At 36.8% G+C, this 281,181-nt stretch overlaps 7 protein-coding genes across 16 annotated transcripts; 3 read left to right on the plus strand and 4 right to left on the minus strand.

The window, feature by feature from the left end:
- Positions 1–5,840: 5,840 nt before the first annotated feature.
- Positions 5,841–12,193, minus strand: LOC106077913 (cytochrome P450 3A2-like). Its single transcript, XM_013238615.2, has 3 exons — positions 12,033–12,193; positions 9,980–10,317; positions 5,841–7,950 (listed from the first exon to the last, which is right to left on the minus strand). The coding sequence occupies exons 2-3, from the start codon at positions 10,315–10,317 to the stop codon at positions 6,708–6,710; spliced, it is 1,581 nt and encodes a 526-aa protein (XP_013094069.2). The 5' UTR covers positions 12,033–12,193; the 3' UTR covers positions 5,841–6,707.
- Positions 12,194–19,393: 7,200 nt separating this feature from the next.
- On the minus strand, positions 19,394–45,573 carry LOC106077912 (uncharacterized). 5 transcript variants are annotated; one of them, XM_056038926.1, is made up of 9 exons: positions 45,416–45,551; positions 41,689–41,827; positions 31,251–31,531; positions 29,432–29,589; positions 28,145–28,284; positions 25,950–26,078; positions 24,397–24,499; positions 23,446–23,570; positions 19,394–21,621 (listed from the first exon to the last, which is right to left on the minus strand). In XM_056038926.1, the coding sequence occupies exons 3-9, from the start codon at positions 31,313–31,315 to the stop codon at positions 21,379–21,381; spliced, it is 963 nt and encodes a 320-aa protein (XP_055894901.1). In that variant the 5' UTR covers positions 31,316–31,531; positions 41,689–41,827; positions 45,416–45,551; the 3' UTR covers positions 19,394–21,378. The 5 variants fall into 5 exon arrangements, with proteins under 5 accessions (XP_055894901.1, XP_055894898.1, XP_055894902.1 ...); XM_056038923.1 differs by lacking the exon at positions 41,689–41,827 and having other exon boundaries at positions 45,416–45,573; XM_056038927.1 differs by lacking the exons at positions 41,689–41,827; positions 45,416–45,551 and adding an exon at positions 45,111–45,236.
- LOC106076135 (uncharacterized) lies at positions 33,401–42,715 on the plus strand. The gene is made up of 4 exons (XM_013236997.2): positions 33,401–33,557; positions 37,264–37,418; positions 39,040–39,176; positions 42,071–42,715. Exons 1-4 carry the CDS (start codon positions 33,509–33,511, stop codon positions 42,225–42,227), a joined length of 498 nt encoding a protein of 165 aa, XP_013092451.2. The 5' UTR covers positions 33,401–33,508; the 3' UTR covers positions 42,228–42,715.
- An 887-nt stretch (positions 45,574–46,460) lies between the features above and the next one.
- On the minus strand, positions 46,461–96,545 carry LOC106076080 (kinase D-interacting substrate of 220 kDa B-like). The gene is made up of 26 exons (XM_056037648.1): positions 96,433–96,545; positions 80,097–80,281; positions 79,583–79,681; positions 78,891–78,989; positions 78,394–78,492; positions 78,112–78,210; positions 77,442–77,540; positions 76,540–76,638; positions 76,219–76,317; positions 75,528–75,626; positions 75,153–75,251; positions 74,459–74,557; positions 73,960–74,137; positions 73,671–73,832; positions 72,677–72,856; positions 72,296–72,464; positions 72,015–72,163; positions 71,015–71,322; positions 70,771–70,875; positions 68,728–68,824; positions 67,378–67,556; positions 64,850–65,075; positions 64,014–64,176; positions 63,100–63,287; positions 61,750–62,108; positions 46,461–59,220 (listed from the first exon to the last, which is right to left on the minus strand). The coding sequence occupies exons 2-26, from the start codon at positions 80,208–80,210 to the stop codon at positions 57,547–57,549; spliced, it is 5,241 nt and encodes a 1,746-aa protein (XP_055893623.1). The 5' UTR covers positions 80,211–80,281; positions 96,433–96,545; the 3' UTR covers positions 46,461–57,546.
- A 108-nt stretch (positions 96,546–96,653) lies between these two features.
- On the plus strand, positions 96,654–115,419 carry LOC106076011 (proteolipid protein DM beta-like). Of its 3 annotated transcripts, none has more exons than XM_056037649.1 (7): positions 96,654–96,678; positions 109,126–109,288; positions 109,641–109,800; positions 110,257–110,422; positions 110,769–110,839; positions 112,449–112,514; positions 112,629–115,419. In XM_056037649.1, exons 1-7 carry the CDS (start codon positions 96,669–96,671, stop codon positions 112,782–112,784), a joined length of 792 nt encoding a protein of 263 aa, XP_055893624.1. In that variant the 5' UTR covers positions 96,654–96,668; the 3' UTR covers positions 112,785–115,419. The 3 variants fall into 3 exon arrangements, with proteins under 3 accessions (XP_055893624.1, XP_055893625.1, XP_055893626.1); XM_056037650.1 differs by lacking the exon at positions 96,654–96,678 and adding an exon at positions 97,494–97,666; XM_056037651.1 differs by lacking the exon at positions 96,654–96,678 and adding an exon at positions 97,494–97,666 and having other exon boundaries at positions 109,129–109,288.
- Positions 115,420–118,009: 2,590 nt separating this feature from the next.
- LOC106075887 (ER membrane protein complex subunit 6-like) lies at positions 118,010–121,713 on the plus strand. The gene is made up of 5 exons (XM_056037733.1): positions 118,010–118,129; positions 120,436–120,599; positions 120,822–120,914; positions 121,060–121,079; positions 121,529–121,713. Exons 1-5 carry the CDS (start codon positions 118,090–118,092, stop codon positions 121,557–121,559), a joined length of 348 nt encoding a protein of 115 aa, XP_055893708.1. The 5' UTR covers positions 118,010–118,089; the 3' UTR covers positions 121,560–121,713.
- Positions 121,714–122,290: 577 nt separating this feature from the next.
- On the minus strand, positions 122,291–197,470 carry LOC106075984 (rho GTPase-activating protein 6-like). Of its 4 annotated transcripts, none has more exons than XM_056037732.1 (12): positions 197,163–197,470; positions 193,436–195,591; positions 139,347–139,503; positions 133,600–133,695; positions 132,408–132,655; positions 130,847–131,051; positions 130,451–130,506; positions 130,107–130,257; positions 129,795–129,946; positions 129,228–129,410; positions 128,417–128,514; positions 122,291–127,209 (listed from the first exon to the last, which is right to left on the minus strand). In XM_056037732.1, exons 2-12 carry the CDS (start codon positions 195,401–195,403, stop codon positions 126,408–126,410), a joined length of 4,116 nt encoding a protein of 1,371 aa, XP_055893707.1. In that variant the 5' UTR covers positions 195,404–195,591; positions 197,163–197,470; the 3' UTR covers positions 122,291–126,407. The 4 variants fall into 4 exon arrangements, with proteins under 4 accessions (XP_055893707.1, XP_055893703.1, XP_055893704.1 ...); XM_056037728.1 differs by having other exon boundaries at positions 197,119–197,470; XM_056037729.1 differs by having other exon boundaries at positions 197,069–197,470.
- Positions 197,471–281,181: the final 83,711 nt, after the last annotated feature.

Genomic DNA, 281,181 nt, shown 5'->3' on the forward strand with positions numbered 1-281,181 from the left:
CTGCAACCTATGCGACCGCAGTGGGCCCCGCACTTTCATAGGACCCGCGCTTATTCTAGGTGTATAAATTATTAAATTAAACCATTTTATAACTTATAACAGATTTCCCGCGGCCTCCTGTCGATTTACCAGCTGCTCTTGGAAATATCCTGAAATTGCAAAATATACGAAAAAGTCTTAGAAATATACGGAAATTATTAAAATCCTTTGAAAACTCATACAAATCTCCCGAAATATATAGACAAAAATTGTCATTTTGGGGTATCGTTCAATATGGAGAACGCTAATCCTACGCGCGATAAAAAAAAAACGGCATTATGCAATACCGTAATTGTGGAATCTAGTGAAAGAAGCTTCTCGCGCCTCAAACTAATTAATGAAGAATTACTTGAGGTCAACAATTCTGGTAGATGGATTGAAACATTTGGTAATTCTTACTATTGAGCGTGATCTATGTCGGAAATAGAATTTTTATGATTCACTGGATGACTTCGCTACACGCAAGGCTCGTAAAGTAATTCTGTACGTGGTAAAGCATGAATAAAATGCAAAGACGAATTTATTTTCTAATTTTTCTAATACAAACTCTTAATTTTCACTTATTATCCGTATCCCTACCCAAACTTGGCCCCGCGAAATCCGTTTCGCATAGGGCCCCACAATGGTTAAGTCCGGCCCTGCTATTTAGCGACGTGTGAATACATAGTAGATAACTTGTTGTCTTTCCATGACAACTTGGTCACAATGGTTAAGTCCGACCCTGCTATTTAGTGACGCGTGAATACTACTTGTTCTCCCCCCCCCCTCTTTTTTTTTCGCCTCTAAAATTCCGTGGGGTAACTCTAGTCCGTCCGACTTGCAGAAATAAAAGAGTGATCTTACCATTACTTGGTGTCCAAACTTTTGAGCCATGAAGAGAAAATTATATATATATATATATGTCTATACATGATTTTAACAACTTCGGAAGGCTATTGGAACTTAAAATTTTCTCTCTATGAGTCAACATTTTTTATTAACATGAATCAGTCTGCAGGGGCGTAACTAGGGATTTGGGGGCCCCTTGCATTTTGACATTCGACATATGACATGGACTAATGTACGCAAAAATATATAAGCCCCAAATCAAATTGGTTCAGTATATCAGTAAACTTAACAAAAAGTAATCAAGACTCTTTTAATGAATAAAAGCTTTGTTTATTAGTTAAATAATGCACAAGTGACAAATCTCAATTGATATCGCTTCACGTCGTGCATTCTGTGCAGCAAAGACATCTATAACATCAACTACATCGATACTTTCTAGTATTTGTGACTTCACTGACATTAAAGCCATGATAAGCCTTTCTTGTGTCATTGTGCTCCTGAGATAGCTTTTGATGAACTTGAGCTTTGAGAATGATCTCTCACATGAAGGAATGGAAGTGGCCTGAGCTAGCAGTATTCGGAGGAGGTTGCAAAGTTTGAGCACACGTAATTACCATATGAAGCCTGTTTCCTCAATATGTCTATTGGTGATTGTATTACTGGTTTGTTGATGAAAAGTGCTCGTGCATCAATGACATCATTGAAAAAGCGATTTTCCATTTATTTCATCATACAAACAGGAAAAGTAGCACAGTTTGTCATAAGCGGGTCTTCATCTAACAGGTGTCTTGGTTCAAGAAGAAACCCAAAGGTATCCATTTTCTTTCCAGCCTTTGAAATCTGCCCTTCATCTCCATATGAAATCTGTCCAGCACTTCTGTCGCAACACGTTTGAATTGCAGTTCTATTGACAGTCCTACATTAGAACTCAACTTCCCATCAAGTCTTTTCTTTCTTCTGGTTGTTTTGATTATTATTATTATAGCTTTTATATAGCGTTACTTTCATGCTTATAGCATGCTCAGAGCGCTTTGGTCCAATCTAGGAATTTTCCGTTCTGCCTTTAGGCGCTCAGTAAACGCAACTCTGCCCGAGTCGGGTGTCGAACCTCGAGTCCCCTTCTAGGTAGCCAAGACAAGCCAAGTTCAAGCGCACTTAGCCTCTCAACCACGCTTCCCACAGGGATTACACGGAATCCATAGTATTCACTACCTTCTTTTGCTTTTTTGATGGATTGGGTTTTTGTCAGTTTCTCATCATTTTGCAGAAAGCATGAAAGGGTTTTAATTTCTTTAGCAGCTTTCCGTATATGCAGTCCAGACTTTTGTAGTTTCTTCCGAACTATATTAATTGTGAGCAAGAGCTTTGACCAGAATTTCAGATAGGCAAAAAATTCTTAATTTTCCACTGCATGAAGAAGATTCTGTCCTAATATTATATGGTACTACGTTTATGTTTTGTGCGCAAGCAAAAGGATTCAGAGCATACAAAAGTGGGAAAGATCCATATCTCGTTATGCTCGAGTATAGAAATACTCCGATAAGTGGACTGCCGTATTCACCATCACAACTGGTGACGAGTAGAAGACTCAGGGAATCATTCGAACTGATCCCAAACTATTGAAACCATCGGTAGCTGAAAATGCAGAGACATTACTCAACGAACGACAGATGAAAAGCAAAGTGAAATACAATGCAAAAGCAAGACTACCTAAAGATAATTCTGTCGGAGAGTTCGTCTAGGTCAAACATGGCAGAAAGCAGTTATAAAAAACATTCAGCACCCAGATTTTACATCATAAAGACAAACGGAAAAACATACAGAAGAAATCAACGCTTTTTGAATAAGAGTTTCGATGAAGACATCTCTGGGTACTATGATACCGATGGAGACAATGAACTGCAAACTGTTGGAACAAACGAAACAGACAGTTATAGACCAACGTCTAGAGAACTTGTTGTGCCAGTCAAGACAACCAGAAGTGGACGAATTGTTAAAGTTCCTAGTAGACAGGGCCGGCCTTAGGCCACTGCAGCCTATGCGGTCGCAGTGGGCCCCGCGCTTTCATAGGACACGCGCTAATTCTAAGTGTACATTATTAAATTAAACCATTATAACGTATATAAAATAACAGGGTTTTCGTGACCTCCTGATTTTCCAGGGCCTCCAGGAAATCTCATGAAAAGGCAAAATATACGATAAAGTCCTGAACTTTTTTTGAATTTATTCAAATCTCCTGAAGAATAGACGAAATTGACATTTTGGGGTGCCAATAAATAAAAAGTGGCATTGCGAGCTTTCATTTGATAAAAATATATTGCAAAGACGAAAGTAGGCCTATTTTCAAATTTAAAAAAAATAATATTGACATTATGCTCATCCCTACCCAGACTAGGCCCCGCGCGATCCGCTTTGCATAGGGCCCCGCAAATGGTAGATATCACTCTTAAGAACTTTAAAAGGAAGGGCGTGATAATAACTTCAAAAGGAAGGATGTGCTAATATTATATGATATTACGTTATTGTTTGTTGTTTATGTTTTGTGCGAAAGCAAAAGGATTAGATGGAAATAAAAATAGAGTTTCCATTGGATTGAGGAAAGATGAATAGAGGGGTAATAACTCGAGTGTGAAGTTTAATTCTGAAATTATAGACGCCAAACCCGAATAATGGACTATTCTAGCATTATTAAGAATAAATTTTGGATCTGTTATACTCGATTCTGTAAATTTTGCTTCAAGGTTAATTAGTATAGCCATAAAATACTCGCCATTTAGATCTATTATTAGTAAAGGTAACAAGATACCTGGAATTCGCTGTATATCATGCAGTTTTATTCGTGGCAACAAAGTTTAAAATGTAAAACTAACTTTAAAAAAAACTTTGATCTCTGTGGGAAAAAATATTTTTAAAATGTCAACAAAGTCAACGTACTGATAGACCTAGATCTAGATTTAGTCTTTGTGATAAATTTTTAATCCATAAATGTTGAAAAAAAAGACACCCGTTGACACTATTTGTCAATCAAATATATAAATTTATGTATTTACAAATAAATTTCGGACACCCATTTGGGGGCCCCCCCTAGGTGGGGGCCCGGGGGGATTTTAAATTTCTCCCCCCCTCCCCCCCCCTTAGTTACGCCACTGTCAGTCTGTGAGTAATATTTTAAGCTTATAATAAAGATTTTCAAAGTATATTTTTTTACATTGACGGTGCTTTTGGAAGGTGCTTTTTGTATAATGAATGAATGATGGGTCTTCTAACAGAGTCTGGCTTTGTTTTTACTGTGTAGCAGTGTTTTAAATGCCGCGCTTTTTTCGCGTTTTCTTGAGTGGTATTTACTTATCTCTTGTTTCGATATTCTAGTGGTCCCTTTCCCCTTTTCGTTTGTTTTATTTGAAATGAACACGGAATCCAGTCCATCTTTTGGTCAGCGGTAGGACCATTGCATTTTATAATTATTCTTTTAACTGATTTCTAAATGATTTCTGAACTATTTGTGAGGTAATCTAAGTCTCGAAATCAAGGATCAGTTAACTTTTGGCGGATACCCAGACATCTGTTTGACAGCTGAAGTACAAACTTCATCCATGTTTCACAAGCGGGGTTAATAAGGTCAGAGTTAGGTCAAATAAAATACTTATAAAATAGTTTACACGTTTCGAATATTCCTTCAGAGTTGAAGATAATCTACAGGACGACGGGGGAAGGGGGATGTCATCGGGCAGAGCATGAACCCGGGACCACCGAAACGACCGAATGACAGTCCAACGCACATACCGCAGGTGCAGGCAGCCATCTAAGGTCAAGGCTACACGCTAATTGTCGGGTTGAAAGCTATCCTTTCTGTTACAGTTTTTTTTTTGTTTATCACTTACCTAATTGCAAGGCCTTGCTAAATTAACCTTTGCCCTGTGTATCAATTGCGATAGAGCACTTTGGTTCTGAGAGTATACTCATGTATCACCATGGCCTACATAGTTGTCAAGTTTACTTTTGCTCTTCTGTAAGCAAACCCATTTATTATTACATTTCCTCTTATTGGCTTACAAACTTATCAGGGATTCAAAAAGTAACAAGAAATCTAGGAAAATCGTTAGAGCCGTTTTTGAGATCCGTCTCCAGGTTCCTCCATCCTCCATGAAGTTGTGACTTGAATAGAGGTATTGTGAAAGTGGGACCGTTATAGTATTTCAAAATCGAATCATCTAACTTTGCCCGTACGCCTTTCTAGTTTGCACACGACTTCAGCGGGAATTCCCGCCATCGACTCAAATGTTTCTCAGTTTTAAGTAAAGAGTTGAATGAATGAATAGAAGTAGGCCTACATGAACATTCTGTGCACCGTCTAATGTAGAAGTCATTCGCTGGACTGTTAATAGAGGAGCTTGATTGTACAATGATCACTGGCAAGACTTCTTGCTATAATGTAGCCTTACAAGAAATAGATTGAATGAGGAATTATAGACCACCATCAATTTCATAATGGAAGAATCAATTAAAAAACAACAACACAACACTTTTACATTGTCTGTGTGCATTTTTTTAAACGAGTTCTATAGACATCTACATATAGGATACTCCTCTGACTGCAAACGGTAGATATATATAGAAATAGAAATGTTTTTACTTAATTATTATTGATTATTATCCTGTAATTACACTTTTGATTGATGGTGTACAGATCACTTGCGCTCTTACTTTATTCTATATATACCTTTATTTCCACTTCGACAAGAGGATGCTTCGCGAAAGGACATTGTAGACGGTACCTTGCTAGGTATAAGATCCCTTCTAAAAAGAGCTTAGGATCTTTTTTGTAAATGTTTTATTCTAATCCAACTATTTTTTTTTTAGTTTGCGAAAGGATCTGAGAAGATCCTTGTTATAGATAGCCTACTCTTTCTCTTGAGCAGGCTATTTGGCGATGCATATTCTCATGCGTGGATAAAAAGCAATAATTCTTTCAATACATTTATTTTTTTAATATAATATTTTTATTATTATTATTATAAGTTAAAAGTAGATCGATATTCTTTCCAAAAAATGAAAACAAAATGCTTTCGATTTCTAAATGTTGAAAGTTGTTAAATATTTTACAAGTACATTTTCGAAAATAAACAAAACATTCCAATGAAAACATTTACTGTACAATAACATTGGTCCAAATTTTCAATCCAAATAATAAAATATCAGCTTGAAAAACAAGATAGAGAGAGAGAGAGAGAGACAGAGAGAGAGAGAAAGAGTTGATGCTGTACATTATACACTATGTTAAGAATGTTACATATATTGGCTTGTTTGCATTCAAATATATCAGTTTATTCTATACACATTGGGAGCTCAGTGGTTAAACATATGGCTTCTCAACCTGGGGTTCTGGGTTGGAATCTTGGTGAAGACTGGAATTTTGAAATCCGGGATTTTTAGGGTGCCCTTTATTCTCCCCCCCCCCCAACTCTAATGGGTACCTGACTTATGTTGAAGAAAGTAAAGGTGGTTGGTCATTGTGCTGGCCACGTGACACCGTGCACGTTAACCATTGGCCAAAGAAACATGACCTGAACATCGTCTGCTCTAGAGATCGTAAGGTCAGAAGGGGGAAATTTGCTTCTAGCTATTTTATTTACGGGTTAATAATTAGGAGTGTGATTATATATTTTATTTTGTTACATTGTGAATCGAAAAATTATCTGTACATCAAGAGACTTTAAACATGAATTATGAAACATGTTTCAAACTTAAGAAGAGTTATTTAAAATAATAAAATATAAAAAAAATGTTTCAAATTATTTTACTATATAATCAAAACAATGTTGTTGTTTTTTTAGTTATTATTACAGAACATCTTTCTTAATAGCTTCGATTAATACTGGTTTCTGTGGGCGCAACACTGTCGAACCAAACAACTCCATCTTAATTGTTTCCCCTTTCTTCGGCTCACTTCTCTCTGACAGACCAAACTGGAAATTTTTCAGGAGATACGCCAGCACAATCTTAAGTTCCATCATGGCTAACCTTTGGCCAAGGCAAATTCTGGGACCGTAACCGAATGGGAGATAGGCCATGGGGTCTCTTTTGGCCTTGTTTTCAGGCGTGAATCTGTCGGGATCAAACTTATAAGGATCCGTCCAGTGGTCGGGGTCGACCATCAAGGGCCCTAAAGGAATCTGCACGACTGTTCCTTTGACGATGGTAATGTCGCCGTATTTCTTGGTCTCTTTCGTCAGTCGAGTGACATACGAGAGCAGGGGAAATAGTCTCAAACCCTCGTTAATAACCTGCTCAGTATATTTGAGCTGGGAAAGCTGTTCGTACTCAATGTTATCCAGGTCAGTGATGACCTCATCTACTTCTCGCACGACCTTGACCTGAACTTCCGGATGCTGAGCCAAGCAGAACATGATGCCTTGCAAAGCCGTCGCGATAGTTTCCACTCCGGCAAGAATTAAGATTTTGGAGTTGGCCATGATCTCTTCTTCGGTCATTTTTTTGGCCCCCTTTTGGGTGAGTTTTATGTCATTGTCCTCTACAGAGGCCTTCGTGAGTAGATCAAGCATATCACGAGCATTGTTTTCATCGATGAGTTCCCGCTTCCTAGCGTCTATGGCTGCCTTGACAATGGTGTTGAAATATTGATCCGATTTTGAGTTGATGAAGTCTAGGGAGGAGATAAAACTCTGGAGAAAGCTGTACACGTGTGGGAAGTAATACAAAAACGTGACAGCCGATTTACGCATTTTAAAGTTTCCGAAGTTCAATAAAGTCCGAGAGTAATGGGCGAACTCTGTCTCCTCTGTAGACGCTGGGTGTGTGTAGATGCCGAAACCTACTCTCGCAATGACTTCTGTCGAGAATTTGGTGCTGATTTGCTTGATGGAAATGAGGTCTCCGCGTTCCACGCACTGCCGGATAAGTTCTGTTAGATTTCTGGCACTGGCTGTCACATGATGGAGCATGGCTTTCATTCGAACCCCTGTAAACATTGGATTTGTCACGTGCCGATGTCTTTGCCATGTCCCAGCTGATGCCGAGCTCAGCCCTTTGCCTAAGTTTGTCTTTGTTTCGATAGATCGGTACCTGATAAAGACAAGAGATATTTTAAAATGTAAAAGTACATATATTTTTGAATTGAAGATGTTCACACTAAAAGTTAATCATAATAATCTGTCTTTTATTTTTTTGCTTACATTTTGATGTTTACGTTCTTTAAGCGGAGAAATACAATAGGAGATTTACATACATGTCTAAAAAAACAAACAAACCCCGAATCTTCAACACAAAATAATATAGCTCTTTATATGATGCAAAGACTTGGAGAATAACAACAACAGGACAAGTGATGTTTGCATCACATAATTGATGTTAGAACAGTTAGATGACCGAGCACTATTTCAAACAAGAATCTGAGGGAAAAAACAACCCAGCAAACACTGATAGAGCAAGAAATGAGAAAATGCAGATGGGGTTAGATTGGGTATTGCAAAACAAGCTCTAGACTGGAACACACAGAGGGAAGCAAATATTGAGAAGATCTGTAAACCAAGAGGCAAAGAGGTAAAGACGGCAGGATGGGCATGGGCCCAGCTGAGGGGAATAGCCCATAACATATTTCAATGGCCAAGTGCTGTTGTGGCCCTGTGCTCGCTCCACTGGGAGTCAAAAGGACTAAAAAGAATACATGGCTAAAAAATATAAATAGCTTTTTTTTTTTTGGTGAATCCATTGTTTAATTGAAGGGAGCTGTTGATTAGCTGTGTTGGTTTTAAAAGGTACATGATCATTTTTTGCGCGCATTTTTTTTTAGCTCTTATAATCAACTTTTCTAAGTAAGGTCTTTTGTTTATAAAAAAAAAGTAAAGTTTGCCATTCATACCTTGCGATCTATGGGTCAGATGATGTAAAGGTCATCTGTTTCTATGGCCCACGGTTAACGAGGGTGTCATGTGGTCAGCACAACGATCAACCGTCTTTACTTTTTTCCCTAACTAAAGTCAGGTACCCATTAGAGCTAGGTGGACTCAGAGGCGCCCAAAGATCCCATTCTAAAAAATCCTAGGCTTCACCAGGATTCGAGCCCGGGACACCCGGTTCATAAGCCAAGCGCTCTACCGCTCAGCCACCGCGCCTCCTCTTTTGTTTATAGCACAAAATAATTTCAGAATGGATGATTAGACTTTCACTTTGACTTGAAACTCTAATTTAAAAAAAAAATGGGGAACTAACTAGCGGTAATAATGGGGAATAGATATGAAGATCAACAGCCATGCATTGAAATAGTGTCAAAATTATTTTCTTTCATTTTTTTTTTTAGTTGGCAACGTTGAAGTTTAATTTAGCGTCCTTGACATTATTTAGTTATCGTGAAAATCTCTAATATGAGAAATGCAGCCGTGACCTCTGGTTAATGAGGCCAGCCCAACAATCTCCACTTTCATTAACAGAATGTTTGGTCATTAGTTCTCAAGTTTTTAGCCGAATTCAAACTCTGTTGGGCCAGCGCAGTTTTTATTGAGATAGACTATCGTGGACATTGTCTAGGTCGAGACCTTTTTAAATTAAAGTAAGAAGTAAAGTAACTCGTGAAGACCTTTCGGTCTATAGGGCAGATGATGTCAAGGTCATCTGTTTCTGTGGTTGACGGTTAACGAAGGCGTCATGTGTTCAACACAACGACCAACGGCCTTTACGTTACTCAAATAATGTCAGTTACCAATTGGAGTTGGACTTAGGGGCGTTCTATCTTCACCGAGATTTAAACCCGGGGACTGGGCTTCTTCAGTTCGGAAGCCAAGCGCTTTGCTACTCAACCGAAACGCTCCGAGACGTTTTAAAAGAAGTGCAAAATCGTGTCGTGTTTTGACGTCTAGACTGAACTCATTACGAAATAATCAGTAATAATAATAAGGCTTGTCATCGAGTCCGAAGATTAATGAGGAATGCACTATTTCCCTTAGATACGCAGCCCCAGCAGTGACCTACATATTTTGCCACATCCAGGGCAAGCACAACCATTGTCCGAAATAATTAAATTAAAAAAAAAACACAAAAAAAAAACCCAAAAAAAAAAAACAAAAACAACAACAACGTTGCCCTGCTGGACATTTACCTGACTGTAAAGTTTTCGAAATCCTTGACCAAAATTTCTTTAATCAAGTTCAAGTCTTTGGTCACGAGTGTTGCTTTGTGAGGATGTATTCCGTAACAGCCGAAAGTTTGGCCATACTGTTGAAACCACTTTTGGTAGGCTGCTTCTAGGCCTTGGCGCAGATCCAGCATGTGGTTCAGCAGTGGCAGCGGTTTGGGCCCCGGTACGCCCACCTTCTCCCAGACACCCAGGTAGCTTGTGGAGTAGTAGTAGAATAGGATAAGTAGAACGATAACTGCGGTCACAAGATACTGAGTGGTGGTCCATTGACCTAGATAGTCTAAAACCACCGAGCTCATCTGAAACACAAGCAAACCAAAAAAAAAAAACTTTAAAAAACTTATATTAGGATTAGTTGTATCAATTAGTTTCAATTCAGTCAGGTAATTAAATTTGTAGCAGATCTAGACTAACATTAATAAATCTCTGCGATTAGAAACATCTTTACCAATTGTTTTAGTTTAGCGCAATTTCAAGCTTTTAGCTTTCTCAATGCACTGAGATCCTATCACCTGTCTGGACCAGTTGGAAAGGTGAAAAGGAGGGGGGGGTATCTGTGTGAATATTAGACTGATCGTTTTTTTAAATGTATTTAAAAAAAAAAAGGTGAAAGACCTGAATTCGAACTCGAGAGCTCAAGCATCCTAAAGCCTTCTCAAGGCGCCTCAAGCCAACACAATAACCACTGTGCTAGCGAATAAAAATAGTAGGTTTTATAGTTGTTTATTGTTAGCTCAAATTTTAAAGCGACGACCTACTTATACCACCACATTTCAATCATGTACAATTTATTCCTCTTGTTGGATAAAAAAAAAATTACCATTAGTTAACTAACTAATTTTTTTTTATTGATTATTGTGTGCAAAATTTAAGCTCGATCCTATAATGGTTGTGGGAGAAATAACATATACAGACAGAGTTTACTGAGTTGATACAAGCTTTGTATTCAAACGTAGTACATTATTTTTTTTAATGATAAGGTATATATTTTTAAGTATGAGATTAAGAGAGAGTATATTATTTTACATAGCCAAGCAAACCCAGCTGTGACCTAGATATTTTGTCCCACGTAAGCAGACAAAGTCGTTATCTGCTATATGCTGATTAGGTTTGTTGGGAAGTGGAGTAAGCACTTCCACTAGAATTTAAGTGCAAATCGTATGAAGAAATTAATTAGTGGGATAAACACACAACAATCCCCCCCTCCATTAATTAGCACTATTTAATTAACAAATTGGTTACTTTTTTTTTTATTGATTCAGGTTTTGCTCGGAACAGTGAATAAATGTGCAAAGTTTCAACTTGATCCGAGAATGGAAATTGGGGAGAAATAAGTTCAAATAACAAGTTCAAATTTTGTACCGGGCAGACAGAATGAGTTGATATAAACTTTATATAGAGATAACCCGGGCCTAGGGCAGGCATCGGCTACTTGGATAAAAATAACAAGATTATGTGAGCACGTTGAAACTTTAGAAATGTGAACTTTTAAAACATTACAAATGTTGCCTAAATAAACACATTAGTAATGATAAAAACTATATAAGCCTTACAAGTTTTGACTTAAATTAACACATTAGTAATGATAAAAACAATATAAGCATTTTAAGTTTTGACTTAAATCAACACATTAGTAATGATAAAAACTATATAAGCATTACAAGTTTTGACTTAAATCAACACTTTAGTAATGATAAAAACAATATAAGCATTACAAGTTTTGACTTAAATCAACACATTAGTAATGATAAAAACAATATAGGCATTACAAGTTTTGACTTAAATCAACACATTAGTAATGATAAAAACAATATAAGCATTACAAGTTTTGCCTTAAATCAACACATTAGTAAGGATAAAAACTATATAAGCTATAAATTAAATATAAACAAAGCTCTGCTTTAACAAACGTAGCCTATAATTGTAGTATATGTTGTCTTAAAGAAGCAGGTCGCGTCTTTCAAAGACGGTTACTTCCCTTATTGACATCAAATGTAATTGGTGTTTTACTTACAGTGCAAGAACGTTGATATCAGCCTAGTTCCAGAGCTCTTTACCCTGCAGCTGTGGGTAGCATCTAGAGCTAACAATCCTCCGCGATAATTCTTTCTGGCCTAACTGCCATATCATTTTATACCTAGCGGTTGGCGAAGGATCTCAAATTTTTGAACATTGAAACTTCATTTAAAAAAAAAAAAATACGAGAAGTGCGAAGCACACAAGTGTTGAAATACAGTCTTGGGCCATAGAATTATAACGCATTGTCTGCGGGAAAACACCTGAGTCAGCGGTCCCTTAGTGTGTCAGCCTAGTGATACTCGTGTATGAATAGTTTGAGAATTTGTTGATCTTCATGTCTATGTACGCAGTTGTTATTTCCCCTACACCCCCCCTCCCCATCCCCATGTCTGGCTACCGTGGTCTATTTGTAAGTGGAGAACCGACCGTTTGTGCTGTGAGGTCATGGTCATTAAATATAACTTCAGTGTCAATAGTACTTCTGTTAGCTTGTTTTGTTACAGTTAATTAAAAAAAACAACAACAACACAGGCCTACAAATGCCTTATACATTGTAATTGTCTTTGACACACACTTAAAACTCGATGAAGACAAATGTTCAACAGCTCTGTAAGCAAAAAAAAAACACAACTTATATTTATATAGCTCAATATATTTTGTTGCAGAGTTCAACTATTGAAAACTATTGTCTCAAAAAGTAAAACAATTTAGCTATTAAAAAAAGCTTTTTTTTAAAGAAAAAAAAACAAGAAGATCTCGCTTATATTGAGTGAAATTGCATCAATTATCTTGAATTAATCATGAACTTAATTTTTAATCGATCTAGAGTTTTTCTAAATTTTTGAAATATTTTTAACAATAATTAATGTTTTTGTTTAGCGCTACTTACATGCTTATAGCATACTCAGTACCCTAGGGTCCAATCATTTTTTGTGGACCAGTGTGTCTGTGTGTGAGTGTTGGGGGGTTATATGGGAGAAGGTTTCCGTGATGCCTTTTCTAAAGCGACGAAAGAAAGTTTCTCGCGTTCTACTCGGGCCTCCATGATGGAAGACTGAACAAACTCGGGCCTCCATGATGGAAGACTGAACGAACTCGGGCCTCCATGATGGAAGACTGAACGACCTCGGGCCTCCATGATGGAAGATTGAACGACCTCGGGCCTCCATGAAGGAAGACTGAACAAACTCGGGCCTCCATGATGGAAGACTGAACGAACTCGGGCCTCCATGATGGAAGACTGAACGAACTCGGGCCTCCATGATGGAAGACTGAAGTGATTTGCCACTGAACTATTCAAGTACATGTACTTATAAAACTAGAAGGTTTAATATTAACTGTTTGCGAAAGACCTAATTCTCTACAAAAGGCCTATACCATGTCAGCTTGGTACATTTTCTATATAAAACAAAATAATTAACTAATTGGTATTTTTTTTTATTTAATCGTGTATCGTCTTCGCCAATGAATAATTATGCAGATTTTCAACTTGATCCGACAATGGGAAGTGGGAGAAATAACGTGTACAAGATTTTGACCAGACAGACAGACGGACTGACTTAGTAAATAAAAAAAAGTTGCTGTAGTGTAGGCTGCTCCTATGAGTGCTTAGAGAGGAACGTAACAGATCGACACATTGAAGAGATAGTCGAGTAATATGTGCTTCGGACTGTCGACATGACAATCACGAGTTTGAACCCTGCCCATTTGTCAGACACGTGTATTGATGTATTGGGAATTTTTTAAACATAAATTTTCGATTCTAAACAATGCCAAGGGCTCTATATTAAAAGATAGCCGAGGTTAACTTAATAATACAAATAAGTTTATAGTTCCCCTTCAGACCTCGATCTATAGGGCAGATAACTCATTAAATTCGCTGATGATACTGCCATAGTCGGTCTTATTTCAGGAGACGAAACTCAGTATCGAAGCTCGATAGAAGAGTTTACAAACTGGTGCACCGACAACTTTCTAGAACTGAATGTAACAAAAACTAAAGAACTTATAATAGATTTTAGAAAGAAAAAACAAACTATACGTGAACTGCAAATAAACACTACATCTATAGAACAAGTAAAGGCATATAAATATCTAGGCATTATCATCAACAACAAGCTTTCATGGGAAGACCACCTTGGAACTCTGACAAAGAAAACAGCCCAGCGACTCTTTTTTCTATACAAACTCAACAGTTTTAAATTAAACAAGAAGATCCTTGAGACATTTTACGGCGCGACAGTACAAAATCTGCTAACATACGGAATAAGTTGTTGGCAAGGCAACGCCTCATCTAAACTGTTGCAACGTCTAGAAAACATCATTAAAAAAGCATCAAAAATTACACTCACAACATTACCACATTTAAAGGAACTTTTTGAACAAACGTGCCTAAGAAAAATCGAAAAAATCTTGGAAGACAACGGCCACCCGCTCCATCAGAACTACGCCAGGTCGTCGCGAAGTGGGCGACTGCTGTCAATCAAAACAAGAACGGAGCGGTACAAAAACTCGTTCGTACCTCACTCGGTCAGACTCTATCACCGCCACTCATTGATCAGGGAACATGAAATGCACCAAGATACCTGTGTGTAGTCGCTGAATGAACTCTTTATGTTGTCTGTTGTATTTATGTGTATTTTTCTGTTGTGTTGTCTTTATATGAGAAACGAGTCCTTGTAATCACAACAAATTTCCGTAAGGATCAATAAAGCAGTCTTAGTCTTAGTCTTAGTCTTAGTCTTAGTCTTAGTCTTAGTCTTAGTCTTAGTCTTAGTCTTAGTCTTAGTCTTAGTCTTAGTCTTAGTCTTAGATAATGTTAAGGTCATCTGTTTCTTTTATACTACAAGCGAGTGTTTAGAAATGAGATGTTACAGTTCTAAAAAGTGGACAAAAACTTTTAAATTACTTAGCTAATGAACACTCCCTATCTTTTGAACACCGGATACACCAAATGGTTAGCTATTTATAGTTATCCTCCATAGATGAAATCTCTTAATAAAAAAAGTCCGATGAAGATTTGTTAAATGTATTCTTTTCTAAATATAGAACGTCAGCTGGAATGTCTTGGAGAGCACTGATGCGCAAGAAAGAGAAAAAAAAAGTGTCAATAACAACTTGGAGTGTCCTAAGGTTAAGGTCATCGTTTTTTTGTTAAAAGTTGTTTGTCAAGGGCGTATTTTATAAAAAGATCCAAGTGGTCCCGCACTCCTTGCCCTAATCCGGCTTCTATGTTGCGTCTAAACATTTTCAGCACGTCACACTACATCGCCATGTGAGGCAATGAAGCGTGAACAATATGCTTTAGTGTAAACCATGTGATAAATTGGACTCCCCCTCCCCTTTACACGGGTCACTTAGTGAAGAAAACAACAGCGCCAATGACTAGTAATGATATAGGTTACTAGCTCAGTAACTGTAACTTGTAGGTCGAAAGTCTCACTTTTTAAAGACTTTATTCACGCTAATTTGGTAGCCAGGGTGAATGTGTAGAATTATAATCGTGTATTAGGCTTTATTTTAACAAGTAAAATTTGAAATATTGATTGCCAGAGCAAGAATTATTGTGTTGAATCTCTTAATTGTGAACCATTGAACTAGAAGGGAGAAAAATTATTTTCTAATGAATAGCAAAGATTCCTTTAAAAAAAAAAAAGATGGGACATGTTTTGTATAGGATACATGTGTTCTTACCTAGTCGTACATGTTAATTAGAGACTAGATCTCTACTAGGTCATTGGTTTTCCTGGGTTGATTCAGGCAACCTAGTTCAGGTTTTAATGGCACTAGTAAAGAACAAGCACTAATGTAAGAACTGAATACCCGAGTACGCTATTCTGCCTCAACGTGGCACTCGGGTGGAAACGATCGCTAGAGGAAGTGATTAGGCTAAATGAATAGCAAAACAAAACTCCTGTAGAAGTGTCCACGGGAATGCACGGTGCGGAGTTGAAAGAGAGCTTCCACGTCCCTGTCGATAATTTATGCGCCATTCCTCAAGGGACCGTTACACGGTTAGCTTGGTACAACATAGGAAAATGGCGGAGGTTCCCGGTGTACTCGGCCTTCGTCCATGCGCCCGGAGTGCCAGATATATCGGAAATAACAATGTTTTACATAGACATTGACCTTGTAGAATATTCGTGTTACACAAATAACAAACTAGTGTTTAAGAGGGAAGACATATTAGGAACTCCATTTATTACGTAAACACAAGCGGTGTTGCACTGACGCGCTAGTGTGCAAATGTATATATGTTACAGACCTCTTCTAGACACAACGGTTTGTTCAAACAGGCTTACACGCCTAGAGTTCGAAGAGCCTTCGATTCTACTCTTTTGACAATCACACAGAACTGAATATGACTTTATCATAATATCGTAATGGGTATTTTATTAGGTTTATTTTTGTATGCGTGTAGGATATGGTTTAGTATTTCACCTTCACCTATCCCTTCGTCTGTTGGACCGTTGGGGCACCACACAAGATATGTCAACCACCTTTCTCAATTTCTCTCTGTCATTTGCCTTGGATAGAATTCATTAACTGATGTTGTCTTCCCATCGCTTTCTCTTCTTCTTTTTCCTGGTACTGCTCCCTGAAGGAAGGTCTCTGCGAGCCCTGAGGACCTTGCGATTTTGAGTAGGTTTTTTAGCATTTCATGTATTTTAAAAACAGATTATAAGATGAAAATAATTTCAATACTAAGTTTTACATCTGTGAGATGTTTGAAAAATATTTTGTGTGGTGCGTGTTAGGAGGAGGGGAGAGAAGGGGAAATGAAAGTGCTACCTAGCATAAAGAAACACGATACACTAGTTGATAGAGAAGCGTTGTGATGGGCGGGGTGGAGAAGGTTGTCAGAACGCAAAGAAAAAGAGACCAGGTCAGCATTCGTGTTTCTTAATGTCCCGGGGCACAAACTGTAACAAAATTATATAGAACTAGTCGACCCACGGCGTTGCATTGGGCCGCAGTGGGCCTCACACATTTATAGAACCCACAATAATTCTAGGTGTAAATTATTAAATTAAACCATTTTGTAACTTATAACAGATTTCCCGCGGCCTCCTGTCGATTTACCAGCTGCTCCTGGAAATCGAAAAAGTCCTGGACATCTCCGGAAATTATTAAAATCTTTTGAAAACTGATACAAATCTCCTGAAATATAGACAAAATTGTCATTTTGAAGTGTCATTCAATATGGAAAACGCCAATCCTACGCGCGATACAAACAAAAGGCATTATGCAATACCCGTAATTGTGGAATCTGGTGATTCGCATAGGGCTCCGCAATAGTTATGTCGGCCCTGCTATTTAGTGGCGGGTGAATACAGAGTAGATTACTTGTTCTTTCCCCTCTTTTTTTTTCGCCGCAAAAGTTTTTGGGGTAACTCTAGTCCGACTTGAAGAAATAGAAGAGTGATCTTTTCATGACTTCTTGGTCACAATGGTTAAGTCCGGCCTTGCTATTTAGTGGCGGGTGAATACTACTTGTTCTCCCCCTCCACTCTTTTTTTTTCGCCGCTTAAGTTACGTGGGTTAACTCTAGTCCGACTTGAAGAAATAGAAAATAGATCTTTCTGTTTCTTCTATGTGTCCAAACTGTTGAGCCATGAAGAGAATTATATATATAGATTATACATTTTCTTTTACATTTTAAATTTTTAATATAATTTTTAAAAATAAATTCTATGAACAAGCAGAAGTCATGACGAAAGTAGTCCCTGTAGACTTCCAATGCAAGCATTGTACCTTTTAGGATTCTATTGTTTACAATACAGACGACTTTACAAACAAACAAATAAGCAATTAATATTTTCCAAGGGCTCATGTGGGCCCAAATCATTTTAGCGTTTTCACTCTTTCATTTGAGCCCAAAAGTGTAAGATATGAGTATCCTATAAGTTTCTTGCAAGGATCCAGAAGTAAAAATTATTTCCCCTCCACAGCACATCTTCATTCTTTTAAAAACACAACTAGTCATCCGTAGAAGCGGCGCCTTCGACATAGAGGGGTCACGGAGGTCACGGTAGAAGCCCCCAGGTTTTTAGCGTAACCCAGCTAGTTAACACTAGAAGCCCCCAAGTTTTTAGCGCAAGTTAAAGAATATGTACTTTTAGCGATTGCCGAAAGGGGTAAAGCCTATATTAATTTCGTGAAGTGGATCTGTCTGTATGTGCGTCCGTTTGTGTATCAGTATGTATGTCACATTTAGATTAAAAAAAAACAATGTCTACTTTTGATCTTCTGAAATCAAGCCCTTTTGTTTTTTTTTAAATAAATATGAAAACAGTTATTTTTAAAAAATATAAACGGACCGTTTTTAAACAAAAGTTAAACAATCTTATACAGTACAATACAATAATATTAATCAATATATATAACTATATACATATATATTGGCTGATGCATATGAAAATGGTGTCTTAGGGAAGCTACTTTTTTTCACACTAGCTTACATCTGCGTATCTCAGCAGGCGACTCCAGCACTGACATAAATACAAAGAGTCTGTATGTGCGTCCGTTTGTGTATCAGTATGTATGTCGTATTTAGATTTAAAAAAAAAAAAAACAATGTCTAAATAGAATGTGCTATTAATCACAGAACTAAATATTCACGCACACCCATGATACAGAGCCATTTCCTTTTAGTTTGCATTGAGATCATGTTTAGACAATCGTAGATTTAAAAAATTCAAACCTGTTGATTTTATTCATCTTATGATTTTAGATTGTATCTTAAAGTAGGTTGGTTACATAAATCGTTCAAGATCTAAAAATAGCAAAATAATAATTTATATCGTGTACATTGTATGTTACAATAGTTAGGTTGGAAACAAAAATTACTTCTTCTAACTACTTTACAAAACAAAACCTTGTTCAAGTTTTTCACTATTTTGTGTGTAGTGCTATGAGATCAGCGCGTCCTGTCTAGTTATAATAATATATAGGTCTGTGGAGGAAACCTTATGTCGCTACTGGACAATGTCAATAATTATTACCATTGCAATATAGTCTATTGCTTCTAAAGCAGTCTGAGTGATACAAACCACAATGAAAGAATCCGAGTTGACAGAAGAATGGCTAGTTAATCAACGCAGATGCGTGGACCGGCCTGTCTCTTGATACATCAATGTCGTCGACGATTTTCGACTCAATTAGAATTTTGGATGTGAACACCATCACAGCGCTCCCAGGAAACAAGTCAATGGTTAAATAATGATAATAAATCTTGGGGCTTATTTTGATACCATTTGAACCAGTCTTCCTTGATAGGCCTACTTAAAACTACTTTCTTCACGAGAATCTAGCATTAACAGCTTGTAAACAAATTAAACAAAGAACTTGATCGAATATAGTAAAGGTTACCTAGTTTATTTAGAAGAAGATAAATAGTATATCATGCCTATAGATACAAAATATCAACAATAAAAATCCGTCAGACTATGTGTGACATTTGTTTATGAGTCCAATAAGCAACAGTATAGTTTATCATTTTATGTTTAAGTCTATACATAGAAAATAAAAGTCTTCAGGTTTTGCAACTGAAGGTATTTGTAGGGATAGAACTCTTCTCAGCCTGAAGGTGGCGCCCCAGTAGAAACGGTCGCTAGGGGAGACGATTAGGGAGGAAAACAGAACTCCCGTTGGGGGTAACTTAGAACCGAGTCCATCGCACTGGCGGGGATGGAAGAGAGCCCCAACTACCCTGTTACTCTCCACACACCGCACCCCAAGACACCAGCACTGGCTGATGTGGTACAAAGAAGGGATTATGGGGGAGTTTACCGGGGTGCTCGACCTTCGGACTCGCCTCTAGTCCAACAAACTTGGGACACAAACCATCGGTAATAGGGATGAAACTATTTTACATACGCTTGGATCCCTCCCAAACAGAACAAAGTTTCATAAAGGCTGATGGAAGGAAACTTCTATTAACCTAAAGTTCAAAGAATCTTCTACTTTGGACAATCACAAAGGTCTATATGTCACAACCATCAATCACAAATAACTTCTTGGGTCATTTAGTGTGGTTTAACTAACATCCTATATGATATTAATTATAGAAAACATTGTTTTCTGTTTCATTGTTGGAATAGAACTATCGCAGGAGCAAGCTAACCAGGGTAATTGTAGTTGTTTTTATCAAAGTATATTTTGTTTGTTATCATATTAAGTTGATTTACTAGAGAGATCCTTTGTTACTTTTATCAATTATTGCAAACCCAAATAAAACATTAGAAGCTATGTTACTATCAAGTGGCGAAGATCACTGACCTCTGTAACGCTCAGAAAAGAAAAGGCATGTTAAGGCTAGTAGAAATGCTTAAAAAGTATTTTTTTGACGACTATATAAACCAGAAGAGTTGCTAAGGTTATACAAGAAAGACGCTAAGAATAGAGACGGGTGGTAGAGTAACTCTATAGAGACTGAATAGAATAGACAGAAGAAGGTAGCTTCCCTTGATAAACATAGTGAATTTCCAAAGAATAATGTTTTATTCAGTTTTAGGTATCCTGATTGACCGAGCAGCAGGGTGTGGAGATTTAAGTCTCGTTACAGCACAATAACCAATACCCATTTTATAAGGTTTATATCTGGTATAAAAACTTTTGTCGCTTTTTACACTTGTATACCGTTCAAATAGAGATCTAGTGGGTAATTATTTCCCTTTAAGATGTTTATTCCTCACAAAACTAGTTGCTTATATTTGAATGTTAACAATCATGTATGCATTTCATTGACACAGTGACTATATCTGTACTGCATACCTTGCAAAAGAGTAACATCTTAATCAAATCACTAATTATAATGATCCCCCAGTAAAGATTTTGATACATTAAATCAGTAATTATATATTGTTTTAAAAAAGCTACAGCAATCAAATGTCCGCTGACTTCCCCCGTCGACCTGCGGGAGGTTGGACTAGGAAGTAGGCCTAGATTATCTTCAACTCTGAAGGAACATCCGAAACATTTTAAAACAATTAACAGAAAGACTAAATCTTTTTCTACATTCAAGAGCTCATTCATTCCACGTGCGATAAGCACTCTATATCACCACAAGTAGATGATACATGGATCTGAGTAGGAGATAACATGACAAGTTGAAAGGCCACTTCTTCTTGCATGATAAAATTTGAGACAGATTCGTCATCAGTTATCATTAGCTCAGAAATAAACATTTGCTACAGTGGCAATAATAATAAATGTATATTATCAGGTTACACGTTAATGATTGGTATGCCTAAAAAAAAAGTTTACATTTAGTCATGCGGTTAGTATGTAACATGTAACGCTAAATGCTGAAACTGGAAATGGGATTGGGGCCAATTGGTTCAACAAGCTTGCACCACAATGTTTCCTTCTTCCTGATACTTTGTGCCCCCCTGCTCGACACTGTTTCGGTTGCTGTCCACTCTCAGTTCGTCCACGGACAGAGGTGATGTTTTGATGTCCACTTTCTGGTCGGACCAGCTCAGGCAGACGCAGGTGCCCTTGGTGATGAGCTGTGGGTAAGATTGGGTCACTACGTCGCCGCTTTGATTGGTGGTCGTCTCTGTCATTGACTCGACACACACCTGGGATTAAAACAAAATACAATCAATCAATGGAGTTCTTCATTATTTAAGAAAAACTTTTTTTTTGTCTGTCAGTCATTTCGTCTGTCACGTTACAAACTAAATGCGCTCATTGAAAATACGATTTCACCATTACCTGTATAGTGCTGAATATGAAAAACATGAAAAATACTTTTTTTTATGTATCTTATAGAGCGATTATGTTTTTTAAAAGATTAATGAATGTTTGATTAAAAACAAAGGAATATTTTGTGTATCCGACCCCCTTCTTCCCGAGAAAGAATCCTGGGTAAGCAAATGCAAAGACCTTCCTTCAGGGAACAGTACCAGGAAAACAAGAAGAGGCAGACAGAGAAAGCTATGGGAGGACAACATAAAAGAATGGACTGGCCTGCCATTGAAAGAGGCTCTAACTAAGTAAGTAAAGGCATATAAATATCTAGGCGTCATCATCAACAACAAGCTTTCATGGGAAGACCACCTTGGAACTCTGACAAAGAAAACAGCCCAGCGACTCTTTTTTCTATACAAACTCAACAGTTTTAAATTAAACAAGAGATCCTTGAGACATTTTACGGCGCGACTGTACAAAATCTGCTAACATACGGAATAAGTTGTTGGCAAGGCAACGCCTCATCTAAACTGTTGCAACGTCTAGAAAACATCATTAAAAAAGCATCAAAAATTACACTCACAACATTACCACATTTAAAGGAACTTTTTGAACAAACGTGCCTAAAAAAAATCGAAAAAATCTTGGAAGACAACGGCCACCCGCTTCATCAGAACTACGCCAGGTCGTCGCGAAGTGGGCGACTGCTGTCAATCAAAACAAGAACGGAGCGGTACAAAAACTCGTTCGTACCTCACTCGGTCAGACTCTATCACCGCCACTCATTGATCAGGGAACATGAAATGCACCAAGATACCTGTGTGTAGTCGCTGAATGAACTCTTTATGTTGTCTGTTGTATTTATGTGTATTTTTCTGTTGTGTTGTCTTTATATGAGAAACGAGTCCCTGTAATCACAACAAATTTCCGTAAGGATCAATAAAGCAGTCTTAGTCTTAGTCTTAAGTCAAATGACAGATAGATAAGAATGGAGAAAGACGGTCGACGAGTCTTGCATGGTGCCCCAACGGTCGAATAGACTATGGGATAGGTAACGGTAAAGGTAAATAGGTAGATTTTGTAAACTTTATAATATCCCAATGATAAGCATTTAGATCTAGACTTAGAAGACGATGTGCACAATTTTCCTGAACATTAATTTATTTAAACTCTTCAATCAGAAAAGCCTTGCATGCGGAAATTCCCGAACGCAATTGCCATTTCAAGAACGCGATCGTTGATTCAAAACCGATGATGGATAATGGATATAGACCTAGATCTAGATCTCTAGCCAAATTTAAATTTATTTCATTTTTTACTTGAAAAATGATAACGGTCAAACTAGAGTTTTTCCCGCGTGGTCATTGAGCCAAAATTCTTTTCTCAGTGATATACATCAACTGTTCAATGTCTAGATTTAGAGCCGTGATGTCAGCGTCCAGGTTCCTTCATGAAGTTCTGACTTGAATAGGTATTGTAAAAAGGTTTTAAAAATTAGGTATGCATAAAATATGCACATATCTATAAACCATTTTAAATCAGAATTTAAACGGCAGTTCGTGTTTAATAATAATAATAATAAAGATGCGCATCACAGACAGCGACGAATGCAATCAGTAATGAATTTTTCTGTGACACAGTTAGTGACTACGACTGAATTAGAGATTGACATGATCTTTATGTTTAGAAAACTATACCTAAACTCTACATACTTTTTCCTCTGGTTTGAGAACACCGCCTTCCTCTACCAGTCTGAAAGCCTCCTCAAAGTTGGCAATGTTTACAATATGGGCTACAGATCCGTCACTCTTCCGTAGAAAGGAAACAGTGACAGCGCCTGGAAAAAATAAACATTTCTATTAAGAAAAAAAAAACTAAAACTTAAGGCATGCTATATATTATATCTCTATCTCTATATCTATCTATCTATATATATATATATATATATATGCCATGGACATATGAAATGTTTATAAAAACGTAAACCAAACAAAAAAACAAACACATAAGAACATAAGAAAACACTACAAAATAACACTGACAAGAAAACACTTCAAAATAACACTGAGAAAACAAGCAACATATTTTTAAAAATTTTTTTAAAAGATAGCAAAGCTTATCAAGGACACACGGACTAAGGAGAAAAACTCTACACTTACAACTATACCTGTCAAAGTTTCAATAATGTAGAAGTTATTTCCCCTTTTCGATATCAAACAAAATAATTAATTACAAATAATTAATTGACTAATTGGTTAATTTTTTTAAATATTTTGTTAGGTACAATAAATAATTGTTTACAGTTTCAATTTGATCCAAGTATTGGTGTGGTAGAAGTAACATGTATAATTATTAAGCCATATCCGTGAATACTGAAGAAGTGATTTCCCCTGTTGGTATCAAACAAAATAATTAATAACCAGTTATTAATCGTTTAATTTTTTTTATTGGCTCATGTATTGGCTCATGTATTAAACTATGCCAATAAATAATTGTGCAAAGTTTTAACTTGATCCGAGAATGAATTTGGGAGAAATAACGGTGCTCATAATTTTCACCAGACAGACAGACAGACAGACACAAAGTGATTTGATATAAGCTTTGCAATAAGCAGCAACAATACACTAGAAAGGAGATGCAATTAGTTACGCCAAGTCGCCCACCTTTTGGATTATGTAGAGTGGTTCTGATTTCAAACTCTATAGCTGAGCACTCCTCTTTAGCTAGCAGCTGGGCGTTAGCTCGCCAGTTGGGCTGAACATCAACCTGGACAAACAAACGTATCAGTAGTATGTTATATTTGTCGCCCTTTAGGAAAAGAAAGCTGCGTGTATATAAGTTATTTGAATGTGTGTGTTATGTGTTGGCTATTCAGGAAAACATAATAACTGGCGAGGCCAAAGAAAGGGAGATAATTAAACAAGTGCAGCAGGTTTCTCTTTCACTCCCTTTTCAATAATCATTTTGTCTACATTCCTCATTATTCTGTGTCACCCCCCCCCACCTCCTCTATCTCTCTTCTATTATTTGTAGATCTAAAAGTACGCTGACATTTAATAAATGCTACTACTGCTACCTATCCCATTATGCATGTCATCGGTTATGTTTATTATGGTATCGTTAATCAATTATATCAATGTTAACGGAGCCCTGATGATCAAGAGTGAGACCGATTACATATCCAGCTTATCCTTACAGGCTTATTACTAAACTTTCACAGAAATCTTGAATAAAGCTAGAAAATGTCTTTTTTAAACACTAAATAAACTTGAGTTGTTTTGTTTGACACATTAAATTGCAAGATGTCGAATGATTCTAAAATTATACCTTATAAAATACCTCAACTCACTTTTGTTTTCACACGTGGTTCCGTCTTCCTTTTATCTTTCCTCAGCCCTTCACCACATTTTAACTACCGTACTCATCTGAATAAATGCTACTAAAAAATTATAGTTCTCCTCTCAGACTTTGCAATCTATAGGGCAAATGATGTAAAAGTCATCTGTTACTGTGGGTGGATTCAAGAGGCGACATCTAAAAGATATATCAGACACTAAATTACTATGGCTTCCTTCAGTCAAGAAGCGACTATGGATCATCTCATGGAAATGAGACGTATGCCTGGGCATTAGCTGTGGTCAGAACAATGTCGCCCACACATCAGTTCCCCCCAATCCACACAGCTGATGTATCCAAAGGAACGGCAGTGCCGATACAGTTTGGGGTCAGCGGCGTCGCAGGTTCTGCCAGGGTGTAGCACTGGGTGCTGCAAACTGCCTTAGGGTGGCCAGCGCCTGATTTTTCCTAAGGGTTGACTCCCGAAGTCTTTCCCTTGATTGGGTATGGCTGTAAGGCAGCAGAGGTTTAAATCCAGTTTTCCTTCTCCTGGGTGGGTAGCCAGCCATGGCTAACGAGCCCCTCCTGCCCAAAGCTTACTGGTTAAGGCGCCCGTTACTCGCCTTTGCCCCTTCTCCTGTTAGTGAGAACAGTTCCGCCTGACTCAATATCTGAGCCACACGTGAAGGCCAGGAGTTGGACTGGTTGTCAGAGGCTATTTGAGACGCATGCCATTAGTAAGCATTTTATAGGTAATGGAGTGCTTACATCCATTACCACAATGACAACGTTGCGGAATGACACTGTATACACAAATGACAATCAGTTAATTTTGCAAATTTTTTACCAGAACATTTTTTTTTTAATCATTTTAACTTACACTAGAATTGACTTTCCAGGAGAGGATTTCTTTGAATACTTGACCTTTCACCTTTTTCAGACTTAGACTGTTGTCTCGGCCGGCTCGAAATTTACTAAAATTTGGCGGTAGATTGACTTCCACACTAACCTATATTAGATAAAGTAAAATAAAATGCATTATTTATTTTCTTATGTAACCGAGTGGCTTAAGCAAAAGGAATTATTTGTAAATACAACACTGAAAGAAAGGCACAGGCTGTACCGGTCTTAATGTTTCCTCTCGCCCTTTTTTTTTTTTCAATGAGTCTTTCACCGTGATAACTAAATGCGTATGATGAGAACCAAGGTGCAGGGGGCTGAAAAAGGCTTGGATGGAGCAAAAAGATTCCCCACAACATCACTACAATTATTTTTTTTTAAGCATGTAAGTATTTTTTTTTTTTACATTTTCATCGTATTTAAACTAAAGTAATTCCAAACCAAATAAAAATAAGTAGGCCAAAATATCGGTTGACCAAAATGAGATTTGACCAAAAAGTTTTTTGTTACAACTTTACAAATCTCTATCGCGCCAGTAAGTTATGTTTGATTTGTAGCCCACCATCTGGCAGGACCGGGCAGGTCTACAACAGGATAATTTCATGTTAGCCTAAACGTATAGCACAATGAGATGTTTGCATTAAAGCTTGGGTTACATACAAAATCGAAGTACCCAAACGAAACAAAGCAGCTTTTATTGTTTGCATTTATATTCTCGATAAGGAAAAGTTATGTATTAATTGACATATCGGAATTCTGACTGTTAATAGTTTCTTGTGAAAACAAAATAGCTAATATATGCTACTTACTCTGGGCGATACTTAAATTATGTAATTAACAATTAAAATAAAAGATTTTTAGTATACGCTCGCTGAACGATCCTGAAATTAAGATTTAGATTTTATGGCACATCGGCACAATTTTATCATGTCGTTTGAAATTAAGTATTTAACTAATAAAATAGCAGTTTTACACATGAAACTTTTTGGACATGGCCTATTTATTATCATCATCTTAAATTAAAAAAAAATCATGTATATATCGGCCTACTGTGATAGGCCTTGATCCAGACCGTTATACACTTGAAGCCAATCTCAGAGACGAAAACTCCGACTATCTGTTGTTCACAGCCGTCTCAAAGTTCTGTGCCACTTTGGACTGCATTTAGTGCAAAGAGTGGTATTGGCCTGCGTGAGCCAATTATCACTTTAAAAATACTTTGCGCAGGCTGGAGACAATGCAGTATTTTATATAACTAGCCCACAAAGGACTAGCCGCAGCAGAGTCGATAATAGGGGCTGCGTAGCCACGGGAAATACTGCGTTCCTCACTAATCTTTGGACTAGAAGACAAGCTTCATTATGGAAAGAGACTCTCTTCAGGTTTGTGGTCAGGGCCGGCCCTAGCATTTGCGGGGCCCTATGCGAAACGGATCGCGCGGGGCCTAGTCTGGGTAGGGATAAGCATAATGTCAAAATTATTTTTTTTTTTAATTAGAAAATAGGCCTACTTTCGTCTTTGCAATAAATTTTTATCAAATGAAAGCTCGCAATGCCACTTTTTATTTATTGGCACCCCAAAATGTCAATTTCGTCTATTCTTTAGGAGATTTGAATAAATTCAAAAAAAGTTCAGGACTTTATCGTATATTTTGCCTTTTCATGAGATTTCCTGGAGGCCCTGGAAAATCAGGAGGTCGCGAAAACCCTGTTATTTTATATACGTTATAATGGTTTAATTTAATAATGTACACTTAGAATTAGCGCGGGGACTATTAGGCTGCAGTGGCCTAAGGCCGGCCCTGTTTGTGGTTATCACTAACCAGATTAACACCTCGCTAAGTCGCTTACGAGATGTTACAAAATTTGCTTACGACGTTCTGAAGAACGTTTTAGTCTTTGATAATTTTATATTGAAATCTGTTGGAGCGCTGCCTAGACCGCCGGAGGCCAATAGTTTTGTCTGCATGAGGTGCGGAAAAATATGCAGGTCGCCAATGGGTCTGGAGTCATGTGGAACACTGCGTTCATCCTTAATTTTCGGAATCGAAGACATTGCCATTATTATTATTGAACTCTTTCTCTCTCTCTCTCTCAGTCTATTTCCCCAAGCACACACATGCCTAATGTTTCAGTTAAAAAAAAAGAGTTTTAATTGGCAATTTGTGGAACCTACCTCTTTATTGACTGTGAAATACTGATCTAAGTCGACATCAACCCAGGTGGTCGTGTCGCGTGTTCCGCGGAAAATATGCGACTGTTTACTGCTGGCCTTGTTTTCAAAGTCACATGACCAGAGTGAGACCCATTGATATCCTAGACAAGAAAACTTCTATTATAATACAAGTGTAGCGAGTTAACTATTTTCTTTCCGTCAATAAAATGTGATGTCATTTAGAGACAAGGTCACCTCTTATATATCAGCAGCTTTTTTTTTAAAGATGTGATGGCTTACATGTATCAATATCTCACCATAACGTCGCAGTATGAAAAGTCTTAGACAATTGTAGGCCCTAGGCGAAGTGAATTTGCTGGCCCCAAATGAAATAGAAAAATAAACAGCGAAAAAAATAAAATAACACGCAATTGATTTAAAACCTATTGACTTTCTCGATAACATTGGGCACAAGTCTAGCTATTTCTTCTCTAAAAAAATATTTTGAAACTTGTGTTAGGTTCCCATCAATAGGAGTCCCTAAACGACTGTCTAGTTTGCCTATGCCTAAGGCCGGCCCTGCTCTCAAGATAATTTAACTCGATTCCGTGAAAGCTAGATAAGGGTATTAAGATTTGACAAACGCCAGATTGTTAAAAAATTGTGTTTGTATTATTTGTATGGTTTGTTCTCTTAGTGTCAGAGTTAATGAGCAACGACATAACTAATTAAGTGTCAGTATATTGAAGCTGTAAAGAAAAAAAAGATGGAGATAATGAACAGTGATAGAATTCCTATCCAGGAAATTCACTTACTTACATCCGGTTCTTAGGCCTATTATACAAATAATAAATAAGTCCGCGTTATTTTGTTTTTCGTTATTTTGTGTTTCGCTATTTTGTGTTTCAATATTTTGTCTTGCGCTATTTTGTCTTGCACTATTTTGTTTTGCACTATTTTGTTGGGGAATTTAGCGTTAATTTGTCGGCGCTATTTTGTCGGGTAACCGGTTCGGTCATATTGAAAGACATGACTCATTGTCATCCTTCAAGGTACAGTGGAAGAAAACGAAGAAACAGATTTTTTAAAGCAATGCTGGCAGGGCAACATAAAAGAATGGACCGGCCTCTCTCTTGCTATCCCGCTAAGAACAGTTGCTGAACGTGAAAAGTGGAGGGATCTAGTTATGCGAACTGTCACAGCACCCCTAAGGCGAATAGCCACAGAAAAAAATTGTTTCTTGACACATCGTAAAGTAGATTTGTGTGTGTATGTGGGGGGTGTGTGAATCTTCTGAATGAATTTTACCTGTAACAACATTTCCACAGCTTGTCTCGATCAATGTACCTTCTGCATACTTCGGGCTAAACCTGTAGAGTTTGTGTTTGAGACTGAGACTCGACCAGTCAATAGTAAAATTATAATCTTCTTCATCTAGAAACAAACGCCGAATGATGTTACATCTCCTGAAATAAAAAATACTAGTTCAAAAGTCAATGTGGCTAATTATATAAGTTACTAGAGCATCGTAATAATAGCGCGAATGTTGTGGGTTCAATGCCCATACTGTGAATTTTTTCACTCTATTTTTAAATGAGGAAATTAGTTTATTATATTGATTGAACAGAAAGTAGGAATTGATTTATAAAAATGTTATTTTACTTGTTTATGACATGATTTTTATACTAGTGTTACCTCACACCAGCATCACATCACACCAGTATAGCATCACACCAGTATCACATCACACCAGTATAGCGTCACACCAGTATCATATCACACCAGTATAGCATCACACCAGTATAACATTACATTAGTATCACATCACACTAATATAACAAATCACCAGTATAACATCACACCAGTTTCACATCACACCAGTATCATATCAAACCAGCATCACATCACACAAGTATCATAACGCACCAGTATAACATCACATTAGTATAAGAGAACACACTATAACATCACACCAGTATAGCTTCACACCAGTATAACAGAACACAGTATAACATCACACCAGTATAACAGAATACAGTATAATATCACACCAGTATAGCTTCATACCAGTATAACATCACACCAGTATAGCTTCACACCACTATAACATCACACCAGTATAGCTTCACACCAGTATAACAGAACACAGTATAACATTACACCAGTATAGCTTCACACCAGTATAACATCACACCAGTATAACAGAACACAGTATACTATCACACCAGTAAAGCTTCACACCAGTATAACATCACACCAGTATAACAGAACACAGTATAACATCACACCAGTATAACAGAACACATAGTATAACATCACACCAGTATAACATCTCACCAGTATAACAGAACACAGTATAACATCACACCAGTATAATATCACACCAGTATAACAGAACACACTATAACATCACACCCGTATAGCTTCACACCAGTATAACAGAACACAGTATAACATCACAACAGTATAACATCACACCAGTATAACATCACACAGTATAACATCACACCAGTATAACAAAACACAGTATAACATCACACAGTATAACATCACACAGTATAACATCACACCAGTATAACAGAACACAGTATAACATCACAACAGTATAACAGAACACAGTATAACATCATACAGTATAACATCACACCAGTATAACAGAACACATTATAACATCATACCAGTATAGCATCACACCAGTATAACATCATACCAATATAACAGAACACAGTATAATATCCCACCAGTATAACAAAACACTAGTTTCACATCCCACCAATATAACAGAACACTGAAAAACCTTCTATATCACACCACTCTTGCTTCACACCAGTACTCACTCACACCAGTACGCACTCACACCAGTACTCACTCACACCCAATACTTACTCACACCAGTACTCACTCACACCAGTACTTACTCACACCAGTATCAGCCCATAATACACTCACACATTTTTTTTCACGAATCTGTATTCATTTATAACATTTTCCACGTCAGTGAAAGTCTAAATTCATTTCACATTTTAAGACCACTGTGTCAGAAATGATCTAAACATGTCTCATGCAATTTAGACTCCTCTTGGTTTTATCAACCAAGAAGAGCTTAAAATAAATAACCAAGACTTACTTGACAAGAATAGTCCACGCGTGACGTCGCAACACTTCGTCCAACTCGACCATATGCGTGGGCATGCTGAAGGCTGAACAACAAAGAGTGTTTATAAACAGTGAGTAGGCTCTCTCATAACATCCCTCAAGTATCTAACACCACGAAATGTACATAGGCGACTATTTTGGCATTATATTAATTATTATAAGACTACTGTCGTAACACCGTTGTTATGTCTAGTGTACAAATAAAGAAGTCTCAAGTAATTCTTGGTGAGTTCCTTCTCCAAAACATTTCATCTGGAAAATTTAAAAAAAATGGTTATCATATTACATTATTTTAAGGTCCTAGTAAACATTAAACATTGTCTACATATCTTTCACTTTGCATTCATGTCAAGATAGGCCTATTTAAAGAAAGATAATGGTTTATTATAGTAAAAATCGGTTTCATTAGATTTGTACTGGCCCCATAGTTTCCTCTTCAACCAAATATATAAAAGGACAAGCCCCGTATTAGGCGACTCATAAAGTATGAACTTCAGATTTCGATTTCCTTTTAAGTTTTTAAGCATTCTATCTCTCAAAAGACTGATACACTATAATTCTATATTTCGCTAAATGTCAACAATTCACTATTATAATTTGAAGTTTTTAACTAGCAGCATTTTTATGCAAATTTCACAGATTAGGTTACAACCATGTTGACAACTGAAGATTATTTTTTTTATGGAACAAATGGCTATAATCTTTTAGATCTAGAACAGGATGTGCAAATTACAAAATCAAAATGTGAAGCAAATTACCACGATATTTATAGCAATAATATGTGGCCTACTGCATTGTGCGTACAATGACATCAACGAAGGTGTATTTCTCCATACAAGATCCTCTGGAAAACTAAATGTTTCAAGGCTGTGGGCAAAAACCAAGGTTAGGAAGATACTTATCAGGGAACTCCTGTATGCCGATGATGCAGCTATTGTGGCTGATTCTGATAATCAGCTTCAGACCCTGGTTGACAAACTATCTGCTGCTTGCCAGAAGTTCAGCTTAAATGTTAGTCAAAGCAAGACTAAGATACTAGTTCAGAACACAAATAATGCACCTCATGTAACCATTAGTCTAATGTCCAACCACTTTAAATTGTTGACCATTTTTGCTATCTTGGCTCCATCATATCCAACGATGCTCTACTAGATAAAGACAACAGGATAGCCAAAGCAATGGGCACCATGTCACGGTTGCAGAAAAGAGTGTGGGGCAACATATTGCTGACTAACAATACTAAAACATTAGCCTACAGGACCTGTGTGATGAGCACTTTGCTATACGGAAGTGAAACATGGAAGTGAAACATGGTCAACCTACTCATGGCAGGAAAAAAAGCTGAATGTCTTCCACCCCCGATGCCTAAGGCGGATCTTTAACATAAGGTAACAAAATAGAATAACCAATGAGGAAGTGCTACGAAGAGCAGGGTGCCAGGACATCCGTTGTGTTATCAGCAGTAGACGCCTTGGCTGGCTTAGCCATGTTTGTAGAATGCCAGTTGGTCGACTTCCACAAGACATTCTGTAAGACGATCTATCAGAAAGCAGGAGAGCCGCTGGTCGCCCACTTTTATGGTATACGGATGTATGCAAACGCGACATAAAGCTCTTCAAAATCGACACTAGCAGTTGGGGAAAATAGCACTGGATAGATCCACATGGAGAGAGAGCATAAAGGTAGGGTCTCGGATTGCAGATGTCATACACAACAGCATCAGAAAGAAGGGTGAAATGCAAAGGCGCTTGGTGATTACATTTGCCCAACCTGTGACCGCAGCTGTGTATCAAGGATTGGCCTCTTTAGTCAGATAAGAAGTTGCAAAGGGAAAAGACCGTCTCTCGAGACGTAAAATGCCACAGAATATGTGGCAAAATAGGTAGGTCACAGCTGGGGCTGCGTAGCCAAGGGAAATGCTGCATTCCTAATTAATTTTCGGACTCGAAGACAAGCCTTATTGTTATTATTACTATTATAGCACTAAGATGAATATTTACTGGTATGTACAGTTCTGCCCCGAAATTTTTATACCAGAACAAGATCAACATTTGCAGACGCATTCCCAATACATTAAATGATGGTCCATCTTGAACAACCTTTCTGCGCACCGATATGTGACGTTATTTCCGCTCTGTTTGAAAACAAATGAAAACTAGAATCTAGACTCTCTAGATGTTAAAATAACATTTCTTTGTCTTTCTGCTATTCAGACCTAGATTTGTGAAAATGACCAACTGTGGTAGGAAAAGAAAAGATTCAAGAAACCCTCCTGAAGGTTTGTTATTGTAAAAGATGTAACAATAACAACTTCCTTGAGAATTAGATCTAGATCTAGTTATACTCAATAATACTCGTTGTATAGAGTTGATGAAGTTAGTTAATTCACAGTATTTAGAAAATCTCTATATCAATATTATGAATATATTAGCATCGTTGTAAGATTTGATTTTCTTTTTTTTTTTTTGCCTATACAATGTTAAGATAATTCACTTTCTACATTGTCTATATTTATAAATTTACCAGACGTCAGAATCACACCAGTATCACATCACACGTTTATAACAGAACACCAGTAGGAAGATACAAAGATAGAGGAACATTTCTCATTCCATACGCTAGAACAAATTCGTACAAGTGCTCTTTCTTCCCACGTCTAGTGCCATTAGAGAATGGAATGGATTGCCTGAATCAGCCAGGAAAACCAACGACTTAGCAGAGTTTAAGTCATTGAGTAACATGCATGACTAGATTGACACATGAAATGTGTAGGACATAATTATCTTCTTTTTGGAAGTAACGTCTGTAATATATGAGATAGAAGATAAGATAATAAAATCCTGATCTGTAGACGTGTCTAAGGGAATGTGAGAGCTTCCTTACTGCACAGTGGGAAGTTGTAAGAGAGCTTCCGTGACCTTTTATTAAAATCTAGGCGCCGTTCCTCGTGGAACCGTTTCATCAATGGTGAGTCCTGCACGGTTAGCTAGCTAAACTATAGGAAAATGGCGGGGGTTCCCGGTGTGCTCAGCCTTTGGCCACGTATTCTTGTCCGTGCGTCCGGAGTGGACCTCTTCCAGCCAGAGCAGTTTGTTCAATTAGGCTTGGACCTCTTCCAGACAGAGCAGCTTGTTCAATCAGGCTTGGACCTCTTCCAGACAGAGCAGTTGTTCAATTAGGCTTGGACCTCTTCCAGACAGAGCAGTTTGTTCAATTAGGCTTGGACCTCTTCCAGACAGAGTAGTTTGTTCAATTAGGCTTGGACCTCTTCCAGACAGAGCAGTTTATTCAATTAGGCTTGGACCTCTTCCAGACAGAGCAGTTTGTTCAATCAGGCTTGGACCTCTTCCAGACAGAGCAGTTTGTTCAATTAGGCTTGGACCTCTTCCAGACAGAGCAGTTTGATCAATTAGGCTTGGACCTCTTCCAGACAGAGCAGTTTGTTCAATCAGGCTTGGATCTCTTCCAGACAGAGCAGTTTGTTCAATCAGGCTTGGACCTCTTCCAGACAGAGCAGTTTGATCAATTAGGCTTGGACCTCTTCCAGACAGAGCAGTTTGTTCTAGGCTTGGACCTCTTCCAGACAGAGCAGTTTGTTCAATCAGGCTTGGACCTCTTCCAGACAGAGCAGTTTGTTCAATCAGGCTTGGACCTCTTCCAGACAGAGCAGTTTGATCAATCAGGCTTGGACCTCTTCCAGACAGAGCAGTTTGTTCAATTAGGCTTGGACCTCTTCCAGACAGAGTAGTTTGTTCAATTAGGCTTGGACCTCTTCCAGACAGAGCAGTTTGTTCAATTAGGCTTGGACCTCTTCCAGACAGAGCAGTTTGTTCAATCAGGCTTGGACCTCTTCCAGACAGAGCAGTTTGTTCAATTAGGCTTGGACCTCTTCCAGACAGAGCAGTTTGTTCAATTAGGCTTGGACCTCTTCCAGACAGATCAGTTTGTTCAATCAGGCTTGGATCTCTTCCAGACAGAGCAGTTTGTTCAATCAGGCTTGGACCTCTTCCAGACAGAGCAGTTTGATCAATTAGGCTTGGACCTCTTCCAGACAGAGCAGTTTGTTCTAGGCTTGGACCTCTTCCAGACAGAGCAGTTTGTTCAATCAGGCTTGGACCTCTTCCAGACAGAGCAGTTTGTTCAATCAGGCTTGGACCTCTTCCAGACAGAGCAGTTTGATCAATCAGGCTTGGACCTCTTCCAGACAGAGCAGTTTGTTCAATCAGGCTTGGACCTCTTCCAGACAGAGCAGTTTGTTCAATTAGGCTTGGACCTCTTCCAGACAGAGCAGTTTGTTCAATCAGGCTTGGACCTCTTCCAGACAGAGCAGTTTGTTCAATCAGGCTTGGACCTCTTCCAGACAGAGCAGTTTGATCAATTAGGCTTGGATCTCTTCCAGACAGAGCAGTTTGTTCAATCAGGTTCGAAGAGCCTTGGGCTCAACATCCCAACACCTCCTTAAAATACCGCCACTGCTAAAAATCTATTTTTTAAAGATTGAACACCAAAAAAAAAAGATTTTGTATACGTCAGTTATACATTTCGACTTTTGATTGTGACTTAACACAAATTTATAATTAGTTGGTTTGAATTCAAAGTTAATCTGCATGTCGTCAATCATTGTAATTGTGTTCCCCACGGAACAACAACAAACCTGTAATATCTCCAAGAAAAAAATCATTTAAAAACATACACACACACTGGAGTCACATGATCAGTTCTACTTAATGCTGCACACACAATAGCTGATTGTTTACACGTATCACCGAATTCTCATTGAGAGAGATCTATATTATGGCACAAGTTGAAACGCACTTTGCGACACTGAAATATGATTGGAATTTTTATACAAATGTTTTGCTCTATAAGTCAACAACACATGCGTAAAACACAATTTCTTACTGTATTAGAACTTTCCCACAGATTGTTTTAATTTTTAACGTCATGTGACCCGTAGTCACGTGCAATTTACAGAAAGAAAAAAAAAAGAAAGAAAATTCTACGCTCGTTACTAAACCGTATCGTCTGATAACAAGACTGCCAACAGTTATTCCCCTTTCTCAGCCTTCTTTTTTTTTCCCCACGTAAAATTAAATCCGGTTAGTTCTTAGCGTTCTATTATATTGTATATTTACTTTTCATTTATATTTTTATTTTTCAAAACTTTCCATAAAAGTCACTTTACGTCAGTTTTTTTTTTTAATGGATGCGTAGTTTAGCGTTTTGGTGGTAGATAAAAATTTCAAGTCACTTTTAATGGCCGTGACAACAATTTTTACAATTAATCTATCAGTGTAATAAGTAACTCGTTGCATAGAGTTGATTAGAATTAGTAAATACACACTATTTAGAAAATAGCTACATCAATACATTAGCATCGTTGTAAGCTTTGATTTTCATTTTTGCCTATACAACGTTAAGATAATTCACTTTCTACATTGTCTATATTTATAATTTACCAGACTGGTATTTAATTATATGACTACTTTTTGATACCAACAAAGGAAGCTAATCCTTTAGTATTCACAGATATGGATAAATATATATTTTATTTGTCCCCTTCAGTGATTGTTCACGTTATTTCTCCCACACCCATTCTCAGAGCAACTTGAAACATAAACTATTTATTCACTGTACCTAACAAAATATGAATCATTAAATCTGGGGGGGGGGGGGGGGGGGGGGTGTCAGACGAGTCCCCCCCCCCCCCCCCCCCCCCCCCAAAAAAAAAAAAACAAATCCCCGAAGCTCAAAATTCCAGTTTTTCGAAGGACTGGGCACGGGAGCCAGGCGCCTTACCACTGCGCCCCCATGCCTCTCGCCAACTGTCGGCCATAGAAACTGATTAGAAACAGATGACCGTTACGTTCAACTCCACCAAATAGATCGTAATTTCCATTGTTGAATTTGTTCGGTTTCTGTTTGATTTGGAAACTATGAGTTGGTCCTATAGGTATAATCGATATGCCATTGTTTTGTTGTAGATCCTGAGAGATTTGTGGTCAATTGGTTTAATGAGATCATGCGAGTCCTAGAAAGACCCACCATCGCCATCGCAACCTTCATCATTGGTGTAGGCTTCATCGTTTTGGCTAGCAAGCAAGTCCGATGGAGTGTGGATTTTCTGGAAAAATATGGTGTAAGATCTCCTTAGGACTTTATTCAAACGCTCTTCCTTCTCTCCTCTCCCTTCTCTTCTTCCTCTCCTCTCCCTCCCAAACACATACACATTCTCTCCCTTTCTCCATTCTCTCTCTCTCTCTCTCTCTCATACTTACTTTCCTATTTTTCTCCCTCTTTTTTTTTTCCCTTCGCTATCTCCCTTCGCTCTCTCTCTCTCTCTCTCTTGCTCTTCCACTTTTCCTTTCTCTCTTTTCTTTGGAGAGGCGGCGCAAGGCGTAGGCTACGTGAGCGGTCCAAGGGCGCCAGCAGGGCTTATCCATTACTTAAAAGCCTTTCACACGCCAAAAAAAAATATAAAATATATCCTCGTCATAAAACGTAACCAAATTTATTTTCAGTTGAGCAACAGATACAAAATTTTCTTTGTGGTATTGACACGCGATAATATCATATCATAGACGTAGTGACATAAATTCTAAACTGGCTACATGTATTTATGCAAAAGAAAAACGCCATCATTGAGTAGGTCTGTTTGTTGAGTTAGATTTGTTAAGCTTCTACACATTTCAACTAAACTAATAGAAACAATTTGACCAGCAATAAATGTTGTCTTTCGAATAGCTTAGTAGGCCTACATACCCCGCAATAGGCAGGCCCACAGCAGCTGCTGAAAGAAGCTTGCTAAAATTAAAATGTTAAAAAATACATTGTGTCAAGAAAGAACTTTTATTGCTTTTAATAATACCTATGAAATAAATCAGGTCTAGCTTCTAAGATAAATTCCGATATTAGTATAAAATAGATGAGTAAGGCTGAAAGAAGAAAATTTATATTTCTTATGTTTTTTTAGTTCTTTTTTAAAATGTTATTTTCTAAGTAGAACTGCTAGACTTTGATGTGCTTATTATTTGATAGGCTACTGCTTTGTACGAAACTACAGGTCTAGCAAAATATGTATCTCCACTTCTTCTTAAGGTCTTACACTGCAGTGAGCTCCCTTATTTCTCTCTTCTTTTTCTCCTTTTTTTTTAATAAACTCTCTCCTCTCTCTCTCTCACTCTTTCCCCCTCTCTGTCTCCCACTTCTCTCTCTTTCTTCTCACCCCCTTGTGCCATACAAAAACAAAGATCATCTCATCTCATCTCTGCCTGTGGTCCCTACTGGGGCATAGGCCACCAACCAGCTTCCTCCAGGCATCTCGGTTCTGGGCGAGTCTCTCCAACTGTCCCCACGTCTTGCCCATCTGCTTGGCATCTGCTTACAAATCACGGCGCCATGTATTCCTGGGCCGTCCCCTCTTCCTCTTTCCTTGGGGGGTTCCAGGTTAGCGTTTACCTTGTTATGTTGGATGCAGGCTTGTGAAGGGTGTGACCTATCCATCTCCAGCGTCTCTGAAGGATATTTACTTCAATGGGCTGCTGCTTTGTTCTTTGCCACAGTTCCTCATTCAAGATCTTGTCTGGCTAGCGGATCATAAGAATCTTCCTCGTGCAGATATTGATGAATACCTGGATGTTTTTCATCGCCGTGATGTTGGTTCTCCAGGTCTCTGCTCCATAAAGAAACAACTGAATTTAAGCTCAGAAATTCTGCCTCCTTTGATTCCTTTTAACGTCATGTTTTCTGTGTTGTTGCAGATCGTAAGTCCGTCAAAAGAGGAGAATGCACTTGATAACTTGAAGTTCCTGGCAGTGTTCCTATTTGTCTGGATAGACATTGTTCTCGTGTCTTATCTCAAGAACCTGCTTTTACAGGCCTACCAGGTGGCGGAAAGGTAACGTGTTGACTGGTTGCGTGAGTTGGTCTGACTTTGTGTGTAAGATGGGGGCAGGTGAGTCTGACTTTTTGTGTAAGATGGGGGCAGGTGAGTCTGACTTTTTGTGTAAGATGGGGGCAGGTGAGTCTGACTTTTTGTGTAAGATGGGGGCAGGTGAGTCTGACTTTTTGTATAAGATGGGGGCAGGTGAGTCTGACTTTGTGTGTAAGATGGTGGCAGGTGAGTCTGACTTTGTGTGTAAGATGGTGGCAGGTGAGTCTGACTTTGTGTGTAAGATGGGGGCAGGTGAGTCTGACTTTGTGTGTAAGATGGGGCCAGGTGAGTCTGACTTTGTGTGAAAGATGGGGGCAGGTGAGTCTGACTTTGTGTGTAAGATGGGGGCAGGTGAGTCTGACTTTGTGTGCAAGATGGGGGCAGGTGAGTCTGACTTTGTGTGTAAGATGGGGGCAGGTGAGTCTGACTTTTTGTGTAAGATGGGGGCAGGTGAGTCTGACTTTTTGTATAAGATGGGGGCAGGTGAGTCTGACTTTGTGTGTAAGATGGTGGCAGGTGAGTCTGACTTTGTGTGTAAGATGGTGGCAGGTGAGTCTGACTTTGTGTGTAAGATGGGGGCAGGTGAGTCTGACTTTGTGTGTAAGATGGGGCCAGGTGAGTCTGACTTTGTGTGAAAGATGGGGGCAGGTGAGTCTGACTTTGTGTGTAAGATGGGGGCAGGTGAGTCTGACTTTTTGTATAAGATGGGGGCAGGTGAGTCTGACTTTGTGTGTAAGATGGTGGCAGGTGAGTCTGACTTTGTGTGTAAGATGGTGGCAGGTGAGTCTGACTTTGTGTGTAAGATGGGGGCAGGTGAGTCTGACTTTGTGTGCAAGATGGGGGCAGGTGAGTCTGACTTTGTGTGTAAGATTGGGGCAGGTGATTCTGACTTTTTGTGCAAGATGGGGGCAGGTGAGTCTGACTTTTTGTGTAAGATGGGGGCAGGTGAGTCTGACTTTTTGTATAAGATGGGGGCAGGTGAGTCTGACTTTTTGTGCAAGATGGGGGCAGGTGAGTCTGACTTTTTGTGCAAGATGGGGGCAGGTGAGTCTGACTTTTTGTGCAAGATGGGGGCAGGTGAGTCTGACTTTTTGTGTAAGATGGGGGCAGGTGAGTCTGACTTTTTGTGTAAGATGGGGGCAGGTGAGTCTGACTTTTTGTATAAGATGGGGGCAGGTGAGTCTGACTTTTTATATAAGATGGGGGCAGGTGAGTCTGACTTTGTGTGCAAGATGGGGGCAGGTGAGTCTGACTTTTTGTATAAGATGGGGGCAGGTGAGTCTGACTTTTTGTATAAGATGGGGGCAGGTGAGTCTGACTTTGTGTGCAAGATGGGGGCAGGTGAGTCTGACTTTGTGTGCAAGATGGGGGCAGGTGAGTCTGACTTTGTGTGCAAGATGGGGGCAGGTGAGTCTGACTTTTTGTATAAGATGGGGGCAGGTGAGTCTGACTTTTTGTATAAGATGGGGGCAGGTGAGTCTGACTTTGTGTGCAAGATGGGGGCAGGTGAGTCTGACTTTTTGTGTAAGATGGGGGCAGGTGAGTCTGACTTTTTGTATAAGATGGGGGCAGGTGAGTCTGACTTTGTGTGTAAGATGGTGGCAGGTGAGTCTGACTTTGTGTGTAAGATGGTGGCAGGTGAGTCTGACTTTGTGTGTAAGATGGGGGCAGGTGAGTCTGACTTTGTGTGCAAGATGGGGGCAGGTGAGTCTGACTTTGTGTGTAAGATTGGGGCAGGTGAGTCTGACTTTTTGTGCAAGATGGGGGCAGGTGAGTCTGACTTTTTGTGTAAGATGGGGGCAGGTGAGTCTGACTTTTTGTATAAGATGGGGGCAGGTGAGTCTGACTTTTTGTGCAAGATGGGGGCAGGTGAGTCTGACTTTTTGTGCAAGATGGGGGCAGGTGAGTCTGACTTTTTGTGCAAGATGGGGGCAGGTGAGTCTGACTTTTTGTGTAAGATGGGGGCAGGTGAGTCTGACTTTTTGTGTAAGATGGGGGCAGGTGAGTCTGACTTTTTGTATAAGATGGGGGCAGGTGAGTCTGACTTTTTATATAAGATGGGGGCAGGTGAGTCTGACTTTGTGTGCAAGATGGGGGCAGGTGAGTCTGACTTTTTGTATAAGATGGGGGCAGGTGAGTCTGACTTTTTGTATAAGATGGGGGCAGGTGAGTCTGACTTTGTGTGCAAGATGGGGGCAGGTGAGTCTGACTTTGTGTGCAAGATGGGGGCAGGTGAGTCTGACTTTGTGTGCAAGATGGGGGCAGGTGAGTCTGACTTTTTGTATAAGATGGGGGCAGGTGAGTCTGACTTTTTGTATAAGATGGGGGCAGGTGAGTCTGACTTTGTGTGCAAGATGGGGGCAGGTGAGTCTGACTTTTTGTATAAGATGATGGCAGGTGAGTCTGACTTTGTGTGCAAGATGGGGGCAGGTGAGTCTGACCGAGACCATTCGTTATAGAAGGCCTAAACACTGACCTGCAACGTCACAACCTGTGGGCAGTTTAGACCAATAGCTTGTTGCCACGTTACAGGTCTGTATGACGTTTTCAGCTTCGTGATTTTTTAATCAATGAATCCGCCATGGAGAGTCCAACTTCTGATCTTACACGTCTCCCTTGAAAGAAATCGTATTTTAAATCAGAAGATAATGTTGGTTTGTGATGTGAGTGTGTGTGCGTTTGTGTGTTTGTTTAGGCGTAGGAATTCGTCTGGCACTTTAACATGAGGGCTTGGTGTGTGCGTCTGTGTCTCTTTTGGTCATAACCCTCCGTCTGACAAAATACATGAGCGATTTGAAAGTTAAGTAGATTTCCATTTATGGTATAATTTTTGTGTGTGTCTGTCTGAATATTCGCAGGTGGTTCTCAAAGGCGAAGATGGTTGTCCAGAAAATTTCCGAGAACGAGCTGGAAGAGACCAAAAAGAAGCAGCAGCCAACCGCTCCTCCCCCTCCTCCTCAACAACAGAACCAGCAGCACCACAGCCGAGGTCGATCTAGTGGGAACCACAACTAAACGTAACGAGACATTTGATTGGTTCATTTAAATAGTTCCAACCAGTAAATTGACTACCTGTTAATATGAGCTGAATAACTCGCTTATGCCCATACACGCACACACACACACACACATACAACCCTAATAAACACGAAATAAACCCTTTGCAACAGAAATAATTGCTTGGAGACAAGAAAGCCAACACGAACACACTCACACTAACGGGACTTATTGAATAGAACCTGGCGTTGTTTTATTGAATGTTTATTCACTGGGTCTTATATTGGTTATGGTTGAAAACAAATTAACCGTCGAAATGGTGAAAGTATACATTGTTATCTAAAGAGATTTTTTTTTCATATCGATATATCAAGAGCTATTGATACCATTTATTTCATACAAGATTCACTGTCATATATGTGTTTGTTATATCATTTTTCTATTATATCGTGTACTATTATTTTCTTACAAAATAAATAAATAAATAAATAAATATATATATATAAAAGGGCTGCCCAGTTTTATTTATATGTTCTTTTGTTTAGGGGTGGGGAGTGCAAAAGTTGTGTAGTTTAGTTAACATTTTAGTTCAGTTAACATTTTAGTTCAGTTAACATTTTAGTTTAGTTAACATTTTAGTTTAGTTAACATTTTCTACCATTTTAAGGTTGTGATGGTTCCTTCACGGAACGCGATGGTACATCATAAGAATGTGGAGTTTGTCCCCTCGTGGGGCTCGGAAACTCATTGCATTGGTTCAAGGGACCGTAACCGTAAACAAGCGGTTTTGATTTGATTCAATGATCATCCAGTTCAGGGGAAGACAGAAGAGTCGGTGAAGGGTCAATTCTACATCCAGGCCACGGAATAAAAGCCCTTCCGGGTCAAATGTACATAAAAAAGATTTAACTCGAACCTTTCTGGTCACTTCCACGAGTCCAAGTTTTAAATTAACTCATTAGTTTACTAGATGACATGTAGATGAAATGTACATAAAAAAAGATTTAACTCGAACCTTTCTGGACACTTCCACGAGTCCAAGTTTTAAATTAACTCATTAGTTTACTAGATGACATGGCCCACATTAAAGGACTTTATACAATAGAATAACACCAACGACAACAATGAAACCAATGAACAATGGCTATACAAAAATACGGTCATAATTGTATCTAATTAATTCATGGAGCGACCAAAATGTCAAATTGGTTGCACCAGCTCAGCAAAAATGTCGTCGGCTATGGAGCGGGTTCGTTTTTTTTTTTTTGCGTGACAGCTAATATGGCGCTTAGTAAACATGGCTTTCGTATCTGAGTGTTGATATGTGTGTGTGTGAGTGGTGCTGTGAGTGCGTGTCGAAGTGTATGTGAGAAGATGTTGGTGTGAGTATTTGTAGGTGTTGTTGTGAGTGTGTGTCGATGTGTGTATAAATGTTGTCATGAGTTTCCGAGTATGTGTGTGTTACATGATTAGCATCAAGTGGAAATCGATTAACAAAAGCTAAGAAAAAAACGAGAACACAATATCAGATAACTCTAAAGCCCTACAGTTAATTGTTATTTATTTATAGTGATTCGGGTCAGCCTTGGCTTTTCTTATTTTAATTCAATGCATCAAGCAGGAGAACTTTTATCGCCCTTTGTTGCTTCTCTATTCGCCCATTCTCCACGCTGCAGCAGCATTAGGTCGAGGTCAAAGAAAGACTTAAACATAAGAGGAACTAATGTCACAGTTCACATGCTAAATTTAATTGTAAATAAAATAAATGAGAAATGGACGAGCTCTCATCCAAATCACAAGAAAGATGACGCTTACTATAAGCTATCCCGACAAGACCAACGTCTAATCCTTCGACTCAGGACCGGACACGACAGAATGCGACAATAACACATGTACCGGAAGCTCAAAATTGGAACCAGTAAAATCTGCCCATGTGGAGTATCACCAGGTAATGCTGACCACGTCCTCCAAAACTTGCTCTCTTTACCAAGAGGCCCGTTCAAGACACTGGCCCCAAATTACCCCAATAGAAAGAAAACTATATGGAGAGCTCCCTGATTTGGAAACCACTGCGCAGTTCATCTCATGTATTGGTCTAGCCATATGAACACTCCAACATAACAATAAGAACGATGAAGAAGAAGAAGAAGACGTGCTAAATTTTAACAACATGTAAGTTGCTGTAACATTGTGTTGTATTTTTGTTTTGTTGTTGTATTAATAAGCCTTAGGGCACATGACGTAAATGTAATGTTCCCCTTTCAGACCTTGTGGTCTATAGGGCAGATGATGTAAAGGTCATCTGTTTCTGTAGCCTACGGTTAACGAGGGTGTCATGTGGCCAGCACAACGACCAGCCGCCTTTACTTTTCCCCAACTAATGTCAGGTACCCATTAGAGCTGGGTGGACTCAGAGGCGCCCGAAGATCCGAAATTTAAAATCCCAGTCTTCACCAGGATTCGAACCCCGGTCTCCAGTTCAGAAGTCAAACGCTTTACCGCTCAGCCCTCGCGTGGCAATGCAATAACGGTTACAGAGGAGGTCGTGCCGATGTAATCCGGGACCATCGAGACGGCACCTTCGACGGAGGTCACGATCGAGAGGACCGAACGACAGTCCAGCGCGCATGCCACACGACCAGGCAGCAATACAAGCAAACAAAAATAACAGATTAATAAGTAAAGTAGGCTATATGTATTCCAAGAACTGATCAATCCTTTTGTCCCACATATAGCCCAGGGCTCCATGGACTCAAAGCCTCTAGAACAGTTTCGAGCCTTTCTTTCGAAATGTAGGCCTATGTTTTGCAGGCCTATTCAGTTAACAGACCACTGGTTTAGAACCCACTCCTCATTATGTACATGCCAACCAACTTATCAAAGAACAATAAGAAGACTTACCTGTTTAAAACGTAGTTAGATAAGTTAGTCTTTAAAACTGTGATACTGTCCTCCGTTGTTTGCTATGTTTTCATAATAACCAATCTTTAAATCATGGATCTTTTTTTAGTCAGCGCTTTATAAATTAATTTATTTTTACTAATGTGGTCGCAGTAGCACTGGAGAAAAAAACGCGTGAATAACAGACCATTTGTGTGTGTTTGTGTAAATTTTATAACATCTGTTATAGGTTTATCACCTTTCGCTTGCGCATATCAATTTAAAATAAAGAAAGTTATGAAAGAGAGAACGAGAGAGATACTCACGGTGTTCTCTTGAAATAGTCCATACCAACAAAACACTCACTCGGCGAAAGTAGATTTGAATGTTTCAAAATGCCATGTGACCAGTTTGTGTGGGTGGATTGGGGACCAGCACCTTCTCATGTCCCACACACCAATGCGGCGTGATCCTGTGTAGCTCACATGTGTTGCAGGTCATTCAATCTTCTAACTCACCAGCAACCAGAAGCCTTGTCGTGTCATATAGATCTAATAGAGTTGTGATTGGGAGAGTCCCTGCTTGTGTGTTGGTTGTATTTGTATTACTGGTACATTATTGGGGACATTTGATACAAGGGATGGGGGGGGGGGGGGTGTCCATACAATTATTTAAAGGACTGTATCGTAGAAGAAAATTAGTGGTCATTGACTGCAATATGGACATTAATAAAATTTAACTCTCTTCATCAGGATACAACACTGCATTCATCGTCTAGTTGGTGTCGAGAGTACGGTATTAAATATTGAAGGGTGTCTTCTAACATTCTGATCGCATTATATGTTAAGAGTGATGCGTACCTGAGACTCAAAAGACAAACTTTAGTATTTTTATATGGTCAAGACTACATTTCTAGTAAAACATTTCAGTTTTAAGCTAAATCTATTTCAATGATGAATTGCCCAGGATTGGAAATATTGTGCACACTTTCTTGTATAATACACAAACATCAACCTTTTTTTTCCCCTATGTAAACAGACTAAACAAGATATGTTGCCACTAGAATGGACTAACTACTGGAAAAGGAAGAAACTCATCAAACAACAAGACTACTTGTGTTTTGTTTTTAAATTTCAGGGCAACTTTAACACAAAATTGATGGAAACATTTTTTTTCCTTCATGAAAATCTACAAGACTACGAGACGTGAATACTTTTTATTTTTAAATCAATTGGTTTATATTCTAATCCTGTGTATTAGTTCCTTTAGTCACACTTTAGTGGATTTATTATGCGTAAATTTGGTCCTGTACATGTTAAAGAACATTGAACACAACTACAATGAGTCAATACATAATAAAAAAACATCTAGTCTAATGTATCACTTTTATTTAATGAACAAACTAGAAACATTGTAATTGTATTAATAATGATAGATGTTTATATCATACAAGTTGTTTAGTGAGACTCTATGCCACTGCAAACCAACGGGTTGTTTTGAAACATGAGACCATTGAAGAAACAACCCACAAAAAAAAAACATAACATACAATAGCAATATTACCCTATCCTCAATATTTAGCTCACACTCTTAATGGGAGTCTTTATATTGCCTACGTTCTTTGTTAATTGTGCTTCAGGTACAGTAACTTGGCAAGACAGGGGTTATGCTTGAAAGATTACATTCATGTTATTTGATAGCCAATCATTAACAACTCTTTACTTCCAAATAACCACTGCATTATTATTTCAATGGAAGATATGTACACACAAACTACTTTTTGTCTTGTTTATAGGCACTGTGAACTACTTAGGCTACCGACAGTTCTTTCGGCGTACCCCTATGAACACACGTACCTTGGGTTGAGAGACAAGTGTGAGATATATACACTGGGTGTGTACATGAGTCTTTGCTTCGACACGACACACACTCCAAATTGACTATTAATTATCAATATATTTTCTCTTGATAATCAACCTGCGGCCTAATTGGGTTAACACTTAAAACGACAGTTTTAATGACATTCAATACATATAACAACCATGTAGACACAGTCACATATAACAACCATGTAGACACGGTCACATATAACAACCATGTGGACACAGTCACATATAACAACCATGTGGACACAGTCACATATAACAACCATGTGGACACAGTCACATATAACATCCATGGACACAGTCACATATAACATCCACGTGGACACAGTCACATATAACATCCACGTGGACACAGTCACATATAACATCCACGTGGACACAGTCACATATAAGAACCATGTGGACACAGTCACATATAACAACCATGTGGACACAGTCACATATAACAACCATGTAGACACAGTCACATATAACAACCATGTAGACACAGTCACATATAACAACCATGTAGACACAGTCACATATACCAACCATGTAGACACAGTCACATATAACATCCACGTGGACACAGTCACATATAACATCCACGTGGACACAGTCACATATAGCATCCACGTGGACACAGTCACATATACCAACCATGTGGACACAGTCACATATAACAACCATGTACACAGTCACATATAACAACCATGTAGACACAGTCACATATAACATCCACGTGGACACAGTCACATATAACATCCACGTGGACACAGTCACATATAACATCCACGTGGACACAGTCACATATAACAACCATGTGGACACAGTCACATATAACAACCATGTAGACACAGTCACATATAACAACCATGTAGACACAGTCACATATAACAACCATGTAGACACAGCCACATATAACAACCATGTTTACACAGTCACATATACCAACCATATAGACACAGTCACATATAACAACCATGTAGACAGTCACATATAACATCCACGTGGACACAGTCACATATAACATCCACGTGGACACAGTCACATATAACATCCACGTGGACACAGTCACATATAACAACCATGTAGACACAGTCACATATAACAACCATGTAGACACAGTCACATATAACAACCATGTAGACACAGTCACATATAACAACCATGTAGACACAGCCACATATAACAACCATGTTTACACAGTCACATATACCAACCATATAGACACAGTCACATATAACAACCATGTAGACAGTCACATATAACATCCACGTGGACACAGTCACATATAACATCCACGTGGACACAGTCACATATAACATCCACGTGGACACAGTCACATATAACAACCATGTAGACACAGTCACATATAACAACCATGTAGACACAGTCACATATAACAACCATGTAGACACAGTCACATATAACAACCATGTAGACACAGTCACATATAACAACCATGTTTACACAGTCACATATACCAACCATATAGACACAGTCACATATAACAACCATGTAGACAGTCACATATAACATCCACGTGGACACAGTCACATATAACATCCACGTGGACACAGTCACATATAACATCCACGTGGACACAGTCACATATACCAACCATGTAGACACAGTCACATATACCAACCTTGTAGACACAGTCACATATACCAACTATGTAGACACAGCCACATATACTAACCTTGTAGACACAGTCACATATAACAACCATGTGGACACAGTCACATATAACAACCATGTGGACACAGTCACATATAACAACCATGTGGACACAGTCACATATACCAACCATGTGGACACAGTCACATATACCAACCATGTAGACACAGCCACATATACCAACCTTGTAGACACAGTCACATATACCAACCATGTAGACACAGTCACATATAACAACCATGTAGACAGTCACATATAACATCCACGTGGACACAGTCACATATAACATCCACGTGGACACAGTCACATATACCAACCATGTAGACACAGTCACATATACCAACCTTGTAGACACAGTCACATATACCAACTATGTAGACACAGCCACATATACCAACCTTGTAGACACAGTCACATATACCAACCATGTAGACACAGTCACATATACCAACCATGTAGACACAGTCACATATAACAACCATGTGGACACAGTCACATATAACAACCATGTGGACACAGTCACATATAACAACCATGTAGACACAGCCACATATACCAACCATGTAGACACAGCCACATATACCAACCTTGTAGACACAGCCACATATACCAACCATGTAGACACAGCCACATATACCAACCTTGTAGACACAGTCACATATAACAACCTTGTAGACACAGTCACATATACCAACCATGTAGACACAGTCACATATACCAACCATGTAGACACAGTCACATATACCAACCATGTAGACACAGTCACATATACCAACCATGTAGACACAGTCACATATACCAACCATGTAGACACAGTCACATATAACAACCATGTAGACACAGTCACATATAACAACCATGTAGACACAGTCACATATACCAACCATGTAGACACAGTCACATATACCAACCATGTAGACACAGTCACATATACCAACCATGTAGACACAGTCACATATACCAACCATGTAGACACAGTCACATATAACAACCATGTAGACACAGTCATTCCCGTTGGGGAAAAAGAAACACGGGGAAGTTAGAGGCGAAGTGGAGAGGACAAACTTTTGTTGGGAGTCGGTGGGAGCCATGGAGCAGGGTGTCATTACAACGTGGCCAGCCCCATGCTGCACCCGCCCTCATACGCATACATGATTTTTGGTGCCAGGATGCAGAACGAATGTCATAGCCAACATAAACTGACAACAACAGCAGAAAGTCTGAAAGTAAACATGAACAGTAAAACCAACAACAACAGAGCAACATGATATCTGCCTCCAGAGCGAGCCATGTTTTAGAAGGCTTCTAGTCTAGACCTAAAGAATACAAATTAGACTAACCCAGTAGGTGCTAGGTGATAATTTATTTGAGGCTCTGATCAGTGAACAAACAAAAAGGTCATAACGCCCTAGACGTGTAACTTATCAATCTATATATAATTCTTAAATCTCTATGTAACAAAATGTTGAGATGGTACACTGTTCTACCCAAGGAAAGCAGGGGAGACAACCAAACAAAGCATCGGTTTTCTAAACGCTACTATATTAAACTCAACAATTAGGTTTAATAAAGCTACTTCGTCCAAAGCCAAATTTGACAACAAGCAATTCGGTATCATAAAAAAACGTTCTTCAACAGTTCTGTCACTTTTTGTTTACTCTATAGGTATCGTGAGAAGCGTGTGTTTAGTTTAAGCATCAACTTTTTGTTTTCTTCTATCACTTGGAGTCCACGGTCAAAGTAAACAATTGTATTATTTTGAATTTCTCAAACAAAAGCTGTAGATGCTATGAACTGCATTGGGTTGTTGGAATAAAAATGGTCACATAACAAAAACATGACTTTATGCGGTGAACTAGATCTAGTTGAAGCTAACTCCAGTCAGCCCATATCCAATCACATTCTAACTAAAACGAGAATGAAACCCAGACTGTTTGTTCAATGCCTCTTTCATTCTTTGAAATGCAAGATTCAACTTTACACACACAGAAAAAAACACAATTCCAATTCATTAGTGAAGTAAACTATTCTTTGAGACTCGATCTAACATTAAGGCAAATGATGCAGACATTTTTTTCTGTCTCAGGATAATGAGGCTGCCATTGACAAGTACAACGACCAACTGCCTACACTCAGAAATGAACTGAATTCCCTAAAACAAAACCCCGATCAACTTAGCAGCCTAACGCTCTACCGGTGCACCACACTGCCACAAACAATCCCTTTCCAAAAGGGTAATATCTATTTCACGCGGACGTAAAGTAAAGACTAACTCTGGATACAAAGTAGATAACACAGAAATTACCTCATCATTATTAAATTGTAGGATTGTGTGCTTCAACATTAATATCAAATCTTATTAGAGCTGAAAGTCTGAGATATAGAACAACATGTTGAAATAGAAGAAACAAACAAAGACACGTTAGAACTGTACAGAGGTCTCTAAATATCCATTTGGGGTGACTCTTGATTAATCACATATAGACTCTTGATTAATCACATGTAGACTAGATGAATCACGTAACAGAATGAATAGACTGACATCAACTGCGAACTGCATCGTCTCCCATTCTAAGTGTGACACAATAACTACAAGCAGAAAAATACCATCAAGAATATTTGATATGTGATGATTTAATAGAGAGAAATAAATATTCATTTTATAATATGCCATTTTGGTGGGTAAGGGCTTAATACAAGTTAATGAACAAGTTCTAGATTTGACCACATCTATACATTTGTATAACATTTAGTAAGAGAAATATAACTGTCTCTAGAATATGTTGGTGTTTGACAATGCTACAGTGAACACAAAACTGTAGGACCCCAAGAGAAAACAGAAGTTTAGGTAGCAGAAACAGCTCTAGAGTGTCAGAGAGAAAATTGAATTAAAAGAATCTACAGTGAACACAAAACTCTAGGTTCTTAGAAAAGAAGCTATGAAACTATTGTAGTAATGGAGAGACTCACTGAAAAAAGCTTCCAAGCAACAGAATGATGCCAAAAGTTCCAGAAGCCTCAGGACATTTTACTTTCCATTAGAAAGTTTTGTTCAGAAAGTTTCAAATCATTTCAAAAAGTTTTTCATTTGGGAACATGATGACAATTAAGGCAGAAAAACATTTTAGCTTATCAAAGTGCTGAGTCCAGCATAAACCATGAAACAGAGTGAACTAGTCAAAACTTTATGTCTAACAAGTGTACAGTTTCCAAACCAAACTAGTCAAAACTGTAACAAGACAATCAGCCTAGCCCTCAAAAATGGAATGTCCTATCAAACTCAACAAACACCATTACAAATCAAGAGATACCATGAAGAAACACAAAAAAAAAAAAAAAAAAAAAAAAAAAAATTTCTTTTGATAGATGAACAGCATGAACCAAAAAATTACTAATTACACAAGTTCAAAATTCATGACTAAAAAGTGTTAATCAAGAGAAAAAGTATCTACACATTATCCATTGTTTTGTACTGACATTGCAAAATGTTACAACAAAAAACAAACAAAAAAAAAACAACAAAAAAAACAACAACTTTGGAATAATTGTTTGGGATGATATTCATGCATAAAAATTCTTTTGCAAAATGTGTTCATAAGAATAAGACATACAATTTAATTTGCAAAATAACCCAGAAAAACTTCAAACTCTTGAACAAGTAAGTAGACTCAAGGCTTTGAACAGAGCATCATATGACATTTGAATCAATTCATCATCACATAAATTAAGATAAAAGACACACTGTTTTGTCTCTTTAAAATAAGTCATTTTTCTATAGGATCAGTGTTTCATTTGAATAAATAGCGGAAGGATCAAGGTGGCGTACAATAATATAATCGTACATATATAAATATATATGATCACATCATCTTAATATGGCAAAAAGTAAATAATACTAAATACACACAAACAGTAATGGTAAAATTGTTTTTTATAAAAGTACAGCCTTAATTTCAGAGCACAAACATCCTTTCTCTGAAGAAACAAGGTTGAAGTCAAGAAGTGTAAACAAACATCTGGTCCTAATGTAGGACATAAGTGCAATTTCAATTCTAAGAGTGAGGATTAAACTTTATCATTGCAAAAATAAACCCAGAAAATTGAAAAATCTTGTACTGGAAAAGAAACAATTAAGTAGAGTAATGTTAAATCAAATTTAAGATATATCTCTATTTCTCTCTCTCTATCTTTTTATAGGACTCCACAGCCATATTCAAGTTCATAAGAAATGAGAGAATGCTCATCTTTGACCATGAAGGAGGTGCAATTAAATATCATTATTAGAATTCTGTTAGTAAATTTTTAATAATTATTGTTCACTTGGCAGATAACTCACTAACTGTCCGACATAAACTCTTTCCATTGTTACTGAGCTTTCCTATCAGGCCCAAAAAGTCAATGCTTCATTGTCCATTGTTCTTTGAAACACTATTTTCTAATGTATAAATGAAATTTTCTGCCTCTCTATACAAAATATATAATGGGTTCAGCATTTACAAAAAGTATTTGATTGAAGGATTGCTGGTTGTTTCTCATTGCCTTGACCGTTTTTAAAAATGTTTGCCACCCAGTCATTAGAATAAATATGCTTGTTTTGTGTGTGTGTGTGTTTGTGCTCTTTTTTTTCTCCAGATATATCCGTAGTATCACAAAACCAATGTTTTACAGTAACATAACAAACAACACAGCTATCCCGTGGTTGTACCCAAAATTCCAGGACATAAATTTTTGCAATGCAACAGGTATTAAATAAAATACAGGTTAATCTGTTCTGTTAAACAATTTACAATTAATCTTTGAGAAACATTTGTTTGTAGAAGACAAAAAAAAAAGAGCCCAGGTAATCGAAGTAGATCTTTTAAAAAAAAAAAAAAAAAAAAGGCTGTACTTTGAAACTATTGAAATAAAATAAAACTTACAATAGAATTAAAATGAAAGTTACACATTATTGGAAGTGGAAAGTCCAAGCCACAGAGATTACCAACAGATCAAACCAAAAACATTTTAAACTCTGAATCAACTTCTTGCTACATTTATAGATGACAAAGAGAAAGGCCATTGTATTAAATGCCACTTTGTTCATAACATGGGGAAAATACAATTTGACTATTTCAATTAAAAAAAAACAAAAACAACTCTTGTAAAAAGAAAAACAAATTTGGACTATGTGTAAATAAATATTACTTGAAAACTCAAACCTGACGTCAGTGAACACAAATGTTTTAGAGAAAATACAAAGTAAGGGCAGAGACAATACAAAGTTAAACACACAATACGTTCATGCTTATGCAAAGGTAACCAACGTTGTGAAATTGCTATGCTCACAAGCCCAGAAAGATTACTCATTAAGTTTGTACAGCTAGTACAAAAGTGGCTCAAGTCAGCGGAACATGCAATGATGACAGAAATAAATCACAAAGTTCTATTGCGATAACTAACAGCAGACAGTGTCTCTAGACATCTTAGATAAGAATCTATTTAATAAATACATGGACAGTGAAAAAGTAATATATTGGGTTTCTGCATATTCCATATGCTGTAAATACATAAATAACTGTGATTAAAAAGGAATGTTCAGATTAGTTTGAACAAATCTTAAAGAGTCATTAATCTATGTACAAATATATACCAGTCACATCTAGTTACAATCATTCTGATATAGCATGCCCATTAAGGACATGTTCATCTATTAAATAAAGAGTTGACTCTTCCAGTACAATACAGACAACATTTTTTTTTTAATGATTCCAACTCTTCTTATCCAAGAGGCATTAACAAGACAAGAAACAGCATTTCATTGTGTGGCATTGACAGAAAATCACTTTTTTTTTTTTGATGTTGTCTTAAATTAAAATAGTCCATGAATGGAGGGCAACATTTAAAAAGAGTTTGTCTCAACAGGTGTGTAATAATAATATTTATCTCTGTATCCTTCCAGCGAGGTGGCTTCATTACGTACACTGGTCTTGACCAGCTTTTCAGTTGACTGACGATTGACAGGAATGAGACAGTACTGCCTGCTCTCACCTCTTAACTTTTGGTGTTGATTGAACATAAGGATGTTTATTCTATCTTCAGTTGGACAACTAACTTTAGAATGAATCCAACAAGTCACAGATTTGATGAACTTTGCTATGAACTTTGCCTTAGCTCAACAAATCTTTAAAGTAGTCAGCACTGTTTAGCCACAGCCAATTAATTAAATATTTTTTTTCTCTTCCTGTACATACAAAACACTTACATAACATTTAAACACAGACATAGTACCGGTACATTTCATAAAAAAAAAACTATTGACATAAATATATGGCAGACATTACATTTCTACTATTATCAATTTTTCTTGCAACTTAATTTGTAGTGTTTATTTCTAGACAATTTCCTGGTGTATAATGGTATGAATATCTTTCACATCTACAGTTTCAGAAACTAATTGCTTAAACAGGACATTCCATTGCATGACATGATTATAATGAATGGACAAAATAGTTGTAAATTTGGGGTTTTAAAATTAAGTTGTACAGGTTTTCTGCATATTGTTTGAATTGTACACAATACATTTAGTACACTGTTTTTATTCTACATTCCAACCATCTTGCTAGATGACATTAATAGGTGACTATTGCACATGATTGTCAATTGAACTTTTTTTTATAATTGTAAACAAAAAATCAAAAATATAATTTACTTTTGTGTATAAAAAAAATTTATAAGGACTAGAAAATCAAGTTCTAGTAATTGATCAATTTGGAACATGACAAATCTGATTAGCAAGGAATACTTTTTTCAGCTACCCTCTACACTAGTTTTAAAACAGCATTTCCAAACTTTTTATTTCAAGTTATTTAACAACCAAGACAATCTGATTGCAAAAGTCTAGTGATTGATTTCTATTACAGTAAATACCCTATTCAAATTGGCATACATATAAAATGTTATGGGCCAACATGAAGGGATTTTCATAAATGGTAAAAAATCTATAATTAGAAAGCTTATTGGTGTATCCATAGTTAGAATATGGAAGTTTGAGTAGCTTTGAATTTTATAAAAGGCTTAAGCATACAATAATTTGTAAGCACTTCTAAGTTATTTAATTTACAAAACAAACTTTTTAGCATCTATGACATTGTTTTGATTTTTCTATATCTCTCCTAATTATCTTGTTTTCATTTTTGTTTGTATTTTTTTTTAGATTCCATTAAGCCACTTTTACATTTGTCAGTATCTCTTTCTCTTCATTTTCTCTCTTATTGTATTATTTTGCCTTATGACTGTGAACTGGATCTTAAATATAAACAAACAGCAGATTACTGTGAAAAAATAATTACGAAAAAATCCCATGTGATCATTTGAGAGAATAATTTGACATCTAGTGGTATAGAAAAATTAGACATAGTTATTGAAGACCCATGATTTATTAAGTACTTGAAAAAAACAACCATACAAGTGATAAGAACACATCTGTTCATTTATAACCACAATTTCTTAGCTTCATAATTTCAACTCTCTATGAGTAGTCCTTGACTTGGCAACTGGCCCTAGCAGCTTCTGCTATCTTTGATACACTTTAAATATACGTTTCCTTGTTTTGATTGTTTCATCATCTCATGTCCCTTCTGGGGTATAGGCCACCAACCATCTTTCTCCAGGCATCTCGGTTCTGGGCGAGTCTTTCCAACTGTCCCCACGTCTTGCCCATCTGCTTCCAGATCGCGGCGCCATGTTTTTCTGGGCCGTCCCGTCTTCCTCTTTCTATGGGGGTTCCAGATTAGGGCTCGCCTCGTTATATTGGATGTAGGCTTGCGAAGGGTGTGACCTATCCATCTCTAGCGTCTCTGAAGGATATCTATTCCAATGGGCTGCTGCTTTGTTCTTTGCGATTGTTTCATAAGTTTCAGTTATTCCTAAAAAAACGATTACTTTCAGTGCTGGAATTACCTACAGGCAAAATAAGCCATAGCCTAGGGCCCACACTTGCCTGGGGGCCCTCAAAACAATCTATCCAGGGATAGCTGCAATAATTTGGAAGAAAGAGGGAAGAAACATTGTCATGTGTTGAATACAAGGGACCCCATTTTTTTTTCCATATTATATGTATATCTCAAATAGCTTAGGGCCTTATCAAGTCTAAATCTGGTCTTGAATACCATGTCCAAGCCCAAAGCTCTACTTGTTAAGGATATATGCAGTACAGGCCACCATGGAAAGAAACAATAAACTTTGTCCTGTAACCCTGATTTACAGAAAAACATGTGAATACAACATTTACACTGCCACAGTTTGACACCTAATTCTTCTTGGATCAAACTGATACACCAGGCAACAAACTTTGTAACAACAAGGCAACAATAAGTATTGTTAATGAACATATTTCTAGTTAAAGTACCATATATATATATATATATATATATATATATTTATATGATAGATTTGAAGAAAACTGAAAAAAAAAATCTTTTTGTAAACAGTTGTTATGATTGTCCCAAATAAAAATCACAATGTGAGAGTTCTAGTATATCTTAAAAGTAAAAAGTAGTCAATAAGTGTTATATATATATATAAATTATACAAAACAGGCACAACCCATTGATCCATTACTTTAGCCTTATTAACTCTTTCATATTATCTCCAATTAAATAAAGCCAAGGTCACTCTTTTTTGTATAAACATTATGTTTTATCTCTTAGAAATATAAAGCACATTAGATTTGCTCAAATTAATTTCTGAAAAACACATGAAATGATCCTGTGAAAATTATTTTTCATTATCCAGCTGATGATCTAGTTCACACATAGCAATATTCTTGTATATCCATAGAAAGAAAATATCATTCAATGATACTTGCATGTTGAATACAAACTGTAGATTACACCACCAGTCTATAGCGATGTGCTTACCTGTGTCTAGCACTAAACATTAGTCTCCCTGTCTGGGGAGCTGTTGTCACTGTCTGGCAGCTGGTCAACATTTGCAAACCTGACGCCTAAACGATGGTGGAAGTCTGTCTCATCCACTTCGGTGGCAGCAGAAGACATCTCCACTATGGTGGAGTAAGACTGCTGGACAAGGTCCACGTGGTCAGTGTGGCTACGTAAAGAGCCTCGTAGGGATGGGTTGAAAGAGAACTCTTCGTCCCCAGCAGTGCTACTCAGGATTGAACCACGGCGACTGTCTGTGCTGGTACTTTGGTAGTGATGTTTTAGTTGCCCCAGATTGGGCTTGGTTATGCGCTCCGCATTTGATGCAAGGGAATTGGTGGAATGATGAGCAGGGGAAGCCTCAGCCTCAGATGTGGACTCGGAGTCAGATTTATCCACAGCAAGAGAACGAGCCAAGTTGCCGATGTGGTCATGGTGAGTAGGTTGTTGCCGAAATGAGCCCAAAGCAAAAGCTACATGTTGCGACGGTTGTTTAGAAGCAGAAGAACTGGGGCTCTCTTGTACTGCACTAGGACTGGAGAAAGGCAAGATCTGTTCTGTCGACTTGAGAGGAGGCTCAATATCCAACAGTGTGTCTGTGGACATTGACAAATTGTTTGATCCTGGTACAAACTCTGTTGAACCACCTGGTGTGGGGTGGAGCTGTATACTGCCCAAGAGTGGAACAAATTCTCCAGATCCCTGTGAGGAGTAGTGACTTTTTGGTCTGTCTAGAATCTTGATGAATGGTGTGATCTCTTGGACATTTGTTGGCTGTTCTAAATCTTTTCTATCTGACTTTTCTTCACATAGAATCTTTTCTTCATAAGACAAAAAATCACTATCAGTCTTGGAGATATATTCCTCTATCAAGTTCTTATCAGTGTCAGTGTCCTTGGATATAGTATATGTTTTGTGCTCTGAATGACTAGACATTGATGAATGACGCTCTGGACTTCCAGAAGGACTATCTTCTCCTAGTTGAAATGTGGGTCTCTTTTCATGAATGTCTATTTCATTTTCTTCTCTGACACTACAAAGTTCCAGCATTCCTTGAGACGGCTCAGTCTCATCATCATCCTCATCCTCTTGTTCTTCATCTTCCTCTGACTCCTCCACAAAACCAGAAACGGCTGATTTCAAGATAGCCGTTTCATAGGAGAGCTGCTGTACAATGCTGTCGTTGCGTCTCATCTTCCTCTCCCTGATCTTCTGCAACTCTGTTTTCTGTCCAAAACGGCTGCTGCTGTTGGGCTCCTGCAGACTAAAGCTTCGACTAGGCTGAGCCTTGGTGTTGCTCATGGAGGATGAATGATCTGTGTAACTGATTCCTGAGCTGGACTGGGTAAGCTGAGCTGTGTGTATGCTCTGAGATGTCTCCACACCATCAGTCTTCACATCACTCTGGATTTCAGACTGAGTTTCAGCCGAGACCAAGATCTGGATAGCGCTGCGAAACAGCTGCCAGTCTCCAAAACGCATTTTTATTACCGGCTGCAGTTCAGACAGGTCGCACATGGCCAGCACTAGACCAGAAATATTGTTGTCCCTTATGCTGGCCTGATACTCAGACAGATGGTCAGGGCTCAAGCCTTTGAGATGAGACAGGAGATCACACACATCATCAACAGAACACTTTGACAAAACAACTGGACGGATATAGTTCTGTGGAAACAATATAAGAAGTTTGAGCAATTTTGAAGTATGATGAAAAAAAAACAACAACAAAAAAAAAACAGCCAGTAGATGCCAGAAATAGCTTCTGAATAACCAATATCTTTATGCCAAATTTAAACACAAAGATTTTCTGTTTTCAATGAAATTTAAAAAATGAACATATTAATGCCAAAAACAAACATTGTAAGAAATAAGGTCTTCACTTCATTGGGCGACATCTAGTAAAAAAAAATAAATCTTTGTAACATCTCCCCCCTGATGTTCTAGCAGAAGAAGCAGTAAGATAAATTAGCTCATCTACAATATTTATAGTTATAAATCCAATGTTACTATTATCTTTATCAAGTTTCAAATGTTTGAAGATGCAATATCTATTTCATGTAATGCAAAAGAGTGCCCTTTTATTTTTAACATTAAGTAATCATACAGAATGCAGACAAGCAAAAACCCCTTTTTAAAACAAAATTAGGAAGGCAAATCAGGTCATTCAAAGCAGTATTTGAGCTAGAACTTTACAAAATTTACAACATGAGTTGACAAAGTTTTAAAAATTCTCATTGTCCACCTACTAAGTCTGCTAAATACAATAAGGGTCCAAGATTGGTTTGATCGTGGTCACTGCTGTGATTTTGATCCAAGTGTAACATAGTATGCAGACATGCCTACCCCCAAAACCCAGAATGTGGAACACTCAGGTTGAAAATGTGGAATTTTGGGCCCCAATGTGGAACATAAACGCGTTTACGTTTGTCAGCCATACTGTACGCAATAAATAAAACTTCAATGATATTACTTTAATAACAATATTTGTTTGCTTCTTATAAATTAGATGTAAATAGTATAATATAATTAAAAGTAAGAAAACCTTTAATTCATAATTATGTCCTTTGTTTGAAATCAATAGTTCTAACTCCTATGTGATTATTCTAGATCTACTTGATTATCTATCCTTTTCTAGGGCTCTACTCTAGTCACTCTAGAAGTTGTCTCTAGTGCTAGATCTAAAATAATTTAAGAGTCTGTCTACTAGTAGTACTAGTCTAGGACTAGACCTACATCTAATAAGTCCTCTAAGTCTACTCTAAGACACTCTAAGAACACAGATTAAATAATTAGATTATAGATCTAAATATTTATGTCTAGATCTATGGACTTATTGAGAACTAAATTTATTACATATGATAATGATACATTAAATACATAGAAATCTAGAGATCTATCACCTTATAGATCTAAGTCTATTTCTCTAGATACTAAGATAGATCTAGATTTAGTATCATCTAGATCTAGTTAAATCTAGTCAGTGCTAGATCTAGAGTCTAGATACTAATTTGGACTATGTAATAAGTAGATATATAGCCTTATTTAGATCTAGGCCTTAGCCTTACTGTGTCTAAGTTAATTAATTACATTTAGGTCTAGATCTAGATAATCTAGATCTCTAATAATAGTAATAACCTATTTGAAAAAAATTCCTTTTCTTAGATTACTTAGATTAGAAACCTAAGAAACCAGTTGAGTTAGTCACGTTAGTGTTAGAATAGCCGCCATAGCGCCTTTGTCGGGAAAAGAAAGGGATTTGAATGGAAAATTAGGCTTATTAGCACTTACTAGATTCTAAGAATAGATCTAGTATCTAGACCTAGAGTACTAGATCTAGATGTAGATCTAGATCTAGCTCAACCATATCTTCGTAAATTTAGGACACACCGGGTCAGAGGAGATGAAATGTAAACAATAAACACAGACCTAGATATATTTATTTTGCATTCAGTATTTTCATTTCGCATTATTTAAATAATGAAAAATCGGCGATTTTTTTTTTTGTGTCGGAATTCAGACTTGGCGGAACAAAAAATCGTAAATGCGGAACGGCGGAACATGTGAGATTTTTTGATGCTTTTGCGGGACGGTTCCGCATAATGCGGGACTGTAGGCATGTCTGAGTATGTGAGTATGAATGACCTGCAGAGCCAGATTTTTAAATTGAGAACCTTAAAATCCTCTGAGCTAATGTTTAGATTTTGTTAAATAACTGAACTATTTAGTTTGAAAATACTTCTGGTAACATTGAACCACAATGGAAATCATTTTCTTTTTTTATTTCTGTGTCTCATCAAACTTTCAAGTAATAATTTCACATAGTTTTGAAACAATGTCCATATTGAACAGGGTACTTGAACAATACAAAATGGTCACTGTCACCATGGAAACAAGCTTTAACACACCATGTATCATCTCTTAAGAAAAGAAAACGATGTACTAAATGTGGCACAATGTTCTATTGAGTAGAAACTAATTTTTTCTCCACTTTAAAAAAAAAAGGAATTAGAAAATTCAAGAAAACAATTTTTTTTATAGTACTATTCCTTTATGAGGTACTTTTTGTAATTTAAAAATATATTGTTTTCAAGGTCAATTGTTGAGCAAGTCAAAAGAGAGATGAATGCTGCAACAATTTAAAACATCTATAGCAATATTATGTTTTATAATTGAAACTAAAAACTTTATTCTTACAGCAAAAAAATCCTTTGGTGTCTTTGTTTGAGAACCAGCTTTAGCCATGGCTAGCTTTGTGCTATCCTGGGAACCAAACATCATCTGGTGGGCCTGCATGTATCCAGGCAAAAGGTTAGGGTTGTGTAGAGGAGCTGCATAAGGCATCGGCGGTTGTACCCCGTACATGCCATACATCAACGGCTGATGAAGGGGAAGCCCCCCATTGAAACGAGCGGGGGAGGACAAGAGGGGGGCACGGTCATGTGTGCCGTCTCTAAACAGACTGCCAATCACTGATGGAGGAGGCGGAGGAGGAGGGTAGACTCCACCCAACGTGGCTATCTCAGCTTGGTGACGCTCCATATTGTGCTGAGTTTCTGTTCAAACAAAAAGCAAACACTGAATTCTAAAAAAAAATGTGATTGGTTTCTTTAAAAAAATGTAAATCAATTACAGTAATGTACGTTTGCAAATATCCAATGTCAATGATAAAATATCCAATGTCAATGATAAAATATCCAATGTCAATGATAAAATATCCAATGTCAATGATAAAATATCCAATGTCAATGATAAAATATCCAATGTCAATGATAAAATATCCAATGTCAATGATAAAATATCCAATGGAAATTAATGTAATATGAATACAATATGATTATTAGGTGTGCACGTTTTAAAGAAATGGCTTTATAGCAATGATATGACTTAATTAAAATAAGCAAGACTGTATTGAATGTATGTAAGTAAAGTCACAAACATACTTTGAAAGATATTTGATCAAAGAAAATAAAATTCTACTTTGATATTGTCTTATCATTGCTACAAGTTCACTTATATATTATATAAATGCAGGATAAACAACAGAAATATGAACATCACTTTCAATACACAGGAAAATAGCAGTCGAATCCAGTTCATAGGAACATATGGGGCATAATGATTTTGGTCCTATTAATCAGCTGTTCCACTTAACGGGAAAATAGCAGTTGAATCCAGTTCATAGGAACATATGGGGCATAACGATTTTGGTCCTATTAATCAGCTGTTCCACTTAACGGGAAAATAGCAGCCGAAGCCAGTTCATAGGAACATATGGGGCATAACGATTTTGGTCCTATTAATCAGCTGTTCCACTTAACGGGAAAATAGCAGCCGAAGCCAGTTTATAGGAACATATGGGGCATAATGATTTTGGTCCTATTAATCAGCTGCTTAACGGGAGCCCCCCTGTGCAATAGGGTTTCAGTGCTTTATGATTTTGTCCAAATAAGGGTCTGGTCCAATGAACTGGATTTGACTGTATGTTCAAAGTAATAAATTAACTATATATTTATATGGTGACAGTACACTACAAGAATGTCTAACCTCTAATAAGTTTTCTCAGATATGGATCCAAGTTGATGGTACAGGGAAGAAATTTCTTCAAGTCTGCAACATTCAAGAGTGGAAAGTTTCCAGACTTAGAAGTCAGACTGGCTTCAAGTTTGCGCACATTTCTGTCAATCTCCAGAAGTGGGTCTTGTTCTTTTGTTGATGGAATATTTGGATTGATTCTAATTCAGAACAAATGAGAACTACTAGTAAATGAAATTACAAGAAAAAATAAAGGGATAAAAATTCTAACTCTAAAGACAGAAATGTTATTAAATCAGATGAATGGCATCAACAGTTTGGCTACTTAAATGATGAGGCACGATTTGAATCCTGATATTGACCAGGAATTTGTAATGGATATGAAATCCTAAATAAGTACTTTATCAATTTGACTAATAGCTACTTCTAATATTAACTCATTTTAATAGTGTATAATTTACAAATATCCAATCTAAAATGTAGTTTCACCACCACACAATTTAAACAGATGACTACTTTTACCTCCATTTCTTATTTTCAAACGTAAGTATCAATCCGTTGGAAATGGTCAAATTTTAGTTGAGACAAATTTACTAATATCATATTCAATGGATTTAAATTGACTATCATATTGAGTTTTTCACTTATCTTCTTGGGTAAATTTAGCAAAAAAAAAAAAAAAGGTTCCCAAAGTCAAATAATTTCAATTGGTTTCATTTTATAGAAATTGTAGCGCAGACAGCATGATGAAACTCTATTTAGAATCTGCCCAGAAATGAATAGCTGAAATAAGTTCTTGGTCATTGTTTTGGGTTTTGAGTGAAACTAGATCTCTTGATGCCCTGTTATACGCTGGTAGACCTATGTATTTCTTGAATACACAACAATACAACCAAGGGAAGTTGAGATGAATCTAAACTGCTTACTTTTTATACAGGGAATACAGTGATGCAGAATTCTCCACCACATCAGCCTCCTCAAAGTAATATATGATCCAGGACAGACGATAAGGCCACTGTTCAGTTAGATTAATCCAAGCTGCCAGCCTGTGCCACTTAAAGTCTATGTTGTAGGCCCTCAACAGACGTGCTTAAAAATAACATTTTAGTTTATAAAACAGTGAAGGCATAAATGGAAAGTTTTTTTTTTATATATCAGCAAATGAAGTTGAAACTAAAACAGAGTGAAAATGAAGATCTCTATATCAATGTCTTTAAAAACTCTTCATGAAAGTAATAACATATTTATTTATTTCCAAAGATCAAATCTTACTGAAGCACTATGACAACTCAACATGTGCCCTATTAAATTAATAATTAAGATGGTTCCTTTCCATTATGAATTGTGGGTTCCAGCAGCTTCTTAACAATAAATATAACTAATTCTCAAACACATTTTTCTTTATGAAAATGCTTGGTTTATTCTGATAGGGAAAATCTGTTGTCTGTTCCCTTCCCTCTCTAATCTCTACACTTAGATTGTCATCATCAGCTTTGGTTCTTAACACAACAATTTGGTCCTAGATTAGTACCCAATACACAGATCTATATTCAAAAACTACTTAAAAAATACCCAGAAATTTTTCAACACTAAATAAAGTAAAATATTCTGTGTAAAGCCTGTGATTTTCTTAGGGTGCTGAATGGAACAACTGGCTAAATTTTACAAACTTAACATACATTGAAGTACCTCTTGTCAAGGAAAGGAGTGTTTAATTATATAAAAAAACTGTTTATACAAATTTAAAATGAAATATATTAACCTGTAACTGCCACAATGTTCATCAGACGTCTCATGCTGCGAGGATTGATATCGCTAAAGTAGTCATTCTTGGCCATGGTAGAGGTCAGGTCAAATGAGCTGGCATAAGTGATACCAGGCAGAGACCCAGAAAGACTGCCACCCACCATATGGCTGGACCCCATGGCACGTGAAGCTTTGCGCCCGGGTCTTGTATCACTACTAACACTTGTCAGTACAGAATCTTGCTGTAAAAAAAATGTGAACAGTCATTTTTATTTCTATTGACACACAGTTTTGCAGTAGGAAGGATAAAAGTAATTGGTTGATTTTACCCTGCAAACAAAAGACTTTTGATTGAAGCCAGTTGCTTGTGCCTTGGTGTAACATTGATCCTAGCTATTACATTTGGGATTAACTATTACAGGAGCTATAAGAAGAAATGCCATAGGGGAAACACTTCAAATTTCTTATATTTCACTTGTGTATTTTAAGACTGTATTTTTAAAGTGATTTCAAATACGATTTCTTGTATAACATTCAAATATATACAAATAAAAAAGAAATTAAAAAAAAAACAATTCTTAAAAAAATCAACAACAAAGCTCAAATCAAAAAAGGGATAAAACAGCTTGTATTACATGCTTCAGATGTTCCTTCATAATTGAAGATTATTACATCCTCGCTCAAACCTCCTGCAGGATGGCAGGAGATGGCGCCAGACAGGGTTCAAAACAAGGATCATCAAATTGACAGTTCAAGACTGGGGCATGTCCATTAACACAAAAAAGACAACATATACCATATTCTCACTGTCAACAAAACAACAAACAATAAAATTAACATTAGATAAGGAAGCTTTAGAAAAAAATGACAGCCCTACTTATCTTGGAGTCACCTATGACCCGAGACTAACCTGGAAAAAACAAATAGATAAAACACAGAGTAAAGGCATCCAGAGACTATCCCTCTTGAAAAAATTAGCTGGCACAGATTGGGGAGCTAATCACAACATCCTGAAAAAGACCTATACCAGTTATGTAAGACCTGTACTAGAATATGGTGCCACAGCATGGGGCTCAGCAGCCCAAACCAACCTAAGAAAAATAGACAAGGTTCAAAATATTGGTCTAAGGATAATGACAGGAGCAATCAAAACAACACCCATAAGAGCTATGGAGGAAACCGCTGCCCTGATCTCTCTGGATGAAAGAAGAGAAATAAAAATCCTTTCCCAATTCACTAAATTGGAAACCTTGGAGAGGCACCCACTCAGAAAAAAAATCCACAAAACTGGCACAAAAAAACGTCTCAAAAGGACCAATTTCATACAGGAATCTCTAAACCTAAAAAAGAAACACCAACTTGAAAAAATTACTCTGGAATCCTCGATACACTATAATGAATCTCCACCCTGGGGCGAAAGCCCTCTTCCTACTATAAGGGACCATATTGAAAACATAAAAAGAAAATCTGATTACAGACCAACAGAGCTCAAGGAAATAGTGAACTGTTTTCTACATACCAATTACCCTAGCAATCAGTGGATCAGAGTTTACACGGATGGCTCATCCCATAAAGCCACCACAAATGGAGGAGCTGGAATACTTATCGAATGGCCAGATGGAGGAAAACTAGAAAAATCCTTTGCAACTGGAGAGCTCTCTGACAGTCACAGAGCAGAAAGGGAAGCACTAGCACTAGCTGCTACCATGCTAGCAAATCATCCAAGTTCCCCTCACAGTCAGATTGTCTTTCTAACAGACGCAAAAACAACCCTCCAAAGCCTGCAAAACTCTGATTCCCCTTATATTAAAAACCTCAGATCAGCACTCACAAAGCTCAACCACAACAGCAAAAAAACTGTTATTCAATGGATACCAGCTCACATACAACTAGCAGGAAATGAGAAGGCTGACACACTCGCCAAGAGTGGGAGAACAAACTCACAAGTAAACTCTGCACTCTATCCAGAAGAAATGAAGAAATTAATTGTAGATAAAATAAATGAGAAATGGACTAGCTCCCATCCAAATCACAAGAAAGATGATGCTTACTATAAGCTATCCCGACAAGACCAACGTCTAATCTTTCGACTCAGGACCGGACACAACAGAATGCGACAACACATGTTCCGGAAGCTCAAAATTGGAACCAGTGAAATCTGCCCATGTGGAGTATCACCAGAAAATGCCGACCACGTCCTCCAAAACTGCTCTCTCTACCAAGAGGCCCGTATAAGACATTGGCCCCAATTCACCCCAATAGAAAGAAAACTATATGGAGAGCTCCCTGATTTGGAAACCACTGCGCAGTTCATCTCATGTATTGGTCTAGTCATATGAACACTCCAACATAACAATGAGAACGATGAAGAAGAAGAAGAAGAAGACAGTTCACATCGCATACATGACCAGACAGCCACCCAAATAGCCATGTCAATTAATTAATGGGATATGCATAAATAAAATGAAATGATTGTTGTAATCTAAATCAATTAAAGTAATATGAATAAATTATGATACTAAAATCTAAAATCCAATATTTTACCCTCATGGCTTTAGAGGGGGATGTGTCCCCCACATCTAGCTGATTAGATGTTGGATCTACTTGCTGTATACGCATCCCTTGTGACTGCAAGTAAAATGGCAGGTGGACCACATTTCTCAGATAATCAAATCCGTTCACATTGGTGTCTTGGAAAGATGAGCGCAAGTTTTGCTCAATTCCTGAAATCACACACACAAAATCAATTAGGCTAGAAAACAGACTGCTATGAGTGTAGAAAAACACAAAATCAATTAGGCTAGAAAACAGACTGCTATGAGTGTAGAAAAACACAAAATCAATTAGGCTAGAAAACAGACTGCTATGAGTGTAGAAAAACACAAAATCAATTAGGCTAGAAAACTGACTGCAAGGAGTGTAGAAAAACATAAAATCAATTAGGCTAGAAAACAGACTGCTATGAGTGTAGAAAAACATAATATCGATTAGGCTAGAAAACAGACTGCTATGAGTGTAGAAAAACATAAAATCAATTAGGCTAGAAAACAGACTGCTATGAGTGTACAAAAACAAAATCAATTAGGCTAGAAAACAGACTGCTATCTATGAGTGTAGAAAAACACAAAATCAATTAGGCTAGAAAACTGTCTGCAAGGAGTGTAGAAAAACATAAAATCAATTAGGCTAGAAAACAGACTGCTATGAGTGTAGAAAAACATAATATCAATTAGGCTAGAAAACTGTCTGCAAGGAGTGCAGAAAAACATAAAATCAATTAGGCTAGAAAACAGACTGCTATGAGTGTAGAAAAACATAAAATCAATTAGGCTAGAAAACAGACTGCTATGAGTGTAGAAAAACATAATATCAATTAGGCTAGAAAACAGACTGCTATAAGTGTAGAAAAACATAAAATCAATTACGCTAGAAAACAGACTGCTATGAGTGTAGAAAAACATAATATCAATTAGGCTAGAAAACAGACTGCTATGAGTGTAGAAAAACATAAAATCAATTAGTCTAGAAAACTGACTGCAAGGAGTGCAGAAAAGCAATGTCCTAACAACATCCACAATCAACAAACAGGAAGTGATTTACTGAAGCATATGTATGTCTTCACAAGTTGACCAAATTTTACTTTTCTACTGAATAGATTTTCATGACATTCCCTCTAATCACTATCATCTGTATCAAAGTAAATAGAGCCTACTGTATAACTAGACTTACTTTAGTTAGTATAAATTGATAGATGAATGAATACATTAAACAAATCAAGGGGTATGAATCACAAATGGTGGGAACGGATTAACCTTGAAAGTTTTAGTTACAAACTTCTAAAATAAAAGCATCATAGAAGTGTGAAATAGCAAAACATTTATCTACTAAGTTTACCTTTAATAATTATATGTGGATCTACAGCTAGTATTGTTATAAAGGGAGAGCCATCATCTGAGAATAATGACTTGACAGTATCCAAAACTTGCAGGACCTGCAGAACAAGGACAGAGATGATGATAGCTTAGTGGGAAAATCTATTCAAACAAAACTAAATAAACTAACATTCTCACCAAATAAGATATATATAATGTTTTAACTGAAAGGTTCAGGTTAGCTTTTACATTCACATGATGTTCATGAGTAAATTAGAATTCAGGCTCATATCATTAGTTGAAGAGAACTGACTTATCAGCTACTTACAGCCTGGAAGACGGAATATACATCCATAGCAGATCCGATGGAAGGCTCTTTAACCTGGCACGTCTTAAAGCCAAAACGAAAAGGCGTCGTATCTTGATAAGGGAGCTGCTGTTTGCCGATGACGCGGCACTCGTATCTCACTCACAAGGAGGTCTACAGAAGCTAGTGAACGCCTTAGCAGCTGCTTGTCAAGAGTTTAGCCTTACTATAAGTCTCTCCAAGACCGAAATCCTGGCACAAGACGTCGCAGAAATACCTATAATACAAATTGGGAACCACACCCTTTCAGTGGTGCAGGAATTTACCTACTTGGGTTCAACAATTGTCAGTAACCTAGACTTAGACATCGAGCTGACAAAAAGGATAGGAAAAGCTACCACAGCATTGGCAAAACTCTCCAAGCGCGTCTGGGAAAATGGTAAATTGACCACAGCGACCAAAATCCTAGTCTACAATGTCTGTGTTGTGAGCACTCTCCTTTATGGCGTGAAAGCTGGTCAACATACATGTACCAAGAGCACAGATTGAATAGTTTCCACTTGCGCTGCCTGAGACGCATAATGGGCATCTCTTGGAGGGACCATGTCTCCAATCAGGAAGTTTTGAGATTGGCCAATATGAACAGCATGTATGCTCTCCTGACACAAAGAAGATTACGCTGGCTCGGACATGTCACCCCCAGATGGTAGAATCCCGAAAGATATCTTATATGCTGAGCTTGTGGAAGGAGTCAGACCCAAGGGCCGCCCAAGACTAACATATAGAGATGTCTGCAAGCGAGACATGAGAGCCTCAGGCATCAGTGAAAGTATGTGGGAAAACATAGCCAAAGACCGGAGTGCATGGAGACAGACTGTGCTTGCTGGGACAACCCTTGCTGAGAACAAAAGAATTGAAGCGGCTTTAATCAAGAGGGAAAAAAAGAAAGCTGCCCTGTCTGCTAGCCCTAAATCAGAGGCATACACATGTACGAATTGTGGCAAAGTCTGCCGTTCTAGAATTGGCTTGATTAGCCACACCAGATTCTGCCCCGTCTCAAGATTAAGCCAAAACCAGTGACTCACTTGGGCGCATCCATTGCCTTTCGAGACAAAAGGAGCCATATATATACAGCCTGGTCGTGCGGTTTGCGCGCTGGACTTTCGTTCAGATTTATCGATGGTCCAGGGTTCAAACCCTGCCCGCTCCCATCCCCCGTCGTCCTGCGGGAGGTTTGGACTAGGAAGTAATTATCTTCAACTTTGAAGGAACATCCGAAACATGTAAAACATTTTACAACAAACAAACATTTTACTTTAACAGAAAAATGTGTTTGACATGTGCACACTAACAGAGCAATGTGGTAGAGTAAAAAGAAAGTGCATTAGAAATGATGATAACCATCATGACAATATTGGCAATGAGTAAAGCATAGAATATAGGAAGTAAAGCAATTCCTAGTAGAACTGCAGTCTATTGTCCAATCAAGGCAAAATATAATGAAGAGAAGATTGAATTCTTCTTTCTTATAATGTTGGAAGGCTCAGAAGACTAGACCAATAAATGAGAAGAACTGTGCAGTGGTTTCCAAATCAGGGAGCTCTCCCCAGAGTTTTCTTTCTATAAGGGTGTTATGGGGGTCAGTAACTTGTTCGGGTCTTTTGAGAAGATTGAATAATAAAGTTGGTTTACAGATAACCTCACCATATAATCTAATCTGACTTTAATACAGACCAAAGTTGTTTCAATTATACTGACCTTATCTTGTTCACAGCTGTCTAAGCCATCCACTATAACCACAAGTCTAGTCTGATCATCAGTAAAACAGTCCATGCAGTTCACCATTTTACTTAACAAGTCCACCTAATCAGATAAAAAATATGCATTTCACTTTATGAATACAAGCAAAAAGTTCTTGTAAAATTGGTAAGTCATGCAATGGCTGACATATAAAAGCCGGATCTTTTCTATTTTATGTTATTGTTTGAGAAACCGCTCTTACCTCTCTCTTCAACTGCTGCATGAATCCATCAATCTTTAGTTCCTCTATGTGCTCAGCCGCCCTGATGACTCTCTTCTTCTGAGAGAACACTAGGGCTAAGAACATCTGGCCCCAGGTATACATGTTGGCCACAACGGCCAGACCTACAATACTGGCCAGCGCTATGAGAACACCATTCATGACCACACTGTTCTCAATGCCATAGGCCACAGCAAGTGCAATTCCAGTCTGAATACAAATAAGTATCAGCAGGAAAATGACAAAGTAAGGAATGCAGCAGATAGACTTGAAGCTACTGCTTCTGTTTTCTGAAATTTACAAAGTATAATAATTGTATAAAACTTGTTTTTGTATTATTGAAAGAAATGTTTTCAAATTATTCATTTAAAATGTAATATTGCAAATTCTGAATCATTTTGTTATTTTAGCATAAAATGTTCAGATATGTCTACAAAAAAAAAGTAATTGCTATATCTGTTCATTTCATGTCTGTGCCAATTAATATTAACTATTAAAAATAAAGGGAAATTTAAAAAGGTGGTTTAAAAATAGAAATGATAACATTAAAAAACTTATGAATAAAATTCAAAATTTTCAATAGCAAAATTTCACAATTTGGCAAGAATAGTATTTTTTTTCCTGTCAAATCTTTGTGTGATCTTAAATGTTATTTTAATATTGCAAGATTTCTCTGTATTTTTTGATCTTTTCCTTACATCATTTTATGTTTGAACACTTACTAAATAGAGATAGGTCATTGCTTTTGTTCTTTGACGAATATTATCCTAGCATACTTCTTAAAAATATGAGTAAAAAATGTATTACTTTGTCTTTTAACAACATGGGGTCAGTTTCTATAAAACTAAAATTTTTAAAATAGGCTTTTAAATGTCATGATTATCTAACATTGTTCTCTCAAGCCAGTAGGGAAGTAAATAATTATTTATATATAAACATTGACACAATCAAGTGATGCTTTTGAGTAGGAGTATTTACTTACTGCTCAGATGTGGCTTAAAAACTCTGAAGAGTCTGGCTATAAAAATACCATATTCTTTCTCCACAGCATCACAAAGAGTCCCTATCATAGCAGCCAAGGACTTTTCACCCCCAACGCTAGTTAAACGTGTACACTCAGAGAATAGAAACCTGAAATCGTCAAATTTGTTATATTTTTTAACTAGCGACACAAAAAAATAGTTTAAAGCAATTATAACAATTGACATTAAAAGCAAAGTTGTGCGTCTAAAGGTTTATAAGTAAAGACATTTGAAAACTTACCTCACACAGAACTGTGCCCCAGACTGTTTATCTGCCAAACGTTTTTGCTTTGGTATACAAAAAAGCATCTGGATAAACAGCCGGAGTAATTTTTGCTTTCTGGCCAAGGCAACAGTGATTCTGTTTAAGTTTTCTATATCATATTTTCTAGACATGAATATCACCAGACCTGGAATTCATGTAGAGATTACATAATGAATGATAAGTTAGCATTCCAATGCAGTTTCTATATTATGTAACCAAAGACAATAGAAGTGCATGCTATGTAACTAAATCAGGCAAAATTCTTAGTTATCTATCTATAGTTCCGACTAAAATTAAAATAAAATACTAATTGATTATTTAAAGTAAGTCTTACTTCATATAATGTGTATTTCTTACCCATGAAACAGAACTCTATTGGAATGATACCAAGACCTATGGCCAAGCCATATATCCAACCAAAGGCCAGGCCAAATGCTTCTCCTACTATGGAGTTTATAATAAGAAGCAAGAAGGTTATAAGCCAGGACCAGTTCAGCTCTGCCTGATTGTTCTGCTGGGTAAAGGAGCCCATTTCAACTGGAAATAAAAAAACAATATGATTCTGTAATAACAATGAAAGTCGATTCATTTCAATTAATTATAAAATCATATATATGTAAATATCTATTCAAGCTCTATGTGAAGGCAAGCAGGACAACTGGCAACTTTTAGTCTCAAAATCAAATCCAGGTCTATTCGAACAAACATTAGTCTGGTGAGACAAAAATATTTTGTGTCCTAAATGTAGATAAGAAACTGGTCTAACTACATAGACAAGAACTTAGAATTCTTACAAAAAAAACATAGATCAAGAGAACTGGTTTCTTGTAGTGCCCCAACAACCTGCAGGACAAGTGGAGATGAAACAGCTTAGTAAACTCAATAAAACTAAGGGCAGCAAGGTAGTGCCACACAATGACTTCCTATTAAAAAGAATATTCTAGCTACTTGTGCATGCTTTCTGAACCTTGCAAACCAATAGCAGATTGTCACCGCCATGCAATGCTTTTGTGTGGAATAGATCCATTTATGTAAGCTATATTATCATAACATCAAGAAAAATTTAAATATCAGATGATAAACTTTTTTTTGACAGTAACCCAGCTCTAAAGGGTGCTTGACATTTATTGATATAAGTTGGGCATTGGTCTCTGTGCTGGTCGCTAGTTAGATACAGGTGAACTAACTATTTATCACAAAACATTTGTGCCTCTAGCCATATACAGAATGGAGTTTTCTGTTAACTTCCACTGATAAACTTTTTCTACATCTATTTGGAAGTCATAGCAGCAATATTAATAACAGAGAAAAAAAAATTCAAAGATTAAAATATTTCAACCTTAATACAAACCTCTGAGTTTATCCAGCAGAAATGACTTCCCACTGCCCCACTTGGCATACAGCCCCATGGTTATAGGTGTGATAAGACAAGGCTCACTCAGGATGTCAGCCAAAGCAGAGCTGTAGATTTCATAGCCTAATAAATTCTCAGCGTCAGTGGCATTTAAATTTCCTGAAAGTGATAAATATACAAAAAGCTGAACATACTGAACAACAGAAATATGTATAAGCCCCAGAATCAGAGAAAGTGATTTCAGAATTTAAACAGCCTGGTGTAAATAAAATGATTTGTAACTCACCATGGCCATATATCTGAGGCAAGATTCCCCGCTGGTGGTACGTGTCCATGCTGTATGGAGATTCCCCTGCTTTGTTTAAACGGTATAGAAGTCGACTGTGTCTTGGATTTCTAAGAAGTAACTCTGTAATTCTTTTACTACGAGCTCTTATAGCTATATGAAGTGCAGTGTCCCCTCTCTGTGTGAAGTGCCAATAACAAATGATTATAAGGTATTTTTTTTATTTTACTTTTTGTATATCTATACTGAGAATCAATAATGTAATTGATAATTTGTTTCACAAAAAAATGACTTAAAAAAACTCCACTACATTAGTTATTTAACTTTTAACATCTTAGTTAAGTCATGAAGTTCATCTGACTTTATCAAAAGCTTATCCTTCTACTAGATTATCTATAACAAGCTTAACTAATATACTGCCTTAATTAAACTGTTACATTCATACTAGTTTATCGAAACAAGATGATGTTAGTGCTATAACTAGTGCGTCTTGACTGACCTTATCACTGGCAGAGACTTTGGCCCCTTTCTCTAGCAGAAGTCTGACACATTCTTCATTTCTCATTCTAACAGCTCTAAGTAGTGGAGTGTCATCATCCTAGCAAGGAGCATTAAGTGATTAGAACATTCACTACATAAAACTGATTAGTACTATTGCTTTTTGAGTTACATCATCCTAGCGAGGAGCATAAAGTGATTAGAACATCTCAATACATAAAACTGATTAGTACTATTGCTTTTTGAGTTACATGATCCAAATGATATTCCCCAGTGCTTATAGGACCTGAAGAAACCAATCTCAAAAATTCCTTTGTAGGTAATCAAGCACATTGCCATTCAGAAACACATCCCACTAGGATTAAGAGATGAGATTAATGCCATCCATTACCTCTTTATATTAGGAAGAAAGACTCTAAATGAAAGGGGAGTAATTACAGTAATTTAGCAATAAATTATGTACATTTTATGATGATCCAATTATACTACTGAAATAAATCTATATTGAAAATATTGCGCTAAAAAATGAACAACCAAATGCTCTACAACAATTTTGAGTCAACTCGTAATTAGTGCGTTGATATTAATAAGAATTTCTATGTATGTGTGTATGTCATTCAAAGTGAACAGCTCGATATGTAGGCCAGGGGCTGAGCTAGTTGTAACCACTCCACTAGAATACAGTTCAAACTAACCTTTGTGCTCAGCTCTGTATCAGGATTACTTTGCAGGAGCAGTCGAACAATTTCAGTGTAGCCTTTTTCCACAGCACAGTAGAGAGCACTTTTACCATCCTGAAATTAAATACACAATAAAGTATAAATTAGTTTCAAGCATTCTGAATATCTAATATTCAATTAATAATTTTACACATTCCCCCCCCCCCCCCCTCCCCATTTTTTGGGCATCTTTTTCTTTTATTTCCTTGATGAGAATGTAATACTTTATCCAAGAAAAGAAATAATTTATTCATATATATTTTTTTCTTTCTTCAAGATTTCACGACTAACATAATCCAATGAAATGAAATTGAACCCCACGAATCCTAGCATGTAATCATGTTACCTCACCTGTCCAGGTACATCAACATCAACATATTTTTTGAGGAGTGCTCTCACAATGTCCACATGACCTCCTTTCACAGCATGAATCAAAATGGAGTCTCCATTCTAGGGAGAAAAAAAGTAAACAACACCCATACAACTGAATGAAATATGTTTGCTTATTATGTTTTATAACATAGTGTGCAGAATCAGTTGACAAGACATTGCATGAAAACAAACCGCGGCCAAATAATGAAATTGTTTTATAAACGAATAAGTGTAGAGCTCCTTTAGTGCAGTAGTTTTCAAATTTATCTCTAGCTATTCATTTATTTTATTGCAATAGGAAAATTTATGTTATACATTTACCCAAACATCTAGTAAAATACATGTGGAAATAGTCAATCAATAAGCAAAGTACTTTTTGTAGAATTACCAACAATTATAAATCAATATGATGAAAAGAAACAACACACAAAACACAATAAATTATTTATTATTTTTAGTGATTATCAAAATGATGTAATATCAATTATAAATTACTAAGCTTTGAAAATAAGAATATAAATAAACAATTTGAACACAGAAGTTTCATGTTCTGCACTAGACTAGACTCTTAGCCTAGAACTAGTTGCTTTTATTTTTTTTTTAAATGTATGAGACTACAAATAAATAATTTTTTTCTATGAAGTAGAATTAAGATTAAAAAAAAACATACTCTGTCTGACAAATTGACATAGGCTCCTTTTGCCAACAAATCATTCACTATTTCAAAATAGCCTTCTCTTGCTGCAATGGCCAGGGCTGTCAAACCATCCTGGGGGGTCAATACACAACATTAGTTTAATTTATTACCTAGCATTAATTGATAAGCTTCTTAGATGCATGGAGTTTTTTTATGGTAATGTAAGCAGATATCTATAATTCTGCTTTATAAACACAGTGTTAGATTATTTAATTTGATTTTTTAGAGGGTGAAAACCCATTCTACTATAATATGTAAACAATACCAAAGTAAAGCAGACATCATCTAGCATACCTTATCCGTAGCGTTCACATTTGGATCGTGTTGCAGTAGAGATCTGACTGTATCAAAGTGCCCGCCCTTAGTGGCAACCAATACTGCAGTCCAGGAGTTCTACAATACAACAAACAATATTCAGTGAACCAATCAGTGCAATAAAACCTAGGAAGCATAAGAATAAACTATCAATACAAAGTCTAATAATTTACAATGCAGAAAAGTCCAAGAGGATCCCAGGAAAAAAAGGTTATGGAAAGCTTTTTGTATGATATATATTTTATTATCCTCTGTAGTCTTCACCTTTTGTTAAACAATAAAACAAAACCAAAAAAAAAAAACAACAAAAAATCAAATGCCAATGTTTAAAAATTGTTATTGCTATTTTTTAAAGTCTCTAAAAAAATGTAGTTTGACAGACAATGTACCAAAGTTACAAGGGGAAAGGGGTTTTGATGATGGCAATAAAAAACAACCTAAAACCATACGTTGTAGACACAAACTTAAAAGTATTCATGACTGACTTATAATTATAAAACAAAGGACGTGATACTTACTGCCACAATGCTTTTAAGCAAATACTACATTCAAGCTAACTACTAGACATATCAATGTACTCTTCAATGAAAAAACAAACTAAAAAGTTTCTAAAATGAATAAAAAAACTGAGAACAAATGTATCCAATTTGCCTTAATTAAGACACCATTGTTTAAACTTAAACTACAATCAACAGAGAGTCGATTGAGCCCATAAGCCTTTATACCATTTACAATAAAAACATTTTATTTTATTTTTCATAAAGAGCTTTACAACAACATATTAAAAGATGAGGATTATTAATATTTAACATAAACTGGTGTCGACCAGTTAAAGTTGGTTAGTGCCCTTTCGGAAGCCTGATCTCAATGTATTAGCTCACCATGCCAGAGGCATCCACATTTGCTCCTTCTCCAAGCAAGGCATCCACAATCTCAGTGTGTCCTTTCCTGGCTGCCCAAATCAAAGGAGTGGTGCCATACTGGAAACATATTGAACACAGCACTCATCAAATGTAGAACACAAAATTTAAACAGAAAAAATGAATCGACAGATTTTCATAAAAATGATAACTTCATCAAAGGCGTCATGGCTGTTCACACTAAAACAAACAAGTCAAGAAATTTAAAATAGGGCATTGTTTCAATGATAAACTAATTATTAATAGTAGAGTGATGAAGAAAGCAACAAGAAAGACTTGTTCAAATATGCCTGAACCAGGAAGTACAGTGTAAGCTACATGTAGAGAGATGAATATATTCACCCTCCTATGTCAAGGGACATGTTATTTCATTTGAAATTTTTACATACCTTCAGAACCCCTTTGTAACAAATTTTATACCCCCCCCCCCCGATTGTTATTTCTATCAGAATGTTTCATAACTAAATTTTCAAAAGCCCAAATTATTCTACAATAGACAGGCCCCAATGCCTCATTAGTTAACACTCTTTATGGAACCAAGGGAACATGAGGACGAAGACAACCAATTTTTCTGTTTGACAGACATTAAAACAAGTCAGAAAAAGCTGGCTAAAAAATTTCTTTCCACTACCTTATCTGGCATATTCACTTTGGCTCCTTTGTCTAACAGCAACTTGACAATCTCAGTGTGACCTCTGCCTGCAGCCCATGACAAGCAGGTCATATTGTGCTAGGAACAGACAAAATTAAATGTGAACAAAATGTTTATTATCAACATGAACCTTATAAATATATGCAAAGTTGAGCTCAGATTTAAAATCATATTTTAATTTTTTGATTATGAATGTAAAATATTGAAAATAAGTTTGATCCTTAAAAAAAAAAAGGAGCAGCTATGTTGCTGTCTACTTACATCTGCTTTCACATTTGGGTTAGCTCCCCTGTCCAGAAGCTCTATAACTACATTGGTGTTCCCCTTGTAGCAGGCCCACATCAGTGGTGTCCAACCACACTGCACATATAAAGTTATAGGTATACATGTCAAAAATGAAAGATAACCACAATGACATTATTAAACTGACAGTCAGTTGCAAAACCACAGGATTTATTTTTGACAAAAGATCTAGGAAGATAAAGAGTGAGCCCAGTACTATGACATACAGTTAAGCAAGATGTGTGGTCAGAATACAATAAATTACTTTTATTTCCTTTACTGAGATGATTAGGTTGAAGCCAGAGACTTTAGACCTTTACAAACATATTATTTTTTAACAGAATTTAAACCCAGGACTTTATAACCTGCATTTTAGCATAAAGTTGATCACACCATCCTATTATCTGTCATAATCTTTCAAAATTTTGTTGCATTCTAAAGCCAATAATGAAGAGATTTGATCTTAGACTACTTACCATATCAGCATGTTCAATATTCACATTTCTCTCTAGTAACTCTATCACAATTTCTAAATGGCCTTCTTTACTAGCACAAAGTAGAGCACTCCAATTTTCCTATGTAGACACAAAAGTCATGTTCATTATATTCCATAACAACTAGTATTTTTCTGTTCACGTACCAGCTGGGATTTAACTATTTCACATCTTTGGACTAGTAACTTTGAGTTACAAGCTGGGCAGGTTAGATGTTCAAGGCTATCATCAAAATAAAGTCACTAGAGAACATAGTGTGAAATCTTGTACTTCAGTAATAACTGGACAGGAAATGACACAGAAACAAAAATCGAAGGCAAGAAAAAATGGAAACTTTTGAATATGTTCACAAACAGAATTTAAGAAGATGTATTCCTAATTTATCATAATCTTGAAAAAAAAAAAATCTTTACAAGTAGATTGTGATGCTGTAGATATCTTGTAGGTGTACATAAATAATATGAAACATAAATTAACTTTTGAATAAACAAATTGATTTGAAAAGATAATTTTGCTTTACGGTTTGTTTTGTAAGGGTATCATCTTCAATTATATTTAAGGTAATGTCAAGTTTGGAATTAGATTGATCCATTGACCATTATAACTTAAGAAGAAATGCTTTTCAGTGAACTCCAAGTCCCAAAATGTATAAAAAAAAAGAGAACTTCACTTACATTATCCACAGCATTGGGATCAACACCTGCCTGAAGCAGCTCTTTCACAATGTTCAATGCTCCTTGCTCACTGGCCACCATTAAAAATGTGCATCCATTCTGTAGATTAAAATTTACAAGAAATGATTAAGCACTAATATGAAACCAGAATGCCCAAGGCTTTATCTGTGTGCGTTGTAAATCATAGCTTTATACAGCAGAAAGAATGCTTCAAGAAATAATTATAATTGTTTGCTTTAAATAATGATCAAGTATCCTGATTCCTGCTAAATACCTGTCAACATTCTTCATTAATTAACATTCTTTGTAATTAGTAATTTTCCTACAATTATTGCTAGCATGACAAGACAATCTGACTACAGTAAATAAGATTACATTTTAATGTGCATTCTATACATTGAACTAATATAAAACATCCAAATAAACATATTATATATCTACAGTAACTGATATTTAGGCAAAAACATATTCAATTACAGCATTATTTTATGTAACAAACTGGTAATAAACTCACAGCATCTCTTTCCTCTAGATTCACATGGCCATTTTCCAGCATACTGTGGACAGCAGACAAATCTTTCCTAATGATGTTGTCCCAGAGAAGCTGGGCTTTAAAGCTGGTCGTCATTTTGGCTTGTGTCAGTAGGTCACTCAAAACAAAGAAAATAACAAAAAGACCTAACTAGATCATCATTTCACCTGCCAAAAAGAAAGAAAGATATTAAAATAGAATAATATAGTGATAATATTAGCAAATTAAATAGAGAGGGATATTACTAATGCAGCTCTGTTAATAGAGCTTTTAAGAAAGTATTAAAAGAAGTGGTTCCTTAAAATATAACAATTGCTACAGTGCTGTCAAAAAATTGAAAAAAATATTATTTTATTCATCCCATTAAAGATAAATGAAGTTTGATCACATTTTGAAAATTTGCATATTACAATTTTAAAACTTTCATAACAAACTAGTCCTTTTATATAAACAGACCATTACAAGCTATAATAGTTCTCAAACATATATGCCATTAAAGTAGTTACTGAATGAAGGTAGTCAAGACTACTCTACACATTTCTGACAAGATGAATAGTTAAAAGTGTTTTATTTTAAAAGCACTAATTTCAAACACAGCACACATCTTTAGAACCTTCAGAATAGAAGACATTGCCTTTAAAAAGATAACATGTTCCAAGTATTACTTAAAAGTGTTATAAATTCTTGTTGATGTGCAATGTGCACATGGTCAATAAATTAGTAAAAGTAATATGAAGTCTCTCATTACTAAAGAGACCAAATATCACTATTACTATTAAAAATGGAAGCTAAAAAAAACATTTTAATGAATCATGTAGTAAGAATGTTTTAGTTATGATTGCTTTTAAATATATAAACTTCTCTAGATATTCTTAGGGAGCACATATAACACACATCACTATCACAACTCAGTCTAGTCAGAACAGAGATGTACACATTCTATCAGAGCAATGTTATGACATTAATCATGTCCTTGTTAATAGTCCTCCCCAAATACATGCTATGATTAATAATAGAAAAACAAAGTTCAGGCTATACACAGCAAGTCAACACAAACACTTCAGGGGTCATGAGGTCATCCCTAGTGCTAGAGTGCATCATGCCTCATAAAGAGAAAATGTTGCCTCTAACAAGTGTGACCAGTTGCAAATACTTTGTGTGTCTAGAAGAGAAATAAAAAAGACCACAATAAAGAGCATTTCTTTTCAATCAATCTTATTATTATTATACTGAAAGAAAAGGTCCATATGATTATGTAGTTTAAGATCTAACATTTAGAATGTCAAAGAGATGTTCAACCAACCTTTTTTCTTTCCCGAAACTTGCTAGGTAGGGGAGATAAATGGCTCTTCGCATGTGTACTATTATAAACAGCTTTTTTTTTTTTACAACTGAGATTAATTTTTTTTTATGCAGCAAGCAGAGAGATTGTACATTTAGTTCAGAGTTTTTGAATTTCATGCATTTCAAAGGACTTTTTAGTTATGTATTTTAACTTTTCAGAAGTGCAATAGTTTTAGTAAGGCAAATGGAAAGGGCTAATCATCAGAAAAAGGTTCAATGGTCTATTATAGGGCCATCAACAGAATTCTCACAATATTTTCTTAGATGGTGTCCAGTGCATACTCTGAGGAATCATTACATTATGAATCCTGGCCCTTGTATGATCCTAGACTCACCAGTTCTAAAAGACTTAATGATGGTTATCCCTCTACAGCAGCGGTTCTCAACCTTTTAAGCTTGGCGACCCCTTTTTACAATCCCAGCCGCGACCTTCCCCCCCCCAAGCAATAAAAGAATAGACAAAATACAATCCATATTTTCGATGGTCTTAGGCGACCCCTGACAAATCGTCAATCAACCCCCCAAGGGGTCGCGACCCACAGGTTGAGAACCCCTGTTCTACAGTATAAAGCAGAACTAACATATGTCCAGGATCAGTGCAAAACAGACCATCAGATCTAAAAAGACCTTAAGGGAGGACTCACTATTAGTTACCTTTTAGGACATACAAGCAGGAGGAAAACATATGATTACACTTAGTTATAAGACCCCCCAGGACTTACAAAGAGATGGACCATGCTATCCCATCAAATTTAAGTTTTCTAACACAATTGAAAGCAGAGGCCTTAGGCTCAGCAGAATAATGCTACACAAATTGGTCACAGGATACTATATATACTGTCTCCATATTCAATGTTATCACTAGTTATAACATAGGAAAGTGGTGTCAAATCAAGGATATCTAGTTCAAATCTAGATTGGAGGATTGATTTGATTTTGTATTATCTATAAGGAAATCATTGTCCTTAAATCCCAACATTTGTTTTTATTTCTTTTTTTTATTTTTAGTGGCAGTCCAATAATACCCTTGTTAACCTTTGGATAAGAATAATATGACCTTTCTTTTAACAATAGATACAACATTTAAAGAGAATTATTTCTACAATTAAAGTACTTATATATACATAACCATTGAACAATTCTATAAGCAGCCCTATTTGAGCCAATGAGTTCCTGAAGTTATGTGTATTTGATACAATGAGTCCCTGAAATTATGTATGAATGATGCAATGAATTTATAAAGTTAAGTGTATAATGAATGACGTGACAACAACACAATTTGAATTAGTATTGAATGCTAATAAAAAAATCAACACATAATCTTTCTATCCAATCAATACTTACAACCTACAACTTCACACCCAAACAAGAGAGTTCAATTAAAAATTCAGTAATGGCTAATAAAATTTTAAAAGTTTGACGGGCAAAATAATGAACAAATATTCTTTTTTTTTACAAAATTTTATTTCAAAGCACTCTGTCTGTCTGTCTGTCTGGTACAAATTTTGTACATAAGTTATTTCTCCCACTTCCCTTTCTTGAGTCAAGTTGAAACTTCATACCATAAAATTATTCATTGTCCCTAACAAAACTTGAATCAATCAAAAAAATAACTAATTAATTAGTGGTAATTAATTAATTTTGTTTGATATAGAAAAGCAAATAAATCTTACAGTATTGAAACATGTGAATGTATATACTGGCATAAGCTATATTTTTTTTAGAAGTATTTTTTTTAAATTGGGAGGTTTTGCTTGTTTAAGCATGTATGGACACTAGATATAGCAAAGGAAAGAAAGAGGTTGGCTTGACTTTCCAACACTTATTATTATTATATTATTATAGCTTTTATATAGCGCTACTTTCATGCTTATAGCATGCTCAGAGCGCTTTTGGTCCAATCTCATTTGTGGACCAGTGGGGGGAGGGGGTATCTAGGAGTTGGTTTTCCGTCTCAGTAAACACAACTCTGCCCGAGATGGGTGTAGAACCTTGAGCCCCCTTATAGGTAGACAAGCCAAGTTCAAGTGCACTTGGCCTCTTGACCATGCTTCCCACAATTGTGTGAAGCACTTGTTTTTCAATACATATGTACAAACACATTTAACATGTTCAAAATATTTCTATTAAAGTTTCACTGGCACTCTAGTTATGCTCAACAACACTGTCGAAATGTGTAGGAAAGTTGAGTAGCCCAGTAGTGAGACCAATATTGCCATTAGCTCTAGTTCCAATGTGGAATAACAAGTTAAACTAAAAGACATTCAACAATTTTATAGTTGAACTAAATCTAAATGCCTAGTTCCAGAACAGTGAGACTAAATGTGTACACAGAATAGCAGCACTAGTGAGATTAAGTCCACTATAGAGTAACACAGCAGTGAGTCTAAGAGACAATAGTATATAATTATGCAATGAAGCCTAGTTATAGAGTAACACAATGTTCAAACAGTAATCAGACTAAGGACTCATGTCAACATAAGCTAAACATCTGATCATTGATGATACTGCAGATGTATTGGGAATGATTCAGCCAAGAGAACAAAAAACAGTGATACACTAGAGTGACATTTGAAAAAAAAAAAAAAAAAAAAAAAACTTATATTAAGTGTAATTGTATCAATTAGTTTGGATCAGTCATGTAAATATATATATATACATAATGGATCTAGACATAATAAATCTGTGCGATTAGAAATATTTTTACCAATTGTTTTTTTTTAGCTTTTAGCTTTCTCAATGCCCTATGATCCTATCACTTGTCTGGACCAGTTGTGAAAGGGGGAGGGAAGGAGGGGGTATCTTGGTGAATGTTTGCATGATAGTTTGTTAAATGCATAAAAAAAATTCCCTCAGGGCTCAATTCAACTTAAACCACCACATCTGTCATGTACAATTTCTTTCCCTTGTTTGAACTACCAAACAGAATTTATATAATTAATTACCAATAGTTAATTAACAAATTGGTTAATTTTTTTTCATTCTTGTGTTGTCAGGTAAATGAAATAATAGTGCGAATTGTCGGCTTAATCTGAAATTGGGTGCGTGAGAAATAACGTGTACAAACTTTTTACCAGACAGAGTGATTCGATATAAAAGCTTTGTAAAAAGAAGCTGTAAGTAAGTAAAGTAACTTTGTCAATTTGTGGAATACAGCAGTGAAACAATATTAACATGAACACTCAAGAATAACAAGCAATATTTAGAAGCGAGCTCAATAGAACAACAAGAAAATCCCATAGCCAGAAGAGACGCAGTGAACACTGTACAGCCGTGTTAGAGCAACAACAGCCAACACAACATTGGCATGAGACACACCAACAACAAAACAATGGATGGACACAGCACTCGCTCAACCAAGCCACCGAATGGCGGCCCAGACAATCAACTAATTACTAACTGGACATGTCTGGCCATAATTATCAAACTTTTATGTGATCGCGTATGTGAATCTATAATATATCCCTAAACACCCGACACTGAAACTCAACCACGTAAGCAGACACAACGATGTATATAGTATAAACGTGTATTCAGTATAAGCGAGTATGTGACAATGGAACCATTACAAGAATAAGCAAATGACTTCTACGACAGTGGCGTTTAATAAAGGAAACAGATCAGCGGCGGGAGAAGGCGCAGAGAAATGTCGTCTGCAAGTAGAGAGAAGGGAGGGGAAAAAGGGTTGTAACAAATAGATTGATTACAAAACCACAAATAGATTGATTACAAAACCTTCTGACAAGTACCACAAGACTGTACCACCATACATCTAATTGTCTGCGCGAAATGTTTCCCCCCAAGTCACCTTCTATTCACGTGAATGTAGAGAGAAACGAAGGGGTTCTATTATCCCTAGAACTACAGTGATTATGTTTAAACACTTGCAAGTCAAACACAAATCTGCTAAGCACACACATACGCTTGCAAACAAAACTGAAGTCGAGCGCACGCACACATAAATCTACTTTTGAAGTTGGCAGCATTTTGTATCAACGTGTGAAAACAGGTGGCTTCCAGTCGCCCAGTGCCGGAGTTAGACTACAAAAGGCCCTAAGCTATTTGAGATAGGGGGTCCTTTATAATAAGTGCAGATATTATATATCAGTGCTAAATATATTCTTGGGGGCCCTAAGCTATTGCTTGTGTCGCCTGTAGGTAGATCCGTCCATGGAAACTTCTACAACACCCAACCAATGATCCTGCTATGCTCAATATTTAGTTGCATCAACACAATAATAGAAATACAATGTAGTGGCACTACTTGAAAAATGTCATAACTCGCTTCTAAAGCCCCTACATCTAAATTATCATTTCAAAATGTTCTCTACCTTGCAAAAGTTGGTCGATGAGTACAAGCATTTTCACTTTGACCCCTGACCACTTCAGTGAACCAGCATGTCTCCACCAATGACGGAAACAGCAAGTAGGACTTTGCCACTTACTATAAACCTGTTTCCTGTATCAGATAGTAACGACCTGCCTGTGATATACCAAAAAAACAACATAACGTGATAAGGCCCTTACATAGAGTTGAACAAGTGCCATAAACTTTCACTTGAAGACATTGCTGTTTACAATCAAAGCCAGAACATAAAAACTCCACTCAAACAATAGTGAGAAGACAGTGAGAACATTAAAGCCGAGTCACAATCTTGTATTCCCTTTGTTTCTTTACAGGCCAAAAACTTAATAAAAGAGAGATGTTTACAACTGTTATACTTATCAACAATGCGGGGGGGGGGGGTTAATTTTATTAGATAAGACTTGTCAAAATACTCTTCGACATGTGGCGTCACTTATATTAGAACTTGCACTTAGGATGCAGGTACATCACTGTACTCGTTGATGTTACTGGTCCTTTCAGGTGCAGGCTTTATGGCAGGCCCTCTTAGTAAAGGCGCTCCAAAAAGATATTTGATCTACTAATACCAAGTCTTATATTACCCTGTCATTCGCCTTGCAAAGCTAATATATAAAGTAGAATGTAAGGTATGTATGTATGTTTCTATGTATGTCCCGAATAAAAATCAAAACCATCTGACCAATCTTGATAAAACTTGGCATAAATGTTTATTAGTTCGTTGCGGATATCGTAGTGTATGTTTTATGTCACTCCCACAACAGAAAAAAAAAAGGGGGGGAGGGCTAAAAATACATTTTAAAATACCTAATTCTATCTTTATTAATTAAAGAACGAAGCGTTTTAATAAATCGGGGAAACCCTTTGTTACAGTATTTTATATTAGATATCAGTAGGTCGGCTAAATTGTAGGGGAACTACCTAGATCAGTGATACACAAACTAAGGGCCGCGGGTCATATCCGGCTTGTTACAGATCTATAAATCGTCCGTATCGAAGTCAGCTGGGCGTCCAAAATCTATTGAGATTTCTATGGGTCAAAAAACGAAATAGGAAATTATATGCAAGGAGATCAATATAGAAAATAAGTCAAACATAAGAGGTTTAGAGAAAGCAGCAAGTCAAAGAACATGTGGATTAATAAATGTATTACCTGGGTTTTAACTAATGCAACTAGAATCCAAGACTCCTTTAAATAGCAAAACCCGTGATTTAACTACGACAAGGTTGGGAGGCCGGCCCTGCTCGCTTCCACTAGCTTCGGCTTTGCTTGAAGCCAATAGTAATACGCTACTGCGACGGGGGAGGGGGAGCATCGGTGGCGATACAATAGGGAAGAGAGTTTTCTTTAGAAGGTTTATAAGAGCAGACAATTCGGGGGGGGGGGGGGGTAAAACGTTTCTATATATGCAATCACTCTGAGCTCAGTTCTGCTTGCCAATCAACCGTATGATGTACTGTCTCAAGCAGAGCTCAACAAACTGTGTCGTAAATAAAAGCTGCCGGGGAAGGGGAGAGAGGACATGTTTTCTACATCTCCAATAAAACGAAAAATGTATGCTTTTAAAAAACAAACAACTATTAAGTAGAGAGAGAGTCGACATTTCTACCAATATGTTTACCAGTTCACCGTCAATCTACACTCAGAAGACCAGGCTAATTAATGAGTTGTTTGTTGATGCTGCAGTTCTGAATGAAATTTAGACGCCCGTGTTACACTGCAAATCAATTGGGAATGCTTCTATTGATGGTTAAAAACGCGCACTGCTACTATGTATACCTTTGTAAACTGAACACCGGGTTTAGCTCATTACGTTGAACCAGGATTCCAACAGGTAGATGGAAGGAGTGGGTATATCGTACACGCATTGAACTGAGTAGGTTACTCGTTAAGCACAGCAGTCTTGTTTCTCTGAACTGGTATCACAATCGCTTTGATAGATTAGATGGACGGATTGGACTCATTCTGATAAAGAGATGACATGAGCCTAAAGGGCGAACCCTTTTTATACGAGTGAGTCTTCCAATAGAAGTTAAACTAGGTAAGAGACCCATTTCAATGACTGATCAGCGCAGCAACATAAGTTGGGCACCGACACAATAAAAGAAGCAGTGGATTACCGTTAGACGCAAAACACACATAGACACACACGCGTGCACGTTTACCGGGAGACCAGATATTGAATGAGAATCAAAAATTTGTGCAGACATTTTGTTCCCGACAATCTATTATATATAGGTGGTGCATAGAAATTCAGAGTTACACTTTAACGTGAGCAAGGCAAGTCAATATTTAAGACACATCATAGGTATGGGCTTTCTTAAAAAATGTTTTAATTGTAGCCACCGATTACTGATGTACATTGGTCCTACTACTTTTTTTTCAATGTCAATTTCTCGATACACACAATTTCGCCACCAAAAAAGAAGCGATAAATAAAAGATAATTAAGTATGTACGCCGCTAGATCAGCAGTGTATATTACCTAGTAAAGAAACGCATTTTGTTTATGTACTTTCATGTCTTCGTCTGTCCTTCAATGGCCGACGGTACAACGGCACATTTTAAACAGGAAAACATTTTTATGTACATTATAACTTAGATAAACACGTTTTTTACAAATATTCCTCTGGGGGAAAAAAAGCTACTAAAAAGGAAAATAACTGAGCCCAAATTAAAAGTCAGACGCTATTTAAAACATTTCCTTTAGCGCTAAAAATTTTCCACAGTTGTATTGTAAATCAGAATTTGTATTACAGAGCGTTCAGCGGCTTGTAAACGAGCGACAGGAAACACATTAGAAGTCTGCTATGTGTGCGCTGCATCTGTTGGAAAGGCCAAACAATGAAAGATAGTATGAAAAAACAACATCCAGGTAGTCCCTACCTTTCACACACACGAGTACAAATAGTACACACTCACCCGCTTACCATGCATACGTTACAAAGCATGTAAAATCATTTTAAAAAACAACAACATAGGTATGTAAGAACTCACGATAGGCCAATATGTTCCTTGTTAGAACAAGCTTGAAACGATTGTGTTCAAATGATTGTCATGACCAAACTTTAGATTTAAAAAAAAAAAAATGGATTTACTCTCTCAAATGCTTAAGCACTGGTACTATAGAGAGAGTCGCTACCCCCCTCCCTTTTTTTTTCTCTCTCGCGATCGAGAATGTTTACAGTGTCGTGGTGAGGTCTTCGAGTGTGTACAATTTTAGACAGATGGGTAGGGCTGAATAATTCTTGTTTTGAATTGACGTCTGAAACAGATAATCCCGGATGGTTTGTACACTGACAGGACTGGAAGCACACATCAAGTTTTATTGGTCATTAACATGTATTGACAGACTAAAAGGAAAAAGTCAATAAAACTTACAATAAGTTCGAACATACTTAATAGCTAAAATTATTTAAAAGTAGGTCAATCCAAAAGAACAAAAAAAAACTTTCCATATCAAGGTCAAATGTAACAATTCTTATCATCAATTATGATGGTAGCTTGGTCGTGTGATATGCGCTCCGGGCTGTCGTCTCGATTGCCACTGGTTCAATTCCTCTCCGCCTGTAAAATTGTCGTTGTAAAAATAGATTAAACTACAGAGACATTTCATTTGTAAGGACAATAACAAATCTGGTGTAAAATAATATGACACGTCATGGGTGTATTATTAAAAGGTTTCGATAAAACCATGTTTATATCGGCAGTAAACGCACAATTATGACAAGCAGAATCTTCTAGGTCTAGATCTAGATCTGTATAGACTTTTGAGGATTTGTGAATAAAATAGAAGAGACAAAAGATCTAGATCTAGATTGATTAACAATATTAAGGGTTTTTTAATTTTAGGTTGGACTTATGAAAAACAACAACACTTTAAATAACGTACTTACAAATGAACATATCCAAAGATTTCAGAATGCCCCAGATTGTTCCCCTTGTGATTTTCAAACGACACAAAACAATCTACCATCCGAACACAAGGATCACAGGATAACATAATCAGCATGTCATCGCCCCGCCTTTTCGAACGCGACCTACTTACACCACACTAAAACAACCCAGTTTCTTTTCCGTCCGTCCACTTGGTAAGTGACGTCATCCCAGCCGTGCGACGATGATCTTTCAGAAACTCCACTCCTTAGCCAGTGGCGAATGGGGGAGAAATATAACAACTCATGTCACTGGTGCATAAACAATACATTTAATAACTGTCTGCAACGAGTCTCAAAAGACAAGGGATTCAACAAGAGCAGACGTCGTGAACATGTACACGGCAGAGTAACGCGCCCTTTGTAAAAGGATTTCTCAGTGCGTCTTTCTTTAATTTGTCGTGCAGATGTTGTTAGGTCTACTGCGTGAGTCCAGAAGTGGAATGAGCACAACACTATCTATAGATCTAGATGAGTTCAACAACTAGATGTAGTTTCAAACTTTGTCAGGTCGATCCAAAACTAGATTTTCTTATTAAAAGGCATGTCAGTCCTCTTTTTACAAAGGTTAAATCAGCTCTGTCTGTCTGGTAAAAAAGTTTGTACACGTTATTTCTCCCACACCCAATCTCGGGTTAAGATGAAATTTTGCACTATTATTTTTTTACCTGACAACAAAGAATCAATTAACAAAAAAAAATAAAATTAGTTACTTAACTATTGATAATTAATTATTTTGTTTGGTATCTAGAACAAGGGAAAGAAATCATACTTGACAGATGTGATGATATAAGTTGAATTAGTTCCCTTGAGGACTTTTGAGTCCTGAGTGAACATTGTTTTTATTCATTCTTCTCTCCCCCTTTCCCAACTGGCGCAGACAAGTGATAGGATCATAGCACATTGAGAAAGCTAAAAGCTAGACAAAAAGAAAATTGGTAAAAATATTTCTAATCACACAGATTTATTATGCCTAAGTCAATCATACATATAATTAAATGACTAATCCAAACTAATTGATACAATTACACTTAATATAAGCTTTGTGTTTTTTTAAAAGTATTTTATATGTATTTTCTTATATACTAATATTCTTACATTTTATGTAGACATATTATGTCCTTCAGAAAGTAAATGTCTGCTTTCAATATATATATATATATTGAAAGGGTTTTTAATTTAATATAGTTATATATATAATATATGAAGTGGTCTATCTGGGTAGTATAGGATCAAATGACACCTCACTTTCAAGGGAGTTAATAACCATCTGGCCAGGGCCAGTGGCGCTTTTGGATGCCTTCAGGCGAGAGTTTGGAGGAATAAATTGCTCCGCCTGCCTACAAAAATCAATGTCTACCAGGCAGAGGTTCTCTCAACCCTTTTACATGGATCTGGGACACGGTGGACACTATACAGAAAACCACTAAGACAACTTGAGTGCTTTCACCAAAGGTGCTTGCGCTCCATCATACGGTGGCAAGACCGCACTACAAACAGCGATGTCCTTGCAAACCCCTGTATGGACAGTATAGAGGGACTTTTTATGGTCCGACAGTTACGCTGGACAGGGCACGTATCCCATATGGGGAACAAACGTATGCCAAAGGCAGTCTTTTTTGCTGAGCTAAAAGGTGGTCAATCTAACAGAGGCACCCCACGGAAACGCTTCAATGACCAGCTTAGGCGCCAACTTGCCTTAGCTGACATAAAAGAGAGCACCTGGTTGCATGTGGCCTCACTCAGGATGAGACAGCTGGTGGTCACTCTCAAAGGCCACTGGATACACATTCGAGACCAAAAGAAAATCCCCTGCCGAGGACAGACGCAGACGGCAAAAAGAAAATCTTAATCAACCACCGACAGACAATGGTTATGCTTGCTGTGGGTGTGGCAAAATATGTAGGTCACAGTTGGGGCTGCAGAGCCATGGGAAATACTGCACTCTTCACTGATCTTCAGACTCAAAGACAAGCCTTATTATATATATATATATAAATAAAACTTGTTTCTTTCAAGTAATGATTATTGTTTTATCAAGAGCAAGAACTCTAATAGACGAGTGAATAGTCTTAAGTGCAGAGAGCTAATCACTTAAACTACTGTACATCCTAAAAACTTTCTTACAGTAGTTACTATGCACATCTTATCAGGAAAGAATTTTATGTAAAAGTATGATTGGCATCTTGTTAGACATGATCCAAGTAATGCCGCAGAGTTTTCTGCAATTCAGGTGAGGAGGATTAACATTACCACTAATTAGCACGTCGCTGCAATGAAATTGTGTATGTGTGTGTGTGTGCGCCAACAGACTTTAATAAGAGACAGGTTGTTAAAACAGAGAGACTCTATGGATGTATTTTATTAGTCCTTTATAGATCTAGAGTCTACTTTGTTAATAGATCTATATATATAATATTAAAGTTTTTGTTTGTTGATAGTGACAATACTTCAAGAAATGACATGAAGCCTCATTGAATAAAACTACCCATTTTAATTTCTAACAATGGACTTGAATACATTTTGCCCTAAATTAATGCAGCTACAGATTATATCACATACTGTTTATCTACAAAACCGGGAAAAGGAGGGGTGGGGAAGAGATTATCTTGACAAGATGTGGCCTCATTTCAAGCCACTGCTAGATAAGATAAACTTCATTTGAATACAATGCTACTGGACTCTTTTTACAAAGCTTATATCAACTCACTCTGTCTGTCTGGTAAAAAGTTTGTAAATATTATTTCTCTGACAACCAATCTTGTTATTTCTCTGACACCCAATCTCAGACCAAGTTGAAATTTTGCACAATTATTTCTTTTACCTGACAACACAAGAATCAATTTTAAAATTTAAACAAATGGTTAATTAACTATAGGTAATTAATTATTTTGTTTGGTATTTCAAACAAGGGAAAGAAATTGTACTTTACTAAGGTGGTGGTATAAGCTGATTTAGTTCTTTTTATAGGTCACTACTTTTAAATAAGTTTGAAACAAACAATACATAACTATACAATCTTCTATAGTCATAAGTACCTCACTAGCAAAGTGGTTAGTAAGTCTTTCTTTCCCCTTCCCTGCCCCCACTTTCCCAACTGGTCCAGATAAGTGATAGGATCATAGCGTATTGAGAAAGCTAAAAGCATGAAATTGCGCTAAACAAAAGCAATCAGTAAAAATATTTCTAATCATACAGATTTATTATTGTTGGTCTAGATCAATTACAAATTTAATTACATGACTGTTCCAAATTAACTGATACAATTACACATCATATAAGCTTTGTTTTTTTTTTATTTAAGTATTTTTTTATGTTTTCCATGTTCTTTCTCTTAATAAAAGCTTTCAACATTTTTTTGGTCAATGAGAAAGAACAAATATTACAACAATATCCATTTAAAACTAGACTTTACAAAAGTTAAACAAAGAGCTAGACTATATAGAACTAAGTTCTTCATCTTAAATCAAAACCAGTATTGCAACCTTTTTTTCAAGTACAAATAGAGACTAAGGCCCGACTATTAGATTCTATTATAAACAACATTTGTTTATAAGCCGAGTATATAAGCCCATGCTCATCTGCATAACACACATAAAAAAAACACACAATAATAATGCATTAAAAAAAAATAAATAAAAAGCTTTTCTTAGACTTTGCAAATGAAAATTCGGCTAATTATTTATTCCCAAATATTTTGTTTTTCTATTTGGATGCAGAAAAGTATAAATATGATTATTAATCTTAGAGAACAATATTTCCCAAACTTTTTCTTTTTATATTTAATGGAACAATTTACATATTAACAGAAAATAATAAATTACAGACAAAAAATACAGAAAAAAAAAAAGGATCAATGACTTTGATAGTATTGAGTCTTTGAAGACCATAAGGTCATAACTCGATCATGAAATGTTAACAAAACAAAGCTTGATATTGCTAAGATGAATACAAATGGGATCTGGTAGGCATCAGGCCTGTTTGTAATGTGACTTTGTAACAACATAATAAGAAATTCCTGCTTTATTCCCAATTTCAAATTATCTAAATCTAAGTGTTCTAAAAACTCTTGTTTACAAACTTGTTCATCTAATTTGAAATTTAGTTCATTCAAACATTCATGGCATTAAATGTATTGGATTCAGTTAAATTCAGTGTGCTTGGTAAAAATATATATATATATATTATATATAATATGCCAGATATCTGCCAAGTATTATAATATGTCAGTCACTATTTGTAAAAGTGTAACCAAACTCTGTAATCAGTGAATGACTGTATAACTGTAAGTAGTGTAAAAAGTAAAAAGTGTAGTGTAACTCACTATAAGTCAGACTGTAAATTGTAATTGGTTTAGATTGATTAGATATATATATAAAATATATATATTATATTTATATAAATAAATCAAGTATATTCTAGATCTAGTAACTAATGTTATGACATGATTAGGAAGTAGTTAGGAATTAGTTATTTGTTTCGGGAATAGGGTAAAGTTTTAATTAGCGACAAGTGACGTGACAGATCTTTTAAAAAGAAGAACGCTCTAAACGACGCTAGAAGGAGGACGCTTATTGTAAAGTAGTAGACTTGAGTACGACATTATTGACATCGGACGATTCCCTTTTGAGTATTAAACATATTGTTAGAACAACATATCAGCGTCGACTACATATTTGATTGTTTCGGCCTTTCGCCGGTGTTACTGAAGTGTTGAATTCAGCGTTACCTACAGTCAGATCTACACTAGGCAGATTGTCAAGAATCAACACCGCGCAGAGGTCTTAACAACGTGGCGACCCCTGACTCGGAGCTCACTGGCATCAACGTTCAGAAGGATAGAAGCCCTCTGTTAGGAGGAGGCAGAAGTTACGTCATCGGCCTAGTCTGCAGCTAGACCCTGATCATACAGCCATGTCGGCGAAGGAAAGCCAGTGAGACCCTGGACTCGTAGACCTAGGAGGTAACGAAATATAGATCTAGATCTACATTTGTAATTTGTAAACGCCCATACGTTGGGGCATCGTATTGAAGCCTGTAGTTCGGGTTCGAGAAGGCTACAGTTTGTGGAAGGGAAGAAAACCGTCCTGTCGAAGCCGTACTGAAGAGATATCGCCTGCCCGGCATCTTGAGAACGAACGTGAAGGTCACCTCTGCAAGGCCAAGATCGACCGTTGAGGTCACGCCAAAGAACTGTTGATGTAGGAGCCATCTTACTACAGGCAATTTTTTTTAGCGGAAGGGGGAGGAGTTGTTATGACATGATTAGGAAGTAGTTAGGAATTAGTTATTTGTTTCGGGAATAGGGTAAAGTTTTAATTAGCGACAAGTGACGTGACAGATCTTTTAAAAAGAAGAACGCTCTAAACGACGCTAGAAGGAGGACGCTTATTGTTAAGTAGTAGACTTGAGTACGACATTATTGACATCGGACGATTCCCTTTTGAGTATTAAACATATTGTTAGAACAACATATCAGCGTCGACTACATATTTGATTGTTTCGGCCTTTCGCCGGTGTTACTGAAGTGTTGAATTCAGCGTTACCTACAGTCAGATCTACACTAGGCAGATTGTCAAGAATCAACACCGCGCAGAGGTCTTAACACTAATCAGACTAGTGAAGTGGTAATGCTAATATATAGATCAAGATTATTCAAGATCAAGACTACACAATAAGTAATAATACTGCCAGTGCCACAGTGGTAGACTAAGTCTAGATTACTAGAATATGTAGATACAGTCAATAGTCTAAGAGTAAGTGTAAGTGGAGTCTAGTACTCCAAGACAAGTTTTATCATAAATCATACTTTATGTGTAACAAAATGGGGAAACTAGAATTAACTAGATCTAGATTCTAGATCAGACTGAATCAGATATATCTACTTACTACTAGGTAACTAGGGTCTAGATATAACAAAAGTACAAATCTATTTTAATACTTATACTACTATCTAGTCTATATTTCTATTATTATTATTTTTTATCTATATCTATTCTATAGACTAGAGTCTATATATATATTATAATAGATCTATAATAGACTATATAAATTTAGGTATTTTTACTAAGAGTAAGACTAAACTTAAAGTTGAGTTCAACCTACTAAGACTAAACTTAAAACTATAAAACTATCTAGATTTTTAGATCTAGATCTATCTATACTTCTATAGGCATTATTATAGGTTAAATCAAATGTAACTGTTACTGTAAAGTAGTGTAAAGTCCTAAAGTATTATTTTATACTTATAACTTTTATATTTTATACTATTAACTTATTATCTTATAAGTTAATAAAATTATTAAGTAATAATCATTTATAATGAATATAATAAAAATATATTGTTTTCAATCGTATGATAATGATTACTAGAGTCTGTAGTGTAGAGATCTAAATGATCTAGATCTACAATCTTAAATCTATGTCACACTATGTGTTATTGAAGTTATTCATATTCAATGTGTATGACTATGACTAGTATGACTATGATTTGAATTGATTGAAATGATTCTTTCTCAGTCTGAGTCTCAAGTCTCAGACTCAGTAACACTCAGTTTGAGTTTCTCATTTGCATTTCATTTCTGACTGTCATTCTGATTCATTGTCATTATTATTTATCATTCATTTCATTAAATTACATTTTAAAATAGCTTTTTTTTAAGTACAAAAAATTCACCTCAAGCATCAAACGAGATTGAAAGATTCAGAATCTAATAATCCACTGTCACTGAGAATGAGAAGCCATTTTTTTTTCATTTTTATTCTTCTTCAGCTGATTTTACAAATAAAAAGAGTAAACTCTAGTGATCTCCACTTGATTTGCCAGTTTGAAGGATTTGTTATCAATTTTGAAATTTTCTAAAAAGACTAGATCTAGATTTAAATTTATTTATAATATAGATCTAAGAATACATGAATCATAGTAAATATGCTTGTAAATCACTTGTAAAATCCAGATGTCTAGATCTAGTATTAATATCAGCATTCTGATAAATCTTGATCTAATACCTTTTGTTTATATAGAAAAATCTATAGACTCTCGTTGTAATTAAACCTTGAATATCCCCCCCCCCTTTTTTTTTTTAAACTCATAAAATGGGTGTGTTCATATTCATTTGATTACATTCTCCCAAGCAAATAGAATTAATAGATCTCTATCTATCTATCTATCTATATATATATATATCTATCTATCTATCTATATATATATTGTGACGGTACGTCCTGGTACGGCTTACGGAAACCTTTTTTCAATGTGGGAAAAAAAATATTACTTTTCTTGTATTTTAACGTTTATTATTAATATATTAGTAGTTAAAAGTTAGGCAATCCATCACTGAGTACCGTCACCTAATCACAGAGTACCGGAACCTATTTTTTTTTTTTTTTTACAAAAAAAAAAACATTGTATAATATATTGTATGGGATATAGACATAGATCGAATGTAGATCTATATCATGTAGGCCTATATATAGACATCTTCTTATCTTATATAATACAGACGTTACTTCAAAAAAGAAGATGATTACGTCCTACGCGTCATGCATTTAGTCATGCAACTCAAAGTAGACCCTTATGATATTTTTTAAAATTTTAATACTAAATAGCATTCCTTTTGAAAACGTTCCTTTTCATTTGTTAAAGAAACAGTTTAGACAAAAAAAGTATTGGATTTTTCATACCCCCCTCCCCCCAATAAAAATTGGTGGTATCGTATCGATTTAACGATTTAAAAATTTAAGTAGTCGATACTTAACCATCATGGCTGAAAAAATACGGAAGTTCAAAATTTTCTAGTCTAGTCTAGTTAGTTACTGTTAGTAGTGTTAGTAGATCTAGATTTCTAGATCTAGACTAGATCTAATATTTATTTTGTAATTTTTCGCTCTAGATCTAGAAAAACAAATGGGTGAGTAAATATAATAATTATGTATTAAATATTTTTTTCACATCTTCTAAGTCTAGATTTCTAGTATTCTAGATCTAGTAGAATCTAGATTAGGTACTCTCACAGGCGGCCATATTGGATCTAAAAACACATTTGACATCAAAACAATTTCCTGTTCAGGTTTTACAAAACTCACTGAAATTAAAGACCAACTGAAGAGGTTTTGGGGTCAGACGCGGAAACCGGTGTAATACTTTTTTTTAGTTTCATAATGCTTAAAGAAACATATATACGAAATATTAGACATATATTCTTTGTAATTATTTAGATATAAGCAATTTAATGAGCATTTTAGGGACTATTAAATTTCACAATCTCGAAGCCATTCGAGATCAGTATTTCCCAGACAACCAAGGTCGATGACGTAGTTTAAGGGAAATTAGGTCAAATTTTTCAGTGTATGGCTTAAGAGCGTATTTCCCTATTCCTTTTTACAGGAATGCTAGTTTCTGAAAACAAAGGCGACTAAAACACACCAATTTATAAAATGTGGATGTTAGAGTTGGGGAAATTAGGTCAAATCACGCAATTTATGGCTTTGCATGTTAGATCTACTGTTTGTCGGCTTATTCTTGATCTAGTCAAGCGGACAGCGTTTCAGCCCACTCAGTACCGCGCGCCTCAGTTCACATGTTTCGTTTTAGTCAAGTTACGCAATTTATGGCTTATGTTACTGCTTCAGGCTTATTCTAGTTCTACATCTACTGCTTTTGATCAAGAGCTAGATCTTCTTTTCTCAGATCATTAATGATGTATGAAGTAGACCTAAATTTAATTAGATGAAGTCTAGATCTAGTAATAGTAGTATTGGATATTTAGAGATTAGACCTATCTATATAGATCCATCTAGACTGATCCGATCGAGGTGCTGGGCCTAGATCTAGAAAAACAAAGTTTAAAATTATATACTCTCTATACACTTAATAGTGATTATTAACCTATAGTCGTCCCTAAATAGGCCAAATATGGAAAGAAAAAAAAAACATTAATTACAATGTTGAGCTCATTCAATGTAGTTATTGTAGTACACGATTATATTTAGTTTGAATATAGTCACAACCTCGTACAACACTAGCAAATAGCTTTAACCTTAACCTAGACTTAAAAGTTAAAGGTATTCTGATTTAGATCTACTAGATCTAAATTTCTAAAAACTAATCTATAAGGCAAAAATTAGACCTAGATCTACCAATTCTATATTATTATTAATATACGAAATATGGATTTTGTTACACTCTTACTTAAATAGTTCTATAAATCTATATGTAACAATGGAATTTTCATATATCTCTTGAATAGAATCATTAGATAGTTAAGTTAGCAAGTTAATCTGTAACTGTAACAAAGTTTTAAATTGTGTTTAGACTATAAATAGAAGAGATTGAAAAGGAGTTGTTTTTTTCTTTTCTCTGGGAAGTGAAAAATAAATTGTAGTATCAATATAATATTCAGTAATGCATATAGGCTACTGTTGTTGTAGTTATGCAACTCATTTTATTAAATTTTAGTAACCCAATTATTGCCAGTTAATTACTGAATATATATATATATATTATTGTTATTAAAAAATGCAGAGCTATTCATAATTTAAAGTGTTAAATAAATAAGGCTGGCAGTTGAGTCGAAAGATTATTGAGGAATGCAGTATTTTCCATGGCTACGCAGCCCTAGCTGGTGGTCAATTTAAATGTTCTTTACGACGTCTACGTCTTCCCTCGGCAGTGGATTTTCTTTTGGCCTCTAATATCTATTCCACCTTGCAATTTCTAATAAATAGCATCATTCGAAGAATGAGATCCAACTCTTATTTTTTAAAAATGTAACCCCTTTACAGATCAAGTCATCATTACAATGGACATTCAAATCTGCAATAACATAGAAATGATCAAAATTTCAATGCGTTTCGAAACGCAGAAAGTTGTGTGGTTTGCGCTCCGAACTGTCTTCTCTGTGGTCTCAGGTTCAAACATTGACCACTGCCATTAACTAACATCCTGCTGGAGTTTTGGGCTATGACATAATAATATTAAATCCTGATTCGAAACTTTGTCTAAACCTAGCAAGTGAAAAGGAACATAACTAAAATAATGCTGTGTGTATAATGAAGAACTCTATTAAAATGTGATTTTGTATATTTACATTTATTGGTATTTATTATATAAAATAAAATTGTAAAATTTTTCTGTGATTTGTTTCACAATAGAAACAGGGAATATTAACTCTTCTTGTATTTCCAAAATGATGAAAGATCCATCTAGTAAACTTGTCTGTATGACACATGTTTTCTGTAAAATAGATTTTTAAACATTTATTTATTAACATTTATACTTAATTATGTATACATATATATAGAACTAGTGGTTATATATATATATATATATCTTATATGTTATACTGATTATCTGATCTAACATAAACATCTAACTCTTATTGTTCTTAATAATAATAAATTACTCTACTCTAGGTCTAGGCAATATATTTCAGACCAGGGCCGGTCTTAAGCCACTGCAACCTATGCGGTCGCAGTGGACCCTGCACTTTCATAATTCTAATTCTAGGTGTAATTGTTAAATTGCAATATATATATATATATATATATATATATATATATATATATATATATATATATATATATACACCGGTATATATAAAACCTGGAAATCTCATGAAAGCTCATAAAAATCTCCTGAAAAATAGACAAAATTGTCATTTGTGGGTGTCATTCATTCCGGAAAACGCTAATACTACGCGCGATAAAAGGCATTGTCAGCTTTTATGTAATAAAATGTAATAATCAGGCAAATTTTCACTTTAATCGGAAGTTTCCGTACTTAATTTACTTTAAAAGTGACTGGCTTATTAATATGCCATAGGTTGCAAAGTTCGTAAAGTAAAGTTAATTTGATCGTAATCTTGTACTTAGTAAAGATTGAATAAAATTCAAAGTCGAATTTTTTTAAAATACAAAAGCTTAATTTCCATTTATTTTCCTTATTCCCACCCAGACTAGGCCCTGCGCAATCAGTTTCACATAAGGCCCCGCAATCGTTAGGACCGACCCTGTTTAAGTTTAAGACTTAAAGACATGTCACATATTTAATATTACCAATATAAATGATGACTTATTATTTTTTAGATCTAAAGTCTAGCCTTATTAATAAGTATAGTAAGGGCTAGTAGAGGGCTATATTAGAATTAGATCTTTTTTATACATATATTCTATAGATTTAGCTTAGGCTTTAGGTTTAGTCCTTGACTAATATAATATAATATTTATGTATATCTATGAATAATCTTTATGCTAGGACACTACTCATTAGGTCTTACTACTCTTACAATTAGATCTAGTTACTAGTACTATTACAGAGATATACAAATTCAAGCATTAAAAAATGTTGGCGACTGGGCTTAGACTTAACATAGATAGAGGCTAGTCTAGATTACTCTAGATCTACTTAAATCTACTAGTTTATAAACTATTACTCTAGTGTCTCTAGTATAAGTATTAAACTCTATTAGTATTACTACAAGTCAAAGTCAAGTATTATTATTATATAAACTAGATCTAGTGAGTGACTAGTAAAAGTGTTAGAAGGCCTAGCTAGAATTAGATCTAGAAATAGATAGATCTATCCATTTAGTTTTGTTATAATAAAAATTATAATAGACTTATACTTTTAGTATACTAGTATAGTTTATTATTATAATTTATAGTAGATCTAGAATCTACTACTATCTAGATCTAGTCATAAGTGACTGTCTACCCCCTAGTCTAAGTCAAGTCTAAGCCTAAGTCTAAGTCCTATCTATTAATCTATCTATAACTATAATAATTATATTAATTAAATAGTCTGCTCTATAATATATTTAGAAAAAGTAGAAGACTATCTTCAGGGCATTTTGGTGCATTCCATGATAAGTATCATTTAAAATTGTTTGACAGCTAGATTTAGATAAGTATATCATCTGAATCGCTATCAATAACGTATCCAGCCATGTCTATTTTTATTTACATTTTCTCAGTCCATTACAAGACGTCACTTCCGGTTTCGGCCATTGAAGCTGATTTTCAAATCTCGTTATTTTTTCCACTTTCAAATTACTTTTTCTAATATAAATACGCTTTTCTAAAATCTCAAAATTTTAGGAACTAACTTTGATGCTATCTACTGTCTGAATCAATCGCTATCTCAATTTCGAAAAAAACCTCTTCAGTTGGTCTTTAAGCATGTCCTAAGAAAAGACATTGCTTTATAACTGAGTGTTTTTATGACATTTTCTTGAGTTTATTCTAAAGATAAGAGGTTCCTCTAGCGGCCAGTGGGAAATTTTTTTTTTTTTTCTATTACTATGTCCTAAATATTTTAATCAGAAAAATTTGAAATTTTCAAATAACAAGGAAAATAAAAAAAACGTTTCCGTACATCTTTAGTTTTAAACCATACACTTAGAAAATTCATTCAGCTTTCCAATGATACCAAATTTATTATGATTAAACGAGTCTAGATCTAGATTTAAAAAAATTAGATCTCTGACTGTATTAAACTGTATGACACTAATGACAGTGTATGGTGTATAGACTAATAGACTATTATAGACAGTATACTGAGTATAGTCTATAGCAGTGGTCTTCAACGGGGGCGATATCGCCCCCTAGGGGGCGTTTTCGAGATTTTGGGGGGCGCTGAGAGCCAAAGGGGCGGTAAGGGGGCGCTGGGCACAAAATGGGGCGGTAAGAAGAAACTAAAAGTGCTCTGAAACAGAACAAATTTAAAAATTCTTAAACATTAAAGCTGGGAAACTAAATATAGACAAATTATAGTTAACTTGCTTCAAAACAGCGTTAGAAAAGGAGTTCGGGAATCCCATTTTTAGCGACCCCGAAATGGGAAAAGACGCTATTAGTTTTGTGCGAAATGTCTGTCCGTCCGTCCCGTTTAGATCTCGTAAACTAGAAAAGATATTGAAAATCCGACATCACAATATATTTTAGACCATTCAAAGTTCTGATGCAACGGCTACTTTTTTTTTCTCTGAAAGCGAAAAATCTAATTTTTAAAATCAGTTATGCAACCAGTTTTTTTAAAGAGAAAAAGCTAATTAGTATGCATTATATGTAAGACCTAATTTAAAACGAATAGTAATCTTCTAAACTTCATTTTCCTGAACAATTTTTTTATTGCGGAATTTATTTATTTATTTTTTTTTTTTTGGATGTCTTGTAATATTTCCTTGAGATTTAGTGAATTGCCACTAGAAAAAAAGTAAGTTCTACTTTGATGGAATTTTCAGATGATAATAAATGACAATTATTATACATCTGTTACTGACATTCAAATTGAGTTGCATGAAAAAATAGATTTACAAAACTATGTCTTCAGAAAAAAAAAGGTAAACATAGGAGGCACTCAGTGGCGTAGCTAGGGTGGGGGAGGGGGGAAATTGAATATCCCCCGGGCCCCCATTTAAGGGGGGCCAAATTAGTGCTTTTTTAATTAATTTAATTAAATATCACGCAAAATGCAGTGGCCCCCAAAGATGTCAAGCCCCCTGGACCCCAAACGATGGAAATTCCTAGCTACGCCCCTGGAGGCACAACAGAGATGTGGCTGCATTTAAATGTTTCAGTAAAATTCCAAAACTGTGGTCGAAATTGGAATTGTGTTTTAGCTTTTCAACATACATGGGTAACCTAGATTTAGTGCGTAACAAAGTTAATGAATAAGCAAAGAAAGAGACTGGATGTACCCACTAGAGGAGACCTTCGCCTTGCTTTGGGTAACTTAAAGCTTGAAATTTCTAATATTGTCAGACTGCAGGAGGCACAAGGTTACCAATAACTTAATTTCATTTTGTAGTGAATTCAGCAATAATAATATTTATATTAAAAAGTAATTTAACTAAATTTACAATTAAACCTAAAAACAGTAGGCCCTAATATTCCAAAATTTTAACGGAGACTATTCTTAGGATTTGAAAGAAAGTCTTTACAATTAATTTTTGTGTGTAATCACTGCAAATTATTTGACATAATTTTTGCATAATGATAATATTGCCTGTTTTTGCCTTTAATTCCGAGGATTATGGCTGAGTCCAGTGTTTCACATAACTAAGCAAACCCAACTTCGACCTACACATTTTCCCGAATTTTAGCAGACAAAGCCGTTGTATGCTGGCTTTTCTTTGAGTATCAAATGTTTGTCCCGCAGTTTTTGTAAGAGCTCTCGAACTGTTACTCTCAGAGGCTATCTACTGCCAGAGAATGCTGCCAGGTACTTTCCTCTATGCCAGTGAGAGCGAAATGGCACCTGAAGGGGGGCACCTCTGTAACTCAGTCCTCCTCAAAGCTCGTCAGTCATAGGCCAAGGAGTTCAGAACAATCGCCTTTGGCATGCGGTCGTCTCCCAAGCGGGATAAGTGTTATTGACAGCATAAAAATTAATAGATAGATGATATTTTGTTCAAATTTGCCTTCTCACGCTTCTTTATAACTTTTTTTAGAGGGGGGCGCTGGCGAATTTTTGTAAAGAAAAAATTCGAAAAGGGGGCGGTAGGCCAAAAAAGGTTGAAGACCACTGGTCTATAGGGTATAGTAGGCTATAGTATAGTGTCTATAGACTATAGTCACTATAGTGTATAAGAACTTCATTAGTATTTAAAAAATTAGTAAATAAAGTATAAATAATATTAATAAGTCTTTATAAGTTTTTTTTAACTATATTTATTTTAAGTATAAGACATAATGAAATGACAATGATAAGTGAGAAGTGAGATTCATAACAAAGGAATATTCACTTTTGACTAGCTAGAGTAACACCATTAGTAAAATCACTAAATTTAGAAAGCCTTCGCCTTCAGCGGCTTCAGGACAGAAGACTCAAAAGTAAAGTAGCAATTATACATAAAACACTGAACCATAATCTTCAAATACAAAAGCAAAATTTAATAAAATACTCTGAAAGACACAAAAATAAAGGCACATTCCTCGTCCCATATGCTAGGACAAATTTGTACAAATACTCCTTCTTCCCTAGTGCTATTGGAGCATGGAATGGGTTGCCTGAGCCAGCCAGGAAAACCAGTGACTTGGCAGAATTTAAGTCATTGGCTAATATGCATGACGCATAGGACGTAATCATCTTCTTTTTTGAAGTAACGTCTGTATTATATAAGATAAGATAAAGTACTATAATATAACTATAAACTATAAGTAGTATAATATAAGTATAAGACTCATTAAAAGACTGAGACTATTTTTAAAAGATTTTACTTTTTTAAAATATAATAATCTACACCAGATCTAGACTAGATCTAGAATAATCTAGATATCAGATAGATCTAGATAGGGAGGCGAAAAAAAGAAAATATCTTTGTGGCTTTGAAAAAACAATTTTTCGTTAGAACATCATTAAAATACTTTGAAAGTGAAAGAACTTTCCAATGGTGTTTAAATTATGACTGTATGTTTAATAGTTAGAAAGTTATGATTTTTTTGTGTCATTTTGGCTTAACATTGGTTGACATGGAACAAGTAAGGTGAGAGTGTTTCGCTCGCTAAGCCGGCGAGACCCCCCCCCCCCCCCTCAAAAAGTTAAAATGTTGGGATTGAGTTTTGTAGACGATAGATCTACTTATTAAATAAGAAATTTAATAGTAGATCTACTATTCGTAGTAAATTTCTAGATCACAAATCTGATTTCATTTATATTTATGAACTTTACTTGTTTGAAATGTAAATATTGATGAAATAAACAAATTATCAGGTCTAGATCTACTAGAAATGTCAGAGAGGGGGGGACAAAATGGCAGAGTTGTGATTGCAGAAAATAACAATATTTTAAAATTGGGATCAAAATCGCCTGAAACAATTGTTTTTCAAATGCGTTTTTAAAAAAATTGCAAGGTAAAAAAACTCTTTTAAAAGTATATAGATCTGTAGCTACTAATATCTGCTACAAGATTATAATTTCACTTGTTGGTGACAAACAATATCTTCTGTAAAAAAAAAAATAAAACCTGAAAAGTCCATTGAGGTCAATGTTGTTGTTTTTTTTTTAAGTTTGTATGATGTTGTTGATAGATCAATCTGAAAATTGGTAGGAATATAGCCAGACACATGTACTGTTGGCAGGAAAAAAATCAACATGGTACGACTTATCAGTGATGAGTATCAGCAAAAATAAAAATGTATATACTTTCAATGCAAAATATTTAAATAATTTTTTTTTTTTTTTAAATTGTCAAAGACAAAAATGTTCTCCATCATCAAAAGTAATCAAATTCACTCTTTTTAGCAATGATATCTTTACATATACTAAGCATAATCGATTTCAAGCAAAGACCTATGTAGCAGTAAGGAAAACTCTTGTCTCAAGATTTTACGCCATTTTTTCTACACTGGAAGTTCCGGAATTTCACCTGCCTAATCTAGAGGAGTCTCTTATATTTGGGACACCCCATCAAATTCTCCTTCATTGAACTCGTCGCTTTTTTTGTTCATAATTCAGTTTTATGTTTAGAGCAAAAAATCGATGTTTCGAGACTGTGCATGTCCAATTTTAGATAAGTTCCAGTATTTTTTTTCCACTTTTCCAAAGCCAAAGCAGATGGCAGTTTTTTAGATTCTCGTTAACCATGTATGTAAAGCTATTATGAGCCTGTTTGATCGTAGGCTGATGGGCATATCAAAATAAGCTTCCAAACATCTTGAGAAAGACATTCCAATCATATTTATACTGTTAGCTGTTAAATAAAATTTAAAAAGGAGCTGTCCCAATGAATAATAATGAATTTAACTTATTCTCCTTCATTGGACACGGCAAAATCGTAATAAGAAATATTATTGGGATTAATAAATCTATGATTTTTTTTAATGAATAAACATGACCTAGATCGAGATGTCTAGAATATATAATTAAATCAGGCAGTGCCAACTGAGACTGTGACAGAATGAAACAAAAAAGTGTGGGCTGCTAATTTAATGCCAGAGACCTTGCCCACTGCAGATGATCACGCCAGGTGAGCTGGCGGTGAGGAGAGGTATACAAAAAGCGTGTAGTGTCACAACCTATCAAACAGGCAGTGGAGTGGAGGGAAGGGGGAGAGAGTCATGAAAAGAATTGTAAGCATCTATGGGAGGGAGGGGGTGTTAAGGGGTAACAAAATGAACACATCTAAATTATTGGCAAATTATGAAAACAAGAAGAGGGTCCATGGATGGGAATTAAAAGAGAGAGAGAATACATGTAGCCTAGTTGAAAATATCATGTTTATTAAATTATAATTTAAAATAATTAATTTATAGATCTATTTATGTAATCTATATAGATTTATCTCTGTCTGTTTCTAATTATTGGTAAATTAAGAAAACAAGAAGAGGGTCCATGGATGGGAATTAAAAGAGAGAGAGAATACATGTAGCCTAGTTGAAAATATCATGTTTATTAAATTATAATCTAAAATAATTAATTTATAGATCTATTTATTTAATCTATATAGATTGTCTGTTTCTACAAATAGATTATATAGGTAGGCCTATATAAATAAATTTATAATATAAACTATAAATAATATATATATATATATATAGAGAGAGAGAGAGTATATGAGGCAATAGACTATAAATACATTTTGCAGAAGTGAATCTACTTCTTTTAATACAATCTAAATAATTTTTAATTAACACAGATATAATTTATTATCAATTACATCTATATAGTGGTGTTCATTGACGGTGCTCAGTGTCCAATGAAGGGGAAAGCACAAAAACTGCGTTCAGTTAGGAGCATGACAGGACCAAATTTATTTTAAAATAAAATCTTGACTATGGGTGGTAATACAAAGGAACACAGCTATTTTTTATTGTCCATTAGTTGAAGAATAAGAATCTGCTTTCAGTTTTTTTGTAAGTTAAACCTTCACCAAATAAAAAAATAAAATAAAAATTTGACCTAGTTCCCGAAAGTTGGTGTTAGATATAAGAATCAACCATAGATCTAGATCTACTACTATACTAGATCTATATTATACAGAGTACATCAACGAAGTTCGTGAATGTTCAAATAAATGACTATGTGAATGTTTTAATAAAGGGCCAAGAACTGTTTATAGCCCATGATGACCAGCATCAGCACATTGCGAATAAATTCACATATGGAAGATGTTTTTACAATTTACAAATGTTCTTGCAACAAAAAAAAAAAAAGGCTTGGTGTAAACTATTTATTTGGGATATTAATTAATATGTATATTAGTTGAATCATTGTTGTTCAGTTATTTCATAAACTTTAACTATTTTTTTAAATTTTGTTTTTCATATATGTACCAGTAGTTCCTGATACATTATGCACATCGATGACATTAAGAAATATTAAAATGTGTGTTGGATACATGATGTATTATTACATTCTTAAAGTCCTTGCATTTTTAAGAAATCCGATGAGTTACGTAGATGAAATAGATTAAATTCTATATCCATTTTACTTTGTAACTAACAATGAAAGGGTGTGGTAAGACACATTTGGCCTGTGTAAGAGTAGATCTAGATTTATCCTTGACTATCAGATGTGTTATTTGTTTGCTAGACAACTCAAGCCTATTACGCACTTAGGAAAAATACATGGCAGTCTTTTTATCTTTTATAGCAACTAGTGGACTACACACTAGACTAGGCCTAGAGCTATCTGACCAATTTAATACACACTGATCTGCTGTTCAACTTTTAGTTTTCTACTCAAGTTCAAGCTTGTTTACTTTGTGACAGAGAGGGAGGTGGTGAATGAAAGTGTTCATTTTTTTTTCTAGGGTTGGTTATCAGGATGCTAAGAACTTTACTGTAACTCTAGTCCATGTAGATCAAGAAATCTGGATCTTATATGGCAAACTATATCTACTAGGCCAACGCTTCGGTACCTTCTATCAAAGGTTTTATTATCAGTTTTAGTTGAAACTATTAAAAAATGGATCTCTAGATTCTCCTGTTATTAACAAATTATAGCTTGGCGCTAATGAATTTATTAAAACCACTAAATATTGACTTTAAACGCTTTAGATTCTCACTATCAACTAACTGAAACTAAGCACGGCGCAGGATGTAACTTGTGACTTGGAAGAAATCCGGAACAACCCTATTCTGCCAAATCATTGGTTTTCCTGGCTGGCTCAGGCAACCCATTCCATGCTCTAAAAGCTCTAGGGAAGAAGGAGCATTTGTACAAATTTGTCCTAGCATATGGAACAAGGAATGGGCCTTTGTCTTTGTGTCTTATAAGGTTTTGTTTTTGTATTAGAAGATTATGGTTCAGTGGTTTTATGTATAATTGCTACTGACAACAAATGGATTGCCTTTAAAAGCTGGTGTAAAACAAAAATTACCTTGGAAAAAAATGAATTATTAATACTTACCTTTTTTATTATTCTAGCAGGTAACTTTTTTCAATGTCTGGGGCGTACGCCTTTTGCTTCTCTTCTGGCTGCCCTGATGGTAATTATTGGTACATGTGTATTTTGTGGAACTTCATTTCAAGCACTCCAGCTTATCATTGTTGGAGTCTTCAATAATTTGTTCAGATTCAACTTAAACTGGTAATTTAATAATACATTAATATATAACAAATATGTATATTATATATATCTATATATATAGGCAGGTTGATATGCAAATGTTATCTCTAATTTTTTAATTAACATTCATTGGTAAAATACTTAAAATTGCACATATATGAGGAGTATGGGTTGGCCTTCTTATACATTAAAATAAAACCACTTCCAAAAACATTCCTCGGTTCAATATTTATGAATAGTGTCATTTTGAAATTGTAATTATACTCCATAGTATATGATTATTTAAGCATTAATATATATGATTAGTTAAGTACCATTATAATTAAATTCAAAGATAAAATTTAATTTCAATTACTTCGATGAATGTTTGCAGGCTAGAGGTGCTTCAAGTCCTTTTTGTTGTTATTGGTGTTGTCATGGGACTGTTTGCCATCATCTTACTGATATTTGGGTTTCTAGCCACAGGCTCTACTCGAAATAATATTTACTCGGGTCCAAAATGTATCATGGGAGGCCGAATAACAGCAGCCTTGGTGAGTGTTCAAGTACTAAAATATTTGTAATGGTTATCTGAATTACTGGGTCAGCCAAAAAAAAATATTCTAAAAACTCTCATTTCATTTTTTGTTTTTAATTAATTCTTTTTTTTTTTCCCCTTCTGCACTTAAAAACAAAATACATTAGTATTTTTGTATCATTTTGTATACTCCTTTTTTTTTTCTTATTTTAAAGCATCTGGGATTATGCCTTGTTGGATCCAAAACATTATATATATCACAGATATATTTTTCCTTTTTTTCTTCTGTTTTAACTTAGAAAATGACACTTATGGTAGTTAGTGATTTAGCTTTAATTTTTTAAAAAGTATTGGCTAAATGTAAGCAAGATTTGTTAAACTGTTCTGTTGAATTTTGAAATATTACTTTATAAATCAAGATTGTATTTTGACTTAATGACTTGTTTTAAACATCATCCTGTTTTTATTTTAGTTCATGTTGATATCCTATGTACTTACACTTGGTTGGCTGGCACTTATGGCTGTGGGAATGGTATCTGTCACAGTGTATGCTTCAGTGGATTCCATTTGCACCAATGAAATATATGGCAAGAGAGCAGAAGAGCTTGTGACCTACTGTTTTAACCTTACCAGATTTGGTAGGTATTTAAATCTGAAGTGAAAAAACCCAAGTATAGAAAATATTGTGCAATAATCTTCGTTTCTGAAGGAAATTTAGAGTTAAAATTTTTGGTCTATCTCATGACTGTGCATGTCAGCATTATTTGGTTTTTAGCTTGCTGGACATTTTTAAAAAAATGTAATTATTTTTTTATTGATGATAAATATATATTGCATTTAAAGAGGGTAGCACTTTTTTTCATTGTACATAAAGAAAATGATATGTTAAACAATATGAGAATCTGTTTGATATCTATGTATAGTATATTTTGGTATTTGATCATTTTTTAACACACTGCCATTTGCTATCTCACCTTTTATCAGGTGTATACAGAGAAGAACAAAATTCCGACAGTGTTTGTGACTATGCTAATCTCAGGGCTCTGTGCAATAAGGTATATCATAAAATTGTGAATTTTTTTAGTGCTTAATTTGTAAGAAACTTAAAAGTTGGAAATCAAATTACCTACATAGATAGTAGCTTAAAAGATAAAAATAGAATTCTGGTTTTGTGTTCTTTATATTTTTTAAAATGTGAGAATTATCTATTGCGGCTCTTCTTTTCTATATCTGTATTGGAAGGTGAGTTGTCAAATGCCCTGATGGGCAGATATTCTTTGATGAATTGTCTGGCGCTGTCCCACTCATTTGTAAGTCTTTCTCATATGTTACTTTCCAGGAGATCATGGATGGTCCCAGTCATTATTGTTTATACATTTGATACTAACCCTTGGCGGTTGTTGTATTACAATGTGACGTTAACTTCTCAGGCTAAAGAGGTTATTTTACATGGTTACAATTTACAAAATCATTAAGAATATCAAAATAATATTAAAAACATTTGGAAGCAGTTTTCTCTGCTACTCATTAATGAATTACTATTACATCGTCTGCTTTAAATGCTGTTCAGGTGATGTTCCACTACCATATACTAACAACTGTCTTTAGAACCAGATTACTACTGTTGTTTCAGTTTAAGTAACTATTTAAATAAAAAGAATTCTACAAATGTATAAGTGGCAAGTGTCACGAGTCGAGTCTGTGACCTATTTCGACCAGTTTCTAGAAGCAAGTTCAAACCAGTGCAAGTGTCTAGCGTAAACAAGTTAATTTTAGGTCTCCAATCAAAGAAAGAGGTTAAGGGAAAAAATAGCACACGTCATCTTCTAGAAGGTCAAAGTTACTAAAATAATTATCTGAGAAGGTTCCATGATTCTGGAACGTACGATCAAAGAAAGTATCAATTAGGGGAAAGTCAGTTAGACGGGGTCCTGGCATAGTAGTAGTTCTTGTAGAGCGATGGTCCTCGCTCAGTCCTCGATTAGTAATGTTTATAAGTTTTGTGATATTAGCAGGTCCATTAGTTAAAGTTTTATTAGTTGAAGTTGAAGTTATACTAAGAGAAGTTTCATGTATCATTTAAGTTTTATTTATGAAGTATCAAGTCAAGTTGTTATTGAATTGAGAAGTTAATTTTATGTGAAAGTTGAAGAAGTATTATTAAAGAAGTTTTAAGAAAATACAGAGAGATGTTTCTTTCTTCATTTCATATGAATTCATCAACTTATTAATACAATCCTTCGGTCTGTTCATCACAGCAAGTTTGTATCATGGACAGATGCGTTAATTTATTGTCATTCATTGCCCCCCCTTTTCCATAATAAGAAAGAAAACACTTCTAGCCTTTAAGTTAATGTTCAGCACACATGTAGCTTATATCTTTAAATCAGCAACATCTGCAAACTGTTCTGTAACGTCTTTCAGTTGGTGCAATACATGTGCAATAGTGGGGTTAATTATGATATTTAGTCATTTTTCAGTTATTGGTTCAGCTTATTATTTTTTTTTTTTTTTTAAAATAAATTGACTAAGAGTAGACATTTCTTTATTAATCCCTGGCATAGAGAGAAAAAAAAGGGGTTTAGTCATTTTGCTTAGTGCAATAGATTATGTTTTTTAGTAAGAATTTGTTTATAAAGCTTACCTTGTCAATCGTCTCTGTAGGTGACAGAAGCAGGACCTCTTTTCTGCGTAGCTTTTGGCGCTACTGTACTTGTTGTTGTTGGAATGGTAAATATTATTTTTTTAGTATTATACATTTTATATTCAACTTTCCAAATAGTTTTATGAATGTAATAATTTTAAAATGAGATGATTTTATGATGGTCTTGTTTTCCCCCCCAGGTTCACTTTCTCATAACACTGGCAGCCAACTATACTCGCATCAAAATCTCCAGAGAGCTTACAGAATATAGAGATGCTGTTGAAATGGAAGAGTTGGAGCTACACTCAACAGAGAAGAAAGATCCACCTCCTTACAGAGATGCTAGTGACTCCTAGTACTGTTTCCAATCTCAGGTTTAACTAGGAAACATAGTGTAAAAAAATAGTTGTAGATTCATCACATTTGTATATAAGTTTTCTGTTCCAACAACTCCCAGCCAATTAGTTTTATTTCATGACGGCAACTGATTCTTAGCACAGAGTTCAGTTATACAGAATAAACAATAACAGTTGTTTTTTTAATAGAAATCTCATGTCTTTCTTTGTCCATACTGAAAGATTAATAAACATTTTCTTTAAAAATTTGAGGTCTATGGGGCAGATGTTTATTAAAACGTTCAACACTAATAATGGACACAAAAAGTATTTGAACTCTTGCTATTTAAATACTATGTTTCTGTCCATTAGTGTTGATTTTTTTAAATGTATATAGTGTAAATTTTTTGGGGCATGTGACCTTGTTAATGAACCAGGCTTCCAAACTGAAAGTTTGAGATTAAATCCTTGTAGAGTTGGGGTTTTAATTTCAGATTTGTTCTCAAGTACAATCCGTTCTTTTCAAACGTACACGATGTATGTTGTAAAACTGTAAAGGATGTAGCTCTTTATTTTGGTCCTGGACATTTTATCAAACTGTTGCCACAAAAATGAACTTCCTTTGCATCTTCTCCCCTTCGACTCCAAGGGAAACGACTTTTAATTGTACTACAGCAAGAAAAGGAAATGGAGTTCTAGCTTTGCATTTTTGTAAACTATGCTCATTTTGTATATAATTAAAATATTTGGCTAATGAGGATTTTTTTTTTTGTTGCCAGCTTAAGCTCCTGCAATATGTACATCTAATTTTGTAAACAGTGTATCATTTTATGTGCTCAACATGTCCTTCTTTTTTTTTTGTCTATATTGTAATGTCTTAATCAGAATCTTATTTGCTAGCATTTGTGTGAACAAATATATTTATAAGCAAAAAGAATCAATGTTAAATATTTATGCCCCCCCCCCCCCCTTTTTTTTTTTTCATCTGATAAAAAAGTAATATATATATTTAAAAAAACATGAGACGATCTTTATTTTGTAATATTTTTGTATTATACATTTTCTGTTTGACTTTGCAGGTTGTTGTTTTTTTTATGCCCCAGTTGTAATAATTTTTTTAAAATCTACTATATTTCTCTATCAATGTTCATAGTTACATGTATTTTCTACTAAATATAAAATCACATCCTTTGATTTTAAAATATTTTCTTTGAAGCAACAATTTACATTCCATATTTTATTCATATTTATGCCTAATTTGCGAAGCTTTCAAAAATGGTTTACATTGATGAACTTTTTTTTGTAGAAAGATACATTTTTAATATTACAATTTTAATATTTTTAAAAATTTAGCATTCCATTCTTTCTGTGATTTATATCATCTAATTTAATAAATAATCACCTTTTTGTGTATATCTGTCAACGTCAAAAAGTTTTTAGAAAATGATTTTATAAACAGCTAAATTTGTCACCACGCTTCATGTTCAATATTGTACTCATCCTTACCTTTTGGATTCAAAGACCATACCTTATAATTAGTTCAATCATGATTTATTTTTGATTGAAGTATTCCCATGAGATTTTGAGCTTGAATACTAAAACCAGTGAGTTGTATAAGCTTTAAACTGTACCATGTTTCTATGAACTGTTTTGATCTTTTGTGAGCATCTTTGAAGTCTTAGAATGTAATGACAGCTGTAAGTGTTTTGTTAATTTTATAACATCCAAGAGTCAATGAACAGCAGTGACAGTAACAGCGCTATCACTAAACAGTTTAGAAACAAGTGAAACACCTTTCTTACTTATGATCAGCGCGTACCGGAGGTCTTTCTGTACAAGGTACATTACAGTTTGTTGACTCAGTTATTCTGGAAAACTAATAAATTAACAGATGTTAAGTTTTTAATTAACCAGAGGGGTTAAATTAACTTAGGTTATTCACAGAACATTATAATCTTGTTTGTGTTACATTTAAAATATTAAAACTGCATTGCTAGATGTCTATAAAAAGTCATTTCAATTTTTCAGAGTTGTTTAAACATTTTTTTCTTATATACAATATACCATACATCTTGGATTTATGTATACTTTTTTTGTGTGTAAATATCTAATTATCATTTTGATGTATATGTCCTTGATCAAAAAGTCCCCATTTTAGTTTATATTGGCTAGTACAACATGGGGCATTGTTTGATCTGTGTTTATCTGAGCTAGATCTAGTTGTTTGTTACCATACTTCTCATTGCTCAAATATTTTCATCTCATTCTCGTCAAATATTGCCTGTGTCAGCACTTGTTCCATCTTTTGTTTAGCACTAAATTTTTTGTTTACAGTTCATGTTCAATAACTATTTGGTCCTTTTCATATCACTGATAACTTGTGATACTATGAGACATTCCAAATGTCCTTTTTGTTTTAACCATTTACCAATCACTTCAAGCACTCTACACATGTATTTAGGGACATGGTTTTTATATACAGTTTTATCTTTTTTGATCTATTTTACATGCTAGAGTATTTTTGTAATTCCTGTCTTGCCTTGGAATAAGGTTGTGTGCCTTTTGACTTTTATTATTTTGTCAATGCTCTTTACTTTTAAAAAAAAATCGAAATGTACGTGTATTAAATGATTAAATTATTGTTGTGAAATTGTTACTCCTCGTTTTTAATATTTTGGGTGTATCCCAGGCTATGGGGACATTTCCCTCAATAACAATTGATGACTTATCCAGTTTAAAATAAACGAGTTGTCTGCCAGACCTTTGTATAAAACTTAAACTAAAATCAAAATATAATTTTCTCGATGACAACTAAGAACAGGACACACACCTTTAAATTATCACCTTAAACCAACCGATTGTACACACTGCAGCCCACCCTTAGGAAACCGTAAATCAAATCCTCTTTGATAGCTTTCTTAATCCACCTTAAACAGACTCAACAACACTACAGCCCAACATAACTAACACGCTGTATGGTAGTGCTGAACAACTGAAGAAAACAGCACACTATTTTTCCTTGGCACAGTCTGCAAAAGAGTTCTAAGTTCAGCAGCTAAAAAGCTGGCTAGCAGAAGAAGAATGTCAACAACAAAATCAGCCATTACTGATATGTTGAGTTTATATACTGAAAAGTGAGTAACAGTAAGGGAAATAAGTCTGTAATGTGCATTACTTTGTGCTGGTTGTACAAGTCATCCACATTTACTCTGACGAATCAGCCTTCAGAACTACTGGTTTTTCCTGAAAATAAAGACCCTGAGTTAAGTGCATACTGTGGCGACCACTGCTCAAATTGTATTGCTGAAATGGAAGCAATCACTATAGCATTACAGACAGTAGAAAACAAGTAGGCCTACTCTGGTGGAATACAAACAGAAGTTATTTTATCTACAGACTCACATTCTAATCACTAATTTAAGCACTGACTAGTAACACCTCATCTAGCCCAAGAGAAGTGACAACAGTAAGCCTGATAATCCACCATAGAATGTCGCATTTTAATGTCAGTCATATTAAAATGTATTTCTGTTCACATAGACTTCATGGGCAATGAAAAGGAACAACCGGACCGACCAGTTAATTACTAAAGCAATCACAAGAGAAGATTGGCTCAACCAACGGAAGCACAGGCCGAACAATTTACAAAGAAATGAACACCCCAAACAAACTGGTCAGCATCAATTTTCTCCCCCGCAAAGAGCAATCTACAAAGCTATCTCTTTTGGGAAAAAGTTGTTGTCAAATGGAAGCAATCAAGCCTAATTGATGAGCTGATATTTAAAGCACTTCTAAAGGCACCTCTGTCATGTCCTTCTAAACAAAGCTCGTCCAGAATTTAAAAAAAAAATCGTCCTGGTCGTGCGGTCGTCGCCCATTATAGATATGTTGGACAGTTACTAGTCCGTCTACTCTAGAAGAGGCATCGCAGTAGGCCTACATCGTGTATATCTGGAATCTCAAGTTTCTTATGGGATGATATCGGTGCGAGCTTTAATGTATCTACGAGATTGTATATGTATATATATATATATATATATATATATATATATATATATATATATATATATATATATATATATATATATATATATATATATATATATATATAGAGAGAGAGAGAGAGAGAGAGAGAGAGAGAGATGTTATTGTGTTTCAATTAGCCCTATAAGATAACTATGTGCTAGTGTTTATATATATAGCTATTACGTATTGAGCTTAAAAACAACTTCAATGTTTAGCTGTGAGGTGGATGTGGAAGTAGGTCTAAATGTGAATTACTGGCAGCTGCAACATGTCTAAATGGATTGCAATGACTTCCTTTATTGATCGTATTTAGAAGCCTTGGTTTACCTATAAGCTTTGAGTTATTCTAACAAGGCGCTGACTTATTCATATTGACACTTTTTAGGCTTACATTCCATGGCTGAAAAGAGGTATTGGAAAGACGTGATATATGAACATCTCTAGATTCTAGTGATATCTAGATCTAATAATTAAGTTACTCATAGAGATAAATCGAATTGCGATTAGCATTTAGGCATATTCTGGTCGCAGCACTCTTTAATACCTTTGTTTAAACGAGAGGTTTTTTTTATTTTTTATTTTATTGATTACATACTAGAAACTGTTACAGTTTAGACCTTAAAACAATGCATTTAGCATTTTTAAAAGTACGAAATCTTGACTTGTTTTAAGCATTCCTTTAGAAACAAAAATATTACGTCCTAGCCCAACCCTCTTGCAGGGCAGCAGAGGGCATTGTTGGAATGGATTTGAACTCGGGGGACTGTCGTGACAATAGTTCGAAACTTGATATACCTTTGGTCAGGAAGTCATTGAATCAATTCCATTATTATTTTATGTAAAAAAAAATAAATTCAAAAAGTAGATCTACTAAACAGATCTAGAGGCATCACAATTGAGGAAAGCCAAAACAAGATCGCTATGGCGATAGGGCCCCATAATAAGTACCATCTGACCATTGTTAAAAAACGAAAGCTAACCATATCACAATTAAGATCCATTGGGCTCGCAAAGACCTTTCTGCAGGGAGCCGTACTAGACAAAAGAAGGATAGGCATACAAAAGAAGCGATTTGAAGACAACATCAAAAAACAAAAAGGGGAGAGCCTGTCAGATGGGTATGGAGAGAGCTATTATAGTCATCAGATCGTGTGTGGTTCCCGAACCGCCCTAATAGACGGTCAGGTGAAGATACAATGAATTATATATAGTTAAGTGAGCTCGAATACAGAAGATCTTCTTGGAAAGAAAGCTTTTTCATTGTAAAATACAAGGCCAGTAACCGTGTTCCAAACAAAAAATGGCTACTATTGCTGTCAGAACGCGAAAAAGCAGAAAATGTATTCATGAGACTTTTTTTTTTTTCATTAATATTAGTGTACTATAAGATATATTATAATATTTATAGACATAGTATTTATTTGTAGTGTGTTTTAGCGTAAAAAAATCAAATCAAATATTTGTAAACTAAATCATCAAAATGATGATTAAAAAAAGTTTTTCGGATGTTTTGACAGACCTGAGACTGAGTGAGTCTGAGACACAGTCAGTCAGTTGAGGATGATAATAATAATTGTAGACTAGACCAAAAAAAAAACAAAAACTGACAAAGATCTAGATCTAGACTAGAGTCTACATCCTAGCCTGGGTCCATTGAGACGACCGAATGACAGTCCAGTGTACATACTGATGCAGTGATACTGCATGACCAACCAGGCAGACAAAAAAAAAAAAAAAAGAACTAGTCCTAGAGTCTAGATAAAATTGAATTTAGAATAATCTAGTCAATCTAGTAGATTCTAGATCTAGTCAATCTAGACTATAGATCTACAACATATTATTATTATGTCATATTAATATTGATTACAATTGATATTATTAACAATAAAATTAATATATTAAACATGACAAGTAGATCTATATTGTAATATGATTTACATTTAGATTTTAGATAAGACTCAACTTCTGACTGTTGACTGTACTCTGTAGTGTGCTTACTTACTATAGATTTATACTAAAGTTTACTAAACTTCTTAAAATTAAAATAATTTTAAAAAATGTTCTTTTAGGTGACTTAGCCTCCTAGGCTTCCACTTGAAAATAACTTGTTGAATAGATTTTAATTTATTTTGTAAAAATGATTTTAGTGGCCACCAATATAAGACCAATAAGGAGAAAAGTCAGTTTTGATTGTAGTCAATTTCATCACAATATTGAATATATATAGTCTAATGTATATTAGATCTATATATTATATTCAATTTTTTATAATTTTAAAACTTACAAATTGAAATGTTTAGATGCTATGGCTACTTTTTGTATTCTGAAAAGAGAACCATTTTTGTTTTTTAAATTAAATTTAAGTAAGCCATTTTAAATTTAATAATAAAACAATACTTAAAAAAACAAGATCTAGATCAATATATATATTATTTTTATATATATAAGTATTTTCAATATCTACCTAGTATTACTAAGTATACCCATGTAAGGGAAATTATATTAAGGAAAGAAATAGTTAATTTGTATTTTTTACAAAATATTTACACATAGATCTAGATATCTACAGCATAGTTTTGTTTCATCACATTCTTTAAAAAAAACACACTAGAAAGCACATTGAATGCATTGTATCTTAAATAATTTTTTATTTCAATGGACAGCTTTGTGTTGTGGCCAAGATATTATTAATTAGGATTAGGGTGATGATTATGATTTATTTATGATTAGGCCATTGAAACGCTTGACCAAAGGAAAATATTTCTGTCAGGCACTAGAAATGAAAGTTAGAAGGCTCTTTGCCAAATCCCCTGTGATGGTAAAGCTCAAGTCCAAAGATGCAGTCCTTTTGTATTCTCACACTGTGTAGAGCTATAATCTGTAAGAGTTCTATCACAATAGCATACATGTGAGGTTCATGAGGAATGGCGTGGCAGAAGTTACAAGGGCTAGTGAGCCCTTCCTTCTTTACCACCTTCAATGCACTCAGTACTTTGGAAGCCAATTGAAGCTTGTGCTTCCTTTAGCATGTTTGCCTATTTATTTCCTCTTTCTAAGAGAGTGACACCAAGAGGACAGGAAAATACAACACATACACCAAGTTCATTAATTTGATTTCAAATGAATCAAGATAAAATTTGTTGTTGTTTTAAAGTAGTTTAAAGTAGTTCTCTGTAGCCATAAAAATTTCTCTTCTCTTTTTGTTCAATGTTCATGCTGCCTGATAATAATCAGCATCTTGTTTATTGGATGTGAGTGACCACAGGCAATGACGCTTTAAATGAGCATTTGTATGAGGTCATAATGATATGTACTATCAATGACTGACCTTGTTCAACAGAGATAGACCATGCTCTGTAATGCAAAGAGCCAGACATCTTAGCTGGATCTCTCTCAACCTTGTTGCTGCTTTTTTTGTTTGACTGAGTTGTTTTTGCAGCCAGAAGGAGAGCTACAAATATGTTTAGAGAAACAGATGACCTTTACATTCATCGGCCCTATAGACCACAGGGTCTGAAAGGGGAACTATGTTTAGAGCTAATTTGTTTTTGAATTGAACCCAAGTAGTAAGACTGAGCTACTATAAGACTTACACCGACTTTAGATGATTGTGATAATTCTAATAAAATGTTTGCATTTTTTTCAGCTGATGGCATCGCTTTCAGTGAAATGTCATTAAGGCAAAACGCATCTGTCTTAGAATACTGTAGAACATCCATATCAGCACTCTCTGGTGCTACGGCAGGAATCATGGGTCTAACTGGTTTATGGGGTTTCATATTTTATTTCATCACTGCAGCTATGCTCTCGGTGAGAGAAATTTTAAAAAATAGAAATGTATCATTTGTAATGTTTAAAATTTCTTTAATTTGATGTATTTGTTGTATTAATACATGCTTATAAAGCGTAAAGCTTACAAAGAAGGCAACTTATGCCTTTTCTGTTTATGGAACATGTTTGTTGAGTGACAAAACTTAAGATGTCGAACTCAATACAAATAATGTGTTAAACTATTTCTTGTTTTATTTTCAGGTCTTGTTACTATTGAAAGCTGGATCTCGGTGGAATACTTTTTTTGTCACAAGAACAGTTCTCTTTAGCAATGGATTATTGGGGGGACTATTTGTATCCTTTAATCTATTGATAAGGAAAAATTTTTAAGTTGTGTACAGTTTGTATACGATTTATTTAATTCTTAAATTAAATGTTTAAAAGCTATCAAGTCATTCCAAAGATTTGTAAAGTAAAATTTCTTAACTTATTTCAACAGACATATGTTTTATTTTGGACGTAAGTATACATGTAGACACAAATCTTGTTTGTCAGACATTTTACACAACTTTTTTTTTTTTATTTCTACAAGAAAATTTGGAAAGTCAAAAAAAATGAAAATCTCTTGCTTCATTCTATTTTTGGACCAAATCCCAATTTTTAAATTTTATAAGTTCATAATAAATACATCTGTAGTATAGACACATTTTTAAGAACTTAATTATTAAAATCATGTTACTTTCTTTTAACCCCTCACTTGTATATACACATTAGGAGCATTCATTTGTTTTTAAACAGGTTTGCAAAATGTATTTTTAACATACCGGTACAAGTAATCCTTAAATTCTATATCACAGTTATTAATATATTTTGCTATTATCAGCAAACATTTGTCAAAAAATAAATGAAACAAAAAGGGTTTGTATGTTTAAATATTAATAACAGAACATTTTTTTTTCTATTTGCAGATTTTTGTATGGTATGGTTCATGTTTATTGAGAGAGATTGCTTGTCCAGATCGGGAAGTGCTAGATCATCAGTGGAATATTTCTGGTTGATAAAAATTAAGTTTGAATGTTCTATGTATTTTTAATTATTTGTGTATTTGGCACCAGTGTGTTTGGCTGTGAAATAATAAAATACAGTACCAAGATTATATGGTTTCTTTATTTGTGTTTAGATAAGCAAATATTTATTTGAATTATACCACTCTCCTTGCTGCTAGTATAGAGTTCATTACGATAGCTTAAGTTAATACTCTTACTGTTTTTATAATGAGTTTATCCAAGTGAAAACCTAAATTTATTGTTGCATTAGTTTTTTGAGAAATATTTGTCTCGCTATCCAGTTGGAGCTAACCTTCTTTTTTCTATGCTGATTTTTTTTTTTTTTTGCTGCATCTTAATTTTCTTTCTTGATGTTTATTTTGGCAACTCCTTGATACAAGACAAATTATATAAAGAGGACCTTGACAGCCTAGATCCTCCTGTGCTGTTTGGCGCAATGGGCGGCAAGCTGTCTATATAAAGATCTGTCACTGGCAACGTTAGGCCATTTTGTTTCTTTTTCACTACATTTAGACATCATTTATCAAATTTCTAGAGACTAATTAAAATTTTTTTTTTGTTTAAAGTGAAATATAAAACCGATCATAAAAACAATGTTTAAACAAGAAACTTTCTTCTACTTTTGATATGTATTATTTTATTGCATGACAAAAAAGGTATATATATATATATACTTCTTTTGAGTTTATTTTCTAAATGGTTTAAATATATCCTGATTGCCAATAAGTAGAACACTTTACAAATGCTATTTATCGTTAAACTAGTTCTCATGATTATGACAGGTGGGCTAACATTTAGACAAAAATGATTTTGTTGTCAGGCTTACCATCATAGCTTCATCAAAATAGCTGATTGGATTGAATAGGACATGTATGACAACTTGTAAACCATTTCTGCCAAACATTAGTTTTCCTAACTCTAATTCATACAAGGCTCTCACTAACACATGGTCCATAATGCAAGATCATAAGACTCTATAAGCTAATATATTTATTTATCATTATCAATTGACGCTTGTTTGTGCTGTGACAATACACAACCAAAGTGGAACATAGAAATCTGCAATATTGCTTCAAGAAACAACCATTTTTTCATCTTGCAGCTTTCTCAACATGGTGCCTTGACCATCCCTTAAAGATTTATCTTCATTAAAGAAAAAAGTAAAAAAAGCTCCCCTTTCAGACCTTGCGATCGGTGGCCCATCTGTTACTGTGGCCCACAGTTAATTAGGGTGTCGTGGCCAGCACAATGACCAACCACCTTTACTTTTCCCAAACTAATGTCAGGTGGACATTAGAACTGGGTGGACTCAGAAGCGCTGAAATAAAAAATCCCCATCTTCACCAGGATTAGAAACCCGGGACCCCTGGTTCAGAAGCCAAGCACTTTACCACTCAGCCATCGCACCTCCTTTGCTATAGAATAGTAAGCACTAATCATCCTTGCGATCTCTGCCTGCTTTCATAATCACTTATCTATAAGTAGAAGCTGTAGCTTAAGATCTAAATTCTTTTAAGTGCTTGCTTTTAAAATGTTTGATCTTTTTATTTTGCTTTGTTAGTATAAGTAAATCCATATTACACATTGTAAGAAAACGTGTTTTTCAAAGTACAAAAAAAACAAAACTTTATTATGATCATAATTAGCATGATAATAAAATAGCAATAGAATTAATGCTAAGGAAATTATGTCCAAACATTATTTAGCGTCCACATAATTTTTTTTTTTATAGATGTGCACAACACCAGAGAGGTTTTAAGAGAAGTTAACATTAAAATTTTATGCTTCACTAATATAGAGATGTGGGACAAAATAATATATATATAATTAAATAATACAAAATCATAAGAGGCAAATAGTCTGTTGGGTCTTACATTCAAAGAAATTTAATTGGTGGTGGTGGGGGGGGGGGGCATATTTTAAATGTTTCTTGATTTAAACAAAAATACAAACTTAACCACTGATAGATTACTGGTTTATAAAGTTTTCACGTCATACGATTTTTAGAATAAATATCTAAATGTATATGTTTTAGTTATATTGGACATGTGTAAGATCTTATTTTTTCTATATTCCTTAAATTATTTTTAAGACAAATATAAAATTTACCTAAAAATATTTATAAATAATATTTTAAAAATTATAAACATTTTTTTTTAGCAAACATGTGCAAGTAGTCTTGAAAAAAAAGTTTTAAAAAATTGCAATATATTTATGAAATAAAACATATTAATACAGTTAAAGGGCCAATCTTACCAAATAATTATTTACATTGAAATATGTTTTCAAATGTATACACTGTAAAGTAGAGGTAGGCTATTAAAGAAATTTAAAAAAAAAATATATAAAAAATACAACTAAACCTTTGATTCACTGCCACATTCTTCTTTGTTTTCTTTTAAACTACAGAAAAAAACTTTATTAAATACAGAAAGCATTGATTTAAAAAAAAAAAATCTCTTACAAGTATGGACTAGGTCAAAATATAGATATTTATATTAAAAAACAACTTTCTATAATATAGATGATTCAATATTTCAATTTCAAAAATTTGTTCTCAAATTTTGGCATTTAACATTGGAAACTCTAGGGAACTAGAGTTTTAATTATATATATATATATATATAAAAAAAGACAATCAGGTAAGATTATTACACTATTTTTAATATATATATATTTATATATTTTTTTTGTGCAGTTTAAATATATTTTTTGTACAAATACAAATACCAAAGGGGAAATATTTTGTAAGGGGAAAGACATCAAACAAACACTTTTCAAATAAATATATATATATATATATATTTTGTACACACATTTTTGTTTTGCATTTCATTATATAACTGACATCATCAGGGAGGAACACATTCATTATCTTTGCCATTATATGTAAAAAAACATCAACAAATTTTGGAGCAATAGATGTGATTATTTGATCATTATCTAGGTACATGTCAAGTGTAGTATTTTTTAAATATATTATTCAAAGAAAACAATATTTACAGCATCTTTCTATTGAGATTATGCTTTAATGCTTTTGAGCTATCAAACAAATTATTGTACAAACAAACCAAACTTGCCGATGAGTTCACTGTCATATGTTTGCATAAGATACTATAGTGTTTTGTTTGTTTTACATGTTTTGGTTGTTCCTTCAGAAGTGAAGATTATTACATCTTAGCTCAAGCCTCCCCCAAGGAGGCAGGGGGATGTTGGCAGGCAGGGTTCGAACCTGGAACCATTGAGATGACAGACCAGTCTAGTGTATACCATACTACCAGGCAGCCATCTTCTTTAAACAAGTTGCTAATGTATGATAACAAGAGTAGTTCACTTAAAGTGAAAATAAAGTTTTTAAGCTGAAGACATTCTAACAACACACTGCCAAAGTATAGTAGGCTTACATTCTTGAATAGTACAGTATTGTATAGTATTCCTAAGAATAACATTTAATGGTTTCTACTGAACTGTACGATGAAAGTTGAACGAGAAAAGGTTCAGGAAATATTTTAGGCAAAATGTTGGTGTTGCGATAGACAATGATAAAAAAATAGAGAAAACACCCCAAGGAGTTACAAAACAAAGGTTTTGTGTGCAATTAGCATTTCTTGTTCTTTAGATTTATTTTGTAATTATTCTTTCAATCCTATTTATCATGTACAGTTACAATTTAAAGCAAGTATCAAACTTTTAGCTTTGCTAAAGTAATGATCAATATTTTCAATTAAGTTTACAAAAAAAAAAATGACTCCAAAGTTAAGATTTAGGCATACTTCACATTTCAAATCCTGCCATCTTTCTCTTCAAGCTATGAAATAACAAAGACATGGCCCTAACAATGTGACAATAATTATTGCAAGCCATATTTACAGATCACTTCTATTAATATGATGAAATGAGAAATCCCTAATTAGTCTTATAAAAACTAATTAACCGGTAGTTTCACAATACTTGTATACATCCCCCTCATAGGTTTTCAAAGCATCCTGTATTTGAAGTGGTGAAGTAGTTCAGTTTGCATGCATGAAATGCAAGGACTAAATCTATTTGTTAATGCATGATTCGTCCAGTTAACACATTTCAATATTTTCTTTAGCAAGCTAAAGTGAACATAGTAAAACTAAATGTATTCCTATTCCAAAAGGCTTCTCCCATTATTAGTATTTGTCTACTACGATTGTAAGAAATGAACAAAATGCTAGACAACAACAAGAAACAAAATCTAATGTCCATAACAATTTTTTTTTAAGCAAATCTTTAAGTACACACACACAAAATAACAACTGAAATACAAGCACACATCTTTAAGACATGGAAGCTTACAGCTGTCACAACTTTCTAAGTTCAAGACAAGTTATGTGTGGGCACGTTATTATTTTGTAGCATTGGTGTTCTTGAGATAGCAGACAAGTGTTTTCATATGGTAACACTTTCCTTGAATATTCCTTGAAAGTACTCATAAATATTTATTATTAATTATATATTTCATGAAGGATTTTCAATTTCCTTCAAATATATGAATAAGCAGAAGTGTAGAAATATGGAAGCACAGAAAAGCATCAAGGTTATTAATGTTTATGTCTTGAATTTACCCATAAAGTGGGATGGAAGAACATGGAATAATGTGGAAGAATTTTGTTTTTACAAGATTTGATATTGATTATATTGCTATTATAATATCAATGTGTATGAAATTATTAAAATTAAAAATACAACAACATTTTGGCATAAGACAAAGACTCAAAGCAAATTTGTACATTAGCAGTTCATATCTTACAGCTTAAACTAATGTTTCTTGTTCCGACTCTGAATTTTTTTTCTCTGCAGCCATCTTTTCCCAATGTCTCCACCTCTCCCAGTCTGAAGATTGTAAAGGTGGTTTATTTTCATCGTCTTGCTTCAAAAAGTTTTGTTTTAATATCATAGGGGACAGTGAAGGGGCTATTAACGTTGATGAAGATGAACTATTTTTAAAAGATGGTTTCGGGGATGAGCCTCTTGAGGTTGGTGGTGTCGGGAGTGCCCATTGTCCTGACTGGTTCAAATCAGAACCACCCTGGCTGTTTAACGAAGACGACAAACCGCTGGAGACACTAGAGTAACTGTTCTCTCTAAGATACACAGGCCTTGGAATGTTTAAATTTTCATTATAAATTTCTGAATGTGGACGCTCAGCATATCCAGATTCAACCCTACCCCTCATTACTACATCTTGATTAACAGGCTCCTGTGACACCCTCAGAATTGGAAGTAGACCCAACATAGGGTTGGGGAAGCCATATCCCAAATCATATCTCTGCTTGCCAGGGTTGGATGTCGTACTAGAAACCGATGCCTGGTTGTCCTTTGATGTTGGAGAAAAGGCTTGAGATTCGGACAAGTGGGTTGCTCGAGATTTCGAGACAGGAGAGTCTAGACTGTTGTCCGCACTTTTGGTAACCCTTAAAGGTCGATGGGATGTCAAAGACTGCTTGCGGGTATAAGTCAACAAATCAGCATCACTATTCATGGCATGGTATAAGTAAGGACTGTTCATAGAATCCTCGAACACACTGCACATGGATTCAGGATCAGCTTCAATTCTGAAATTTTTAAATAAAGTTTTACTGGCTTCCATGGAGTGAAATAGGGGATAAAATAAAAGAAATGCTTTTTTTAATGTTTGGTTTTATAAGCATGTGAATTGATGAAAACTTAGAAAAAAAAGGTAATTAGAGGCAGATGAGGTTTAGAGCAAGTCTTATCTTAAATGTAACTATTTGAGTTGGCACACCACTGGCTAAAACTTTATCATCTACAAGCATTCTTTAGAGTTCAGTTTTTTTGACTAAAAAATTGTATCAATTATAAGGAAAAACATATCTTTAAAAAATGTGTGATGACACATTATTCATAGTTCTCTGACATAAAACACTTGGCTACTTATTAAGGGAGCTCGAGTTAGCAAAAAAAAAAAACCTTCTCTTCGATACTTTCCCCCATATAAAAACCTTCTCTTTGATACTTTCCCCCCATATAAAAACCTTCTCTTCGATACTTTCCCCCATATAAAAACCTTCTCTTCGATACTTTCCCCCCATATAAAAACCTTCTCTTCGATACTTTCCCCCCATATAAAAACCTTCTCTTCGATACTTTTCCCCCATATAAAAACCTTCTCTTCGATACTTTCCCCCCATATAAAAACCTTCTCTTCGATACTTTCCCCCCATATAAAAACCTTCTCTTCGATACTTTCCCCCCATATAAAAACCTTCTCTTCGATACTTTTCCCCCATATAAAAACCTTCTCTTTGATACTTTCCCCCCATATAAAAACCTTCTCTTCGATACTTTCCCCCCATATAAAAACCTTCTCTTTGATACTTTCCCCCCCCATATAAAAACCTTCTCTTTGATACTTTCCCCCCATATGTCCACAAAAGAGATTGGACCATAATGCACGGAGCATAAAGTAAAGTTCTCCTTTCATACCTTGCAATTTATAGAGGAGATAATATTAAGGTAATCTGTTTCTTTGGCCAATGGTTAATGAGCAGGGTGTCAAGTGGACACAATGACCAACCACCTTTACATTACCCAACTAAAGTAAGGTACCCATTAGAGTTGGGTGGACTCATGGGCGCTCTAAAATCCCAGTCTTCACTGAGATTTGAACCCAGGACCCACGTTCGAAAGCCAAGTGCTTAACCACTTAACAACCATGCCCCCTTGCACTGAGCATGCATAAATAATGTACTATACAAAAGAAATTTAAAAAAAATTAAATAAACATTAAAAACAGCTTACTGATTCTGATTAGCTAAGAATTTGAGAATATTATCCACTACTTCTTGATTTGTTTCTGCCAGCAGTCTAAGCACATCATCTCTTAAGCTGCCAGATATCTGCAAAGGAATAACAATTTACATTTATGAATAACATATTTAGGGACAAATATTAAGCATTACATTGTCTAGACATTAACGTAGGTGTCTTGCCAAGTTTTGCTGGCTGGAATAAGTAATTATATGTTAGGAGCATAGTTAGGACTTTTATTATGTGATTCTTTTAGAAATAGCTTACAAACTAATATTTTAATCCAAATATATATCTTTATGATAAGAAAAAAAACTCAGGGACATCCTAAACAAATATGTGGGCTACAAGGAGGAAAAAAAAAAGGTGATAAGAACACCAAGCCCGGTAACAAAAATGCTTTGTATTTTTGCTCTCCCCTTGTGTTAAAGATATTTTATAACTTGCTCTCAAGGGTGAAATGAAAGCAAAGAGAAGAATGACATAAATAGTTTTTCAACCTATCATTTGCAAACTTCCAGCATTTTTATATAATCCATATATTATTTACCTACAGAACAATTTTGTGTAGTAGTTTGCATCTAATAGACCCGAAAATTTAAAAACAGCAGAACTAAAAGCAGTAGATATATTTTTTTTAAAAGTAAGGTATATTCCATGATTTATTTATTTATTTTTAGTACTTTAACATTTTGTTCAAAGTACAGATAGCTGAATAAATTACGTTTTGACTGAACCTTTAATTTGACATGAAAAGTGTATGGTGGTGGTGAGCACGCAAATAAGAAAAACAGATCTTCACCTCAAACAGTTCATGATGGTTATCAATAAGATCCTTAACAACTTCAATGATTTCTTTGCTCTGCTCAACACGCTCAGCTGACTCTGACATCAATTCCTTATCATTTGTTGTCTTTGTCCGATGAAGAATATTGGGACCAAAGAGAGTTGCCAAATTATGGGAGTCCATTTTGTTACCAGCAATCTGTTTGGAAATTCACAAAGTAACAGGTAAAACAATAGATGTTTTGGCTTTCTGGACTGCACCATTTGTTATACTTCCTACTGTAATGTTTGACAAAATATTATAAGAATATGAATAACTGTATTCACATTTAAAATGGTTTCTATAAAATAAGAAAATTAATACTTTGATTATGGAATCTGAATTAATAAATTAACAATTATTGTAAAGATAAAAACAAAACAATTCATTTTATATGTACCAAAATCAAACTTCTTATAAAATATTAAGAGTTATTGGCCCTGAAAAGTTAAAAAATACTACTAATTTGCAATCTAAATATAAATCTAGACCAGTATAATATACAGAAGAAATGAAGCAATGGGATGCAGGGTAAGAACTTACTACTTCTCCCTTTTCATCTGTGGCATCAGCTGCATGCTGACAAACAGTAGCCAAAAACCTTAGGAGGGCCCAAAGAGTATCTCTGTTAGCCACAGGCAACATTGAAATCAGCAGACGCAATGCATTATGTCTCTTGTGCTCATCCTTCATTCCTTCAAAAGAGAAAAAAAATTTGGGGGGTTTCTAAAATGTACAGCTAGATCTACAAACCACTACTCATAATTGGTTAGTCTATACGCACAATTATCTATGGTTTCAAATCTTTTTCATCCCTATTATCTAATAGTTAAAATATTTCTTAAAGATTCTTACTTTTGACAAACAAAAATGGCAAGTAAAGCTCCCTGGTAAGAAGTGGGTCAGGTAAATCTCTAAAATATTCTTTAAGTAATGCAGCTACATCATGGGGATGGTACTCATCAGTCAGCACAACTTCTTTGCCACTATCAAATTCCTCACGCAGCTTTAAAAAAAAAAAAGATTGCATTTCATTAAATTGAAAAAAATAATTTTGTGATTTGAATCTTTTTTAACAACCATATAAAAACACTTATTATTATTATTACAGACAGAATTAATTACTAAAAAAAAAAATGCTGTACAGTTGTGAGTTATTAAAGGATTCAAAGAAAAAGAAATGATCAAAGAAAATTTACCTGTTTAACTCGTTTCTTTGAGCAGCCAACTCTGAAGATTCCCAAAGTTTGCAAACCTGAGATAACATTTTAATGGATTACTTAATCTTAGGTATAGGATGACAAAATTAGCATCTAGTTTGTTCTTTAATAGCCTAAAATTTCATTTTATTTCTACTATCTTTTAGTTGCTCTAAAGACAATAATGCACTGAAAGCAGTTTTTTTTTTTAGCTTTATATGAATCACATTAGCATTGAAAAATAACACAAGACTAGTAAATTAAAAATATTTACTAATCTATCAATCATTATCAGTGCTCTAAGTTAATTTACTGATTTTAAAATTATCAAAAACGTTTTCAATCAGTTTGAAATCAAAATCATTGAAGCAAGATTCAATCAAGTCATGAACTTACCATAAGTTTCTATGTGTTTAAAACAAGCCTTCACAACATTGGGTACATGTGTCAGACCTTGATTGGCTAAAACAACCCCTTCCATGGCCACGCTCCCAAGTCTGGATGGGGGGTTGGAGGTAGAGAGTGAAAGAGCATCAATCAGACTGGAACTTGTATTCCTGCTCGACTCAGACTCTGACAAACTATCAGAACTTGCTGCTCTCTGAAATAAATAAAGAAATTCAATTAAGTTTCATTTTTGAGAAAACAAAACAAGAAAAACATTAGAAATACTTTTAAAAAAACGACAATACGTCCTTTTATACAACTTATAGAGTGATTATTTTCTCTTAATCACTAATTATTGTTTAATTTAAAAAAAGAAAAAAAATTTTAACCCTCCATAATTGCTCCAACCTCTTCCCCACCCATATTACAGAATTCTGGTTTAGTGAATATATATATATCTACTAGACTTTATAAAATTCCAATTAAAGGCCTTTAGATCTAGACTGAAAAGACGATGCTCAAAATGTTCCTGAACTATAATTTATTAAACTCTTGAATGAATAATGCCTATATGCGGAAATACCCGAAGATGTTTAGTCCCTTCAAGATTAATGTTTTCTCGTTCTCTAGCCAAATTTAAATTTTTAATTATTTTTTTTACTTTATTATAACATCAAACTAGAGTTTTCCCCATGTGGTCAACGATTGATATACATCAACTGTTGAATTTCTAGGAAAATCATTAGTGCTGTTTTTGAGATCTGTGTTAAGTTCCACGAAGATACAAGTTGAATAGAGCTATTGCAATAAACTGAAAGGAATGTTTACACAATGGCCAAGGATGGTGGCAAAAAGGGGAGTAAGCAAAAGGTGTGTGAAATCTCATGCATGGTAAATTGAACACAGCATTGTTCCATGGCTCAGATAGACCATCCAGCTGGTCAATTGATCTCATGAATCAGTGGAAGTAGCTAACATATTTACATTAGAATTTACATTTTTTTATACAAAAGTACATTAAAATTAATGCAAGAGTACAATCACAAAATTATTTACAAATACAAAAACACAACGTAATAAAATACACAGAAAGAAACAAAGATAAAGGCAAATTCCTTATTCCAAAATCTAAAACAAACTCATACAAATGCTTCTTTTTCTTCTATCAAAAAAGAAAAAAAGTTAAATTACCCCTTTTAGACCTTTCAATTTATAGGGCAGATGATGTAAAGGTCATCTGTTTCTATGGTACCCATTTAACGAGGGTGTTATGTGGCCAGCACAATCACTAACTGCCTTTACTTTCCCCAACTAGTGCACGTAACCATCAGAGTTAAGTGGACTTAGGGGGGTGGTGGGGGTCTTAAAACTCTTGATTTCACAATCTCAGTCTTCACCAAGATTTGAACTCGAGACCTCTTGATTCGGAAGATGTTGCTTTACCACTCAGCCACCACGCCTCGTTCCTCTATTAGAATCATCTATTAGAAAATCACCAATGCATGCAGTGATGATGGCTCATAACTAAAATCATTAATTCATGGAAATAAACTTAAGACTAATCCAGTACCTTGTGAGCAGACACAGAAAAATCATTGTGTGGAGAAAGCAGGTGATTGGAATTCTCTGCCGAACCTTGAGATGAGCTGCTGGACTTCCTGTTTGGTTTGGTAGAGTTTTCATTGGCATCACCCTTGTTTTTGACTGAACTGCCTCCTACGGTGGACGCTATTCGCTTACGTCTTTTTTCTAATTCTTTGTCATTCATGAGACATTTGCTCAAGGGAATCTTAAATACAAGACCTTGGCCACTGGATTCTGTAAAGAAAAAGAATCCATATCAAAATGACATGTGATAACATATTAGTCAAAGTTGAAGAGCGTAAACAGAATGTTTTTCCTGCACATTTGATTCTAGATGCTTTAAGTTTTTACAAAGAAAAGTAAACAGTTCAGGGGAGGAAATTAAAAAAAAACAACAAAATATTAATTTGACTTCTGTTGTTATTAACTTCTGCTACTTTCTAGTTCTGACTTGGTTAGAAAGCACATAAACAGAGACATGGCTTTTTTTTTTTATGTCTATGGAGTTCAAGTTTGATAATGAACATATTTCTGTAGATTTTTTTTATTGAAAGTAATTATGTAATGTGTATTCTTATTAGCCAAATTGTGTTTGTTTATTCATTCTTTGATTTCAATTTGGATTATTAAAATATTGAATTCTGTAAAAAAAAATTCTGTTTTGTTTTTCCATCAATTCAAAATACACCATTTAGCCACGTGATTCTCTATATCTCTTCTATACAAATTACGTAATACACTAAGGCTGTCATGTGAAACTTTTTTTTTCGTTGTTTTATCAATATTATCACGTGGCTAAATGTTTACCATTGGTGAATGAGGTCCAATGTTTAGAGTACTGAAGTGTAGGCCTACTAATCAGCCAATATCCCACTAGCTGTTACATATGCTTTACTAAATTTGTCACAATATATTGATTATTTTTGTATGAAACTATTTTTTTATACATGAACAATATAATGCACCCTCCTCCCACGTATACATAATAGTGATAATACAGCCTGTAAATTCCAGCAGCCCTTTCTCAGTCTCTGCTAAGTAAAACTATAGGACTACTTACAGGAAATGTTTTAGTCACTATCTTTCAATGTAAAGAAAAAAAAATCATTTTACCTATAATTATATAAGTAGGGTCAACATTTTGTCTAGATTCTTGATTAGCTACAGTAGCTACTTACCTTTTCCCATAGCATCTAATGCAGGTGCACTCACAGATTTTGAGCGTCTTTTCAAGGACAAGGACGATTTTTTACTTCTTTGCAGCTCTTCATTTTCTGAAAATAAAATAAAAAATGTATACTTCAATTAGATCTAGAACATGATCTACTTTGTGCATACAAGGATTCCTCTAGAAAGCCCAAGACTGCCTGTGTAATGTAGGCTAGTTATTTGTATATATTTTGATGTTGCTTATTACATCATTAAACTTCCCCAGAGGTTAAATTGTAACATCAAACATGCCTAGCGGGGGTATAAAGTAGGAAAGTAATAAAAGTTTAACGGAACTGGTCTGGCCTTGAAGAAATATTACTTATACCTGTGGGTCTAGACCTTTGGAAAGTAATAAGTTCATACTGACTTTTTCTTCCAAAACTCTTGTGAGCAATCTAAGTACAGCTGTGCTACTGAAACTGCATGACTAATCTCATATTTAATGTGCAGTTGTGTTCCGTGCATGCCAAGATATCTCTCTCTCTCTCTCTCGCCCTCTGCGTATGTACCAACAAATGAGCCATTATGTCATCTACAATCGAAATAAATTTGAATAGGAGGAGGAAAGACGGTTTTAAAAAAGGGTAATTAATAACCCTTAACTTGGACATTTGGACAAGTTGTTTCCCTTTTACTTCCCAGTATTACTAGAGAACACATAAAACGATGAGAACGAACGCAATGTTCAAATAATTTTAGTGCATTTCTAAATCTTTACACGAAAGAAAAAAAAAAGGACTTCATGGTCAGGTTAAATACCTGCTTAGAATGTTATCTCTCTCTCTCTGTGGCATTTTACGTCTCGAGAGACGGTCTTTTCCCTTTGCAACTTCTTGTGTGACTAAAGAGGCCAATCCTTGATCAGAGATGGAGTGACCTCTCAATTGCTGGGGGAAAGCCTGGGCGGTAAATTTGCGAGTGCTGGGATGCCCACACGTCAGCACACGCCTCTCTTCCATACTGACCGGGTCCAAAGGGATGGCGAGCCATCACAATTTGGGGACAGGTGGCTGCAGGAGTTTGCCAGAGAGCAGTAGTCTTACTACTGTCCCCCCCGCCTACGGGGCTCCAGGACCGGATTATTTGTTAGGGTTTACTCCCTAAGCCTTAGACCTTACAGGGACACACACACAAGGCAGTGCGGCTATTGACCTATAGCTAGGGGTTTGGTTTGTGGGCAACAAGGCGTGTCAGCACGCCGACGGGCCATGCCTGCCTCACATCTTGGGGCCAAACCTCCTCCGAGAATGTTATTAAACTCGGAATAATACACACAGCTCGATAAATTCAGGTCATCATCACTGAAAATATTTGTTTCGTTTAAAACGAGTGGAAGTAGATAGGCCCTATAATTTCAAAATACATGTACCGCCTAACTTTACAAAACTAATCTAATTTCAAAGAGAGATTCAAAGAGAAATAAGTCTTATGTCTCGTGACGCACTACCGATGCCATTTTTGCCTCTGCCTATGCGACCTATTCATTTTAATTGTGTTGGTTTTTCGGGAGAGTGCTAAACAGATGATATACCATACGTGCTCTTACACAAAGGAAAAACAAACAAACAAACAGTTTGTGTCACATTATAGTAGTGCCTATAAGTACTATAAATAAATCTGAATATCAGAGCGATCGAATTAAAGAGACCACATTTGGAATGGTATACTCTGCTTCAGACCTAGGTCCAGTTGCGACATGTATATTTTGTAACAGCCGGCTTGAAAATGTATCTCTACTTGATGTTTGTAAGATGTAAGATATTTTTACATTTTCCGGATATTTCTTCAGATTCTGAAGGTTTACATCCTAGCCGAAACGTCTCTCAGAACGATGGGGGGGGGGGGGGAAATGTCAGAAGGCAGGGTTTGAACCCGGGATCTTTGAAACCACCAAACGACAGTCCGGAGCGCATACTACACGACCAGGCAACCAGGCGTTGGAAAACCTTTCCCCCAGCCTGCGCTCAGTAGTTTTAAAATGCCATTCAAAGTGACACAGAGGTCTGAGACGACTGTGAACAACAGATAGTCGTAGCTTTTAGCCTATAACCTATATGTCTGTGATAAATGGTATTAGACGTAGCTTTTATATATAGACTAGGTCTGTAATAAATGGTATTAGACGTTGCCTTTATATATAGGTCTGTGCTAAATGGTATTAGTCGTAGCTTTTATATATAGGTCTGGGATAAATGGTATTAGCCGTTGCTTTTATATATAGGTCTGGGATAAATGGTATTAGACGTAGCTTTTATATATAGGTCTGGGATAAATGGTATTAGTCGAAGCTTTTATATATAGACTAGATCTGTGATAAATGGTATAAGCCGTTGCTTTTATATATAGGTCTGGGATAAATGTTATTAGTCGTAGCGGTCGTAGCTTTTATATATACGTCTGGGGATAAATGGTATTAGTCTATAAATTAAAGTGAGATTCGGTTAATACGATAGTTGTATTTTTTGCAAATAATGAGAATTGATGGTCGGCTGGTGGAGCGGTATGCGCTTCGGACAGCTGTCACTATGGTCCCATGATGTTCGAGCCTCTCCACTTCCATACCGTGACGTTTGAGCTAGGATGGAATAATCTGCTTTTCGGAAAGATCGTCTGAAAACTTGTGAAGCAACAAACAAAAACTTTGAACACTAACGATCACTCATTACAAAGCTTGTATCAACTCACTCTGTCTGTCTGTCTGGTAAAAAGTTTGTACACGTTATTTCTCCCACACTCAATCTCGGATCGAGATGAAATTTTACAGTTATTTCTTTTACCTGACAACGCAAGGATCAATTTTGAAAAAAAAAAACAACAATTAACCAATTATTTAATTAAATTTTGGTAATTAATTATTTTGTTTGGTATTTCGAATTTATAAATGCTTTTAAAAACGATTCCTGTAAAATTCACCCACGTATCCCTTTCGTCACCCCCCCTTTTTTTTTCCCCCAATTTTCCCAACTGGTCCAGAGAGTAATATTATCACAGCGTAGTGAGAAAGCTAAAAGCGTGAAATAGCGCTAAACAAAACAATTGGTAAAAATATTATTAATCGCACAGATTTATTGTTGTTGGTCTAAATCTATTACAAATTTAATTACATGGCTGATTCAAACTAATGGATACAACTACACTTCGTTTAAGCTTTTTTTTTTTTTAAATATTTTTGTAATGTTTTTTTGTTTTTTTGTTGTTTTGTGACGAGCGAGTTCACAAATGACGTCCCTTTTGTTACTTAACTTTTTTAAAAAAAATGAACATTACAAGAAAATTGGCTCTGTGTCCAGAGTCTTATTTTCTTCCAGACCTTTTTATTTGAAGATTCTGGAATACATCAGGGTTTGAGTATTACATAACACTCTCCAAGTTCAAAGGAACGCTGGGAAAATAGGTCGTCTGCAAATAGGTCGTCTCTCACTCCCTCTCTCTCTCGTCCTTATTCTGTTTTTACTTTCTGTCCTGCCTAACTTTTTTTTAGACCCTCTCTATTAAATAATAGGCTAGTACAGTCAATAGCAAAATTACATTTAGAATTTCAGCTTTTTTTTAAAAAAAAAATTGAGTTGGCAACATTGAGATTCAATTTAGCAACCTTGACATTGTTTAGTTGATCGAAAAAATCTCTTAGTTTCCGAGGTAGATAATTTGGTACTCTGGATGGTTGAACACGGATTTTTGCAGCGCATGTAGGTTAACCATATAGACCTTGATATACTCTTTCTAGAAAGCAATCTTTTATTATGAGCATAAAGATTTGATTGTACGCGTCTAGATAGTTTTCTTTCATCACCGTATAGACTTAAAACAACAATAGGCCTACTAGCAATTTGAGAATACATCAAACTTGGTGCTATTTTTAGAACATCCGGACACAAAAAATGTCAAGGTTATCTTCTACATCTAAATTTCATTGGAATAGGTCAAGCGGTAAGGTAGGGAAAAAAATAAAGAAAGATGTGGGAAGGGAGATAGAAGACCGGGTACAAATTGTTATTCAATTTAAAAAAAAGTCTCTGTTTTGTATTAATGGAATTTTCCACTATTTCAGTGATACCTTCCAGTTATTCATCCGCTCACTACTGCAAGAAGCTCAGCAGACGTCTTTATAGAATTGGTTGGTAAGTTGCTAGGCAACAAAGAATAAAAGTATTTGGGACACATTCTTCGCGTCATTAAACATTATGCCGTTCAACTTTGTACAGAAACAAAATAGGCTATTAAAATTTGCATACGTTTTAGTTACTAAAATTAGGTCTATGTTCATGGGCTTTTCAGTACGTTTTAGAAATTGCAGACGCCTCCTTCTGAGTTCTAGAATATTATTAATTTTACAGCCAAATCTCTTTAGCTGTCCGGTAATCGAGATTTGATCTCCTGCTCTTCGTGTCGACAAACCCGACGCATAGCACGAGGGTAGAGCTTAAAGAACGGGGATAGCTGAATGCTACGGGGTTTAGGTTCGTGTCCTAGAGGAAATCGGTATGCTTAGTAAAGATTTGAAGAGATGCCACCACTCCTGGCTCTAATACATAGTGTTGGAGAGAAGTGTGGAATGTGTGGCTAAGTAAGCAAAAACCGTTTGGCTACCTATCAAGAGGGATCGAGTTCAAGTCCTGGACTGGAGACGAGCTGTGATTGCTGAGCTCCTAAAGGCAGAACGAAAACCTTCTCCCAGATACCCATTGTTCCAAAAAAGACTTCCAGAAAAAGACTGTTCCAGAAAAAGACTGTTCCAGAAAAAGACTGACTGTTCCAGAAAAAGACTGTTCCAGAAAAAGACTGTTCCATAAAAAGACTGTTCCAGAAAAAGACTGTTCCACAAAAAGACTGTTCCAGAAAAAGACTGTTCCATAAAAAGACTGTTCCATAAAAAGACTGTTCCATAAAAAGACTGTTCCACAAAAAGACTGTTCCATAAAAAGACTGTTCCATAAAAAGACTGTTCCACAAAAAGACTGTTCCATAAAAAGACTGTTCCATAAAAAGACTTCCATAGCGCGTTGAGTGAGACCGATCGTTATAGAAGGCCTGAAGATTGACCTGCAACGTCACAACCTGTGGGCAGTTTAGACCAATAGCTCGTGGCCACGTCACAGGTCTGAACAATGCGAGGCCATTCGTTATAAAATGTCTCAACATCCTCGTTTAGAGTAGGCCACAGAAACTGGACTTAATCTACAATAGGAATCTTTGTCTCGGATGGAATAGGCCTATTCGTCTGCATATATATATCTAACGGGGGAGATAGAGCTACTGTGAAATATTTACGTTTAGTCCAGAGACTTTAAACGTAAGCTGACGCTCCATAATAAAACTAAATAGCTCACAAGCCATTACTAAAGTAACGAAAACAAAAATCGTGCAAATAGATCAAGCTATTTAAACGTTGAAAGAAACAAAGCAATTAGGCTTATTGACATGGCCCAATAGAAATGTTAGATCAGCTTAAAAGTAACAATGAAACAGAGGGCACTTGAGATCCGTGAGACGTCTATAGGTCCGTGAAGACGTCTAAAGGTCCTACGTGTTTTTTTGTGATTTTTTTTACCTTTCTCAAATTGAGAGTTTGTTATTGTTTCTTGTTTGTTTTTTTTTTTCAAGTGTCAGCTAAAGATGTGTTTTAGACACTTTTATTTGGCTTGTTTTGTTTTTCTTTGCAACAGCTAAATGTGGGCATAAACAAAGTAAAAAAAAACAACAGGATCTTTACCTTTCGGTATTGCCACTGGACAACCAATATCCATCGACTGCAGCTTGGACAGAGCAATCTTCTGCAATGCTAGTCTCTCGGCTTCCGTGAGATTGAGGATGCTCACTGGTCGAAGCTGGACTTTCCGGCCGCTCATGCTTGACCAGGTACAAGAGCCCTGTTTTGACCACACAAAAAAAAAATCGTAATAAACTGAAACTAAAATATTGATTTTGAATGACATTTAAACCCTTTAAAAATGTTCAGAATGCTTAATTAAAGTTTAACGATGATCAAAGTGAAAATAGGCCGATTACAGATCATTTTTTTTCTCCCTTTACTTTGCAAGACATTTATCGCGTCGCATAGGGATTTAAAAAAAAAATGTTGTTTTAACCCTCGCCTCCTCTTTATAATTAACCATATTGAAATGTTAATTTATGGAAGTATTTCATAATGAGATCATGTGAGATCAACTAGGTTTAAAATTAAGATCTTACATGAAAAAACAACAACGACTCAAACTCAGGTAAAATTGTACAAGAACATTGCTAAACGGGCAGGTCATTCAGCGAAACTAAAAAACTATCGGAGGGGAGGGGGGAAGAGGTGGTTCAACAAAATTGCGCTTGTATTAGCAGGTCTAGAGAAAGTAAACGTCTTGACCTGGGGGCAAACGCACCACGTGACCAGACTTCTCTTTCAAATTAATGCTCCATGTATTTTCTAACAAATGTCTTGTTGTTGATCAAGTCAGTATATACCCAGTAACCCAAGTCAGCATATACCCAGTAACCCAAGTCAGTATATACCCAGTAACCCAAGTCAGTACATACCCAGTAACCCAAGTCAGTATATACCCAGTAACCCAAGTCAGTATATACCCAGTAACCCAAGTCTGTATATACCCAGTGGCCCATACATCATCTCAATATACTGTAATAGATGTCCACACACCATGCATCATCTCATTACACTATATTCCAGAAACAATCTCAATACACTGGAGTACATACATCATATCAGTACATTGTTGTCCATCATCTCAATGCATTTAAGTACAGTGATTCTCAAACTGTGGTCCGAGTGCAAGTTGTTACTATCAAAAGGGGTCCCGGGTCAAAAAAGTTTGAGAACATCTGCTTTAGTACATACATTGTCTCAATATATTATAATACATGACCTTGCAATCTATCAGGGAAAATATTGTACGCTCATCTGATTCTATGGCAGATTATTAACAAGAATGCCATGTAGCCAGCACAACGACCATCCCTTTCACCAGCTACCCATTTAAGTTTGGTGGTTTCATGGTAGTCCTAAAGATCCCTAATTATATCCCAGTCTTCACCGGAATTGCAACTCGAATCCCCTGGGTTGGAAGCCAAGCGCATTATCACTCAAACACCGAGTCCCAATACATAACCGTAAGTGTAATACGTGTGTGTGGTGTAGCTGAGAGGCATGAACCGCTTTGCTACCTTTCAATGAGGCTGGAGTTTGAACCCCGACTTGAGCAGAATGGTATTAGCTGAGCTCCTTACAGGAAACAAGGAAACCTTTTCCCCAGATACCCCCTTCTCTCACTGTTCAACAAAAGAGATTAATCAATAGTGCGCTGAGCAGGCTAGAAGAATTGAACGATTCGCTTAACCAAATGTTATGGTCAAATAGATTTAAAAGTTATTCAATGAAGACACTTTCTAAAGACGTCACGTCTTGAAGGTTTTGTATTGACGTTACTATTGTCTTAGTGTTGTTGTTTTTTTTAAACCAAACATAATATAAATACAAAACAATAAGGGTCGGGAAGGGGAAGCTCAAAAAAAACAAAAAACAAACAACTCTAATGAAAATAAATGATTGAATGTTTAATAAAAAGAAGTCGTGTATGTAGATACTAAAAGAAGAAATGTCGCTAACATGGTCTAGTCATGGTCTAATCATGGTCTAGTCAGTAGACAAAAAAAAAGTTATTTTTTAAATGTTGCTGGGCGGTCGTGTTCTCGAACGAAGATAATAATAAATAAAATGGGGGCTTAATCCACGGGAGGGCCAAGCCATTTGTAGTCAGAGTCTTATACATATATTCTCGTCTGAGCTTAAAATGGATTAGATAGAAAGTGACTTCCCCTTGGGCTACCAACGAACGTGTTTTAGTCGCTACTGCTACCTTGCCTTGTGTAGACAAAGGGACACATTGAGCTCGAAGAAGAAAAAAAAAGGAAATAAAAAAACATGGCTTAAGTCAAAAAATCAAGACTATATTGTCTTATAATAGTTATAAGTACTGTATTTCTTCTATAGGTACTGTGTTTGTTCTATAGGTACTGTGTTTGTTCTATAGGTACTGTATTTCTTCTATAGGTACTGTATTTCTTCTATAGGTACTGTATTTCTTCTATAGGTACTGTGTTTCTTCTATAGGTAATCTGTTTCTTATATATGTGCTGTGTTTCTTATATAGGTACTGTGTTTCTTCTATAGGTACTGTGTTTCTTCTATAGGTACTGTATTTCTTCTATAGGTACTGTATTTCTTCTATAGGTACTGTGTTTCTTCTATAGGTAATCTGTTTCTTATATAGGTGCTGTGTTTCTTCTATAGGTGCTGTGTTTCTTCTATAGGTGCTGTGTTTCTTCTATAGGTACTGTGTTTCTTCTATAGGTACTGTGTTTCTCATATAGGTAATCTGTTTCTTATATAGGTGCTGTGTTTCTTCTATAGGTGCTGTGTTTCTTCTATAGGTACTGTGTTTCTTCTATAGGTACTGTGTTTCTTATATAGTTGCTGTGTTTCTTCTATAGGTACTGTGTTTCTTCTATAGGTACTGTGTTTCTTCTATAGGTTACTGTGTTTCTTCTATAGGTTACTGTGTTTCTTCTATAGGTTACTGTGTTTCTTCTATAGGTTACTGTATTTCTTCTATAGGTTACTGTATTTCTTCTATAGGTACTGTGTTTCTTCTATAGGTACTATATTTCTTCTATAGGTACTGTGTTTCTTCTATAGGTACTGTGTTTCTTATATAGTTGCTGTGTTTCTTCTATAGGTACTGTGTTTCTTCTATAGGTACTGTGTTTCTTCTATAGGTTACTGTGTTTCTTCTATAGGTTACTGTGTTTCTTCTATAGGTTACTGTGTTTCTTCTATAGGTACTGTGTTTCTTCTATAGGTTACTGTGTTTCTTCTATAGGTTACTGTATTTCTTCTATAGGTACTGTGTTTCTTCTATAGGTTACTGTGTTTCTTCTATAGGTACTGTGTTTCTTCTATAGGTTACTGTGTTTCTTCTATAGGTACTGTGTTTCTTTTATAGGTACTGTATTTCTTCTATATGTGCTGTGTTTCTTATATAGTTGCTGTGTTTCTTATATAGTTGCTGTGTTTCTTCTATAGGTACTGTGTTTCTTCTATAGGTTACTGTGTTTCTTCTATAGGTACTGTGTTTCTTCTATAGGTTACTGTGTTTCTTCTATAGGTTACTGTGTTTCTTCTATAGGTTACTGTATTTCTTCTATAGGTACTGTGTTTCTTCTATAGGTTACTGTGTTTCTTCTAAAGGTTACTGTGTTTCTTCTATAGGTACTGTGTTTCTTCTATAGGTTACTGTGTTTCTTCTATAGGTACTGTGTTTCTTCTATAGGTACTGTGTTTCTTCTATAGGTACTGCATTTCTTCTATAGGTGCTGCGTTTCTTCTATAGGTACTGTGTTTCTTATATAGTTGCTGTGTTTCTTATATAGTTGCTGTGTTTCTTCTATAGGTACTGTGTTTCTTCTATAGGTTACTGTGTTTCTTCTATAGGTTACTGTGTTTCTTCTATAGGTAATGTGTTTCTTCTATAGGTACTGTGTTTCTTCTATAGGTACTGTGTTACTTCTATAGGTTACTGTGTTTCTTCTATAGGTACTGCATTTCTTCTATAGGTGCTGCGTTTCTTCTATAGGTACTGTGTTTCTTATATAGTTGCTGTGTTTCTTATATAGTTGCTGTGTTTCTTCTATAGGTACTGTGTTTCTTCTATAGGTTACTGTGTTTCTTCTATAGGTTACTGTGTTTCTTCTATAGGTTACTGTGTTTCTTCTATAGGTACTGTGTTTCTTCTATAGGTACTGTATTTCTTCTATAGGTACTGTGTTACTTCTATAGGTTACTGTGTTTCTTCTATAGGTACTGTGTTTCTTCTATAGGTACTGTGTTTCTTCTATAGGTACTGTGTTTCTTCTATAGGTACTGTGTTTCTTATATAGGTACTGTGTTTCTTCTATAGTTGCTGTGTTTCTTCTATAGGTACTGTATTTCTTCTATAGGTACTGTGTTTCTTCTATAGTTGCTGTGTTTCTTCTATAGGTACTGTGTTTCTTCTATAGGTACTGTGTTTCTTCTATAGGTACTGTGTTTCTTCTATAGGTACTGTGTTTCTTCTATAGGTACTGTGTTTCTTCTATAGGTACTGTGTTACTTCTATAGGTACTGTGTTTCTTCTATAGGTACTGTGTTTCTTCTATAGGTACTGTGTTTCTTCTATAGGTACTGTATTACTTCTATAGGTACTGTGTTACTTCTATAGGTACTGTGTTTCTTCTATAGGTACTGTGTTACTTCTATAGGTACTGTGTTACTTCTATAGGTACTGTGTTTCTTCTATAGGTACTGTGTTTCTTATATAGTTGCTGTGTTTCTTCTATAGGTACTGTGCTTCTTCTATAGGTACTGTGTTTCTTCTATAGGTTACTGTGTTTCTTCTATAGGTTAATGTGTTTCTTCTATAGGTTACTGTGTTTCTTCTATAGGTTACTGTGTTTCTTCTATAGGTACTGTGTTTCTTCTATAGGTTACTGTGTTTCTTCTATAGGTTACTGTGTTTCTTCTATAGGTTACTGTGTTTCTTCTATAGGTACTGTGTTTCTTCTATAGGTTACTGTGTTTCTTCTATAGGTACTGTGTTTCTTTTATAGGTGCTGTGTTTCTTATATAGTTGCTGTGTTTCTTATATAGTTGCTGTGTTTCTTCTATAGGTACTGTGTTTCTTCTAAAGGTTACTGTGTTTCTTCTATAGGTTACTGTGTTTCTTCTATAGGTTACTGTGTTTCTTCTATAGGTTACTGTGTTTCTTCTATAGGTTACTGTGTTTCTTCTATAGGTTACTGTATTTCTTCTATAGGTACTGTGTTTCTTCTATAGGTTACTGTATTTCTTCTATAGGTACTGTGTTTCTTCTATAGGTTACTGTGTTTCTTCTATAGGTACTGTGTTTCTTCTATAGGTTACTGTGTTTCTTCTATAGGTACTGTGTTTCTTCTATAGGTACTGTGTTTCTTCTATAGGTACTGTATTTCTTCTATAGGTGCTGTGTTTCTTCTATAGGTACTGTGTTTCTTATATAGTTGCTGTGTTTCTTATATAGTTGCTGTGTTTCTTCTATAGGTACTGTGTTTCTTCTATAGGTTACTGTGTTTCTTCTATAGGTTACTGTGTTTCTTCTATAGGTTACTGTGTTTCTTCTATAGGTACTGTGTTTCTTCTATAGGTACTGTATTTCTTCTATAGGTACTGTGTTACTTCTATAGGTTACTGTGTTTCTTCTATAGGTACTGTGTTTCTTCTATAGGTACTGTGTTTCTTCTATAGGTACTGTGTTTCTTCTATAGGTACTGTGTTTCTTATATAGGTACTGTGTTTCTTATATAGTTGCTGTGTTTCTTCTATAGGTACTGTGTTTCTTCTATAGGTACTGTGTTTCTTCTATAGGTACTGTGTTTCTTCTATAGTTGCTGTGTTTCTTCTATAGGTACTGTGTTTCTTCTATAGGTACTGTGTTTCTTCTATAGGTACTGTGTTTCTTCTATAGGTACTGTGTTTCTTCTATAGTTGCTGTGTTTCTTCTATAGGTACTGTGTTACTTCTATAGGTACTGTGTTTCTTCTATAGGTACTGTGTTTCTTCTATAGGTACTGTATTACTTCTATAGGTACTGTGTTACTTCTATAGGTACTGTGTTTCTTCTATAGGTACTGTGTTACTTCTATAGGTACTGTATTACTTCTATAGGTACTGTGTTACTTCATATTCTTATAACTTTGTTTAACGTTCCACGGTTGTTGCTTTCCTAGAAAGTCGTCGAATGTTATCTTATACATTACAGACGTTACTTCAAAATAAAGAGACATTTACGTCCTACGTACTTCATGCCATTTATATTAATCAATGAGTTAAACTCTTCTAAGTCTTTGGTTTCCCAGGCTGATTCAGGCAACCCAATCCATGTTCAAATTAGCACTAAGCATATAGGATAAAAATATGCCTTTACATGTGTGTCTTTCTGATTATTTCATTAGGATGATTAGGTTTTGTATTTGTAAATTATGTTTCAGTATTTGGCTACTTTTTTATTCTGCTCCCTTGAAGTGTCTCTGGTTATGATATACAAACATGTGTTACTACCAGATTACCACTATAACCTCAATGTCAGACATTTCTCTGGTTATGATATACAAACATGTGTTACTACCAGATTACCACTATAACCTCAATGTCAGACATTTCTCTGGTTATGATATACAAGCATGTGTTACTACCAGATTACCACTATAACCTCAATGTCAGACATTTCTTTGGTTATGATATACAAACATGTGTTACTACCAGATTACCACTATAACCTCAATGTCAGACATTTCTCTGGTTATGATATACAAACATGTGTTACTACCAGATTACCACTATAACCCCAATGTCAGATATTTCTCTGGTTATGATATACAAACATGTGTTACTACCAGATTACCACTATAACCTCAATGTCAGACATTTCTCTGGTTATGATATACAAACATGTTTTACTACCAGATTACCACTATAACCTCAATGTCAGACATTTCTCTGATTATGACATACAAACATGTGTTACTACCAGATTACCACTATATAACCTCAATGTCAGACATTTCTCTGGTTATGATATACAAACATGTGTTACTACCAGATTACCACTATAACCTCAATGTCAGACATTTCTCTGGGTATGATATACAAACATGTGTTACTACCAGATTACCACTATATAACCTCAATGTCAGACATTTCTCTGGTTATGATATACAAACATGTGTTACTACCAGATTACCACTATAACCTCAATGTCAGACATTTCTCTGGTTATGATATACAAACATGTGTTACTACCAGATTACCACTATATAACCTCAATGTCAGACATTTCTCTGGTTATGATATACAAACATGTGTTACTACCAGATTACCACTATAACCTCAATGTCAGACATTTCTCTGGTTATGATATACAAACATGTGTTACTACCAGATTACCACTATAACCTCAATGTCAGACATTTCTCTGGTTATGATATACAAACATGTGTTACTACCAGATTACCACTATATAACCTCAATGTCAGACATTTCTCTGGTTATGATATACAAACATGTGTTACTACCAGATTACCACTATAACCTCAATGTCAGACATTTCTCTGGTTATGATATACAAACATGTGTTACTACCAGATTACCACTATAACCTCAATGTCAGACATTTCTCTGGTTATGATATACAAACATGTGTTACTACCAGATTACCACTATATAACCTCAATGTCAGACATTTCTCTGGTTATGATATACAAACATGTGTTACTACCAGATTACCACTATAACCTCAATGTCAGACATTTCTCTGGTTATGATATACAAACATGTGTTACTACCAGATTACCACTATATAACCTCAATGTCAGACATTTCTCTGGTTATGATATACAAACATGTGTTACTACCAGATTACCACTATAACCTCAATGTCAGACATTTCTCTGGTTATGATATACAAACATGTGTTACTACCAGATTACCACTATAACCTCAATGTCAGACATTTCTCTGGTTATGATATACAAACATGTGTTACTACCAGATTACCACTATATAACCTCAATGTCAGACATTTCTCTGGTTATGATATACAAACATGTGTTACTACCAGATTACCACTATAACCTCAATGTCAGACATTTCTCTGGTTATGATATACAAACATGTGTTACTACCAGATTACCACTATAACCCCAATGTCAGACATTTCTCACTCAACGTGAGTTGAAAAATAACTAGATTGACAGCCCAGTTCTAAATATAGCGGAGAAAAAAAAACTTTTTTGAAAGAAGGTGAAGAAGTGCTGGACACTGCGCATCATAAAGAAAGAGAAGTCACGGAAGGTCGTCACAGCACTAAATTGACCAATGCCCTCGCTGACCCGTGGGTTACTCGAGGCCACTAGTCACCAGGCCTATCGCTGACATGGCCTACAGCTGTCCGACCATTTAATGTATTGTGATAGCAAGAAGTCGACCAAATACGATGTGTAAACTGTGTCAGTCAAAGCGACCACATTGTGACTCCCCACCCCTCTCTCCCCATCCACTACCCCCTCAGTGGCCAAAGGCACGGGAAAGAGAAGAACAAACAATACGAGAAATTCGGACAGAGGCACATCTTATAGATGGAGAATTTAATTTAGATGAATATAGATTAAGCAGCCAGACAGATTGAAATTAATTGGTCGAATAGATTTCATTCGATAAGAAAAGACACTTTTTTTCTCTCTTTTATACATATCTTTAAGATATAAATCTGGATCTAATTCCATGAGCCTTTGTTGTATCGATCTCAAAAATATAGTTATGGCAAAATACTACATTATATGGTACGGAAATACAATAACTTGCCCCTTGACATCTGAATAAAATATTTCATGTCTATTCCGGGTCTTCGACCTTGGCGGATAGTTATAAATAGCAAACTATTTTGGTATTTCAATCGACAGAAAATAGGTAGTGATGATAATGCATATATTTTAAAAGGAATATGATAAATAGCTGTGCACTTTTCGGCACAATAGAATCAAATTTTAATCTCCTTGGTATGTTGCACAAAGTAAATATTTTATTTATTTAGTTGACTACTGAGATATTCACAATAAAAAAAAAGTAAAGTACCCCTTATAGGCCTAACCTTGTGGTCTATAGGGCAGATGATGTAAAGGTTATCTGTTTATTATCTGTTTATTAGGCCTACGGCTTACGAGGCTGTCATGTGGCCAACTACAACGACCAAACGCCTTTACTTTTCCCCAGCTAATGTTAGATACCCATTAGAGCAGGATTCGAGCCCGGAACCTCTGGTTCAGAAGCCAAGCGCTTTACCGCTCAGCCACCGCGCGTCCTGATCCTCACAATAGTGTCCTTGAATTTATTGAGCTTGTCTGTTTATTTCAATATCTCACTCAAATCTTCCTCTTTTTAGCTACATACGTTTTTCTTCATATGCCCCCTACATTTGTTCATATCACTTTCCCTTCTTTTATTCTATATTACTGTATTCAATTGCTCAAACAGGATCTTAAACATCGAAAACTCAAGAGGAGATTTCAGTACTAAAAGAGTATCCAGAAAATCCGCGATATTACAACCTTGATGTATCTACGGTCGTTGACTCAACCGAAACTTAGCTAAACTTCCAACCAAAATGCTTCACACAAAAAAATCTGGCTAGAAAACTATGTAAATTTTATATTCTATCGTTATGTTTTGTTTTCTTTGCCAACCTGACCTTTGCTAACACTAGTGTCATAGCCTTCTTGGCGTATCAATGTTGTCTAGTTTTGGCTTTAATAAAAAGCGTGGTTATGCAATCAGAAGTGTTGCAGTACACAAGAAAAGGGCGATGATCCCAGTTTGTGGTTACAGTTCGTTGTGTTTAAATGTCCGTTACACATCAGTGGACAAAAGGTCATAGGTCTGCATCGTATTACATACGTACAAATTCATTTCTAAAAAGGGATCTTTAAACCATGGCGTTCAGGACCTAACCATGAAGAAAATAAATAAAAGGTTCTTTCAGACAATTATATTTCTTATCTTATCTTATATAATACAGACGTTACTTCAAAAATGAAGATGATTACGTCCTACGCGTCATGCATTTAGTCATGCATATTAACCAATGACTTAAATTCTGCCAAGTCACTGGTTTTCCTGGCTAGCTCAGGCAACCCATTCCATGCTCTAATAGCACTAGAGAAGAAGGAGTATTTGTACAAATTTGGCCTAGCATATGGGACGAGGAATGTGCCTTTATCTTTGTGTCTTTCTGAGTATTTTATTAGCTTTTGTTTTTGTATTTGAAGTTTATGGTTCAGTGTTTTATGTATAGGCCCTTATTGCTACTTTTCTTTTGAGTCTTTTGTCCTATTTATTGTTTTCTTGGCACTTCTGTTCTTTGCTGTTGTCCCATACCTGACATCATCATCATTGGCCTCCTTCAGTCGTAGAACGACTTTGGTTCATCTCAGAGCACACGTCCTCATGTGGCTGTGGAGCCCTATTTTTGGAGAGACACTCCCGTCCACAGATAGCGCAGGTTAAGGTGGCTTTTGATTCGGTGGTAGAGGAGCTGGCCGTTTTTCGGATTGTACGTTTTTCTTCCTGAGCTGAGACCCATGTACTTTCACTGTCCATAGCTTTCTTGGTCACTGTCTCTCTCCATCTGTTGCGGTCTAGAGCTATGTCTTCCCAATTGTCAGTATTTATGTTCACTGATTTGAGGTCACGTTTTACTACATCTATGTAACGGAGGTCATACATTACGGGCAACTCGGTATGGGCACAAGAAAAACTGCTCGTCCCCATCTCCAATATGTGAATGTTATCAAACGGTGACCATAAGCAGTGGACATCGATCTTGACTACTGGGAAGACATAGCCCTAGACCACCCTATGTTGAGAGAGATAGTGATTAAGAAAAGTAAAGACAGATAAAAAGCATTGGGCTAAGATCTGGAAGGAAAATGAGTCCAACAACAAAAAAAAAGTCTACTTTCTTTACCGGCAAAACGAAAGTTCATATTTACCTACACCTACATTGCATGTGGACGGGAATGTCTCTCCAGAATAGGGCTCTACAGTCACAAGAGGAAGTGCTCTACGAGGTGAACCATAGTCATTCTACGACTGGAGGAGGAGGCCAACTTAATGTCTGACTTGTTAACTCTTTCTCTCCTAATCAACGATACCATCGTTGATTTTGACCTCATGAAATTAAATTAATGTTTAATTTTTAATTTTGACTTTGAATTATATAAAAAGAGCTTGCATTTCCCTTTAAATCTATACCAAATACAACATTTTCTGATAACAAACAACACAGTTATTGAAGCCCAATCATAATAGGGTAGTGAAATAGTAATGAGCTAATGAAGAATTCCTTCATAACATGGAAATATAATTACGGAGAGAAAGAGTTAACAAATGCCACATGCACGTTTCAAAAGTTATAATAAACATTTATTTATCAATTACTTAGAATCTGTAGTAGTATTTTTACACAGGGAAACAAATAGCGTTATTCATGCAGCCTTTTGAAAGTTGATTATTGTACAGCCTGTCAACTCAGAACGTCCACAGAACTGGACAGCAGTGGGTACGAGAGTTTCGGACGCACCTCAACTCTAGTGTCACCACTGCCAGTGCGAGTCCCTGGCTATTCTCGCCAGATGCTGCCGGGTGAAAACTGTCGTAACGGAAGAGCCAGAATTGAATGAAGCATGACCATAAGTGCCCAAAGTCATTGCAGTATATAGGGAGACATAAGGGAGTCTGAAAAGTTTATCATCTGGATGTCTGAATCCTTCATGTGGAATCATTTTTCATTACATGGCATCCACGACATTAATGAGTACTAATATATATAAACAAAGCATACATAAAGGAAATAGCTGCTCAATTTATTATTTTTTTTTTTAAATAATTAATTATCACTAATTAATTATCTAATTGGTTATCAACAATGAATATTTGTGCAATTTTTCACCTTGATCCAGAAATGGGATGTGAGAGAAAAATAAAACGAGTAATCCTGCCAGACAGACGGAGTGAGTTAATATAAGACGGAGTGAGTTAATATAAGACGGAGTGAGTTAATATAAGACGGAGTGAGTTAATATAAGACGGAGTGAGTTAATATAAGACGGAGTGAGTTAATATAAGACGGAGTGAGTTAATATAAGACGGAGTGAGTTAATATAAGCTTTGTCAAATTAAAAGTCGGTCTATTTGTTTCCTCTCAAATGGTTTGAGAAGCTTTCAAAGTTCTAAACAAAAATATACTTGCTAATACAGGCTAGTGCAGAGGACTACAGAGTTATACATGTTGCTATTGTACAGTTGTGATGAGATTCAGGGTCCCTCTGACATTTTAGGGTCAGCCAAAAACGATCGCTTCACCTCCAAACAAAACTTCAATGTCATAGTTTTGTATCATCCCCTCTCATCTGTCTTTAGTCAATGATACCCCGAATCTATTTTTAGAAATAATGTGACTCCACGGTCTGAAAACTCCAAAAGGCGGCAAAACATTTTTTTTTTCATGACCTATGACGATTAATTGTATACCTGCAAAAAACTAAAAAGGCAGGCTATCCAAAGGCAGACCAAGAATACGATGGACTGACGAGGCAGAGGCGGATCTACATCAACTTAAGAGTTTGAACGTGGAAACTAAAATATCAAATGAGATATCTGTGTGGAAGAATGTGTTGAAGCAGGCCAGACCCCTCCATGGGATGTAGCGCCACTGGGAGGTGGATAGATGTGTTGAAGCAGGTCAGAGCCCTCCATGGACTGTAGCGCCACTGGGAGATGGATGGATGTGTTGAAGCAGGTCAGACCCCTCCATGGGATGTAGCGCCACTGGGAGATGGATGGATGTGTTGAAGCAGGCCAGACCCCTCCATGGACTGTAGTGCCACTGGGAGATGGATGGATGTGTTGAAGCAGGCCAGACCCCTCCATGGGATGTAGTGCCACTGGGAGATGGATGGATGTGTTGAAGCAGGTCAGACCCCTTCATGTGATGTAGTGCCACTGGGAGATGGATGGATGTGTTGAAGCAGGTCAGACCCCTCCATGGGATGTAGTGCCACTGGGAGATGGATGGATGTGTTGAAGCAGGTCAGAGCCCTCCATGGGATGTAGCGCCACTGGGAGATGGATGGATGTGTTGAAGCAGGCCAGACCCCTCCATGGGATGTAGTGCCACTGGGAGATGGATGGATGTGTTGAAGCAGGTCAGACCCCTCCATGGGATGTAGTGCCACTGGGAGATGGATGGATGTGTTGAAGCAGGTCAGACCCCTTCATGGGATGTAGTGCCACTGGGAGATGGATGGATGTGTTGAAGCAGGTCAGACCCCTCCATGGGATGTAGTGCCACTGGGAGATGGATGGATGTGTTGAAGCAGGTCAGAGCCCTCCATGGGATGTAGCGCCACTGGGAGATGGATGGATGTGTTGAAGCAGGTCAGAGCCCTCCATGGGATGTAGTGCCACTAGGAGATGAATGGATGTGTTGAAGCAGGCCAGACCCCTCCATGGGATGTAGCGCCACTGGGAGATGGATGGATGTGTTGAAGCAGGCCAGAGCCCCTCCATGGACTGTAGTGCCACTGGGAGGTGGATGGATGTGTTGAAGCAGGTCAGACCCCTCCATGGGATGTAGCGCCACTGGGAGATGGATGGATGTGTTGAAGCAGGTCAGACCCCTCCATGGGATGTAGCGCCACTGGGAGATGGATGGATGTGTTGAAGCAGGTCAGACCCCTCCATGGGATGTAGCGCCACTGGGAGATGGATGGATGTGTTGAAGCAGGCCAGACCCCTCCATGGACTGTAGCGCCACTGGGAGATGGATGGATGTGTTGAAGCAGGCCAGAGCCCCTCCATGGACTGTAGCGCCACTGGAGATGGATGGATGTGTTGAAGCAGGCCAGAGCCCCTCCATGGACTGTAGCGCCACTGGGAGATGGATGGATGTGTTGAAGCAGGTCAGAGCCCCTCCATGGACTGTAGCGCCACTGGGAGATGGATGGATGTGTTGAAGCAGGCCAGAGCCCTCCATGGACTGTAGCGCCACTGGGAGATGGATGGATGTGTTGAAGCAGAACAGAGCCCCTCCATGGACTGTAGCGCCACTGGGAGATGGATAGATGACATTGACTTTCTTTTGGTGGTGTTTTTTTTTAAATGACTATCTCTTTTTAAATTATAAGCCATATAATTGTAGTGCATTACTGTCTTTTAAAAATGTATGATCTATACAATAGTAGCGTATTACTGTGATTGACTGAGCCTATGGAGAATGAACAAAACCCCATATAGACAATTCACGATGCGCACAAGAAAAACTGGTTGCTCCCACCTTCGATATGTAATCAAACGGGACCTCAACGCACTATATATATATATATATGTAGATCTATATCATATCATAAGATATAACTTGAAAGAATACCCGGCCGTATTAACCACTCAAAGTTCCCTGTTGTAATAATAACAATATATAAAATGTTGTATTTAATCGATTTCTATTTGTGGGAAAAGAATTTAAGACCTTCCAATCGTTTCTAAGCGTAAATTACGTAAACAAAAAATGGTGCAGTTTTACTGTTCTTGCGCATCCATTTCTGACACGCCGAACTGCATTAGAGCTCTTCACACTTTATTGTCATAATCCCTAGATACAGAAGTTTGCTCTGTCCCGTCACCGTGGGTCTTGACCCAGAAACACATTCAAACAAATACCCACACAAAAACTCAAAAACTGCATTGCAGCAATGTTAGTTTTGTTGTTGTTTAAGAAAAAAACCCAGAAAAGTGAATCTAGTTTTTTTCTGGGTTTCGCCTTTCCGTTTCCTTGTTTTCCTCTGATCTTGTGTGGAGGTTTACAAAGATTTGCACGCGTGTGTGCGTGTGTGTGTGTATGAGTGGGGGGAGGGGGTTACGGAGAGGATTGATGGGGAAGGGGGGGGGTAGGAATGAAGTCCCAATGAACTCGTTAGTCTCGTCTGCAAACAAAACCTCTTCATAAGTCTCCCGTCCATTCACACCTTCGCGCGACCCCCACGAGCGCATCGTTTGACTTGTCCTGTCACTCTCAGGTAACGGTCGAGTCACGGCGGTCACAGCGGTCACATCGGAAAAGGAAAAAAAAAAAAAAAAAAGAAAACGGGGGGGGGGGGGAAGCGGGTTATGGTTGAAGATAATCCCATCTTGACAGTGCTCCTCAAAGCATCGATCACACACGCGCGCGACACACACTCACGCACACGCAACACACATCCACGCGAAATAACTGACCAATGTTTCCAGTCGCCTGGAGTTAGCGGGACTGTCTCAATTTGACCTGAAAAGACTTAAACAAACATCGCATCCGCTGCCTGGAAGAGAAACAAGAGTACAAATACTAGAAGCCAGGCATAACACAGAGCGAGCTTCTGAAACAAAACAAGGAAACAAATGAATCGAATGTCTACGACTTTTGCAAGTTTGTATCAGATTAATACTGGTGCGATAGGATCTTGTCGAACGTTCAAATATCTCCATAGTAACCACATACACACAGCCTTAACTCTTTCTCTCTCTGTGTAATTATTTACCACATTCTGGTGGAATCAACGTTGGTATCGTCAGTTAGGAGAGAAAGAGTTAAAATATGCTCGACTTCGACAGAAATAAGAGTGTTTGAGTTCTTTGATTAATGTAGGAAATGAAATAAGTTCAAAATGAACGAAGGTTTAAAAAGTGTCATTTCCTCCAACGATAAAAAAGCACTTCTGGTAGTTCGAAAGTCTAGCATGTTGCTGTGTAAGTTTCATTTTAATTTTTATTTCCTCCCCCCCCCCTTTTTTTTTTCCATCCTTGTACACTGGAACTCTGTAGTAGACATTTAACTCTTTCTTTCCGTAATTATATAATACATTCTGGTGGAATCAACGTTGGTATCGTCAGTTAGGAGAGAAAGAGTTAAAGGAAAATGGGTTTTCTGAATTTCACGTGTATTTGAATATATATATATATATATATATATATATATATATATATATATATATATATATATATATATATATATATATATATATATATATATATATATATATATATATATAAATAACCTGGTTTTTCATTCATTTTCTCTTTTTTATTTAATCACATTAATTTTTTTTCCAGTTTTTTTTCTGTCTACTTTTACCATCTCCTATGGAGGTGCCGCCCTGGGCGAGTCGACCTTCATTTGCCCTTTACCTCACGCTAGGCCACTGACCTATCAGTAGTAGTCAATAATGAAAAATCACTTGATTCTACGCCTACCTCAAGACATCACACTAACTGAACTCCGAGTCGAACTGAAACTGATTTAAATTTTTTTTTTCTCTCCCATAGTCAGGTCAGCAAAAGTTTCTAAGGGATCATTAAGAGGCCTGGTTATATTCGTCTAGACCAGTGTTTCCCAAACTTTTGACTAAAGTGTACCCTTTTATCATTTTTGTAACGCTGAGTACCCCTCTCCTTGCGTCTATGAGAAGAATGAGCATAATAAATGGGTATTTTAAAAAATATCATCATAATTAATGAGGGGCAGCGCGTTCCCCTTACAGAGTCTTCCCGTACCCTTGGAGGTACGCGTACCCCACTTTGGGAAACACTGGTCTAGACGCATCATGACTTTGTTATGTTAAAACACTTATATTGTTCTAATTTCCTGGAATGTTTTGTTTTTGCTTTAGGTGAAAAATAAAGATATAATGACAGTATATATTTTTCTTCATATTTTAAAAAATCATATCTAAGTATGAAAAATTCAATTGTATGTCCACTTTCTTTAAAAGTTAAAAAATAAAATAAAAAAATTCATAAAATTTCCCAAAACCTTCTCTTTTGACAATGAACTGCTTTACTGATATTGCCAGAAATGTTAAAATACAATTAGTTAATTATTTAAAAAGGTGAAATTTGTGTATCCCACCCAACACGCCGCCAAAGCACAAAAAAAAAAAAAAAAGATATGATAAAAAGGGGAGATGGGGAGAGGTGAAACAAGTTACGCTATAGTTCTGCAACAAACACTTTAGTAACATGCTCTCTATTGTTAATATTATTGTCCATGCTGAAATAATGTTTTACCCATGATCGAGATTTGTTATGGGGAAACAAGGTTTAAATTAGTTTTCCCTTAAAAGTGTCCACTGGGGTACCTTTAGTGACGAAGCAGCAGCTCTTCAGAAGTAGTGCTCTTCAAAAGTGAATTGATATATATTATTATTATTTATTTCAATCTGTCTGGCAAATGTCTTTTCAAAAATAATACTGATGACCTTTCAGCCATCTTGGAAAATGTGTGTTGCTGTCAGCTCTCCAGGCTACTCAAGTCTCATACCATCAAACATTTTTTAAAAGCGCTGGCTGGTTCAAATCCAGTGACACCATGAGTCAAAGTATTCATTATTGAAGAATTCCCTCTGCAATGCGAGATGTTACAGCTCACTAGGTCCATAGCCGGTGGTATAAAGTAGCTGTGTGACTCACCCCATGTCACGCGATTAGGTGGACGATGGGGGGGAAGACACGCTCAGGACTTAGTCATTTTGGGGGGATTGAGTGGTCACTCCCCACCCCTCCTCTTTGCTACGTTTCCAAAAGTTCTCCAAAGATGAGAATTTGGAATGGCGAGCAGCCTGGACTACCACCGACGTTCTCCCACCTCCCTCACGCTATACAGCACACTACTGCTTGGGGGAGGGGGGTCATAGCAGTGACTGAATTACAGACAAGTAAAACTGTTCAATGTGTGACTAAAGAGAAAAAAAAGACAGCTTATCCCCCCCCCCCCCATACTGGTTCCAATAGACACTATCGATGTGATGGCAGTACTAGCGTGTGTTTAAAAGTCACTTATTTTCAGCGTGTTTCAATAATAAAGATAATAATAATAATAACACGCCGTACCACTGTCTCATAATTTAAGAAAAACTGAGATAGAAAAACAAAGAAAATATGGGAACCTAGGCTTGGAGATTAAACGTCTATGGAAATTGTCCAAAATAACAATATACCCCATTGTTATATCAACCGAGGGGATAATAACAACTGACCTCACAGACACCTTCAAGGCACTTAACATTCCTAGGAACACCCTCGTTGCCTGTCAGAGGGCGGTACTGCTGCAGACCTGCCACATCACCAGAAAATTCCTCAGTGGAAACTGTTAAAGGGACTTCGATGAATTTTGTTTCTCATTTAATTAAACTCGACCCTGGCGGCGCCAGAGAATGAATTCTTGTTAGTCTCTAACATAATAATAATAATATAACAGAGAGAATAAGCGAGAATGGAAGTTACAAAAATAACAATATATCAACCGAGGCGATAATGACAACGAATCTCTCAGACTTCAAGGCCCTCAAATTCCCAAGAAGATTCTCCTTTGCTGTCAGAGAGCGGTAGTGCAACAGGCCTGCCACATCACCAGAAAATTCCGTAACAGACACTGGTAAAAAGACAGGATTAAATTTTGTTTCTCTCTAAGGAAGCTTAAGCATGGCAGTGCCAGAGAATGAACATTAGTTCGTTTATTTGATAATAATAATAGTAATAATAATAATAATAAAGATTCTCGTTGCTAGTGAGGTAATGATGCGGACCTATCACATAATCTATACATTTCTCAGTTGACACTGTTAAGAAGAATTTAAACAAAATTCCTTTTAACGAAGTTTGATTCTGGTAGTGCCATAGCATGACAATTAGTTCAGTCTTTAGAAAGATAATTTGAAGAATCAAAAACGGCGTAGTAATTTTAAAGTAGTTCTTTTTTCGATTTTTTAGCAGCCAATAAATTCCAGAAGTTTCAATTGTGTCGAGAAAGATAGAAGAGAGCGACACAGAAAGAGAAAGAGAGAAAAAGTGAGAGAAAGAGAGAGAAACAGAGAGAGATGTGGATTCGAAAAAGTAAGAGATAGAACAGAAAAGAGAGAGAGAGAGAGAGAGAGAGAGAGAGAGAGAGAGAGAGAGAGAGTGAAAAGAAATTCAAGATATACATTTTACATGTTATCTCTATTGTCTTATTCCCTATTTCTGCATTTAGACCAGTATATTTCAAACTCCCCCCCTCTCCCCAGTATGAACATAATATTTTCGTTAGAAATGAAAATCCCCGAAGGGTCTGAGTGCACTAGATACAGAACTACAAAACAAAACAGCCAATATAGTTTTCAAACTTTCCCTTTTGAAGTTGCCCTCTTATGTCTGATGTAGTTTGGATAATGATTATGCATTGTAAGCTCTTTTTTTTTGAAAATGTAGGCCTCGTTTAAATGTAGTATTATAACACATACAAACATATATTCACACACACATTCACAAAAAAAACGTATTCACACACACACACTTTCTTAGAATAATGGGAGAAAAAAAATCACAGACTCGTGTGCTTAAGAGGCATATTTTTTTTTAAAAAGGCTTATTAAACAAAGAGAAAAATCTGGCATTATTCCTGTCTAAGAATAACCGGAAGTATCGATCGTAAGACACAAGAGGAAGACATTTTGGGGGGGAACATTGATAAAAAATTTCAAGGAAAAAAAATGACTAGGGGAAGGTGGGGTAAGGCGATGCCACATTCAGACTATAGACTCGAGAGTGAGTTCGGACAATGACAACAAGAGAGAGTGTTGCTATTTATAGAAAGCAACAAGGGAAAGACAACCCAACCGGTTCATCTGAGCTCTGGAATGGAAGTGATGGTGTCGAAGATATTGAGCGATTCAATGAGACACCCTCACTTGTGGACGCGTCAATGTTGGAATGTCTGCGTGAACAACTCCCGAGTCAAGGCCGTCTCATTTAATGAGATGGCCCTATTAATGTTATCATACTTGCATAGTATTGGACATTTTAAAAATATGATAATTTATCGAAATTGAAAATAAAAATATATTTTGGATAGACACTGGTATTTTTTTTTATTTAGCAAGATATGTATAACCTTTGAAAACAAACGCAGCAATTCTTTGTCATTAACCATTGAAAGTTTAAAAATAAATTTAAAGAGGAAGTAAAAGCCAACAGGAAGTGAAGTGCATGATGTGACTTCAACATTCAAATTGAGGCTACATACAATTCCATTGTTTCAGAAGGGACAAAGCCAGGGCTGGGTGTTCAGGGGAGGTTACTCAATGAAACGATAACCTAAAGATTGTAATGGTCTTAGAATTAGTAAATTAATGAATTATGGTCAAGACGAAAAGTGTGATTTAAATGTACTCTCAATCCATATGTTTACAACCTAAAAGACTTTTTATGACTCTACATTTGGAGCTCAGTTTCATTACAGATTCAACTTTCGTTTCGTAGAAGTACAGATAGATGGAAGATGGAAGAACAAGGGCGTGGAAATCAAATTGCAGGATGGGATAGATTCGTGTTACTAACAATAAGTGGCACCCGAAACTGAGTCACGTGGTCAGGGATTCTAAAGCAGCGATGTCGCCAGACCCATGAGTCACAGTGGCTATGAGTGAAACTTGGAATCTATCGATTACAGTTTGCTCATTAAAAGAGAGAGAGAGAGAGAGAGGGGAGAGAGAGAGAGCGGATAGAAAAAAAGAGAAAATTAATGAGATTAGTGCTCTTGAAAAAGATGAATTCTTAAACTTGAAAATTTCATCCACATTGTGGGAAGTTCCTTCTTCAGACTTTTATAAGAAAGGCTTAACCTCATTACACACGAAACCTAAAAATAGACCGACATCGATCTTGGGTTGACCTTTAGCCAAACGGAGACAAAAAAAACAGTGCCTAACTAGCTCCTACCACCGCACCCCCAACCTTGCTCCCGACCATCTTTTGGGCCTGTTGGTCGCAGACCATCGCAAGAAGGACGAATGTGGAGATCAAGGGAGACTATTTTTGGGCGGATGAAATAGAGTTTTCAGAATAGCTGTTCACAAAGTGTGAGTAGAAATTGTTGACGGGAAAAGGGAGGTCACCCCCTTTGTTGACTCATTTCAGACACAGAGATACAGAGACATTGTCTCGAATGGGCAAACAAAAGAACGCTTAAAGCTGAAAAGATCAATGTGTAAATGGTTGAGTTGAAAGTTCTTGAATAGCTTACGGCATCAGCAGTGGATTAAGACTTAAGAGGTTGTTAAAGTAAAGAGAACATGGAGAGGAAGTAGACCTATACATGCGACCACTATACCATGTTACCACTATATGATGTTACCACTATACCATGTTACCACTATATGATGTTACCACTATACCATGTTACCACTATATGATGTTACCACTATACCATGTTACCACTATATGATGTTACCACTATACCATGTTACCACTATATGATGTTACCACTATACCATGTTACCACTATATGATGTTACCACTATACCATGTTACCACTATATGATGTTACCACTATACCATGTTACCACTATATGATGTTACCAATATACCATGTTACCACTATATGATGTTACCACTATATGATGTTACCACTATACCATGTTACCACTATATGATGTTACCACTATACCATGTTACCACTATACCATGTTACCGCTATATGATGTTACCAACATAACATGTTACCACTATACGATATTACCACCATAGGATTTTACCACCATAAGATGTTACCACGATGTCAAGCCAAACGACCATGACCTCACGTTGGATGGCAAGCCACAGAGACAGGTGGAAGAAAATGGTGTCCTCATCGGTCCAACAGACTAATGGACACATGAAGGTAAAATATATACACTTTTGATTTCACCTTGAATGATGTATCGATCTATTTTAAAAGTTTGCATGAACAAACGCTCAATAGAAACGAAGAGGTGACTAGAGAATGATCAGAAGTCAATCTAATGCATGGAGATCTTCCTTTAGTGAACAGTGCAAGGAAAAGAAAGAAGAGGCAGACAGAGAAACCGATGGAAAGACAACATAAAAGAAGAGACGGGTTAGTCATTGAAAGAGATTATATCCAAGGCAAAAGACAGAGAGGATGGAGAAACGCGGTGGACAGATCGTGTGCGGTAGAATAAACGATACATATAATGAGGATGAGTGTACGAATGCAGACACGAGAATAGGTTTTTGTCTAGTTAGTATAGCAGACGATAGAATCCAAATAAAGATAGTAACGTCTTCTTACAAACAGGAAGCATGTTGATGAGCAGACGATAAGAAGATCGTAAAATCGCGCGCATGCTCCTTCATATTTGCCCGTGAAAGTTTTTAATTTGCTCACTTATTTGCTTTGAAGTGTCTGGCTCAATGCGGTGCAGAGCTGTTTTTTTTTCTATTTGTGTGTCTTTGTTGGCGGGGGCTTATTGGCCTTGGCCATTTTTAAATCTTCATTTTCGTCTACAACTTTTTTCCCTTTACTGTTTTTAATTACTCACATCTGACGTAATCAGCATTTTTTTTTACATCTCTCTCTCTGTTAGTGGTTTTAACCGCTGACTATGCACAGGTGAAGCAAAGTGTCCATTACAGGTGTAACCTAGAGTTTAACTCATTACAGGTGTATCGATCTATTTTAAAAGTTTGCATGAACAAACGCTCAATAGAAACGAAGAGGTGACTAGAGAATGATCAGAAGTCAATCTAATGCATGGAGATCTTCCTTTAGTGAACAGTGCAAGGAAAAGAAAGAAGAGGCAGACAGAGAAACCGATGGAAAGACAACATAAAAGAAGAGACGGGTTAGTCATTGAAAGAGATTATATCCAAGGCAAAAGACAGAGAGGATGGAGAAACGCGGTGGACAGATCGTGTGCGGTAGAATAAACGATACATATAATGAGGATGAGTGTACGAATGCAGACACGAGAATAGGTTTTTGTCTAGTTAGTATAGCAGACGATAGAATCCAAATAAAGATAGTAACGTCTTCTTACAAACAGGAAGCATGTTGATGAGCAGACGATAAGAAGATCGTAAAATCGCGCGCATGCTCCTTCATATTTGCCCGTGAAAGTTTTTAATTTGCTCACTTATTTGCTTTGAAGTGTCTGGCTCAATGCGGTGCAGAGCTGTTTTTTTTTCTATTTGTGTGTCTTTGTTGGCGGGGGCTTATTGGCCTTGGCCATTTTTAAATCTTCATTTTCGTCTACAACTTTTTTCCCTTTACTGTTTTTAATTACTCACATCTGACGTAATCAGCATTTTTTTTTACATCTCTCTCTCTGTTAGTGGTTTTAACCGCTGACTATGCACAGGTGAAGCAAAGTGTCCATTACAGGTGTAACCTAGAGTTTAACTCATTACAGGTGAAACCTAGAGTTTAACTCATTGCAGGTGAAACCTAGAGTTTAACTCATTACAGGTGAAACCTAGAGTTTAACTTATTACAGGTGAAACCTAGAGTTGTAACTCATTGCAGGTGAAACCTAGAGTTTAACTCATTACAGGTAAGACCTAGAGTTTAACTCATTACAGGTGAAACCTAGAGTTTAACCCATTACAGGTAAGCAAAACGACAAACTTGAAGTAGCACAAGGCCGGGGCCTATCAGAACTTATAGGACTTAGATAAATTGATATTCATAATGGGTTTCAAACCCAGAACCTTCAGCTCGATCACCACAAGCCATACAACTCAGCCAAGTGTATACCCTCAAAGATGCTGCCTGGTTGTGTGGTGTTCGCTCTGGACTGTCGTCTAAATGGCCCCGGGTTCGAACCTTGCATCCTCTGGCACAATGATTTATCACTCTTATGTAAGCATATAACACAACTGCAACTATACCACACACATATACATATAAGCTTATCACATATTTGTAATTTATTTATTAATAACCATATAATACAATTGAAAGGTGACACATTTATGTAAGTATATTACACATTTATAATCATACAACACATTTGTAAACATATCAAACACTGAGGTTGGAGTATTTATTTCAAAGGATTGAGTTTGACGATGTTAAACTCTATAAACAATTGGTTCTCAACATTGGGATTATTCATTGTGTTACTATATTGGTACTTTGAAATTTACAGATGTTACGCTTCTTTGTGAGACACACAAAAGTCTAGTGGATATTGTGAACAAAAGAACTTTCATACAAAATACATGATAGTAAGGATACAATATGAAGGCGTAGTGGCTGAGTGATAAAGCGCTTGGCTTCCGAACCGATGGGTCCCGAGATCAAATGCTGGTGAAGACTGGGATTTTGAATTTCCGATTTTTAGGGCCCACCCAGTTCTAATGGGTACCTAGCGAAAGTTGGGAAAAATTAATGGTGGTTGGTCGTTGTGCTGGTCACGTGACACCCTCGCTAACAGTGTGCCACAGGAAAAGATTATCTTCACATTATCTGCCGTATAGATCACAAGGTCTGAAAGGGGAACTTTACTTTTTTAAGGAAACACTGTATGTGTAAACATATCTTTCAAGTGGAAGCTTACCAATCATTGGTAAGAATGCCTTATAAGTGTAAGCCTATCGTCCAGCGATTGCCTTAAGCAAACGCAGAAAAGATTATTGTGACCTAGCAAATGGCAGGCATTGTTCAGTTGTTTTCTTCCTCATTGAATTCTTATCTCCCTTTGTCTACCTTCTCTAACCGTGTCACCTCCTCTTACCAGCTCTCTCTCCTCGTTAGTGCTGCCTCACTAATCACAAAATCATTCATCTTTCAAAAGGGCATCTATGAAGGGAGGGGGCTGGGGTGAGCTCATGGGACGGGTGGTGGGCCGGCCTTCAGAGGATATCCGAAATGATTCACATACCTAGCCCGTGTAATGAATGGGGTGGGTGGGTGAGGTGGTGGACAGGGCTCGGGGGAGGGGGGGACAGGGGAAGGGGAGAAGTGGGGGGAGGATGTTTGTTTCTTGTGTGCATGTCTGTTCTTCTCCTCATCAATGGTGACAATACATTCCGTCAGCTCCTTCTTCCCGGGGCATCATTGTGACAATGGATTCCATATCTCCGGGGCATCGCGGGGGACAATGAAACTGGAATGTTAAACGGACTTGGTGTGTAAGTCACCCCCTCCACATAGTGCACGCCAACATTCCAATGCTTAGTGTCACCGGCCTAGGTCATTGGAAGATTTCACCCCCCAAAACGCATGAGAACAACAAACAATCACAAAAGATTTAAATGAAAACAGCTTATATTATGGAAAGAACCGCACATTTAATGGCATTATCTCTCAATACTGCAAGATATATCTCCCTTCTTCCATATGAACAATATTTTTTTAAAATACCACTAATATTTTTTTTTATTGATTCGTGTATTGTCATTGACAATGATTAAGTGTGCACAAATTTTCAACTTGATCCGAGAATGGGAATAAGAGACTAAAAACGTGTACAAGATTTGTATAAGACCGATAGTTAGTTAAAATTTCTGATCGCGCCAGTATTTTGAATCTGTCAGACTCTACAATTAACTGTCTCCCTTAAAGACGCACCACTACCAGCATTATTGTTGTTGATATCGGGCGAGATCACGTGACAGCCACTGACACACTTTCATTCATGGCCATACAAATCATTGTCTTGTCTTGCAATAAGAAAAAGTAGGCGAACACTGCAACGTACGCACTATGTCTCGCAATCAATCAATCAAGTGCACCACCGATACCGAAGTCGCCCCAGGGAAGAGAGGGGGAGCAGTTAAGTGATCCGTGGGAGGGGGGGCAGGGGGGGGGCTCCTAGCCTATGGGTAAAACTATGCAGGATTGGGGGAGGGGGGCTGTAAACAGCGTGGTACGTCTCACGTGATCAAGTGTGCACCTTATTTGTTGTTTGTTATTATTTTCATTCATTACGTTTTAGCGTGGCGGGTTCTCAAACGATTGGGCACACATAGCTCAAGTTATGAAGGGATTCGGCAAAGTTGTTGTGACTCCAAAGACCATGCAATATGTTTCGACTGTGTTAAGTATTTTAATTTACTATAAGGGAAACGGCTGTGTATCAAGACATATTTAACCGGTGATTTACGAAATTCGAACTTAGTAAGTAAATGGATTGCCAGTGGACCTTCATCGCTGCTTGATGACGTTAAAATGGTGTCAGCAGTGGGGGAGGGGGAGGCTGATATAAAAACAATTTAGATTGATCGACGCATAGTAGTGTGGAAATAATAATACATTTTTATTCTTAGTATGATATTTATCAAATACAAGAGGTGTTTAAAAAATCTTAAAATCTTCCTTAAAAAAAAAAAGGAACATTTCGGACCTATGAGCGAGTACATTGCCAATCTGTCGTAGTTACTAAAAAAAAGGAAGATTTCGGACCTATGAGCGAGTACATTGCCAATCTGTCGTAGTTACTGTCAAGTTTTACAAATTAATTGATCCGTAGATCAATTTCAAAACGGAATTCACACTTTTTACATTTTGTTTGAAGTTACACCCACTCAAAAAAAAAAATCAACCTTGTCGTCTTAGGTGCAGTAAAAGAACAAACGAAATAGCTAGCCCATCCTGCCACACTCAAACACACACACACACACTCACTCAAACACACACACACAGAAATAGAGAGAGAGAGAGAGAGTGGGACTTTTGGGCCAAGTTGGGGCGGAGGGAGTTTACAATCCAGGATATAAAATTTAGGACTGATCAAGGTCGACTTTGAAAGTAGGTCACACATATGTCAGGCAAGTAGATCTATAAGCTCTAGACACACACACAATTCAAGGTGTGAATGTTAATTTCTTATTGATGGACCAACATAACTGCGCCTCAAAAAATTCCGTGAAAAAAAAGTTTAAAAAAAAATGTGTCATCAATTCCCTTGTATCGCCACCAATGTCTGGGGGCTGGGATGGCGTTGTTGCTTACTTCGTCCTGTTTACGTCAACTTTTTTTTCCCTTATAGTAAAACGTAAATTTTAATGACGCAATTTCTTTATTTAAATTTTTTGTCATGGTTCCTCGTGGGTGGTTCATTCATATAAACAAACTATAACAGATGTAGAGACTATTACTAGTCAAGCTAAAATAATGACTGCCGGTGTGTTAAGACAATCGTCTGGTTTCCTCATTCACATCTCTTATCTATGCGCATATATAATAAAGTAAGGGCAGAGACTTTGTCTCGATCTCAAGTAGATTCAGTCAGGAAAGTAGAACAAGTCACCACTACCCTCTTACAGGGGACATTTCTGTGACGGCTCATTAAATATAAAAGAGAAGAATGTATTTTTATTACAAGAAATACCCAGCCAGCTGTATTTTTACAATTGTTAAACAAGCCTACAGCTGTTTCTTCCAATGAATGTATTCCAATTATTAAACAAGCCTACAGCTATGACTTCTAATTGTTAAATAGACCTAAAACTGTGTCTTCTATTTACTAAATGAACATAACAGATAAATTGTACACACTTAAAAAACAAAAACAAAAACTACCATATTGGAACACTAGTTGCCTGGAGCTAAACATTATATTCTATTGTTTCAAACTTGTGTCAGTCAGTCTGTCTGTCTGGGAGGATTCTTTTACAAGTTTTTTTTACTCCCAGTTCCCGTTCTCGGATCAAGTTAAAATTCTGAACAATTATTCATAGCCGAAGAAAACACACGAAACAATCTAAAGATTAAACAATGGGCTGTATGTTGCTGCACATAAAAATTATATATGTGTCAGACGCGAATGACCCAAATTTTCAGTAAAAGAAATTACAAAAGTTATTTCTCTATAGAAGAAGTTACGAAAGTTTATTTTAAAATGAGAACTGAAAAAATGCGAAAGATACATAAGGAAATTGGTACTTCCGCCGCAATTTACTAATTCTAGTTTTAAACCAAAGAAACAAAACGCATAAGCGCAACATAGCCTATCAGTTAATCAATTAGTGGTAATTTGTTTTATATAGAAAAGGGGTGATATAAACCTTGCAGTATTGAGATATATGGCAGTGATTATACGATGCTTTCCCTTATGTAAGCTTTGTTATTGTCTTTGAAGTTTTTTTTTTTATTTTTATTTTGCTTGTTGCGTGTGGATTTGTCTACGTTGAATGAGTTAAAGTTAAACTGTTCAAAAAAGGCTGTCAACAAGGAAAGTGATGTCTTCTGTCTGTAGTGCACTGCCATATAACACTTCTGTCAATCAAATCATTTGGCAGAATTTAGGTCATTTGTTAATATGCGTGACTGAATGCATGACGCGTAGGACGTAATCATCTTATTTTTTGAAGTAACGTCTGTATTATATAAGATAAGATAAGAAGATTTTCAAGCAAGTCTTAGAGATGGGCGAATGTGTGTGTGTGTAAGAGGGGTGAGGGATGGTGTATCTGGCTGTGTAAAAGAGGACAAACATTATACACAAACATTATACACAAACATTACAATCCAATCAATGAGAGCTCCCATCTATGTTATTATTTATTAACCGAGGTCCCAGGCAATAACGTCAGCTGATGAGAAAGCACGCATGGCGAAGACAAGTGATGGCCAACCCTTTTTTTTTTTTCGGGCCGGGAGAAACATATACATTCTCGACTTTTAGTAAAAGCGCTTTATTTTCCTCTTAACAACTGATGAATTATAGATAAAACAAACAACACCTTTTTTACACCACCCCAACAGCCCCTGAAAAACATCCTGGTTAAGCGTAAGTATAAATCTACTCAGAGTTTATATAGAACACTTGATCTGGAGCTATGTTATAAAAGTTCTAGATTAGCGATAATTCTACAGATCCGGACTTAGTAAAGTAAAGTAAAGTTTCAGACCTTGCGTTCTATAGGGCAGATGATGTAAAGGTCACCTGTTTCTGTGGCCTACGGTTAACGAGGGTGTCATGTGGCCAGCACAACGACCAAAACGCCTTTACTTTTCCCCAACTAATGTCAGGTGGGTGGAATCAGAAGCGCCCAAGATCCCGAAATTAAAATTCACCAGGATTCAAACCCGGAACCTTGGCACGGAAGCCAAGCGCTTTACCACCGCTCAGCCACCGCGCAAGATCCAGACTTAAAGTCGCTTTTTGAAAAGATGAATTCGAAAAATAATGGAATCATCTGTTATAGAATCCTGTAGATCCTTTGTGACTTCATTGCGCTTTGTAGGCAGGCTTCTCCGGGAGCCTTTATAGCTCCGCGTCATGTTCCGGATATGGTTCACGGGCCGTAGTTTGGTTACTAATATATGTCAGTTTGTAGCACCGCCATGTTTACGCCGTCACCAAAAGAGCTGTGTCGTACACCGCTGGAGGTCAAGGCCAGGCAATGAAGAAGGAAACAAAAAAACTTGTTCTCATCCAGTTGAACTTTCACCCTGACCCAGTGCTCCTTTTTCCTAGTCACGTGACATGTGCATTCCAGGCAATGTCATGTTGACGTCATGTTCCACTTTGCTTGGCAACCCGCTACCCCATTTCATTCCCCCCCCCCTTTACCCTTATTCACCTCACGCTGACGCGCGCACACCAACTTGTACCTATGTCTTAAGTGACTTTTAGAACCCTCTCTCTGGAACTGGCAGCGCGGGATGGGAGACCAAAAGTGGGGGGGGGGGGGAGAAAAAAACGGAATGACGAATGAATATATTTGACATCTTACTTTAATTAGCATACCCAAGAGATGAGAGGAGAGTACAGAGAGTGAGAGTGAGAGAGAGGGAGAGAGAAATGAGACGATAAGAGATAAGAGATGTAAAGTGAGTGAGGTGGGGGAGGGGGGTAGAAAGGAAAGAGTCGTAGCTAAGTGAACAAGGGAAAAATAGAGAGGAAAGAGTAAGTGAGAAAAAGAGAGAGGAAAAGAGAGAGAGGAAAAGAGAGAGTGAGAAATGAGAGATATAAATAGAGAGGGGAAGTGACAGAGAGAGACAGAGACAGGTTATAAAAAAAAAAAAGGAAATATTTTTGGCCAATTGTCAATGGCTTAATGTGGTTCCCAGAAATCTGGGTTATTAATGGAATTCTAGGTTATTAATGAATCTTACAACAGATCTACCAGAACGTCATCTGTAATTATCTGTCGGCAACAAGGCCATTCATGTCACTTCTCTAGTTTGTGACTGTATTGTCTTGGCCATGAAATAGACACATACATTTTTTTTAAACGTTAGCTAAACAGAACAAAGCTTGCCGCATTTCGGAAAGATCTGTTCAAGGTTTACAATTATTTCAATAAACTGAACTACTTTTTACATTCATGTATGATCACGATAACCCATTATTAAACTCGATTTTTTTTGCTAGCGTTCGTGTAAGTTATCTTTCTTTGAAGATGTAATATACAGGAGAATAGTTTTTGTTTTTTTAGTTTTAAAAAATTACATAATACAAAAGGGATGCCCAGGTTAAGGACATCTGGCCGCATCGGGTTAATGGTTAATGGATAACCACTGTCAAAAAAAAAAAACGCAAACTAAAACCTTATGACCCTACCACAAGTTCCTCGGGGCTAACAAAGACCTTCCTTCAGGGAACAGTACCAGGGGAAAAAAAAAAGGCAGACAGAGAAAGCTATGGGAAGACAACATAAAAGAATAGACGGGCCTGTCATTGAAATAGATTCTATCCAAAGCGAAAGACAGAATGGAAAATGTCGGCCGACAGATCAATGTGTCAACAGTTCAAACAAAGGGATAGGTCAAGGTGAAGGGCACATCAGTCTAGGGATGCGGCGCTATCCGGCCTCTCGATAACTCTGCCCACGATACATAATGAAGCCGAGCCTCCTTTGGACTAGAATACTAGACGATTGTTTGAAGTGATGCCAGCCCTTGTCAAGCGTGTCGGAAATATATGTGTCCCTCAGGATGAAATTTTTGGACACATCTTTACGTATGCTAAAACAATGTCTATTATTATACATTGATCATCTTTGTAATTGTATGAATAGAAGTCTCTAAGATTCATGGAACTCTTGGCCCAGGGAAGCTTGCCTCCATCTGCATGTCTGAACATACTTCTGTTTGGGAAAGAGTCAAGAGTATTTAAATGATTACAACCCTATTACCGATGGCTCGTATCCCAAGACTTTCGGATTCGAGGTGAGGCCAAAGGCCGAGCAACCCTGATAAGCTCTCCACCATCCCCATATTCCGTCTCTGTACCACATCCGCCGTGCAGCTGTCCATCTTAAAAATTAGCCCTTTAAAGATAGCGATAGCTTACTTTCATCTCCGCCATTGCAAAAAGCTAAGTCCATTGGCACCCCAAAGGGTCTCCTCTAACGACCGTTTTCCTACCGAGAGCCACCGTGAGGCTGAGAAGCCCGGGTTCTCTTATACAGAAATGCTAGACAAGTTTAATTTTTTCTGTGCTTTTGGCATTCTCAGCCATGTTTATGGTAACGCCATTTCCCTCTTTTCCATTTTTATATAATAGCTAGAAAATGAAATTAATATCTTTGTTAACCATTAAAGACCAAACAGGCAATTAGATAAACTATTTATATCCAAGTTCTAAAACATTGAAAAGTCTGGCCTGAAAAGCCAAAGATTGATTCTACGTAAAGAGTCTAACAACCAGAGACAAAGACACAAGTTTACACAAACAACTATTGTGGAAGAACAAGAGACATAAATAAATTGTGCAAATAGACAACCGGCTGTGCACCTGCAGTGAGTGAGATGTCAAGGTCATCTCGAGTCACCGCGACACGCTAAATGTCTATCAGACCGTTGCAATCCAGGAAATATTGTTTAATTAGGGATTACTTTTAAACTCTGTGTCAAAATACCACTGGTTATTTAAATTCAAGACAGTACAAGCTAATTCAGAATCACAGGAGACGGGAAGCTCTCTCTCAGTCTGTGTTTTGCTTGTGAGCGTGCTAGGTTTAATAACATCTACGCCAGATATTTTGGTGTGTTGGGTTGTAGCTGCAGATATCTAGTCAAACCAACTAGGCTTATAGATTTACTTTCACACAAATCTTGAAATAGCCAAAATATTTTTAAAAAATCCTTTAAAAAAAAAAAGCTTGTCATAGGGGAAGAACTCAACACTTACAACTATATATCTCAATATTGTAGAAGTTATTTTCCTTATTCGATATTTAAAAACAATAATAACCAACAATATTTTTTTTTTAATTGATTCATGCTAGTTACAATAAATAATTGCTTAAATTTTCAACTTGATCCGAGCATGGGTGTGGTAGAAATGGGTACATTTATCTAAGGAATTTTATATATTGGGGGAAATCCTACATATTTAGCCAAATCTGTGAATACTGAAGAATTAGTTTCCCTTTTTGGTATCAAACAAAATAGGCATTTTATCGTTGTTAACAGGACATCAATATTTACCAATCTTTTACGAGGAAGATTGAAAAAAGTCAGGAAACTTCCAAACGTTTTCTCTTCCCCGTTTTAATCCTGAAAAATTAAAAAGTGTACTGGCATTTCAGAGCGAATGAATCTTTGTGGATTTCTTTTGAAACCAATGAAATATATGCTGGTTAATTAATGGTAATGAATGTTAGTAGCAGTGAAGCATTCTGGACAACTGGTGTAATGGGAATACCCTAACAATATGTTGATATATATTTGGAATCTTGAATACTATATAAGTTATATTTTGGGTGTTGATAATAAGCCTACGGTAACTTTGTCTTAATTTGTGTTGAACTATGGAATGTTCGAATGTTTCCAATCACTCAAGGCTGCTTGGTGAATGGGCTAGTAATATAGGGGTCAGGGGTTTCTATGATCGACGGTTAACGAATGGGGTGGACTGAGGGGCGTCTTGAAAATCCCTTAGTCGAAATCTCAATCTTCAGCGGGATTCGATCTCGAGACCTCTTATCAATGACTATGATGCTCCTTATAATTAATAATATGTACATATGTTTATTTAGTTTTAGAACCTGAATAAACTAGAGTAAAGTTAGTATTAGAGTTGGTGCACTGTGGCGTGAATAAGAAAGGCTCCAAAGCGTGTTTTGAATGTTTAAAAAAGACGTCTGAAGAGAGAAAGCCTGAAAACTGTTTCTCCATGAAATGTATGAACAGTTGAATATTTCTTTGAAAAACGATGAAGGTAACTAGAAATAAAAGCCGGTCTCTGTGTTTTGACTTCCAATTAGAGACAACGCTTTGAGTCTCATGTCTTAACGATTCAAGAAGACGTTTATGATATAAAGCACTGCATACACCAACATCCAATGAAACAATTCAGAAAGATAAAAAACATGGTACCACGTTCTCAGCCCGCCCACATTACTGTGACATCATTACTCGCCCACATTACTGTGACATCATTACTCGCCCACATTACTGTGACATCATTACTCGCCCACATTACTCGCCCACATTACTGTGACATCATTACTCGCCCACATTACTCGCCCACATTACTGTGACATCATTACTCGCCCACATTACTCTGACATCCTTACTCGCCCACACTTCTCTGACATCATTACTCGCCCACACTTCTCTGACATCATTGCTCGCCCACATTACTCTGACATCATTACTCGCCCACATTTACTCTGACATCATTGCTCGCCCACATTACTCTAACATCATTACTCGCCCACACTTCTCTGACATCATTACTCGCCCACACTTCTCTGACATCATTACTCGCCCACATTACTCTGACATCATTACTCGCCCACATTACTCTGACATCATTACTCGCCCACACTTCTCTGACATCATTACTCGCCCACATTACTCTGATATCATTACTCGCCCACATTTACTCTGACATCATTACTCGCCCACATTTACTCTGACATCATTACTCGCCCATATTACTCTGACACCATTACTCGCACACATTTCTCTGACATCATTTCAATAGAAATTTGATTTGAATATTTATTTTTGGGAAAAGAAGAGTTGGTTGGGGGTCTAAACACAGTTTATTTTATACAAAAAAATAAACATCTAGATCTATCAGGCGAGACTACTCGCACTGACAATGTTGGCTCTTGCACAATTCGGGCAGACGTGATGCACTGACTAATTGTGAAGTTAAAGAAATTCTTGAATTTTTTTTTTTGTTCTTTCTTAAGCAACGACATGTAGATCTATGCACTTTTAACCTCGTGCTAAAACAGCGGTTCTCATCCTTTTAAGCTCGGCGACCCCTTTTCACAATATGCCACTCTGCCGCGACCCCCCCCCCCAATAGACACACACAGCAATAGAAGAATAGACAATAACAATCCTTATTTTTGGTGGTCTTAGGCGACCCCTGGCAAATCGTCAATCGACCTCCAAGGGGGTCGCGATCCACAGGTTGAGAACCCCTGTTCTAAAAGAATAAAAAAAGTACAGGGGTAACGCTGATAGTTACCTGTGTATTAATCAAACGTTACAGTGAAGTGGTAATCGAATATTTCGAGGTTGGCACTTTAATCATTTTCAGGATTAGCGAATCGCGATGTCAACATGACCTTCCATTTCCCACCTGTTTTGTGGTCTGCCATTTGAGGGTTGGGGGAAGGGAGGGGCGGGAGTCCACAATAAAACAAGCGATTAAGCTTTGTATTGGGGGGGTGCTTGTTTGGCCAGCCCCACACGAAGACCAAATCCCAGACACACAGACAAAACACAAATTCTGGGTGTCGTGGCACTCTGCCCATTGTACAGCGTGTTCTCCGCTGGAGAGCGATAATATATCTGTTTCAAACCTGCGGCTACGCGTCACGGTGAGATATATGTCTGGATTAAAGAGTGACCTTTCAGTGTAACGAGCAGTGATTGATTCTTTTTTTATTACGAGAGTCCACTTTTTGTTTCTGAGCCACTTCTATATCTCACAGCTTCTTCTTCCCCATTTACCCATTATATCCCCACCCCATCCCTCCATTTTTGTTCCACCCCACAAATCTAAATAATCCAATAATCCGCGGTGTCAAGGTGAAAGGGGTCAAAGGGGAGGGGTGTAAGAAGATGGGCTCTTTCCGTGTCACGAGATTACATGTCGCATCATTGTCACTGAGCGGTTCTACACTGGCACACTCGTGTCACTAGCCATTGTGAGAACACGCAATAGAGATACCGAGATTATCTTCCATATACACACAACATTCAAACAATGGTCTAAAACAATAACAAAAAAAAAATAAAAACGAGTTTAGAGAACTCATGGGCAGCCCCCACGAGTCTGTTTTACACCTAAAACACATTCACAGTTGCAGATAATCTAGATTCTAGATCCTGTACAATGACAGAATAGCACGAATTGACTTTTATGGTGTAATTGTCCGTTACATTGCAATATATTTAACTTAGTTTTAACAATTCTAATTTATTTTATACATGGTAAATATGTATTTGCATATTTTATTTTAGATGCAAAAGGGTTCACTTTAGAAAGTAGCCGTAGCAGCAAGATGTTTATCAAACACTATGAAGGCGATGAAGCACATCTGCAAAATTCATCCGTCTGTATCCCATCATTTTGTATCGTCTGCTCCCAGAATCTTCTATAACGAGAACTCCTTTGTTCAATTGATTTCATACTTTGTTCACCAATAAAAAAATAATTGGTACAGGTATGATTTATTACTCCCCCTTTTTTCCCCTTCATTTTTTGCCTCTGTCATTCTTCCCAGTAGAAGGAAACAGCGAATGCATTTTAAAGAGTTAACCAATTAATTGATCTTAGATCCCTTCACAGACCAAGAAATAAAAGCTAGTTTATTGAATAGACTACATATAATGTAGATCAAATTACAGATAACCATTTTCCTAGTCTTGGTTAACAAATCGAAGTAGCTGCCCTTTGATCACTTGCCGCGCTTGTTAGTCTCCCCTGTCCCAAACTACTTTGACTAAACTTTACAGGTAAAAGTTCTGTACCAGCCACGACAGTGCACCGCGGGAGAAAAAAAAAACATCTTGTCGCCTGCAACGACTTAAACCTGTGATTTATCTGCTGTCTTGGACATATTGAAGTGTTACATTTAACCTCCGTATAGTGGGCTGTGTCAAGACATAGCTGGTAAATTCACAATAAATCAGTCATACATAATGATATACATCAACATGGGATATCTCTCAGGTTGTTATTACAAGAAGCGAAAACAAAAATATGCACAAAGGTGAAGACCGTAATTACGTTAGGCTCATGAATACTCATAAGGGCTGTATAGGGCCATGAAATGATAGCAGCATTGTCGTAATACATACGTAATATATTTTTTTTATTGAAAAATATTCATTTTGGTAGAGTATGATAAATAACACTAATAAAGTGAATAAATAATAATGGACGTTTCTTCGTATGTGCATACTGTCGTTCAAAATATGTTTCCCCTATACACCAAAACAAAACAGGGCTGACTGGTAAGGCGCTTGGCTTTTGAACCGAGCGCCCACGGTTTGAATCTCGGTGAAAAATGTAATATTGAATTTCTGGATGTTTTTTTAAGGATACCCCTGTGTTCACCCAAATTTAATTGGTATCTGACATTAGTTGGGAAATTAAAGGTGATTGGTCGTTGTGCTGGCCACATGACACCCTCATTGACGACCATTCAAAAACAGATATTCTTTACATCGTCCGTCGTATAGATCTCAAGTTCAGAAAGGGGAACTTGACTTTATTATTTTTTTAGCATGGGTGAATAAAGAACAGGACTTTTCTTTTCGAAGTAGAATCTTTGAATAGTCCAAGTTGAAATCATGCCAACCTCACAGGTTCGTAATTTTAGCTTGAAATCAATGATTTAGACTTCCAACTTCCACTTTTTAAACTTTTCCATCCATGAAGAACTTGTAAGCAACTAGAACAGCGGTTACCAACCTTTAACGCTCGGCGACCCCTTTTTACAATCCCTCACTCTGCCGCGACCCCCCCCCCCCCGCACACGCAATAGAAGAATAGACAATAACAATCCATATTTTCGATGGTCTTAGGCGAACCCTGGCAAATCGTCAATCGACCCCCAAGGGGGTCGCGACCCAAAGGTTGAGAACCCCTGAACTAGAACAAATGTAATAAAGTTTCATCTTTTCTGTGCCTCGTCAATTAGTTTGTTTGCAAGTGTATGTATGTGCGTGTGTGTATGTGCGTGCGTGCGTGTGTGTGTGTGTGTGATTGTTTACATCTAACTCCGTGTTGACTCTTGTTGATCCAGGATTTATACACTGAACAGTTAGCTTGTTCTCGTTAGCCTCAAACCAGAAGGCGCGAAACTTAAACGCTTGCTGTCTCTAGTCTGTTGTTAATTTATTCAGCGACGGTGTCTATTCTTAAAGACGCTTGAGGATCGAAAGAATGTCGCGTCCTCCTAGTCTGAATAGGAGGAAATCCGATGCAGACAAAAAAAAAAAAGACTGAAGAATTCTTCAGACTCGGGCTGAGTTAATGCATACTAGGAAATGTGGGAAGGGGTTGAGAAAGTCTCTAGTTGAGAATCCCTGACTTGTAATGAGCACCAGACGGGAGACAATGGAGGTCGAGATAGCGCTAGAAGACAATGAGTTGGTCTCCAGCCTCTCTATCGAATCTCCAGCCTCTCTATCGCTCTAACTGGGAGATTAGCAGACGATCTTTTGCAAACCCTCGACATTTTGGATTGCAAGATCCCCGGTAGAAAAAACAAAACAACAACTATGCATTCCTGTTGCGATCATCAGGCTTCGACCACCGTTGTCTCCGCTAGCAATGTTTACATCACAAACTCCCGACCACATCCGATAAACTTTCCGTGTGGCGTCGACCCTATCTCCCAACACAGGGGGAGGGGTATGCACGGGCAGGCAGAGAAATGTTTCTGTACACTTAAGCTCCAATCTGTCTTTAGAACGTAGAGAAAATGGGCCTGTACCGCCTGTACCTGCTACAGACAGAACAGAGACTAGCTGTTTTGTTTTTCTTGCATTAAATGTCAAATGGAGTCCGATAGTTTTGAGCCAACTGATAGAGTGGCCCAGAGACAACAGCCTGAAAGTCTAAGAAATTACTCTAAACGCAGTATGTAATTTCCACCACAAGTAGTCCAGCCTATATTAGAGCACTAGCGGATCCAGAACTTTGTAGTGGGGGGGGGGCGATTTTTTTCCAAACCCTAACCCTAACGCCCAGTAAACCCTAACCCTATGAATAAACGTGCGTACAGCACATACACACACACACATATACATACATATATACATACATATTTATATATCATTTCTCAACCTTCGGCGAAAAACAAAACAACTGGGGCAGCTCTACAAGGTTTTCTTGTGGGGTTCGGGGCGAAGCCCCGACGAAAAAATAGTTTTCTTGCTTTTTTCACTGCAGAAACGTATTCTCCTGACATCTTCAGCTCTTTATTCATCAGTGGAGTTCGGGGCGAAGCCCCGACGCCAAAAGCGTTTTCTTGCATTCTTCATTGCAGAAACGCATTCTCCTGACAATACAGCTCATTATCATCAATGGTGTTCGGGGCGAAGCCCCGACGCCAAAAGCGTTTTCTTGCATTCTTCACTGCAGAAACGCATTCTCCTGACAAGCACAGCTCATTTATTCATTAATGGAGTTCGGGTCAAAGCCTCGATGTCAAAAGTGTTTTCTTGCATTCTTCATTGCAGAAAAGCATTCTCCTGACAAGTACAGCTCATTATCATCAATGGTGTTCGGGGCAAAGCCCCAACGCCAAATGCGTTTTCTTGCATTCTTCACTGCAGAAACGCATTCTACAGACATCTACAGCTCATTATTCATTAATGGAGTTCGGGGCGAAGCCCCGACGCCAAAAGCGTTTTCTTGCATTCCTAATTGCAGAAAAGCATTCTCCTGACAAGTACAGCTCATTACCTGGGTTTAGAACTCATCTCAAACATGACTCTTATACTAAAAAATTTTGTTTGAATTCAAACTTTTCCAATGCAAAGTCTTTCTTAAAATAATTATGATAAATTCATGTGAAATAACATAAACTTTGTCTGAAAAGGGAAGGGGCGATAGAGTGAAAATGATTAATCCTCGCTCCTTTAATAATTTCTTCTTAAGATTGCATTTGGCATTAAAGAATAGGGGTGGGGCGACTCGATATAAGAATTTAATTTATAGTATATATAAATTATATTAGTGACAGATTTTTTAAATTTTTTAATTCTTAACTTAATACAAAAAGAAAAAGTATTGATTTGTACGATGGGGGAAATGCGATTGCATGTATCGCCCCTCCCACCTGGTACAACCCTTTTTTATTTAAATTTACTAATGATACAATTTGAGATTAGAGTGTGGTACAACATAATATACAATGGGTCACATATCAATACGTAGTTTATATTATATAGATATTCAACTAATTTTGTTCACAAACTATGATTCTCCACAAAAATAGGACCGCCCCCCCCAGCACTCAGAGGGCTAGAGTGGGAAGGGCAGTACATGCAATCGCCCCCCCCCTCACCCCACCGAATCGGCTAAAATACCAGAAAGGGAGCGACATAATATAAAATTTATATATTTATTCAACTAATTTTGTTCTCAAACTATGATTTCTCCATAAAAACGGACCCCCCCCCCACTCAAAGGGTTTAGATGGGAAGGGCAGTAGAGGTATTCGCCCCCCCCCCACACCAATCAGTAAACAGGGAACGACATAATATAAAGATTGGTTAAAATATCAATAACAAATTTTACAAATATAGATATTTAATTGATTTTGTTAGCAAGCTGTGATTTCTACAAATAAATTGGACCGCCCCCCCACTCGAAAGTTTAGGGGGGGGCGGGATTGATACCATCGCCCCCTCCCAACCTCACCAAATCGGTCAACATACTAGAGGGGGGGGGGCGAAATAATCTAAAAATAGGTTGAAATATAAATAATTAGTATATATTTTTAACATAAGTAATAAATTCGTATACAAATTGTGTGAATCCTATACTAAAGTTCGTCCGCCCCCCCCCGGGGGGGGTCGGCCGAGTGGGGGGGCGATCGCCCCTACCGCCCCCCCCCCTGGATCCGCCAGTGTATTAGAGTGGACTTTCTTGTCTCGATAATTCTAGACCTGACTCAATGTCTATCAGGATTTTTACAAAGCTTATATCTACTCGCTCTTACTGTCTGTCTGGTACAATGGCTGACCACGTTATTTCTCTCAGACCCATTCACGGATCAAGTTGAAACTACGCAATTATTTGTTCTGCCAAACAAAGCATAAATAAAACAACAACAACAAAAAAAAAACAACTAATTAATTAATTATTGGTAATTAATTATTTTGTTTGGCATCGAGAAATGGAAATAAATACTACTTATTTATATATGTGGCTGTATGTGTGGAATTATTCCCCTTATTACGTTTTGTGCATGTTTTTTTTTTTTGTCTCGCTTCTTATTTTCAGATAAAGCTAAACTTTTGTATAGTTTTTAATATTAGATGACAATTCATGAATAGAAAAATATTAGTTAATCAATTAGTGGTAATTAATTGTGTAATTGATTGTATTTTATAGAGAAAAGGGAGCTCATTCCTGCAGTATAGAAATTCATGGCAGTGATTTTAACGACTTTTTCTCCCAGATAAGCTTTTTTTTTTTTTTTTAAAAAAAAGATTGTGTGTATATTTGGCTTGTTATCTTAATACTATCGTAGTAAATGGGCTTTAGTTTATAGCAGTGACTCGCACACACACCGACAGATACACACACACAGAGAAAGAGAAAGGGGAGATAGATACAGAGAAAGTATATAAGTAATGCATTTCAAACATCCCTATTATAACTTTCTACAGCAATCTCAATTAGCACATCAGCTGCCAAGACACGTCCGAATATATTTATGCAATTGTATAATTTATCATCTGATTTGTCCCCGAGATACTTATAATAAACCTAGCTATGTACCGTCTTCAACCTTTGTATTTCTCGGTGCGATTTCTGTTAATGTTGATCAAATTTTGCAGTATCTTTAATGTTATGGAGCGTGTGTGTGTGTTTCCATGGTGACGGTTGGAAGAGGTTAGCGATTGGTTGTGAATGTTGTAGCATAGGTGACACTGACGTCATCTGAGACGATTCCACAATATGAGACTGAAATGTTGTGCTATTGTACTTTGTATAGTAGGCCTAAGTTAGATTTTGTTTAAAAAAATATTATTACTACATTTATGTAATTTGGTCTATATTATAACTGACGTCATATTTAGCATGAACAAGGAAGTTATTCAAGTTATTTGAAGTATTATTAGTTAATATATATCACGCCTCAAGGTCATATGTTTCTTTGACCAACGGCTAACGAGCAGGGTATCATGTGGCCAACGACCAACCTTTACTTTCCCCAACTAAAGTCAAATACCCATTATACTTGGGTGCACTTAGAAGCGCCCTAAAAATCCCGAAATTCAAAACCCAATTTTTCACCGAGATTCGAACCCAGGTTCGGAAGCGCTTAACCACTCAGCCACCGCGCCCCCTCTAAAGTACAGTGCCGGCTTGATTACAGCGTGGATAATTTAGAATCCAATCATCTGAAACAATGAATAGATACTCGATATTGTTCAAGCCTTTCCGGCCATCTTTACCAATTACCACAAAAGCTCCTAGCATGATATTTTGGGTTAGAGTTAGGATTAGGTCTACCTATGATACCCGCCGAAAGGCTTGCGTACTGCCAAGGCCGCCCCTGGGTGTCTAATCTTTCCAATGCTTTTTTTTGTGTGTGTAAAGGTGTTAACATAACGGAGTGAAAGTGTCAGGGGTAGTAGGAGAGAGGGGGGGGGGTGCCGCGGGGCAGTGTCAACACAATTATCTTAGCTGACAATGAGTGCCGAGGTGAGTGCCGACAGGGGGGGGGGGAGAGGAGGTATTCTAGATGGCACATTGTTTTGTGTAGCACTTGCCAGTCACGTGCTGTGATGACGTCAGTGTTGTCGCACACACGCACACACAGAGAAAGAGAGACAGAGAGAGGCTGTTATATCGAAAGGCAGGGAAGAACAATTTAAAAAAAAAAAATGAAAGAAAAATATTAGTGAACAATGAGAACAGGGTTGTCACCTCTTCGTTAATGAAATGTACTTGACACACTGATTTAAGACGAACAGCATTCACTGTCTCTCTTACTCTCGCCCTTTCTCTCTCTCTCTCTCACCTTGTATGAATTCGTGTGTATGAGCGTGTGTTTGCGTGACTGTGTGTTTGCATGTTTAACGCTTTCAACACTTTTTTTTTCTTTCGGTTTATATGTTTGGCGACACCTTGAAATCAAGGGAGAGAACTTTGCTTAGAGAATAACAAAGGAGTTTTAAAAAAACACAACGTTGGATTGTGTACAACTGGAGATCTAGATCTACATCCTTTTGTAATGATAATCATAATAATTATTTGAATGTGCTCTCCCCCTTCTTTTGACCCTAACCGGAACTGGACAAGAGAATTATATTTATATAGGCTATTTTATGTAGAACTGCCCACTAGTAATAATATACACATTCATAATATACAATATACACACATATATTTAATAAAAAATGGCTAAATGTATATACAAAGTTTATATCAACTCACTGTGTCTGTCTGTCTATCTGTCTGTCTGGGTAGAATCGTGTACCAGTTATCTCTCCCACTTTCCATTCTCGGCTCAAGTTGAAACTTTGCATTCAGTGTCGATGACAACAAGTCCTAGCCGTAGCCAAGCGGTTTTTAGCCTAACCACAACATCACGATCTTGATCTATTAAAAATTAATTCCATGAACGTTTCAACATAATTGATGCAATTTCACTCCATAGACGCTAAAGCTTTGTATTTTTTCCGTGTAATTGTAAACTGAATGGCGCAGTTGGGATTGTCATAATAGCTTTAGTCATTCTATAATAAGATTCTATAACAATGACTCCCTCCACCCATCCACACCCTTTGATGAGACGCTACGGGAATGTGGAAACCAATCACGATCAGGTCGAAATCATGATCGGATGAGCTTATGGCTTGATTGTCGGATTTGGAAAAAAAGAAAACAGTGGCATCGACTTGGGGGGCCTAAGAGGGTTAGCTTGTTGTTTTCATCTTTTACCTTCCCACACCCGCTCCATCAGCTTGGCATGATGGGATACAAATATAAAAGTAGAGATTTGAAATGAAGCTGTTTATGGATTTTAAAAATAAGTTACATATACAGATTTATTTATTTCTTTCGAGTTTATGTACATTAAATATTAATATTTTTTTCTCAGTGAAAACAAAAAAGGGACATTTCGTATGGGGCTCGAACACACATGTCCAAATCGGCATATTAGCGCCATGCTCTATCAACTGGGCTGCTATGTGCAAACATTTGACTTGAAATAATTTTTGTTTCACAACTTTCCACATTTTGAAACAGTGAAACGTGTGAGCTTGTGGTAAGAATTGAAAAACAACAACTTCACAAGTAACGCTGTATTCTCTACATATATCAATTAATTACCTTTACCTAACAAAAAATTCCAGACAATTAGGGATTATTGAGAAGTGGATACAGGGTTACCTAATGATACATATTTAGGCTATATGTACTCTTCTATTTTTTATTTCTAAATTGAATTATAACTTGCTAAGCGTGTGAGATCTAGATCTATTTTAATACAGCATGCAGGCTATCCTATCAAATTTGACAAGTACAATTCAAATATGTATCTAATATGAAATGACATGATGAATGACATCCTTATAATAAAATTGTGTTCACTTAAAATGGTTCCCGAACTATGCATGTACACAGCTAATATGTGTTTAATTGAAAAGACCAACGAAAAAGTGTTACTTTTTTTTTTGACAGCGGGGGAAATAATTGTGCCGTACCGTTACAGCCAGATCTAGTCACCGGTCTTTTTCTAGCAAGACATTCCAGGCTAATGTCAGCGAGCAGTCAAGCGTAGAAGGGTATCGAGTTAACCCAGGAAACTCAGGAGGGGGTTAGGGGGAAGACAATACCCAGTCAATGTGCTGAGAGTAGGGAACAAGGTCGGCCAATAGTTTATTTGATCTACTCTACAGTTAGTAAGGCGATCCCCCCCCCTTTTTTTTTGCGTGTGTAAGGAGTATAAATGGAAAGCGGAAATGAAATGTGTGTTTTTAATGATTGATTTGTAACTCTCTCTCTCTCTCTCTCTCTCTCTCTCTCTCTCTCTCTCTCTCGATTTGAATTCGAAGTTATTTAATACTCCGGCAAAACAAGTCAACACTTTTCCTCAAGGCGTTGAAACGAATGGTCAACACACGTACCACTAATATTTAGTTGACCACTAAGAAAGAATGAAAAAAAAAAGAAAGAAAGATAGACAGACAAAAACTGAAAATAAATAAAGAAAAAAAAAAAGAAAAAAAATAATGAATATAAAGAAAATAAGGGAAAAAAAAGAAAGAAAGGAAAAAGAAACATACACAAAAATTAGGAAAAAACAAAGAAAAGGAAGAAAAGAAAGAAAGAAAGAAAAAAAAGAAAGAAAGAAAAGAAAGGAGAAAGAAAGACAAAAAGAAAGAAAGATTACATTGTAGTTTTTCCTTGCCTTTTTTAAAACAAGACAGGTTGTGGCGCGTTTAACTTCGATGGGAGTACTAAATACAACAATGTTACTGATTAGTCAAAGAAAGATTCACAGATTTCTGTTTCCGTCGATAGACAGCTCCGTCCTCAATGACGCTGGTCTTGTCCCCCAAGTCCAGTCCTGCATGCTTCTGTCATGATCTAACTACTTATAGAGCTACAGTACTCTAGCAGTTATCTTGTGCGTTAAAGCGCTTCAGTGTTTGTCCTAGACTATGTCTTAAAGCAGACCCAAATCTTTGCTCAAAAATATTCATTCAGACACAGTTCGCAAGACCTGATTAGTCAACGGCCAACGGCTAATCAAATTCGCCTAAAAGAACATTTCTTTTTATTAGTGTCCCACAGAAAATATTTTTTAAAATAGAATTCTACAATTTAAAAAGATAAAAAATATTAATACAACGGTTGTGTGGCATCTATTTATAACTTTCTGAGCGATGACCTATAAAGTTAGCAGAAATTAAACAATGCATGAAAAATAAAATTTTTAAAAATCTATTAAAATAAAATAAAACGAATAATGTAAGTTCAGGAACTTGCGTTTTAAATGAACATATTATATTGAAGTTACAAAAAAAAATATTAAAAAATCACGTCTTTGCCAGGAACTGATTCCCACTTTTTAAAATTTGGGGAGAAAACGTGTTTTCCCTTTTGGGAGATTTACATAAATGGCGGTAATTCTGTAAGCATCTTATTTTGGTGTTTCTGGTATCCAGCAAGCGGGAGTAATGTGAGCCCATGTAGTTTTAAAACGAAACATTTTTTTTGTCTACACTTTTCAGCAATACTGAATCCAATTTTAAAGCTCTTCCGCTTGCAGCATAAAGCAGCAGTTGGAGTTGGCAACAGAGATGTTGAATTATAACGTCCTTGACATTGTTATATTTTGTAGTTCAAAATCTATCGCAATTTTCATTTCATTCAATATTTTCTAACGTTTTTTTTTCTCTTATCTTATAAAATACAGACGTTACTTAAAAAAAAATAAGATGATTACGTCCTACGCGTCATGTATCTGGTCATGCATGTTGACCAATAACTTGGCAAGTCATTGGTTTTCCTGGCTGGTTCCATTTAAACACTTTATTATGGTGTGTGAGTGTGTGTGAGTGTGTGTGTGTGTTTGATATGGAAAGGGAGTATTTATTGTTAGTTGGAGAGAGAGAGAAAACATTAATTTAATGCAAGTCTTGTAGAATGATGCAAGATAAGCAGAACTGTCGTAAGCTGTGTTAAGTACGTCAGACGAGCCCAGGAAGTCAAGAGTGTAGAGACGTGTTGTTTAGTGAGTTAGATTTGTTTAAATCTCTTTTTTTTTTATTTCATCTACAGTTGGATTTGTCTACATTGTAATAAAAGTTCTATTTAGATTTATTAACAATGAAGTTATTTTAATGTTATTTCAAGTTTTATTAGTTAAAATATAATACTCCCACGGCGGTTTATTTGTCTAGTCTATCAACACTTTGGTGCTATAAGTCAACGATCGTCAAAAACACACCTCCACATTTCTCTACATCCCTTTCTCTTCTTTGTTCTCTCTTACTGTATTTCATTGCTAAAAGAGTTGTCTTTTGAATGTAAACCGGATTTGAAGAATCCAAGAATGAACAAAAAAGCAGACAACTGATTAAAAAAAAAGTGGGTTCATGAATTAAGACAAAATGTGCTACTTTGTATCGCTATTGTTGTGGTATTCATGTTGCTATTTTGAGTTCTAACGTAATAGAATCCACTACAGTGGATCATAATCTAATGTTAATTATCGAACCTTGCTATTAGATCTAGCAATAAAGTAAAAAAAAATATTTAACATTGATGGCAGCCTTAAAAAGATTAATAATAAAATCAAGACCCAACCGAAGCAGACCAAATGTTCTTGTCTATACACTCAGCAAACACAAATACCAACTGACAATATGCCTATCAGTAAACACCTGCAATACGTGTCAGTTTATCGGTAGAGGTTTTAAGTCAACAGATTACGTCATTCTCTCAAATCAACCTTGCAGCGAACAATAGTCAAACAGAAATAAAGACTTGATAAACAAAGGGACGCTACTCCGATTCAGTTCTGTTGGTCACATATTCAAAGTTTACCCAAAGGATAAAAACAAAGTTTCTATATTCTCTTGACTGAAATATTGCCACTTACAACGTATATGCAATATTATTCAAACTATGTAGTAGGTCACTGTGGACTTTTACACTTAAAAAAGCTAGTCACTGTAATCAGCTTTTTTTTTTTTTTTTTCAGTTTGATTGTGAAGATCCCTTTTAGCCTTCGTTCTTTAATTGAGAAAATATAAGTAAAACAGAAAAGAATGAAAAGGGGTATGAGGAAATGTGGTGGCGATGTACTGGGACCTAATGAAAAAGAAAGACACTGAAAAGAGGAAGAATGGGAGAGATTGTAAAATACATAGACGAAATAAACAATGTCAAAGGACGCCATATTGAAAGATCATTGCTGCCAACTAGATAAAATCAAATGACTCTGTGCTACAAGCCAAACAGCTGAGAAATTTGATTCTACACTGCTGAAAAGTGCATACGATTATCAAACAGGTTATTAAAATACTTCGCTTATCAATACTTCCGGAATCTGTACACCGGATACGCCAAATAATCTTAATATTAATGAATTGGCCTCCATGTATGAAAATCTTCAATCGTTTTAGTTGTGTGCTTATCACTAATACGTAATACCCTTATTTTTATTAAAGAACCTTTTTACCAGGTCTCAATACAAATGGAATAAATTAAAATAATAATAAAAAAAGTTCTGTAAATATATAACAGCCGTTGGCTTAACTTCCTAGTACATTCTTTCCAATGTAGGCCTACTAGCTCTAATGGCCCGTCAAAGACGGGAGTGGATAATACTTGTAGCTGCTTAACAAGACTGACTACACATTGTGAGACGTTTGTAACTAATAAAAAAAAGTTTTAATTTTCAAAATTTTCTTCTCAACATTATTATAAGATTTGTGCCATCGAAGCAAATTTAATTTACCAGCCATTATGTTTTAAAGTAAAATGTGACACATCTTCTTATAGTACAAAGTAATGCCAATTCTGCAGTTGGCAACACTGATCTTTTACTATGGCGTTCTTGATATTGTTTATTTTCATTTCAAAATCACTCCCAAATACTCGCAACCATTGTCATTTTCTTCCTTTTTTTTTTCATTCAATGTCATTATATTGCCCACAACATGTTTCAATTCGCCTTTTTCTTCTTTACCCTCTGTTACATATTTGTAATGTTTAAAATAGTTTAAATATCAATAAAGTAATGTATCAGTTATGTAATGTATCGGTAATGTAATGTATCGGTAATGTAAAGTATCAGTAATGTAATGTATCAGTAATGTAATGTATCAGTTATGTAATGTATCAGTTATGTAATGCATCAGTAATGTAAAGTATCAGTAATGTAAAGTATCAGTAATGTAAAGTATCAGTAATGTAAAGTATCAGTAATGTAAAGTATCAGTAATGTAAAGTATCAGTAATGTAAAGTATCAGTAAAGTATCAGTAATGTCATTATATAGCCCACAACATGTTTCAATTCTCTTTTTCTTCTTCACCCTCCGTTACATATTTGTAATGTTTAAAATAGTTTAAATATCACTAATGTAATGTATCGGTAATGTAATGTAATGTATCAGAATGTAAAGTATCAGTAATGTAAAGTATCACTAATGTAAAGTATCAGAATGTAATGTATCAGTAATGTAATGTATCAGAATGTAAAGTATCATAATGTAATGTATCAGTAATGTCATGTATCAGTAATGTCATGTATCAGTAATGTCATGTATCAGTTATGTAATGTATCAGTAATGTAATGTATCAGTAATGTAATGTATCAGCAGGGCCGGTCCTACAGGTTGCGGGGCCCTATGCGAAACGGATTGCGCGGGGCCTAATTTGCGTTGTAATAAGGATAATAAGTGGAAATTAAGATTTTATATTAGAAAATAAATTCGTCTTTGCTTACTTTGTTTACTAAGTACAAAATCACTGTTAAATTAACTTTACAGTAGATAGTAGTTTTCCAACAAAACGCCGATAAACATTCAGATCTGTCTTTTAGATTTACTATCGACTAACAAAATATCGTGTTGTTTTTTTTCGAAGAGGTCGAGATAGATTTAGATCTATATTTGTATGTCAGTGACTATTAAAGTAAATGAAGTATTTGAACTTCTTGTTTTGGTTAAAATTCGGCTTATTATTACATTTGTATTAAATGAAAGCTGACAAAGCTGTTTCGTTTTTTGTGTTGTTTTTTTTATCGCGAGTAGGATTGGCGTTTTCCATATTCACTGACACCCCGAAATGACAATTTTGTCTGTTTTAAGGAGATTTGCATCAGTTTTCAGAAGATTTTATTTATTTCAGGAGATTTTCATGACTTTTTCTTATATTTTATAATTTCCGGAGAATTCCAGGAACCCTTTAATAAGTTAAAATAGTTTAATTTAATAATTTACACCTAGAATATGCATCGCGCGGGGCCTATGAAAGTGCGGGGCCCACTGCGACCGCATAGGCTGCAGTGGCCTAAGACCGGCCCTGTGTATCAGTAATGTAAAGTATCAGTAATGTAATGTATCAGTTATGTAATGTATCAGTAATGTAAAGTATCAGTAATGTCATGTATCAGTTATGTAATGTATCAGTAATGTAAAGTATCAGTAATGTCATGTATCAGTTATGTAATGTATCAGTAATGTAAAGTATCAGTAATGTCATGTATCAGTTATGTAAAGTATCAGTAATGTCATGTATCAGTTATGTAATGTATCATTAATGTAATGTATCAGTAATGTAAAGTATCAGTAATGTAATGTATCAGTAATGTCATGTATCAGTAATGTCATGTATCAGTAATGCGAGGGGCTTTGCTGACGAACAAATACTCGAAAAACAAATATGACTTTTCAATTGGGTCTTGTCATCTATTACAGTCACTTGTTTGCACTCCCATTTAAAAAAAAGAAAATCTTCATTGAACTTGAAACCAAATGAATCTAAAACTCGCCCCAACAATTAGTAGCCCTCTACCCGGCCCCGTGACTAAGGCCAGCAAACAGGTGGTAATCTCTCGGTCAGCACCACGAGTAAACAGTACAACTAAAAAGTACCGCCTGTTTGTGTGCGTGTGTGTGTGTGGTGGGGAGGGGATGTGACCCTATATAGCTAGAGGGAGATCATTGAATCGGTTCAAACTTTTCAAACCTGTTATAATAGGCGAGGAGGAAAGAGAAGAATTTTTGTTGTGGGTTTGAGAGGGGGCCGGCAAAGATTATTATAAAGTGTGTAGAACAAACAAATCAACAGTGCGGAGAAGTAGACTATCCCCCCGATCACCGCCCCTGACTTAAGAGGCCTTGAAAGTCTCCCGCTAACACGTACTAAGGACATTCCGATATACAGGTACTGAACACAAGGAGGCCAGGTTCGGAAAGAAGGAAAAAGAAAGCGCCCCCCCCCTCCCTCCATTTAACTACCCCCCCCCACACACACACACTTTCTATTCTAGCATACACAAACACCATCACACACAAACGCGTTCAAAAGTATTTTTGGACATTAAAGACATTGGTCTGGACCTTGACCATGATGTGACAGCAGCCTGGTGGGAGCATTCTGATATGGGGATCGAGGATACTTTAATGATGGCTCTCTGACCAGCGGGGGAGGTGGTAGGAATGCTTCATGCTGAAGGAGGGAGGGGGTGGGGGGAGTTGGGAGGAATCTGGGCAACTTACTGGATGAAAACAATGTGGGAAATGTGTCGCGTGCCTACGTGCCGATTTGCCCATACCAGCTGACCATAGTGACCAGGAGGATAACCTCTGCACACAGCAGTGCTACGGAAGCATGCTTACTGCTCAGGAATCCACGTAGAGAGCCGCTGTCAATGACAGTGTTTTCTAGTTGTTGGGGAAAGGGAGGTGGTGGGGGACGTTACACGACTGCACTGGACAGGTTTTTAAAAACAATCTCATTAGGATGAAGTATTTGCTACCACTCTGGCGGATTTACTAGCAGTGTGTAGCGCATTGTAAATAGGATACTCCAACTATACAAGGAAATTAAAGCCAAAGATGAAAGACAGTGACATAAATACTGGCTATATAAAAAAAAAAAAAACCTTCCAAGAAGTTAAAATTTCGATTAAGGGAATGCAACATAAAGTAAAAAAATATTTTTAGCTAGGCTAGAAATTATAGGTGAATGTTATAAAGTACTTGAAAGCGAGTTTAATGTTGCTTCTTTATTGTGAACTGAGTATTTTAAAGTTAGATGCCTGTCTTTGACTGGGAAGAATGAGAATAGAGTCTTCTGTCGCAAATGAATGAGATGTAGCGGCAGCAATTGTAATTAAGAGAGAGGGAGACAGAGAGAGTGTTTTTTAAATCTGATATTGTTGTTTTCTTTTGTGAAAGTTGTGTACATATAATTAGATCAGTAACATTACATCTATTCAAAATGAGTCTTAAAAAAACGAACAGGACTTTAACTGTCTTTCATCTGTCAATCATTGTAAAAAAATAACAATATTTATTGCTCATCGACTAACATCGTGTAATTAGAATATCATATTGTCTCCCTTTTTTGTGAGTTTAAAAATAGAAAAAAACATTTCATATGCTCTGATAATACAGAATGAACACAATACAATACTGTTTACGAGTCACGTTATAGAAATCTCGTGAACTTTTCAAGTTGATGAATATACCGACAGAGATGTAGATAGCACTGCGGTTATAGTGGTTTTTTTTAATTGGTTTCAGCATTTGATTCTCCTGCCAAGGGTATATTTGTCTTTTATTTTCACTCTAGGGGTGGGTGACACCGTAAGTACAATAAACATAGCCAGTGTGTATCACATTACTACACGGGTAAGTAGTATATTCGCTTACTAAGACTAAGGTGTAACAACAGAGTTGCATCATTTTTTACTAATGGGAAGTTGTTTACAGACGTTAATTACATTTTCCTTTTATATATAGCACTTCTGATTAACTTTTTTTCAGGTATCAATTAGAGTTGGCATGTTCTAAAAATCATGAAATTATAAATTCCATTCTTCTCTGAGGTTCGAACCCTAGACCTACCCCACGTGCTATTAGTCGAAAGCGTTCATTACAAAAATCAAATCTTAACTCTACGGGGAAAACATCGGTATTTACTTAAGTGAGGAGGATAGTGGTCTAGAGGTTAGCACTTTGAACTCGGTACTTATTAGTCATGGGATTCATCACCATGTAGCAGAAGATGTGGACTACAGTGTCAGTATCGCTGCAACTATAGTTCAAATCCTCTCTTGCAAAAGCCCTGGACAGAAACCCTGCTGTCTTACATAGTGCATACATGTCACCATACAGGTCGAGAATTTTTGTTTTCCCAGACCTGTCGAGACGGAGATCAGCAAGTCTGGGACAGTCAAAAGGAATATGAGATGTGGTTTCCTCTTCTTCCCCGCAGCAGGGGCACCGTGAGTCAAAGTTTGGTCGTGGTCACGCTAAGCATGAGCCAACAGGACAATGGCATGCCCTGCACTGTGCTATAATTGCTTGCTTGTGCTATATTGCCTCCACCACGGAGAAGCGTGGTCAGGCGGCGCCTTCGATATGGGGTCACGGAGGTCACCTGTCAGGGCGCCTAATGCTCTCCCAGACTCCACGGGCTTTTGGGAACTTGTCCCAGCCTTCCAACCACTTTTCCAGCTTTTCCCCCAAGGGATGTTTTAAAATGTATGCTGCAACTGGCTGCAACATTCCCTACGACGTAGACATTTTGGGCGAGTATAAATAATTACCCCCCTAAAAAATAAATAAATCACTTTTGCAATTACAATTCAACCAATCAAGGCTATAAAAAACAACAACAATGAAATGTGCAAAAAAAAAGGGGGGGGGGGTATTGGACTTCACCTGCAAACAATTTTCCCTTTTAAAACAAGATAGGAGGCCACGCTACTTGTCTAGCCCTGAACTAAAACTTGACCAAAGACCATGTGCAGGGTGCTTCAGTTTTTCATCCTTGAAACTTGCGTCCAATAAACGAGGTCTAAATCCTAACAACACTCGTGGAGTATCAAAGATAACATGTTATCACATCATGACATTGTTTCAACACGTTTGCGTTGCGAAACACACAGGTGAGAGGCAGAGAGAGAGAGAGAGAGAGACAGAGAAAATGAGAGCCAAGTTTTGTTGTCTGGACTGTGTCATGCTACCCCGAGACTGATTTGATGTCAATATTGAAAGTGAGGCGGGAAGGCATGTGGCATGTGACTTCCATCGAGTCTTTAAATGACTTTTTGATTTGTACAGAGAGAGAGAATGAGTGATGAATTATTGACTGGATTGCCCCAATGTCCCAGATCTAATGCGAGCATTATTTAAGGGACTAATGACCAGCAAGTCAAAGACACTAGCGATATAGTGAACCGTGTCAGGACGTAGGACCAACATTGTTGTCTAGAATCAAGAGTTGACAAAGACAGAAATATAAACTTATAAAATCACTATAAACAAACACGCTCACACACTGTAATGTAAAAGGCCAGTGGCGTAGCCAGGAATTTACCATCCTAATGGTGTAATATTTTATATTTAATGTAAAATAAATGTGAATACTCATTTGGGGTTCCCCCCCCCCCCAAATCAAGTGGGAGCCCGGGGCGGATTTTCAAATTCTCCCCCAATCCCCCACCATAGTTACGCCACTGATACTAAAAGGACTGTTCAGTTTGTGTTGAGACAGAAGAAATATACATGGCTCTTGAAGCTTTCGTGCTCAGACATGAACGAATATCAATAACATATGAATAACATTTCAATACCATATAAAAGCAGTGCAGTAGGCCTAATGATTGAGAGAAGCAGGGGAAAGAAAGTATGATGAAACAGATGAGCTCTGACAAAGACTTGAACCAAGGACCCCCCCGAACTAGCCCTATCGGCTGACAGCGAAAAGGCATCGGTCTAACATATGACATGACCATCCAGGTCCCCACTGTCAGGGCTAGCCCTCCCCACTGTACCCTAGTGCTATGTTATTGTCGTGTTTACGAAAAAACAAGCAATGCCATTGTCCAGCGTGTGACCAGACAAAGCGATATACAGTGCCAAAACAAAAACAAGTTTTCAAGTGTCTATAGTTGAGTGTACACCGGTAGTTTGACACGTTTCCGACGTTACAATGACACACGTTGTCACATTTTATTTAGTAACTTTTTGCTTATGACAATACGTTAACATATGGTAATTAGACATAGCAAATTAGATTGCCCTGTTATAGGCCTATATATAGAACTTCTGGAGGTGGATATATTTGATACATAACAAAATACTTATAATCTAATAACCATAAGAAGCAACAAGATTTCTTTTTTTTTGGAAATGTATAATTAAACAAAGAACTCCTATCTGAGTCTAATTTGAGATAAATTGTAGGTCTATAATTCTATATAATGTCATTCCTGAACTAAAGGTTATGCTTAGAGGCGAGGACAGAGACTGTCCTCTACTGTTTATGCCATCACCTTTGTAAGCAACTTTTTCATGTGGATACATATATGGTATATAGTTCGTGGAATAAAACTTCATTGAAAGATAAAAAATAAACGTTTAATTGTTGGTTCGGAAAATTTACATATATCCATTACATCCGTGGCTATTTCTGCATATATAAAAAAAAAAAAGGGTAGGACTTACCGGGGGTCCAGGCATCCACATCGTAGCTGCTTTGGCTGTTGTGGCGATGACCTTGGTTTTACTCCTCCATCGCTTGGGGAAGATCTTGTTCCCTGGCGAAGGAGACTTAGCTTTGTTCATAGCTGCAGAGGTGGAGCAAGAAGAGAATGAGATGGGGTAACTGAGGAAGCCAAAGTCGTCGCCGTCCTCATCGTCACTGTAATGGTTGGCACTATCAGGGGCCTGGAGGTCGGGCAAAGATTTGCTACGGGTCAGCCTTTGCTTAGATGCAACATGCCCGTTGGTCATGTTAGTAGAACTGAAGGTCATCGGAGCTCCACCAAAGCCGTTGGTAGACCTGGGGCTCCCACTCCCGCGGGAGCTGCTGCCGGAGCTCCTGGGAGAGTGAAAAACTGAGCCCAAAGTCTCGGCCACGGCGCGCAGAGCCCCAGAGTTGGATTTCCTTTTCTGGTGCGCGCCGCGGACCTCGGCGGAAGTGTTAGTTGGATTAAAATTCATGCTCTTGCTAGATCTAATGGGTTGATTGGAAGCGTGCAAAACGTCAGGGTTAATAAGGTCATCGTTAGGAACATGCGGGTTTAACGTAGTCCTGATGTTGTTAGACTCTGTCAGTGGGGATAGGGCGCCATTTAGGGCTGCAATCGAGGACTGAGCAACGCCTTCCGTCACTTTACTCAGCCTCGAGTTTTGAAACGGAGAGTAGTGACGGTCTAATGTAACATACTCAGACTCTAGCTCACCGTCACTGGAAGTTCGAATCACGATATCCTTGGGTTCCAGAACCTTCTGCTCATAAGACACAGCCCTCCTCAGCTGGTCGCTGCCTCGACGCTGCATGAAGAAGTTCTGACCGCTGCTCTGCAAGTAGTCGTTGGTCCCGGTGGACGAGCGGCCACTGTGGTGCGTCATTGTCCCGTAGCTATCTCTGATAGAGTAAGAGCTGGAAGACTTTAGATTTGGCTTGTACGTGTTTGTCCTTTCCTGCAGACACTGCATGGAGCTGAATCTAGTGTTGTAGTTCAAACGATCATGGTTTGGATCGTTGTTAGGCGAAGAGACACCGGGAACCAATGACATTTTCTGTGCTCGAACGAATTGCGACATGTTGTTATCCAAAACGTCAGACCTGATTTCCAAATTTTCTTTGGATCGTTGCAATGGTCTCACTTTTGCTGCCTCCATGTTGTCAACGTTGTCATTATGATCAACGTCTGAATGGCTCCAAGTGTTTTGGTACAAAGAATTGGATTGGACGACAGGAGGTTTTCTAGGAGCTCTATTTAGAGAATTTCTGTTTAGTTCGAAAGTCTGATCAACTGTCCCGTTTAGTTTGGTAAAAGTGGCCCCTTGAGCGTGGAGGCTGTCTTTGTCGGTGTAGTCCCTCTGATGTGAGTAGCTTTGATTCGCAGACGGGGAGATATAAACGGCCTTGGCCTTGTGTTGGGTCAGATCAAGCATGGGTGGCAACTCTGGAGGGAAGCCATGGGCTGAAGATAACTGTATACAGGACGCTGATTTTAAACTGTTACGACTTGACACACTATCGTACTTATGATTTAGGAGCGGCGACGAGACGTCCTCGACGTGTCCATTCTGGTATTGACCAACGCGCCGAAAACGCTGACTGGACGTTGGTTTGCTGTGAACAATGAATCCGTTGACCATCACCATGTCGGGACGAGACGCAATCACGGAAGAAGTGGACGCTGACTTAAGAGTCTGTGGCATCTGCTCAGCGCGCAGAGACCCCGGGGGCTGCGACACAGGGTCGTCGGGTGATGAGAGCCCATGAAAAGAAGGCAAGCCGTGAACGGACAGTGGCCGTGAGCTACTCAGTCCCAGACCTGGTCGTTCCGCACGCTTTAAGCGATGTTCTTCTTCCGGATGAGCATAGGGCCGTCTGCTGGGAGGCGCGGCTATGTGAGATCGTGAGTTCTGCATTGCGCCTACAGTGCTCAAGAAAACCATATCCACCCTTGCTTACTCTCTCACAGTTACAACCCCCATAAAAATTGTTTTTTTTTAATCCAGATAGGGTACACCGAAACAAAAACCAAAAAAGCTGCCTAGTTATAGAATGCAATCCCAAGGAGTCATTGTGGGAGTAAAATAGTTTGAACAGTACACTATTCGTTCACCAATGAAGATGTATTTGACTGTGAGGATAATAACACAATATTCACAATTAGATTGAAAGTTTCCTACAATTTATTCGCTTCAACCACTAGTCTAGATAGTTTACTGTATTTTCGTTCTTAAAGCACTAGTCTAGAAAGTTTACTGTATTCTCGTTCGACCGTCGGAATAAATGTCGATATTATTTAGCGTACATGTAGTCCTATAGTGATGATTGACACTCTACCACTAAAGCCAAAAAAATAGGGGAGACAATTTTAACTTTTTAGATTTGTAAAAAATACTTTTATTTATTTTCGTTAGTGGTGACAAAATAAGATTTAAAAAAAAACAAAAAAACTTTGACTCGAAACAGTGGCTACCAGAAGAAGGAAACAAATAATTAAATATCGATAACAAAAAAAAAAACAACAACAATTAGTCACTGTGTTTATGACCTTTTTCTAGTAAGGGAAGGGAAAAGATGTACACGGAATAACAATAACTGCACATTGTGCCCATCGCACTATGCAGTTGTGAAGGATTTCACTTATAAGAAAAAAAGTTTAATAATTGGAATTACCGCCAATAAAAACTTGGCATTTTCTAACCCACAGGTATAACGTATAGTATAAGAAGATATAAAGATCGTGAGTTTTATTTAAAATGCAGATAATTATAAAGTCAAATTTATGTCGCAACCAACTTAACAAGACAGGTTAGATTCTCCATCTATCTTACTTTTCCCCAAACGGTATTTAGGTCAAACTTGCATACTTTTGGTTTGGAGAAAAAAAAATTAACTAGAAGAGACTTGGAAAAATAAGCTCTATAAATATATATTTCTTAAACTTTTGACATGTTTCGGATGTTCCTTCAGAGTTGAAGATACTGTACTGCTCGATCTCACCGCAGGACGACGGGGATTGGCAGCCGGTAGGGTATGAACCCGAAACCATCGAGACGACCGCACGACCAGATAGCCTAAAATCGTTCACTTACTTTTAATTGTATTTGATTACGTGATTGATAGATGAATATAATTCCGTCAGATTTACATTCATGTCAGCAACCCGCGTCTCGGTGTTTATAGATAAAAATCTTCAATGTTTGTAACTTTGATCTATATGATTTAGACCTATACTTTATAAAAACTAGATAGTAATTTCATATTGACACATCCATAGGATTTACACACAGGTCTACACATATGATAGATCCTTAACCGATTAAGTCATCAGATGAGATCTCGCTATCGAGTAGCCTATATTAAAGTGGTGTGTTTGTATGAGGGGGTGTCTTTTTTTTCTACACCTAATACGCAGCCCCACCCCCTTACTCTCTTGTTTGACCTACCTATGGGTACTAACATAGTACAGGTGTATTATGTCAGCACGTCTACAGCGTAGGTACACGACACACACACACGCGTTGACCTAAATAGTCACTAGACTTAACAAAACGTACCCAGATCTACACCTAGGGAACTATTCAAATTTTAATGAGAAAATTCGGGACCTGTTTGTTTACATTTCAACAAGTCATTTACACTCGAATTTACAACGTACCACATTTCTTTACACTTCAAATCTTTACTAAATATAGTTCACACCAGAAACATGTTGAACTGTCAAGTTAAACAAAATCCAGAGAAATCACAGAAAATAAAAATAAAATCCATTTGTATTTAAAGTTCACCCAGAGGAAATGCACAGTACTTGGGATGTGGAAAAAAAAAAGGGGACCTAACACAGTTCGTGAACAGCCCCTAACGGGAGCAACAGGCGTCAATGCTGTGTCAACCCCCCCTTTTTTTTTTCCTTCTCTTCTTGAAGATTGCTGTGCCAACACTTGGCGAGGCGAAGATTCGGGCTCTCGCTCTTTTGTCGGTCAACTGCCACAAGTCCCAACGCGAGAGTCGACTAACTCGTGTCTCCCACGGCCCAAAACTACTGACATAGGGTAGGAGGGGGAGGGTCCGCTAGTGGGCTACTACGAGCGTGTGTCATGTGACTGCCGCATTACTATCCGATGTGACTCGTGGTTTTTTTTCTTCCCCCCGTGGTAAAAAAATAAATATAAATCTTTAAACAAACGTATTTATTGGTAGACGAGGCAACAGATTGTCATAAATGCGGGGGTCCTGGGATGTTAGTGTCGTACCACGACGGGTATTTTTGGTGCCAGGGGGAATCCCGTGAAAATGTCTCTTCAGGGTGTACGAGCTTATTTTTTATTTTATGTACAAACTTTTTTTGGAGTCTTGTATATTATTTCTTTGTTTTACATGCTTCTGGTGCTTTATTATTGAAGATCGATATATCCAGGTAACCTTGTCCCCCCCCCCCGAACCCCCACTTTCCGCAGGACGGCGGGGGAATGGCAGTGGGCGGGATTCGAGCCTGGGGCCATAATGACAACAGTTTTGAGCGCATCCCACACGACCAACAGGGATTGATCTTTTCAAATTCTTTTACCAACAAATACTCACATTTGCATATCCCAACTGTACAGAGGACATTTAAGTGACTTAATTTACACTTGTAAAAGAGTTGTGTGCCCCTAAAGGGATTTTTTTTCTTTCGAGGACAAAATGTGCCACCGCCCCTTCCCCTTCTCTTTCAGGCCATTGATTTTGGTTTAATATACCATGCTGCAAGTGGGTTTGATTCGTTATATTCTTTACCAGTTTTAGATTAAACATTTTTTGGTAAAAGTCTTCGTTAATTTCCTTGTTATATAGGACGAGATATGCATAAATAAATTTAAGTTATTTTTGAAAAACAAAACAACATGAAGCCATTAAAAGAGGTGAAAGAAACACCCCAAAAAAAAAAGAAAAGCGTCCTAGGGCCCAAGCATTCCTACAATGAAAAAAGCTAAAAATGAATAGCACAAAAGCTGAGGTTTCTAAAAAGAAAATAAAAAAATCAAGGATTCAAAATGCGGGAATGGAATTCAGATCGTTATCCTATAATTTTGTTTTTGAAATTTTATTTTCCTGTACATATGCAGTGTATTTTGATGGTTTCTATTTCCCTTAGGTAAATTAAAAAAAGCCTTAGAGAAAAAGCTCTCAAAGACGCAAAAGAAAAGAGACATAAGCCCAGGATTCCTGTGATGTAACTGCATGATGAAACAAGCAAAAAAAACTGAGAGTTTCTAAAAAAAAAGTTATAATTTAATACACGTTTTACGTAAAAACTTTGATTTCGAAAGATCATTCAATGATGAACCGAGTATCGTGTTGTGTTGATAAAAAGGGGCAATAAGAACGATAAACAGAGCACTGACTTAGCTCTCATTCTCAAGTTCTCTCCCCCTCTTATAGATGCTAAGTCTTTACATATTTAGAACTACACTCTTGTTCAGAATACTAAAATGTGTCATCGCTAAATCTTAAAGCATTAAATAATCTTCTTAGTGCATTTATTCATTGCCTTAAAGTAGAGCTTAAGCCTCTAATTGACGTGCACGACTAGATTAACTCATGGATAAGAGTAGGACGTAATAATCTTCTACTTACGAGGAACGTCTATAATTTATAAGATAAGATAAGATAAAGACTAAAATGTTATAATTTGTTTTAGTGATTTATAAAACATTTGCATAGCATTATGTCCTTTGTCTTTTTTTTTTAATTCATACTTTTAGCTAACACTTTCCTTATAGTCATATTTGTCATAAATAGTCAAAATTTTGAATTAACTCTTTCTCTCTAGATTGACGATGCCAACGTTGATTCAACCCAATTAAACTAAATTGATTTTTGGATTTATACATTTTAATTTGTGTTGTGTAAAAAAGAGAATGCATTTCCCTATAATTCGATACCAAATAAAACATTTTCTGATATCAAACACAAAAGTTATTGAAGTTTAATCCTAACAGGATAGTGAAATATAAATGAGCAAAATGAATAATTCTATCAGAACGAGGGAAAATAATTACGGAGATAAAGAGTTAATGTTGACAATCTTTCAATGTACCATCCAGCTGAAATCTCGTACAGAAACTCTCGCTGTGTGACAACACATTGTATTCACATTTCAGAATTGATTAAACAAGAAAAATATTTATTGTTAAAGCCCCGTCTTCAATCCATGGTACTCAGGAGAACAAAGAATTATATTGTATTTTTATGACTACTGAGTATCAGCACTAAAGGGGGGTTACCAGACATCCTGCAAACTGAAAACATATCCTACTTTTTGAGGTCGTTTCCTTCGGCATTGTAGGCTACTAAAACGTGACTTGTTTAGCTTTAATAATTAGATGACCTGTTGGGTCACTTAGGGACACTAGGCAATATCTGGCCGTTCAAGCTGAAATATTTGAGGCGTGTGTGTACGTACAGTGGCATTGCGAAGCGTTCCGGGAGGGAGGGAGGGAGGGAGGGGGAGGAGAAGAGGTGGTGCCTGATGGGAGGAACAAAAACTGTAGGGGAAAGAATACAACTGATATTCATGGGAAAGAATACAACTGATATTCAGGGATATTTTCCACTGTGGATCTGACATCTAGGCAATACTAGAGACACTGGCCACAAACAACGAATGAATGAGATTATAAACTCCACCTTGCGAGCTATAGGCCAAATAATGTCAAGGTCATCTGCCAACGGTTAACGAGCAGGGTGTCATGTGGCCAGCACAACCACCGACTGCATTTTATTTCCCAACTAAATTCAGGTACCCATTAGATTTGGTTGGACTCAGGGGCGCCCTAAAAATACCGAAAATTTTAAACCACTGAGATTCGAACCCAGGACCCCAGGTTCGGAAGCCAAGCGCTTAACCACTCAGCCACCCGAGATAATAGAATGAATCCGTTATATCTCAACCGCATCTTTTGGGATTGAACGTCGCAGTGTTTAACTACTCGACCACCTTGCGCCCCCCAAAACTTTTATTATTTAAAAAAATATGAGGTTTATATCTTTACCATCCTGTTACCTATAGAGCTCATCAAGGGAGCTCATAATACATAATCTACAAGCTGTTCCCTACTCCCACGAATAGAAACACAAGGCAGACAGAGTCACACACACACACAGAAAATGGGCCACTTCATGCGCATATTTTCAACCCCCACCCCTCCCTTTCGTTCATATTTCTCACCTCAGACTCATCAGTCTCATGATCAGCTCATTTGTTTCACTTAATGTTTCTGTCATCACAGCATCTATCTCATCAGGTCTACACATCCACATCTAGAAAACGTTTGAGTTCACTGGCCTATGTAGATCGACCAATGTATTAATGCCAACTTTGAGTTTAACAAAATGTTTTAACCGTTACCCCACACGTTGAGTTTAGTCAGTGGTAAAGCGTCGCTGTTGAGAGCAAATCTTAATATGTGAACCTATCTGTTTCATTGCGCGTTCCAATTATGTTTTTTAACGGCTCTATAGAAATCGGGGTTTCAGACGTCCGGCGTGTTATCCTTAATAAAAAGCTTATATCAACTCACTCTGTCAGGTAAATAGTTTGTACACGCTATTGCTCCGAATCCAATCTCGGAGCAAGTTGAAATATATAAATATGGATTTAGCCCCCTTAATACGTTTGGATACGTTTTTTTTCTCCCACTTCCCATTCTCGGATCAAGTTGAAATTTTGCATAATCATAGTCAATAACAATACACGAATCAATCTAAAAATTAACCAGTTAGTTAATCATTTACTTACCAATTAAGTTTGTTTTATATGCTTTTGCTGTTATTTTCAGATAAATAGCGGTAATTAGCGGTCATCCCCCTTACATAAGCTTTGGTTTTTAAAAAGTATTTTTTTTTCTATTGCTTGTTTTTCTTCTGCATTTTCGGCATAATGCTAACATTGAAAAAAGCGTGGTCAATCATCGATCAATACACGCTGGACAAAAGAGAAGAACCGTCCAGAGAAAGACATGGTACTCTCAAAGTAGGCATGCAATTTCGATAAAAAAAATTTGCACGGATTTGCACCCGCATGTTAGCGCCAAGGATGCTTCGATGCTAAGTCGCTTCGATTGAGAAATATGAGACTCACAATTGTAATCATATAAGATAAGATACGATTTTTTTTTTAAATGACAAAGCTTATATCAACTCACTCTGTTTGTCTGGTACACATTTTGAACACGTTATTTCTCCCACTTCCCCTTCTTGGATCAAGCTGAAACTCTGTGTCATTATTAAATAGTGGGTAATTAATTAATTAATTTTGTTTGATATTGAAAAAGGAAAATACATTCACATTATTGATACATATTGCTGTAAATGTGGAGTTTTTCCACCTGGGTCCCATGATGTTTTTTATAAAGTATTTTTATATTTTGCTTATTTTCAATGTATTTTTGTGTTGTTTTTTTTTTGTCCTCAAATGGGCACGCAATTGTCTGGCAATCTTTACAGAAACCTCTATATAAATGTTTCCCTATTTGCCAGACAGCATAAGCTAGTGTAATTGATGACTTCAGGAGAGCGACACATTACTGTTGTGTTAAGTAAATGCCTTCAGACCGGTTAAAGTGACCTGCACGGCAGTACAAATTAAGACTTCTTTTTGGGTCATCAGGTGGTCATTAGTTAACCGACGTCACTGCGCGTGAGATAAACTGTTGCCTCCCCCGCCCCGAAAAAAAAAATAAAAAAACATCACAGTTAACCCCTTCCTTCCCAACCAAAACGCATATTTGGCATAACTTTAGCACCGTCTAATAGATTAGACCAACCTCAGTGACCTTTGATATTATACAGACGTGACATAATCCACTAACAGCGCACACACTTCCTCCCCCCCCCCCCCTTTTTTTTTTTCACCAGCCTTTCTAGTTCTAAAATTCACCAGAGATTTTTCTTCGTAATTTGCCTAAAAGAGTGAGAACCGTTGTCTTGTTGTTCTCCCTCCAAAAGGAGTCTCTCTTGCCTAGTTCTTCTCATTAGAGCCACACAATTGTATTGCTTACTGAGGGTAATGTAGCCTTTAGACTTACAAGCGCACTAGATTTGAAATTAGCCATATTCTTAGGACTTTTTAACTTGCCATGACCTTTTGACACGTGATAAACACAGTAAAGGTTGCAAATAACAATGTATTTTTTAAAAATGTCTTTCCAGAAAACGTTTAACCCTTAAAGTGCTGAGCTGTTTTAGAATGAGTGCAAACAAAATGGAATTACAATTCTGATGTTTAGAGGCTATACTATCAGACGCGTTTTAAGGGTTAAAGCTAAAGAGTTAAAAATAACTCATAAACCCAAAAAGAGCCCTAAATATAAAATCAGGCTTTGCAATAATGACAACCCAGAAATGTCTAGATGTATTCTTAGGTGACGAGCATAAGAAGGACGCGAAATAGTTCACATGGGGTGTTGTATTTAATATGCCACAATATGACACAAACGCATCAGATCTATTACTGGCATTGGTTTTTAGTTTTTATATTGGCAGTACGGCTGAAGTAGTCAAGTTTGTGTCATGAAATATTTAATTTTGTAAAGGTGAGCTGTGTCTAGGTAATAGGCCTACCACTTCATTTTATAAGAGTATCGCTTTGATCGAGACCAATGGTTATAGAAGGCCTCAACACTGACCTCCGACATGTGGTCAGTTTAGACCAATAGTGCGATGCCACGTCATTGGTCAGATGTGACGTCGCCACACGATTGGTCTCGCTGGATAACCTTGTCACATGTTCTACTATTAGAATTGATGAGTTTGCAGTATACCAGCGTTACACCTCTAGAAGTCAAACTAGCCAAAGACCAATCGTATTGGTCTAAACTGCCCACAGGTTGTGATTGTTGAGGTCAGTGTTCAGGTCTTCTATGACGATTGGTCTCAAACTAAGAAATCCTTGTAAAGACTCGAGGTGAACCATGGGCGGACTGCGGTAGGGCTACTATTCCACTATGGCACACATCAAATTGTTTAAAAAGGCCCACAGAGCGTCGTGTTTAAAACAGATTTTTCACAGACTCTACAGTGTAATAATATTTTAAGTTAACATTTTCTGAAATAATGTAATAGCCTTCATTGGTAGACAGTACTACTAGCAGGCTTCATCCTTTTAGGGCCTACATACTTAGCGATTAAAAAGCAACATAAAGCCTATATTTCATATAAACCTATAGAGTTCACTGTATGCATTCATATCAATACAATATCAAACGTAACATAATGATTTTGAGGACAGGTAGACCTAGAAATGGATGTCCATCATATGAGATAGAATATGTGGGCCGCATTATTTAGAAAAGCCCGGGCCGATTTTGACATTCAGTCCGCCCCTGACTGGTGAACCACTTCGAGAGCCGATTTTAAGTTTGTGTTTGCACACAAACTGTCTTTGTAACCTTGTTAAGATCCGGTTTAAATTTGCTAGCCATGAAATACAATAAGAGAGAAAAGGAAGAGAAAAAGAAATGGAGAAGTGTTGGAGAGACATGATGGAACTCTTTGACAAAAAAAAAAGTAAGAAAATGAGAAAGAGGAAGAATGGGAGAGATTAGGAAAGGAATAGACAAAATAGACAATGTCAAGGACACCATATTGAAAGTTAAATATCGCCAGTAAATCATAACAATTACTTGCAACAAACGGGTGAGCTTGGGAATTGGATGCTGTAGCTTTAAAGAGTAAACAAACTTTATTAGCTTTTTTTTTTTTTATATTCATATCTTATCCACACTTCAAGTTTTGTTGTACATCGAATAAACCAACAGCTTCATGTATGAAATAACTTCTTCTGGGTAGACAGGGAACTTCGATTGTTTAGTAATTCTCCCACCTTTGGCCAATAAGTTCACATCAGTAATGTTGTCTTCACGCTATCAACTGTTTATCTAAGTTAACTTGAAACTTTGCTAACACAATCAAAGTTTACACTCTAAGAAATGTGATTGATTTATTGCATTTTGACTTGTAAGCTAAAGACGTATTGATTTATTGCATTTTGACTTGTAAGCTAAAGACGTATTGATTTATTGCATTTTGACTTGTAAGCTAAAGACGTATTGATTTATTGCATTTTGACTTGTAAGCTAAAGACGTCTCTTTGGACTCTGACGTTCCTTCACAAAATGAAGATAAGTTACGTCCTTGCCCCCAAACCTCCTGCAGGACAACCACAGGGGATGACAGCGTTGGGACGCGGAATCATCGTTATGTGTATACCATCTGGTCAGCCAAACCTGGCACTAATCCTAAAGGTTGGCACTAATCCTAAAGGTTGGTACTAATCCTGAAGGTTGGCACTAACCCTAAAGGTTGGTACTAATCCTAAAGGTTGGCACTAATCCTAAAGGTTGGTACTAATCCTAAAGGTTGGTACTAATCCTAAAGGTTGGCACTAATCCTAAAGGTTGGCACTAATCCTAAAGGTTGGCACTAATCCTTAAGGTTGGTACTAATCCTGAAGGTTGGCACTAATCCTAAAGGTTGGCACTAATCCTAAAGGTTGGCACTAATCCTAAAGGTTGGCACTAATCCTAAAGCTTGGCACTAATCTTAAAAGTTGGCACTAATCCTAAAGGTTGGCACTAATCCTAAAGGTTGCTACTGGTTATAATTAATTGGCACTTAGAAACCTACTACGTTGTCTACCTTGGAAGTAGTATAACGAAAGAGGGGTGGGGAGGGGGAGCAGGAGCAAATTCCATAATCGGATAAACAATAATAATCTACTGCCAATCCGGCGGTCAAGCACTGTTCCTTATACGATAAAATCTACATCTTCAACACAAATGTGACAGAAGTTCTTTTATAGGGACTTGGAGAGTAACATTTAACAATACAGATAAACTACAGGCATTCACCAACAAATACTTGCGCGCCCATAGAATTGGTTGTTAGATGGCCGAACGAAATCTTAAATTACAGCCTGTGGGAAACTCAGCAGACACCAATAGATCAAGACGTTAAACAATGCAATTGGAGCTGGATTGGGCATACAAAGTGCAGAAGAGCAGAAAACATTGCAAAACAAGCTCTAGGCTGGAACACACAAGGGAAGGAAAAGTCTGGGAGACCAAAGCAGTAATGCAGGGGTTCTCAACCTGTGGATCGCGACTCCCTTGGGGGTCAATTGACGATTTGCCAGGGGTCGCCTAAGACCATCGATAAATGGATTGTTTTTATCAATTCTTCTATTGCTGTGTAAGTGTGGGTGGGTGGGGGTCGGGGAAGAGTGGGGGTTGTAAAAAGGGGTCGTCGAGCTTAAAAGGTTGAGAACCGCTGCAGTAATGGAAGAGATCGGTAGACAAAGAAGCAAAGATGGCAGGAGGTACCCAACTGAAGGGAATAGCCCAGGATAGAGTCCAATGGTATAGTACTGTTGCGACTCACTGGGAGTTAAAAGGATAAAGTAATAAGAGCATTGGTTTACATCCACCAAGGCAGTCAATGTTCATTTCATAATTTAAAACTCGTATGTATTCGAAATACAAGTACTCAGATTAATGCACGTAGTTAACATGGGCCTGCACAAAAACTGTATTGGTATTATTATTTAGAAACGGCCACACTGCTAGACACGGCTATACAGATAGACACAGCTACACAAAGGGACTTGAAGTCGAAGATAATCTCTAGATCTAGTTTATATAATTTTGTAAAGCTATTTCTTTCGTGTAAATAGGATGTGAGCTTATCAGTGTCTCGCCCTTGTTTTGATGATCGGTGGGTGACACCATCCCCCTTTCCATCCTTTTACCCCCCTGAGGCGACTAAACCTTTTTTTCAACTTACATTCTATAACAACAAATTCAATACTATCATATAATTAGCTGGTGTAATTTTAATATTGTCTATGTATCTGAGTTAATATTTTTAGCGGCCCCCAAAAGGGAAAAGACGCCTAGCCTAGTTTTGTGTGGTCTGTCTGTCCGTCCGTCCCGTTTATATCTCAGAAACTAAGAGAGAAAATGAAACTCGGACATCATGATATTTTAGATCATTCAAAGTTATGATACAACGGCTACTTTTTTCTTTTCCAAAAGATCTATGTCTAGTTTGTATGTCAAATGACAATGGATATATTGATTTTTATTTAGCGAGGGGAATGTCTGGCCCAAGTAGACCTACTCCAAGTCTTTCAAGTCATTTCTAACAGGCTACCTAACTTAAATAGGTCAATTTTTGTTTTTCGTGTTGCCAATTTATCTAATTTTGTAAGAAGAATAAATCTTTTTTAGTTTCTCTTTATTACAATGTAACATGTTATTAATTTTGAATGTATGGCTAATAATTATTAGTTAAAAAAATATGTGTACGCTAAATGAATATATGGAGATGCTGTGGCTGAGTGGTAAAGCACTTTGAACCAGAAGTCCCATGTTCGAATCCTGGTGAAGACTGTAGGTAGACCACTCCGGGGGCCGATTTTAAGTTTGTGTTTCCACACAAACTGTCTTTGTAACCTCGTTTATATTGTATAAACATGAGATCATGACCCAAAAAATCTAGCAGATATAGACAACCGGAAATACAAGACGTCTTTAAATGGGTTCCATTTTGAATTTTTACATCGGCTTCATTCATTATGGACAGAAACTCCCAAATCTCGAAATAATCCCCTCGTACCCCTTGTACAGCGATATATGCTTCACATTTGGGAAATTATTTCCTCCACGTGGATTCCATCGTCCAGTTAAAGTACAGATTTAATCTAGATGACTATAGTCGTAAGTTTAGTTCTATTTATAGTAACATTTTAACATTAATAGCCGTTACTAACAGAAAATTGTGTCAGACCAAGTCCCATTACTCTACATTCCCTCAAAGGCTAGAATATGTAACAGTAAGAAAATACAGAGAAAAAAAAGAGAGAAAAAAAAAGTTTAAATTAAAATGCAAATCCAGTCCTTCAACAGCCTAGATTTATGATCTACATGCTAGAGTTATGGGTCCTGAACCAAGTTAGGCCACAAGAGTGAAAGCGAAAGATGAAACTAAGGCTGCTGCGGCCGGATGTCGGTTCGTTACTTTATTAGCTTACCTGGATATGCCAGTGACATGACAAAATGGGGGCATTGGTCAAAGCGTTGTCAAGTGTCTCATTAGATGACCTAGTGTGACCTTTCCTGGAAGCTAATATTAGAACGAGTTGGTTTAAAAATAGCTGCTGATTGTGCCAATTAAAAAAAAAACCACGGAGTGGATCTCAAGTTTTTACCAAATAGAACTTCTGAATCCCAGTCTTCACCGAGATTCGAACTCAGGGCCAATTGGAAGCCAAGCGATTAATGACTCAGCCACCACGACCGAGGTCCGCAATTTAGTATAGTAGTATTAGTCATGGCTCTTATCACATGCTTTTAAAAATGTAGGACGTAAAGGGTTAACATATTTTGTGTATCGTACAATTAGCTTAACATTGATTGCCACAGGCGCCTATTGCGTTAGAGTTGCCTCCTATGTATCTTGTGTCATAAATGTTGATATACTGATCGGTGATGCCCAACAATATTTGACCTGCGGGCCATTTTAATTTCCGATACTCATGTCGCGGGCCAAGTGAACGAAAAGATACATAAGTGAAATGAAATGGACCTGAAACTATCTTAGTAGTGACCCGTGGAACAAGTACTTATATTCATTGATGGGATAGTCGAAGTGAATCTTTTTTTTTTTAAATGTCAGAAAATGGTTTCACCTCGCTATTTAAAATGTGAGTAACATTGTAGCTAGTTTTACAACCAACTCATTTTATTTATTTATTTATTTTTTTGGTAAATATTCTCATAAATTTTTCAATCTCTAAGCGTAGTTTAACCATGGTTTAACAATCTTTTATTCGTGGCTAAAATCAAGAAAGCTGCCATATTGATTTCATAATGCAGTCTATTCTTTTTGGCTTATTATCATGTTCCACAAAAAAGTAAAGATCCGTTCACTTTCCCTGGCTGATTCTACATTCAGAGTCACATTTCATAAACACACAAACGTTAAAATCATAGTACCAATCCATCCTAGAAAAAGTGAGGGTCCCAATGCAGGCCCTAATGTAGGTAAAGATACATTTTTTCAACTTTGTTTTTCTGTTTTGGAAGGGGTAGGGATTTTCTACACTTTGTGCCGACATTTTGGCGGGCCGGACGAAACTACTTCGCGGGCCGGATCTGGCCCGCGGGCCGTATCTTGGGCATCACTGATCTAATTAATACTAATAGTTGTAAAAAAAAATTAGAAGAGGGGCCTCGCAAGCAACAATTAAATTGGCCCTCGCAATTTGTAAGACCGGCCCTGGTTGTAACTAGTGAAGCTTCAGTAAGATAATATGGGCAGCAGGTGGCCTAGTAGTAGACGCTTGACTCTGAAACAGAAAACTCCAGTTCGAATTCAGTTGTTAAAAAATATCGTTAAAGGTAGAAATTACAATTTTAATCTCCATTTATAACTTATTAGATGTCAGATGCTACCTTTATAAAATCACTTGGTTTTGAAAGGCTGTATTCATATCCATTGGGAAGACATAGCCCTAGACCACACTAGATGGAGAGAGACAGTGACCAAGAAGGCTACGGACAGCGAAAAAACATGGGCCTCAGCTCTGGAAGAAAAGCGTGACATACGAAAAATGGCTGGCTCCTCTACCACCAAAGCGAAAGCCACCTTAACGTGCGATATTTGTGGACGGGAGTGTCTCTCCCAAAATAGGACTTCACGGCCACATGAAAAGTGTTCAAGATGAACCATAGTCGTTCTACGGCAGAAGGAGACCAACTATTCATATTAAGAGTTGTAAAAACTTAAGTCTAGAGTTTATATTCGAATCTGTAGAAATTTAGAACCGCTGTGCTCGCTGTAGGGCTTGTCGTTTGTGGTGTAGGAACCAGAAGATCAAAAATAAGATCAGAAACACTACACCACATCTTTAGTCAGTAGTCTACACTCTAATAATGAGAATCAACAGGTTTAGAACCATTATATCCCAACATATATACATACAAGTGATGACATTTCTAGTCTAGAGTATACTCTCGAAGATTTAGATCTAAACAGGTTTAGAACCATTGCATCACAAAGTGATAACGCAAATGCTGTCATTTCTTATAAGGAAGTTATAAGGAAGTTACCTAATGACATCACGTGGTTTCCTTTCATTTGCATTTCCGCTGTTTTAGATGTCAACAGGAAACAAAAAAGTAAACTCCATTTAGCGTTGTCATAGTCACACAATGATGTCGTATGTCATGATTACAGCAATTATGATTTCACATTACAGCTGACCCTCTTAACTGAACACAAATCCTTTGTGGTTCTTACATTACAAAGGAATTCACTTGGGCCATTATAATACTAAACTTAGGTTATAAATTACAGATGTTCCTTCAAAAAGAACAGCATATTATCAGGTCGTACGCGTACAAAAATGTCAATCTAGTCGTGCATGTTAATTAGAGACTGAAACTTGTTTTCTTGGCTGATTCAGGCAACCCGTTTCATGCTCTATAGCAGCACGTAGATCTATAGGATATTACAATATTTACCCATATACCCGTAATTATGATCACTAGTGTCAATTTGGGACAGACCTTTATTTTTTTAGGGCTTTTGTGTAGGTACTTATCCCCTCTTTAAGATGAATATAAATTGCACTTAAAATATTAATAGAACTAAAAGAATGAAAATTACTAGATTTGCGATTAGAGAAATGAGAAGTTATAAATTTAATTTTATTTCCTTTATCTTCTTATATTTAAAACGCACCATTTTTGTAGAAAATGTTAGATTTTTGACAGGTCCAGTTCACAATTAAAATTTGAAGCCCTGCGCGGCTGCGTCATCTCGCACTATGTTATATCCGGCACTGATAGGTGCATCTATTTGATTGTTAGCATGAACAAAGGGTCATTAACAAAAACATTTAGAAAGTTGTTAGTGTCTATTACTTTCGACAACCCTCAACATTTTTTTTTTTCAAACCGGAAGAAGGCAAGGTTTGGAGAGAGGTACGATGTTTAACAAGGAGTAATAGAAACAAGACATTCAAGTTGGTTTTAACTTAATAATTTACACCTAGAATTAGCGCGGGTCCTATGAAAGTGCAGGGCCCACTGCGGTCACATAGGTTGCAGTGGCCTAAGGCCGGCCCTGCAAAAAAAAGCGGCGTATGCTACGCCGTGGGTCGACTAGTATGTAATAATCAGTGACTTAAACTCTGTCAAGTCGTTGGTTTTCCTGGCTGATTCAGGCAATCCATTCCATTCTCTAATGGCACAAGGGAAGAAGCAGTACTTTTACAAATTTGTCCTCGCATATGGAATAAGAAATCAGCCTTTGGTTGGCAATGAAGATCTTTTAAACAACGCCCTTGACATTGTTTAGAATTCTAACATTCTCGTGAAAATCCCAAACTAGGAGTTTCTTTACCAAGTTGAAAGGCTACACTTCTTTCACGACGTTATTTTCTGTGATTACTGCTGGATTCATTCACTAGAAGATGTTGATGTTTGGCATTTAAACGAGCTGCTCGTTCCATGACTCATCACACACACACGCGGATTCCCGTTGAAAGAACATCTCGAGATTTTATTTATGTTATTATTTTAAAGACTCATTAATTAGCTCCATAATATCAGCTATGCGCTTCCTTTTTTTAAAAACTATATTTTCAACCTAGTTGAAGTGTACTTTCCAGGTGAGTGAGTACTTTAGAAGTGTAAGCAAGGTGAGATATATAACACACTAGGCAGGATTGGGGTATAAGATAGTAATAATGATGATTTATTTCTTATTCTCTCGCATCGTTAGTTAGTCCTCTGGCAATGCGAACAATTAGCTCATTTAGTGAATAGTTTGATTGCCGCTAGAGTTAGAAACTATCGCTAATTTGTTTTACTCTAGATCCTAGGACAACTAATCAGTGTAGGATGGTTGGTCCTAATTTGTTCTACTCTAGATCCTAGGACAACTGATCAGTGTAGGATGGTTGGTCCTAATTTGTTCTACTCTAGATCCTAGGACAACTAATCAGTGTAGGATGGTTGGTCCTAATTTGTTCTACTCTAGATCCTAGGACAACTGATCAGTGTAGGATGGTTGGTCCTAATTTGTTTTACTCTAGATCCTAGGACAACTAATCAGTGTAGGATGGTTGGTCCTAATTTGTTCTACTCTAGATCCTAGGACAACTGATCAGTGTAGGATGGTTGGTCCTAATTTGTTCTACTCTAGATCCTAGGACAACTGATCAGTGTAGGATGGTTGGTCCTAATTTGTTCTACTCTAGATCCTAGGACAACTGATCAGTGTAAGATGGTTGGTTCTAATTTGTTCTACTCTAGATCCTAGGACAACTGATCAGTGTAGGATGGTTGGTCCTAATTTGTTCTACTCTAGATCCTAGGACAACTGATCAGTGTAGGATGGTTGGTCCTAATTTGTTCTACTCTAGATCCTAGGACAACTGATCAGTGTAGGATGGTTGGTCCTAATTTGTTCTACTCTAGATCCTAGGACAACTGATCAGTGTAGGATGGTTGGTCCTAATTTGTTCTACTCTAGATCCTAGGACAACTAATCAGTGTAGGATGGTTGGTCCTAATTTGTTTTACTCTAGATCCTAGGACAACTGATCAGTGTAGGATGGTTGGTCCTAATTTGTTCTACTCTAGATCCTAGGACAACTGATCAGTGTAGGATGGTTGGTCCTAATTTGTTCTACTCTAGATCCTAGGACAACTGATCAGTGTAGAATGGTTGGTCCTAATTTGTTCTACTCTAGATCCTAGGACAACTGATCAGTGTAGGATGGTTGGTCCTAATTTGTTTTACTCTAGATCCTAGGACAACTGATCAGTGTAGGATGGTTGGTCCTAATTTGTTTTACTCTAGATCCTAGGACAACTGATCAGTGTAGGATGGTTGGTCCTAATTTGTTCTACTCTAGATCCTAGGACAACTAATCAGTGTAGGATGGTTGGTCCTAATTTGTTCTACTCTAGATCCTAGGACAACTAATCAGTGTAGGATGGTTGGTCCTAATTTGTTCTACTCTAGATCCTAGGACAACTAATCAGTGTAGGATGGTTGGTCCTAATTTGTTCTACTCTAGATCCTAGGACAACTAATCAGTGTAGGATGGTTGGACCTAATTCGGCGCCGTTGGTATTAAGTAAAAGCCCCGTTATCAAGTCATTACATCTATGTAACTGTGAGTGCAGCTTGGACAAAAACTCGCATGCTTGTCGAAGTAAACCAACGCAACATCATGAAATTCATCTTTAAATAAAAGCGCCACCACATAAAGATAGAACCAAAGGCCAGATAGTGACATCCCTGTTGATTGAGTCAGATGAAATACATAAACTGTTACGGTGGCTACCGGTGAAGATAGGTGTCACGTGACCAAAACGCATGCACTTTCCTACAACAGGTGTCTTAACGTAGAAGTCTGAAAGAACTGTGACACAATTTCAGGTTTCTTAACTAATAAATTGCTTTCTTTTAATTACTTCCCCTTACGGGGCTAACCCACACAAATGTCAGAGATTTGCATATACAAGCTATCTGGAAGCGACAAGAGCATTGTGTCACCAACATCTTCACATACATTTACAAACATGAGACTGATGATAACGCAGGAGAAATAAACCGGCCAAAATCTGTTATTTAATTACAGTATCCCGATTCCCATTCAAATAACTAAGTTACAGTATCCTCATTCCCCATCCCTATTACTTTGTTACAGTAACTACAGTCCACATGCCTGTTACCATGTTACAGTATGTATACAGTATTTCCATTCCCCATCCCTATTAAGTTGTTAAAGTATTTCTATTCTCCATCCCTATTAAGTTATTACAGTATTTCCATTTCCCATCCCTATTAAATTGTTACAGTATTTCTATTCCCCATCCCTATTAAGTTATTACAGTATTTCCATTTCCCATCCCTATTAAATTGTTAAAGTATTTCTATTCTCCATCCCTATTAAGTTATTACAGTATTTCCATTTCCCATCCCTATTAAGTTGTTAAAGTATTTCTATTCTCCATCCCTATTAAGTTGTTACAGTATTTCCATTCCCCATCCCTATTAAGTTGTTACAGTATTTCTATTCCCCATCCCTATTACGTTGTTACAGTATTTCCATTCCCCATCCATATTAAGTTGTTACAGTATTTCCATTCCCCATCCCTATTAAGTTGTTACAGTATTTCTATTCCCCATCCCTATTAAGTTGTTACAGTATTTCCATTACCCATCCCTATTAAGTTGTTACAGTATTTCCATTCCCCATCCCTATTAAGTTGTTACAGTACTTCCATTCCCCATCCCTATTAAGTTGTTACAGTACTTCCATTCCCCATCCCTATTAAGTTGTTACAGTATTTCTATTCCCCATCCCTATTAAGTTGTTACAGTACTTCCATTCCCCATCCCTATTAAGTTGTTACAATATTTCCATTACCATCCCTATCACTAACTACAGTATCCACAATGCCTATTCATTTTATTACCTTAAAGAATCTACATTTGCCCTCCGATCTGAGGGAGGTTTGGTCTAGGGTGTAATTTATCTTCACATCTGAAGGAAACGTGAAACAAAACAAAAAAGTCCAATTTGTGAGTCCAAAATGTAGTCCAACGTAAAAATTAGCGAGAGGGGAAAGGGCCAGGGGAGAGCATTGTTGAGACTATTGCCCCGGGGGCTGGTTTGCCCAAGTTTTCTATCGGTAATCAATATATGTTGATAAAATCAAAATTCTTGATGGAATGTGCACTCGATCACTCAATGTATTTTTTTTAAAAATCTTTCCTACTTAATGGACTCTTCCAACTCTTCCATTGTTCTTCCTTTCTAAGCCGGTTTATATAAGATAAGATCATTGAAAACTCAGAAAAAAGACATTTGTCTTAAACTTCTTATTTGTTTTTAATATTTCAACGAGAACTCTGACCTGCAATAACTTTTAAAATCTATGAATTCAAATAATTTGTGTGCTGTGTCCCAAAGGGATGCAATCGTACAAATATTTTAAAGACGAAGTCGGCAGAGTTACTCTTGATGTAAAAGGGAAATGTGGTCATGAGGAAAATGAATATTTTTACTCATTCAAACTCGGAAGTGACTAGTTTGATGTATAAACAAACGTGGCAGGTGTCAGATTCGCACCCACACTACAGGCCCGATGATTAAGCATTTAATAAACTCGTGTTTAGATTAACATAAGTCTTACTAATTACTTGTGCATAGGTAGAAATGCCTCACCCCGAAACGTTTTAATAAATCTGTATAAAGCCTGTACATTCTTCTCATCTCTCTACTCGTACTTCTACGTGTACACTATTGAATGGTAGAGACATTTGTTTCTATTTATTTTGTACTGAAGTCTCCAGGTTGAACCAAGTCTCCGTTCAGTCAATGTGTCCAGGACACATGACCTGGCTCACACTCGAGGAGCGTCGGACAAGGAGAAAGAAGAGAGATAGAAAAAGAAATAGAGAGAAAGAGATGGAAATAGAAAAAAGAAAGAGAAAGATGATTGAAAGAAAAAGAAAGTGAAAGAGAGAGAGAGATAGAGAGAGAGAGAGATAGAGGGAGCAATAGGCAGAGACAGAGAGTGTGAGTGAGAGAGAGAGAGAGAAAAAGAAAGTGAGAGAGAGAGAGAGAGAAAGAGAAAGAAAGCATTAGGTAGAGAGAGAAAGATAAATGGACGCAGAGAGAGAGAGAGAAGGAGAGAAGTGGAAGAATAGAAGAGATGTGATTTGGAGGTGAAATAACCGCACTAGATTTTGAGAAAAAAGTCTTTATTTATAAATTAATAACTCGATTTAAAAATCCCATCTCAGATTGGACTTAGATCTAAAATCTAGTAACTGCTCTAACCGAAGAGCTGTATCTGCCATGACATTTGATCAATATTTTCATTCCTCAAACATTCAGTTCAAAAATGGTTTCCAATTATCTAGTACTTCAGTCAATGTATATTAGCTCTACAAACAAATGTACAGCTTATAGGCCTAGTGAGATGTGTCCATCAGTTACTGATGACCTCAGCCTGTTTGAGATGTTTCCTTATGGCCAGGTGAATGTGAATTTAGTGGCCAGACCACAGACATAATATATATAGGTCTGTGGGTCAGACATTCATTTCTAGAACCTACGTTCTGGCCAGTGGTGTCACAACGATAGTAGCTCCAACTAATTCTATAGGTAATAATGTGGTTTAGTGTGTACTAACATCATAGTCCATATAAGGTAGACTAACATCATAGGACATATAAGGGGGATTGTGTATTCAAATCATAGATAATTTGAGGGATTAAGTCATCGATCATGAATAGGGGATATAATAATCATATATCATGCGAAGAGGATTATGGATTAACAGCACAGATCATGATAGTGATTCACTGATTGCGTATTGACATCAAAGGTTATATGAAAGGGGGGTGTATTAACATCACAGGTCGTGTGAAGGGGGGGGGGAATGGTAGACTAACATCATAGGCCATGTGGAGGGAGGGACTGTGTACAACGGTACATAGACATCATAGGTCTTGTGAGTATTTGTGAGGGTGATAGTGTATTCACATCATATGTTACGTGAGAGGAGATTGTGTATTCACATCAAATGTTTGAATACATCAAATGTTACGTGAGGAGAGATTATGTATTCACATTATATGTTATGTGAGGGGAGATTCTGTATTCAAATCATAGGTCATGAGTGTAGTTTCTTCATAGGTCTGTGGGGGTAGTGCACTTTCACTTTCGTTCTTGTGGAGGATTATTTACTATCACCGTAAGGCATATGGTTGCATTGTGTAATTATATCATTGGATATATGAGAGGGAGAATGGCCTACTTATATCTAAGTTTTGTAATGGATAACTTAATTATATCAAAGGTCATGCCTGGGATTAGGTGTGTATTGTACCGTTGGGTTGGAATGTGACGCTGTTTGGTGTTATACCCCTTGTAGGTATACCAGTTTCATGTACTTCAATCTGAGCATGCAGGGGAGACTCATGTTGGTGGATGGATGAGCCACGCGTCTAATTAAGTCAGGCAGATTTGGGAATCTCCCAATGTAAACACAATTTTTTTGATCGACAAATGAGTATGTCAGTGATGTCACATTCAGAAGTAGGTCCTATACATTAAATAACGTGTGTTAGGAATTCGCTCTTAATTCTTGTCACGTGTCATGTCAGTCCACGTGTGAGTGTGTGTTGAGAATAGGCTCTGGGTGTAGTGTGTTTCTGTAGTGTCGGTTTGTGTGTGTGTGTGTGTGTGTTGAATGTGATATGACGTCACAATGGAGTCGAATAAACTAGATCAAACCGGTTAACATAAAAAAAAAAAGAAAAAAGAAACGAAGGAGGACGCGGCAATTAGGACAAGAAGAAAGGAGAGAGAAAGAAAAAGAGAGAGTGAGAGAGAAATAGAGAGAGGAGACAGAAAGAGATAAAGAAAGAGAGAGAAGAGAGGGAGGGAGAGGGGAGCTGACAGAGAGATGGAGAGAAGAAAGAAAGAAGATGAAGTAAGGAGTTCATAAAGAAAAGCATACACTTAGATCTGCACCCCCGGGGGATACATCGATATATTTACTAAAGCCATAATTTAGCGACAGACACTGACAGACAAACTACAACGAGAGCGACAGACACCGACAGACAAACTACAACGAGAGCGACAGACAAACTACAACGAGAGCGACAGACACTAACAGACAAACTACAACGAGAGCGACAGACACTGACAGGCAAACTACAGCGACAGACACTAACAGACAAACTACAACGAGAGCGACAGACACTGACAGGCAAACTACAACGAGAGCGACAGACACTAACAGACAAACCACAACGAGAGCGACAGACACTGACAGACAAATTACAATGACTATTGTGTCCAGCAACACTAGTAAATATTTATAGCGAGAGCATGAGATTAACAATTAATTGTTGTTTTTTTTTCACCTGTGAACTTTCACCTCTGACACTTAAATAAACTTACGTCATAGCAATGGAACTGACCCTCGAGCGAAGGTGCAACGACTGGTCTACGTGACATTCAAACATCTCGGCTATATATGTATCTCTACCTAAGTGTCCGGTGTAATAAGGCCTTTAAATGTCAAACCGACTGACCCTTTTACAGTAAGCTACCCCATCCCCAGCACCAACAACTAATGATAAAACAAAAAGAGGAAACTTTTTCAATCAACTTTTGCATTTTTAATTAAAGTATGATTAAACTTCGAACTATCAGGACCTACATACGAAAATAGCCGAAGACTTATCGCTTGTTCAAGATAAAGATTTTCTCATTCCATAGCCAATTTTAAATTTATTTCTTTTTATACTTTGAAAAATTGCAACAGTCCAACTCGAGTTTTTCCAGTGTGGCCAACGAGCTAGTAATTCTTTTCTTAACGATATAAATCAACTGTCAAATTTCTAGGAAAATCGTTAGAGCCGTTTTTGAGATCCACGTCCATGAAGTAGTGACTTGAATAGAGGTATTGTAAAAAACGATTTCTCTTTGTTTTTTTTTTTCCAGACCCAGTGACCTTCTTGGCATCACAGAAATATCAAACTCTTATCATGATGAGAAAAAGGTGTATTTTTCTTTTTACCGCAAACAATATTACTAAGTTTAAACGGACCTGGGGTAAGGGGGGGAAATGGATTTTTCGGTTTAGTTGAGAAAAAGATGGGTTGGCATACCAGGTGTTAGGGTGGTTTGAAATCACAGACCCTCCTCTCAAAAAGAAAAAAAAATGGGAAGAGAAAGTGGGGAGGATTGGGGGGTGGGGGAGAAGAACACGTTAATTAGGAAGCTTTAGCTGAAATAGCAACAAATTAAAAATGTGCAGTAAATTACATGCAGGTCAGTGAGTGCACTTTCTCTAGAGTGCAACTCTCTGAACTTTGGAGATAGAAGGATATCTGTATTAGGAATGGAATATAGACAAAATAATATTTCTTCCTCTAACTGGATTAGAAATCTCTCTCTCTCTCTCACACACACACACACACAGACACACACACAGGGCTTTTTTTTGTGACGGTACGCACCGGTACGGCGTACCGGCACCTTTTCAATGTGGGAAAAAAATTCTTACTTTTCTTGTATTTTAACGTTTATTATTAATATATTAGTAGTTAAAAGCTAGGCAACTCATCACTGAGTACCGGCACCTAATCACAGAGTACCGGAACCTATTCTTTTACAGAAAAAAGCACTGCCTATATATATACTATATATAATATAATATGATATATATATATAATGTACGTTTCTAGGAGTTTATGTTTAACTTTATCCGATATTGTTGGCCTGAGAAGGTCTTTGGAACAACTGAACTATATAGAAATGGAAGGATGCCTCGGTGCATCCAGGGCAGTGTTAGTAGAAAATTTCAATCCTCTTCGACAATCTTTGAATTTAAAAGGAGGGGGGAGGGGAGGGAAGTCTTAGCTATCACACTCAAGATGTTGAGTTACTATAATTTTGTATTTGTTCTAGAATGAAATTTGGAAATGTTCATTTCTTCAATATCTGACATTAAATAGTCTACTCTTTGTTCAACACTCAATGTTCAGAATTGATGACATCGTAAAATCATTACATCTTGGGCCCAGGTCATGTCAAGGTATTGACTTCATGTTTTGTTGATGTATTGATTCTCATTTTACGGCTACCTTCCTTATGACTCAAACTGCACTAGGCAGCAGTGGCGTTGCCAAGATTGTTACTCATTGGTGCGCTCAGATTCTTAATGAATTATTTTTTTTATAGAAAGGTATTGTCTTTGATTCCAAAGATTAAGGATGAGTGCAGTATTTCATGTGACCACGACCTGCCACACCAAATGCAGGGGGGGGGGGGTCTATTAAAGTGGTTTTTTTTTTCTCTGGGTCTCAAATGTGTGTCCCTCAACTCTAGTGAGAGCTATTCAGCTAAAATGGCTCATAAAAAATATTAATGAACGAAATGTTAAATCAATGTCACTGTTTAAAACAAAGTATACCAGTAAACAAGCAATGGTAAATCTGCTCTAAAGGGAAATAACCGCTTGTTACTACCATTTATCGGAAAATTTCAGGATTTAGCTCCCTTTCTGCTATATATAAAAAAAAAAAAAATTAATTAATTAGTACTAAATGATTAACTAATTGGTTCATTTTTTTTTATTGATTTGTGTATTGTTATCGACTCTGAATAATTATTCCAAATTTCAACATTTTTCGATAATGGCAAGTGGAAGAAAATACGTGTCTATAGAGCTACTATCGGTGCACCCCTAAATCGTAAATATTCAGAGATGTTTTCAAGTCTGAGGATTGACAACTTAGGAAAGGATTCACAGAGACCTTGGAGACAATGCTGTGACCTTCATGTCTCCTCACCTGACACAGATGCCAGAAAACCAAAGGATCTTTGGATGAACTGTAATACGTCATGCCTGTTAAGCGATTACTGTGACGTCATTTCTCGATTTTTGTTCGCTGCCTGAAATCTAACAAGCAAAGTATAAACATTTTTTTCTTAAAACAAAACTTATCTAATAGAAAGAACCACAAAAAATCACTGCCATATATCTCAATTGACTCAATACTGGAAGAATAAGCTTCCTTTTTATAAAACAAAATTAATTAGTTGATTGATTCATGTTTTATTGGGTATAACAAATAATTGTGCAAAGCTTCAGCTTGATCCGAGAAAAGGGGAGAAATAACGCGTACAAATTTGTACCAGACAGACAGAGTTGATATAAACTCCCACAATTAAATGTGATTCATCAAAGTTTCTGAAACATATTAAAGTATCAGTTTCCCTCTGTCAATGGCCATGGCCTTCTTCACCCAAAACTTGTTATTTTGGATAGGTCATGACCTTCGAATGCTAGTACACAAGCATCCGAGGGTTCCTTCATCTGGTGACCCCGAGACTGCAAGAGACAGGCTCGATCCAAAACAAAGTGGAAGTCAAACGTGTAAGAAAGACTTGCAGACAATTGAAGCTAAAAGAGACAATGTACAATTGGAAGACTAGTCACGGTCTGTTGGATCCTTCTGCACCTGGAACTTCTGTGAATTATAGTTGGCAGGCTAGCCCACGCGGACATATTTTCTCAACATCTCAATGAAAAAGATAGAAAATTTTTTTTAATAAAAAAGGGAGGGGTTGGGTTGAGGAGAGCTAGACTATGCCGATCTATCAGACAGCCAAGTAGGTGATATTATTGTAATCTTGCCCCGGCTCCCCGCCTAATACATTCCTAGATATTTAGATAATGAATGTTGAATTAGCGGGAGATCACTCCGGAGATGTCTTTGTTATCTTTGACAACAAACAAATACTTGCACCCCCCCCCCCCACTCCTTCGCCCAGGCACCGACACCCCCCCCACCCCTTCCCAATTCTGTTTCGCGTCCCGCCGTTCCTCGAATACCAGAGGGTGAAAAACTCGCGCGGTATCTAAGGGAAGCTACTCTCGGTGCCAGAGGTCGCACGAGTAAATACAACAGAACTGCCATAAGTAAAAAAAAAAAAAAAGAAAAATGTGAATGATATAAATGTGGATATTTGCAGCGGAGAGATAGGAATAGTTTGGATAGTGTGTGTGTGTTTGTGGAGGGGGGGGGGGGTGGGAGCGAGGCACCCAGAGGACTGTTGTATGTAGATATGTGATTGCATCGGAAACCAATCTCAACCCACAATTTAATGTTCCCATGTTGAATGGTGTACCTTCTGACGTAATTCTTGTTTCGAATGTCAGGAGGTTGCAGACGATGGAAAGACTGTACAAATTAAATGTCAGCTGACGGGAGGACTCTGTCACGTGACCATTTCCATCTTGCTTCTATGGGGGTCAGGTTAAATTCGCTTCCATGGAAGTTAAACTCGCTTCCATGGGAGTTAAGTTGAACTTGATTCCACAGGAGCTAAGTTGATCTCGCTTCCGTGGGCGTTTAGTTCAACTCGCTTCCAATGGAGTTTTAGCTTCCTAATCAGTTTAGATAAGCTCTCTGCTCGGTCCCAATTTTTTGTTTAGAAAGTTTAGGCAAACCAACTTAGTCGGCTAAGTGTCTTGGATGGTTCTCTGTTCCTAGCTCTGTAAGTCACCAATCGATAAAATTATTTTACCACAATTAATTAGCTCAAGCGCGAGATTACAGAATGATTACATAAAAAAGTCAGCCGTGGACATCGACAGACTAGTACCTAAGCCACTCATAACGTTCCGTGTACCTTGCCATAGTAACTTGGTCATTTGGGTCCAGTGTTTGGTCTTGATTGATATATACGAGGACTCCATAAAAATATATTTATAGTGCTCTTATACTCTGCTCTATGTAAATCAGTTATCTACACAATGTTGAGACAGACATCTGTGGCATTTTGCGCCTAGAGAGACGATCTTTTCCCTTTGCAACTGTGTTGGACATCTGTCTTCACCAGACACTGCAGCACTTTCCACCTTCTTTCTACTTCCGGTGTGTACGCCATCTGCTATTCAGGACCCATCCTGCTTCCTCTCCAACTGGATCTATTCAGTGCCTCATTTCCCCAACTGTTGGTGTCGATTTCTGAAACCTTCATGTCGGGTTTGCATAAAAGTGGGCGTTGTTACCGGTCGTTGACTTATAGCGCTAAACTGCTGGCAGGAGGCGCAGTGGCAGAGCGGTAAAGCGCTTGGCTTCCAAACCGGTGGTCCCAGGTTCGAATCCTGGTGAAGACTGAAAGTTTTAATTTCGGGATCTTTGGGCGCTTCGAGTCCACACAGCACTAATGGGTACCTGACATTAGATCGGGAAAAGTAAAGGCGGTTGGAAAAGTAAAGGCGGTTTGTCGTTGTGCAGGCCACATGACACCCTCGTTTATCGTAGGCCACAGAAACAGATGACCTTTATATAATCTGCCCGATAGACCACAAGGTCTGAAAAGGGAACTTTACTTTACTAAACTGCAGGTAGACAACTAAACCGTTGTAGGCGTAATACTGATTATATCAGCAAAAAAGGGCAGCAAAGATTACGACTACTAAGAAAACTGTCCTCGTTTAATGTTAGCGAAAAGGCCTTGGCTATGTTTTATCACGCTCACATCTGCAATATTTTAAGTTTCAATATCACTGCCTGGTATGGCAATCTGAGCATTAAAAATAAAAATAAACTTTATAGAATCCTAAATGCTGCTGGCAAAATCATTGGCAAAAAACAAACCCCATTTGGGCAGTTGTTTGAGACAAACATCTATAAAAAAGCTAACAAGATCCTCGAAATATAGAATCACCCTTTGTGTCAGGATTTTGTGATTTTACCATCACAAAAGAGATACAAGACACCGATAGCAAAGACAAACAGACACAAACACTCTTTTGTTCCCCTGGCAATCAAATCATTAAATAAGAACAATCTGGTATAAACTTTGTCACATGTAAATTATGAGTGCGTCTGGTGTGAATGTACACTTTGGTTTCTTATAGTTATAATGTTTTTTGTTTGGTGTAATGCACAAATTGTAAGACAAATTTCCTTACGGATAATAAAGATTATTATTATTATTATTATTATTATATATCTCAACTAATAAAACTTCAAATAACTTGAATAACTTCCTTGTGAACAATACTAAATAAAACTTTAGCTATAATATAGACAAAAATCAATTTAAAAAAAAAATGACATAAATGTAGCAGAATTTAGTAATAATATCTCTTTAAAAAATCTAACTCACTACAATAAAACAACCTTTCAGTCTCACGTTCTGGAGTCGTCTTCCTAACTCAGACCAAATGACGACAACGCCACTTATGTTGCATCACTCACAACCAATCGCAACGTCTTCCATCGCAAACGTCTTCCCACCGTCACCATAGAAACACATTTACACACCCCATAAAAGTGGTTACCTGCGCTCCCCTGTCTTCTATTAGGTCACCATACAGAATGTCTTGTGGGAGTTGACCATGTGGGAACATGCCCAAGCCAGCCATGGTGCCCACTGCATGCATTTTGGATATCAACACGACAAGAACAAGTTCCAATCCGGCTCCTTCACCAGATTTCAAACTAGTGGTCATTTTATTTTGTTGCCGCTAAGCACCAACTTCTAGGTCACTGCGTCCCATAAACTGCAATCGAAACATATGAATCCAGTTGCCGTGTAGTACCTAACCCTGACATATACACATAGCTATGTTCACGTGCACATACACGTGAAACTGTTACATTGTAATCAGAGCGATTGGTGCCGTGCAGAAAGTCTGGGGTTTGAGTCTCTTTCACATTTTTTTTTTGGTCGAGGGGAGGGAGTGTGTCGTTGGCCCTCGTAAAAGTTTAAACAAGTTCACGAGATTCACGAGATTCAAACAATTTTAGCCTCAAAATAAAGTTTTTTAGCTGCCCCCGAAAGTGGAAAAGACGCTATTAGTTTTGTGCGAAATGTCTGTCCGTCTGTTCGTTTGTCCGTCCGTCCCGTTTAGATCTCGTAAACTAGAAAAGATATTGAAAATCCGACATCACAATATTGCAACGGCTACTTTTTTTTTATATTTTTTTTTTTATAAAGATGATAGATTAAATGCCTAGCATTCAAGGATAATGCAATGGAAATACAAACGAAACATGCAAAATAAACTCAGAGTGCCTTTGTAAAAATAAAAAACAATCTTTTTTCAGTTAAAAACTTTATTTGAAAAAAAATAAAAAAAAATTGTTCAGTAACCAAAAAAAAAAAAATTAGAACAAAATAACTTTATTTCATTCGAGTAGATTTTATGAAACTTACCACGGCTGACCAGTTCGTGTCTTCCAAGTAGCTAATTAAGAGCAAGGTAGTTTACAACAAAATACTTCAAATAAATAGATCCAAGCCACTGATCTTATGAATTACACAAAGTCTATAACATAAATATAAAAAGTCAAAGAAATAATTACACCAAGTCTATAACATAACGATTGCATAGAAGTTGTATTTCGGCAGTTTGTTTCGTGGCAAAATTCTTAATGAGCAAAGTTTTTAAATGTAGAGAGACAACAGAGTGCCAGTAAATGTTCTATGTGGGGGGGGGGAGGGGGGCGTTATAGGAAGCCATGTAGATCCAGATGTATTATCTTCTGCTTCCCAAACCTTAAGTAACTGTGAACACACCTTTGTGTCGACATTCCTGGCCTGACCTAGCTAGTGACTAAACACTAGTACCAGGTCGCACACTTTATTTGCCGACCTTGAAAACGGAGGATGGGTTGTTTGTTTGTTTGTTAAGTCTCCATTGGAAACAAACTAAGAAAAAAATAACTCCAGAGAAATGTGGAGAAATATTGTGTAGTTCTTTCCCACTTCCTTCCGGTGGCCTACCCAGTGCTGGCAGAAATATGTCTGAAGTAGACCAGTAGCGACCAGTTTCAAATTGTCTTTTTGTTTTACAAAAGTTTTGAACGCTCTTTTAGAAATTACCTCCTCTCCCTGACCAGCGGTCATCGGGCAGGATTCGATCTATGGAATACAGTGAGGAGAATCCGAGACGTATTCCACATGAACAGTTTCAGTATTAAAGTTCTGGGCTTATATCTGTCCGTCTGTCTGTCCGTCAGTCTGTCACATTTGACACATTTTATACACGTTATTTCTCCTACTTCTAATTCTCGGATGAAGTTTTAACTTGCAACACAAGTTACTGTCACCAACAAAACGTAGGCTAAATCAATCAGAAAATGTATCCGTCAATTGGTGAATTATTTTTAATAAATAAATTTTGTTTGATACAGAAAAAAGGAAATTAACATTATTTAAAAAAAAATTAAATAAATAAATAAAAAATTAAACAATTACGTTAACTAACTATTGGTAATTAATTATCTTGTTCGGTATCTTGAACGAGGGAAAGAAATCGTACTTTACATATGTGGTAGTATAAGTTGAATTAGTCCGAACCTTGAGTGAACATTTTTTTTATAGATTTAAAAAAAAAGACCATGTAAACTTTCACAAATTACTCCCTTCTTCCCTCCTCCAACTGGTCCAGACAAGTCATAGGATCATAGCGTATTGAGAAAGCTAAAAGCTTAACAGAAATTATTGGTAAAAAAAATTCTAATCGCACAGGTCTTTTATGCCGCAACAGCGTACAGAGCATAGCGAATACTTATCCAAACTAATTAATGCTATAACCCTTAATATAAGCTTTTTTTTTTAAATTGTAAAGTTTTTTTTTCTTGTTATTTCTATGTTTGTCTTTAACCAAAATTAAAAATTTCAAAACATTTTCTACACGAATGTATAGCTCAATTATTTTAGTTGGCTTTCACCCCCCCCCCCTCCCTTTCCTTCTTCCATTCTTTCATGGGTTCAAAAAGTTAAAAACTATATGTGTGAATATTTCGAAAACGGCTCTAACAGTTCTTCCACAAATCTTAAAATCCATGCGTTTCTTTATGGAAAAAAAACAACAACTAACTAATTGGCAACACGTTGAAAACTCTGGTTTGACCGTTATAACTTTTTAAAATATAATCATCTTAATTACACTAAGTGAACATTATGAGATGTAAAAAACTTCTATTTGTATTTTTTTTTTAAATGCTTCTTCAATTTTAGGTGGCTTTCCGTAATTTGGCAATATGTATGGTTGCTGACTTCGTATTATGCCGTGTAGGAACACTATTAAACAGACTAACACTTGCATGACGCTCAAGAAGAGGACAGAAGACTTTCATGACGTTCAAGAAGAGGACAGAACACTTGCATGACGTTCAAGAAGAGGACAGAAGACTTGAACATTGAAATTTCCTTGTATACAATCTTGATGTTAACTAAGTAATTAGCCAGTATGTATGACCAAATATTTCTTGAATTATCTCCCTTTCAGCGTTAACTAAAAAAAAATAAAGCCCTATTGGCCGGGTATATGGGCACGGTTCACCTTTCAGACCTTGCGATCTATAGGGCAGAGGATGCTAAGGTCATCTGTTTTTGTTTTTTGTTGGCGAAATGTTAACTAACATGGTGTCATGTGGCCAGCACAACGACCAACCACCTTTACTTTCTCAGTCAGGTACCCATACGAGTTGGGTGGAGACAGGGGCACCCTAAGAATCCCAAAATTAAAAATCCATGTCTTCACCGAGATTCAAATCCATGACTCCGGCCATCGCGACCCCACTGGTGGGATATGAAATGGAAAAGAATAACGTTTCGTCCCACCATTTCAAAAGTACTGGATCCGCCTCTTAATTGTTTCGCAAATGCAGAATCCTAGTTTTTGTATTACATGTATTACAATGTTTAGACTCTACGCCAGTGATGCCCAGCTTACGGATCGTGGACCATGTTTGGCTGTTTGACGGGATGAAATCCTGCCCTTTGGAGGTTCAGCTTACAGCTTAAGAAGTCGGCATGTATTTAAAAAAAAATGCCCTGAATCGGCCAGTAACAGGCGCGTTGGAAATTATTTTGGAAATGTATTTCCCCTGACTGAAAAATACATGAGTATCACTGCTCTATGCAAGGATTCGAGAACCTTTTGGGACTACAATGTCAGAGTTGGATTTTAAACTTGATGTGTTCTCTGCAAATAGTAATACTTCAATTTCTCGGACACTGCCAACCGTCGTACTCCATGCCTATTCAAATTAATGTTCAAAACAATGGGTTAGAGGAGCTAATAGCAGCAACTCGAAATAATTATAATCTTAGGGGCCCGTCTTTGAGGCTCGTGAAAACCATTTAAAAGAACAGCTTGGGGGGGGGGGGGTTAAAGAGCTTTAGATAGTGTTTCTAAAAACTAGCAAAATAAAAGAAAAAAACTTTTGAAAGAAACAAAGCTCATATCAAGTGTATCAATTAGTTTGGATCAGGCATGTCATTACATTTGTAATAAGCCTCAGGCGACAATAGATAAAAGGAACAAACTCAGCTTATACCACCACTTCAGTCAAGTACAATTTCTCTTCTTTGGAAAGAGGACTCATTTAAGATTATACCACACTTCAGTCGAGTACTATTTCTTTCGCTTGTTTGAGATAACAAACAAAATAATTTATTACCAATAGTTAACTAACTAAGTGGCTAATTTTATTTTTTAAGAAATTTGATTCTTGTGTTGTCTGGTAAAAGAAATAATTGTTCAAAATTGGAGCTTGATCCGAGATAACGTGAACAAACTTTTGACCAGACAGACAGAGTGAGTTGATAGAAGTTTTGTACAAATAAAGACCCCCCCCCCCCCCCAAAAAAAAAAAAAAAAAAAGAAAGAAACAAAAGACATTCAAATCTTTCATGACTCTTCTGTCTGTGGAGAGGGTAATTACTTTCACATAGGATCATCGCACCCCTTGTTTTGGCGTGATTCCCTTTTCGAAACACTGACGTCCAAAATGCTATTTTGTCCAACTTTTCCCCACATTCCCACGTCTCCTGAACGCACCTTTAATCTGCACTGTAGTCACTGTTTACGTTTACTTCCGTTGTCTGCTGAATAACAGACGACATGGGTCTGGAAATAAGTTGTTCTCTATTCTTAACGGTGGGATAGACCCGGAGTAAGGTGAAGGTTTTGGAAATTGTCAAATTAGGTCAGAAGAGGTAATGTCGTAGCTTCAGAATCTCGGTAACCAGGCGAGTAGAGACAGGAATACGATGGAAAAAAGTTTCAGGAACTTACCGCCCTCTAGAAGTGTCTTTTAGGGTTGAAATATGTCTTAAAGGCTTTATCCATTGTGTCAATGGAAGGTTGGGATATAGCTCCTGATAACTTAGTCACATAGCTTCTTATAACTAAGTCCCATAGCGCCTGATAACCTAATCACATAGCTCCTGATTACTTAGTCATATAGCTCTTTATAACTAAGTCACATAACTCCTGATCACTAAGTCGCATAGCTCTTGATAAATAAGTCACATAGCTTTTTATAGTTTACCAAGGGGCTTTAGCCACTCAACAGCACATCCCAAGAACTTCTCTGAATGATGTATACATTTCAAGTTTCATTCTACAGATGTACATAATTCTCTGAATAAGACAATGTAACAGAACAACACAAGGTTACCTAAGATTTTAATATGATATCAAATATTCCATCTAAAACAGAAATTAATCTGCTGTCATTAAGGTCTTCACGTGACTTTACGTATCCAATACATCTATTCCCAATGATGTTATGGAGTGTGTGTGTGTGTTTCTATGGTGACGGTGGGAAGTGTTTAGCGGTTGGTTGTGAATGATGCAACATAGGTAGCGTTGTCGTCACTTGGTCTTAGGACAGACGCCTCCAGAACGTGAGACTGAAAGGTTGTGTTATTGTAGTGAGTTAGATTTTGTTTAAAGATATTATTACTAAAGCCTACAAAATTTATTTCATTTTACCTTAATTTGATTTTTTCTATATTATAAATTAAGTTCTATTTAGTTTTGTTCACAAATGGAAGTTATTCAAGTTATTTGAAGTTGTATTAGTTAAGATACATTACGCCTACAACGGTTTAGTTGTCTACCAGCAGTTTGGTGCTACAAGTCAACGACCGGTAACAACAAAGGTCCGCCCTTACAGTTAAAAAACAAAACAAAAAAAACGTCATTATTTCCAAAAATAAGACATTATCTTCTATTTCGAAGATTAAGGATGAGTGTAGAATTTCACACAGGTGAGAACTAAACATTTTGTCATATTTAACGCACATAAAAAGTTGTTCGTTGCATTTTAGGAGCCTGCCCCTTTCTGCACAAAGGGTCCTTCTATGAGCCTCAAAATATGTCCAGAAACCATCGTGTCTGTTTCAAAAGACATCCGTTGTCATTTTCAAAATTGATACACACTAGCTTGTATACGCTCCAATAAACATGACAAGTACATATAAGACTTGTTTTCATTAGATATGAGCTCACTTTAATAAATTACATTCATTCTCTTCTACACTGTGCAGGCCACAAGGGGCGTGATAAATGATGTAGTCATTTGTCCAGATGCTAATGGTGACTGTGATTTTAGCTTCAAACTCCAAGAGTCTGTTACTCCTGAAGGTGTAGCCCCTATCTATCAGAAAATATAGAATTCAACTTCAGTCAATAGTTTAGCAGTACGAACTATTCCTGAAGTTTGAAATTTAAATACCAAAGTGATCTTTGTTCACCTTAGTTGCTTCTTTGACTAGGTGTTAAGGCTTCATACGTTCAAACTCCAGCACCGCTCACCACTAGGTGTTGAGTCTTCAAACTCCAGCACCGCCCACCACTAGGTGTTGAGTCTTCAAACTCCACCACATGTTGTGCATTTATCTTCCGTGTGACACTTTCACTTGCGGTATCCTCGTTTGCCCTAAATGTTTCAAGTGTGACAACTCATTCCGTCTGGCCTTGAAGTGTCCTCAGCCTGCTTTAGCCTGCCTCCACAAGCTCTTTGTGGGTAATGGCTGTCTCTTCTCTTCTCAACTCAAGTGACAGTGGAGTGAGTAATTACCAGTACCACACGCATGTGCAGAGGTTATTAGAGCACAGTAGAGAGGTGGGGAGAGGAAGGCAGGCATAGAGTGAGTGCAGTTCGACTTAAGTACGGCAAAGTAAAAAAACTCTGGAATTGTGTGCGGGTCTTTGCGTGTGTGTGTGTAGATGTCTGAAAAAAAAAGATCCTCATAACTCTTGTTTCTATATTTAACATAGTTCTGTGTGGCCTTAGTTCGTTTGAAAGTGTCTTTTCTGTATTTCAAACCCATGCTTGTAATAGTCTAAGTACCCTCCGGGTTTCCCTTAGTTTCTTGGTTTTTCTTTTTGGTTGTAATGTATGTTTGGTTATGGTTTTTAAAGTGGCCTCAATTGGTATAATCAAGTGACTTCAGTTGACTTAATCAGACGTCTTAAAACAATGAATTAGTATAACTCCAGGTACTATTATCATTGAAGTAGTTATTTTAATACCAGTATCGAGTACGAGTCCTATTGATTTGTTTTACCCCGTAATAGGTAGTTAGTAAAAAAAAAAAGTAGTTTCCTTTCAGACCTTGTGGTCTACAGGGCAGATAATGTAAAGGTCATCTGTTTCTGTGGCCTACGGTTAACGAGGGTGTCATGTTGCCAGCACAACAGCCAACCGCCTTTACTTTTGATAATGCACAAATTGTAAGAGAAATTTCCTTACGGATAATAAAGATTATTATTATTATTATTATTATAGCTGGGTGGACTCTGGCTTCCAAAGATCCCGAAATTAAAAATTTCCCCAGACTTCACCAGGATTCGAACCCTGGACCCAGATTCGGAAGCCAGGCGCTCTACCGCTCAGCCACCTCGCCTCCTTTAGGATTATACTCACTTCCAAATAGTCTTACTTCCTTACTTAAAACAGCCTCCGCGTCTCCTATATAGCCATATAACTACGTCGAATAGTTATTCCTTTTCAAAATAAATAGCAAATAAACCCAATATTTCTTAGGATTCTGAGTTTTCCCACAGGTAAAGAATGCCACATAAATGTAGTCCATCTGGCTTAATAATCAAAATAATTCTACAACAACAGCCCGATAACTAGGAGAGCTGCCTTGATGGAAAATGCTAGAGAGAAAAAGTGTGGATACATTGAATCTGAGATCGAGGACGGAACTTTAATTCTTTAATTTATTTTAATTAAATTTATTTCTATAATTATGTTAAGTTTTTTTTAAAAAGGCATTTTAATTGGTTTAATTACAAATTGTAAGCTCAATCTTCATTATACCGGAAATACGCAGCCCACGCAAGTCTATTGAATTCTATATTTAGCTTTAGTCGGGACTTCAATTCTCTATTGCAAAATCGACCAGTAACAAGCAAAATAAAAAAAAAATATGCTTTTAAAGTACTTATCTAAGGAGAAGGACTACATCTTTACAGCCATTTATCTCAATACTTTAAAATGTATTATCCGTTTCCCGATATCAAACAAAATTAATTAATGAACCTTTTTTAATTCAATAATTTGTTAATTTGTTTTTCAACTTGATTCGAGGATGGGAAATGAGAGAAATAACGTGGTACCAGACAGACAGACAGACAGACAGAGTTGATATGAGCTATGTAAAAGGATAAGCATTGTTTCATCGTTGACACATCAAAGTAGGGCAGCATAGTTAGTGGTTACCTCGCTCAATGCCCACCCTCCTAAGTCCAGCCTTCAAACGGCGGTTACTTTTAAGGATTTCACACAATCTTATGTTGAACGCTTTAGGTTGCGAACACAGTGATAAAATCTACGCATGAACAGATGCATTGCTGAATATCACGTGATTAGCTCTGGTTGACATAAACCCTACTGCAGCGGTTCTCAACCTTTTAAACTCGGCGACCCCTTTTTACAATCCCCCACTCTGCCGCGACCCCCCCCCCCCCACACACATACAGCGATAGAAGAGTAGACTATACTAATCCATATTTTCGATGGTCTTAGGTGACCCCTTGCTAATTGGAAATCGATCCCCAAGGGGGTCGCGACTCACAGGTTGAGAACCCCTGCCCTAGTGGATTGTGTGTCCACACCAATGACATTTAAGTAATAATTTGATTTTATGAAGAAAAATGCAAGTTGCTAGATGAAAAAAGTTATTGCAAGTTACAAACGTTTGTGCTTAGATATAAACGCATTTGATTCTGTACAAATTGTGTTCCTACTTTTTAAACAACCGTACTTTATTTATAGTTCTCTGGTTTCTCCCAGTTTTTTTAGAAGAGGTATCGATACAGTGAACTTCAAACTGTGTTGATTGAACTGATGTGATCGCTTAAAGGGTTAACAACCTATCGGATGTCGATCCACCCACCATACCTCCTCCGCCCGAAGCTTTAAATTCACGCCCGCTTCAATCGGTGTTGCCAGTTTATGCCCCATTTCTTCTTTGCCGTAGCACCCCCCCCCCAATCTCTCCTTTATTTTTTTTTCTAACCGGAAGTCCCACCCTACAACCTGAGTGATGCCAGGTAGGTCACGTGTACATGTTGTTACAGGAATTGTGGGTAAGGCGAGGTGAAGGACACAGATAAAGCACGTGGAGTTTCACTTTTCAGCGGGTACTTTTCTTTTTCTGTGTCTGCTACAGGAAACAAAATGCATGTCATCGTTATTGCAGTCATTTTTATCAGCCTACACATCAACACTACACGTGGATTTAAGTCCATGTTGATAAGCGCATGAGATGAACAAAAAAATCTACAGTCAAAGTTGAAAATAATGGTTATTTTTACAAATCTTATATCAACAGGCAACTCTCTCTCTCTGTCTCTGGTAAATTTACACGTTATTTCTCCGACACCCAATCTCGGATCAAGCTGAAATTTTACACACTTATTTCTTTTACCTGACAACACACTAATCAATAATTTTAAAAAATTAACCACTTAGTTGTGACGTCGGACCACTGCCCACAGGCTGCTACATCGCAGGTCAGTGTACAGGCCTTTTCTAGCGATTAGTATCAATTGCTGTGGGAAGAACACAGAGGATTGTTCTAGATTCTAGACTCATCAAATAAAGTCATTTGTTTGGTCCCCAGTCATTTTAAAGAAACCTGTTTTTTGTTGTTTTTCAACAAAATTAATAAGTCCTTTTTTCTGCTTTCATTAGTGGATGTGATATTGTTGTTGTTTTCCTGTCAATTCCAGTGTCTCTCACACACACACACAATACTCACAATAAAGTTCAATATCAAGATAGTGATGTTAGCCATTCACAACTTTTAGATTGTCTCCCATTGCTATTGAATTCAGCAACTATTACGTTTAAACGAATTTGTCTGTCAAGACTCCGGATCATAAAATGTTTCTAAAATGCTCTCCATGCTCCGGATGTGCCTTCAGAGTTGAAGATAATTTACTTCTTAGTCCAAACCTTCCGCAGGACGACGGGGGATGGGAGCGGGCAGGGTTTGAAGTTCCCAGGACCATAGATAAGTCCAAGCGACAGTCCAGCGCGCAAACCGCACGACCCGGCAGCCATAAGTCATCATAACTTCCAACTAAAAAGATTTGCATAACAGACCTGAGAACAGATCTAGACGTTCACATGTTTTAGAGCCAGACAAATGTATATCTCAATATTTAAATATTTTTTTCATATCCTTAATATATATATATATATGACAATCTTCGTTTCGTAATGTTCCAACATTTCTACTTTTTAAGATGTCCACGTTCTTAAAAATCCCACTCCTCAGCAAAGCAAGTCTTCGAATCCTTTTTATGTTCTTCCTAATAATCCAATCAATGAACGAAAGGCATTTTCTTCTCCTTCAACATTTGCAGACGTCCCAATTGGTTTTCTCTCCACCGTCGTCAGTGAGTTTCTACAAAAGTTTAAAGGCATTACGTTAATGAAGACAAGGTGTCAAACTAAAAGAGAGAGAGAGAAAGAGAGGGAGAGAGAGAGAGAGAGAACTAAGGTGGACGGAAGAGTTGGGGGGGGGGAAATAGAATTTTTTTGACACGTGCTTGCAAATGCCAGACCAGATTCAGGGAACGGGGCCCTGTTTGAAGCCTGGAACTTGGTCATGCAGTGCTACAGGTTTACTTGAAAGAAAATGAAAGACTTGGATGATCTCCCGTTATGATTTATTGTTTGAAAACAACCAATTACGTGTCTTGTTTTTCTTAGAGGATTAATGTTTTGAATGATTAATGTTTTGAAAGATTAATCTTTTGAATGATTAATGTATTGAATGACTAATATTTTGAAGGATTAATGTTTTGAAAGATTAATCTTTTGAATGATTGATGTTTTGAATGATTAATGTTTTGAATGATTAATGTTTTGAATGATTAATGTTTTGAATGATTAATGTTTGGAATGATTAATGTTTGGAATGATTAATCTTTTGAATGATTATTGTTTTGAATGATTAATGTTTTGAATGATTAATGTTTGGAATGATTAATGTTGAAGTTTCAATGTTTTCTTTTTTGTTTGCTTTTCTTGATATTTTACATTAACTGACTATAAGATTGGAAAGGTTTGGAACTCACTCCCCATGATCTCAGACAGACAACATGCTTCACTACATTCAAGAAGAACATTAAGACCTATCTGTTTAAAACGTTTTTTAGATTAGTTTGTCATTTTAGCTGTCGTGTTTGTGTTTGTAATGTTATCACAGCGCCTTGAGCCTACATTTTGTTTGTTAACAGCGCTTTATAAATTAAATTATTATTATTACTATTATAAGATAAAGACAGTTTTATGTTTTAGGCTTTGGCAACTTTGCTTTCACGCAGTGCCGGATTCAGACTTAAAAAAAAAACGCCCTAAGCTATTTGAGATCTGGGGCCATATATATGTCCAAATAATATATATGTCAGTGATAAATATTTCTTGGGGGGCTCTAGGTTATAGATTGTGCTGCCTATATGTAGATCCGGCCCTGCTCCCACGTTCAAAGAGGTTTGTTTCAGCATGTGAAGTTGCAAGAGAAATGAATATTAACATCATCAAATCATTCTTCCAGATTTAAAAATATTGCTCAGGATAGAAGCATCTTCTCTTTCACGACTTTGATCTTCAAAGTGCACATAGGTCATGGGCCAAGGTCTGAACCTGACTGGGTTTAAAAATCGGCCCGAGCATTTCTATACCATCCGGCCCATAACTTGTATATCCTATGATGGGCCTCCAATTCTTTATCCTCAAAGTCACTCCTGACTTTGATAATAATAATAATAAGGCGTGTCTTCGAGTCCGAAGATTAGTGACGAATGCACTATTTCCCGTGGGTGCGCAGCCCCAGCTGTGACCTACATATGTTGCCACATCCTGGGCAAGCATAACCATTGTTCGCAGGTGGTCGATTTAGATTTTCTTTTCGCCGTCAGCGTTTGATAATGTATCGATAACTGTACACATGCATACAAGTGAGCACCATATTCTAATAAGAAATATAGGCCTTATGTTGCTTTTTTTTTCCTAATTGTGTAAGCCCTAAAAGGATGAAGCTTCCTAAAGGAACTGTCTACGGATGTGGCTGTTATTTATTTATCTTTTTTTTAGCACGAGGCTCAGAGGACCCTTTTTATAAGAGAATACTAGGAAACCTTTAATAATTTCGAACTTGTCATAGTCGCATTCATGCGGCCCTTCCGGTGGCCCTGCCAACCCCTCTGGGTACTGGCCCACCGGGCATTTGCCCGAATGCCCATTTGCCAGTTTGTCCCTGGCCAACGGGAATTGAAACACTTCGTTTCTTGCTTCTACGCAACTGCAAAAAATAAATATCTTTATTGTTCCGATGCAAATTATTTTTTGCAATGTGGGATATACATAAAAAGCCTTGAATACTATGGAAAATAAAATGACATGTTAAATAGAGAAATACATAAAATAAAATGAGCCTCCTTTCATTCATTTAAGCGACATATACAGAAGTTATTTTTTAAAATGACTGTTTTTATCACTGTAGGAATAAAACACATTTTTAAAAGTCTTTTATTTATTTTTTTGTAACTGCTGACCTGTCTTTATGCCATAATAGAATACTAGGGTGTTATTTTATTCTAACATTTGTTTGTGTCCTTAGAGTGTTCTTATCTTGCGGAACTTGTTTCCAATGACCTTGCTAGTTGCTACCCACAATGTGTGTAACACAGTAGATTAACGATAAATCAAGATCGATGATCAAAGTCTACATTATAAGCACCATAAATGAAGTCTGAAGATATGGTGCTTTCTAAAATTATTCTAGGCTCAAACCTGAACCTACTCAAACCCAATCCTGAACTTACTATTCTGATCAAAACCGCTAACTAACCATCGCTGACTACACCCATGACTAACCTACGCACACAACCGAGCCGACTAAGTGACTAGCTAACGCCGACCAGGTGTGAGTACTTAGAGACCATTCCTTGCCTTGAACGCAGTCACTTTTGAGCTCACGTTAGCCGGAGTTGAAATGGGTGTCCTAACTCCCATTCTGTCAGGACTTATTCATCACTAAACCTGTGTTTCCAAGTACTGGCCTGCGGGCTACATTTAGCCTGTAGACAATTTTCTTTTTAGTATAAAACTTTAGAATGCAATGGACGAATCTGATTCTTACTGATTTATAAAGCGCTTGTTGTGTGTGTGAATGTGTGTGTGTGTGTGTGTGTGTATCGTGTGTGTGTGTGTCGTGTGTGTGTGTGTGTCGTGTGTGAATGTTGTCCTTATTTGCATCTATATTGTTATCGTTATAGAAGTTATATCGAGGTGGACCATTGTAGTTAAAATGAATTTCCATTTGATTGGACCAATAAAATTATCTTATCTTATCTTATCTTATTTTATCTTATCTTATCTATTAATTGCACTTTCGTTTCTTTAACGTTTCACTACATGAGGCGGTGGCTGAGTGATAAAGCGCTTGGCTTCTGAACCGGAGGGTCCCGTGTTCGAATCCTGGTAATTTTTTTTTTTATTTTGATATCTTTAGAGCGTCTATACATCCACCCAGCTCTAATGGGTACCTGACATTAGTTAGAGAAAAGTAATGGAGGTTGGTCGTTATGTTGGCCAATTGACACCCTCTTTAACCTTGGGCCACAGAAACAGATGACTTTCACATCATCTGACATATAGATCGCATGGTCTGAAAGAGGAATTTATCTTTCAGGGGAAAATAATAGTCTTCTATATTTTTCTACACTCGTCAAGTTAAACAACGATATCAAGTTAATTATTTTACTTACTGTTTAGTTTAATTGAGTCTATATTCAGTTGTATTAATAGTGCGGTGCGGCAATGAGCCACTGGTTCTAGAAAGGGACTTGATACGATTGAAACATATATTCAACCAAAGTATACAACTTGATAATAGATACATTCCGAATGATAAAGATTGAGAGATGGTGCAATAACGCCACGTCTCCAAAGTCTGTTAGGATCCAGAGAACAATGAAACAACGCAAACACACGAAGCTTTCAGTATTAACAATATAATAAAAAAAAACACAAGTAGATATTCATAACAGATAAGATAAGATAATTTTTTATTGGTCCTATCAAATGGAAATTCAGTTTGACTACCTCAGCGTAACTACTGTAACAATAACAATAGAGATGCAAATACGAACCAACATTTTTTTTTTAAAGGAAACCTCAGAATTTGCGCTATTCAATTTTAGCTTTATCATCATAGGAATCCTTGGGCCTTGGGCCTCTTTTTTTGGGCTTTATGTGCCTCTTTTATGGGCCATCTTGCCTCTTTTGTGGGCTTTTTTAAAATGTTTTTATTTGTAAGTTCTCATAATTCACAAGTATTAAATCATAAACAATTGAAAAGTGATTAATCTAAAAATATAATACTAGTAATAGAAATATTATTTAATATCAAAGACATACTACCTAACCATCCTTACCATTGAACCCACTAAAGACAGAAAAATGATACAACAGCTAATTACAAAATGCAAGCACGTCGGGCCCGTTTACTTGATTTCGCATTGTAACAATTTATATTGTAAATGATTTAACCAAATACAAGTGTACTTTGTTATGAATATTTTATAATTTGTTTGGTTCATACTGCATGATTCTAGTCACATGTCTAAACCGCCTACTGCAGAGTCTATTTTTAGACATCGGACAACACCTGTTGCGTAATACTAATTCACTTCTGGTTCCAAACTGAAACAATCAGAGTTCTGTTGGTTCCTTTTTTTTGTTTTTTTTTACCTGAATTCAGTCCTGAGCAAAACTTTGTTCTTTTAGACTTAATGTAACTCAGCTGGAGGGTGTTAGTGTTCAGATTGGGGGTGGGGGGGGGGACCTGCATGGCTGTGTGAGCCCTGGGCTCGTACATTCGCTCCATTATCTGTACACAGAGACAGACTGATAGGTTTTCAAAGGTCATACCTACTTAAATAACAATAAATAGACATTGTATCATTGGCTATTCAGAGTCGGCGCAATAGAGGTACAATGTGGCCCTGGGCCTTAAGCCAAATGAGAAAAGCAAAGCCGTAGGTAGCAGGCAAAAACACAGCAAGTATACAAATGCTATACCCCCACAACCTGCGAGGAGCTCTGCGCGGTCAACCCTATTAGGCAGCGATCCCCACCATTAGTAGGATGGAGAGTTCGTGGCGAAGAGAAAATCTTGTTAAATTGTATCAAAGCTAAGAATAAAAAGGTTGTTTAATTTGTTTATTCTAGATAATGGTGTAATGCACAAATTGTAAGACAAATTTCCTTACGGATAATAAAGATTATTATTATTATGTTAGAAATGAACGAGTAGTCATTCTCTGGCGCTGCCAGGGTCGAGTTTCGCTAAAGAGAAACAAAATTCATTGTAATCCCTTTAACAGTTTCCACTGAGGAATTTTCTGGTGATGTGGCAGGTCTGCAGCAGTACCGCCCTCTGACAGGCAACGAAGATGTTCCTAGGAATGTTAAGGGCCTTGAGGGTGTCTGTGAGGTCAGTTGTTATTATCCCCTCGGTTGATATAACAATGGGGTATATTGTTATTTTGGACAATTTCCATAGACGCTTAATCTCCAAGCCTAGGTTCCCATATTTTCTTTGTTTTTCTATCTCAGTTTTTCTTAAATTATGAGACAGTGGTACGGCGATATCGATAATGGTAGCGGTTTTTTCTTTTTTATCGATGAGCAGCAGATCAGGGCGATTGAAATCTACCGTTTTGTCGGTCAGAATAGGCCTATCCCAGTACAGCAGATGTTCAGTAGACTCGAGAACCTCTTGCGGAGAGTATTTATAATAAGGGGGAGTGTCCTTACCGATCAATTTGTACGTCAAAGCCAGGTGTTGGTGTATTAACTTTGCAACTTGGTTATGGCGACCTAGGTAGGCTGATTCTGATAGGGCTGGACATCCTGCCATAATGTGTTCAATCGACTCGCCCACATTTCCACATTTTCGGCATTTGTCGACAACATTGAGTTTCAGGATATGCTTCTCGTAATTTTTTGTCCTGATTACTCTGTCCTGTATTGCTGTAACAAAGCCCTCTGTTTCAGGGTAGAGATGACCTGCTTTGAGCCATGTTAAGGAAGCAGCCTTGTCGATGTTGTCCCCATGTGATGAAGCCGGAAATTTTCCGTGGAGTGTTTTTTCTTCCCATTGGCGAATCTCATGCCCTACGTCGTCCAAACCGATATTGACATCAGCGTTGTGTAGGTTCAGAGGGGTTGCATCGGAGTCGTATTTCCGTAGGAAGGAAACTAATTTGTTGCTGGAGGCGAGCAGTTTTGATCGTATTTTTAAAACTTGCATCTTACACAATTTGAAGATGTTCTGCAATCCACGACCCCCATCCTTCCTGGGCAGGTATAACCTTATGGTGGAGGACTTGGGGTGTAGACATCGAAACTTGGTTAGTAATTTTCTAGTGAGTCTGTCAATGTCATGTAGGTCGGTGTCAGTCCATTTGATCACACCGAACGTGTAAAGGAGCACAGGGACGGCCCAGCTGTTAATTGCAGTGATGAGATTACTGCCAGACAGTTTGGTGTTGAGGATTTTATTAACTCTTTGCCTATATTTGCCAAGAAAGTCCTCTTTTAATTTCTTATGGTTTATCTTGGCATTCTGGTTTATTCCAAGATATTTATAAATAGAGGCGGAGTTCAATTCCTCGATGCCTTCAAATTCAATGTTGGTGTTCGTTGCCTTGCCCTTTTTAATGCTTATGATGCCACACTTATCCAGGCCAAAAGACATACAGATATCGTCACTAAAGCATTTTACCGTTTTGATTAAGGTGTGTAATTTTTGCTCGGTTTCTGCATATAGCTTTAGATCATCCATGTATAATAAGTGGGACACACATTTTGTACATTTAGTGTCAACCCTAAAACCGTTTGTAGAGTCTTGGAGTAATGTAGATAGAGGATTAATCGCTAGGCAGAACCAGAGTGGAGATAGTGAGTCACCCTGGTATATACCTCTTCTTATGTGCACAGAACCTAGTTTATCACGATTTAGGTGCAGGTTTATCTTCCAATTATCCATACAGACTTTCAATAGTTGTTTTATTCTTGGGTTGATTCTATGGATGTCCAGGGTTTTTAATAGCCAATCATGCGGAACTGAATCGAAAGCTTTTTTGTAGTCGATGTAACACATGTGTAAATTTCTCTTTCTTCTATTAGCTTGATGCAATATAATACCATCTATAGTTAGCTGTACTTTACAGCCCATCGACTCTTCAATGCAACCTTGTTGTTCATCTGCTAGTAGCTTATGGGAAGAACAAAATTTATACATTTTACTTTTTAAAAGTGAAGTTAATAGTTTATACACCACTGACAGACAAGTGATAGGGCGATAGTTTGATGGCTGGTTCGGATCCCCTTTTTTGGGGAGGAGAGATGTTCTCCCTTCAGTGAGTTCTAACAGCATTGAAGACGGTTCTGATATTAGCTCGTTAAAACTTGATGTTAGTGGTGCATGTACGGCTGTAAGTTTTTTCAGCCAAAAGTTGTGTATATTGTCCGGTCCAGGAGCAGTCCAGTTGTGGGTTTTTGAAATAGCTGCGGAGACTTCCTCAGCTGTGAAATCCTCATCAGGCATTTCTGGTATTAGGTTGTTTTTAGTTTGGATTTCCTCGATCCAGTCAGCCTGCACATTGTAATGTAGCGGGTCGGACCAAAGCGCCGCCCAGTAGTCGGTAAAGGAGCCGTGTTTAGTGCTATCAATGGTTTGAATTTTGTCAGCACCATTATCAGCTAGTTTACGGAAGAACTGTTTTCTCATGTGCTGAAATAAAGCGTTATGCTCCTTTCTTTTGGTGGTTTCGTTGTAGCGCTTTAACCTAGCTCCCTTTAGTTTAGCTTTCTGTCTCAGAGTGTCTTTCAAACATAAGAGTCGTGCGTGGCTATCACAGTCCGTCAATTTGATTCCAGTTGTTCTTAGTATTGTCTTCATTTTGTTAAGTATTTTCGCGGAATGGTTGTTTCCCAGATATTGTCCAATTGTATCCATTTGGCTCCTCAGTTGATTAATATTGTCTTCAAGGCGCCTTTTCCATGCTGGCATATGTTGTTTTGGTCTTTGATTAATTGGGCCTAGCTCGAAGGTCTTTTGTCCAGAGAGCTCCGTGACAGCCACAGCAGCGCAGTATATAGCGAGGTGTGTCTCAAACAAGTTTCTTGGTGTTTCAAAATGGTTGGCTAAGACTTTATTTATTTCATTAATATATGTGTTTGTCTCTTTCTTGACGTTTAGCTTGGGGATACGAGGCCTAGAGTTAAGATTGGTGTTTTTATAACGGTCTATAAGATTAGAAAATTGTGAGTGTAGCTCATTGCTTATTGCCGATGTTGGGTCATTCTCTTGTTGGTTGGGTGTTCTACTAATGTCTTCGTTGGTCGGCTGTGTGGGCGTGTCGTTCATGTCTGAGATGAGCTCTTGTATATGAAGCTCATGACCTACTTCCCTTCTTATCACGTCAATTTCTGCAGGGGTCAAATAACATTTTTTAATTATTACAGATCTTCTGTCTACAACATTCTGCTCTGTAAGGTTTAGATTAGGGTATAATTTGTTAAATTCCAGGGAGAGTTTTTGCCTATAACCTGGTAGAGGTTTATCATCACAAATGTTAACACGGAAGAACGATTTGATAATGTCTATATTCATATAGTCCCTAGAAGTCAATAGGATGGCCCTAAATGAAATAGAAAAAAAAAAAAATAATTCTTTGAATCTTGTACTAGGCCCCCACCAATACGAGGCCTTTGGCAGCTGCCTAGTTTGCCTATGCCTAATGTCTAATGCCTGATGACGCGTAAAACAAAAGGCAAAGTGCAATTTGGACCTAATCATTTGTGATCGTTTTCTGAAGGTGTGTAGTTCTAAATCTGTCACTCTTTTGTCAATAGCTACCAAGGTTACGCTTAGAAATCCTTCACTAAAAAAAATTAATTTAAATGAAAATAGGCTAAATCTATCATATTAATTAGAATGTAAGGTATATGTAAGTTCCATATAGAAATCAACAACACTAGACCGCAGTAATTAAAACATGACTGCACAGTATTAAATTCATCGTCCACCACAACGGGGGAGGGAAAGGTGTAGTTTGCGTTTTTTTTTCTTTTTGTTTTTTTTTTACAATAGTTAAGTCCAATAGCTGTAGTAATTATGCCTCTAATCTCTTCGTTTGTAGAACACCTACTGTAGCTTATATCCAGATTGGAGAGTCTCAAAGTTGGCGGCAAATCCATAAATAGTTTTTTTGTACATCTGGTGTACAGAAGAAAGAAATAGTTGATGAGCTAGTTTTTTTTTTTTTAATTTAAAAATGAAATGATAGACCTAAGTTTTGTGCACTCTTTAGTTCGGCATAATCAAATTTCGCCACAAGCTTTTCCGGTTGTATTTTTTTATTTAGTTGGCAACATGGAAGTTCAGTTCTGCGACCTTGACTTTGTTTGGTTGCTAGGGGAGCTCTCCAATACACGTTTGCCCCAAGACAAAAACCTTCTTTACTACAGTTTGGGTTGCTCTGACTTTCTCGTTTTTGTAACGTCTGACCACCCGTTGTCAGCATCCCTAACTTCCCCCTCCCCACACACACGCATACACACATCTTTTTTTTTTATTCATCTATAATCTTGACCAAAAAAAAAAATCGAACACACATACACGCCAGGTATAAAATTGCTCACGTCTGGCCTTCCACTAGCCAACGGACAAGAACTCTGTTTTATCTCCAGTAACCGCTCTCGGGTGAACCCGGTGCAGCTATAAATAGATTCTTCTACGGCTTTACAGAGCGTCAGACTACACTGGTTGAGGTTACATACTTTCTTTAAAACGTAATTTGCTTAATTAGCCAAAAAAAAAACCTTCACTAACGATGCCAGTTTTTATCTCCCCCAAACACCGATAGTTTTAAAACAAAACATACAGACCTCAAATCGAAAGTACAGCTGTTTTCGCAAACATTGCGCCGGTTTACTTTCCCACGAAAGCCACACCGTTTCATTTTTTTGTTCAATAAAAAAAAAAAGGGGGGGGGGGTGCGAAAGCTAATTAAAGATTTTTAATTGAAAAAATAAATCATTACTAGCGAGTGTCTCCCATTGAAAATAATAATAATATTCTAAAACGAATAAAAAGAAAAGCACTCTAAAGAGTTAAAGATTTGTTCTGAAAATGTATAATAGAACTACATTGTAATAGTTGTCCCCCAGTTTGTGATACTCTTTATATTTAAAAGTTTACTTTTGATAGTCAGACTTGGCGAGTCAAAGCTTGAAGAGTTGGACAAGTTCACATATCGTGGCAGCATCATAACAAACGATGGGCAGGCCTATCATGACGCAGAATAGGAAAGGCAGGGAGCCTGGCAGTTGCGATGACATGGAGGCCAATACGAGGAAAGCGCAAACAGGGGCGATCTCGTATAACTTGGCGCCACGCTTTTATGGAGGACCTCAGAACAGTGGACACCAGGTGGGAAGACGCTTCAGACATTGCCAGTGACATCTTGTGGAGACAGCTTGCCGCCCAATTCGCTGAACGGCTCGGTGGATCTAAGTTACCTCCCATTAAAAACATATTCCTAATTTGTAATAGAATATTTTTTATTAGTTACCTCTCATTAAAAAAATTAAATTTCAATGATGAGCAATGATATTTAAATCACTTAACTCGACACACACACACAATCATTCAACTGGTGTAAAAACAACAAGAACAAAAAAAAAACAACAACAACATAAGATACCTCGTATTACCTATTTCCGCCTCACTGGCTCCAATGTTCTTCGAACATTCGAAAAGTCCGAGAGAAAGAGTCTAATGAGTCCTCAAAATTGAAATTATTGTGTATTATAAACGGAACAGCTTAGAACATTTAATTCTGCAGCGCTATTTAAAAAAAGCCTAGCTTGGCAACACTTTTCTATTTCTTACACCAGATACACCAAAAAAAAAGCTAGCTATTTATAGTTGTTCCACCAATGGCCTTTTTTTTTTTTACCTTTTCTCTCGACAGGCCGCGACAACAAGGTGGACTTAAAAAGTGTAATTTTTTTTCCCCTTGCTAATGCCATTTTTATACATCTCCGCCAAAGCCATTCTACTTTTTCTTTTTTATGTCTAAACGGTCAAACTTCACAGAAGAGATGCGCCATAGTTATGCTGACGTCATGTTTGTCTCAGGCCCGCTACAAGACCAGTTAACCATAAGATATATTAATGACTATCAAGTTACATTGCGTGTGCTAACTGTGCCTATAGTGCCTCACAATGTAATTGAATTGGTCATTCCCTTCTTTATTATGCTGAAGTGCAGTGTGCGCTGTTGACGCCAGTAGAATGCATCACAGAACGTCTGAAAATCACTTGGCTCAGGGGCTACGCTCCGGACCCCGATGGGGAAATTTTACAGCCCCCTTAGGTGGCTTAATGTGGACGTTAGGCTTTCTTTGTTGGGGGGGGGGGTTGTCACCTAACTCACATTCACATGTAAAGGTCTTAGAAAATAAAACGTTTTACCAGGCTGATTTAACGATTTTACTGACAGTTCGACTTTCTAAATATTGTATTACTCTTAATTAAGCGTTCTCATAGATTATATGGATATCTTCTGTAAGGAATTGGAGTAGCTGCCTAGTATCTTTCATGAAATCGGGTAAAATTCTAAGACCAAGACTAAAACTGCTTTATTGATCCTTATGGAAATTTGTTGTGATTACAAAAGACTCTTTTCTCAAAAATAGAAACAACAAGAACAATTGCATTCACATACATAGAACAGACACAGACATACAAAGTTCATAGAGTGACTGCATACAGGCGTCCTTGATCCTTTTCACGTTTCCTGGTCAATTTACAGCGCTGATACAGTCTGACCGAGTAAGGAACGAACGAGTTTTGTACCGCTCGGTTCGAGTCTTGATTTACAGAAGTCACCCATTTCGCGACGACCTGACGTAGTTAGGATGGAGCGGGTGGCCTTGTCTTCTAAGATTTTTCCGATTTGGCTGAGAAATTATTGTTCAAAAAGCTCAGTTATCACATTTTTTGTAATTCATCACAAAAGATAACTTGAAAGAAATTTCCCCCAACTATAAAGATTGTGAAGGTCGTTCGATTTTTTAATTTAACAATTTAAAAATATATTTAAAAAATACAATGGGTCAGAAAAAAATTTCATTTGTAAAATGTGTGACTATTATCTAACTTGTACGATAAATAACAATACTAAGCTGTTTATTAAAATCTAATTCTCTTTTTTGTGAGCTGATTATAAATATTTGACGGTTTCACTAGTTGAATTATTTAAATATATCCATCTTTTCGTGCCAGAAGAGGGCCTCGCAAAATATAGCTCGCTGACTTAAAATGTAGGTCTTGCCCCGCCACTGGGAATGAAAAGGGGGGGGGGGTGGAATGTGTGAAGATGCGTGTATGGGAGGATACATGTCTTAAGATTAAGCTGCCTTGACATTGGCGTCATAATCTCGAAGGGAAAGGAACATGAGAATGTTTGGATTGTCTACAATTAGCTATTTAGCACAGGAAGTACAAAGGAGACAGTTAAATGTTGTTTTCAAACCAACCTCCAGAACTACTTTCGCTAAAGTTGTACTTCGCGCTTTGCATTACTGAGATGCATCCAACATTCGTCTGTCTCCGGCTCTTTCATACCGCACCTTCTTTTGCTCTCTCTCTCTCTCTCTCTAACAGCCCAGATCGCCGATGTACAAATATTTAGCGTTTTCTTGTTTGAAGAGCTCGCACGTGAATTCAGCAGTTTTAAGCGAGTTACCACCCTTGAGACAGTAGGTGGCGCGGTGCTTAACATTGCAGGCCGAGCTCCTATGGCCCAAGATCAGGTGTCGGCTGAGGCGGCCGACTATAAACACTCTTCTTGTTCTGTACAAGTAGGCAGACAGATTGAGGGCGTCGACAATGGCTGTGACGGTAACAGAACTTAAGATCTACTAACAATTCGTTGGAAATGTAGATTTATAAGGAAAGGACACTATATCCATTGCCATGTTATAGTCCGCTAGAATGACCGATGGATAAATTTAGTTTCGTATCTATTTCAATACATGTAATCATATAAATAAAAAAACAAAAGCCTTTAAAAAAAAACAACATAATACATAAATACAAATAGAATTGTTAATAGGGCTGGAACCTAATGAATTATTATTATTATTATTATTTTTAATATATGGCTTGTCGCGTGGTGTTCGTGTCAAGGTTACCAGGGAAGTGTAAGCAAAATATTTTTTACACATTGGATTCTAGTAGCTTCGAGTTTCTACACAGCAAAGTAAATAATGCAGGGGAGATTATTCATTTCCGTAAATAGTTCCCTTTATAGGTCGTCGTCTGGGGTCTAAGTGAACACAAACATGACAAATAGGACGAGACTATAGAAACAATAAAAAACTATGTTTATAAACTCTCCACTAGCAAAGTGGTTACCGTGTTGGGTTGAGAAGCCTGAGAAGGCTTGAGCCATGGGTTGTTTTATTTGTAGACCTATAGATGCTTTTTTAAAAATTGTAATTCTAGATCTATTACAAATTTTATTACATGACTGATCCAAACTAATTGTTACAATTCTGCTGAATAAAAGCTTTGTTTTTGTTTTTAAATTGTATTTAATTTTTTTTTTTTTTTTTTTTTTTTTTTTTTTAAATAGGAAACAAAGTAATAATGTATCAATACCCTCTATGTACGTTTGATGTAAACAGATTAAACACGCGTAGAGAATACACTATTAACGAATCTTGTTACTATACAGTGAACGATTTGTGGGTGAATTAATTGTCTGTGAACCATTTCTCGTGTGTAGGCTACCTGTAGCTATAAATCAATTGTCCTGAACCAATTGTCGGCGAACGATTTGTCGTGTTCTTCTGGGACACAATTCCTGATTTCTATCTTTTCCATTTCCCAATCTCTCTCTCGCTTTTTCTCTCTTAATCTCCAAGTCTCTCTCTCTCTCTTTTTTTTCTTTCTCTCTCTCTAAGTCTCTTGTCTTTTTTATCGGGGTTGGGGTGGGAAGCAATTACCTATAGTTTAGTTTTTTTTTAAAAATAAGATCTAACAAGCTAATGAAGTTTTAAAAATCCCATAATTCTAGATTGTAGATCTACACATTGCGCGTGAGAACTTCCTATGGGCTCAGATGCTATATTTAGCACCGCAGATGCGCAGATGTCGTTACATTTACCTCCATCTGATAGCTCGTGTAGCTCTCCTCCTACACTTTGTAGTCCTTGTTTCCCTGCCTCCCATGGTCCCGGAAATAGTTGGGGGAGGGGAGGAATCTGCACAGGAAGGGTGGTGGAAGGAGAGCTTGCCGGACACAATCTACACACACACACACACACACATAGAGGTACACATAACTGGGGTTAGCTCCATGCTATACATACGGAGAAAGCCCAAACATGCGCGTAACTTCGAGTGTTATGTCCCTTGCTACATGCAACTCTTAAATTCACGTGTTATGTCCCTTGCTGCATGCAACTCTTAAATTCGCGTGTTATGTCCCTTGCTGCACATAATCTTTAAACTCCTTTGCTGCTTGTAATTTGAAATTCTAGGAAACATGCCATGACCTGCATTAGCTGGGTTCAAGTATACGCGGAGCTTTATTTGCACTGATGCTCCCGTGACACAATTTTCGTAAGCTGACATGGCCTCCATGTCAAAAAAAAAAAAGGCTGAGCAACTCTGTGGTATACCACTAGTCGGGCGTCGATTCTCAAAGTGTCGCCCGACAGTGGAGTAACTAGGGTGGGAGCATGAGGGGGGAGAATTTAAAGACCCCCCCGGGCCCCCAAATGAGTGTTTTTTACATTCAAATTTAAATATTACGCAAAATGCAGAGGGACCCAAAGAGGCCACCCCCCCCCCCCCGGGTCTCCAAACGATGGAAAATTTCTAGCTGCGCCCCTGGCGCCCGCCCATCTGTTAACGATCGTTAGAGGAGTCTTTGGATTAAGACCTATTCATGTGACAGTTAGGCCTATAATGAGGCACTGTTTAAGTTATTAAAATCAAAACAGAAAATTCAAATGGTCTTGCAAAATCTTTTCGTGAGAGAGGCCCTTTCTACTTGCCCTCTCCTCAAAAAAAAGTCAGTTTTTTTTATCTCATGTTCCTGCAGGTTTTTGTTATATCTTGTTATTGCAGCTGTATTTAAACTCACTAATTTACCTTCAATATTACATAATCTGCCAAAAAGCAAAACAACCTAATTAGATTTGTGCGCGCGCACTCTGCGAGTAGGCGCAAGTAAGTGCGTGTGTAGACCTAGTAGCTCGTGCATTACGAAAATAACACACCTTCGTGTACACACAGAGCCACAAACACACGCGGGTTGATTTAAAGTTTCGAACTTTCCTGCTAAATGGTTTTCTTATTTTGTTTGTAAAGGGTTTAAGTAAATAAGGAAAGAAATATGCACATTTATCATACCAATAATGCGTTTGTTTTAAATGTTATTAAAGTTTAAATGACTGAATCGGTATTTTTGATGAGAGATCTCCGTATTTTAATAAGTGAGCCTGGGATGACATTATGTGCAGGCATCAATACCCATTTGAAGTTTTAAAATAAAGGCACTTTACAATAGCAACTCTATTAGTATGTCGCATTATTATAGAAAGTTGGAGATCAAATATCATGTGTCTAAGTTTCATATGTTAAACTTGTATATTTTTCTAAAAAAATTATTTTCTGAAATGTGGAGCTCCACTCTCACTATGCGTTGGCCTCCGAAACGAGTTTCCCGGGCCCGAATATCGGTATTCGGGGAAGACAGGGTGTTATAGAGTGTGAGCATGTGTGCGTCTCTATGGTGACGGTGAGAAGAAGACAGCTATTGGTTGGTGCAGTGTGAATGATGCAAGATAAACAGCACTGTCGTACGCTGTGAAAGTACGTTAGATGACTGCAGGATGCCAGAGTAAAAAGACGTGCTTTTTTTTTAATTTAGATTTGTTTGAATATCAGTTTATTTCATTTCATCTCAAATTGCATGTGTCTGTATTGTAATAAAAAGTTTTTTTTTTTTTTAGCATTGCTCACAAAGAAGGTATTCAAGTTAATTCAAATTGTATAAGTTAAAATATAATATGCTTACATCGGTTTAGTTGTCTACCAGCAGTTTGGTGTTACAAGTCAACGACCGTCACAGGGAGGATAATGAGCTACGGGAGTTTTAAGACACTCTGAGTCCACCCAACTCTAAATGGTACCTGACAATATTTGGAGAAAGTAAAGATGGTTGGTCGTTGTGCTGGCCACATGACACTCTCGTTAAATGTCGGCTATAGAAAGAGGTGACAGTCACACCATCTGCCCTATAGATCGCAAGGCCTGAACTGTTTACTGATATGGAAATTGTCGCATCGACGTGACACTGTTCCCAGACGGATTTTAAGCTCTGGAATCTCAACTAGCTTCTTCCTTTAATTGACTCAAGCATATACTAGATTTGATAATGAGTTAGAACAAGTAACAGATAGAAGTTACAGATAGAAGTAACAGATAGAAGTAACAGATACAGATAGAAGTAACAGATAGAAGTAACAGATAGAGATAGAAGTAACAGATAGAGATAGAAGTAACAGATAGAAGTAACAGATAGAGATAGAAGTAACAGATAGAGATAGAAGTAACAGATAGAAGTAACAGATAGAGATAGAAGTAACAGATAGAAGTAACAGATAGAAGTAACAGATAGAAGTAACAGATAGAAGTAACAGATAGAAGTAACAGATAGAAGTAACAGATACAGATAGAAGTAACAGATAGAAGTAACAGATAGAAGTAACAGATAGAAGTAACAGATAGAGATAGAAGTAACAGATAGAAGTAACAGATAGAGATAGAAGTAACAGATAGAGATAGAAGTAACAGATAGAAGTAACAGATAGAGATAGAAGTAACATATAGAAGTAACAGATAGAGATAGAAGTAACAGATAGAAGTAACAGATAGAAGTAACAGATAGAAGTAACAGATAGAGGTAACAGATAGAAGTAACAGATAGAAGTAACAGATAGAAGTAACAGATAGAGATAGAAGTAACAGATAGAAGTAACAGAGAAGTAACAGATAGAAGTAACAGATAGAGATAGAAGTAACAGATAGAGATAGAAGTAACAGATAGAAGTAACAGATACAAGTAACAGATAGAAGTAACAGATAGAAGTAACAGATAGAAGTAACAGATAGAGATAGAAGTAACAGATAGAAGTAACAGATAGAGATAGAAGTAACAGATACAAGTAACAGATAGAAGTAACAGATACAAGTAACAGATAGAAGTAACAGATAGAGATAGAAGTAACAGATAGAGATAGAAGTAACAGATAGAAGTAACAGATAGAAGTAACAGATAGAGATAGAAGTAACAGATAGAAGTAACAGATAGAAGTAACAGATAGAAGTAACAGATAGAGATAGAAGTAACAGATACAAGTAACAGATAGAAGTAACAGATACGTTGATGTGTCTCAAACGAAGGAAAATGTGGACTCTAAAGATTATACATTTTAGAAAGAGAACTACAAACATGTATCACAGATCTATAAAATGTATCATAGACCTATAACATGTATCCCAGACCTATAAAATGTATCCCAGACTATCTAAATTGTATCCCAGACTTATAACATGTATCACAGACCTATAACATGTATCACAGACCTATAACATGTATCACAGACCTATAACATGTATCCCAGACCTATAACATCCTATAACATGTATCCCAGACCTATAACATGTATCACAGACCTATCTTATCTTATCTTATCTTATATAATACAGACGTTACTTCAAAAAAGAAGACGATTACGTCCTACGCGTCATGCATTTAGTCATGCATATTAACCAATGACTTAAATTCAGCCAAGTCACTGGTTTTCCTGGCTAGCTCAGGCAACCCATTCCATGCTCTAATAGCACTAGGGAAGAAGGACCTATAACATGTATCCCAGACCTGTAACACGTATCACAGACCTGTAACATGTATCACAGACCTATAACATGTATCCCAGACCTATAACATGTATCCCAGACCTATAACATGTATCACAGACCTATAGCATGTATCCCAGACCTATAACATGTATCACAGACCTATTACACTCCTCTCATTCTATTTACCTCTTTTGGCACACATACACTCACTCTTGACTTTGACACACACACACACAAGCCCAACCTGAAGAATGACAGAAAAGAGTAAACACAGGTACAATGGCATTCTCTTTTCCTCTATCAGCACGTGACTTAGAAACCAACAGACATCCACGCGCCCTCTTTACGTTCGACCTGAAGGCGATTGTGCTAAAAATAGATAACTGGTTTACCGCTGTCTCGAAAAGCTAAACATACTCTGACCTTAGTGGTGCACATTCACTGGACAGTGAACAAAGAGGCGAAAGTTTAGTGAGTGAAAATATGAACATATTTTGTAAACATATGTGTGTGAATCTGTGTGTACAAGGCGGGAGACTGTATGGCCCATAAATGTTGGAAGGGCGATCTTAATCCCCTCTCTATTAACCCATAATACAATTAATCATTCTATCTATCCACATTAAAATTAATCATTCTATCTACCCGCAATATACCATATAATCGATCATTCTATCTACTTGCAATACACAATACAATTAATCATTTTAACTATCCACAATGCAGAATAGAATTAATCATTCGACCCACAACAGAGTACTGTTGATTATTCTATCTACCCACAATACAAAGAACAACTGATCATTCTATCTACTTATAAATACACAATACAGTTAATAATTATATCTACCAACAATATACAGTATAATTAATCATTCGAGCCACAAGTGGAAGGCTGCCTGTTCGTGCGGTTTGAGCGCTGGACTGTCGTTCGGACTTATCGATGGTCCCGGGTTCAAACCCTGCCCGCTCCCTTCCACCGTCGTTATGCGGGAGGTTTGGACTAGGAAGTAGTTTATCTTGAACTTTAAAGAAACATACGAAACATGTCAAACATTTTTTTTTCTACATACTATACTAATTATCATTTGATCTACATACAATACAATTAATTATTCTATCTACCCACAACGCACAATAAATTAACCATTCTATATACCCACTATGCACAATAAATTAACCATTCTATATACCCACTATGCACAATAAAATTAACTATTCAATCCATGCACTATACAATTAATCATCCGATCTACACACAATAATACCCACTGAATGAATGTGAATGTGATGAATCCATTGTATCTTAATAAAAGTCTCTTACTTTAGACAAACATAAAATTGTAGCCATGGAACAATGAGGGATACATACATCGTATACCAGCGGTTCTCAACCTTTTATGCTCGGCGACCCCTTTTAACAATCCCCCACTCTACCGCGACCCCCCCCCCACACACACACATACAGCAATAGAAGAATAAACAACAACAATCTATATTTTCGATGGTCTTAGGCGATCCCTAGCAAATTGTCAATCGACCCCCAATGGGGTCGCGAACCAGAGGTTGAGAACCCCTGTCGTATACGTTACATTGTCCCAGCTATCATGAGAGCATTAAAATACACTATTTTTAATGACAGACTAAATATTTCCAAATGCTTGTTAATTGCTTTTTTCGCCATTTTCTCTTATTAAACAAATAGCTGCCTTTATTTATGTATGGTGCCCCAACGGTTCAACGGACTAAGGAATAGGTGAAATTGATATATAATATGCATAATGTTTTTGACCATAATCAGATCAGATGTCGTATATTTAAAGCCTTCCTGAAATCAATTCTTATAATTTCAAAATATGGCATTCAACAATAGATTAGTATTCTTTACCGTTTCATAACACTGGTCAAGGGACTGGTACATTTTGGACGATGTTCAGTTACCTTGAGCTATCTCTCGAGGATCTCTCGTAAACATGCTTGTTTATAGAAGCCGCTATCAGGATTTTTGTTTACACAGACGTATCTAAAAACATTATTCATGTTTCTTCTTGAATATTACATTGAAACAAAAACAAACACACGAACACGCAAACAAATTCATAAACCCATGTGTTTTGTGCGTAAAAACAAACAGTTCATAGAAAATTTCTAGCCTGGAGAGTTCCCCAGATGTCAGCGTCACATTAATGACGTCAGTGTGAAAAATCTTTTGGATTGGTTGCATCGCTGAAAAAAACAACAACAACCTAGGTTAAAGGAAGAATATTTCCCCCCCAGTTAATACTTAAACGCATACCACAGAAATGATTTCTTTTTTTTAAACACAATCAGGTGAATCTCAATGTTCTAATTACCGGACACATAAAGAAAATAAAGGTAATGTTAAGACATTGATAGATGCAGTTACGTTGGAATGTTGATAGATCTTTGCTATGATGCCAGCATGCATTTCTGCACAGATTGACCCAGATACTGGCATATACTATGCTACGATATCTAGCTATAAACTATACAACTGACGCTAAGGGGGAGAGGGGAGGTGTAGCACTGCTCTCAACAGAGTTCACTGATCGGTATTTAAGAGAAAACATCTTTAAAGTGCAAGGTGCTTTTAAAAAAAAAAGCTGTTTTAATATCGTAAGAAGGTATTTCTCATCTCTTTGTGATATAAGTAGTAAAGTTCCCCTTTCTGACCTTGTGATCTATGGGGCAGATGATGTAAAAGCCATCTGCTTCTGTGGCCTACGGTTACAAGGGTGTCATGTAGCCAGCACAACGATCAACCGCCTTTACTTTTCCCCAACTGATGTCAGGTACCCATTAGAGCTGGGTGGACTCAGCGGCGAACAAAGATCCCGAAATTAAAAATCCGAGTCTTCGCCAGGACCCGGGACTCACGGTTCAGAAGCAAAGCGCTTTACCACTTAGCCACATCACCTCCGTGATATAAGTAACTTTTGATTATCGCAAGCTTCTCTTGGGTCCCGCAATGTTAGTATAAAACTAATTTAAAGTGCATTAAAGGCAACACAGTTTTGCAACAGCAAGAGAGTCAAGCCATATTGTGTTACGTCGGTGTATTCCTTGAGAACCACTTCTATGTTTGATGCTGGAGAACGGTTACACTGCTACAATTCGTTTGGAAAGCATGTAGCCAGAGTAGCCCGTTTGGGCGGTTAAAGTAAATAAAGCCGTTGAATTTGAAGGGAGAGCGGCTACCTGGGCGCCCCACTGAGAACAAATTTTATATAGGCAATGTAGGATACAGTAAAAGTCTAGAGAGGTTGAGAAAGTATTGATTAACCCATTGACACCATAGTCAATAACTAATTAATGGTGTCCCCACGACTTCAAAAAAGGTTACGAGTTTATGTTACACTATCTTTAACTGTAATAGGATAAATCTTCAAAGCACTTCATTTCAATGTCAAGGTCGGTAAGAGTTGAACTAGTGTAGTACAGTTTTTTTTTTTTTTTTTTTTGGGGGGGGGGGGGAGTTTGAGGAAGTCGGCTGACGTGTCTCGTTTCGGCAAGAGGCGATGCCTGGACACATGAAGCCGTGGGTTTAAAGCTTGCCAGATCCACGTCTGCTCGTTCTTTCTTCCTTTTAACTCCCCTGACTTTTCCTTTGCCGAAAGTGCAATGTAATCAATTGGTTCAACTTTTAGATAGTGAATGACTTGCACTATCATCGCGTCTGTCATTTGTCTGCGTATCGAAATCAAAGCAGACTTCGTTTAAAACAAGAAAAACATTAAAACCACTTTTTTTTTAAAAAGACAATCCTTACGTTATACAACATATAGAGCGATTCTTTTTCTCTTAACAATTAATGAATGTTAGATTCAATACAATGGAACGCATTAGTCTTTTCAAAACAGATGTTGGATCTAGATCTAGACCGCGTTCTCTAGCCAAATTTAAATGTATTTCTTTTTTTTTATACTTTGAAAAGTTATAACGGTCAAACTAACTAAAGTTTTCCCAGTGTGGCCAACGAGCTAGTATTTCTTTTCCCAAAGATATACATCAACTGTTAAAATTTCTAGGAAAATCGTTAGAGCCGTTTTTGAGAGCCGGGTCCAGGTTCCACGAAGTTGTTACTTGAATAGAGGTATTATAAAAAATATTAATTAAAAAAGATCGCCTTTAGCATGTGGTCGTCTAGTATATAAATAATTAACTTGTGCCCCCTTTAAATTGTCTAAATGAAATAAATAAAATTGGTTCAAATAATCACCTGGGTAGTGATAGATAAAAATGAAAACAACAAATTGATTCCTTTTTTTTTCCGTAATGATTTTTAATTCATTAATTTGATTGACCGACAAGCAGAATCAACTTCCGGCTAGTACACCAGCACCTGTTGTTGACAGCCTGAGTTAGAGAGTCATTGATCTATTTATAGAAAACGAACATGGCCGCTCCAACGACGCCATGGAATCTCGAACTCAATTCATTACTAAAAGTCTTTTTTTTTTTTGTCTAAATTTCAAGACCCATAGCCTGGATGTGCTCTGAAGCAAACTTCATCCCAGGAGTCTTACCAGAGAAACGGCTGGTCATTAAATTAACTTAATTAGTTGTAAAAAAAAAACTCAAAACCTTTTTTCGGACCAATGGTCTGCTTGCTGGCAAAGGAAAAGCTTGCCGAATGTGCTCAGACATACAGAGAGAGAGAGAGAGAGAGAGAGAGAGAGAGAGAGAGAGAGAGAGAGAGAGAGCTCTTCAGATCGAGAAGTTTACAAATGGTTTGTTTACCTATATAGTGTATATTAAACGTGAATAAAATTTCCACATCAGCGGCTCTCAACCTGTAAATCGCGGCCCCCTTGGAGGTCGACTCCCGATTTTCCAAGGGTTACCTAAGATCATCGGAGATGTGTCGTTGATTTTTAAAAATATTCTGATGTGGAACTTGACCTTGTACACTTATTTTTTTAAATGCAGCTTTCATTCAAAAACAGATTTTCCCATCGACTGAATCAAACATCGCAGAATAAAGAAATGACGTGATGTATATAAATAAAGGAAATATTAAAGAGTTTTTCTTTTGCTTGCCACTTGAAACTACGCATGATGTGGTGTATTTGACAAAGCTGGTACATTTCTGTAAGTACATGCTATGTTGGACTAATATTTATGTTGTCTTTACTGATCGCGCTTCTAGAATTATAGTTGTATATATGTTACTGCTACTGTGACTAAGTGCTTATACACCAGTGAAGTAGCTGAGGATTTCGGGGCCCGTGAGGCTTGGCCTCTTTAGAGGCCCCTCCATTTTGACATTCGAAATCATGACATGAGATAATGTACTTAATAAATATATAAGTCTAATGTGTGGAATACATGCAACATGGTCATTAATTTACATAACAACATGAATAACAAGATAACATGGCGTTGACTTAATATTTAAAGTAAAAAATAATTGGACACTCATTTGGAGGCCCCCCCCCTCCCCACCCTATCTACTTGTTAAAAACAATCAAAGATGGAAATGTTCTGGAGACAGTGTGTGGGGGGGGGGGGGGGGGAGGGGGAGTTTATTAAACGATGCAGCAAAAAATGCTTTCAATGTCAGATACATAAATCTGGACCAAGCGTTTGCAGTCATGTCCCGTTCTAAGACTTGATGCGCTTTCATTTCCAACCACCGCATATGTCAGTGTTCCCTTAAGAAAACTTCATTCACAAGATGGCATCCAGTGCACCGAGAATTCCCGATCGGGTGAAACAGAGTTAAAGCTCTACCTTGGTACCGATAGTGACTTGTTTTTACACGCAATTCCGTAATCGTTATCTAGCAATGTCATTTACTGTACATATTACTGTTAACCATGGTACACTATGCTTTTGAAATTGTTATATAAATTTAGATCTTAACAATTAAAAGTGAGGTTAGATTTCAGTCTTATTACGTTACGATGTTCCCGTAAGTCGTAGGCCTAAACAAAAATATGGTGTAGGATTCGGGAATATGGAATATAATATTTTATTGTTAAATTGAAGACCACACGTTATTTTTTTTTTGTTGTTGACAAGTGAATTTACAGAGTTTGTGACAGTGTCTGTATTTGTGTTATCGCTTGGTCATTAAATTTTTTTAAAATTACATATGAAAATGAACCACCATAAATCGTGTCTTTGGCAATTATCGATGTTTCTATGACTATGTAATTTCAAAGTATTTTGAACAACATACATCTTACCAAACAAGCATCAGTGCCGTGACATTTCAATTAATAATAAAACATTTAGGTAGGCTAAATAGAACCAATTAAAGAAAAGTATTAACAAATCTCAAATGAGGAGTTGTGGCAAAGAACAAAGCAGCAACCCATCGAAGTAGATATCCTTCAGAGACGGATAGTTCAAACCCTCCGCAAGCCTGCATCCAACATAGCAAGGCAAGTTCTAACCTGAAACCCCCAAGGAAAGAGGAAGAGGGGACTGCCCAGGAATACATGGCGCGGCGATTTGGAAGCAGATGTCAAGCAGATGGGCAAGACATGGGGACAGTTGGAGAGACTTGCCCAGAACCGAGGTACCTGGAGGAAAGCTGGTGGCATATGCCCCAGTAGGGACCACTGGAAGAGATGAGATAGATAATTAACGATCCATAACCTAAAGTGCACACGTATTATTGCGTTATATCAGTGTTTCCCATACTGTGTTCGTGGAACCCTAGTGTTCCGCGAGGCCTGAATGGGTGTTCCGCAAACTACTGGAATAATTAACTAGCTGACCACCACGTGAATTAACCTCTCTAAAAAATAAGCAAAGAGTTCCACTAAATACTCAGAATGTGCGAAAGTGTTCCGTAAAGGAAAAGGTTTGGGAATCACTGCTTTATATATTAGAGTAATTACTAGTAATTAGATTGATGTTTAGATTGGACTTGATGCAAAATGCGAAAAATAGTCAAAGGTAAAGGGAGCAATAGACGGAACAGCTCATTCTAATGCGTGTATGTGCCTGATATTTTGTGCTAGATTTATATGTGAAAGGTTTTGTCATTATTTATTAATTTACTTCGTTTGAGAGTTGAGAGAAAAATTGTAACAATTGCTATCTGCCAGTTAGGCTTATACTTATCAGCTTCAAGACTGCAGCTTTTATATATCTTCATCTTGTTCTTCCTTTAAATTGTCATTTTTTATTAGGATCATTAGCAGGCATGTTGAGATATCTAAATATTTGGTAAGTTGGCCAGAGTTTTTAACATTCCTGGCCACAGAAATGTTTACATTAGTAAAATGGTTCCTGTGTTTACAGATTCGAAGAAGAGGGCTACAGCTATGTACACAGGTGGAGTTGAGGAACCAAGAGACATTACTCTTGAGCAGAAGATTGAGCAACACGGGAAGAAAGCGATGCACAACTTTTTAAAACATATTTTCTATTACATTCTTTTACATTCAATATTATCTTAGCATTTATTTTTATATGTGTGGAATTTAGGTAAACAAATAACCCCTATAAAACATATATATATATATTTGTAGACACAGAGAGAGAGAGAGATTATATATACATATATATACAGGGCTTTTTTTTATGACGGTACGCACTAGTACGGCGTACCGGCTCCTCTTTGAAAAAAGTATTACTTTTCTTGTATTTTAACGTATATTATTAATATTTAGTAGTTAAAAGTTAGGCGATCAACTACTGAGTACCGTCCCCTAATTAATCATTGAGTACCGCAATAATTTTTTTACAAAAAAAAAAAAAAAACACTGTATAAAATAAGGAATGTCTTAGAGTTCGAAGATTAATGAGGAATGCAATATACTTCTCGTGGCTACGTAATCCAGCTGTGACCTACATACATACATATATACATACACTAGACATATATTTCCCGCGGCTCGCGTGTCTTAATTTGCGTATCACTGTCGATATAGTCACTAAGAGTGTTTTGTAAACAATTAAACGAAATAATAATGTTATTAGTAAAGCGAATGCGGAATGCAAGAATGTAAAAATAGTAGCCTATGAATGGAGCTATCATAATAGCTAATCAACTTAAATCCATTTTTTTCAAATAAAAACATTTGCTTGTAAGCCTACATATATTTGATTAAAATTCGAAGTGAATGGACTTAATTTTGTATGTTCTTGTGTAAAGTATAAAGTAGATCTTGAGTTAGATATAGATCTAAATCTAATCTAATCTAGAGTTAAATATTGGCTTGGATAGAGTTCGTCTCTGCGAGTGCGTGAAGGCTTTGCTCTGCGCATGCGTGACCTTCATTTGTTAGATTTACGCGACTCATGAATGGAACTATTAAAATGATTGTCAACACGGCTTCGAAGCTACAGCAAACGAATGTATGAAAAATGCTTTAGAAAAAGAAATTTGAATGTTTATTTGATTAAAATATGAAATGAATGAGCTATAATTAGTATGTTCATGTGTTAAAGTATAAAACTATCTTTGCGAAGAGAAATAATATCATCTTAGAGTTGAATTAGAGTTTTAGACCTAGGAATAGAGGGATGTATAACATTTCGGGTATTGTCTAATGAAAGAATGTACGTCAGGAATTCTAAATTCGCAGTTATAAGGAACGAATTAATGTAAAAATGCTTTTGAAACACACATGTGAAGGTTAATTTTATTAAATAATGAAATCAATAGACAATATTTTACATTTTCATGTGTCAAACTAAAAAACTATCTTTGCAAAGTGTAGTTTTAAAAATTAGATCTAGATCTAGATCCTTTCGATTTATACAAGGTAAACATGGCCTAGACCGATGAAATTATAATACTTTCATAGAGTTGGTCAACTTTTTGTTTTGAGTGTCTTAAGTTTGTATTAGGGCTACAATACATACATTACGGTCCCACTCTCCCAGTTAGTACCCAAGAACATTTATGCCAGATTTTATCAAGATTGGTCAAACGGTTTTGATTTATATTCGTACCATACATACATACATAGATACATACGCCTTACATTCTACTTTATAGTATAGATATGCATGTATACATCACGTAGAGATATAATGTAAAATTATAGTCAGCGCCCCAATTGCCTATCTCTTTATGTATATATATATATATTGACTTCGAGTCCGAAGACTAATAAGGAATGCAGTATTTCCCGTGGCTACGCAGCCCCAGCTGTAAAAGCGATATATAATATACTTAGATCTACATAGTTTTCATTGTCGAAAGAGTTGAGTCTAGGGCTCTGTGACCTATAATTAGGATAGGTAAGATAAGACCAGTGACTTCTGCTGTACTGGTAAGTTAGTCTAGTGATATTTTGTGGTCCCAAATTATACTACCCAGGCTATTAATTATAACCTCTAGATATATAACTTACTAAGACATACAAGTAATAACTTTGAGATTTCAGTTACAACTACTAAAGAGTTTATTAAGGAACAAAAGAAAAAGATCATCAAAAGAAAATGGACATAAGGGCCAACAAAGGCAAGTCAAATAATGAAAAAAAAATCAAAATAGTAAGGCCGGTTCAGTTCAACATAATCAAAGAACTGCCATCACAGAGGCACACTAGTGTCTCAGCTCAAAAGAAACAATGGATTACTATAATATAATACAGGTCCTAACAGTCAAATGACCGTCATCCATGAGACACACAACTGTCTCGTATCAAGACAAAAGTTTGTCTTTTACATACTATACGACCCAAATCTGTTCTTTATAAAAAAAACACATACAGGAAAGGATAAGAGACTAAGCAGACATAATATTTACATCAACCACTCCCTGTTTCTTGCATCAGAGCGTCAAGTCAAGTGTCTCCAGTGTCAAGTACTATTGTTCTGTTGACGTCTTTTGCGTTATATGTAGGTCTATAAATCGACAGAGAGTTGGTTTTTTTTTTCAACACCAACCATTCTTTCAATATACTAATATACAAGTTATAGCGCGGCAGAAGAAAAACGCCAGAGAAGAAAAGCAAGGCCAATGACACTAGCTTCAGCTGGAATAACTTGCCCAGTGTGCAGCCGAACATTCCGGGCTCACATAGGTCTCACCAGCCACATGAGGAGGCCCAAAACCCCAGTGCAAAGCCCTCAGCCCCCTGGATGACAAAAGTGGTCATCATCGAACTACGATTGACGAACTATATACAAGTTACAACAATTGGTAACTGAGAATAAACGGATTCAATGTATATCTGTGTGTACATATTTGTACATGTAGAGAAATGGTACGAAAAAATCACTTTTCTTATTTAGGACAAAAACCTGTTGTTTTTTTTTAAATATTTTTTTATCCAAGTATTACTATTTTAGTTTTCACATAGGATAACAATATAATAGAATTTATAATAAAAAAATAAATAAATCCCCCTTTTCAGACCTAGATGTTCGTATGGCAGTTGGTGTAGAGGTCATCTGTTTCTTTGGCCGACTATTAACGATAGTGTCAAGTGGCCAACATTACGACCAACAGCCTGTACCTTATCCAACCAAAGTCAAGCGTCAAACCAACAGCCTGTAATTTCCCCAACCAATGTCAGGTGTCAGATCAACAGCCTGTAATTTCCCCAACCAATATCAGGTTTCAGATCAACAGCCTGTAATTTCCCCAATCAATATCAGGTGTCAGATCAACAGTCTGTAATTTCCCCAATCAATATCAGGTGTCAGATCAACAGCCTGTAATTTCCCCAATCAATATCATGTGTTAGAATAACAGCCTGTAATTTCCCCAACCAATGTCAGGTGTCAGATCAACAGCCTGTAATTTACCCAATCAATATCAGGTGTTAGATCAACAGCCTGTAATTTCCCCAATCAATATCAGGTGTCAGATCAACAGTCTGTAATTTCCCCAATCAATATCAGGTGTTAGATCAACAGTCTGTAATTTCCCCAATCAATATCAGGTGTCAGATCAACAGTCTGTAATTTCCCCAATCAATATCATGTGTTAGAATAACAGCCTGTAATTTCCCCAACCAATGTCAGGTGTCAGATCAACAGTCTGTAATTTCCCCAATCAATGTCAGGTGTCAGATCAATAGCCTGTAATTTCCCCAACCAATGTCAGGTGTCAGATCAACAGCCTGTAATTTCCCCAACCAATGTCAGGTGTCAGATCAACAGCCTGTAATTTCCCCAATCAATATCAGGTGTCAGATCAACAGCCTGTAATTTCCCCAATCAATATCAGGTGTTAGATCAACAGCCTGTAATTTCCCCAATCAATATCAGGTGTCAGATCAACAGTCTGTAATTTCCCCAATCAATATCATGTGTTAGATCAACAGCCTGTAATTTCCCCAACCAATGTCAGGTGTCAGATCAACAGTCTGTACTTTCCCCAATCAATATCAAGTGTCAGATCAACAGCCTGTAATTTCCCCAATCAATATCAGGTGTCAGATCAACAGTCTGTACTTTCCCCAATCAATATCATGTGTTAGATCAACAGCCTGTAATTTCCCCAATCAATATCAGGTGTCAGATCAACAGCCTGTACTTTCCCCAATCAATATCATGTGTTAGAATAACAGCCTGTAATTTCCCCAACCAATGTCAGGTGTCAGATCAACAGCCTGTAATTTCCCCAATCAATATCAGGTGTTAGATCAACAGCCTGTAATTTCCCCAATCAATATCAGGTGTCAGATCAACAGCCTGTACTTTCCCCAATCAATATCATGTGTTAGAATAACAGCCTGTAATTTCCCCAACCAATGTCAGGTGTCAGATCAACAGCCTGTAATTTCCCCAATCAATATCAGGTGTCAGATCAACAGCCTGTACTTTCCCCAATCAATATCATGTGTTAGAATAACAGCCTGTAATTTCCCCAACCAATGTCAGGTGTCAGATCAACAGCCTGTAATTTCCCCAATCAATATCAGGTGTCAGATCAATAGCCTGTAATTTCCCCAATCAATATCATGTGTTAGATCAACAGCCTGTAATTTCCCCAATCAATATCAGGTGTTAGATCAACAGCCTGTAAGTTCCCCAATCAATATCAGGTGTCAGATCAACAGCCTGTAAGTTCCCCAATCAATATCAGGTGTCAGATCAACAGCCTGTACTTTCCCCAATCAATATCAGGTGTTAGATCAACAGCCTGTAATTTCCCCAATCAATATCTGGTGTCAGATCAACAGCCTGTACTTTCCCCAATCAATATTAGGTGTCAGATCAACAGCCTGTACTTTCCCCAATCAATATCAGGTGTCAGATCAACAGCCTGTACTTTCCCCAATCAATATCAGGTGTTAGATCAACAGCCTGTAATTTCCCCAATCAATATCTGGTGCCTAGTACCCAAACTCGGGTGGACTCAGCGAAGTCCTAAAAATCCTGAATATCAAATCCAGTTTTTAATGGAATTCGAAAAAGCTTTCGAAATACTCTCTTAACTTAAAAAAATATCCCTTTAGTCCAACGTGTTACCAAATGTATAGTTTCTGGGAAACATTGAATCAGACTTGCTGGGCTATGGATGAAGCTAATACTAACTCTGGTGTGTATATAGACTTAGTTTAAATATGATCCAGTTAGAATAGTTCTTTCACAAATAAGAATAAACAGACTTCGCATACAAGCTCCTAACGTTTATGTAATAAAAGTTACAGAAAATAAAAAAAAAGGTACAAGGGTTTTAACAAAGTCCAGAAAGCTATGACGCAGACGATTTTTCTTTTAAACACAATTTTCAATGACGTCAAACTAATCCATTACATTAAAAAAAAAAGTATCTGGGCAATACTTTGCTCTGGCTATACCTGGAGAGGAAAAAAATACACCAGATTCTGGGTGAAGAAAAACATAAACTAGCAGAAGCTGTATAAAACCCAAGAAACTGCTAGCAGTAAATACATAAACACCATTTCTTTAATTCTTCTCCATGTGCCGCCTGTGTGTGTGTGTTTATGTGTGTGCGTGTATGTAAAAAGGGGGGGGGGGGGGCTAAATCTTTTAAATTTAATTAAATTCTTTTCTTAGACCAAAAGAAGAAACAAAATACATGCAGTGGTTCTCACATCAAGAATCTTTGCAGGGCTAAACTAATAAGAACAAGTGCGCATGCTCATTGAGTTCCAACGTCCATCGTTCGTGGCAGAATCAGCCCCCCCCCCCACTCCCAACCACCTCAAGTAACTCATTAAAGAAAACTAAAATCTAGTACATAAAGGTAAACCTAGCTATAAATAAACTAAACAAGGATATATAATTAACAAAAACTAAAATTAGTTTGGCTTAACCACATGAAAGAGAGTCAATTTTTAAATCCTAATTTGTTTTTAATTAGCTCTAGAAGGAGTCGGCCACACTTTCCATCGTCTCCCACAATTATGAAATTAAAACCACAATTAAAACCCCTTTCAGACCTTGCGATCTATAAGGCAGAGAATGGAAAAGTCATCTATTTCTATGGCCGATGGTTAACGAGGGTGTCATGTGGCCAGCACAACAACCAAACGCCTTTACTTTGCCCAAGTTATATCAGGAACCAACCAACCCATTAGAGATTGGTGGGCTCAAGGCGTCTTTAAAAATACTGAAACTCAAAATCACAGTCTTCGACGAGATTCGAATGCAAGACTCTTTGGATCTGAAACAAAACTCTTTATCACTCAACCACCACGTCCGTCCCTGTCTAGTCTAAATGATGTAGCCTACTTTATAAAATAGCCATATTTTAGAGCTACTTTTAAGCTAAAACTCTTTCTCTGTCATTTGTCGCAATCTACAGGCATTCACCAACAAATGCTTGCGACATATATTTTTGGCATTAGATGGCCGAACATAACTGTTTAACTACAGCCTGTGGGGAGACAACCCAGCAATCACATATAGAGCAAGAAAACCAAAAGACACAGAAAGGGAACGGGTTTGGACGTTCAACGCAAAGAACAACAGAATACATTGCAAACCAGGCTCTAGGCTAGAACCCACAGAGGGAAGAGAAAGGTTGGCAGACCAAAGCAAACCTGGAGGAGATCAGTAGACCACGAGGCAAAGAGGACAAGATGGACATGGTCCCAACTGATAAGGTTCCGATGGAATACTCTTGCAACCCCTTTGCTCCACTGGAAATCCACCACTGTGCCTTTTATTTTTATACCCATACATAAGATGAAAGAATTGATCTTAAATATATCTAGTCTTCTAAAGTTAGTCAAAACATAAAATGAAACCCCTAGAGAATGTATTATGTACATTTTCAAAATAATTGCAGCTATACGTGGCTTATTTGAGATTTTCATCTATGGTTAGCTATTTAGTGTATCCTGTATACAGAAAATAGGAAGCGTTGATTATCTGTGATTTAGAAATCTGTGCACTCTTAATCACTCTATATCAGTGGTTCTCAACTTTTTATGCTCGGCGACCCCTTTTTACAATCCCCCACTCTTCACACATACAGCAATAGAAGAATAGACAATATCAATTTTTAACTATTAATAATTTTCGATGGTCTTAGGCGACCCCTGGCAAATTGTCAATCGACCCCCAAGGGGGTCGCGACCCACAGGTTGAGAACCCCTGCTTTATATTCAAATGTCCAAACGCCAAACTAAGTTTTATCATTTAGTTGGCAGCAGCATTCTTTTAATGTAATGTCCTTGACATTGTTTTGAATTTCAAAAATATCGTAAAAAAACCACCCAATGGTCTTCAACGCGCTAAAATTTGACTGTACAAATTTATCTTATGAATCCACATTTGTATTTGAGAGTATTGCGTCAGCTCTTCGGGCAGGATGTTTATGAATAGACCGTCTCACCCAAATACGCACGTGGCTAAGCCCTACGTCACTAGCCTCGTTTCCACATGCTTTTAATTAGCAATGCGCGTGCCAGAATGGTACAGGCAGTCGTTGGTGTTAGTTCTACGTCATTAGACACATTTATGATGGACAATGCCATCTATAAAAGTAAAGCTTTCTTCCAGACTTCTTCCAAATCCAAAGAGAGATTGATAAAAATTTCCTTGCTTTGGTTAGTTGTAAACGAGGGTATTCTGTGGCCAACACAGAAATATATTTAACTCTTTTTGGCATTGGGATCTATGGGGCAGACCATTATACAGATGATGTAAAGCTCCTCTGTTTCTAGGGCTGACGCTCAACTCGGATGTCATAAGGCCAGCACAACAACCAACCGCCTTTACTTTCCCCTAAAATTTCAGAAATGTTAAAATCATTGCAGTGGCGTATTTTCCTATAAGCAGAACAAGCTATAGCTTAGTGCCCCCAAGAAATATTGAGCACAGACATAAAAATATCAAGGGGGGCGCGGTGGTGGATGGTTAAGCGCTTGGCTTCCTAATCTAGGGTCCTGTGTTCGTATCTCGGTGAAGACTGGGATTTTGAATTTCAGGATCTTAAGGGCGCCATTGGGTCCACCCAACTCTAATGGGTACCTGACGGTTGGTCGTTGTGCTGGCCACCTAACACCCTGCACGTTAACCGTTGGCCAAAGAAACAGATGACCTTAACATCATCTGCACTATAGATCGCAAGGTCTGAAATGGGAACTTTAATTTTTTTTTCAATATCTAGACTTAAACATGGACCCAATAGTCCTTATATTTCAAATAGCTTAGGGCCTTTTCAAGTCAAAATACAGCATTAAATCCTAGTACTCACAGAGATTCAAATCCGAGACCCTTCAGTTAAGAAGCCAAGCGCTTCACCAAACCATTATCTTTTTCTCTCTATAAACACAGAGACAACCAGCATGATGGGTTGAGCCCCTGACCTCCAGTCGAAGGAATCACACAACTCCGCACCTTTTTCCCTAGACATCTACCTGGCCGCAGTGTCTGCTGGGTCTACTGGTCTCGCTGACATAATAATAGTATGCCAGCATTGTTTCCCTTTGACTAGATTCTCACCATTCCTTCTGCTGCCTCTTCTCATTACCAGGAACATCTTTCTTCCGCACCGCATTTCTTCTGCTAATACTTCAATGTCAGTTTCAACTCTAGGCAGTGCATGTCGTCGGCTGCACTCTACATTCAAACCACAGCCAGTGACGCAGCGCTACGAGCCGGCGCCTTCACGGAGGTCACGTATGAGCCCCTTGAAACTTTCGCCCGCAGTGCTTTGTAAAATCTGGGTCGGTTTCATTGGTGGGGGGGGGGATCAAAAAGGTGGACACCACTACTGAATGTCATGTCAACGAGTAGTTCTGAAGGGAACATTATAGAGTGGCAGCGATGATTATTGCAATGATTAAGGCTATGATTACAGAGAAGACCACAGCGATGATTTGTGCTATGATTACAGCTATGATTGCAGTGATTATTACAACAATGGTTGCAACAATGATTACAGCAATTATTACAACGATGATTGCAGCGATGACTTTACCTATTATTGCAACAATGATTACAGCAATTATAACAACGATGATCGCAGCGAAGACTTTAGCTATTATTGCAACAATGATTACAGTCAGAGTGCGTGGGGCCCTTAAGCAATTGTCCTATTAGGGCCACCAATACTTGTATGATGGGTTGACGGGGACATAAGATTCTCTGCATCGCGGGGCCCCTCTAAGGCGCGGGGAAAGGACGGCTGCCCCACTCGCCATCCCCAAAAGGCCGCCTGTGATTACACCGATGATTGCTGCTATGTTTACGCCATGACTGCAGCAATGATTACAGCTATGACTAGCAATGACAGTTGAACTAAGATATATTGTGATTTGTATTGACTTGTCGCGATGCTCTCTGTAAGCAATACCTGCGCGTACATGCACTCAGGTTTTTTTTCTTCTCCCGGCGTACCTCGAAGTGGCGCCCCCTGTGTGTCACGCCTTCAGAGTTTATTGGCTTTTTGTTTGACTTCGGTGAAAATTGCGTTTGCAGAAGTAATGTCAAAGACAATGCTAATATGTAGAAGTTTTGCAATGATTTAGGCTGAACGTTCGAGTCGATTTCAGTTTGTCTGCTGGGTCACGTGCACTTTAATGTTTAGTGCTCCCACAAGGCAGATAGTTCCATGCCAGGGATGTTAATTCAGGAAAGGTGAGGGGTGGGGGAGTGATGGATGTAAGAAGGAAGATTGGGGAGGGGGGGTTAAAACAAGAAAGAGTTGGGGGAGGTAGGGAGGGGTAGCAAATAAAAAAAAAAGAAAAGCAGTTACTCGGTTAAGCATGGATATTTGTTTTACAAAGTTTATAAGCTCACTCTGTCAGTCTGTCTGTCTGGTAAAAAATGTGTACACGTTATTTCTCCCACAGCCATTCTCGGATCAAATTGAAACTTGGCACAATTATTTATTGGCATAGACAAGACATGAATCAATTAAAAAAAAACAATTAGAAAATTAATAACTGGTAATTTTTTTGTTTAATAATAATAATAATAGCAACAAGGTAAACATATACTTCAGTATTCACAGATATGGCTAAATTTGTTGGGTTTAGTCCACTTAAATAATTGTAAACGCTATTTCTTCCTCAAGCATTTTCCAATCAAGTTGATACTATAAACAATTATTTACTATACCTAACAAAATACCGATCAATAAACAAAAATACACAATTGGTCTATTAGTTATTGGTAATTTATTATTTTGGTTGCTATCGCATGAGGGAAATAGCTTGAACATTATTGGTAGTTATAGTTTTAAGGACAGATTTCTTCCCCTTTAGATAAGCCTTTTTTTTTTCTTTTTTTTTTAAAAGGATTTTGATATTTTGCTTGTTTTTAATTTGCAGACAGTTTCGTTGTCCTTTAAAAACAACAATATTTTCATTGACAAGAGAGTTGAGATTAGCTCCACTTCAGGTCCTTAGAACAGCCAAGTTAGCTAGAGGCCTTAAGGAGTTAAGTTTACTTTCATATCGCTCCATGTACATTGTTACGAGCCTGAACTGCCAATAGTTACGGTGCACATAGAACGCACCAACGCAGCACTCAACAAAGATCCTTAACCCATGTTTTGAACGCAGACCTATATATAGAATAGGTTCATGGTTGTGAAACAGAAGTATTGGAGATGTTCAAGTTCAATAAAACAATGTCAAGGATGCTTCACTGTTACCAATTAAATAAAAAAAAACAAAAAAAAAAAAAAAACGAATTGAGCAATAAGTTTAAGACTGCGTATCAATTCTTCTTCATTACTGCTTGTTAATTGTCTTTTTGTTTTTTAATAAGTTTGAAATTAAAAAAAAGTGACTATCTTCAGTATCCTCTATTTTCTAAAGTGTACTACAAAACGAAAGAGCTTAGATTGCATTCTGCAGAGCTAAAAATTAGCATATACATAGAATCTCCACAACCACATAGTATATTAACATTTCTTTATATTGTACACTCTGTACACCACTATTTATAATTTTTACACCATGCATGAAAATAAAGGAGTTAGCTTTTAGCCACGGTAAAAAAAAAAAGGGTGAAAAAAAAAAGTTAAAAGATAAAACTTAACTTCAAGAAACTTGAGAGGCTCGAATTTAGAAAAAGTCTAAAACTCTAATTTCAGGATTGTTTTAAAAGTACGTCTCGTTTGTACTTGTAAAAAATACGTGATTGTATTATGTTGATACTGTGTCTGAGAGTGACATTATGTGAGGGGGGGGGGGGTAGATAGATCTCTGAAATTTATTAATTGATGGACTGAAACTTGATACTACACAAACACACATTTACAAGAATCATTTGAAGCCTTTTTGTGTGTCTTTATGCATAATTATAAAAGCAAAAATAGTCACACAGAGAGAGAGAGAGAGAGAGCGAGAGAGAGAGAGAGAGAGAGAGAGAGAAAGAAGGGTAAACAGAAAAGAAACACGAATGAAAAGAGAAAGATGAAAAAAAAGTTTTGCAAATAGATTTTTTTTTTGCTAAAAAATAAAAAAAAAAGAACCCATTTGGCAATTAAAGATTAAAGATGAAATCTTCCCACACAAATCTTCCCCACCTTGAGTAAGACTGAAATCCAGATTCTCGGGCAGAGCTCACCAAAAAGGGCAACCCTCACAGCCTGCCAAAACCTACTCTGAAGAAAAAGAGGACAGAAGATATCTTTAGTTCACTTGGATATTAGCTATGGGGCGACATGAACTTTTAATTGATGTAGGTTCTTAGCATACTGACATGGTGACCTTGCCAGGGCTAATTTCTGAGGTTCACCTAGTTACGTCCCAGCAAAGGCTAGAAAGTGATTTTGTTAGCAGCGGTGCCGAGAATTTGCTGCTATGCAAGGCATGCGAGAATGCTTTTGTGGAAGTTGTGATATTGCTATGCATGGCAAGCAAAAATGTTTAAGATGTCGCAAAACAGTGATTCCCAAAAATGTTTAAGATGTTGCAAAACTTTGATTCCCAAAAATGTTTAAGATGTCGCAAAACAGTGATTCCCAAAAATGTTTAAGATGTCGCAAAACAGTGATTCCCAAAAATGTTTAAGATGTTGCAAAACTTTGATTCCCAAAAATGTTTAAGATGTCGCAAAACATTGATTCCCAAAAATGTTTAAGATGTCGCAAAACAGTGATTCCCAAAAATGTTTAAGATGTCGCAAAACAGAGATTCCCAAAATGCATACTATTTTTATTTTTGAGTTCGAGAAAGCGTTACAAAGGTCCTGCTCGCACAAACTCAGTTCCAGTCTGTTGCAAAGAAAATTAAGTAAAAATGTGAAGATCATTACATCATAGGCCAAATCTTCGCAGGAAGGCGAGGGATGCAGAGGGCAGGGTTTGAACCCGAGTCCATCATGATTATCGATACACAGTCCAAGGCGTTTACCACATGACCAGGCATAATAAGTTTATATAGATCTATATGTTCGATATCTCTGCACCCATTGACGCGAACTAGGGGCTACTATCGCGAAAAATAAAGGACGATTTCATCAGCGCAAATGAATCACCCCCAAGAGACTTGGTGGGAAAAGAATAGGAATCTGTACAGATTGACTACCAATAACGTAATGAAAAGCTTTTCTCTTTTTTTTTTTTAGCCTATTTTTTTTGGGGGGGGCTGCTATTTTTAGAAAGCTGCTTGGGAAGATATAAAAGAGAAATGAACTTTCAGCCGAGGCGAACTTGCTTTTGGGTTCACAAGGGGCAGGAATGTATGCTGTGTTAGCAAGGCCGACTTTAGCGCACCCGAGGCCTCACGTAATGAATGCACTTTAGACAATAACGTTAGGTGAAGTCGAGCGATCTCAACCTTTGCCAAAAGACCAAGAGTGCATAGGAAAAAAAAAACTTGCTAAACACAAAAGTGAAATCAGGAAAAACACGAAAAAAAAGTTACAATGACACGAGAAGACTGTTAGTAGCTTTTTGAATGTTATTGTGCTAAAGTAAAAAGCAGCATCCAGCAGGTTTTGAACCCAACTCAAACTGTTCCGCGGCCGATTCTCTTTGTCACGTAATAAAATGTATCTATGCCTAGATAGCTAAAAATAGTTTTTACGCTGCTCAGAATCTGGATATTTGTAGATCTATTCTTGGCTCGATAAAGTTTAAATAGAAAATTCGAGATGTTTACAGCATGGGCGTAGGCAGGAAATTTTTTTTCGGGAGGGGGGGGGGAGTTGAGTAATTTTTTTTTTTTCAATTTCGGCAGATGACTATTCACTGCACTTTATTAATAGAAATTTGTAACCTCTAAGGCTACGCTCTTGAAATTAGGTGACTGTAGTTTGCCTAAAATTTTATATCAAAAAGGGAAGTTTTATCGTCAAAATCATTTTGGGGAGGGGGTTTAAACTAAAAAAATCTGTGGAGTTTGTTTTTTTTAATTCAAAACCCCATTAGCAACGGTCATAGAATTTGGTGACTGTAGTTTGCTTTAGAATAAAAGTAAAGAGAGAGGTTTTCAACCTCAAAACTCTCTGTATGGGGTATTTAAACTCAAAACAGCAGGAGGGGTTTTAAACTTTAAAAAAAGCCCTCTTGCTGAGGGGGGTATAAACTCAAAACCCCCCTTGGCTTGGCTACGCTCATAGAATTTTGAGAGTGTAATTTGCTTTTTTTTTTTATTGAAGTACTTTTTTTTAGCTTCAAACGCCGCTGAAGGGAAGGGGGTTAAACTCAAAACGGCCTTTGGCTACACCCTTAGAATATTGAGCGTAATTTGCTTTTGTTTATATAGAAGAGGTATTTTTTTTTTAGCTTCAAACCCGGCTGGAGGTGGGTTTATACTCAAAACCCCCTATGGCTGCGATCATAGCATTTTGAGTATGTAATTTTCTTTTTTCTTTGTATATATTGAAGAGGTAGTTTTTAGCTATAAACCCCACTGGAAGGGGGGGGGTTAAACACAAAACCCCTCTTGTCTAAGCTCATAGAATCTGGTGACTGATGTATGGATAGTCTTATATTGAAGAGGGAGTTTTATAGTAAATTTCGGAGGGGTTTTTAAAATCAAAATCTTCCTTAGCTATGCCTTTGGAATTGGTGATTGTCGTTTGCATTCTTTTTTTTTTTTTGGTTTTCTTTTATAGAAGAGTGGAATTTTATTTTATTATAAAGTCATATATATTTTGCTTTTATATCTGAAATATTTCTACGAGTCTAGCTTGAAATATAAAGTTATTCCATTTTCCAAAGTGGATTTGGGTTCATTGCATTCTACTAAAAGGTCCCCTGTGTAGCCTACACTTGAATGTTGTCATTGGGCTTTTGTCTAGAATTACAACAAGGTTATAACCACACGTCATGTGCGGCTACTTTCTTTCTTTACCATCTAACTATAAAAGTATCCTATAGTTAATGCTGTAACAATGTATAACGTACTTTAAAAAACAAACAAACAAACAAAAAATGAACAATAAATATAAACATTCATACAAGAATGTATAAGAACCTCAAGCTGTCATCGTCAAACTGTATAAGGGGGCCGGATATTTGGGGAGCGAAAGCGGGACATATGTCGATCATAGAACGTAAAAAGCACAGGCTTTGATTTTTTTTTTTTAAAGCAATATGGTTTTTTTAACAACTTAGATTTTATTACACACACACACACACACAAACACACACTCTCTCTCTCTTTTTAAAATTACACATAATGAATAGACTTACACACGAAATAATTTAAACAATTGTAGGCTCTCTGAAGCGTTTTCCACAATAGATCATCTTTCTGTGCGATTTATTTGAAAGTATTAACCTGTCAAATAGGCCGCTTCTCTGAAATACACGGTACTCGACACAATTTTCGTAAAAGTTTACGATCACTTTTTCTAACCAACTAGCGCCATCCTAATAGTAGTTATAGTACCATAAGTCTTCATTTGAGGACAAACCTGTTCAGGTTTTCTGCTTCTTCCCGTGCATTTCTGAACTAATTCTTCTAAGGAAAAGATACTTCAAGAGCTCTGACATTCTGTCCCTACATAAACAGAACTTCTGTATGTATTGCCGCAATACTTTATCGTCTGCGGGGAGTTTGAGCTAGAATGTAATCATCTTTATCGTCTGCGGGGAGTTTGAACTAGAATGTAATCATCTTTATCGTCTGCGGGGAGTTTGAACTAGAATGTAATCATCTTTATCGTCTGCGGGGAGTTTGAACTAGAATGTAATCATCTTTATCGTCTGCGGGGAGTTTGAGCTAGAATGTAATCATCTTTATCGTCTGCGGGGAGTTTGAACTAGAATGTAATCATCTTTATCGTCTGCGGGGAGTTTGAACTAGAATGTAATCATCTTTATCGTCTGCGGGGAGTTTGAACTAGAATGTAATCATCTTTATCGTCTGCGGGGAGTTTGAGCTAGAATGTAATCATCTTTATCGTCTGCGGGGAGTTTGAACTAGAATGTAATCATCTTTATCGTCTGCGGGGAGTTTGAGCTAAGAGGCAATAATCTTCATAGTCTGCGGGTAGTAGAGCTAGGATGAAATCATCTTTAGCTTCTGCGGGGATTTAGAGCTAGGATGTAATCATCTTTATCGTCTGTGGGGAGTTTGAGCTGAGATGTAATCATCTTCATTTCTGACAGATCGCCCGAAGCATATAGATCAAATTTAGCATCCCTTCTTCAATAAACAATTAAGCCAGATACCAAATAGTAGTAGGTTACTACAATGCCGTTTTCGTTTTAAAACCCTGAGCTGCATATTAATTGTGGCTGCCTTCTTCTTCCCAATCTCTACCCTCCATCTTGTCTAGTTGGACTTCTGACGCAGCACTGATTTAGAATCCTATTGACATTACCTAGTTACTCATCTTTTTAACTTGCACGAGTAGTTATAGTTACTTCCTCATCATCTTTAAAAGTACACAACAAAATTCACGGCTTTCAACCTTCTCCCCCCCCCTCCCATATTTTTAAAAATTGAAACATTTTGTTATTATGTCTGTTAAATTAACTCTCGTTTTCACTAACGCATCACCCCCTCCACTCTATCCCACCGGGGTACAGCATTTTTTTGTTGCCTTTAATATCCTGCTCAATTCTATTTTTAGACGCACCTTCTGGAATGCGCGTTAGCGGTGCCGTTTCAGGAAACTCTCAAATACGATTTGTGTGTGCATATGTGTGCGTGTTTTAACAAGAAACTCTCAAATACGATTTGTGTGTGTGTGTGTGTGTTTTTGAACGAGAAACTCTCGAGTACTAAATTGCTTTTTTTTTTAATACACATTTCGGGGCCACACGGAAGAAACATAAGACTAGTAGGCCTACGTTTAGATTGAGTCACGATAACCTCGTTCGAATAGACGTGTATTTCACGTGTGCACATTTTAACGATTACAAATCCTGATATTTTTAATCGATTATTTTTATTATTTTTTGGAATAGCCAGTAAGACCTAGGATACCAGAAAAAGGAATGTTCAAGTACAATAAAAACTGGCAAATGGATAGATATCTGGGTCTAGATTTTGCCATGATTTTGATGCATGTGTTGATGAAGACCTAGCTATATGAAGAAGATTTAGCACCAAAAAAATGAATCAAAACGAGTCTCCAATGTTTTTATTTGCATTTCCTAAAGTCCGAAATATGTAGTCATAAATATATAACAATCTTATCATTGCGCATGCGTGATAAGATATAATGAAAGATTTTGAATTCTTTTCGTTTCATTTATAAAAAGCTTCCATTTTTTTTAAATTCTGAACATTGAAAAGAACAACAGAGAGGAGTTGAACAGTACATGAACATAAAATTGATCATTGTCTGTATTTAGCAGATTACATGAACACTAGAATATAATCATTTTGTTCCAAAAACATATGCTCAACAACATAAACGCTTACCTAAAAAAAGTTTTTTTTTTTTTTTTAAGAAACTTTAAAAATTCCTATTTATAAAGAAGAATATCTTCATTATTATTTTATGTTTGTTTGATTACCTTGTTTTTAAAAACTTATTTTTTACATGATGACAAAATTGCTTATTTTTCTTGTTTATACGTTCCCCGATAACAACAAAAGTTGTAAACATGCTAACACGTAAAGTTCATCGAATGAACTGCAACAAACTTTAGTAAGCGCATCTTATTACATCTTTTAAATAATTACAGATGGAGCGATCTCTGGAGTCTCTCCATAGCTGGGGGGAAGCCAGGCGGCTAATTTGCGCGTCCAGAGCTGCCGTTAGAACTCGTCAGACTTCCATGCTGTTCGGATTCATAAGAATGGAACACCATCGCAATTTTGGGTCGAGTTGGCTGCAGAAGTTTGGCACATATTTATAAACATATTTATAAACGTTAGTACATACATATATATAAGGCTAGTCTTCGAGTCCGAAGATTAGTGAGGAATGCAGTATTTCCCGTGGCTGCGCAGCCCCAGCTGAGACCTACATATTTTGCCACATCCAGGGGCAAACATAACAGTACATACATACTACTCAAGAAAAACCTGCGCTATGTAATCAAACTGGACAGAAAGCTGTGGGCATTGATGTTGACCACTGGGAAGACATAGCCTTAAACCGCACTATGTGGAAAGAGATGACGACCAAGAAAGCTATGGACAGCGAAAAAGCATGGGCCTCAGCTCTGAAAGAAAAGCGTGCCAAAATGCAAATTGGACGGCTCCTCTACCACCAAAGCGAAAGCCACCTTAATCTGCGATATATGTGGACGGGAGTGCCTCTCCAACAGAGGGCTCCACTGTCACGTGAAAAAGTGTTCGAGATGAACCATAGTCGTTCTACGACTGAAGGAGGCCAACTACATAGACACATTCTAATGTTACATTTAGTAGACAAGGCATATGTATTTCTTATAACAGTTATTACACTTAGATCAAGTACAAACACATACACTTTCATTAATTGTTCTTTTCTTTTTTTTTTTGTTTTCTTTTTTCTTTGTTTTCCTCTGTGCACTTTTTTTTGCATGCTTCATGACATTTGAAACAATCTAGGCTGGAATCTAAGTACACTGAACAAGGTCAAAATTATCCAGTATTTCTGTGCAAAGTACCCGTGCAATGAAGTATTAGCAGTGCAATGTATCCTTTTTTCGTGCATAGTAGTATGAGCCGTGATTTGTAGTCAATGACTTCCAGCGAGTATCCTGATACATCCAAAAAAAAACACAAGAACACTGAGAGATACAAACTGGTCAGAGAACTCTTTTGCTAAGCCGCAACATTCCTTCGTTACCAGGCTGCATATGATCAGAGCATTAACTCTTTCTCTCCGTAATTATTTACCACATTCTGATGGAATCAACGTTTGTATCGTCGCTTAGGAGAGAAAGAGTTAAGTATGAGTAACTGTCTTAAATGAGAACATGCACTTGGTGTATCTAAGGTGAAGGCTGGTTTTTTTTTACGCTTTTCAGTCCTGCATGCTTTGTGTGACCATTTGCGTATGTGAAATGGACAGTATCGAGGCCTGATGTCATTACAATAAGATTTGTCTTGTCCACTTTGGTCATTTGTGTCATATTTCAAAGTCTGGGATCAATGTATATACATTATAAATGACATAACTGAGATATAGACATGCAGACACTTAAACAATGATGTAAAAAATAGATAAGTAAATAGACAGACAAACAGACAGACAGACAGATAGATAGATAGATAGATAGATAGATAGATAGATAGATAGATAGATAGATAGATAGATAGATAGATAGATAGATAGATAGATAGAGAGAAATACAGACCCACACACACAAGTACCTACATTCAGGAGCTACAGACAAATCACGTGACATGATACTCACTGTCTGGTTCGTGCTTCCCTTTAACATATCCCATTGACAAAGATGACGTCAATAAAGTCTGGAGAGGCTGAGGCTGTAAGATCTTTTCACGTAGTTCTGGGCTCCGCTATTTCAGAAGCCATTACCGAAGTACAACAATACTGAGGCAGAAGAAGTACACATGACGGGAAATGATATTTAACAAAAAAAAAGAGTTAAAAACAAAGTCTTGATTGCAAAATACTTTCCGAATACATTGAATCTTTAATAGTGCAACACAAACAAGAAGAAAAAATAAACTCCAAGTTTTGGAGAAATGGTCAAAGTCCACGGCGAGAAAGAGTTAATTTTTTTGTTGTCTAAGTCCTCGTTGTGAACATAACAACCAGGTCCGGAAACAAATTTCTTATTACTGAATTAGTAGACAGCTGAGGATTGCGTGCCTCTACAAGTCTTAGAATGTACCGTGGCATATCACCCCCACTCGTAGTGGGTGTCCGTTTGAAAGCGATGACTTGAGAACCAAGTACTGAACTGCTGTGGACATTCTCTCCACAGAGGATTGAAATCGCAATGAGGAACCATGTCTCTCTGGTGACGTTGATAGATTCGAAATACTCCAAAAAATGACGTCTAGCCCTGAATCTCCCCACTTTTTTTCGTTGTTTTTTTTTTAGCGCATCTCCGCGTAAATCAGGAGGAGAGAGGGATTCCACCTGCTGCCCCCTAACACAATCAGGGGGGAGTTTAGCTTTGATCTTCTGCTCCCCTTCTCCGGCAGTTTACTCTTTGAAGGTCGAGGTGATCCCTGGATTTCAGTGCGTCTTTCAGAATGAGTAGGAATGAGCTCTAAAGAAAAAGACATTCAGTAAAACGCGAGCTCTACCTGGCACTGCGACTACATGGAAATATAAATGATTTATATGCTTCATAGATACAAAAAAGAGCCCTCCCATGACAGCACTAACAAATCAGCAAAATTGTAGTTACATAAACAAATTCACTAAAAAGAATTTATTTTCATAGATTTTCATTCAGCCCACGTCAGAGGCCCTGAACCCACAGGCTAGTGGCGTAGCTAGTGTGTTTGATGCCCCGTGCGGCCCGCACCACCCACACATTGCTAGCTACGCCTCTGTAACATGGTAAAGAAATGTAAAGGATGCTTCAGAAGTACGCGGAAATGGCATTTTGTGGTGATTCTAAAAATTCTAGTGGGATAGAGCTGCGACCTATGAATTGAATAGATCATCATACCATTGACCATAGCCCATTATGACCTGAAGTACAGACCATTTACGAGAATAAATATCTGTTCCATATTTTTTAAATTATTTTGATGTATGCATGACATTTATCCTAGCAGATCTTTAAGAGACTTGACGATGCATTCTAAGTGTCTTTCGCTGATCAAGACTATATGCCGTTTGTAGTGAATGGAAAGTTTCAGATAGGGTTATATGAAACCAGTTTATGTTAGCATTAGGTTTTATTCCCTAAATCTAGTGTATTTACGTTGTTAAAAATATTATTAATTTGCATAATAAGTCATTTCGCAACAAATAAAATTAAATACATCACTTGCAACCATAGCCTAAGGAAAGGCAGAAACAAGGTGGCCTGTCGATCTACTGTTGCTTCAAGGTTTCCCGCCTCTAGAATGTCACCAACTTCCCATTGGACTTATATCTAAATGTGCCAGCAAAACTTCATTCAAAGTTTGGAGATAAATGGCTAATGCTTGGCGACGAGGATATTTGAACCAGCGTGTCGACAATCGAATCCGAAATGGAAATCATAAGAAGAGTTTAGTTACATCATGTTACATGCTTCATAATGGAGGCATTGGTCGGATTATATTGGGATAGAGTCGGTCTAGGTGAGTGATTTACTATCTATCTCGATCTATCTATCTATCTATCTATCTATCTATCTATCTATCTATCTATCTATCTATCTATCTATCTATCTATCTATCTATCTATCCATCAATCTATCTATCTATCTATCTATCTATCAATCTATCTATCTATCTCGATCTATCTATCTATCTATCTATCTAATCTATCTATCTATCTATCTATCTATCTATCTATCTATCTATCTATCTATCTATCTATCTATCTATCTATCTATCTATCTATTTATCTATCTATCTATCTATATATCTATCTATCTATCTATCTATCTATCTATCTATCTCGATCTATCTATCTATCTAATCTATCTATCTATCTATCTATCTATCTATCTATCTATCTATCTATCTATCTATCTATCTATCTATCTATCTGCCTTCTTCCAAAAGTTAAATGAAACTCAAACGATTGGTTAAGTTGTTACAAAGCATAGATCAATCAAGTGTCTGTCTTAAAATTCACTGATAAATTTGAAATGTTACACAATTTAATCCAAAAATTAACCAATTACTTTTTAATTGTTGGTAATTTGTTATTTTTGTATTGATATCGAAAAAGGGAAAAAATGCTACTTATTGAGATATTTGGCTGTACATTTGGAGTTTCTCCCTCTTCCCTTTCTCGGATAAGCTGAAATTTTTACATTTTACATTGTGGATGACAATCCGTAACATCCCCCATAAGTACATTTATTTCTGAGATTTAAAAAAATTACTTTTTGTATGGTGCATTGTTGTTACCTGCTGTTAACTTGTATCACCAAACCTCTGGTAGACAACTAGACCGTTGTATGCGTAATATATATCAAATAATATATCTTAACTAATAAAACTTTAAATAGCTTGAATAACTTCCTTTTCTGAATAAAACTAAATAGAGCTTTATTTATAATGTAGACAAAATCAACTTGTGATCAAATGAGATGTAGAAGTGTACGTAGTAGATTTAGCAATAATATCCTTTAACAAAATCTAACTCACTACAATAACACAACCTTTCAGTCTCACGTTCTGAAGTCGTCTGCCCTAACTAAGACCAAATGACGACAATGCCACCTATGGTGCATCATTCACAACCAATCACTAACCTATTCCCATCACTATAGAAACGCACAAACATACACACACTTAATAACACGCATCTTTCATCATGCTGTTGCGTGCTCAGTGCGATATGGTCCAATCTCTTGTGTGGACCCATGCGGGTAGGTGGTATCTGGGAGATGGGTACCGTGCCACAATTAGGCGGTCATTAAACAAAACTCAGCTCGAGTCGGGATTGGAACTCCAGCCCCATTGATAGGTAACCAAGATGTTAATGCCACTCGACCACACATCACACATATAGTAAAAAGAGAGAGAGATTGCTTGGATATATTTAGTTATAACAACAATTAAGCCCAACAAAGGGCCAATCCAAGCAATAACGGGGCCCTATGCGAAACGGATTGCGCGGGGCCCAGTCTGGGTAGGGATAAGCATAAGGTCAAAATTAAGATTTTGTATTAGAAAATACATTCGTCTTTACATTGCCGTTTTATTTTAATCGCGCTTAAAATTGGCACCCCAAAATGAAGCTTTTATCTATTTTTCAGGAGATTTTTATGAGTTTTCAGGAGATTTCCAGGACTTTTTGGTATATTTTGCAATTACATGAGATTTCCAGGAGCAACTGGAAAATCAGGACGTCGCGGAAAACCTGATCTTATATATACGTTTTAAT

This window comes from Biomphalaria glabrata, chromosome 8 (genome assembly GCF_947242115.1).
Source record: "Biomphalaria glabrata chromosome 8, xgBioGlab47.1, whole genome shotgun sequence".
NCBI lineage: Eukaryota > Metazoa > Mollusca > Gastropoda > Planorbidae > Biomphalaria > Biomphalaria glabrata.

Coding starts and splice junctions, on each gene's coding strand:
- LOC106077913 (XM_013238615.2), bottom strand. CDS start 10,317: ATGAGCTCGGTGGTTTTAGACTATCTAGGTCAATGGACCACCACTCAG. Junction 7,951..9,979: donor TTCGAAAACTTTACAGTCAG/GTAAATGTCCAG, acceptor TGTCTTTATCAG/GTACCGATCTATCGAAACAA.
- LOC106076011 (XM_056037649.1), top strand. Junction 109,289..109,640: donor TTCAGATTCAACTTAAACTG/GTAATTTAATAA, acceptor GAATGTTTGCAG/GCTAGAGGTGCTTCAAGTCC. Junction 110,840..112,448: donor TCAGGGCTCTGTGCAATAAG/GTATATCATAAA, acceptor TCGTCTCTGTAG/GTGACAGAAGCAGGACCTCT.
- LOC106077912 (XM_056038923.1), bottom strand. CDS start 31,315: ATGCCCACGCATATGGTCGAGTTGGACGAAGTGTTGCGACGTCACGCG. Junction 28,285..29,431: donor CTGTGGAAATGTTGTTACAG/GTAAAATTCATT, acceptor TTTCTTGTCTAG/GATATCAATGGGTCTCACTC. Junction 26,079..28,144: donor ATTTCACAGTCAATAAAGAG/GTAGGTTCCACA, acceptor TATCTAATATAG/GTTAGTGTGGAAGTCAATCT.
- LOC106076135 (XM_013236997.2), top strand. CDS start 33,509: ATGACCAACTGTGGTAGGAAAAGAAAAGATTCAAGAAACCCTCCTGAA. Junction 37,419..39,039: donor ATTTTCTGGAAAAATATGGT/GTAAGATCTCCT, acceptor GTGTTGTTGCAG/ATCGTAAGTCCGTCAAAAGA. Junction 39,177..42,070: donor GCCTACCAGGTGGCGGAAAG/GTAACGTGTTGA, acceptor GAATATTCGCAG/GTGGTTCTCAAAGGCGAAGA.
- LOC106075887 (XM_056037733.1), top strand. CDS start 118,090: ATGGCTACTATTGCTGTCAGAACGCGAAAAAGCAGAAAAT. Junction 118,130..120,435: donor AACGCGAAAAAGCAGAAAAT/GTATTCATGAGA, acceptor CATTTTTTTCAG/CTGATGGCATCGCTTTCAGT. Junction 120,915..121,059: donor GATTATTGGGGGGACTATTT/GTATCCTTTAAT, acceptor TTATTTCAACAG/ACATATGTTTTATTTTGGAC.
- LOC106076080 (XM_056037648.1), bottom strand. CDS start 80,210: ATGACGACCAGCTTTAAAGCCCAGCTTCTCTGGGACAACATCATTAGG. Junction 71,323..72,014: donor TTTTAAGCCACATCTGAGCA/GTAAGTAAATAC, acceptor TGTAAATTTCAG/AAAACAGAAGCAGTAGCTTC. Junction 65,076..67,377: donor CCCCCTCTAAAGCCATGAGG/GTAAAATATTGG, acceptor TTTTTTTTACAG/CAAGATTCTGTACTGACAAG.
- LOC106075984 (XM_056037732.1), bottom strand. CDS start 195,403: ATGGTTTTCTTGAGCACTGTAGGCGCAATGCAGAACTCACGATCTCAC. Junction 130,507..130,846: donor TAAACACATAGAAACTTATG/GTAAGTTCATGA, acceptor ATGTTATCTCAG/GTTTGCAAACTTTGGGAATC. Junction 129,411..129,794: donor CAGATGAAAAGGGAGAAGTA/GTAAGTTCTTAC, acceptor ATTTCCAAACAG/ATTGCTGGTAACAAAATGGA.